This window comes from Anguilla anguilla, chromosome 9 (assembly GCF_013347855.1).
Source record: "Anguilla anguilla isolate fAngAng1 chromosome 9, fAngAng1.pri, whole genome shotgun sequence".
Taxonomy (NCBI): Eukaryota; Metazoa; Chordata; class Actinopteri; order Anguilliformes; family Anguillidae; genus Anguilla; species Anguilla anguilla.
The window spans coordinates 37,884,298-38,136,633 of NC_049209.1; the positions used below are offsets into that span (position 1 = coordinate 37,884,298).

The 252,336-nt window shown below is 40.5% G+C and overlaps 1 protein-coding gene, 2 long non-coding RNA genes and 2 pseudogenes across 5 annotated transcripts; 3 read left to right on the plus strand and 2 right to left on the minus strand.

Annotated features, from left to right (window-relative positions):
* Nucleotides 1–43,138: 43,138 nt before the first annotated feature.
* Nucleotides 43,139–51,346, minus strand: LOC118236254. The gene is made up of 3 exons (XR_004767005.1): nt 50,153–51,346; nt 44,538–44,609; nt 43,139–43,338 (listed from the first exon to the last, which is right to left on the minus strand). It is a non-coding gene; the product is annotated as an uncharacterized LOC118236254 (long non-coding RNA).
* A 13,486-nt stretch (nt 51,347–64,832) lies between these two features.
* scn4bb (sodium channel, voltage-gated, type IV, beta b) lies at nt 64,833–218,407 on the minus strand. Of its 3 annotated transcripts, XM_035434465.1 has the most exons (7): nt 218,137–218,407; nt 213,911–214,098; nt 154,045–154,208; nt 153,514–153,727; nt 105,573–105,702; nt 71,343–71,433; nt 64,833–68,454 (listed from the first exon to the last, which is right to left on the minus strand). In XM_035434465.1, the coding sequence occupies exons 2-7, from the start codon at nt 213,939–213,941 to the stop codon at nt 68,428–68,430; spliced, it is 657 nt and encodes a 218-aa protein (XP_035290356.1). In that variant the 5' UTR covers nt 213,942–214,098; nt 218,137–218,407; the 3' UTR covers nt 64,833–68,427. The 3 variants fall into 3 exon arrangements, with proteins under 3 accessions (XP_035290356.1, XP_035290357.1, XP_035290358.1); XM_035434466.1 differs by lacking the exon at nt 218,137–218,407 and having other exon boundaries at nt 71,327–71,433; nt 213,911–214,650; XM_035434467.1 differs by lacking the exons at nt 105,573–105,702; nt 218,137–218,407 and having other exon boundaries at nt 71,327–71,433; nt 213,911–214,650.
* Nucleotides 96,828–105,658, plus strand: LOC118236255. Its single transcript, XR_004767006.1, has 5 exons — nt 96,828–96,904; nt 97,021–97,146; nt 97,504–97,639; nt 99,386–99,489; nt 105,605–105,658. It is a non-coding gene; the product is annotated as an uncharacterized LOC118236255 (long non-coding RNA).
* On the plus strand, nt 147,992–150,161 carry LOC118236251 (annotated as a pseudogene).
* A 12,623-nt stretch (nt 218,408–231,030) lies between the features above and the next one.
* On the plus strand, nt 231,031–235,913 carry LOC118235898 (annotated as a pseudogene).
* Nucleotides 235,914–252,336: the final 16,423 nt, after the last annotated feature.

Below are 252,336 nucleotides of genomic sequence, written 5' to 3' on the forward strand. Positions count from 1 at the left end.
AAAGGCGCGGGAGTCAGAGAGAGGAGTGGTAGGCAGGCTACGAGTGGTTTGCTGCCTAGCTTGCTTGCAAGATGTTGGAAATATTCTTTGAATTTTTAATTTATTTTATTTTTCTTTGGTTGATTGTAGACTGTTAAATCAGTATAATAGATCAAGGGAAGGCGAGATTGTTCAGCTCTATGGCAGGTGCCAAGAGTGGGAAGGGGGTTTTGGGGGAAGGAGAATGGCAGACTGTAGCTAGTTTGAAAGAAGGACAAAAGTCTGGCAAGAGAGAACAGCGTCTAGTGAAAGGCCCGGTAATTCAAGCGTAAAAGATGGGGCTAAAATAAGAAAGACTGGAGATATTGAAGAGTTTAAAATTCTGTTTAAAATGAAAGATCAGAAAGAAGGGTCTGTGGGATTTAGATCTTTGAATCCTTTAACACTGACTGAAAATTTGGAACGAATGATAAGCAATGGGTTTTACGCAAGAATCCTGGCAAATGGGTTACTAATGGTTTTTTGCAAAGATATAGATCAGCTTGAAGCGGCCAAGAAAGTAGGGAAACTGGGCAAGGTAAAGGTGGAGACTATTACTCCTAGAGGAAAACCAGGAGTTAATTGCAAATGGACAAGAATTTAGATTTGTGGCTGCTTTTAATGATAAACCAGAAATTATTTGTGTTCTTGGTTAAAACCATGCTTAGACTTTGTAATACTAGGATATGAGAGTTTGAGGAAAGATAGATATAATAGGTCGGGAGGGGGATGTGCTACATTTATTAAAAGAGGTATTCCATATAAAATAATCGATTTTAATACCAACCTTGAGTGTGTTGATGTTGAAGTATGGAGTTCATTAGGCCAAATAACAGTTATAATTTTCTATAACCTATGTAATCAACTGTTATTAGCTGAATTGGGGGAAGTTATGGATAAAGTAAGGTCTCCAGTTATATGGGTTGGGGATTTTAATGCGCATAACCCTTTAGGGGGTAGTAAGGATAAAGATAGCAATGGAACTGTCATTGAGGATTTTTTGGATAGATATGACTTGGTCGTAATAAATGATGGGAGGTCAACTCAGTTTCATATTGGGGGGAATAGTACGAGCTGCATAGACCAAACTATGGCATCAGCAAATCTGACCAGGATAGGGCATTGGAATGTGTTAGACAAAAACACTGTGGGTAGTGATCATTTTCCTATTTTAAGTAGGTTTGGTAGGGTGCTAATTACTGAAGGAATTAAACAACCTAGTAGATTTAACTTTTCTAAGGCTTGTTGGAGGATTTCAAGGTGAAGACTCTAGCTTCAGTAGGAGAGGTAGATAGCGAGAGTTCCATTGATTATTGGAATGAATCTGTATGCTCAATGATTTACAAGGTAGCACTAAATACTATTCCTTTGAAGGAGAGTCCTAAGGCCCAAATAATCATTCCATGGTGGAATAGACAATGCGATATAGCTGTAAGGAACAGAAACAAAGCTTTTTGGAAACTGAGGAAATTTCCAATGCAGTGTTATGCTGTTGAGTACAAAAGGTTGCAAGCAGAGGCGAGGAAAGTTATTAAAGAAGAGAAATTGCTGGAGGAGATATTGTGGTACACTATGTCCTGATTCCTCAGTGAGCCCGTTGTAGTCTACTGTGTGGAGAATGTCTGGGGTATATATGAGGCCATCAATGCCAATTTTGCTTGAGGATGAAGCTGAGGCAGTCACTAGCAAAGAATGTGTGTAAAAGCATTTCAGCAAGTGCATAGTTTAGAGAGTCTAGGAGACGATAGGATCAGGAGGAGAGCTGAGATGTTGGAAAAGGAGAAGTGGAAATTAGTAAGGAGTACAGAAAGTCATGAACCTATCAATGTATTTTTTACTTTGAAAGAACTAAGAGATGCAATACAAGCTGGGGCAAACACAACTCCTGGAAGGGATGGGTCGTGCTATGTAATGTTCAAGCATCTTCACGACATTGTGCTAGAGGAGATTCTAGCCATGTTTAATGTAATCTGGGAAGAAGGTAAATTGCCAGAGGAATGGAAACACACAGTTATAATCCCAGTATTAAAACCTGGTAAGGATCCATCAAGCCAAAACTCTTATTGTCCAACAGCTTTAACGTCTGTGATTTGTAAAATTATGGAACGAATGGTAACTAATAGGTTAGTTTACTTCCTAGAAAAAAGTGAATTTTTTGTCAAATACCAGAATGGTTTTAGAAATGGCAGATCAACAATGGAATCTATAGCTGTGTTAGATCTGGACACCAGAAAGGTGATTGACAATAGAGAAGCAGTGGTAAGTGTATTTTTTGACATTGAAAAGGCATATGACTCAAGCCGGAAAGAGGGATTATTGATTAAATTGTATGGAGCAGGAATTACCCAGAGGAAAAATCTTTTGCTCAGGATAGTCTTTTCTTTAACTCTTGAGAAAGTAGTAAGATCTCAATTGTACATCTTTTTGAGATCACTTCAATCTGAATTGTTGCTCCTAAAACCCCCTTAGGAGAAAAGATGAGATAATGAGAGGATGAATTTGAGACTTCAGTAAGACGAATGGATATTGAATTGAGATGCGGTTGTTTCTCATGAGGTCACTATGAGAAAACTGAGACATATTTGAGAAGAATCATGAGATCCTAGGAGTCATAGCTGAGTTTTCTTTGAGCTCTTTCTCTGATCTCATGGTCCCATGTTCAGGAAACCTAAATTAGACGTATTTAAGATAATTTAGAGATCTCTTGTTTTGATCAGAGTAAGACATAAATGAGATTATATGTGGTTGTTTCTCCTGAGTTGAATTTGAGAAGTAGGAGAAAAAGCCTTTGGTCTCACCTTAGTATTAAAAATAGCTCATTTGTGTCTAGGAAAAATGAAAGAAACAACTATGAGATCTCTTCTTGGATTTTGCTTTCCTATGGGTAGAGGCAGAATGTTCAATTGGACCCAAGATTTTCTTAATGGAAGAACAATACAAGTGACGGTTGGGGGATGAAGTTCGAGAGTAACTGTCATAGACAATGGCACTCCTCAATGGAGTGTGATAAGCCCAGTTTTATTCAACATTATGATCAATGATATATTTCAGGATTTAGATAATGGATTTGGTCCATCCCTTTTTACAGATGATGGCGCCCTCTGGAGGAGAGGCAGAAATGTTGAATTTCTTTTAAAACAAACTCAAAAGGCTTAAAACTTAGTTGTAGGTTTGGCAGACAAGTGGGGCTTTAAAATATCTTCCTCTAAGCCCAAATACATGATATTTGGTTTTAAGAAAAATATGCCTGTTCTTAGGTTGTTTATGTATGGTTCACCATTAGAAAGAGTTAGAGAATTCAAATTTCTTGGAATATGTATTATGATGTATTGTTTTTGGATCTGCTGCTAAATCAGCTCTGGATAAACTGGATACTGTTCAGACAAAGGCATTAAGAATGTGCTGTGGGGCTTTTAGTACTACACCAATTCCTGCTTTATTAACCTCCTAAGGCACAAGCCAAATCTTGTCAATCCTTGCCCATTTAGGGGGTACCCTATTTAAAGCTTTATAACTCCAGATGTGAACACCACAAAGACTTGAAAAATGGCTTAAAAGAAGCAAGACATTTGTACAATTTACAATACTGACGCAGATTAGTTTATATTTATAATTTTGGAAGAAATAAAGTGCCACAAATGCAATTGTTTTGACAAAAAAACAAAAATAAATTTGCACTTAAGTTTGCAATGAAATACTGAGAGATTGAATATATGCAGGAGGTTAAACTATACATGTGCTAGGTCAAAAACTTCTTGACCACAAGTTCATAAAATCTAAGGGTGGATATGTAGAACTACTATAGATGTATGAAGCAAAAACTAAGCAGTGTACCCAGCATCTCCAAATCTATCCAAAATGTCTAAATTATGCATTGCTGTAAATCATAACATATCCATGTATTTCACTACAAATCAACTGTTTTGACTCAAGAAAATCACTGTTGCATAATTTTCAAATGGGAATTACAAGCTTTCAGTCAGTACAGTGGTCTAAAATAGCTAGGTGTCCAGAAACATATCCAAAATCTCTCCAAAATTGAATAAAATGCTTTTTGTCCATTATAAAGCATATAAACGAGCCCCTTATGAGGGTTTAAGATGAAACATTGCTATCAGATTAAAAAAATAATGCAAAAATATTGTCACACAATGCGGTACAGTACCTAAATGTGTAATAATTAACTTGTGTGTATTTCTATACTCTGTACTCTCGTATGTTTTCTTGTATTGGGATGAGACAACATGAAAACAATTTTCACCCGTCCACCACGTTTTGGCAATGTTCCAGCTCTGACGTCATCACTGTTGCATGCTTCACAAAAACTATTACACTTCCATCTAACGCTTACATTACAGTGTGAAATATTTACATTATATAACACCACTAACCTATTTAAAGATACTCAATTTCAAAAATAACGTATATAACCGAAATATTTTGAGTGGTAATACTTACATAGCAATTATGAAATCTCCTTTATGTTCAGTAGATGGAGACAGAGACAGTATCAATGATATTGTTCTATTCGCTTCTGTTTTGCTCCAGAAAACGATGTCAGCTAGGTCTATCAGCAAACATATGGCTTAGCTATGTTAAGAAGTCCTCAATAATAATTGTATTTTCCAAGAAATTACGAAATATCCTTGAACACGTTTCGTTAGGTGCATCGTATTTGTCTGCTAACAGAGTGAACGCGTAAGTGAATGCGATGCTAAGAATATTTTCTGTTATGCTGACCTATAAAACGGTATTCCAAAAGCAGAATTAGACATGTTATACATCGTTAGAAAGCTTATACTCTCGCCTACTGAATAAATGAATTGTAAATCAAGTCAGACTGTACTAAAAAGGGCGACGACGCCGTAAACAACAGGTGTGGTGTTACGCACAGCTATTTTGGAAGGTACCCAGGCATCACACATGAGCGTACATTTCCCAAACGGATTGTCCAAGACAATATATGACCACTCAGTCTCAAAAGGGACATCTCTATGCATAAAACCAAGGGTAAGGTTGTATATTTATTCAATAGTTAGTCCCAGATATTGACTGTAGAATGACATGGTATCATTTTTAAAAACTTTTTCTTATTTATTTCGTTATTCAGTGAGCAACGTTTTCACTGCTGTATTGGCATATCTTAGGGCTATTGTCGGGTTTATCTTGTTGCTATGACGGAACATGATTTTTGAGTGGTGAAAGAATATTTTTATGAATGCCCAGATAGACGATGTTGTCCATTATCTCATTTTCTCGTGGGGGGGGGGTGTAGGTGCAGATGAGACTGCAGGGAGGAGGTGCATGTTAAATGAAGACCAGAGCGACAATGGTGGCGCGGCGAAACTCCGTATTCGCCATGGTTGTGGTGTATCATCTACTAATGAAACTAAAAGCGTTTCTGTTTTTAACTCATACTTTGGCTGCAATAGCACTGAATGTCTGAGTTCAGTAATCTCAGCATGCCGGCGTGCCGACCACTAGGGGCTTTGCGCTAAACAAATAACTTTATTAAAGAATATTTAACATTATTATATTATTATTATTATTAACATTACTAACATTGTCAACCAATTTTAGAAATGAACACTGAGAAAATAGTTCCAGTGGGCAGCGAGAAACACTAGATGTGCTAGAGTGCTAGGAGTGCCCATGTGTCAGTGTTAAAAAAAAAAAAAAAATTGGTCCTACTATATCGGCCACGTCCTCCTTGACTATCGATACCCATATGGTCCAAAAATGCATGGCCGCTTATTCCGCTCTTACAGCTTGTCTCCAGCCCAAACCACTGCAAAGAGAGCAAACTTTTTTATTTTATTTTTTTGTCAGTGATATTTCCTTCTGATGTCTACGATGGCGATTGCAACCACAACATTTATTTTTCCTTTTTGTATAGCTATTTTCGTGGATAAAATCACATTTATTTTATTATTTTCTGTTAAAAACTTTGAATTCATATTCAGGGAGATGCCAACTACTTGCAAGTTAGATGGCATGTGTAACCCTTTACTAATACGATCACATTTCAGCCTGGAAAACAACCCATTAAACCAGAGAAATTGCTGAGTTGTCTTAGAATGTTTATCGCCACAGAATGTAGCAAGGCTGGCAGCGTCGAAATAGCAATGGATGCTGTAACAAAACTTTAAGTACGTCACAATGGTTTTAGAATTTCATTACGTTACCTAGATCATTTTTGCAGCCTGAAACAAATTTGGCATGACAGCGCCACAGATGACGGGTGGGGTCGGTTGGTGATGGTGGGGAGCGGCAGGTGGTGATGCTAGTGGGCAGGGTGGAGGCAGCGAGGAAAGAGGGGCCAGACCGCAGTGGTGGGGAAGTCCAGAAAACAACATTCTCACGATTTTGGGAAAGAGCCCCGCCGGCAGCATGGGTAGAACCTGCAGTAGAACAACAGGGAGTGCAATAAAGTAATGGGCATAAATTGGGGATTACAAAGTGGCCCAGCCAGGAGTAATCTACAGCTGCATAGCTACTAGGACAGGGATAGAGAGATGCATCTCCACGCCAGCATGCCGACCATTAGGGGGCTTGCACAGAGGGGTTAAATACTCAAAGGCACGCTTCTCTTTTCTCAAGTCCAACTGCCTTTAATTTAAGCAGATAATCGTTTGTTTTACTCCTGGTTTTGCAGTTTCCTATACTAAAGGCAGCCATGTGGCAGCATGTTTTGCCACTCAGTCCCGACTGAGGGGGCGTATTCCAGTGGGAAAGTGACGTCAATGCATACCCTCTATACTTTTTAGTTCTAGTCAAGATGCAAGCTTCTGCATTCTGCACAAGATGGAGGTACTTTAGCATGGAGGTGCTTTTAGCAAGCCAGATAGCAGGGCATTACAGTAATTTAGCCTAGATGTAATAAAAAAGCATAAATCAATTTCTCTGCATCCCCTACTGATTGGAAGTGCCTCATTATGTTCCTTAACAGAAAGAAAGCAACGGATATGTTTTATGTGTGTGTGGTTAATCTGGATCAATGGTAAAATAAAGGTCTTTCACAGCCGTATTTGGAACAACCAAACAGCCATGACAATTTAGAGTAAGAGAACACATTCTAGAAACTAAAGCCTAACATTTGGGTTTTATTTGAGTCTAAGAAAAAATTAGAATGCATCGAAACCTTTGTATCTACAATACAAGCCTTTAACCATGAAAGCGGTAGTGCTTCACCAGGTTTCACTGAATTATATATCTGCGTATCATCCGGATAGTTGTGAATCTCTACACCATATGCCCGGATAATATTTACAAGGAGTAGCATATATGTTACCGGATGGTGAATTGACCATTTTTAACTGCACGGACCCAGATAAAGCCTCTTGGCACCATAAATCAGTACCTTTCGTCATTAACAAAGTAATTTGCGATGCTGACTCGATTTTCTTTTTAACAATGAGGGGAGGGTCTGAATTTTGAGTGGCATGCAACTTTAGCTATTCGGATGCAGTCTATGATGCTTCAACTATGTCAACAAAACATGCCCAGAATTTCGCGTCGGGGAAGCAATGGACGCCAATAGACTTCTTGCTACTTGTTTGTAAAAGCCTGTGAGTTTTTTCCATTTTTAATTCGTTTTGAAACGGCTCTAAAGATGCGTTTGAAGAGACACATGGATGCTAAAAAAGCTCTTGAAGCTATTATTACACACATAGAGCGAGATTGCGGTTCTGCAAAAGAGTGGAATTTTTTTGCAGAACCGAGGATGAATAATTACTTTTCTTTGACATGGATCCATTTGAAGACAATATCGGGTGAGTTCGTTTAGTCTTTGAATCCGTCATTATGCTGAGAAATTGCTAAACCATTTTTATTGATAGTATTTGCGTTTCTCTGCAAACACTTGCAACAACACGCTGGTATAATAAAACGATGATGGTAAATATATATATATTCGTGCCATTGCTACCAGAATGCAACAAACTTTCTTGTGTATACAGCTGCAGTTTCTCGCTACAATTACCCAAAAACTGCCGCAGGTGCAACCAACTTTACATGGGAAAAGAATAAGGGCACGGTCACACATGCACCAAATTAACATTGGCGAATATTCGCCTCCCGTTCACTTCCATTCTTTGTGAGCGAAGGGGCGAATAAAACATTCCAATAAAAGCTTCCAGCGGCAAAGAAAATTCGCATCTTCGCTTCGCGTGGAGTTCAACTTTGGTGAACTTTGACCGGCGAATTCGCAGCCTCAACCAATAGCAAAGAAGTGTGTGTGGTTGAACCCACTTGGCTGTAATTAGCTGTAGTTTTTTTAGTGAACCGATCGTGTGTGACCAACAATCACAACCACTCAAATGGACTACAAACCAGCAAACTGATTTCCGTGTCCGTCACATCTTGCACTGCCCACATTCAGCACGACAAGATACAAATTTCGCCTCGGCAGGCGATGGTCATTCCCCTGCATTTGCACGTGTGACTGCGCCATAATACTGTGATCTACAGTCCAGTCCACATGCCCCTTCTCTATCACCATGAAACAGAACTTTGCCCCCTCTCATGAAATCCAGTATCACTTACTGCTCTGCTATCTGAACTCAGACACATCCCAAGGCACAGGGAAATCATTTTAAAGAGCCATATACTTAACCCCTTAGCGCACATGCTAAATCTTGCCAATCCTTGCCCATTTCGGGGGTACCCTATTTAAAGCCGTATAACTCCAGATGTGAACACCACAGAGACTTGACAAATATCTTAAATGAAGCAAGACATTTGTACAATTTACAATACTAATGCAGATTAATTCTTCTAAAATTATGCATATAAACTAAAGTGCCAAAAATGAAACTGTCTAGACAAAAAAGAAAAAATGAATTAGCACACTTTTTTAGTTTGCAATGAAATACTGAGAGATTGCATATGTACAGCAGGTTAAACTATACATGTGCTGGATCAAAAACTTCGTGACCACAAGTTCATAAAATCTAAGGGTGGATATGTAGAACTACTATAGATTTATGAAGCAAAAACTAAGCAGTGTACCCAGCGTCTACAAATCTTTTTTTTTTGTGAGTCAAGCTCATTTATTCAACTACATACATGCTTGCATATACACGGTAAAATGTTCAGTGTTAAATCAACTATTACAGAGTACATATGGTCCCTGTTGGACTTAGAGTTGATTTTTTAAAATTTTTAATTTTAATTTTTTATTTTTATTTATTTAAGTAAACAAAGACAAACAAAACAAAAGGGCAGAGGAGGTAACAAAGTCATAAAATAAAATGACCTAATCAAACCAGAACAAAACAGAAAAAGAGGAAAGAAAACCAATAATCAAACAAAGAAGAGAAAGAGAGAAAGAAAAGAAAAAAAGGAATATATATATATATATAGAGGTCATCAATGCTATTAGCATGCGTACCCGCCAGACCGCCCCCCCCCCCACACACACCCGACAACCCCTTGTAAGAGGGAAGTCAAACTGGGACCCAGAAAAGGCTGGCATTTGAATGAACCTGCAGGCTGAGACTCATCACTGGACTTCACTGAACCGAGAGCCGTGTGGTAAAACAATAAGTTACTTGGACTTCCTATGGATGAGCAGGCCATTGGGCCTCTGGAATGTTGCCATCTGGACACAACTAATGTCTAAATGTCTGGCCAAATGGTGGGGCAACTGCACAGGACAGTACCACAGTGCCCTTATGTGGGCCCCTCTGCCATTACACTTTTTATTTCTTTTCTGGATCTGGACTTTAAACCATCTGTTTATCCTATTTACAAACCCCGGAAAACCATACAAACCATGCACATGTTTTCATTGTATTATTGTATTATGCCTTATGTTATAATAACATGGATTGCATGTAAAATGGTTAAACAAAAGGGTATTTTCATGACAACTGCTTCCATAATATTACATCCACTTGACATGTTTGGTATGGACGTATTCAAGATAATTCAAGCAATTGAATGAAATATGTTTCATACCAAATAGAATTTGAAAAAACATAGTTTTAGAAACTCAGGGAAAAACTACCACAATGGAATGTCCTCTCTGGTAATCATCTCCTTTTCCCAATTTCCCCACTAATTGTTTTAACAACCGCCTCCAAATGGTGGGGGCCGGAATTCCAGATTTGACTCGGCCAGGTTAATTTATGGCAATGTCGCCTAGACCAAACGCGGGATTTGGCTTAAAAGGAAGGGAGACAAAGCAATCGAGGAAGATCGTAAATGACTTCCCCATGTTGCACATAATCTGTGCTCTGTGTGTAGATATACAAGGAAGATCGTAATCGACTTCCCGCATTGCACATACTCTGTGCTCTGTGTGTAGCTAGACAAGGAAGACCGTAACCGACTCCCCACACTGCGCAGACTGTGTGATTTTGTGTGTAGCTAAACAGGCTGGGTAAGAACTTTTTACTCTGTATTTATGTTTTTAAACCTTATAATTGTTTTTGAATTTGAAGCTAATGACCTACCTGCCTGTTAAATAAATTCTTCTTATTTTTAACTTGCGTGGTCTTCATGACTCTAATCCATTTTATCTTCTTTTCAGCTGAAATTCCGATTAAATACTCAGGGGGACAATTATGACTCGGACCTACTGATCAGGGGTCTAGTACAGCGAACGTCTTTAGTGGGGTTTTCAAGTTAGATAGGCGACCACGATCTGCCCGCTAACGGGATTGGTGGTATTGGTTCTGGTGTTTTGGCTTAAGAGGACCCATGGGCGTTATACGCCGGTTCTTGCCAAATTCGCCTTAAGGAGCCCGATAGATACACACTGTCCTGGGCTCATAACTATCGATGCACTATCCATGCAAGGAAGGCATGTATTATGGTGGTCAGCCTCCTACCCTCTGGATTCTTCACCGAACTGAGATTTAACAATAGTGCTAAACCCAGGAGCATATATTGAGGAATGATGGCACAAGATAAAGTTCCACATATAGTTAAACCCAAATTTTAAATTATCATTTAATATGGAGACAGATTATCACAAGGGTAAAACCTAATAACTGTTACGCTTTCTTGCTGTGGTCATGGATATATTTGATGTGTTGTTCCGCGCATTTGTGAATATTCTGATGCTCCCATTGGAATACTGACAGTCCGGCGACAGATCGGATATATCTCTGATGACAGCATAGCCCCGTTTGCGAACGGAGAGTAACCAGAATGCTACTGGTCCGTTTCAGGCCAGTTTTAAGCGGGATATGAAGCAGCGCCTTCATATCTAACCCGCGGCGACGGAACCAGTGCATTCTTAAGTATAATTGTGCCCTGTTCTTACGAACAGAGGAAAAATAACTAACGTCTCCTGCCATGACAGTTCCACCAAATATAGGCCCCTATCACTCTGAGAAAAAAAAATCATTCATGTGTGTGAATACTTTGCCTTGGTGATATAATCAAGACAACATAGTCAAAAACATGGCTTAGACAACACGTGTGCAGCAGCTTCTGGTCCGGTCTTACTCCAGAAAATGATGTCAGCTTGTAATAGTAATACCACACATGTTGCTTTCGGTATTGTCGTCCTTTGTAGTACACTCTGGCTTGATCTACACTTCATCGATCCAATAGGTGACAGAATAAGCTTTTAAACTATGTATAATATGTCAAATTTTACTGTTGTAATACCGTTTTATATCCTAGCGTATTCTAAAGTTTGGTCTCATTATAGCTGCATTACGCATTCAGTCTGTGGTAGCAGTGAAAGCAACGCTTTCTTATCCTAACTCGTAGGTAAAAGACACTGCACCTGGCAAAATTTTATAGATGACTTTCGTCGTTTTTTGGAAAATACTATTATTCTTGAGAAATTATGACCACGGCTAAGGCATATGTTTGCTGATAGACCAAGCTGATATACTGTTTTCTGGGCTAAGTTACTTAGAACTGGGGAGCGACAGCATTCATTCTGTCTCTGTCTGTATCTACTGAACACAGATAAGATTTCGTCGTCCAAAAGTGTTACTGCTCAAAATATTTCGGTTATATGGGTTATTTTTGAAATTGAACGTCTTTAATTAGGTTAAGTCGACTTTACATTGGCGGCAATCACACTTAACAATTTCTGCAGGAATTGTCTAGTTTACTTTTTCTCTAGCTCTTTGGGCCATTCCCTGTGAAATTTGGTGCCCCTACCTGAAAGGTCCTAATACCAAGAAAATAAGAGCCCCTTAATTAAGTCTGAATTATTGCCTCATTCAACTTTTAATTATACAACGTTTTTGTGCGATTATCTTTGATTGTACTGTAAAATTTTACTGATGCTAATGTTAAACTTGTTTTGCTCACTCAGTAGCCTATGAAGAAAAAAAAAAGAAATTATTCAAAAAATAAAAACGACTGTCTTGTGATATGCCTGAGTATAAACTGAGTTACACTTATATTCAGTAATTATATTTATATATTCAGAATTACATTTATATATTCAGGAATTGAATTAATATATTCAGGAATTGTATTTATATATTCAGAGTTATATTTATATATTCGGGATTATATTATATATTCAGAGTTGTATTTATATATTCAGATTTACATTTATATATTCGGGCTTATATTTATATATTTATGAATTATATTTATATATTCAGACTTACATTTATATATTCAGGAATTGTATTTATATATTCAGCTTTATATTTATATATTTCCTGTTTGGCCCCTCATGGTCATTGCATGAAATATATATATATATATATATCATGCGATGATCATGTGGACTGTACACACTCAGAAAGGATGTGTCAATATTCTACACACTTTTTGTGTTATATGATATAATGCAATATATGCATTATATGCAAAAATAAAAATATTTCACACGAGTGACCAACACAACGTGTTAAATTATTGTCCAATCATGTTACGGTGCTGCGGTGCTGACATCATCAACCAAATCATTCAAAACTCTCCCCAAAGTCTATTTTGGTTCCTTTTGATTGTGACAGCGGGGTGCTGAGGCAAGGAAACGAAACGACAACAGATAAGTTAGCATTCATCACTATTTAGCGTTAATGCGGCTGAAAATTCCTGGTCAAGTTTGTGATATTTAGGCAGGGAGTTCTCAAAAATGTATTCATTGGAAAACTAACTCAGCAAGTGATAATTAACTTTATCTATCGTGATGGCATCAAAAGTGAATATCACATTACTGCTTCCTCAGTATTGATGTTACGCTACTAGTGTTGTGTGTTTATGTTGGCTGTGAAGTATGGACTGTGGTTATTGTGCTGGAGCCCATAATGCATTGTGCTGTATGTGACGTAGGCAGGGGAGGAGTTCAAGATGGCGGCATTAAAGTAAGTTGCAATGAGTTTATCCGGACTGTTATTGTCTTATTAATATGCTCATAAGCCAACAATACATGGTGTCAGAGTGAAAGTAAACCCATGTGAATATCTCGCCGACCGCTTACAGCTAGAGTAGTGTGCGAAAGTTCGTGAAACCGGAAGATTTTCGCGAATTAGTTACAGCTAGCTCGCAAGCTAAACAAGCGAGGAGGACGAGCGAAAGAAAAGGAGAAGTCACAAGATGGAACAGATATTTTCCATCAGTCCACCTGGAAACTTCAACTTCGCCAAACCAAATGAGTGGCCACAATGGAGTCGAAGATTCGAAAGATTCCATATTGCCTCCGAACTGAAGGAAAGGGACAATGAATACCAGGTAAATTTGCTCGTTTATATAATGGGAGACAAGGCAGATGACATTTTGTTTTCACTGCCATTAACAGAAACGGAAAATAAAGACTGTGACAAAGTAAAAAGTGCTTTTGATACACATTTTATTGGCAAGCACAGTGTGATTTACGAGTTCTCTACAGATTAACCTAGATAAATTTGGCAAAGATGGCAGCAACACAACAAATGGTGGCAACATATGTCAGAAAAGACACACACCAGGAAACTGAAAACAAGCATTTAAATGTAACACAAATGATCAAACACTTAAATATGACTCACTCACTCTTGTTTTGAAGAGGGTTATGATAGTTTGGTTTGATAGATTGTTGATGTAAAGTTTGCTGAAATATGCTTAAATTCATTCCTATAGGCTGTTCCACAATGGTACAATGTTGTCTGAGGGTAACGTTCAGAGAAACAAACTTATGAAAAGAGTTCATTTTTAATGTTTTTTAATTTTATTCAAATTTTAAACAATAACTCTCTTTTTTCATTCCTTACCATAAAAAAACATTGCAAACAAAAAACATTGCAAACATTTTTTTATCAACTGGCATCATAATGCGTACCATAGAGGGTTAACGAACGCTGCCAGGAACAGAATGAAAACACGGACACATTCATTACAGATGTGCATCAGCTAGCAGAACATTGCAAGTTTGGAGACCTGCACGATGAAATGATTCGAGATTTGTTGTCGGTATCAGAGACGTGCATTTGTCTGAGAGAATGCAGCTTAATGCACAGCTAACTTTAGCAGACACCATTACTCAAGTGAGAGAGCGAACTGGTTAAAAAGCAACAGCCAGCCATGCAAGCAGTGGAGTCCACTGCTAACGTTGATGTGATAGCAACGCGGAGAAAAACAACAAAGCCAGCACAGCGCGGTGGCGCGCAGAGAACAGCAGGAACATTTTCCTATGGAAATGTGGTGGGGTGGGTGTGGTTTGAGTGTCGGCTGCAGAGAGAGAGAGAGTGTGAGAGGAGCGGCTCTCGGATCCTTCGTCACAACTGTCAGCTGGAGGTAATCAGCGCCGATAATTGTTAATTGTTTAATTGCGCTGATTGCCTCTGATTGCTTTCAACAGTGAGCCTGGGGTTTTTAAAAGCCAGACCGGAAGCCGGAGCGGGAGGAGCGCCGGTGAGAAGACGGCGAGAAAAAAGCCCGGTTATTACTGATTGTACGGAGAAAAGCCAAGAGCTTAAATAAAATAGCACGGAAGTGCTAGAAACGAAACCAGTGTCTCCCGTGAGTGTGTTTGGTTTAGGAGGGGTGGCACTCTTTTGCCACAGGAAACAATTGTGTAAAATGTGTAAAATTCCCCAAACACTTATGGAGTGAGTGTCCTGCAAAAGACATTGAATGCAGAAAATGTCACAAAAAGGGGCATTTTGTAGCTGTGTGTAAAAGTGTGTGCAGAGTTGAAACAATGGCAGAGTCAGAGGACATTGCTTTTCTAGGAGTTGTTCAAACACCACAAATTAAAGATGCATGGACACAATCACTGAAAATGAATGGGCAGCCACTTTGTTTTAAAATTGATGCAGGGGCTGCGACTACAATTCCTGAGATGACTACTCAGAGGACAGGGATGGTAAACTGCATTCATCCAGCAGATGCCTGTGTGGACCAAACAACCAGCCACTGCAAGGGGCCAGGTCGATGCTGTACTGCAAAAGGGAGAGAGGAAAATTAAAGAGTAAGTGTATGTTGTGTCAGGATTAGCAACACCGTTGCTGGGTTTACCCGCCATCCAGAGACTTCACATTCCTAAGTCAAATCCAACACATTGATGACCCTGAAACATATTTCAAGAAAACTTACCCAGAGGTATTTACAGGCCTAGGGAGGCTGCAGGGCGAGTACAAAATCAACTGACTCTGCAACCCCATATGCTCTGTCAGTGCCACGCAGAGTGCCGATACCACTGAGGAGAAAAGTAAAAGAGGAGTTGGACAGAATGGAGAAGATGAGGGTCATCGCGCGGGTTAAAGAACCGATAGACTGGTGCGCAGGTATGATTGTTGTGCCACAACCCAATCAGAAGATTTGCATATGCGTAGACCGGACCAAATTGAATGACAGTGTCCGCAGAGAGCACCACATACTCCCAGCCGTGGATGAGACACTGGGACAGTTAGAGGGCGCAAAAGTCTTCACAAAGTTAGATGCCACTGCAGGATTTTGGCAAGTCCAGCTCCATAAAGACTCAGCACTACTCACAACTTTCATAACTCCAGTGGGCCATTATTACTTCAGATGGTTGCCATTTGGCCTAGTCTCAGCGTCGGAATATTTCCAGAAATGCATTTCCCAGCTGATTGACAGAACGGATGGCGTCCTGAGCCATGCGGATGATATCCTCGTCGTGGGAAAAGACAGAGGTGAGCATGACATCAGGCTCCACAAGGTGCTGAAAAAGCTCAGAGATGAGGGACTAACACTCCATGAAAAGTGTCATTTTGCAGCAGAGCAAATCAAGTTCCTACTGCTCACATCTCCGAGTGATTCCCTCTCAGCCAAATCCAGTGGTTCATGAACAGACAAGGTCTGGAAGGGTGTCAAAACCTGTGGACAGATACAATGTGAAAATGTTCTTGAATGTTCAGTCTGAAAAGAAAATGTTCATGAATGTGAAAATGTTATTGAATGTTCAGTGTAAAAAAAAAAAAAAAAAAGAAAATTTTTACAGTGACTAGTAAAGAAACAAAACGCACTGAGTTCCTCAAAAGGTTCCTAGTTCCGGGGTAAAGTTCCTGCGGTGGAAACGCGGCTAATGTTTGATCGTTCAATAGCCTGCCAGAGGAGAGACAGTACATTCGCACATCCGAATTGCACATCAACACCTGGCTATTGTCAGGTAGTGCGGGTGTGAAGACAAGCCAAACTCCAGTAAACTGCCCTCAAATTTAAAGTCACCCTGTCAGACCTGGCCTATATTAATATTGAGTTTGTTTGTTTAACACCCATACGTTCACCCAACTCCTAAAAAAAATGAAAACGTTTTAATTAATAGGCTAGCTTGCAACATAGGACTATTGTTTTATAATATGCATGAACTTGTTGGGAAGTAACAGCAGTAATCAAAACACAGCCTTTTAAATGTTTAACGACCACATATTTGTGTAAAAACCTACAGAAACATTTTTTATGTTCTATTTGCTCAAAGATTCGTAAGAAACGTAAGTGAAATCTCTGTTCACCCAGCAGGTTCCTTCTGTTTCGCAAATGAGTAATTAGAGGCGTAACCGGACAGTCTGTCATCAAAGAAATAGATGAAGAGTTTACATTATCGGCCATCTTTCGGTCATGGTCGTTACGTAGGCTTAATATCATGTCTGCAGTGTGGTGTAAAGGATTTTAGTTTTACAAATGGATGTTTTTTATTTTTATTTTTTAATTACGGTGAAAAGGAGACGCGTCTTTTCAATTCCCAGTTCCCAACCTGCTGCCAGTATGAGAGGATGCATACCCCCTAGGGAGGTCAAACCGATTTTTCAGAAAACAGAGTCTGACAGTTTATTTTAAATCCATAAGAGCATAAATGCTACAGTATAATCAAATGATAATATATAAATCGCCGACTTTCCAGAACATAAGAAAATAGCTGTTTGCTTTAATATGATGTTAAAAAAAATTAGCCGTTTCCCTCGGCAAGTAATAACTATCATTGGGGACAAAGGATCTGTGTAGTTTTTGGCCAATCGTTTTCCGTTTCAAGAACAGAAATTAAACAGCAAGAAATTAATTAATTCATTCATTCATTTTAAAACATAAAATCGTAAAACGAGAATCAATTGGTTATTCGTGCTGCTGACTTATATTAAACATACAATTACATAAACTGAACTAGCTCTCGATTTTAAAGTTTATGGTATTATGTTTGGTTTTTATTATAACAAAAAGGTTAGATTTTTTTATAATTACCCAATTGACTTCAGTTCGTATTAAAGAAAACAGCTGTTATTTTCTGAAAAATTGACAAAACGGGTTTGACGTCCCTGTTAGGGGACGTCAAACCCCTAAGTTTTATGTTGCAAACTGTTGTAATATATTTTTTTAAAAGAGAGTTACCAGATCCATAAAAATATTTGAATGGCTAATATGCTGATACCAGCCCAATATCAGCTGGTATTAGGGCTTTATTTTTCCCAAGTACTAATGTTATCTTAAAATCACAGAGCTAAACTCATTTTAAGATTGCGAATCACCCCAAAATGCAACGCGGTGTGACGTCAAGTACAAATGATAGTGGAAACTGTCCTTATGAGGAAATATTACACTCTGCTGCCCTCTACTGTGAGAACCCAGCATCCATTTCCTTCTGGCCGGCAGATCTGCAAACGCGTCATCTGAAACCAGCAACCACTGTATATGAGGGACAGCATGGATTGTGCCGAGAATGGACTCTACCAATCAACATCATCATTGATAAGTGAAATAGGGCTAGGGGTCCAAAAACAGAACTATCCCTTTAAGTTTCTTGTCCTGTCCATGTGGGTTTATCCAACCCGTTATTTCTGAAAGTGACTGACTAGGATAGAATTTTACTCTGGAAATCCCCCTATGAGTCAGAGATCTAGACTCTGCAAAGAAAATGTTGAAATTTGGCATAGTCTTGAGGAAGTGGAGTGGAGGTAGTGATAAGATAAGACAAAAACTTTATAATCCTTGTGGGGTTCCTGGTTATGGTTATACATTTTGTTGTACGTCGCTCTGGATAACCGTCTGCCAAATGCCTGTAATGTAATGTAATGGGTTAATTACATTGTTGTCAACGCCACTATTGAGCAATGGTTGGAAGAGGATGTACAAAGGCAAAAAATAACACAAAAAGAAAAAAGATTATAAAATATATAATTAGGGCCTATATGCTGACATTTCAGCAGACATCTACAGATACAAATAGAGTTATGTACACAGTGATCAAGTTGGAATATTATTATTGTACAGAGATATAATGTATGAGTGTGATACTGTTGTACAGCTGTAAACACATCTTTGCGGTTTACATTGTTTCTGTTCAATCAGTGACATTATTTTCTTTTTAATGCTCAACCACCAAGTACAGATGCAGCTGGTCCAAGTGGTTAATGGGAGGTATGTGTCTGAGAGATGCATAGATTCTAGTATCAGATATTAGGCTGATATCGGTGCAAAATGGTATTGCATCAAAGAATTTCACCCTATACCAACACTTAACTGTAGAATGATTTTTTGGCTCATGGAAGCATGTTGGATCTCTTGTGCCTCATTGTGATTGTATGACTGTAAACACTATCTTCTCAATTAGCATCGCTCTTGTTCAAGCAGTGACATTATTTTTTTTTAAAGGCTGAACAGTTGAGTGCTGGTGCAGTTCGTCCAAGTGGTCAACTAGAGGTATGTGTCTACTGGAGATGCAATGATACTAGTATCAGATACTGGGCCGATACCATGGTAAAACGTGTAGTGACCTAATGTTCTTTTTTTTTTTTTTTAAACATCAAAACAGAGCATATCAGGAGCAGCATACACATATGGTCAAATTAAGTACACACCTTTCTTATACTGCTGGTCCCAGCATGAACACATACGTACAAAACAAAACAGAAAAACAATCAGACCACAAAACAAAACAGGACAAAACACAGGGGGGAGAAATTCAAAATGCTTAGTAAGCAAATTAGGATCAATCTACTCCGATACAGGTTATTGCTGGACACTCATAACCAAAGTACGTACTGAGGGGAGACCATTCTTTTACAAACTCATCTAGGGTTCCTTGCAATACATTGGATAACCTTTCGTAAGGAAGAATTGATAGTAATTTATCATACCACATTGATAATGTAGGTGGATTTACATCAAGCCAAGCATGCAGGATTGAAAGGCGTGTGGCATACAACATGCAGTGTTGGGGAAGCTGCTTTGCAAGCTACCATTTACTTCACACTGGAAGAAGTTGAACTACAGCAAACCCTAGGGAAAAATCTAGTTTGGTTAACTAAAGCTACTTAGAAAAAGTAGTTCAATGTACATGTGATACGAAATTATAACCAAATATAATACAAAAAAGTCACATATCAGCAAAAAATGCCACTCAATTGAGTTTATTGCAAAAAGTGCCCACTTGTTCACAGGTCATACGTAAACCAAAAAAATAAAATACCCCACAATTCATGGGAAAGTGCAAGGAATGTCAGCTTTGGTTTTCTATACAACGTCCATCAGTCAGACACCTGCCTTCCAGAAACTAGAGTCCAGGTGGGGGTATTGCACCAAGCAGGATTACTCAGTTAGCCAGGTAACTTCTAATATAGAATAGCATGACATTTATAATGGTCCATAGAATTACCCTCTATATGACCAGATCAACTTTAAATAAAATTGTATGCTGTTACAATATTAACCTTAGGTGGCAAAAAAACAGCAAGCCAACCTCAGCCTAGCCAGACCTTAATTTGAATGATTCTGGCTAAGCTATTCATAGTATTGGATTGGTTGCAGACACCTTGGTCGGCAAAAACAGGTGATTGTAATCTAATAGTAGGTGATTATCATGAAAGACCAGTCCCATGCATTGCGCCATATTGTATGGGCAGCAAAACACATGAGAATAGTATGACTAGGTCAGCTAACATTAGCTAATGTTTGCTTTATGTCAGCAAACCTGACATTAGCTGGTTAGCAACATGTTCGTTTTTGATAGAACATAATTGCTGTCAGACGAATTAACACTACAGACTAATGTTAACGTTCACTGAATTAAATCACTTGCCTGTATGTAACATTACAATGTGGCTAACTTATCTAAACTTTGCTAAATTGGCTAGCAAAGTCAATGTTAATACACTCACCTTTATATGTATTCTTAGATTTGTGTTTGACGTCTTTGCAGTAGAGAGTGTATTTTCTCTCGGCTTGCATAGCTCACAAGTAAAAACGTAGGTTTTGTCAGTGGAGCTAGTCAGTGTCATGCATTTGCTTAAGGATGGCCATGGTGATTCTTCCTCAGGCTGATATTTGGGAGGTTTATCCATGATGACGCTGTCACTGTGTGAGCACTGAGCAATGCCCACCCTTTTGCACATGCACTACACAAAGGTCAAGTGTGTGGTGGTGGCTGCCTGACGAATGCATTGCCTGGGTATGCCTTCACAGCGGTCAGGATGAAAGAAAAAGGGGGCGGGGCTGGTCAAAGGAGGTTCAATTTCAGTAGAGAAGCAATGGTAAAATTAAAGCCGCAAGTGGCGTTGGGAGGGGTCCAAGCATTGGCACTATTGCGCCCCCTATAGAGCGATTTTAAAATGGTTTTGTCCTCATGATCATATACCTTCACCCAACATATCTACTGGATATCATGATGATTGTATAAAATATTGATGACTTACGGCCAATTTTGTGCTAAGAGACGCTGTTGGATTACTTAGTTGCGTCACCATGGATGTGTCCTAGCCACTTGCCGTAAAGGCCTTTACTATGTCGTAACACTTAGATGGCCCGGCGTGTATGTAGAGCTGCAGTGCTTCCGCGCTGCAACTGAAAAAGGTGTGAGACTAGTGTTGTCACAATACCAAAATTTTGACTTTGATGCCGATACCAAGTTAAGTATCACGATACTCGATACTGAAATGATACTTGAAACTTAAATGATACTGATTCGATACTCGGTACCTAACGATACTGAAATTACTTTAATAGATCAGAAACGAAATGTCCACAAGGGTTGACCTCATTTTTGAATTCACGGTTTATTAACAACCTGGTTTATTAACAACCTGTAAGTTGAAGCCTGTTCAACATATTAATAAGCATAGGCCTAGAGTGTTACAACACTAATAGAAAAATATATAAAGTATATTTCAAAAATTAAACAATTGTAAACTAAATAATCTTTAAACAGGTCTTTCACTTTTAAATAGATCTAAAAACAGCATATTTTAATAACAATACAGCATCTTCCTATAATAAAATATTTCCAATCTTCCTATAATAAAATATTTCCAAATTAGAACACCTATTGCTACTGAAGTGTACTGTGTCGAAGCTTGCGCTGTATCAACAAGGTTTAATGCACAAGCGCACGTCACCTGACTTGGCTACCTTAGTTGCTACTGCTATCTAGCAAAGATTCTGACAAATTACACCTTTCATCCTCTCAATAAGTAATGCGGGAGACACATTTCCCTGGATTTTACATTTGACCTAAATGTAGCCTACCGAACGTCGGAAAATTCTAATACCAAACCGAAAAGGTGCTGAAGTTTCGGTATACTGTGCAACACTACGTCAGACACATATTCCAATCCATTGCTCAGCTTAGCAGAGAATGCACATTTCAGAGTGCCTCAGAGACAGATAGAATAACAATACATATTTCAAATAATAAATACGACACTGAATAAAACTAAACAAAAAACGAAATATCAACTCGCATCCCTGCTACCTGCGTGCTGCCCACAGAGTACCGTATTATGTATTTCGACATTGGCAGACTACAGCATAAGTCTTTTGACTACAGCATAAGTCTTAACCTCTTAGTGCAAAGCCCCTAGTGGTCGCCACACTCAGACATTCGGTGCTACTGCAACCAAAGTATAAGTTAAAAACAGAGACGCGTTGTTTTAGTTTCATTAGTAGACGATACATGACAACTATGCCGAATATGGAGTTTCGCAGTGCCACCATTGTCGCTCTGGTTGTTCATTTAACACGCACCCCCTCCCTGCAGTCTCATCTAGAAAACACCCCCCGCCCTTGACATAATGGACAATATTGCCTATCTTGGCATTCATAAAGATATTCTTTCACCACTCAAAAATCGTATTCTGTCATAGCAACAAGATAAACCCGACAGTAGCCCTAAGATATGCCTATACAGCAGTGAAAACGCTGCTCAATGAATAACGAAATAAACGAGAAAATGTTTTTGAAAATGATATTATGAAGTGCTGCCGTTGTTTGGGAAGAGTTCATTTGGTCCAATGTTTTGGAAAATAAATGTGTAGCCTTAGAAAGAATGAGGTTTAACTCAAATGCTGATTATTGTATCATTATTAAATATACAGTAAAATGTTCAGTGTTAAATCAACTCCTACAGGGTACATATGGTCCCAAGTAGGCTCATATGTACTCTGTTAGAGTTGAAGTAACACTGGACATTTATCAGTGTTGACGTTCTAATCTTGTGTTCTCATCACATTGGCGTGCTTGCTCCCCGGAAGGACTGCTCTACAACATAAAGCCCATCTGACCATAGGCTACCTTCCAAAGAGCCATTGTTTGGCCGATGGAAAGACAAGTAACCTTGACACAAGTGAAGACGGTCATAACAGCAAGCAAGAAAAACAGTATTATAAACAAAAATGACATACAGGTAGATGTTCCCCAATAGTCCCTCCATCCAACCCAAGAATGTCCATCCTGATGGTTCACCGTGTATTTCAGCAACAGTCTTTGCAGTTTATTCTGAATTATCTGGTATTTAAGTGCAGCATTCTCTCCCAGTTGTTGCGCAGGTACCTCCCTGGGAGGCCAGCAGCAAATCTAGAATGCCATGTGATTTTGCAAAGCCAGAACGGCAGACATTTTTATAGATTGTAACTTTATGGCCTTTTTATTTGTCACCACTTCAGTTACTTTTTACAGAGATTGAATTTCCATTAAAGCGCGTCCCATTCCATACACAGGGAGCATAATTGATGCAAATGCTTCAAAAATATTTATTTTTTTCTTCTGTGCGATTGAGTATGGCAGATGGCTGGAATTACATAAGCAGCATAACAACTCCCACTCAAATTTCATATACTACTGGGCCGATCATCCTAATACTTGTGCCTGCTGCCAGCAGGCCAAGGACCCGAATTCTTGAATATTTTGCAAATCGATCAACAAGTATTTTATTTGAATTAATTTCCATCATTGTCCACTGAAATACATTGAGTGCTAACTCCTCACTCCTCCTAACCGGATTGTTCCTGTCCAGATTTGACACGAAAGTGCCAGACTATAACATCAACATTAGCTCTGTCTAACACATCGTGGCTGATATGAATGAAATTAGCTAACATGTCACCACCTTTAGTGTTACTTCACTGAATCGTCGTTTTTGGGATTTTCAGTGGCACGTGGTAAAAACTTTGTATTGTGTTTGTCTGGTTGCATTGATTGTGTAGCCTCTATTGTTGCATCAGCAAAGCTAACATGCCTGGTGGAGATCTGCACTCTACTCTTCTAGTCAGAAGATAAGTTTGTACCATCTGGATTCGATATATGTCTGACATAGATACAGGACTCAGATTACTGGAAGGCATTTCAGTACTCTTGTGTCTCATCAGATATTTAAATAGAGGATAAAGAAGTACTGGATGAATGACTTAAATTAAAGACAAATAAGGCAGCAGGCCCTGATAGCATATACCCAAACGTAGTTAATACTCAAAGGGTAATACTCAAAGAGTTAGGTGTGATCATCTTTAAATCAGTGGCAGGTATTTTTAGACAGTCCTTAGGACTGGAAGCAAGGTAATATAATACCAATACATAAGAAAGGGACCGTACTGATCCACGAAACTACAGGCCTGCCAGCTTAACTTGCATCACATGTAAAATACTGGAATCTATCATTAGAGACAAATTGGAAGTATTTTTTGAAAATACCAACATCCTAAGGAATAGCCAGCATGGTTTTCGCAAGGGAAGGTCATGACTGACAAATCTTCTGGTATTCTTTGAAAAAGCTACCAAGTGTTTTGATTATAGCACGGCTTATTATATTATATACTTAGATTTCCAAATGGAATTTCATAATGTACCATATGAGAGACTTGTTAGTAAAATTAAAATAGTAGGAATTCCTTAACTGCCACCACTCTGCAAATCATTTCACATAAATTCCCCTTTCATACCACTCATGTTACATGTACCTCTATTCCAACACTTATTTTACTTTGTATTATCGTCCTAATGTTGTAGCTTGTACTTTTCCCTAGTTTGACTTAGCGTAGGTTAGGTCAGAATAATGTTCACTGCGTGAACTGGACTGTTCTTGACTATGAATAACTGTATGAAACTGTATGAGTATTGTACCTTATCAAACCTGTGTCTTGTAATTGTTCCAATGACCTTGATATGCACGTTTGTACGTCCCTTTGGATGAAAGTGACTGCTAAATAAATGTAATGTAGAGGATGTATTTCAGAGTGGATTCGGGAACTGGCTGCAGGGTAGAACACAACAGCAGTAGGATGGATATTTTCTGAGCAGGGACCTGTTGGAAGTGGAGTCCCACAAGGATCGGTGCTGGGACCACTGCTCTTCCTCATATGTATCAATGACTTTGACAGGGATATAGAAAGTAAATAAGCCAAATTTGCAGATGATACGAAACTGGGAAGCCCAGCTAATAGTTTGGAATCTAGTAAAGTAAGATTTAAATAAAATCCAGAAGTGGGCGGAAATCTAGCAAATGAAATTTAATATAGTTGTAGCCCTCCCACCACAATGCTCATTTACATAATATACATAGGTAATACTGAAACCTATGAAACTTCCACTAATACACTAAAATGCATGGGAGGAGCTGTGATGGGATGCACCAGTTTACTCTATGTCTAGGGATCTCACCTGGGAGACTGGGAGGCCTCAGGTAGCTTTAAAGATGTTAGTATGTAGCTATACTGCTTGTGAACAATGACTCCCATGCATAAACACTTTGACTCACAAGCCCCCACTTTGAGCACTCACACTCAAAGAACCAGTTATTTTATTAACCTAAAATGGTGCTCTACTTGTGCGTAACATTTGACTCCATGTATAAGGAGTAAAACCACAATACCAAAATACACCAAATTATAATGGGCTTAATCAATTTCAAGAGAAAAATATGCAATAACACTATACACAGTCCAGAATATATATCTTTAACTACAATAGTGGCATTTATTAAAAAAAAAAAAAAAAACACCAAAGTGCCATCAACTTGACGCCATTCAAACTTAGGCAGCCCATACACACTGCATGGCCCCTTTAACTGTCACAGTATTAAATGAAAGAAATGAACACGAAACCAAAATAACAAACTAAAGAAAATAACCCGGGGTTTTAGGCTGTTCGTGCACAGTTTGTCTTTATACGTTGGCGCGCATGTTGGAGCTCATATGAATCCACACAAGAATAATGTTGAGGTTTACCCACTCACACAGGAAAACAAGTCACTGGCGATCCGAATGCAGGTCCGACACAAACACACTCGTCCAGCCACGTGCTGTCCTCTTCGTGTGGCTAGCTGCAGGTTAGCTAACCCGAAACAGTAGAGAAAACACTTAGTCGAGAAGAAAATAAGAAAAACTGGAATTTACACCAAAACGTCCGCACCTTCCCATCCCGTACCGCGACTTAATTCCATGACGATGGCGAAAACCGATAATCAATTCCAAAACTTGCATTCAACTCAATTTCACTAAACAGTTTTACGATCTCTCCTGCACCCTGCACCATCTGCTTCTCTATTCAGTTCTCTCTTCTGCTGCAACCCCTAACTAGTTCCCACTTGACCTCTTGTCGAACCCCCCATCATGCAGCGTGATTGGACAACATATCTTCTAATCAGCACAGCAATAGGCACCAGACAGTTCACCAAAAGTTTAACCAGACCTTCACTCTCTGTGAACTTTCTAAAGTAGTTCTGGTTTTATCTAAATCACCCAAGTGCATAGGATAAACTGCAGCCAGCCCCACACGAATGGCACAGAAAAAAAACACTGGCCTCTCTGAACAACATTACCCAAATCCAAAAATTAATGAATTAATTAAAATACATTGCAAATATCAGATCAAATTGGCAAACATCTTCCAAGGGCACTACATAGTCAAATGTAAAGTTCTATTATGCATGTGAAAACTGCATATACTGTGTATGATCAAAAGAGTATCTCAAAAGAGGACAAGCTGTTCTGATAAGAAAGAACACCTACCCTGCAAAAGCACCAGTGAACTAGGGTTTTGGTCAAGGTTTCTGAGGGAAGCAACAAAGTTTCTCAGAAAAACAGAAATGGTGCGGCGAGTGCGACTGTCATACCAAGGCCTGTCTAAGGGCTGTTGGAAAGAGATATAAAGGATAGAGGTGTAAACAGAAGTTTGAGATTCTTTTCTGGAGCTCTGTGATGAGTGCTTGAACGGTTTCTCCTATTTGATCAAATAAAGAGCTCAATTACTCTGTCACCTGATTTAATTATTTGCCCCCGTTGAACATAAAATCCATGACAATCCATCTCTGGCTATCTGCAGCAATATACAATCTGGCAATAAAAATTCATTTTCAGTACAGCCTGTATTTAGAAATGCCATCACAATATGGGAGATATGAGCTTGGAGTAGCTAAAGTCACTAAAATATTTTTATAGTTAAACAGCTATTTAGCTTATTAACTGTTTAGTTGGCAGAAGAGCTGTGTGAATAATAGTGTTACGTTACACATTGTTGTGTTGTTTTTCCCTCTGTAATACTGCAGGAGGGCCATTCATCATTCCATTCGCTGTCCCTGCTGTCAATCATCATTATTCTGGTCCCGCCTCCACTAATCAAGTCCCTCCTCTGGAAGATAAAAGCTGTGTGGTTGCTGCCGCTCAAGGTCTCTCTCATTCTCTCTCTCCATTTTCGCTGTGTGTGTGTGTGTGCATGTAGAGATCCAGAGACCTGTGTGTGTGATCATTCCTCTGCTTGTGTGGATGTGTGGTTGTCTGTGTGTGGTTCAGGTCCTGGGGCAGGTAAGACATAGGCCTCTATACACCGGTGCTACACGCAGGAGGACACATTAAGTAAGGGGTGGTTACCAGCCGTGTATTTTTGGTCAGAGTAGTTAGATAGGCAGTCTTTTGGCACGGATTGGCGAGGGTATGGACCCAAATGCAGAGTAAAAAAAGAAACCCAAGAACTCCAAAAGGGAAATTCACAGACTTTAATTACAAAAAAAACTCTAGAACAAATGCAGATAACCAAAAAATGCCTCGCAGGGCAAATCCCAAAAACAGAAAACAGAAAATCCAAAAACACAAGAAGCCAAACAGGCAGGGCAGAAAGAGGCGGACAAAAACAGGCACGGGGAAACATGGGCAAACTCTCAGGCAAAACAGAGGCAGGAACACAGGCAGACACTTGGTGAGAGACACACGCGGAAACACAAGCGAAAACACAAGGAACCAGCACCCAAGTCAGGGAAGAAGAGAACTTAAATAGACAAGACCCTAACGAGACACAGGAGGGCACAATCGGCACAAAAACAGGCACAATGCACAATCAGACCACAGAGGGAAGGGATAACTAGACACAACTGAAAAACAATAATAGAATAATTGGAACCAATAATACAATTAAACAGGGAAAAGGAACAAAACTACCGCAATCTGGCGGTCCAAAAAGGAAGACAGAAAACAGGAACAGAAACCTGACAGTCTTTTGTTGTACTTAGTTAGTTAATCAGCTTATCTTTTGTTCTAGCTCTGTTTGGTTTTGTTTATTTAATTACTTTGGCAACAACCGTGTCCCTTGGCCTTGTGACCTAGTGGTATCTTTATTTTGTGTGAATATTTGTAAAAATGTAAATATTACCTCACTTGCACTCTTTTACAATATAACACCTTTAATAGCATCTTCAATCTTGTCTGTGATCATTTACACTAAACGCGCTCAACACCTTTCCACCCAGTCATTTTATTGTCATTTTAATTAACAATAAATATGTTACGTACTCCCTCCTACCCCTAGACGCCTGAGAGTCGTAACAAGCGGTGAAACCAATTTAGCAAAAAAACCTGCTGTAGGGTAGGCTACTCCCAAAATTAAATAGCCTAGCTATATTGATACAATACTTTTGACCATCATATGCTATAGTCTAAGAACACTCATATGTGTATAAGAATACTTATACTTATATATATACACAGATATGAACCCATAAAATTATTATGTACAAGATATTGAAATTGCCTTCATAACCATTATATAACATTAGCTTTAGAGCTAGTTAGACATGTTATAGATGCTGTTCTCCCTTACAATACATAGTGTGACAACACGTAACTTGAGATGTTCTGTCTTGGGAAATAATACTCACTTCAAAGCATTTGAAACTTTAATTATGAAACACAAGGTAAAAACAGCAAGGCAACAGTTGCTAGCTAGCTAAGCTTGCAAAATTCATAACTGTTTGCTAAAAAGTAGTTAGCGAGCTATTTAGCTGTACTCACAGTTTTACAAATGTAGTCTGAGAAGAAAATGAAGCCACTGCGAAGGCCCGTCACATGATGAAGCTGTGAATCTACTATGGTTGACCCTGTTACAAATCTCATCGGTTTCTTAACCAATTGGATATCAGTGCACCTAGTCAACACAGTCAGAATAGTGATATTTGGACATATTTTTTTCTATTCTTTTCAGCCTAGAAATTCTTTTTATGCTGGAGAAACTGAAAATGCTATTGCCTGCTTCTATTGATTACCACAATATAAGCTTTTGGCACATAATTCGCGCAGGAGCGAGTTTGATTAATTTCCACAACACTCATACGATATACATGGCAGACTCATCAATAATTTTATTTCTGGGCCAGTTCTTATGCAGTTCAGTGCTCCTTCCCAATGAACTGTAAAAGAACTGGAAGAGAAACTGCCTTTTCAAAATGACGCTTTCTCCACAGCCCATAGTTAATTCTCTGACTGGCCAGCGTGACACGTCGCATGAAGGTGGCCATTTTATTTTTTTTACAAACTGTAATGGCTGCCACTTTAATCTTAACCCCTTTGTGCAAATGCCAAATCTGCCCATTATTTGCCCATTTAGGGGGTACCCTATTTATAGCTTTATAACTCCAGATGTGAGCATCACAGAGACTTGAAAAATGGCAAGACATCTGTATCATTTACAAGACTAACTTAGATTAGTTTATATTCGTAATTTTGGAGGAAATAAGTGCCACAAATGCAGCTGTCTAGGCAAAAAAATTTAAAATGAATTTGCTATTTTTTTTTAGTTTGTAATGAAATACTGAGAGATCCCATATATAAAACAGGTTAAACAATTCCTGGATCAAAGTCCTGGATCAAAAACATATCCTTGACCACAAGTGTGTAAAATTTAAGGGTGGATATACAGGAGTGCTAAACTGCTAAAGATATATGATACACAAAGTAAGCAGTGCACCAGTGTCTCCAAATCTATCCAAAATTTCAATATATTATTTATTGCTGTAAATCACAACGTTATCATGTATTTCACTACAAATCAACTGTTTTACTCAAGAAACTCATTTTTGCATCGTAAGTGGGAATTACAAGCTTTACATCAGTACAGTGGTCTAAAATATCCAGGGGTCCAGAAACGTGTCCAAAATCTCTCCAAAATTGAATAAAAGGCCCTTATGAAGGTTTAAGATTAAACATTGATATCAGATTGAAAATAATGTAAAAACATTGTCACACAATGTGGTACAGTACCTAAATGTGTAATCATTAACTCTCGTATGTTATTCTGTACTATACAGTATGTAATATTTTCTTGTATGGGAATGGGTTGACAATATTCAACCATACAATGCTCCAGCACAGGTCACATCCGGTGCTAGAAACAGAAACCCTACTCAGCTAACAATTTAGCTAATAACAAACGCTTACTTTACAGTCTGAAATATCCTAATTATAAAATAACACTAACCTATTTAAAGACACTCAATTTCAAATAATACGTATATAACCAAAATATTTTGACCAGTAACATTTACATATGGACAATGAAATCTGAGTTCAGTAGATAGAGACAGGGACAAAAAATCAAGGCTGCCGTTCTCCTCTTCTGACAGTCCAGAAAACAGTATATCAGCTAGGACTATCAGCAAACATATGCCTTAGCCATGCTCTGAAGTTCTCAAGAATAATAATATTTTCCAAGAAATTATGAAAGTCCTTGATAAAATTTTGCCAGGTGCAGTGTCTTTTACTGCAACCACACAATGAATGCGTAAGGAGGCGATGCTGAGAGCAAACTTTTGGTTACGCTGAGCTTTAAAATGCTAATCCAAAAGTAAAATTAGATATATTGTACATCATTAGAAAGCTTATTCTGTCACCTATTGGATTGATTTTTTGTCGATCAAGCCAGATTGTACGACAAAGGGCGACGACACCATAAACAACATGTGTGTTATTACGCACAGCTATTTTGGAAGGTACCCAGGCATCTCAAAGGAGCGTATATTTCAAACAGATTGTCCAAGATAGTCTTGAAAGGCACATCTCTATGTGTAAAACCAATGGGAAGGTTGTATATTTATTCCATATGTAGTCACAGATATTGACTTTTTAATATTGTTTTTTAATTCCGAATTTTTAGTGGTAAAAGAATGTTTTTATGTTTTCCCAGATCGACACTATTGTCCAGTGTGTCAGAGGTGTAGTTAGAGATGAGACTGCAGGGAGGGGGTGCTTGGTAAATGGATGACCAGCGCGACAATGGTGGTGCTGCAAAACTCTGTACTCGTCATCAGTGGCGTCGCCAGAAATGAAATTGCAGGTGGGCCTGAATAAAAGTGGGTGGGCCACACAATTCATTCCATAAATAGCTCAATAGCATTTACAGTACATTACAAGCGCGAAAGTGGTCTGCTATGCAACAGCCTGCTGTGTTACACTGCTATTGTTTATCTATTTAGTTTTGCCTACTTGTGTGGATGTTTTTTCGCCAGGTTTATTTGCAGTAATACTGATTTGTCATTACTATTAGACTTAAAAATCGTGTTAAACGACTAACATGCAACGTAAACTAATCGATATCCTCAAAACATATTGGCTTGAGAAAGTCTCATAAATCAGCTGCTGAAAATGAATGAAAATTTCAGTCAAAATATAAAAGTACTTTCCTATTTGTTAGTCACCCTGGTCGTTCATTTAACACGCGCCCCCCTCCCTGCAGTCTCATCTACAACTACACCCCCCACCCATGGCATAAAGGGCAATATTGTCTATCTTGGCATTCAGAAAAATATTCTTTCACCACTAAAAAATCGTATTCCATCATAGCAACAAGATAAACCCAACAATAGCACTAAGATATGCCAATACAGCAGTGAAAACGCTGCTCATGAATAACGAAATAAAAAAAGTTTTAAAAAATGATGTCATTTTACAGTCAATTCATTTTCATCCCTCTCACTTAGTCTTTCGGCTTCATTCCCTTGTACTGTATTCGTGGAATCCGCGCACTGAATTTGGATGAGCTTGATTGAATAGATGTTGAATAGATGAAAATGCTTTCACTAGGCTAAGTAGGGGGAGGGGTATCGTATCAGCAGGGAATTACGCTCTCAAAGTAACGACAGTGACAAGTCCGCGTGTCTTTTTGTTTTTTTTTGCTGTTAGCGCTAAAAGACGAGATGCGAGTTGCATCCTAGGATGGGCCTAGGCAAGAAGTGGGTGGGCCTAGGCCCAGCCAGGCCCACCCGTAGCTATGCCCCTGCTCAGCGTAGTTGTCCTGAATCATCTACTAATAAAGCTACAACACAGAGTTTGTGGTTTCAGCTCATAATTTGTGTTGGTCCCAGGTGTTTATGCCAACAAGTTAAGACTTTGTTAGCTGGCGAAGTCAGCTAAATAAGTAGCTGTTCTAGTCTAGCTGTAATGCAGTTCTTTGGACTGAGGTTTGGACTCTGCTAACATTGAACCATTCCGTTCATAGACTTTAATAACTGTAGTCAACATGCTTGCCATACAGCCACTACAGATGATTCAAAATGCTGCTGCCCGACTTATCTTCAACCTTCCCAAATTCTCCCACGTCACTCCACTGCTGCGGTCACTCCACTGGCTACCGGTCGCTGCCAGGATCAGGTTCAAAGTCCTGACCCTCGCCTACACTGCAGCCAACAGGACGGCCCCTATCTACTTGCAGGACATGATTCGATTCCATACGCCTGCTTGACCACTCCGCTCTGCAGCAGCAGGGCGCCTTGCACCCCCTCCCGCCTGACTAAAGGGATCACGGAGCTTCTCCACCCTAGCTCCCCAGTGGTGGAACGAACTCCTTGTCCCACTTCGAACCTCTCCCTCACCCATCTTCCGCCGTGGTCTGAAGACGCATCTCTTCAGACTATATCTGGACTAACTGCCGCCACTCTGTGAATCACTGTGATTTCACTTTAAATCCCCCCCTTTCAACACTCATGTCACATGTACCCCCATCTCAGCACTTTTTGTCATTTGTATTTGTCCTAATATTGTAGCTTGTTCTTCTCCCTAGTTTGGCTTGGCACAAGTTAGGTCAAAATAGTGTTCACTGCATGAACTGGCTGGCTAGAAATAGCTGTACGAAATGAGTACTGTCCGTTATTGAACCTATGTTGTGTTGTTGTCCAATGACCATGATATTCACTTTTGTACATCGCTTTGGATAAAAGCATCTGCTAAATAAATGTAATGTAATTGGGATGGAAGGTATGCCATCCCACCAAGTTACGTCTTGGTGGGGTGGCATGCCTCATACTTATACAGCACCAAGAGTTTTTTTTTTACGGTTTCCTACAGAAATAACCACACTGACCACTGACTCTCAGATCTCAGACCTTAAAAATATTCCTTTCTTTACAGTCTGACCCAATTTCAACAGAAGGAATTCACACGTCCACACAATAAAGCCCCAAACTTAGGGGATTTTGCGTTTTATCCTTCTTCTTCTTTTTCCTGATTACATCATCACAATGACACAAGCCCACAAACAATGTCTCCCCATTGGACATTCTTGACCTACACCAACCAATCAAAATGTTGCATACACAAGCAAAATGGAATTATATCTTTTTCCCCCAAGAAACTTTCCAGTCAGGACAGCTAGCAAGTTTGTGGCTCACTGGTAACTTCATGGACTTTGGACTGCTGAGCCTCAGGATTGAATCCTACCTGAGACTTGCCCAAATGTCTCATTTTTTTATGCACACTTATTTGCTCACTCATAATTGTCTATTACTTTTCAACTATTGCTTTTTTAATTATTTTTCAAAATGTATAATTCTTCTGGATCCTTCTGCACTAAATCTAGCTGGTCTTTCACTGAACATATACACTGTATTATTCAGTTAACCGGCTACATTTGCTTTCAATGTGAACGTTTTCTAGCCAGCAACAAAATAGCCAGACCACATGGAATACAACCGGAGCCAAGTCTGCCTTTTTTAAAACCATGAGCACATTACTCACTCGGTGACTCACTGCTAACATCCTTGCTTTGGAATCGCAAATTCAGGCAAATCTTTCATTTCTTATGCACACGTATTTGCTAACTAATAATTATCTATTGCCTTTAAACTATTGCTTTTGCAGTTATCAGAATATCAGAATCTTCAATGCATATGCTTAGCAAAAGTCACGTACAGCCAGCCATATACATTTCAGGACGGCACATTCATTGATTTTCTTTAACAATTAAAACAGCTGACCACTGTGGCATTTCTCCTAACTGCTTTTTTACTTGGCTACTGTATAAACCATTTGTCACATGCCGTGACTACCCTGATGGGGACAGAAGAGCTGGATGCAGGGAGATGCGGAAATTCCGGATATCTCTGGAATTTTATTGAGAGTAGCAAGAGAGAGAGCGTATCAGCAACAAATACAAACAAAAAACCTTCGTCTGTCACCCTCACGGGATCTGGGCAAAAACAACGAACTAAAATAACAAAGACAAAATAAATGAAATTATACGAGCGCTTTTCAGCCTTTTCTCTGGTCTGTATGTGCTCCCTCTCACCAGGGCCGGCCCAAGGTTTTTGGGGGCCCTAAACAAAAAGTCTATATGCCCCAGCCAACAAGATTTGGCACCAATAGAAATATATTTAGATTAATGAAAAAGCCATGGTCTTAGGGAACACAACTATTTATTAAAAACATATATATTTATATATATCTTGGAGGGAGGGGGCCCCAAACCAATTACGGGCCCTAAACAAATGTTTACTTTGTTTATTGGGTCGGGCCGGCCCTGCCTCTCGCCGTAGTGGGGGATCCCGGTCTCAGACGCCTACTGTGGAAAGAAGCACACTATTAAATCCTAGACTGATTCGTAACATCATCCAGGTGTGTGCCTACTTAACCAGTAGGCGTGGTCCTCTAATTGCCCTGAATTCCTCCCGCAAACCATGCCCTGCCACAATGTTCTTATCAGAAAATGTGACATTTCTATGTTACCTTGCCCTATTCTCTAACTACTGACATACAAACAATTAATACATCTGTAGTGTCTACAACACCCCGTTAAAAACATTCCATTTTAAAAAGTACATTTGTACAACAGTTCTTTTTTTACCGCAATTTCAGGCGTTCCTTGAACAGCTGTATATACGACCACTTGCTACTACCATCTGTTTTATATATCGTTCAATAAGGAAACTCATCTCACTAATAGTCAGTATATTCTCTTTGTACTGTAGTCTGTGATCATGTCAAACTTCACCTAAATGCCCATTCTGCAGAAAACGTATTGTTTCAACTACCTAATCATTAATCACTTGTGGTAATTTCTTTGGTACTACTGTTATTTTCTGACATGCAAAGACTGATGGTAAATATGTCTGTACATGCTATTGTCCAGCGTTAAGTGTTCTACTTGTCACAACTGTTGCCTGGGTTTCCTTCTCTAATTATAACGTAAAGTCTGTGATCTACCTAACAAAGACAGCAAAGAGGACTCCTACCTACAGCTAAGCCTATAAAAATGCCTTATAAACCTCATAAACACAAAAGGTGGACCTCAGAAGAAATAACAGAAAACGAAGCTCAGAAGCTCAAATTGAAGGAGCTTGCTGATACTTTTCTCAATGAAGGCTCATTGGCCATCAAATCAGTGAGTACACACACTTTCTCAGATCAAACACTTTGAAAAAGAAATGATATCTGAAAAAACACTGTTTCAACATACAAAATTTACTCACACATACAAAGCACTATAAGTCATTAACACTTGCAAAATCTAGGCCTGCCATTAAAAGTACTGATATCAAAATTACACCAAGTTACAATAAACAATATTGGCTACCATAGCTTGTGAGGGAGTTGGAGTTTTGGGAGACCAACCGCGACTGAACAGGGGGTTCTTTAAGCTATTAACCAGAGGTAAAATAGCCACAAAGTCTCAAGAGACAAGGAAAAGGAAAACAATACTCCTTAGGGAGAGTATCCCAAAGAAAAGCTCTACACAACCCACGTACTGGGTAAAAAAGAACTAAGGCTTAAGGAGTATGAAAATAAAACAAAACTGCCGGAGCAGAAAACGGGGCAACTCAAAGAAAACAGACCTCGAACCGAGGCTGAAAAAGTAAAACCCTAAAGAAAGAATACTGAGCTTAGATTGTGGCACTAACTTGTTGCCAACAATCTAAAAAAGCTAAAGACTGTTGTGCTAATTTTATAGCCACAACAATCCAATATCGCAGCTCAATCCTATACCTTTACCTCGCTTGACAGAATACCGGCTCTCGTGCAACATAAGTGACAGTGAAGCAAAGCTTATCGGCTTGCTCAGGGTTTAAATAGAACACCAACAGGTGCAAATTGTAAAAGGAAATTTGCATGTGTATAATTCAATCAACTCAATGGCCGTAATAACTGAAGAAAAGGTGCATGAAAAAACCAATGGCCGTAATAACTGAAGAAAAGGCGCAGGAAGGAAAAGAAATGGTGGCATCAGCCAAAACCATGACAGGACCCCCCCTCTAAGGGCCGGCCCCAGACGGGCCCTCTGAACCACGCCTGCGGAAGTCATGAATAAGCTCAGGGTCCAGAATGTCTCTAGAGGGGACCCAACAGCGTTCCTCAGGGCCATAGCCCTCCCAGTCAATAAGGAACTGAACACCTCGGCCCACTCGTCTCTCAGCCAGAATGCGGCGTACTGTATATACCGGCACCCCATCAATGAGCCGAGGCGGAGGCGGCGGTTCATCCGCCGGAGCCAATGCGCTCACGAGAACCGGCTTGAGGCGAGAGACATGAAACGTCGGGTGGATTTTTATGGAACGAGGGAGCTGCAAGCGAACCGTGACCGGGTTGATTTTACGTACAATTTTAAAAGGGCCCACAAACCGCGGGGCGAGTTTACGAGATTCAACTCGTAAAGGAAGGTCACGGGTAGATAACCAAACCCGTTGACCCACCCGATAGGAGGGTGCCGGACGGCGATGCCTGTCGGCAAGTCCCTTCTGTTTGGCCGAGGAGCGCAGGAGGGACGCACGGACTCTCCTCCACGTGGCCCGACACCGCCGAACAAAGAACCCAGCAGACGGCACCTCGTTGTTCTTCTCCAGTTCCAGGAACAGAGGAGGTTGGAATCCAAACTGGGCCTCAAATGGTGAGAGCCCCGTGGATGCGTTACGCAGCGTATTATGCGCATACTCCGCCCACGCGAGATGACGGCTCCACGATGTTGGGTTGGAGGAAACCAGACAACGAAGAGTGTTCTCTAGCGTCTGGTTGGTGCGTTCCGTCTGTCCATTAGTCTCCGGGTGGAATCCCGACGAGAGACTGACGGACGCACCCAAAAGAGAACAAAACGACCGCCAAAACCGAGAGGCAAATTGAGGCCCGCGATCAGACACCACGTCTTGAGGCAGACCATGCAGTCTGAAGACGTGGTCGACTACCAGCCGTGCAGTCTCTGGTGCTGATGGCAATTTAGGCAGCGCGATGAAGTGGGCTGCCTTAGAAAACCTGTCCACCACAACCAGGATAACTGTGTTGCCATCAGAAGCCGGCAGACCTGTGATAAAATCCAAGGCAACGTGGCTCCATGGACGACTCGGGACGGGCAAAGGGCGTAAAAGCCCAGAGGGTTGGAGCTGAGACCCCTTGTTGCGGGCACAGACCGAACAAGCTGAAATAAACTCCCGAACATCCCTCTCCATCCCAGGCCACCAAAACCGCCTGGCCAGGAAATCCTTAAACCTGTGGATGCCAGGATGCCCAGTAAGATGGGAGAAATGTCCCCACTGCAGCACCTGGGCACGTACCTTGGATGGCACAAAAAGACAGTTAAGGGGTCCCCCACCTGGATCCGGCTCCAGTCGTTGAGCCCTCCGCACCACAGACTCGATGTCCCACATAACTGGGGCCAAAATCTGGGTGGTAGGAACAATGGGCTCAGAGAAGTGGTCACTGTCAGATTGATCAAAAATCCGGGAGAGTGCGTCAGGCTTGATGTTTTTTGAACCTGGGCGATATGTTAACAGGAAGTTAAAACGGGAGAAGAAAAGCGACCAGCGAGCTTGCCGCGAATTGCGCCGCTTGGCGTTCTGAATGTACTCTAGATTTTTGTGGTCGGTCCACACCGTGAAAGGGTGTTCAGCTCCTTCTAACCAGTGCCGCCACTCCTCTAGAGCCAGCTTAACCGCCAAAAGTTCCCGATCCCCGACATCATAATTTCTCTCAGCCGGAGAAAGTGAACGAGAAAAATCGCTGAACTTGTTTGACCGATTCTGGGGTAGGCCAATTCATGACCGCAGAAACTTTCTCTGGGTCCATTTGTACCTTCCCCTCTGTCACAATGAACCCCAGGAAAGAAACGGATTTGGCATGAAACTTACATTTCTCTGCCTTTACGAATAGCTGGGCGTCCAAGAGACATTTTAAAACCTGTCTAACATGTCTAACGTGCTCCGAAAGATTGGCAGAAAATATTAAAATGTCGTCTAAATAAACAAACACAAATTTCTCCAGCATCTCTCGGAGCACGTCATTCACAAATGCCTGAAAGACAGAGGGGGCGTTAGTGAGACCGAATGGCATGACCCGATATTCAAAATGGCCGTTGTGCGTATTGAACGCCGTTTTCCATTCGTCTCCCTCACGTATACGCACTAAATTATAAGCGTTACGGAGGTCGAGTTTCGTGAAAACTGACGCATCCTGGAGGCGTTTGAAAGCTGAGTTCATGAGGGGCAGTGGATAGCGGTTTTTAATAGTGATATTGTTCAGTCCTCTATAATCAATACAGGGTCTCAGCCCACCGTCTTTTTTCTTCACAAAGAAAAACCCTGCCCCCGCCGGCGAAGTGGATGGTCGGATAAAACTGTTGGCTAACGCCTCTTGGATGTATTCCTTCATAGCTGTACTTTCTGGAGCTGATAAGGAATATAAGGAACCGCGAGGCGGTACTGTGCCAGGATGTAAGTTAATGGCACAATCGTACGGTCTGTGAGGTGGCAAGGTGGTAGCCCTTTGTTTGCTAAATACCTCAGCGAGATTTGCGTAATCGGCTGGTACATTAGGTGGCAACGGAAATTCGAGCGCACCCACCATACTGGTATTCTCTGAACTAGCAGGAGAGTGGGGCATGGAGTCAGAGATAGTCTCTGGTTCCGTTAACTCCCCTAGGGATAAGTCGTCAACCGGAGGATCCCAGTCGAACCGCGAATCCCAATCCAAACTCTCCTGTCTGTCCTCAGAAGGTGGGGATGGCGCAATAGGGCTGGACGGAAACCCCTCTTCCTCATCGTCCCAAGCCGAATTAGTCTCTCTTTGCAAACCATGACCATTAGGAGTTTGTGATGACCTCTGTAAGCAATGTTTGACACACTTGGGACCCCACTGAATCACTGTATTTTTCTTATTTCCCCAGTTAATGTGCGGTTTGTGTTTCATCAGCCACGAATGGCCTAAAACAAGTGGATAGGCTGGTGAATCAACCAGGAAGAGCCTGACTCGCTCCAAATGACCACCAAAAGGGACACGCATGCAGACAGGGTCGGTAATTTTTTTAACCAATCCGGTGCCCAGCGGGCGACCGTCAAGAGCTGTAATGTGGCGAGGCCGTGAAAGGAGAACCACAGGCAATCCAAGTTCACTAGCCCAGTTTGAATCCACAAAACAGTCAACTGCGCCTGAATCTAAAAAGGCGTCAGTTTTAACTAATTGGTTATTCCAGGATAGCTCTACAGATAAAACGGTTCGAAAGGCTGATGGGTTACGCCTCACTGGGACCTTTCTTTCACCTAGTGAGGCCTCCCGTTTCCCCCCAGCTTAGGGCAATCATTCTTAGTGTGTCCCTTCTGTCTGCAATACCGACACCATTCGCTGCGCTGCCTTAGTTCACGCACATTGCGTAGGGTGGAGCTATCTATCTGCATCGGCTCGTCATGGCTCAGAGAGCCTAATGGGGGAGCCAAAACTGCAGGTTTACCCGGAAGAGAGGCAACATATGGGAGGGAACGGTTCCTCCTCTCACTTCGCTCTCGCTCACGTTCCCGCACTCGGTTATCAATCCTGACAGCCGTCCTTACCAAAGCATCCAATGTGGCCGGGGACTCAAGAGTTGCTAAAGCGTCTCTCACTGGCTCTGAGAGCGCATTCTTAAATAACATCATGAGCGGAGCCTCTGGCCAAACCGTTTCACCAGCCAATGAACGAAACGTAACAGAAAAGGCTGCAACACTGTTCTCTCCCTGACGAATGCGCGTTAGCCTTGTAGCTGCTTCTTCTCCGCTAATATCGTGATCAAAGACCGACGCCATTTCTGCCATTAAACCTCCAGACGTGTTCATTACAGGGGCTTGTGAGCGAATGAGCGGCTCAGCCCATGCAAGGGCTGTCCCTGTTAGCAGGGATAAAATAAAAGACACCCGTGAATCTTCTGTAGTGAAACGTGATGGTTGAGCTCTAAAAAATATCGTACATTGCGCTAAAAAACCCCTGCATCTCCCTGATTCTCCATCATACCGCAGGGGAAGCTGCAGTTTAGGTTCGCGGACAATGACTGATACCATCGGCTCTGGGGTCGGGGGAAAGGAAGGTGCTTGTGGAACTGTGGGGTTTAATGCGCAAGCCAGTTGGCGAACACTGTCAGCAAGCTCACGCAGTGCATTCTCCTGGCTGCGCAAACTTTCTTCCTGACGGTGCAGGCGTTCAAGCATTTCCCCCTGCCGTTCATAAGAGGTTGCTTGTTGGGAATGTAATATCTGAATGCCCCTATCATGGGCGGTTAGGGCAGCCTGTTGAGCTGCAACAGCCTGTTCTAAACCCGTTGGAGTCGCTGGTACATCCATTTCGTGGCTTCAGTGTACTGTGAGGGAGTTGGAGTTTTGGGAGACCAACCGCGACTGAACAGGGGGTTCTTTAAGCTATTAACCAGAGGTAAAATAGCCACAAAGTCTCAAGAGACAAGGAAAAGGAAAACAATACTCCTTAGGGAGAGTATCCCAAAGAAAAGCTCTACACAACCCACGTACTGGGTAAAAAAGAACTAAGGCTTAAGGAGTATGAAAATAAAACAAAACTGCCGGAGCAGAAAACGGGGCAACTCAAAGAAAACAGACCTCGAACCGAGGCTGAAAAAGTAAAACCCTAAAGAAAGAATACTGAGCTTAGATTGTGGCACTAACTTGTTGCCAACAATCTAAAAAAGCTAAAGACTGTTGTGCTAATTTTATAGCCACAACAATCCAATATCACAGCTCAATCCTTTACCTTTACCTTTACCTTTACCTTTACCTCGCTTGACAGAATACCGGCTCTCGTGCAACATAAGTGACACTGAAGCAAAGCTTATCGGCTTGCTCAGGGTTTAAATAGAACACCAACAGGTGCAAATTGTAAAAGGAAATTTGCACGTGTATAATTCAATCAACTCAATGGCCGTAATAACTGAAGAAAAGGTGCATGAAAAAACCAATGGCCGTAATAACTGAAGAAAAGGCGCAGGAAGGAAAAGAAATGGTGGAATCAGCCAAAACTATGACATAGCTAACACAAATAAAACATGCTGTATTCCAAAGCAATGCTGCTACCCAATGCTTCTTTAATTATTTCAAGTAACTTGGCCCTGTGTTCTCTCTTCTTACCATGTAAACACATTGTGGTCATTCAAACTTTTCAGTGTCACATCAAAGTATCACATAAACAAGACCAGGTCAAAACCTACTATATGACTGGACCGAACAGCCTGACCAATGGTATAACTTCATCAGTCAGTCATTCAGTCACAGACATTTGCGTTTATAGGGCTGTTGCGGTCCAGCCAAAAGACCATCATGGAAGAACACATTTAAATGAATGTTTTCAACAGGTGATGAACACATACACACAAGAAAGGATATACTTATACTTGCTTGTCAAGTTCATTTTACAAAATGTGCAACCTCTTCAACATTTACAACATTTGCGTGTGTAAAATATTCTAAATGTTGCACACACATACATACATACATACATACATACATCATACATACAGTACATAGAATACTTAATCATCCCTATGACAACATTTACCAAGAAGCATATAGAAAAGGCCTTGGGTGGTGGGTGGGACAATAAATACATCAAAAACTTGAAATATTTTGGCCTCTGAAATACATATTTCATATTACAAACCTACCCAGATATATGTTTGCCCCAATTATGTACTATAGCCTTGCTATTCCGATGAAGTGTCAATAGTACAATTTCTTTTGTAATGTTAAACAATAACATATCTTCTTTCTGAACAGAATTTTCTCAACAAAACTATTTCATTCATGCATTTTATTCAAGATGAGATTCCCATACACCCAAAGCACTGCATGCATGCAGTTCTTTAAACATATTGTGTAGTCATTAAAAAAAAAAACAGCTGAAATTATTCAGTAAGCTTATTCCCACTATAAATGATTGCCATTTCACACTTAGATATCACCACATTCTCAAAAAGAGAGAACACAGGGCCAAGTTACTTAAAAGAATTTAGGAAGCATTGGGTATCAGTATTGATTTGGAATACAGCATTTTTCATTTGTATTAACTAAGGTAGCCAATATTTTTTATTGTAATTTAGATATATTTTTATGGCAGGCCTATATTTTTCAAGTGTAAGTGTTTTGTATGTGTAATTTGGCATTTTTGTAAGTTGAAAACGTGTTTTTCAGATCTTGTAGTTTACTTTAGACGGGGATTGATATTCAGGGCGAGCCCACTTGAAATTGCCTCAATTGACAACCTGCAATGCAATTTTGACTGACATGCACGTTTTGCTGGTAGCCTAACGTGGACACTGCGATATTTTTCAATTGAAATTGTATAGGTGTAAACGTATTTCACATGTTAAACTTGGATAAGGTTATGTAATGGCCATAAGGTAGATTTTAATGGCGCAAACACATTTAAATCACAACAGAGAAACAGGTGCCAGATAGCCAGCGACTCTGAGCCGGATATCTGCAGATTCCGGCCTGAAATCAGCACTGCCTGATCTGTCCCGGTGTCGCTGAGCCAGTGGAAATAAGTGGCAATAATAATTTGTTTTCAATACAGCCTTCATTCCAAAATGTGATCATGATACCAGAGAAATGAGCCAGGAGTAGTTGCTAAAGTAACTGTTTAGATAACAGCTATTTATTTAACTAGTGTGGCATCGTACTGGGCATGACGGTGCAGGCGGGGCGGCACAGAAGTACACAGACCGGAGGTTTGGGGAAAAATAGCCCAACAGGGCCTTTTATTTAATCAAAATTATAGACAAAACAAAACCGAACTCAACAACTAAAGTCGCTGGTCTTTAAAGTAAAGTAAAGTAACCGAATTTAGGGGTAGCGACGTCGGGGAGACAGCTGAGGGGATCCCTCTTTAAAGCAGGAAGAGGGATGTGATCCTGCGTCTCCACCGGATTCTGAAAAGCAGGGGAAAAGTTATAAACAGTTATCAACAGCCTTTCTGCAGCCCAAAAACCCTCTCCTCAAGGGAGACAAAGGCCTCCTTTTAAGCTTCCAGCCCGATCCCCTGGAGTGGCGGCAGCTGTGTAGCCTCATTGATTGCAGGTGTGTTGAGTGCAAAGGAGGGAGTTGGGGAATTTCCAGTTTGCCGCTCTCCAGGGTCCTGTGGCTGGGCTTCCTAGAGTGGCGCTGTCCCGGGTCCTGAACCGCTGGCCTGGTGGCAGGTTTGGGCTGATGCCTATAAGGCTGGGAGGGGCACCGCGGGGGCATGCCCCGATCCACGCCACACTAGATAACAAGCTGTTTAGTATTGCTGTGTGAACAGCTTCCGCTAAATCGGAAAGGTGTAACCGATTTAGCCAGCGGCCTGCTGCAGACTAGGCTACTCCCAAAAGTGTTCCTCACTTTTATGTTACACTTTACCTCCATCCAGCACTTATATTGCAATTGTATCGTTATCTCTATATTGTACCTCGTCATGTCTCCTATAGTTGGTGTCAAATACACCTAGGCTAAATGTATTCAAACTCAGTTTTTCACAACTCTGCACATTTCATGTTACCATACATTTCTTTTGGCAAGTCAATTAGGCAATCTACTTTGTTCCATTAGAGGTAATGTTAAAACATTTGATTAGAGACAGATTTATTTAAACTTTCATTCACTATATTAGAATTCCAGTGGGTCAAATGTTTACATACATCAGTGGTTCTCAACCTTTTTGGGCAACTGTACCCCTTGGAAAAACAATTCCCACTCCAAGTACCCCCTTATCCAACCAGACAAAAAAAGGGAAATATTTCTATTAAGAGGCTTTTCCTCTTAATACTTGACTTGATAAGAGCATTAATTAAACCAGTTTACACATATTGTCAACATAAATATTGACCAAATGTTACTGTGTAATCAGCAGATGCACTGATGAGCTTAAGTGCGTCTGCTGATTTTTTATCGAGCATGGTCTCTGCCAGCACAACTGCTGCGGGTAATATCTGCTCCTCGGCAATGGAGTATGGCTTTTTAGACTGCGCCACTAGTAAAGACACTGCATATTACGCTTCCAGTGCTTTGGTTGATGTTGTCGATACCTTTTGCATTGTCAACTGACATGATCTAAATTCTGAGAGCTTTCTCTTTAAAAAGTCGGGTTGCTTACCGACATGCGATGCGTTCAGTGTTTAGATGCCGCTGCAGATGCGTGGGCTTCATGCAGTTATCCAGCTTCTCTCTGCAAAAGAAACATTGCGGTTGTGTTGGATCGGCAGCTGTAGACATAAACCCAAACAGCACATATTCTTCGTGAAACTGCTGGGATTTGACTGTTTGCTTGATCCTTGCCTTTTTTGAGGTTCGGAAAGAATTTTTTTGGAGGTTCGGGTGGATTTTTTCTGCTGCTCGCACGTTTTAGCCAGTTGTCCATTTTGTTCAATTACACAGCTAGGTAGCAGGTGAACTGACGTAGGCTACGCTGCTTGCGTGCAGGCAGATGTTCTTTCTTGCTCACTACTGTAAATTACATTGATGCGGTCTCATACTAATTAAGGTTTTTTCTAACTTTTGAAAAGAAAAAATGCATGTCTATTTTACCCTCCATAATGCAGTTGCTTTAAAATATGTATATAATAAAAAATAAAATATTAAAAAAAAATTTAAATCTAAATTTTATTAATTTGCCAAATCATCTCGGGTACCCCCTGCAACCTCCCGCATACCCCGGTTGAGAACCAGACATACTCCAAGTTGACTGTCTCTTTAAATGTTCCATAAATTGATGTAATGACTTTTTAGAAGCTTCTGACTGGCGTAATAATTGGTCATAATTAGGAGTTCATTGGCATGTGTGGCTATATTTAAGGGCCTACCTTTAGAGCCACTGCCTTTTTCCCTTGATAGCATGGAAAAATCCAAGCAACTCAGCCAAGACCTCAGAAAAACAATTGTGGACCTCCACAAGTTTGGTTCCTCCCTAAGAGCAATTTCCAAACAACTGAAGGTACCACAAGCATCTGTACAAACAATAATTTGACACTGCATTGTTCAGGAAGGAGGCACAAATTAACTCCCTGGGCTGAATGAACTTTGGTCTGAAAGGTTCAACTGAACCCCAAGACAACAACAAAGTAACTGGTGAAGGAGTCAAAGGCATCAAGTACCAAAGTATCTGCATCCATCATTAAGAGAATCCTACATTGCCATGGCCTGAAAGGAAGAAGCCCCTACTCCAAGACCGGCATAAAAAAGCCAGAATAAAGTTTGCAGGTGATCACCAGGACAAACACCTAGCCTTTTGGAGGAGTGTTATCAGGTCAGATGAAAAATAAATTTAACTGTTTGGCCATGATGATCAGTGCTATGTATGGAGGGAAAAGGGTGAGGCTTTTAATCCAAAGAACACCATCCCAACTGTGAAGCATGGGGGTGGCAGCATCATGTTGTGGGGTTGTTGTTGCTGGAAAAGGGACTGGTGCACTTCAGAAAATAGATGGCATCATGAGGAAGGAGGATTATCTAGAAACACTTAAGCAACACGTCAAGCTACAAAGTTAAAACTTGGTTGCAACTGGGTATTCCAGCAGGACAATGATCCTAAGCATACCTCCAGAGTTGTAACAAAATGGCTTAAAGACAACAAAGTATTTGGAGTGGTTATCACAAAGCCCTGACCTGAATCCCATAGAAAATTTGACTGAACTGAAAAGGCGTGTCTCAGCAAGGAGGCCCACCTGACTGAGTTACACCAGTTCTGTCAGGAGGAAAATTCTGAGTTGAATGTGAGTTGTGAGTTGAGTTTGAATGTCTTTAGCCTCAGTGTGTTAACTTTTGGCCTCAACTGTAGATTGACTTACCATAGCATTCTGCGGTCCAGCCCCTCTTTCGTCATTGCCCCCACCCTGCCCACATCTGTCGCCACCTGCTGCTCCCCACCACCACCACCCGGCCCTGCCCATCATCTGAGCCACATCATAAACTCTGTAAAACTGACTGACATGTTGATCACCAGTCAGCACCATAGGCCAACCAGAGGAGGATAGGTTTCCCCCTTGAGCCTGGTTCCTTCCGAGGTTTCTGCCCATCTGCCACAGGGAGTTTTTCCTTGCCACTGTTGCCTTAGGCTTGCTCCTGTGGGGGTTTAGGCCAGGGTTGTCTGTAAAGCGTATTGTGACAACTGCTGTAAAATACGCTATACAAATAAAATTTGATTGATTGATGATTGATTGATCTAGCCTATGCTTACTGTGTGAACTGGACTTAATGTGTTCATGGCTATGACTGTTATATGAGTATTGTACCTTATTGGATCTGTGTTATGTAGTTGTTCCAATAACCTTCGGTACGCACTTATTGTAAGTCGCTAGCAAGCTATTTAGCTGTACCGACACTTCTGTTAGCTATATCAGTTGCTCCTAGACAAAATGAAGCAACAATGGAGTGAGGCCTCGTCACGTGATATAGTTGTGAAGCTACTATGGTTGTCTCATGACCGTGTTACAAATCTAATCGATTTTGTTCTTAGCCAGTCAGAGAACAGTTCGCCTAGTCAATGCAGTTGAAATAGTGATATTTGTGACGGGTGCTGGAGGAAAGATCCACAATTCGAGAATCTTGAAATCGCGCTAGGAGGCAAAAAAAGGTTTTTTAGTCCACGCATTAACTGAAGTTTCAGTCCAAATCAGGTCTACTTCATGAATTTTTCGTTGACCTTGAAGAGAAGCTGATTTTCAAAGTTTCTGGTGCCCAGTGTGGCTCTTTTAACTTATAAAAATGAGCCCTGCACAGCTGAAAAGCCTTTCACATGCAGCAGATGCAGGCAGAGGAGTGTTGACTTTCAGCAGGGGTTAAATTGGGGGTGGACGCGGGTGGACAGCGTCCACCCACCTTTGGTAAATAAATAAATAATTTTGACCGGCAGTTAACAAATAACTATGACAATCCAATCCATTTTTCATATGCTCCAGTCCATGTGTTCCCTCTAGCCAGTTACTCTTTCAACCAATCAAAAATCCGAAGAAAAAAACTCAGGAGGAACAGTCATTTATATAGACAGGCACAGAAAGAAAAATATCGTTGATTTTCTTGATTGTTTGGAAGCGGGTAATTTCATTAACATGTAATTTCATCTATGCAACATTTTAAAGAGAGCAGAATAAACAGCCCCCACGAACGACGGCTATTATTCACGGCAACTTTTGAGAAAAATCATCAGGTTGCTGGTCAGCAGCTAAGCTAGGATTGAATAGCTATTTCCCACATAATGTTTTATTCAGTGACTGGTGAGCTGAAAATTGGTGGGGCGCAAAACTTTCCTTTAAACTAATCATTGATCTCAACCTGTTTTAATTAGTAATTTTCCTTTACTATCAAGCGTGCCAACAATCAGACTAATCAAATGGCAAGTAGTCTAACACTTCATACCGTGTTAGGGGGATTAAATCAAAAATTTAATTTATCCGTTAAAAATCCGTTCTAATCACCAAGTAGTCTACACTTAACAAAAAAGATACACCAGTCTGTTATCTACCGTGTTAGCTTTCAGAATAACCAGCAAAAACAAAACCTGCAATTCAATTTTGTCCACAATCTACGCATTGCAGATATTTGCCATGAATACGAGTGTGGAGAAAGAAGTGCGGAATGTATCTGCAAATAATGTTGATTAAAAATGTGCACAATTTCATACTGCAAATAAAAATACATGTAGGCTACAAGGCCTAGGCTACTCGATAAAACTGCCTATTCGGGGAGAGCTGGTTATATATGATAGTATTGAGTAGCCTATTTTGTGGATTAATTGTACTGATACTCACTGCTTAGTGATTAAAATGGATTTTTCTAAATCGCATTTATTATTTAATCTCCCTAACACAATGCGAAGAAGCTGTGTGTCCCTTTCCAATTGATTAGTCAGATGTTTGATTGCTTGTTAATCACTGAAAATTAATTAGGCTAAAACAGTTTTAGATCAATGATTAGATTAAAGAAAGTTTTGCACCCCACCAATATTCAGCTCACCAGTCGCCGCTGGTTTTATTTTGTTTCAATTCGACAGTTTAAGAAAGATGGATAAAGGAGGTAGAAAGGGAAGACAAAAGAGGATGACGACTGATTATTTTCGTAGGTAAAAAAAATTCTCAGCATTAATGACACTCAATAAACTTGAAATATTTTATGTAAAAGCTTGCATCAATAGTATACATTCTTTTTAAAACATTGTTTTCCTTCATTACAATTTTGTGCACAGTACATTAAAGATACAACTATTTTGAGCTGAGACATTCATTGTACCTTTTTTCACCCACCTCCCACGGGATCTCAGGGTCCACCCACCCCAATTTACCCCCTGACCTTCAGTGATAGCTTCTTCAGTGCACCACTTTGTCACGGATGTGATATTCTGAGTGGACGTCTTCCAAGGCTGCTGCTAACACATCAAATGTATGAGACCCCCTAGGCGTCTGCAGGCCAGTGCTGCAGAGCGTCTTTCGAGTGTAACTGGTTCGATCCAATGGCACGTGACCCTGAGAAAGCTGCGCTGACGGTCCAGCAGTCTGTAGTGGTTACCACATACTGGATAGTGCTCAAAAGCTTCTTTACAGAGGTTTTCATGGCCTCAGCTGCAGTCTCTATTTTAAGACGTAGAGTCTTCCTAGTCATCACAGAGCTTTGTGGATTCAGTGTGGTTACCAGCTCTTTGAAGGCAGGTAGGTCGACAATTGAAAAGGGGAGCAAACTACGGTGGCTCTGAAGTGCAAAACACAAAAACAAAAAGAAAACGCAAAAACAAAAACTTTCGGCCCTGAGGTGCAGATGCAACATACAAAAACAAAAAGGAGTGGTCCTGAGGTGCAGATGCAACATACTAAAACAAAAACGTGCAGCCCTGAAGTGCAAAATACAAAAACAAAAAGAAAACGCAAAAACAAAAACTTTCGGTCCAGAGGTGCAGATGCAACACACAAAAACAAAAAGGAGTGGTCCTGAGGTGCAAAACACAAACATACAAAAACTAGCAGCCCTGAGGTGCAGATCCAACATACAAAAACAAAAATGTGCAGAACTGAAGTGCAAAACACAAATACAAAAAGAAAATGCAAAAAGAAAAAGGAGCAGCCCTGAGGTGCAAAACACAAACATACAAAAACTAGCAGCCCTGAGGTGCAGATGCAACATACAAAAAAAAAAAACTAGTAGCCCCGAAGTGCAACAGTGCACCTCAGGGCTGCTAGTTTTTGTATGTTTGTGTTTTGCACCTCAGGGCCGTTCCTTTTTGTTTTTGTATGTTGCATTTGCACTCCAGGGCTGAAAGTTTTGTTTTTGCATTTTCTTTTTGTATTTTGCACTTCTGACCCACTGTAGCAAACCCTCACACACTAGATTAATAACGGCGTGGTCAACTTTAGCTTGAGACACTCGATAAATGGTGAGCCCGGCACTCACTTTGTTACGTCTCCCAACTAGCTAGCTAGCGCTAGTCACTACCACCAGTCCCTTGCAGACTATTTCTGCTACCACCCACTGGAAGCTAGCTATAGCTATCCCGCCTAAATCTAGCTAATGTTAGCTTGCAACTAATGCGAATACCAATGTGTGAGTATACTTTTTTGCATTGATGTTAGCCTCCCAGCTTGCTAGCTAGCGCCAGAGCTATAGAGGATGGCTCTGGCTAGCGCTAACTAAGGTCTAGTCTAGCTAACAAAACACATTTTAGAAGCAGGTTAGAAAAACAGCATCAGTTTTATCTTTAGCTAAGTTAGCTAGCAATGTTACACTTACTTCGATATGCTTCCGTAGGTTCGATGTTGAGTTTTTGAAGGTTGAAATTTCGGTGAAGCAGAAGCAGCATTTCATTAAAATATTATTTCCTTTCCTACTTTGGGCTTAAAAAGTAGAAGGTGCGGCCACAGATTATCGATTGAGTCAGCTTCTTGATCTGCCATCTTTGAATTTGTTTGATTGGAATGGTGGATGGCAGATGCAGTCAGTGCAGCCCTTTGCTTTGGTCTAAAGCCTTTGGATCACCCCTTGTTCTCCACTGTACTGATTGGACAGTCTCGTTATTAATTTGAATGATTCTTCAAGTGATCAAGTGGCATTGCTAGTGGAAGAGCACTGGAGTCGGCTCCCCCGCCTCAACAGAAAACGTCTAGTGCCATCATCACCCATCAATGAAGGGGGAATATTATTTGTAATAGTGGTGGGCGGACCGATTCTTTTCACAGTACCGGACCGGTTCCTTCAAGTTGATACATGCAAATGTACCGAACCTTAATATAAGGTGACCAGATTTCTGAAATGAAAACCGGGGATATTTCCAGTTCGGCGGTCAATATATAATTTAAATATCCAATGTTACTATCTATGAAATAAAAAAGGGGGACAATTCTGGTTTAATGTATTTTGACCATGGTAACTGTTGTACTGTAATAAACTATGGTTTTGAAAAGACGTCTGTGGTAATGTTGTGGATTCACTTGACATTTGCTAGCTTCTGGCTAAGTTTTCCACAGCAGTTTTCTCTAAAACAAGCGCAAGCAAGTAGTTAGTAGAAGAAGAAGTGATATGAAGCTGCTATAACGAGCAGCCCGCCAGCCCCATCTGTTGGCCAAAACAAGCACAACGCGATTGAGATGTCAACTGCTCTGCTGCCCGGTCTTTCTTGCCACTTAAAATATTATTTCACTTTGCGGTCTGTTTTTAACGCACAGTTAAAAACGGGGACATTTCCGGGGACATCTCCAGCCGGGGACAGGCTACCAAAAACGGGAGCTGTCCCCGGTGACCCTACCTTAATACATTGATTCTGCATCCTACTTGTATGTAGGTAGGCTATGTAAGCTCAATATGATGTTACAGAAATGTGACAGACCAACGACTTCTTTTTGAGGGGCAAGTAGCAGACGTCCTAGTTTTATGAGAAAGGTTAATTCTATCTCGTTCAGTGAGTGCAGGCTGCCTGCCTGTCTCGACTCAAGTTCTCGACTCTGTTGGGACGTCCGAGGTCCGATAGTTCGAGAGAGAACATTCGATCTCGTTCTCGTTCAGTGACTGTGTACTGTGTCAGTGCAGGCTGTCATTCATTGGTTGTTCCATTGATGGTTCAGTTCATTCAATCTCGCTCATTCATTGGTTGTTCCGCTTGCTATGCTTTGAGCACTGCACCTACCGTACGTACGTAGCAGGCAGCAGTTTTGGAGAGTCCGATGAGCACTCGGACGTTCGACAGGCTGGTGCGGTAGGCCTACATACCGGACACTAAAAAGAGTCATTCAAAAAGATTAGTTCGTTCATTTTCGCCCATCACTAATTTGTAACACAAACGAGTTGGTTAAACGGAACGAAATAAAGAGTAGGCTACTTGTTCAAAAAAAATACTCGAGTAAGAGTTATGAGTACAGCCGATACAAAATAACATGAGAAGTGCCTGTTCCTCAAAAAACGAACTCATTTACTCATTTGCGTTACTTGTAACGCATTACTACCCACCGGCAGTTACTTCGTGCTGGGGAGCATAAGCCGGTTTTCTTCTGCTGCGAACTCAGGACAAGTTCCCGAAGACCGACGTCATGCACATAGAGTAACTCTCCCGGCACGCCCAAAGGCAACTTGACAAGCTGAAAGACATGAACACCAAGCTTTGTGGTTGGACTTTTGTAAAGCCCAAGGACCAAAGCTGAGCATTGACAGTTCTTTAGACATCTCCTACCACAATAATGAAATGTCATTGACAAGTCAGGGAAAATTGGCCAAATAAAAACTTTTAAAACTTTAACGTGACTGGAAAGCATGCATCTTTCTTGATAACTTATACAATCAAATATTGGAATGCCAATTAATTTTTTAATGGTGGAAACAAATTGGGCAGCTTTCTAAATTATTTTAAGTACCAAAAGTCATTGGGCACAGGGAAGTATGCATCTTCTTTGAAGATGCAAAAAATATTTTGGAAAATAATTGTACCTCAGAATTAATGCCCCCCTCGCAAAAATATCTGTAAAAATAATACTTTGTCCCTGGGCCTATATTAAGCTAAAATTCTTACATAGACACAGTCAATTGTCACACACACACAACAAACTGCTCTTTTTTTGCTTACACTGCTCAGCCAAGCTATAGACACCTCATCAAGGCTGGAAACACTGGTTTTCAAAGTACCATACTAACACAGGATTTGCTGCATATTAAATTTAGGAACGCTATACGCTTGGTTTTTTTGAGGGACGATGGGAGGAAAAAATATGTCACTTTTTAATTCTTCTTTACCAAACCAGAGCCTTATAATTTAATAAATTATTGCTTAATAAAGAATGTTATTTCTTTGATCATTTCAAGGAAGTATTCCATTGCTACACTTAATTGCAAGTTGTATAGGCCACATTGATGCCTGAAGATTTTAACACGGGGCTGAATTAATCTGAATTAATACACATTATAAATTATACTTATAATGCACAGAATCCCACCAGGGCAAGAGAGTTCTTTGTACGTCTCACTGTCATAAATGTCCCCAATGGGAGCCCTGAATATTTATGATTTGAAGATCTCTGTAGCTTTTTGTTTTCAAGTACAGATTTTAACAGGATAATATTGAGTCACTTCACTGCCTTGAGTTTGACGACCTAAATAAGACTGTCACCAGTTACAGGGGGGCACCGGTTACACACACGAACAAACTTTGAGCCATTGCGCTGCAAAACGTTTAATAAATAAGTTCTGTGCATCAGCCATTATGTTTCTTCAAATCGATTCATATCATTGTGGATGGCCACTAGATAAAAATGCCCATTCTGTTTGCACCATAGGACTATGATTTCACTAACTAGTCATTTCATTTACTACACATTATTGAAAAGTGATCGCTATGTTCTGTAGTTGCCCCCACCGAGTCAGCGCACAGCAGGCAGCGGGCTGAAGAGCTGACTCAGGGAAACTCTCACATCGAGGAGGAGTTGCGGGAGCTAGCGAGACACAAGCCTGGTGTGGCAGCTGGATTTCTTTCATACCCCCGCAACCTATACATCAAAATGAAGCTTAGAACCTGTAGTTTTTAGCTGTATGTTAATTTCCTCCATTAAAAAACCCAGTCGAAATATTGAAAAAACCGACGTTTTACCTTGTATTTCAGTCAATATGTATCTGTTTAAGATGTAACATGCTGTATGTATCAGTCATAGGTCTTGGCTATAATGAACACTAAGTCCATTCAGGGTAACAGTTGCCACCAATGGAAAATATGAGAACATCAGATGGTGGGGTTCAGACAGTTCATAAAAAAGTTTAGTTAAAAATAAAAAGAGAGAGAGAGAGATGAAAAGTACAGTATGAGGATGTGGCAATATTAAATCAATTTGATGCATTGAAGGCACAACAATTGCACTGCCAATGAATATTAGGTTAGAAAATACATTTGCCTGATTTAACGTGATTTCCGGTATATACCACGCCCACTTCCTGTCTTCTATCCAAATACAGATACAGATGATTTTGTTGGTTGAACAGATACAGATACAGATACAGATAAAGACGTCTCTGCACACCCCTAATAGCACATTTATTACAAAGACTTTGTAATATGTAAAGGTATTGGCAGTGTTTTCCAGAAGGCTTCGCCTCTGATGATCAACAGGTACTTGTGTCTCAGCATTCAGGAGGATCCAGAGAGCCACTCCTCTCCCAAGGATGCGGAGAACAATACACATCTCCTGAATAAGATAGTAACCTCTCCTGACCGTGAAGATGAGGTCTTATCACATCATTGACCTTTAGTTGGTAAGGGCTTGTGTCACATCCCTCAACCTTCATGTGCCTCTTAATGTTGACTTGACCCAGTCTCCTGGCCGTGGTCCAGAGATGAAGCCTTCAGGCTCCCCCCTTTGTGTTGCTGTGACCTTGAAAAGTGATCACTGATTACCAGTATACATTTCTTTCTTTTCTTTACCAATGTAATGAGTCTATGCGTTCGGGCACCTCTCACCGTGGGACAATCTCTTGCGGTGACATCCGTGCTGCGATCGTAGCTGTACAGTCCTAGGTACTGTTCCCAAATGTGCTGGAACATAATGACGAGAACAGCCCAGCAATGCTGACCACTTTCCTGACTAAATTAGTGCTCCAATTACCAGCAGACTAGATAGTATCTAACACAGTATCAAGCCGAATCTTAAAAATACCCAGAGTTTCTGCCTCTACTACATGACTGTTACGTTCGCGTGTGAGATGCGGGCGTGCGTTTTTCTCCCCTCTTTCGTTCTGCTCTCTCTCTCGGTTGCTGTCATTTCCGCAGGTGTCCGTGTGCCGCCCTTCGTTATTCCCATTGGTCATCCCCGCTGTCAATCATCAGAATTCTCCCACTCATCCCCCCCATCCGCCAATCAGCTCCCTCCTGCAATCATGTCTCCTCCAATCACGCCTCAGCTCTCAATTTAAAATATCCCCATTTCGTTTCTGCAGGACCCTTTCGTTTCCTCATTTGTGCTGTGTGTTTGGGCAAATGCTAGATTGTGTGTGTTATTTGAGAGAGTTGTGTGTTGTCTAAACTTTCGTCCTCCCTGGTTCACTTCAGAGACCAGTGTTAGGTAAGTTCCGGGGGCCCCTATACACTTGTTGACACGTAGGGTAAGGGCTCTGTCTAAGCACATTAGTTTAGTGGTGGTGTCGCCCCCTGTATTTATGACTGCTGGTCGCAGTTAGGTTAGTTAGACAGGTTTTGTTTTCTGTATTGTTATTTGGTTAGTTATATTACAAATTCGTAGTTAGGGTATTGTGTTTGTTATTTTCGGCACCACTCCTTTTTTTTTACTGGTCTCGGTTGTGTGTCTTGGCATGTTTTATGTTTGGAAATGTCTGTAAATACTTGTAAATAGCCCTACCACCATCACAGTAAAATCCCTTTCACCGTAGTCCCCCTTGTGTGTCTCTCATTGTTCTCACAAGAAGGCTTATATATTTAGTTACATCTCCTGGTGCCAAACATCATTTTAAATATTGCACCCTTAACCCCTAGAAGGGTCGTAACAATGACATAGCAGGCTATTCCACACATTGACTCGTCTTTGCGTGAATTTGTTTCCCCCAATGTCTGTACGCAATTTACCTTTTGTTAATTTCCATTTATGTCCCTCATTCTACTAACAGAACTCTACCTGAAGAATCTCTTGTAGTTCACTTTGTTGATCCCTTTTATGAATTTAAAAGCCTCAATCAAATCGCCCCTGAGTCCTTTTACTAAGCTTGAAGAGATTAAGCATCTTAAGTCTTTCCTCATGGCTTTTATCTTTCATACCAGGAATCAATTTGGTTGTTCTTCTTGAACCTTTTCCAGAGCCTCTATATCTTTTGTCGTACGGTCCCCAGAACTGCACACAACACTCCAAGTGTGGTCTAACAAATGTATCGTATAAGATAAGTATAACTTCCTTGGATTTATACTCAATACTTTTGGCTGTATATCCCATCAGAACCTGAAATGCTTTGTTAAACCATTACTCCCTAATCCTTTTTATATTGAGCACATTCCAATTGTGTTCCTCCCATGAAGTAATCCTGCCTAATGTTTTTATTTCCCATAAATAATTTCCCATGTTCTGACTTATATTATACAATACATTTATTAGACCGCCCTTGGGGATTGGACTATTGTGCGCAGTTCTTCTTTCTGCTTGTCATTGTGTTGTGGGCGTATTTGGGACGTAACAATTGGGGGCTCTTCCGGGGCTCTGCCGTGGCTACTTTCGCTGTGTGGCCTTTATTGGTTCTGTCTAAGTCCCTTTGCTGTAGTGCTTTGTTTTTTTCACACTACTTTGTTTGGCCCTTGTAATTTCCCCCCATGCTTGAGTGCAGTCCTACCTGGATGTGTTTAGTAGTTATTTTGTGTCTTTGTAGTGCTTGCTTGGTGTCTGATTTGGATTTTTCTAGTGTTACAACTGCTACACTTTGTGCTGCTTTGTGTACTTCTGCCACAGTGCTTGATTTGTGTGTCCAGAGTTGGACTTTGTTGCTTGCACTGTTTGTGTACTTTTGTTGGCAGTACTGGTTGGTGTTAGTTGTTTCACTTTAATGTATTGCACTACTTTATGTACTTTTGTCCATAGTGCCGCTTTGGTTGTCCTGAGTGGACTTTGCTACGTGCACTACTTTTTTGCGCTTTTGTATGTAGTGCTTGCTTTGTTTAATCCTAAATTAGAATGATTGCGTGTGTTACATTGTTGCCGGTAACAGAGGTGGGTAACCCGGCTTCAAAGAGTAAAAAGACTGACCATGTATTTGCTCCACCACCATGCAAACCAGCTGATTCTAATTAGCATAACTCTCCACCATGGTAGGAGAACTAATTATTGTAATCAGCTGGTTTAGTGCATGTTGGTGGCGCAAATACATGGTCAGTCTTTTTACTCTTTGAAGCCGGGTTACCCACCTCTGGCCGGTAACTTGGTGCCTGGGTTAAGATGTCTCTCTGTTTGGCTGTGCCAATACCTCTCTGATTGGCTCAACCGAGATTTCAGGGTTGCCAGGAAAGTTAAGAAATTGGCTAGTTTTAATTCTTTGTTTTCAGAATGATTTATTTTCAAAAGTCTGCATTCTCAGGTCACAACCTTTTGGTTTTATGTCAATGGATTATTATTACATTTGACATTTTATTCCTGGATCTTTGGGTCCAATTTATCCATTGTCTTTATGTGCAGGTGCTTTAACTAACCCCCTGCTCGTGATCTGTGCTTCTCTTTCTTCCTGTGCTCCACCTCAACAAGCAAACAACAAATTGCCTGATTGGCTTCACCTGCCTGTGGCCCTAAATAAGCCTGCTGCAGCTGAAGTACAAGAGAGGATTTTGTGGAGCAGTTTGTGGCTGGATCCTCCGCATGTTGCAGACGTGTGGTTTTGTTTGGTGATTCCTTGTTTGTCTTTATGTATAATGTTTCTGTGCATGTTTTTGGTTAGGTTTTAGGTCAGAATGGGAGACCTGTGGAAGACTCACCATTTCTTGTTTTTGTCGAGAGAAAGATGACTATTTGTTGCAGACTAGGATTAGAAGTTTTCTGTAGGCCTTGCTTTGGCCTTACCTGTTTTGTCCAGCACCTACAATGATTTGTGTATATATATTTTGTGGTTTTTTTGTTTTTAAAATAAAGGTTTGTTTATATTTAAGGGGGGACAAATGGAAATAAGCAAAAGGTAAATTCCGTACTGACGTTAGGGAGACTTTTTTCATGCAGAGTAGTCAATGTGTGGAATGGTTTGCCAGGTCACGTAGTAGAGGCAGAAACTCTGGGGATTTTCAGGACTAGGCTTGAAACGGTTTTAGATACTATCTACTCTGTAGGTAATCAGAGCACTAATGTAGTCAGGAAAATGCATGAAAGGTCTGTTTTCGGTGTTATGTTAAACACCAAAACTTCCGAAAGTATGCACAGGAGAGGGCCTCCTCTCCATCTCAGCCTAAACTTGAATTACACACAAGTTCACCTAAAGGCCCTGCAAAGCAAAGAAACCATTCAGTTTACACCATCAGCAGATAATTGGCAGATCATTTGCCATATACAACAGATTATTACTGTATCACAAGCTACACTATTGTAAACACCTCACAGCTAGACCAATGAGGGTTTGTAGCTGGAGGGGAAGGCACCGCGTGTTTTCCTTTGGCTGGTGTGAGTCAAAACGGCGATGTTAGTTATTTTTCCTCTGTTCGTAAGAACAGGGCACAATTATAATTAAGAATGCACTGGTTCCGTTGCCACGGGTTAGATATGAAGGCGTTGCTTCATATCCCGCTTAAAACTGGCCTGAAACGGATCAGTAGCATTCTGGTTACTCTCTGTTCGCAAACGGGGCTATGCTGTCATCAGAGATATATCTGATCTGTCGCCGGACTGTCAATATTCCAATGGGAGCATCAGAATATTCACAAATGCGCGGAACAACACATCAAATATATCCATGACCACAGCAAGTAAGCGTAACAGTTACTAGGTTTTACCCTCGTGACGATCTGACTCCGTATTGAATTATAATTTAAAATTTGGGTTTAACTATACGTGGAACATAGAGTCGAGTGTAACCACTCCCATCTTGTGCCATCATTCCTCAATATATACTCCCGGGTTTAGCACTATTGTTAAATCTCAGTTCGGTGAAGAATCCAGAGGGTTGGAGGCTGACCACCATAATACATGCCTTCCTTAACATGGATAGTGCATCGATAGTTATGAGCCCAGGACGGTGCGTATCTATCGGGCTCCTTCAGGCGAATTTGACAAGAACCGGCGTACAACGCCCATGGGTCCTCTTAAGTCAAAAACACCAGAACCAATACCACCAATCCCGTTAGCGGGCAGATCGTGGTCGCCTATCTAACTTGAAAACCCCACTAAAGACGTTTGCTGTACTAGACCCCTGATCAGTAGGTCCTAGTCATAATTGAGTATTTAAGCGGAATTTCGGCTGAAAAGAAGATAAAATGGATTAGAGTCATGAAGACCACGCAAGTTAAAAATAAGAAGAATTTATTGAACAGGCAGGCAGGTCATTAACTTCAAATTCACAATCAATTATACGGTTTAAAAACATAAATATAGAGTAAAAAGTTCTTACCCAGCCTGTTTAGCTACACACAAAATCACAGAGTCTGCGCAGTGTGGGAAGTCGATTGCGATCTTCCTCGACAGGATTGTCTCCCTTCCTTTTATGCCAAATCCCGCGTTTGATCGTGGCGGCATTACCATAAATTAACCTGGCCGAATCATAAATCTCGAATTTCGGCCCCCACCATTTGGAGGCTGCTATTAAAACAATTGGTGGGGAAATGGGGAAAAGGAGATGATTACCAGAGGACATTCCATTGTGTTAGTTTTTTCCTGAGTTTCTGTAACTATGTTTTATTAAATTCTATTTGGTATGAAACATATTTCATTCAACTGCTTGAATTTCCCTGAATACTTCCATACCAAACATGTCAAGTGGATGTAATATTATGGTGCAGTTGTCATGAAAATACCCTTTTGTTTAACCATTTTACATGCAATCCATGTTATTATTACATAAGGCATAATACAATAATACAATGAAAACATGTGCATGGTTTGTAAGGTTTTCCGGGGTTTGTAAATAGGATAAACAGATGGTTTAAATTCCAGATCCAGAAAAGAAATAAAAAGTGTAATGGCAGAGGGACCCACATAAGGGCACTGTGGTACTGTTAAGCGCAGTTGCCCCACCATCTTGCCAGAGGCCGGGTGATCTTAATGACCCTTAATGACCCCCAACACATACCCCCACAACCATAGACAAAGAGACCAGTTCCCCTTATCTTAGTTGTGTCCAGATGGCAACATTCCAGAGGCCTGGTGATTGTCTTAATGACCCCCAACACACACCCCCACAACCATCGACAAAGAGACCAGTTCCCCTTATCTTAGGTGTGTCCAGATGGCAACATTCCAGAGGCCCAATGGCCTGCTCATCCCAGGGAAATCCGAGTAACTTATTGTTTTATCACACGGCTCTGGGTTCTTTGAAGTCCAGTGATGAGTCTGCAGGGTCATTCAAATGCCACCCTTTTCTGGGTCCCAGTTTGACTTCCCTCTTACACTATCAATTCTCTATATGTGCTTGAATAACCACAGCATGGTCTTATTAGTGACCTCTACCCACCAGTTAAGTAGTCCACTCCCCACCTACACATTACACACACATAGGTAGTCACAGTTAATCTGAAGTAAATCCAGCAGGATGATAGCAGTTTGTTAAAAATGCAGGTGCACATGTTCGAACACTTTAGGAGCAGTGGACACACCCATGCAGTCCACTCCACTCATACAAACACATTCCAATCACCAATGCCGATCTCTGAGACTCTTACACTCTTCATACCATATATGTACAACACAAACAACTCACACTGCACTTTCTGACCCACGTAAGCTTAATACAGGCTGGGGTGCTCCCTGCACCTGCAGCTCCACCTGTACCAAACCTGCCCAGGGTCCTAAGTGAGGCGATTCAACAACTCACAGTGCACTAAGTGCTGAGCCATGTCAGCTTAACACAGGTGCTCCCTGCACCTAAACCTGTTCTAGACCCACCCAGAGTTTTAAGCAAGGGTATCTCTTCCGGAGACCTCCGACCACTGACAACATCAGCTGGTCCCAGAGTAGTGCCGTTGCAGCTACTCCTTCACTCCAGGCCCACCCTGGAATAATACTATAGCCATTGGTTCCCCCAAGCTCATCACTATTAAACCACACTATGCCAGTTCCTAGAATCTGACCAGTGATTTTGATTCTGACTAAATACAGAGTATCCACTACAGTCTCTCTACAGCATTAATTAACTAATAAGGGTGGCAACACATAACAACATGCTCACCCTCAACATTGCTGTATCTTTGTGGCACCTCTGCAGCAGTATCCTGTTCATGATACCAAGTTGTTGTGGTGACCCCAGAAACAGACTCAGATACTCCAAGGATGAGACAGCAACAGCAGGTTCAATAAGTGACATTTATTGACACAGAGAAAGCTTCTCATGGGCAGTCCAAGAGAACTCTAGAGAACTGTCAGATATGCCCATATGTTATTGGCACACCCATAGAAGGTATCCTCCAATTACTTCTCACTACTGTGATCTTCAAACATAATGCTCTGCTGATTACCTCATTTGGCCATTAAGTGACTGCATCCGTCTGCACAATTTGTCATAGGATAGAGAGAAAAGAACGATAGCAAAGATCATGTTTCCTCTGGCCAAAGGCTCCCAGATGAGCAGAGTTCACAGGGGACATTTGACTTCATGGCTTTGTTGACTTCAGACCTACCTCCCTCCTCCTGGGAATACCTGGCCACTGCAACTGTGAGTCTCCTGTTTCTACCAGAAGGCCTAAACTATCCCCTAAGAATGAGTGCGTGCTCCAACTGTGCCATATCAATGTTTATGTAAAACCACCACAGTATATCAGAAGACTTCCAAGGGGTGTTACCGAAAGTGGAGTGGAGAAACTGACTTCTTTTTTTATCTAGTACCTTGTTTGAAAGGGCTTAAATCTTTTCTAGAATAGAATTATAGAATTTCAAGAGAAGATTTACAGAAAACATATTTATTTATCTTGGGCTTTGTTTTTCATGTTCAGATCCTTTATGGAGAACAGGCCATGACATTTAACATGCATCAGCTCCTTCAAGGGTTTCAAGTGTAAATCATTAGGATCCTCTTTGGGCCAAGTCAGCTTTTTGTTTTGAGAGTGGTAATGGACAACTTATTAAACTTTTGAAGATTTGTCAAGAATCACAGTCAACAAATTTATTATGTATAAGTCACTTCCCACTATTTTGAATATGCATGAATAAGAGACTACCAGACCTGCCAACCTTAGGAAAATATTTTGAGTACCACAATAGTCAGTGTAACGCTTAGTTCACATGCTTTCGCACCACTTCGCTTTGCACGCACACACAAGCCTTTCTTCATAATTCTAGTTTTGACTGTTAAAGTGATCAGGCAAAATTGTATAATTTGACCTGATTCTAAAATATCACTTGCACTGCACTGGGCTGTATTATGATATACTTTCAAGTCAAAAATTTGAGTACACCTGTTTAAAACAAATTTTTATTTCATTATAATTAATTATTTGCTACGTTAGCAGTCAATAGTCAAACACCTTTGCAGTGGTCACTTTGCTCCAACAGAGCGTGCGCGATTCAAAGAACAGGAAGTCTCCGTAGCGTTTGAGTTACTGCAGCTAAATTACTCCATCAGTTATTCACACATCTCGTAACGAGGCTAAATCGCATGCGAGCTACTACTACGGCTAACTATATACACAAATTTATCTCATTAGGATATACCCCTTGAAATGCATCATCTTGTAAAGTTACCGAACATGTTTTACCGTTTTATATGTTAACATTACGGTCACATTTTTGTGCTTGATTATTACTCCCCACTTCCCATTTTACCTCAGCAATGCAGCGTTATGCCTCGATGGATAATAAAGGACCGCTGCTTATCAGTGGATGTTGAGTGGGTCGGGGAGGGATTACAGAACCACAAGCACAAGGTCGTAGCATCTGGTTCAATCCGAGGGATGTAGTTTAAATACCGAACGTACGGTATTGTTTTGTATTGTAATTAAATTACAATAATATATATATTTATTATTATTTATTTTTTTGCGTAGTTTCAGCTGGCATTTCGTACCTGGAGATAATTCAAAGTTTAACAAATATAACTATGCTGAAGGAGCCACAAAAAGGAAGTTGAAATCCACCTACTGGGTGTAGCTACACTTTCACAGCTCAAAAATATTGAAAAGCTTTCCATGAGACCGGTGACTGCAGAAAATGGTGTAGCCATTGTTTATAAATGTCTAATTGTAGATCCCCATGCCATTCACTCTGTAAGAATACAGCGAGGCCAATAGGTCATGTGACATTGTTGTTGGGGGAAAAAAGCAATAGCTGTTGTGTATAAGATTGTTTCATTCTCCTTAGGTCACTCTGAGAAGTACTTCCTCTTCCTGAAACAGATCAATGTTTTCAGCAAACCACTATTGCAAAATAGAAGAGCAGGAGTTTTTATTTAATTTTTTTTACCTTATGTTCTTACCCTGATGATGAATTGAAGTGTGCACTGCTGAGTGATACTGCGAGCAAGTGCATATTTGTATATTTAAAGAGCATGATGTATGTTTGTTTCTCACCTGTATACTTAACATTTCTGTGTTAAGAAATGCCTTTGATTGTGTTTCAAACACACATGTTCTTTAATTCTTGTTATGGAAAACATTCAGACATTTTCATATTTTAGCCTTAGTACTAATAACTGTAAGAGGTATATTGACCTGTGTGAAATATCGTAAGGAAATTGCTTAGCCTGACAAAAACATTTTTTGTACCACTGTCATACTGTACCTCTGTCGTACTGCCACAACAAGGGCACCTAGTGGTGAAGTGCCCATTTTTGCATTGGTGCTATCTCTAGAGGTTTGTGCTTATCCATGAAGCTACACCTGTAAATAACTACATGTTCTTTTTCCCTACTTTGTTTTATGTAACTTAAGTTGTTGTATTATTTTTGATGCTTTGGATATGCACAAGTTCTCATTTTTTCATTATTAACAATTATAGAGCTATACGTGTCATGGTTCTGTGTTCCTGTCTGTTTTCCTTGTTGGGCCGCCAGATGGCGGCACTGCTGTTTTGTGTCCTGCTCCCCCTGTTTAATTGTATGATTGTTTTCAATTGTCCAATCATTGTTTTCTGGCTGTCTCGTTTTCCCTTCCCTTTTCGTGGCCTGATTGTTCATGTTGCCCTCCTGTGTCTCGTCAGTGTCTGTCTATTTAAGTTCCCGTCTCCTGGACTCAGGTGCTGGATCCTTGTTGGTTTGGGTTTGGTCTGATCATGTTCCTGCCCTGTGTGTTCCTGCCATGTTCTGTTTCCACGCGCTTCTGGATTTTTGGATTTTCTTTGTTCTGTGTTTGAAGCTTTCCTTTGTTTGAAGAGTTGCCCTGTGAGGCCTTTTGTTCCCTTGTACCCTTTTTTGTTAAATAAAGTCTTTTGTTCTTACCCTTTTTGGAGTTGTTTTACCCCTCTGCATTTGGGTCCGAACCCCCCACGCATCCTGACAATATGAGCTATATGACATGATGGGGAGAAAATATGTTAAGCATTTTTATATTCTGGACTCCTACTAAATAAAGTCAAATGACATATGACTGAGTATTTATGCTACAGAGAGTATAATGTATCATTCAAATGTATCCTCCAGTAGCTGGATTTTCTGTATTCTAATCCTAATATTGTTTCTTTTAAATTTAATTTAATTTATATAAATGGAAATGTAAGTTGCTAGTGTATTTTCATTCTCTTTACAGAACATTTTTCAGTACGTTTTGATTCATTCAAGAAACTCTTGACTCATCACAAATTTTTTCAACAAAATGTTTATTTTGATATTAAAACCAGCAAAAATATTATTTATTGATGTGCATGGCCATGACAGAGGATCGATCATTCATTCAAAAGAAGAGGAAAGATGAAGCTTTGAGATAAGCACTGTTGGCGTTGAGGCCATGCTTTGGAAATGGCGCAGTAATCAGTAAGTACATTGGTTAAAATTTGCTGAAAAGCATCTGGAGTTCTGTTTGGTTTTAACCAGTGTTATTTGAACTGAATACCAGATTTCAACTTGCTTGCAGGATTTGTCAAACGGTGACCATATGTTATAAACTGCATCCTAGCACTTAAAAAGATTCCAACAAACTATTTAAAAAATGTAGGCCACCTGATTATTGCTCAAAAGAAGAAAGCTAGATTCTCTCTCTCTCTCTAAAGTGCTAAATAAAGACCAGAAAATCCTGGATTCTCCCCGTGTCCAACTCTTCTGTTCGGAAAAGGGGTGTGTTGTGGTGTGTGACAACTGATAATGCAACACATGGACACATGCATTCACAGTCACCATGTTGCAAGCTTACAGACTTTATTTACGTCAAGCTTAGATTGTCATTTTTACAGAGACTTTTCATCCTGGTGAATAGTGACCATATAAGGGGTAAGGGGAACACTCTCTGTAGTCAAGCTCTGTATTCTGGTAGCATGTAACCCACTTCCGATGAAGCAGCCCATCAAGACATCAGTCATTCTAATCTGTGAATCAACTCAATAACATCTTTGATTTGTGGCTGGATCACAGCTCTTGTGTATCCACTTTACTCAGCAGTATTAACATGTTCACTATTTGCTGTTTACTAGAAGCATTATATGATTAGCAAATGGGGAATTGACTATTTTAGTTGTCATATGCTACAAGAGCAGGTTTTAAAATATTTGTATAAGCTATTGTTAAACATTAAACATACTAAAAAGCTTCATAACCACAGCTTCAACCTGTCTTCGTAGTACACAGCTATTCATTAATTTATTTTTAACCTTGGGCTCATTTTGAATATTTTCTTCATTGCTATCCATACAGTCCATGCACTGCTACCACTCATTCTACATACTGTACTTTTAATTATGATGGTGATGATGATTTTTATTCCCATCACTATGAATGTCATAATCTTTTCAGACTTTACCTGCACAACATTACAGCTGAAAGAGATACTGCACAACATTACGTATCTCTTTCAATTTTGATCAGAGGCTTGCACAGAGCACAGAGACAGACCTCAGGACAATACATGTCACAATAACATAAGAAATAATAATTTCATAACAGTCTCAATCATGAGTGAAATTTTTATCTCAGATTGTTCTCTCTCTGTGGAATAGAGGGACAAGGAACGTATAATATAAAGATACAAAGTCCTTTGGACTTTTTGTCTGAATTTGTTCATGCTGGGGGTTTCCAAACCTCTCCTCAGGTACCCTCAGTCAGATCCAGGTATTTGATGTGTTCCATCATAAGTACACCTCACAGCTTGATTAGTTTTAGTGTGCTTGCAGTGGAACACATCAAATACCTTTATCTGGCTTGAGGGTACCTAAGGAAAGGTTTGGGAAACACTGGTTTATACTGACAGAAAGACAATCTACAGACCAATTATTGCTTGACCACTGAAAGAAAAACTGCCCATTCATAATTACAGAAAAAAGAAAATCTTTTCCTATTGCCACTTCAACATAATAAGAGCAACTGACAGTGACGTTTTGACAGTTAAACACTGCTTGTGCATGGTACAGCTCAGTTTGTGATCCAAACCATCAACCCTCTTGGGTCCCAAAAAGTTACTAACTGAACAGGAGTGAAGAGAAAAAGAGAGATAAAAGTCTAACAGTCCATACAAAATTCAAAGGGTACATACAGGCATCTTTCAGTGTATTAAGAACATTCACATGTATAGCTCAACAATGGAGAAAAGGGATATCCTTAAATAAGGAAAGAAAACACAAGGATAAGCAGGCATGCCTCTACCCTTTCTGCTACCCTAGGCAAGATTTTGTGGTTTGAGGGAAGGTTTCAGAGAAATTGTGGACCGGGGAAAGGGGTGTGGGGAGCGAGTGGGGAGGATCGATTCCAGACCCTAGGTGACCACCTTTCTTGCCTATGCCTAGAATCTGCTCTGTAGTAACAGTGTCAGTTCTGGGGGAGCAGAGTGGGTGGTAGCATGCCTGGACTAGCTAATAATGTATGGATGGTGTTAATTATATTATCAAATTATATACAATGAGTTTTGTAATTGTCACTTAATTATTGTTTTTATCTAAAGTTATCCTAACAATACCTGTAATGCTTTTTAAAAATTATATCAGAAAGTAGATATGAGAACTACTCATTGTGGTTTTATGCTAGTGCCACAACACTAGCATAAAACCCAATGATCCTGAGCAATTTTGGGTCTCTGCCTGAATTCAATTCCTTTCTGCCTGTCTATTATTTTTTTTATTGCTGCCTGTATATTATCGTATTATAATTGACATATTTGCTCATTCAGTATTATAAAATATGTGTGCATTGTTAACGTACCCATGAAAACCTCCCACGCTGCCACCCAACCCACTTACATTCTGTTTTCTTGGAGTTTGAGGCCATAGATACTGGAGTGGGTGGCTGGGGTGGTTCATTCATTGTGTTTTAATCCTCAGCTTTGATAATTACAAGTAAAATTCCCCCTTTATATATAACATCTCTACAACAGCATTTATGCTGCACACAGGAACAATGTTTAGATGAGGTACATCTAAAAAAAGTATAATGTGATACATTCGTGTTCAACTTTACCCTGATAAATATATGTATGGCTAAGGGCCAGTTTAAATAGCTGGTATGCATATAGTGCAGCAGTAATATTCTGAAATGCTGAATATTGAACCAATTTGGCTCTTGCAAGTGTGCTACAATCTTGTGCCCACCACCTCTCTGCTTCCTGTGCTGCTTCCTGGTTTCATCATCAAAACGCAAAGAATTTTACTTTTTGTTGTTATTTTATCATTTATTTAGTGTCCCTTGAGACCTATTAGAGAAATGTGTCAATTCTTGTCAGTGTCAGTGGTCACACACATCTTTTAATATATTTCAACAACCCCATCACCTGCCCTTCATGGATATTTTTATTTCCACTGCCACAAAGATTGTGAGAGAAAATACATTTGAAGAAATTAGAATGGTTCTTTTTTAATTACATTTACTGTGACCAGTTCCACAAGCACATTTAGATTTGTTCCCTGAATCCTGGAAATATTAAAATCCTACTGGGGACACTAAAAGTATATTGTGGTATCTACTTTATATGTGGGATATGTATTTTTAATATGCACTGAAAAGCAACAGCCTCTAAAGGACACGATGGTGCTAACAGTGTTGCAATGTCCTGTCTTCCAGCCTGCGTCAGCCTACTGTGCATCAGTGTGAGATGGGCTTCAGTGGTAAGCACCAAGCAGGCTGCGACATAGGTATCCACAGCAGCTTCTTATCTCTCTCAATGACACACTGTTCCCCACATTAATACACTGCCTACTTTTGGCACCCTGTTCCCCATGTTTAATCCCTGTTGTCTTTTGCGGTCTCATCCACCAGTTTAACACATTGTGTGCAGATACTGACCCCATGTGGATACTCTGCAAGTTATGAAAACAAGACAGTTACCAACACTGTAAATATAAAATGTTGACCCTTTTTATGCATGCTAAAATTGTACTGGTTAATTGTTAGTAGCAGCATCATCAAAATATCTTAATTTCTACAAGAACATATATTGGAGGATTGTTTTTTGTTTCACTCATCAGCATTTTTAGCAGTTCTACAGTAATTTGTTTGCAGCAGTTAAAGTCTCCCCTACCAGCAGAGGGTGCTTAAAGCGTTTATCTGTGTTTCATCTCAAGCAAATAGGACAAAATCTATCCAGGGTTGCATTCGGATCCACTTTAACACATCCCCTTCCCTTGTTCTCATCCCTCGAGCAAGCTATTTTGCGACAAATTCTGTGATGTGCAACAAGTGAACAGGTTCTCTGCAAAGGGAGGTAGTTGAGGAACAAACCAGAATGGTACTGAATGGCCCTCAAGGGTTTGTAATTGCTCCCTCCCCTTTCATGAAATGAAACTGGCTGCCATATTTCATCCTGCCATTTTGGGGACTCTCTCCTTGAAGCAAAGGAAGGGAACGTCAGGAAAAAAGCATGAAACTTAGAAAATCCGAACATACTTGGACTGGATCAGCATGCAGACCATACCCCAACAGCTCATCAGTTCACTGATGACCATTTAAACCCCTCCCCTAGTATTTGGCTTGTATAATGCCTCTGTATTGCTTGAATATAGTTCTGCTTTGCAGTCATGCAAATTCAGTGCAGCAGTGTAATTAATGTTGAATGTGTTAAATATTGTGCCATTTGCTACCTATGTTCTACAGCTTTGTCTTTTGCAAATACAGTCAACATTTTCTCCATGGAAATACATGCTCCAGCAATATGACCTAGTGTTTAAAAGCTGTTTTTGTAAAATCCATTAGTACATTGCCTAATGTATGTTTGTATGAGTATGAGTATATATATATATATATATATATATATATATATATATATATATATATATATTTCATCTAACACACACAAACAGTTAGATGAAAAAGTAGTGGGACAGTACCACAACCTTTGTTGTTTTGGCTCTACACTCCAATACATTGGATTTGAAATAAACCAATGAACAATGCGTATGAAGTTATTGTGCGGATTATAAGATTTAATTTGAGGGCATTTACATGCATATCAGGCATAGGAATTACAGCCCTTTTTAAACATAATCCCCACATTTTAGGGGGCAAAATTATTGAACAAGTGGCTGCTGAGCTCTTTCTTGATAGCTGTGTGTCTGTGCATCATTAGTTCATGCACAAGAAAGATAACAAAAGTTCTAGAGATTATTTTAGGTGTGGAATTTGCATTTGTTGCTGTTGTTTATATAGGAATATCAGCATACATTACAATGACTGCATGTGTAAACCAGAGCTGAATGCATGCATAGCCCATTTGCACCAGTGTTAATATTTTACATTTGCCATGATAAATTCAATTTAATGCCCAGAAATCGCTTTAATAAAGTAGGACCATCAGGTTGGAACCTTGGTGACAGGTGCCAGCATCAGCAAAGTGCGTTAGGAATTGAGACTCAAGTTAGACAGTATCACACGAGAGAAATATCTTTCAAAGGTACATTGTTTGCAAACTACTTATTTTAAATAGTCATACTATTGGTAATGTAATAATCAACTATTTATATTTTATTGTACGTTAGTACTGATGTTGGAAATTATGGCTACTTAACATATTTTATTCTGAAATAATTTTTATTGGACTATAGCAGCAATATTTAATAGATGGTTCAGTAATAGTTCAGTTTCCTACCAGGGTTATCCAATAAAGTGCTGCAGTTATTTTCACAAACTCTCACCTGGTTTGGGTTAAAAACATGGTATATACAGAAATATTACCTTCACACAATTTAAACCAAATCTTCTGGCTGTAATGCATTATTAATTATGCATGTTTGACCACTATAATACATACATTTTTTATATTATTGTGATATATTTAATTAAGGTCTAATTATACCACAATATTTCAACAATATAAATAATTTTAAAAATCACATATAGTTAACAGGTTTGAAGTTACTGGGAGAGTTTTCCTCAAGCACTATTTAAATATTGGAACACAACACTTTTTTGAATTGTGAGTTTTATTTTCATACTGTAATAAAATTGATTAATTTTGTATTAGTAACCTAAAAAGGTTTCCACTAGTTTTTAGATAAAATATATTTACATACACAATGTGTTTATAATTGATGCTCACTATTGGTTTGCTGATGGTACATTTTAAAGAAAGTTTACTAATGATTACATCGAAAGATTTAGAAGAAACTGAGATAATCATGTGTTTTGGTCAATCAGCCATTTAAAGCTGGACCCATTTAAATCTTTGGATTGCAGTTATATCTCTATACTAATTATACAATAGTGATGTAAATTTATGTACCCATGCTACATATACTTGTTCTACAACTATATACTACAGTATACAATATACTACAATTTTACAATAGTATATTATTTGAAGTTAGATAAATCTATATTTATAACTATTTAATTTAAATCTGAAATTAGCCCACTTGTAAACACAGTTGGTAAAAATATAACTTTCATAAGTAACATATAGTAAATCTGTGACTAATACAAATAAAAATGAAATATTAATGTTTGGCATTGCACTAATACATTTAGAAAGAAATCCAATATTTCTGCCAAGAATGAAACAAAATATGTGTTCCATGTTTGGGTGAAGGAGGCTTTGCATTTAGAGTATGAGACACTGACCCATTTCAAACGACGACTGAAGACTCACCTCTTCAGGCTGCACCTCTCCCCATCCCTCCCTACCCCCCTGTAAATGACTGTAAGTTTAGGGTTGTAACTAGGCAGCTGTTTCGTAGGTGACTTAGGTGCATTAACTGTCTTAACTACTGCTTGTATTTTTTCCATAGACTGCGTTGTTGCCGTTCTCGTTGGGTTAATCAGTTTAACCTTCAGGGTCCAAGTTGAACTATGCGGTTGTTCCCTGCACTTGGACCGGTACTTCTCTCTAGGGGTTTCGTCATACTTGTTCCTGGTTATGGTTATACACTTTGTTGTACGTCGCTCTGGATAAGAGCGTCTGCCAAATGCCTGTAATGTAATGTAATGAGTGTGGGGGTATGGCCTGCTTTGACCCAGCCCAGTGGATACAGAGCATATTGCATGTTTACCAATCTCAAGCATAGTTTAAAAAATTGAGTTATTATTTATCTTTTTATGGTAAAGAAAAAACATATTGTTTCAAATATCAGTTTAGCCATATATATTTGCACATATATATGTATATATATGTGTGTGTGTGTGCGTGCGTGCGTGCGTACGTGCATGTGTGTGTGTGTATGTGCGTGTATGTGTGTGTGTGTAGACATATATACATATACACACATGCATGTTTTCATGCCTTCTTTGGTGTTGCTTTAGAATCTGCTTTGGATCCTGAGAGGCCGTTTTCTGTGTTATCAATCCCTGAGGAGCTAACCAGGCACTCTTTACTGCAGGAGAAAGGAGAAAAGAAGGAGGAGTATAAGGGAGGAAGGAAAAGGGGAAATGAAAGTTGTCAGAATAATGCATTTTCCAGGCAAAACAATAATAACATAAACACAAAACAAATTCCTGTCCCATTATTATCATTCTGTGATATGTATGTATCCAATTATAGCTGTACATTTGCTTATGGCTGTTGCACTCATAGCTCTTCACCCTTTAATAGTTGTTCACACTACATAGTTCATCCTCTCATAGATGGAACTCAAACAGACACTACTGCCTGATTTAATAATATCAAGTTCCATAAAGAAGGTGCAGGTATGTCATTTTATTAGTGAGGTAACAGACCCTGATCTTTCCCTTGCAGTAGATCTTTCTCTTGCAGTACACAGGACGTGAGGTTTAGATGCGGACGTGACGTGACATGCAAGCAGCAACCAGGGAAATTCAACATGGCAGGTCCCTGCTACGAAAAAACTTTAATCTCTCAACTGCAATCTAAAACAAACCTTTGGATTATATTTCGGAACTTTTGCTACTGCCCTCATTCAAACCATTTACCTACCCAATCGTGGATAATTTGGAGAATTTTATCGACAAGCACTTTTACGAGGTGTGCGTCATGTCGGAACGGGAACCCAGCAGGAAACTCCCGAGGTGAGACTGGTCTACAGAGACGGATGAGCAGCCGGCAAGAATTGAGGTTAGTGTTCTTGAATCGATCAACAACAAACTCTTAATTCTGGAACAAGTACACAATGACCTCAAAGAGTTGAAAACAAGTCTCGAGTTCAGCCAGTCGCAAATAGAGACGCTGCAAATGGAAAACAACAAACTGAAAGTGGCAGTAAACGCACTCTCCACCAAAATTGACCACATCACCACCGAAAACGAAGAATGAAAGAGACTATTCTAGACTTTCAGTGCCGCAGCATGCGCAACAATTTAATCTTTAACGGAATACCGGAACATACTGCCGACAACCCAGAAAATGCGATCAAGGAATTCATGCAATCCGCACTCAAACTCTCACCCGACACCGTAAGCCAAATCACTTTTCATCGCGCTCACTGAATCAGGCAAAAAAACAACACAAACGGGAGACTGAGACCCATCGTGGCGAAATTTGTTCACTACAAACATAAGGAACTTGTAAAAAGCAAAGGAAGAGAACTGAAAGGAACCAATTATGGGCTTAATGATTAGTTCCCATGTGAAATATAAGAGAGGAGAAAAAAACTATACACAATCTTGAAACAATACCGAGAGAAGGGCAGGCGTGTTGCATTGACTGTGGATAAACTGTACACAGATGGCCAGCTCTACCGCGATAGCAACACCACTTGGCTTTAGACAGCCACCCTGCAATACGCCAGCAGTAAAATAATGTATACACCCAGCTGCCCCTCACTGTAGCCTGTACCTTACTGTGCCTATGTCATTTAAATGTACAATGTACTCACCAATTCTATGTTGTCTGTGTCCTCTACCCCATGTTATGTATATGTTCTATGTTTACTGTATATATGTTGTCTGTGTTTGCTATCCCATCTGTGTGGCTATGTATGTGCATATTATGGAGAGAAATGTGTTAAGGGAGCATTAGGCTATATGGTGAAGCCGCTTCAGGATGTGTATGGAATTATACAAATGTACATTTTTTTGTATTAACCAACATACCTAATGCCCTCTTTTAAATTTGTTAGTTGGAACATACGTGGCATTAGTTCACCAGCAAAAAGAACTAAAATCCTAAACCATATCAACAAATTACAAGCCGAAATATGTCTGTTACAGGAAACACATCTCTCAGAAACGGAACACAACAAATTAAAAACACAACATTTCAATCAAATATATTCTGCTTCATACAACTCTAAAAAAAGAGGCGTCTCAATTCTCATTAACAAAAAAGTACCACTAATTCACAAAAATACCATAGCTGACCCTGAAGGGCCCTATATCATTATTAATGGTCTAATCAACAACAACAGTATAACAATTGCAAGCATTTATTGTCCAAACACAGACGATCCAGATTTCTTTCACAACTTCTTCTCATTATTACTTGATCTCCCCAACTCAACTGTTATAACTGGGGGTGATTTCAACATAGTCATCAACCCAACACAGGACCGATCAAACAACCCCTCAAAAAACTCCACTGAAACAGTTAAACAGTATATGACTGATCTGGGCCTTGGCGATACATGGAAGCTACAAAACCAAACAAAATCAGCAAGAGAATACACCTATTTCTCGCCCGTCCACCAATCATTCTCCAGAATCGACTTCTTCCTAACAAGCAACTCCATTATATCAGATATATCCAACACCAAAATTCATCCAATCACCATCTCGGACCACTCGCAAATCAGCTTCAATCTTAACAACAACCACATAACTAAGACCACTACTAGATGGCATTTCAATACATCTCTATTGAAAGACAATGACAAATAAAAGAGAGTGGACATCCTTTATGGAAACGAATGATTCTCCAGACATACCACCCACACTACTCTGGGAAACAGCAAAAGTTGTACTAAGAGGGAAAATCATCTCATACTCTTCATACAAGAAAAAAAAGAACAAGAATTGGAAAACAATCTGGAACAAAAAATAAAAATGTTACACATGCGGAAAATGTTCCCATGCGGAAAATCCCACAGAACAAACTCTAAAGGAACTAAGAGAGACCATATTTCAACTTCACAATATTCTCAACAAAAAAACAGTTCTTACTACAAAGACTACGTTATAACCACTTCGAATACAACAAAAAATCTGGAAAATATTTAGCAAACCAACTCAAACATAACAAAGAGAAATCAATCATAACAACGGTAAAAGACTCAGTGGGGAATGCAACTCAGAACCCGCAAACTATTAATGACTTCTTTAGAACATATTATAGCAAATTATATACAACTGACAAAGATAAACACATAACTGAAATAGACTCTTTATTGAATAATATAATACTACCAACATTGAACATAGACCAGGCTAAAACCCTCGACGCCCCATTAACAACAGCCGAATTTGAAAAAGCAGTCGAACATCTCTCTAACAATAAAGCACCAGGATCTGATGGCTACCCCGCTGAGTTCTTTAAACACTTTTGGCAGACAATCTCACCACTATTCACCAGAATGGCAACAGAAATAAAAAGACTAATCATATAGACGCCCCCAACTTCCACCACTACTACCTAGCAAATGAATTACAGCATTTGATCAAATGGATCCATCCAAACCACTACCATAACACATGGCTCGACATAGAACAAGACGAATGCAAAGACATATCTATCACAGACCTACCTTTCTTTAGTAACACCATAAAACATCACCATTGCTTTAAAAACACTGTAATCGCTACAACTCTGACAGCTTGGTGGAAAGTTAATAAAATCACAAATTTCACCATGACACCTAGTGCACATACACCCATATGGCACAACCCGGACTTTCTAGTAAACAAATCACCAATAACAGGCACTAAGTGGAAAGAAAAAGGCATCACACACCTGCACCACCTCTTTGAGAATAACACACTACTCAGCTTTCAAGAATTGGTCCAGAAATACGGCATTGAGAAAGAACAATATCTAAAGTACCACCAACTGAAAAATGCAATCAAGGCAAAAATCAGTATCTCTAACAACCCCCTTCAACCACCACCACTAATGGAAAACATTAATATAATTGCAAGTTCAAAGAAACCTCTCTCCAAACTATATAGACTCCTATCTTCCACAGACAACACTATCTCTCTTCTTACCAATAACTGGGAAAAAGACCTCAATATCAGTATCAATGCCGACTTTTGATCCAATATCTGTAAAAACACCTTCTATATGTCTAATAATACTAATATACAACGAATTCAATACAAAATCAACCACAGAGCACATATAACTCAACACAAGATGTACAAAATGGGATTCACAGACATATGCACTCACTGCACACTCCACACATCTGACAACTACTTTTACGCTCTCTGGCAATGCCCTCCAGTCAATCAATTCTGGCAAGAAATCATCACCAACATATCACTACTTATGGGATGCACCCTCCCACTATCCCCATCACTGTGCTTACTTGGAGACTCATCAGTAATCGACGCGTCCAACCAAAACACAACTCCAATACTTGTAGCCCTAAGTATCACCAAGAAAACAATCCCACTAAACTGGAAAAACAGAGATCAACTCTCCGTCTCACAGTGGTTAAACCTGTTAAGAGAACATATATCAATGGAACAAATCTCAGCCTCAATCAGAAAACAAAATGAAAAATCTAATAAAAACTTCTCGCCACTCCTAAAATCTCTACAACTGCCGGTGAACTAAGGCCACGCACACACACCCACACACACACCTTCCTAACCCCACTACCGCTTTACCCACATACACAGACACACACATGCACACACACGATTGAATTTTTTTTTCCCCTTTTTTTAACTTATTTGTTCTCCATTATTATTATTATTGTTATTATTATTATTATTATTGTGTCTCTTTGATTTGTATGGCTAAAACAACATTTGGCTTTGTCAACCATTGCATTAGAGTCAAAATTCTCCCAAACAGGACTAAAAGGTTTTCACTAACACTAACCATAATGGTGGTTGTAAATGGTCCTGCTAATGCAAATACAAACAGAGGTTGGAATTGGATTGACTTCAGGGGCATCATGGAAGCCAAAATTCTGGGGAGGCACAATTAGAGTGGGGGGGCATGGAGGTCCGTCCCCAGAAAAAAAGAAAATAATGATGCAATTCTTTGCAATTTGACATATATATATATTCAAAGACTTTTGGGGGATTATTTTAAAACGTCACTAAATCAGTTTTTGTTGCTCAGTAATCTCCCACTTTATATTAGGGTAAATATATTTATTTGGGGATTTTCATATCAATTATTTGTGCTGTTATAGTTATTGAAAATGACACTCACATCTACACTAGCTTCTACACTGCTGCCGCTTTTCTTGAAAAAGAGCTAAATCTTGTCTGCTTCACCCAAAAATTTTAAGGGGCATAAATTCACCTAAAAAGACTATATCCACAATGCAAATTAATTTAGAAAACATAGATAATAAAGCCACAGATGAAAGGAACCTGCCAACATGGTAATAGCTGTATTTTCAGATACAATGCATAGGAAGCAGCATGAGTACAGATGAGACTGCTGACATCACATAGCAGTGTCTGCTCCATTGCCAATAAAAGCTCATACTGAGCAGTAGTAGGCCTAACCTATTTTCCAAACTGCTCAGCCTCCTTGAAAGATATAACATGTAACCACACCTACACACAATTAAATCTGCATAAATTTTCATGAAGGAAAAATAGCCTATCACTATAAATCTCACCTAGGATAACCTACCTCTTGCACTATCAACTTCCTGACTGAGGACAGGACTGGGGCTTTCTGTCGTTTTTTTAAAGAACGACGAGATTTTCCTCTGCATCTTGACCTGGAGATATCAAATGGAATTCAGTGTTTTGCTAACTATAACCTGTGATAGTGGTGGTAAAAACTATCAGCTCACTGCCATAAGATTCACACAGCTCTCCTTTACCAATATTAAATAGAATGCTATGCTATCACAAGTAACGACTAGCTAGCGAGCCAGAAGGCTAAACAACCGGATTGACGGATGACTACTAACTTTAGCTAGTACTAGCCAATTATCTTGCAAAGCAAACTATGCCTATATTTCTCAAATGCATTTAAGGGTGTATAACTAATTGCATTTCCATACGTTTGAAAAAGGGATTGATGCTCTACTAACCACTTCAGCAACACACTGTTAAGCTGCAGCCTAAATCTCCTCCAGCATTGATGCGCAACAGATAGCTCTATGCGTGCGTACCTTCTGTTGAGAACCGATTTCATCCAGAAACTTTTGGAAGAAACCAATACCATAAGGAAAGGGGGTGTGTGACTTTTTGAGATATGATCTATGATATAATTAGAAGAATACGTTTGACTCATAAAATGATCATAACTACATAGCATAAAAAAATAATAGTAATAAAATAAAATAAAAATATAAAAAATCCAGATATCAAAAATCTGGTGGGGCACATGCCCCCCCAGCTTGAATGGGCATGACACGTCTGATTGACTTGGGTAGTACCACAGCCTCATGACATGACCTGCAGAGCAAATATAATTTCAGTCATGTCAATATAAACTTTCATATACAGTTACGACTGGATCAAATATTTAAACTAAGAATTATGATCAACAACACAGTATAGTTTGCTTTTTCACATAATGTTGTTATTGTTTTTATTTCTGTTTTTTTGAAAATGTTTTTGCTCTCATTTTCACTTCAGTTAACAAAAATGATCTTGTTGACTATTTTCAACTGCAATCCTGCTTCCACAGTTACTGACACTGAGGCATACTTGTATCTGAATATACTGACTTATGCTAAAAGCAAGTTAGTATGCAGCTATGGATCTATGAAGAATGGTCATCACCACATGGTGAATGAGAAATGTACTGTAAGGCTCCATAACCTTGAGGGGAGAAATTCCTCATTCGATAAAAGAGCCTTAAGTTAGTCTCAGTCTCTTCTCTTGGAATGCTTTAAGAAGTCAGAGTGACAAAAGAAAAAAACTTGTCATTTATTTCATCCTCATTCAGATCATCTGTACAGTGTCATGGTCCTTTCTGCAGATGATGTCAGAAAATTTGTGAGGAATTTTGGAAAGCCATTATATTATATATAGCACTATATTGAGGAGAAGCTGCAAGCAAGATGGTAGAGCCCATCGAGATTCGAGATGAGCTTCGAGATTAATTAATTAAGACACATTAATACAGTGAAATCACGTGCATGGCTGGTGGTGGCACCGAGTTAACTCCCTACGTATGTGCAGGCTTCAGGCACACTTTCTGTCTTTAAGCATAGGCTTAAAACTTACCCCTTAGTCAGTAATATAGTTAACCTTGGTCCCCTCCTATTCTCCCTGTACACCCAATCTCTTGGTCCTGTAATCTCTGCCCATGGGTTGTTTTATCATTGTTATGCCGATGACACCCAACTCTTTCTCTCCTTCCCCCCCTCTGACACACAGGTCTCCGCTCGCATCTCTGCTTGCCTGAGAGACATCCAGAGTTGGATGGATAACCACCATCTTAAGCTGAACCCAGGTAAGACAGAGATGATCTTCATCCCTGCTCCATCCTCTAACCTCCTTGACTTTTCCATTTCCCTAGGGGACACCGTGGTGTCATCATCACCCACTGCAAAAAACCTCGGAGTGGTGATGGACAACAGACTGTCCCTCTCCCAGAACATCACAGCGGTGAGTCGAACGTGCAGGTTCTTCCTGTACAACATCCGGAGAATCCGCCCCTTCCTCACCACCTATGCAACCCAACTCCTGGTTCAAGCGATGGTCCTGTCCCGCCTGGACTACTGCAACTCGCTGCTGGCTGGTCTGCCAGCATCCGCCATCAGACCCCTGCAGCTCATCCAGAATGCTGCAGCGCGTCTGGTCTACAACCTCCCCAGACATTTCCATGTCACCCCCCTGCTCACTGACCTCCACTGGCTACCTGTTATGGCTCGCATCAAATTTAAGACCTTGGTGCTTGCATACCAGGCAGCTAAGGGGTCAGCACCAGGATACATCCAGAGGATCATCAGACCCTACACACCAGCCAGACCTCTCCGTTCTGCCACCTCTGGACGCTTGGCACCTCCCCCTCTTCGTGTCTGTACTTCCCGCTCCCGTCTGCTGTCTGTCCTGGCCCCTCGCTGGTGGAATGACCTCCCCATGACGGTCAGAACAGCAGAGAATCTGACTACCTTCAAACGCAGACTAAAGACTCATCTCTTCAGGCTGCACCTCTCCCCACCCCTCCCTAGCCTATAGTTTAGCTCAATGTACCTAGTTAGGCTAATACAATCACGTTAGTTTTTATTTGGCAGGATTGTTTTTGTCTGATTCTGATTAGGCAAATGTGATTTCAGTGCTAGTTTGTACTTGGCAGGATTGTTTGTTTGCTGAACAGGTTACTCTACAGGGTTGGAGTCCTGATCTATGTGGTCACTTCTGGCACTACGATCGTTACTTAACTGTAGTATGTTTCTTTTGCACCTCTGCACCTTGAACTAATGCACTTGTTGTACATCGCTCTGGATAAGAGCGTCTGCTAAATGCCTGTAATGTAATGTAATGTAATGGGGTGGTAGTGTAACCAAAAAAATTTAAATAAACAGTTGGACAGTGTCCTACCATTGTTATTAATGGTAGGTAAAACTAATTAGGTTGAAGACATCACATATACTTAATTGCGTGTAACATGTCTACAATTTTATTAAGCAAATCCAACAATTTTATTTATTTAGTAAATCCATCTATTTATTTTTAGAGTCTTCATAATACTGCATACAACCACTAGCAAACATTTTTGGAAACACTCGGATAACGTCTTCTCCCCGGATGTTTTCTCCTCCAGAATTTGCCCAGTATTATTCAGATTCAGATTTTTTTTCTCATCTCTTTGATTGAATTCACTCAGAAGTCAGCACCAAGTTTCACAATTAAACAAACACACACCTGCAGAAAGAACACTAGATAGGCTGGGCCAAAATGACACCATTTATAATTAAAATTACGCCGTTATATCCTCCTCCATCCACAACTTTCCTAAATATTTGCCCCTGAACTAACTGCATTTTATAAATTCGAAAAAATCAACTCAGTCAAGAAACACAGGCAGTTCGAGCCATTTTCTTCACAACACAATCTCCCCGACAGTAAATGACAGGTGCTTTTACTCAGTTGCAAATGTGTCACCAGGGTGTAAAATTAACTTTTTTATGCACTAGCCACTGTGTCTGGTAGATTCTCAACTTCTACCAGCCACTCACCTTTTTTACCAGCCACTTTTAAAAAATCAATATTAAAGCAGCGCGACTGAGCTGAAAATTGGTGGGGTGCAAAACTTTCCTTTAAACTAATCATTGATCTCAACCTGTTTTCATTAATTTTCCTTTATTATCAAGCGTGCCAACGAACGGACTAATCAAATCGAAAGTAGCCTAACACACAGCGTCTTCATACCTTGTTAGGGGGTTTATATCATAAATTCAATCTATCCATTAAAAATCTGTTTTAATCACCAAGTAGTCTACACTTAACAAACAAGATACACCAGTCTGTTATCTACCGTGTTAGTTTACAGAAAAACTACCAAACTGCATACTTCCATGCTCCGAGTGCGCATAGCGAGCATGTCTCCATCTTGGAGTGCAAGTCCAAACCGAAGTTCGGTACTGCGGAGCACGGATAAAGTACCCGGATGCGCACTCCATTTGATCAAAATTTGAAGTGTGCATCCGTGCATGCTCCGACTGGGAAAAATACCACAATTCCTTTCGCGAAAACGGTCAAAAACAACGGTAATGGCGGATGACAATCTAGTGTAGGCTACTCTCTCGGATTGCCTTCCACTGCTCTTCTGACAGCAAAAAGGAGAATTCAATTGAAGTGGCTAGCTCGCAAAAAGTTGCTGATATTACTGGTTAGTCGAGATCATAATATTTCAGTAATAGCCTACTATTTTACTTATAGAGTGTGAGCATCTATCGACCAGGTTCGTTCGGTAGACAGAAAAACATCAGATTTTCAACTGTAGTCTATATAAAATAGGCGAAATATAAGTAACAACCTGTACATAGTTATGTAGAAAAAAACGTCCTTGTTATCCTCCGGAGGTAATTTTTTCAGTACTTTCGCGATTTTTTTCTGTGCCGGCAAATAAGTCAGAGGTTGCCCAGTGCTAGCTTTAGCTGCTACGGGGACGTGTATCTACCACTGCATAGAGATTAATGGAAGTTGTCTTTACTTGAGATCATAGAAGTGTCCCGTCGTGTGTATTTCAGGTTAATATGAAAAAGGCTGGTTCCTACTAGCATTTCTAGCGATCCGTTACATATTCACAGTTGTAACCCAAGTAGCAGGAAGCAAAATAGCCATTAAGAAGAAGCGACATTTGCACTACTTAATTTTCGCGATTATGGAATTAATTAGTATATCAATATAACTAAAATGTATATGTATTAAGTTGGATTTTTTCCCATTTAGACAGTTATGTGTAATTTTTACAAGACTTGCATTTAAATAGGTAACGGAGTCTAGTCCGCTTGAATGAAATAAATGCGGTAACATTTCAGTGGTCGATAATATGTTCTCTCACTCTCACGTTATTCCCCTCAGGTTTATTACCGGAATTTTACCGATAGTTATGGCAAAGGTTAAAGGTTATGGGTCAGATGTCGTCACGAAGTGCATCCCACTCATTTAACTGTTTCTCCGTGCTACTGCACTTCCATGGTTCGGAGTGCGTAGTCCCAAGCATTGCCTGGAGTGCGTATTCCGGAGCACGGTAGTGTGGAGCATGGAAGTTTGCGGTTTGGGACACAGCAAAGTTTGGGCATCCGCCACTGTGGCGTGTGACGCCGGGCACCCACCGCACGCGTCGCGTAAGCGTCGCGTAAGCAGCACGGCGAAGCAGCACGACGCGGCGCGTAGGGTGTCTCCACTGGTTCCGTTTGTGTCGCGCAAAGGCTTGCGTAAAAGCTATATATTCCTAGTAGTTCTCGCAGTCTGCAGTGGGATTACGTCGTGTATTTCACGTTTGTTCACGACTGCTTATTATGGGTTAAGTGAATACTTTGGTGAGAGAACTTTTTCAGTTTGTTAATTTGGTAATATTTCGTTACCTCGTAAATACGTGAGAAAGCAAACGCTTTCAAGAATTACCATAAACTTAAATCGCAACGTAGCCTGCATAACAATCAATCTCAAACTGTATTAATTTATTTGCTTGGTTAACAAGCGTGCCAATTTCATGAAGAATATGTAATGATCATAATAATAATAAATAATCCGTAATCAACCATTGGGAATTCCTGTGTTGTCTTGTCATTCACGTCAAAACATTTATATTATCAGATTTAGTAAAATCAGCTAATCATGAAAAAGACAGTAACAGTTTAATCTTGAAGGGATATGAACACCACAACGCCATGAACACCGGGAGCTTTGAAGTACAAGTGCGATAGGCTACGTCTTTCTGTGGTGTATTTTCAAATTTACCCCACCCCCTCCGCAAAATAAGACAGCGAAACTAAGTTTGCCTTTTCCCCAGGTTCCAGTTATTTATTTATTTATTTTTACAAAACGAAAAGGCTTGTATTTTTTTAGCTGCTTATAAAATATCTGGGAGGTAACTAGGGACACACTCCCAGTAATATAAGGATGAAATATAAATCAGAGCATGTATACCTAGCATTTTAGAGCATATTTCTGTGTATAAACAGGCCATCGTGACGCGCGACAAGCCGAAAAAATAGAACTGAAGCGAAAAACTACGCTTCAGTTCGCTTGTGTCGCGCGAGCTTCGCAGCCGGTACGCGACGCGTTCGCATCTGGTGGAGACGACGTCGCCCGCTGCCGTTGTAATAACAGTACTTCAACTACGCTTCAGTTACGCGCGTAATACGCGCGTAGTGCGCTCGCGGCCGATACGCGTGCGGTGGGTGCCCGGCTTGAGCCTCTCAAATTTACCAGCCACTCCGCAAAATCACCCGCATTTGGCGGGTGTTAATTTTACACCCTGCGTGTCACCATCTACTCCACCATGGTGTTCAGCAACTGAATAGCCAGAACTTGATACAAGTTTCCAAATCAAGCATTATCTAAACTCACTTGTACACATATAATCACAGGAAATTCATTCACTACAATTGTCTTTAGGGTGGGTGCTGTAGTGATAGAAATGGCTTAGCACTCCACGGAGATAACGCCATCGATATATTTTCATGTTTTCTCTGAAACTGAGACTTTGAATACGAAAAAAAGTCTCTCCAAAGAGAAGGTAAGTAAAATTGTGAGGAATTTGTTATGACCGAAGAAATTACTTTTTAAAAAGTTTGCACTTTGTATTTCTTAAACTACTTTCCAATCCATTTACATTTTTGTCTTTTACCATGCACATTTCCCCGTAGCCTATATAACAAAACCTTTATATTTATAAATACAAGATGTAGATGTATTCCACCCAGGGAAGCTTTTTGATGTTTTATTGAATTTATCCAAGCATATTCAAATCAAACATAAAGGTAAAGTGTGGCTACAACAATGAGGGGAGATACAGTATTAAGAAATAAAAAACAACAAAACATATTAGCCTTACATTCTGTAGAGGTGGTGGTACAGTTCATGTAGCTAGTTAATACTGAACAGTTCAAGAGTAAGGAAGGACTATGTTTTGATTTATAAAAACATTTGCCTATGTTTGAAACTTGATTTTACTGTTTGTTTACCTAAGTGTTATAAAAGCCTGTTATGGCTATATAACATATAGTTCATTGTTTGTTAAATATAGCTTTAAAAGCAAATTACCTGTTGTTAAACTGCATTATTATTGATGTCATTGTAAAATCATGACTTTTAATGCTTTAACATCTCAACAATAGCAGTGACAGTGATTATAATAGTAAAAATCTGGAATTGTTAGCATTTTATACAGCTTTGGGTTGAACTCCACACACTTCCGTTTTAGCCACACCCAGTTAGTTTTTATCCGAGTAAAAATGCAAATGCTTTTTTGGTTGAACAAATACAGATACAAATACAAATAGTGGCATCTCCCTCTGCCCCTAGTGTGTAGTAGAGTGCTATATCTAGTGTTGGGCAAAGCTACTAGCTTATAGCTAGTAACTGGCCTACATTTTCCAGTATCATGTGTGTAGTTTCTATTTCTAAAATCAAGTAGCTACAATTGTAGGCTAGCTGTATTGGCATAAAAGTAAAATCATTAGACCAGCATCATTTGTGGACAAAGAAAATCCCAGTTTAGATTCAAAACATTGTCCATCGGGTATTGAAACTGAAACCTAAAATGGACCAGATCATGTCACCACCATGATTGCCCTGCACTATTGCCTGGTGTTTTCTCTGTTTGCTCTTTTTGCTCTGTCTCTTGCCTTGCTACTCTATAATGTAAGTGTCTTTGTGACAGTTCTCTGTAAAAAGCATGATACAACTAAAACTGAATTGAATTGGCAAAATGCACTCACCGGCGAATTTATTAGGTACACCTGTTCAACTGCTTGTTAACGCAAATATCTAATCAGGCAATCTGCTGAAACCAAGCATCAGAATGGAGAAGAGAGGTGATTTAAGTGACTTTGAACGTGGCATGGTTGTTGGTGCCCGACGGGCTGGTTTGAGTATTTCAGAAACTGCTGATCTACTGGGATTTTCACGTACAACCATGTCTAGGGTTTACAGAGAATGGTCAGAAAAAGAGAAAATATCCAGTGAGCGGCAGTTCTCTGGGTGAAAATGCCTTGTTGATGGCAGAGGTCAGAGCAGAATGGCCAGACTGGTTTGAGCTGATAGAAAGGCAACAGTAACTCAAATAACCACTTGTTACAACCAAGGTATGCAGAAGAGCATCTCTGAACGCACAACACGTCGATGGGCTACAGCAGCAGAAGACCACACCAGGTGCCACTCCTGTCAGCTAAGAACAGGAAACTGAGGCTACAATTGGCACGGGCTCACCAAAATTGGACAATAGAAGATTGGAAAAACGTTGCCTGGTCTGATGAGTCTCAATTTCTGCTGCGACATTCAGATGGTAGGGTAAGAATTTGGCGTAAACAACATGAAAGCATGGATCCATCCTGCCTTATATCAACGGTTCAGGCTGGTGGTGGTGGTGGTGTAATGGTGTGGGGGATATTTTCTTGGCACACTTTGGGCCCCTTAGTACCAATTGAGCATCGTTTAAACGCCACAGTCTACCTGAGTATTGTTGCTGACCATGTCCATCCCTTTATGACCACATTGTACCCATCTTCTAATGGCTAATTCCAGCAGGATAACGTGCCATGTCACAAAGCTCAAATCATCTCAAACTGGTCTCTTGAACATGACAATGAATTCTCTGTACTCAAATGGCCTCCACAGTCACCAGATCTCAATCCAATAGTGCACCTTTGAGATGTGGTGGAACGGGAGATTCGCATCATGGATGCGCAGGCGACAAATCTGCAGCAACTGCGTGATGCTATCATGTCAATATGGACCAAAATCTCTGAGGAATGTTTCCAGCACCTTGTTGAATCTATGCCATGAAGAATTAAGGCAGTTCTGAAGGAAAAAGGGGGTCCAACCCGGTACTAGCAAGGTGTACCTAATAAATTGGCCGGTGAGTGTATGTTACGATCATGTAAAAATATAAGCCAAATTGTATAGAAACCTGTATTGGCATAAAAGTAAAATCAATAGACTAATATCATATCTGGACAAAATACCAGCTTTTATATTCACACCATTATCTGTTGGATATTTAAAGCGATATTTCCTGACTAAAATGGACCTAATTTATCATGACACTACAACTGCTTTGCCCCATATAAAATGCAAGTTACCATGTTGCTATCATGTAATATTGGACATTTACGAATTAAGAATTAGATGCATTTTTTTAAACAACACGGCAATCTACCATAATGGCCTCTGTGATCGACATATTGGTCAGCCCTGCTCTAGAACATTCAAAGAAAGAGGCTTGCATTGTCTGGCTGATCATGACAGACTCGAGGCTGAGTCAAGGACTGATAGAAGCTGCAGGCTATTGGGGCTACCAGCCTGGTATATTTCACCCAGGAGGCAATTCAGATTGCCATGACCAAAAGAATATCTTGGTCATAATTTCTGAATGGTAGGTTCCCTGAAAAGTGCATTTCCACCAATGTGACTGCTTGAGGATCCAGGCCTGGATCAGGGTTACCTGTGGTTTCCTCTGATGTGGCCAGGCATTTAGTGCATTCATAGTTGGGGTCACAAATCAATCTGTAAGCAGGCTCCCTTTGAGCACAAGTTGCCTTAATAACCCTTCAAGTATCTTTTTGTGGGGCAAATCCCAGACATAGTAACATGGGTTGTTGACATCCTATATGAGATATGCATTTGCCTTATCAGGACACCAATGACCAGACATCAGCCCACATGGAGACCTTGCAGCAACTGGGCAGAAGGGAATGAGTCATTATGAATAAAAAAATAACAGTGGCTGTTTTTTATTTATTAAAATATAAATCTGATTATCAATCAAAAATAATATTAAATAGACACACTAATGTGTGTCACACACAGAGAGAAGCCATCAGGAAGCTCAACACATGATTCACTTATTTGCTTATTTTTAACTATGACCATATTCCCAAAAATACAAGATAAGGGTGAGCAACAGAGAAAACTAGAAAGACTTTCTTGGCCAGCAGCTACACTGCTGTGGGGTACACAACAGTGCATAAGTACTTAACTATAACACTGTGTGGATATTGTATAGTTACAGTCTTGAGATACAAAAAACAGCTGTTTGGCCTAAACACAGTACATTATAAAACACCCACACAATTACCAAGTACAATAAGGCTGAATTAGATAAATGACCAGCTGGTGAGTTTGTGGCATCCCGCTTACTCATGCTGCAACAACCAAGTCCAGATAATGATAGGGTGTCTGAAAAGTACCCTGAGCTGGAAAAAGTGATGTGGGTTCCACACCTATTCCGTCAGAAAAAATAGGAAAGGCCAAGAAAGGGAAAAGAAAGACTAGTCATAATTCCAATTAAAGATATCTTTAATTCCTGGTTATTTAAGATATTTAAATGATCTTTTTTGATATCTGAAACTAAGATATTACCAGTCAAAATACAATTGTAGATATCTTTAACTGGAGTTATGACTAGTCAAAACTAAGGTGGAGATATCTCAAATTTGAGTTATTACTAGTCAAAAGCCCTTTTAAGATATTTACAAAGAAGTTATGGATATCTTGAAGCAAGACCAATCTTATTTTAGAGATTTCTTCAATTATCATTCTGACTAGCTTGAATACATTTATAGATATCTTCTATTATCATTTTGACTAGTCAAAATGCAGTTGTAGATATCAAAAACTGGCTCCTTGTACGAATGTCCTGATAGCACAGAGTGGGCCAGCTGAGTGGGCCAACAGAGAGAAGTTAAGAAGGTGGAAACTTTAAAAACACTCAGTTTGGGGCACACCAATTTGTCGTGGCATAGCCTGAGTAAAAAATGGTGCTTTATCTCCTATTCAGAGCCAGACTTATTAATTATTGTGCACATTTGGTGAAAAATAAAAGTTAGGCTATATGCATTAGATTCAATATGGTACACAATCCCATCCATCCATTATCTATACCCGCTTATCCTGGGCAGGGTCACGGGGGGTGCTGGAGTCCGTCCCAGCATATATTGGGCAAGAGGCAGGAATAAACCCTGAACAGGCCACCAATCTATCGCAGGGCACACACACACCGTTCATTCACACCCACATACCTATGGGAAATTTAGTGTCTCCCATTAGCCTACCTGCATGTCTTTGGACTGTGGGAGGAAACATTTAATAGCCAGAGCCTTGTCTCTGAACTAAGCCCCGGTTTGATTTGCTGTGATTTGTATTGTGGCTTGCTTGAGCTAGAGACTGCCACTTCTAGACTTGTCTAATACAGCAGGGATTTTTAGTGAATTTTTAGTGGAACTCTGCAGGACAGCAGAACTCTGCAAGTACCTTTTGTCATAGTGACTTTCTGTATGTAACATTTGTGGAGGTTGATCTAAAGATGTTCTTTAATATTCAAACTATTTGTGATATTTCATCAAATTAATTTTGATTCATATCCATTATGTGAAAAATGCAAACACATTTGGATTCAAACCTTTTTCTTTTAGGTGAATTTTAGAAACAATTTTGCTAAACATTACTTGGAAGAACTGAATTTCCATTTGGATCAGAGATCAAATTGTTCTACTGTGCTTTAAATGAACTCACATAGGTATTTAAGAACAATTTCTTACTGATTTATACAACGGCTTGGCTGAATACTCGCTTCTGATTGGTCCAAGGGTGGGCATTAATTCTCAGTAAAGGTCTACTTCAACAGTTCTAAACAAAAAAAAAACTTTAACAGTTCTAAAATCAATGCGCTACAAAATCCAGCATTCTAAAGCAGTTGAAACAGCAACATTATTCTTTTTCGATTTTGAATTGTTGTTACGTCCCCTCTCCTTTTCAATGTCCAATTTCGAAATTGATGGCAACGTTGAATCACGGTTCTAGTTACTGGCTTCATTTAGGATTGCCAACCATCCCACAAAATAATGAATCGTCCCTTATTTGGATAGTAGAATTGGCGTTCCGTATTTAACTCATGGCTACGGGATGCATTTTCTTCTGTAGACTATCTTTGTTAACAATTGCGTTTATAGTAACCGCTGTTTTGAATATAGTAGTTAGCTAGCTCGCTAGCCGGGATGAAAAGCATGCCATGAGACCATTTTGTGTCATGGTTCTGTGTTTGTCTGCGTTTCCTTTTTTGGGCCGCCAGATGGCGGCACTTCATTTTGTAGTTCTGTTCCTTTTCCCTGTTTAATTGTATTATTGTTTTCAGTTATTCAATTATTGTTTGTTGGTTATGTCTCATTTTCGCTTCCCTCTCTGTGGTCTGATTGTGCATTGTGCCCTCCTGTGTCTCGTTAGTGTCGTGTCTATTTAAGTTCTTTGCTTCCCTGACACGGGTGCTGGATCCTTGTGTTTCCGTCTGTGAGTTTCGCCTGTGTGTTCCTGCCTGTTCTCTGTCTTCCGGAGTTCTGCCCTGCCCAAGTTTTGTTCTGAGTTTTTTGGGATTTTTATTCTGTTCTCTGTTTTTGATGGATTTCTTTGTGTTTTTTCAAGAGTTGCCCTGCGAGGCCTTTTATTCCCTGCTTTTGTTCCTGATTTGAAAAGTAAAGTCTTCGTTTCAATTTACCGCTTGGAGTTTTGAGTTTTTTCGCTCACTCTGCGTTTGGGTCCTAACCCCCCGTTGTCGTGACATTTTGACTTAAAACCCAGCTGAATTTTAATATTGGCTGGGTGACAAGTGACGGCGAACCAATCATAAAGCTAGCTGGCATTCAAACCTGGTTTTAGAGGGTCTTGGAAAAACGCTATGTCTACACTTTGTGACCACACCATTTTAAAAAGCAAGACTGAGCTAGGGAGATTAATTTGATTTAGTTATGGTTTCGTTTAGTTTTCTTAAATAATGTAATGATAACAATTACCAAAATTGGTGCTAATTGTATGGTATAAAATGAGAAGGAACAATTTTTCCTTGATAGAATCATTGTTTTCATAGAATTAACGACCAGAGGTCTTTGCTTAACAACGGTGCAAATAGAACTACCAACCAGATTTTTTGCATAACAATGGTCCAATTAGAACTACCAACCACAGTTTTGCTTGACAACGGTAAAATAATATGCTCAAACGGCTGCGGAAGAATATTTCAATTTCAGGTGATTAAGTCGAGAAAAATCAATAAATATTACAGTAGCCATATTGAGGAATACCATCTTTGGGGAAAAAACCTTCCTGATGTTACTGCGCTTAGGTAAAACCTACAATGCATCCAACAAAAAAAGAAAGAAAAACTTTAGGCTACACATGAAGTTTAAATATAGACCCACTAGTCTGCCTTTGGAACTAAACTGCCTGACATTTTAGTGAATAAAACTCAAAAGTAACTTAAACATCCAGGGAGCTTTACCACTAGTTCAGTATTTTAGCATTATTTTCTGTGGACTACTTGAGTGTACTTCATGTAAAATAAAAAATATAAAAATAAAGTTTTGCATGAATTATTGTAATTATTGCATTGGCAAACATTGTATGTGCATGTCATTATAATTACTGGTCTGGCCTACTGCAGAATGTTAGCTAATTAAATCTTGAGTTTATCATATCCTAAGGCTAATTTGCACAGTGAATCTCATGGCAAGACATCAAAAACTGGCATGACTGGTTCTGAAGAAAAGTCACCAGTGTCCATCAAAATAATTAAATAAGCAAATAGCATCATAAGGTTGGTATGTTTCGTAGACCAGAGTTAGCTACATAGCTAGCAAATTTGTGGCAACTCTGACACTAAATCTGCAGCCAAGTTGTGTCAAGTAGTCCTAGTTCAATGATTCCTGTGTTAAAATAATGTCATTTCAAACACTATGAAATATTGTCTAAAGTGAACAATATGTGAGGGATTTTGCTATCTTTAAGGATGAGAATAACTCACCTGGATCTGTATTTGGATCATACAATGTCTGCATAACTTTGTTTTAGGGTAAACGTCCCTATTAAGCCCACCAAATCCGCTTTTCAGACATTTTTAATGTATACTGCCCCAATTTAAGTGAGAACATTTTAGTTAAAATGAAAGTCTAATCTCTCATATAATAATTCATTTATACCAATTTCTAATGTTTTTATTGTTTAATTTGTCAAAATATGTCAAAAGTCTGGCATGGGCTTAATGGGTACCTAACGTACCCTTTAAGCCCATGGGTGTTCCAAATAAGCCCACTTCATGATTTGTTGATAAATAAATATATATTTAAAAAATCTTAACAATACAAACTTGTTCTATTCAAATCTGTAATCTCTTAGCTCTCAATAGCTATTTTTGTCTCCACTCCTATCCTATGGCCTGTAAATGGCATTTGAAATAGGCATGACCAGCCTTTTTGCTGTGTTGCCAACACAGAAAAAGCTAAACTTACAACATGTCTTCTTTGGAATGTAGCCAAAAAACTATTTACGAACAAAATCAAAACTATAGTGGAAATTACTCTTCAATACTTCATCTTTCAATATGTGTTGTCATTTTGTCTGTATCTCTATCCTATGGTGTGCTGTTGGCATTTGAAATTGGCTAAAATTTCTGGTCCAGTCAGCTGGTTGAAAGTGCAGGTGTTTTTATGAAGATTTCTGAAGACCGACTGACTGAACAAAAAACAATTTCAGGTTCAATACTAATGTTCTAAGGATAGTAAATGAGTCAATTTCAGGATTTACAATTAAACAATAACTTTTCAAATGTTAATCACATTTAGGATAGTAGTTTGAAAACATTGTAAAAACACATTTTAAAACCATTCAGTTCATTGTGGAGTAACATTAAAACATACAGTTCATTATGAGGAGACATCAGTCATAACATATTGAAGCTCATGTATCATTAGCCTATAACTTAAACAAAATAAACAAGAAAGATGTCAACATTTCTGCAATTTCTACTTTCTCCTAGACTAAATGTAGGCCTATGCTCTTTGAGGTGATTGTATCGTTTTAGTAAGGCTATCATTTGCTCCATGCTCCATCTTAGTAGTGTAACATAACATAGGTTATAGGGTGGTCTAAGCTTTATTTTATTTGTTTGTTTCAATCGTTTGCCCACGTTGTGGTTGTCTTTGTCTTACGCTAACAAGTCGTTCATGGCTTTCATCTTGTTTTTGTAGATTTTCAATGACCTCATGATTGCGCAAATAGAATAGTCCAGGACGAACTTGCGCTTCTATCATGCGTGGGCATGAACTGTAGTTCTTTCGTGTTTTAGTCATCTTAAACTAAAACTCATCTGAAAAGTAAAGATTAAAAAATTATTGCTAATGTTAAGATAGAACACAGGCCTGTCCAGAATGAATTGACCTATGCAATATCACTGATATTTCAATATGGGTATTAATTATCTGAATTATGGAGCTGATTCATCAGGTGAGGTCAAAATTAGGGAGGAAAATGGTTCAAAGGTCAAAAGGGAGAAAATCCCCATTGAAACACAGTAAAGTGGGCTTAATGGGAACAGGTGGGCTTAAAGGGAACATCAGTGAATTTATGGTAAAAGACAGAATATTTTATTCTACTCACATGACATTAAAAAAACAACTATATGAAATAAATCTATATATGGTGCACTAACATAATATGAAAAGTATAAATTGATCATGTAGAGAAGTAATTAGCTATACTCATTTACATCCACCTCAGTCAGTGTGATTTTTTTGCTAGAGTCCCCTTTAAGCCCACCAGGTAAAAATGTTAATTAAAAAATAAATAAAGATAATCATACACATTTATTGTCTATTTAACAGTATAATAATATAAACTGCATACAAAAATACAAACTATACATGCTTATCATGCCTTATGTCATTGCAATGAACCATACTATGTAGCTACTGTATTGATGCAGCATGTGGTCTGTTTGCTAGTGTGCTGAAACTCATATTTTGATTTCAAAAGACACAATATTTCTAATTCAGGTAATATTCTAACATATGTCTCATTCAAAACACTAATCACTTAAATTTTGATAACAAGTGAGTACTTTCCAAAAACAGGAGTAGAAATATACAAAAAATGTTATTTTCTGAGGGTACCAAAATCACCTAAGTTTTTTTGCAACTTCTTCTGGGATCAGCAGGCACATGCCACACATGTGCTTCGATAACTCAATATCGACAAATGTGATTGACTTACAATAAAAAGTGTCATTTACGTAACAAGCAGCTTTATTTGAAAAAACATCACACAGCAAAAAATTATGATGTAGTTTTTTTAGATTTGACTCAGAAGTTGCAAGTGGGCTTATATGGTACGTGGGCTTAATAGGGATGTTTACCCTACATCTTTTGTGAGGTGATCAAAATGCTTGTTGGCTGTAAAATATGAAACTTTTACAGGCTCATGGGGTAGCTCATTAGAATTTCCAGTGTTGTCATCCATGCTGGCATGTTATTTTGCCCACCACCCGTGTTTGAGGTCTGTGACCCATAGATTTAACCAGGTGCTGAGTATCTTCTTTGGTGGCACTGGAGCCATCTTCAGCTCCTGCTTGTTTCACGGGCTATTTGCTTTAAGTTTTCTCTTCAACACAATTGGTGAATTACTTTTTTTATTTTCCTATTTTTGGCTTTGAAAAACTATTTTGTTGCTTTAGCATTACGTTTGGGATCATTGTTTTTTGTGAGATGAAGCACCATCCAATGAGTTTGGAGGCATTTTCTTGAACTTGAGCAGATAAGATGCTTCTGTACAATTCAGAATTTGTTCTGTCGCTACTATAAGCAGTTACATTATCAATGAAAACAAGTGAACCAGTACCTGTGGCAGCCATACATGCCAAAACCATAAAACCCCCACCACCATGTTTCACACATGGGGGTGCTTTGAATCTTGGGCAGTTCTTTTTGGTCTCCTCATTTTGCTCTTGCCATCACTCTGTTACAAGTCATTCTTGATCACGCCAGTCTACAAGACCTTTTTCCAGAACTCTGCAGGCTCTTTTATGTACTTCTTAGTAATCTGTTACCTAACCACCCTGTTCCTGGCCAACTAGTGGTTTTCATCTTGCATTTGTTTGTGAAGTCTTCTGAGGGCAGTAGTCACTAAAACATCCACGCCTGCCTCCCAAAGAGCGTTTTTGATCTGTCAGACAGAATGTGAATTCTTCGGTCATTAACAGTAGAGGCCTTCCAGGCCCTTTGTGATTACTGAGCTCACCAGTGCTCTCTTTCTTCTAAATTATCTTCCAAGAAATTTATTCTAAGCGTAAGCTTTGGCCTATGTCTGGCTGTTTTTCCTTATTTCTCTGCCTCATAATGGCTTCCTCGACTTTCACTGGCACAACTCTAGTCCTCATGATAACAAACTCCCACAACGGACTCCAATGTGTGTCTGTGCTTATGCTAGTAACTCTATCTGTTGCAGTCTACATTAATTTTTGTTCACCTTGAGTTACCTTTGCTTTGTTCTTGTCAAACTGTTTACCATTTTTAACAATTCTTTATCTTGTGTTCTTCAAAATCTTCACTAAGCATACTTTTATGGTTGGACGTGATCTGAGTGGCACAACAGATATCAATGGCTTTTGTCAATGTGAGCTTTGCCTCTTTCAGAAACCTTGCCACATCTGCTGAGCATCTCTTATGCCACAAACAATTATGTCCCCTACTAATGTGAAATGGCGAATATTTTAAGTTTATTCATTTTAAAAAGGGCACAATGCACATCAAGAAACATAACATAAAATGTACCAAACCCTGTAAAGTAGGGTGTCATGGTGCCCTTGAGAAACCACCAGAGCAGTGGCTGGGGCGCTGCCCCCTTAGATGCGAAATAATTATAAAATAAAAATTGTTCACTTGTACAATGCGCCTGGTAGTCTGTCAGCGCCTGTCAGCATTCATTAAAAATTGGTTCCAAAATCAAATTGTATTTGGTTAATTTCTGTGTGATTATAGCCTACTTCCTGGGTGAAGGGCGCCGGCAAAATGAGTGTGTATGTAAGTCTTTCAAATTTTGGCAAGCAGGTGACCTGAGGCTGCACTCTAAATGGTTGCTTCAGATTTTCCACGCACTCCTACTTTTATTGGCAGCAAATCGTTATTGTTTTTTTGTTTTTTGATCTAATGTGATTGGACAATTCTCGACACTATCTTTCATGTTCACGCCTGCCATTAATATAACTACGGATGCACAACTGTCACTCCTGCTCCTTAGCTAGCTGACCGGTACTTTCAGGAGATGGCAACTTCAAGTAGAACCACGGAAATAAAATAAAATTTGGTTATTTCCTTACAAAAAAACACCCTTTCACAATGCGTTCACTGGAAGAAAAAAAGAGGATAAAGGAGCTTGGACTGGACTAACCCATTTTACAAATTCAGCAGCAGGCAAGTGATCGAGGACGAGCATACACCTGGAATGGGCTCTTGTTATGACAAACGGAGTTGGCTAGCTGGATGTGGTGTAAGTAATGCCTTTTATTGCTTTCCCTGTTTGCTATTTCAAAGTGTCGGCACCGAAGCGTTGTGGACAACGACGGGGGTACAAGACCTATAACATCCTTCTGCAAAATGCCAACGGCACGAAAGTAGCCGCAGCCGTCTAGACAATAGTATGAGACTAAATTTGTTTGGCAGGTTTAGCACTGCTGAACAGCTAGATGAAGGCTCCCGGATTGGCATTAGAAGGCACAACAAAGAGATGACAAAATCGACACATCCTGTCCAGAATAATAGACTGTGTTAAATTTTGTGGAGCCCTTGAGTTGGCTTTGCATGGCCACGATGAGAGTGAGAGCTCCGATAATCCCGGGATATTCCGTGGGTTGGTGAATTTGGTTGCCTTCTTTAAACTTCAGCATTCACATTCACATTTTGTCCAGCAGATGGCTGCAGAAGGCTCTATAAATGACATTGGAGTTAGCTAATATTTTTCTACTTTTTTATGACTTCATAGAATGTAACAGTGGCAGTAAAAATGACTTTAGTAGTTCCATATTTAGAAATGAGCTGTTGCCTGTTGGTAACTTTGGGTGATGTAGGTGAAATGGGCATTTTGTCATCTCTACATATAATTTTATAATATTAAGGAGGGCAAAATATGTTCAAGTAGTGCTACTGGCCAGTGTTTAGGCAACATTAGGGTGTTGTGTTGTTTTTAGATTTATTTATTTATTTATTTTATTTGCTGAGCTATGAAGTGCTGCTTCAGTTTGTTTGTCCCCCCCAAAACTGCGCCCCCCCCAAAAAATTGTATCACCAGCCACCACTGCACCAGAGTGCTTTTTACCCAATCCCAGTATTCCTGTTTTCCTGTCTCTTTGTTTTCCCTTCATTAGCCTTCATTATTGCATTGGTGGTTTTTGGTTGTCCCTCATTAAAAATTACTACTGAATCACTACAAAAAACCTATTCGTGTGGCAGTGGCTATGTAGTGACATGTAGGAATTGTGCAGTGAATGTGTAGTTTATGTACTGCCGTTGGACACTGCCGTTGTACCTTTGAGCAAGGTACTTAACCGAAATTGCTTCAGTATATATCCAGCTGTATAAATGGGTACAATGTAAAATGCTATGTAAAAGTTGTGTAAGTCGCTCTGGATAAGAGCGTCTGCTAAATTCCTGTAATGTAATGTAATGTAACTCATGATACACCAGTAGAGTTTTGTAGAGTTCTGTAGCAAAACAGTCGTGTTTCCAGTAGTAATCAAGCAGAGAGTTTTGCTACTTAGTGTTAGTAGTGAATAAGTTGTCAAAACACTACTGCTTCACTACACAAGCTTTTAAAAAGTAATCATGTAGAGGTTCTACTACTTGCTTGTATAGTGAACATGCAGTCACAACACTACAGCAAGACTACACATACGTCGCCCTCTGGAGGTGAACATAAAATGTTACTGCTGTTTCTAACTCTCATGGCGGCCATTTTATGTCATGAACATAGCCAGCACTAGCCCACCAATTATTCTACATCAATTTTACAATCAAAACGCTTGATGCGCTGATGTCCAGTCACGCGCAGTTTGTTTTTGTATGATTGTGTATTAAATACATTCCAAACTTTTAACTGACTTGCTCTGCATAAACTACAAAGCTAAACGTGAGTTTCTTTTTCAAAGTTGTAAACTAAATAGAGATGTAAAGCAGGTCAGTTTCAGCAAAGAAAACAAAGAGGGCTCAAAACTCCCAATACAGCGAAGCCAATTAGGACAACGGTGAAACAATAATTGTAAGTGGAAGGCCTTTTCCTAAAATCAAGTCTACCATGGTCAATGTTAGCTAATGTTAATGTTAGCCTGTGTTCATTCAGATGATCATCTTCAAATGTTATTAACTTATTTACAGAGTGAAAGTAATGCCAGGCCGAGGCATCCGCCTAGTGTTAGGAGGGCAAGTGCAGCACCAGCACCCACAAAAGATGACGATCTAATTGCAAGGATACTGGCACAAAACGAGAAAAGATCATCAAAGGTAGGAAAATAATAGCTTATACCTACCCAGCATGCTTTTAGATTCATAGCCTAAAAGCAATCTAAGTCAGTGAAACAGGTCTAATGGGGGAAATATCTTTTCTTTCAGGAAAAAGAAACTGCTTCTCTTTTCAGATGTATGTATTTAGATGACTGATGTTCATTTAACTTAAGCAGTATGAGGTTATTTCTACATTTTCCATCTAAAATGAGATGCCTGCTTCTTTCTTTCTTTCTTTCTTTCTTTCTTTCTTTCTTTCTTTCTTTCTTTCTTTCTTTCTTTCTTTCTTTCTTTCTTTCTTTCTTTCTTTCTTTCTTTCTTTCTTTCTTTCTGTCTGTCTGTCTGTCTGTCTGTCAGGTAAGCTCTAATGATGATGAGGATGGCTCCTGTGAGAGAGGTTTGCTGCTGAGCAAAATAGATATGCTGGAAAAGGAGAACCGGAAATTGAGAAGAGAGAATGCTCAGTTAAGAACAACTTTTGGGTTGTTGGAAAGTAAGTAGGCCACCTTATCTCAGTTCTAAAGACCTTAATTATACCATATGTGACGGGTGCTGGAGAAAAGGTCCGCATGTCGCAAATCTTGAAATCGCGCTAGGAGGCAAAAAAGGTTTTTTAATTTTTTTTTTACTGTTTTCCTTTTTTTCATATTACGAAAGTTAAAGTGTTGAAGAAGTCACTCAATAGAATAAACAAAATTTTTAGGGTCACTAAATACTTATAATTTGTCAGCAAATTCGGCTTGTTTTAGTGATTCTTACAGCCGGGTTTTGGAGGCGTGATGGGGGTGCAGTTTAATTAGCATGTTTGGTTTCGTTGGCTATTGTCACTTTGTTTCAGTCAAGCCACCGCCCATAAATAAAGCCGTGCGGTAGTAGCCTATGTTTGTTTACTCTGTGAGGTTGCTACAATGGCGGATGCTCAATCAGTAGGTGAGAGTATAAGCTTTCTAACGATGTATAACATGTCTAATTTTGCTTTTGGAATAGCGTTTTATAGGTTAGCGTAACCGAACATTTTCTTACCATGGCATTCGCTCTATATATGGTAGCATTAAAAGACGTTGCACCTAACGAAACATTGTCAACGATTTTTCGTAATTCCTTGGAAAATACCATTATTATTGAGGACTTCTGGGCATAGCTAAGCCATATGTTTGCTGATAGACCTATCTGACATCGTTTTCTGGAGCAAAACAGAAGCGGATAGAACTGTCATTGATTTACTGTCTGTGTCTCCATCTACTGAACATAGATAAGATTTCATCATTGCTATGTAAGTATTACTGCCCAAAATATTTTGGTTAGGCTATATACGTTATTTTAGAAATTGAGTGTCTTTAAATAGGTTAGTGGTATTATGTAATGTTTAAATTATATCTATGTTTCATCTTAAACCTTCATAAGGGGCTCATATGCTTTACAATGGACAAAAAGCATTGGAGAGATTTTGGATTTGTTTCTGGACCCTTAGCTATTTTAGACCAGTGTTAATAATTTAGACATTTTGGGTAGATTTGGAGATGCTGGGTACACTGCTTAGTTTTTGCTTCATAGATCTTTAGTAGTTCTACATATCCACCCTTAGATTTTATGAACTTGTGGTCAAGAAGTTTTTGATCCAGGACATGTATACTTTAACCCGCAATGAAATACTCACAGTATTTCATTGCGAACTAAAAAAGGAGAAAATTCATTTTAGATTTTTTGCCTTGACCATTGCATTTGTGGCACTTTATTTCTAACAAAATTATGAATATAAAGTAATCTATGCTAGTATTATAAATGGTACAAATGTATTGCTTCATTTAAGACATTTTTCTAGTCTCTGTGGTGTTCACATCTGGAGTTATAAAGCTTTAAATAGGGTAATCCCTAAATGGACAAGGATTTACAGGTACTCTAGCGGGGGAGTGGTTGGGGTGGAGTTAACTAGCTATTGTTCCCACCCATTATCTCCCTGTGAGAAGTGTTAAAAGTTCAAGATCTTTCAAGGGGATTTTCTATGCTACTTGATTTTAGGAGTACCAACATTCAAATAAGCATATCTTCTTCAATTATTTTCAGATTTCAATGTATGACACATCATTTGAAAGTTTATAATCTGCACTTTCATAATCTGCAAAAAAACTGAAAAATGACCTACTTGCCCTACTTGAGGACCAAAACACCAGCACCTGTCACATATGCATGTGTAGGCTACACTTCAATGTGATGTTTTCTTGTGTGTCTGTCCTTATAGAACTACCACATCTGCTGGAGAAAGTGGATTCACTTTCTGGGGCTCTGGAAGGGGGGCAGTTACCTTGTAGCAGCGCTAAACCAGCAGATGTCTTGCCAAAACAGGTAGATCCATTTTTCTCAAAAATCTTTCTGTTTATAAGACAGACTTCTCCAATCGTCTACCGAAATCGGACATATGCTAACGTTACACCTGAACTCCGCTCTCTAAAACATAACTTTCTAAACTCACTGCTGCTCCTGCTAACATTCTGTCCCGGTTTAACATCATTTTGGCCAATATTGTCTCCCCGAACTGTCTACCAGAATCAAAAATATACTACATCAGAACTCCACCTTCTAAAAAATAATTACAGTCTAAATCTTGCTGCTGTTAAGCCAATGTCGTTACGTCCACCGTGGATCAAGACGAAATCAGACTGTGCACCGTAGCCCTGGCACAAATATCTGCTCAATATGGACAAATTTCCGCCCTCTTGTACATAAATCACATCGCTGGCTAAATACAAATTGCCTGCGATCTCTTCCTCCGGCGGCAAAGGACAACGTCACATTTCATACAATACATTCTGCCCTCATAAATACTCGTTCCCTCAATAATAAATCTCCGCTACTGTTTGAATTAATTCTGGACAACAAGCTTGATTTTCTTTTACTCAGCGAGACCTGGCAGCAGCCAGGAGAATTTTTCTCCCAAAATCAAGCGAGACCACCAAACTATACACATCTATCTAAACCTTGTCTTACTGGCCGTGGAGGTGGTTTAGCTGTTAGTTACAAACAAAGTCTGACAATCAATGAATTAAATTTACCACCTGTGTCATCTTTTGAATATATTGCTTTTAAATCACCCTGCTCCATGATCACTCTCCTACTGTATCGTCCACCCAAACCCAACCCCTTATTTACCTCAGAGCTATCAGAATTACTCACCATTGCATTTTCTCTCTCCTCTCGTATTCTACTAGTTGATGATGTCAATATCCATGTTGATTTGCCTGGTTGTAAACTCACCTATGACTTCATTTCTGTACTTGACTGTTTCTCTCTGGCCCAACATGTCAACTTCCCTACACATCTCCAAGGTCACACACGATGTGATCTGTTCTGCTGATCTAGCCATTAACAATTTACATCCCCTACAATTTACATTCCCTTACATTCAGACCATAACCTAATTGTTTTCAACATTCCTCTACCTTCACCCCATAACACTAGTCGAAGATCTATCTCCTTCCGTAGCATCAAATCCATTGACCCTCTCCTCCTCAGTGATAAAATCTTCTCTGCCCTACCCCTCACTTCTGCCCCTATGGCACTTGAAGAATTTACCACTACATTTGACTCTGTTATCTCTGACACTCTCAACACTCTTGCCCCCATAAAAACCAAGACTGTCTCCTTCACTTCATCTGCACCCTGGTACACCCATGAGCTTCGTTCAATGAACCTTTCCAGTAAGATGTTATGGTTCACTGTATCAAAGGCTGCGCTTAGATCGAGTAGGATTAGGATGTTGAGGGCACCGCAGTCAGCAGATAGGAGTAGATCATTGAGGACTTTGGCAAGTGCATTACCCCCTTGCCAAACAACTCTCCGGCCGCCGTCTGGAACGACTCTGCAAGAAAACCAAGCTCACAGTTGATATTGAAGCCTTTAAACATCATCTCATTCCATACCGAGATTCCCTCAGTGCTGAAAAATCTGCTTATTTCTCAGATATCAACAAAAACCGCAGAACCTCTAAAACCCTCTTCTCCACCGTCAGTACGCTGCTCAGAACCCCTGACAACACCACGCCCAGTTCTCCTGACCTCTGCAACTCCTTCCTGCAATTTTTTCAAGAAAAAATCACCAAGATCAACACTTCACTATCTTTCATTACCCCCTTGCCAAACAACTCCCCTCCCTTCACCACTGATCTTCCCCTTGCTCCTCCTGCAAACCAGCTTAATAGTTTCACCACTGTCGATCCCTCCACCATCTCTGACATCATCTGTGCATCCAAATTAACAACATGTACTCTTGACCCCCTCTCCACCATGTTAACTAAGGCCTGTTTACCTGCTCTCTGTCCCTACCTTGTTGCCATTTTTAACGTGTCCCTCTCTCATGGTCTAGTCCCCTCCGCTTATGAAACTGCTGCTGTCATGCCCATTCTCAAAAAACCCGGTCTGGATACCTCCAACCTCAACAATTATCGCCCCATTTCCAACCTCCACTTCTTTGCCAAGACCCTGGAATGCATTGTTGCATCCCAACTCCAAGCCTTCATGTCATGTATAACCTATTTGAACCCCTCCAATCTGGATTCCGCCCTCACCACAGCACAGAAACTGCACTTGCCAAAATCCTCAATGATCTACTCCTATCGGCTGACTGCGGTGCCCTCAACATCCTAATCCTACTCGATCTAAGCGCAGCCTTTGATACAGTGAACCATAACATCTTACTGGAAAGGTTGCTGCACCTGGGTGTTGAGGGTACCGCACTGGACTGGTTCAAATCATATCTCTCTCACCAGAAACACTTCATCACCCTCTCAGGCCATAACTCTGACATAGCCACCTCCACACAGGGTGTTCCTCAAGGTTCCATTCTCGGCCCTCTCCTCTTCGTCATCTACATTCTACCACTTGGAGAAATCATCCGCCCCTTCAACCTGGCTTTTCACTGCCACGCCGACGATACCCAAATCTACATCAGCACCAAATCCCTCTGCAACCCATCATTAACCCACACTGAAGCCTGCCTTTCTGCAATCAAAACCTGGATGAAACACAACTTGCTCAAACTAAACAGTGACAAAACAGAAGTCATCCTCATTGGTTCAAAATCCACACTAAACAAGTCTGCCCAAATATCACTCACCATTGATGACATAGTAGTCTCCCCCTCACCCCTAGTCCGTAACCTTGGAGTCATCCTGGACCCAACCCTCTCACTTGAGCACCACATTAGTTCTATAGTAAAGACATCATTTTTCCATCTACGTAATATTGTCAAGCTCCCTGCATCCCACGCCCATCCGCTGAAACACTCATCCATTCATTCAACACTCTTCTGTCTGGCATCAGCTCCAAATCACTCCATAAACTGCAAATGCAAATGATCCAAAACTCTGCTGCCCGTCTCCTCACCAATACCAAGTCCTGGAATCACATCACCCCGATTCTCCGTGACCTTCACTGGCTCCCAATAAAACAACAGATCGACTGCAGAATCGTCCTGTTAACTTTCAAAGCTCTACACAATCTTGCCCCATGCTACCTCTCTGAACTCCTCCATCCCTACCAGCCTCCCTGTTCCCTCAGGTCCTCCACTGCAAACCTCCTTGCCACCCCATCATCCAACCTCCGCAGTTTTGGTGACAGGGCCTTTTCCCATATTGCACCCAGGCTATGGAACTCACTTCCACCATCTATATATATATATATATATTGTAAAGTGTCTTTGGGTTGGGTAAAAGCGCTATATAAATAAAATGTATTATTAGTGTGGTTGCCTTTGGCAATCACACTATTATTATCGCACACATTATTTATTTATTTATTTATTATTATTATTCCACCCATTATTTGGACCGCTACTCCTCCCAGAGTTTTCGCACCACATACACCTGCCATATGTCAAATTGACCGGCTTCTTTGGGAATCGTGTGCTATTACTTTGTGGAAAGTTTTGCTGCACGGTTTTTGAGAAATTACTTTTTTTGGCCAATTTTTCCCATTGAAAATGAATGGGAACTGTGACGTCATACAAATGTGAGTTATGAAGTTACAGCATTGGTCGGCTTTGCACACGTGATGCAGTCCGCTCTACGTTCTCACCTGGTTTATCTACTGGGTATTCAGAACCCAGATACGGTGCATATCTCTCTTTTGTCGTAATTACATAAAAAACACATTCGTAAACCTCAAATGCTTTATACCACTTTTTAGATAAGTCCTTGACGAAGACGTACATGCACGGATTGTGTTGTTCAAACGAGGTTTCCTGGCGACTTAGCCATCAGAAAGGATATAGCTGAATGCGGAAGTGAACGCGATAAAACGGTATTCCAAATGAAAAATTACAAATGAAAATGCTGTCAGCTAGGTATATCAGCAAACACATGACTTAGGCATACCCAGACGTCCTCAGTAATAATACTATTTCACAAGATATTACGCAAATTCGTTGACGACGTTTCGTTAGGTGTAGTGTCTTTGAATGCTAGTGCTAACAGAGTGAATGCATTCAATGCGATGACAAGAAAACTTTTGGTTGACCTATAAACCGATATTCCAAAACCAAAATTAGACGTGTTATACATGGTTAGAAAGCTTATACTCTCACATACTGAATGAATGAATTCTCAATCAAGCCAGACTGTACTAAAAAGTGCAACAATGCCGTCAACAACACATGTGCAGCAGCTTCTGGTCCGGTCTTACTCCAGAAAACGGTGTCATCTTGTAATACCACACATGTTGCTTTGGGTGTTGTCGAACTTTGTAGTACAAACTTGCTTGATCTACACTTTATTGATCCAACAGGTGATAGAATAAGCTTTCTAACTATTTATAATATGTCAAATTTTACTTTTGTAACACTGTTTAATATCCCAGCGTATTGGAGAATTTGGTCTCACTAGAGCTGCATTACATATTCAGTCTGTTGTAGCAGGGAAAGCAATGCTTCCTCACCACAATGCGTTTGCTAAAGTACACAACTCCACGTGCGTTGTTGATGCACCCCTTGCTGCAACAGAAGCTAGTAGTACTGGCTACCAGCCGATACTTATTCACAGAAGCTGTATTTAAAATGAGTTAAAATGCAACTATTTTAACACATATTTCTCACCTCATTTTCGTTCTTGGAAATTCGGCTCGGCTAATACGTAATAGGCTACTCTGTCTATGAGTTGGTCTCAGAGATAACAGATTACACTCTGAATTACAGCCCAATTAAATGTTTTTAGTTGTGTGGTTAAAATGAGATGAAATTCACGCAAAATCATACGTCAATCAACTTAATCTCCCTAGCCCTGTCTTGCTTTTTTTAAATGGTGCGATCATGCAGTGTAGACATAGGGTTTTTCCAAGACCCTCTGAACATGCCAGCTAGCTTTATGATTCGCCGTCACTCGTCACCGCATACCGCAAGTAAAACACTGAGGTCTCAAGTTTTGATGAAAGGATAATTTAACTCTGAATCTATGTGTCGCAAATAAACTCGTTGCCCTGATGTTATAGCATGTACACAATACTCTGTCTCTGCTTATACTGACTGTCAACTGTTCGCTCTGTTCAGCACAAAGTCGACTTTGCGTTGGCGGCAACCACACTTCACAATTTCTGCAGGAATTGTCTAGTTATTATTATTATTATTATTTTTGTTTTCTTTAGTTTACTATTGTTCAAAAACAAATAATTTTTTTATACCATCAATAAAAATAAATTATATATAGTTCTTGGGCATTAGTTATAAATATATATATTTTGTATTTCAATTGTGCTTTTGAAATAAAAACATTTCTATCAACATTTTTAGTTATAGTGTCCTTTCAGGTGCAAGGCTCAGGCTCTTCATGTACATAATGCCACATTGTAAAGCAATGGCAAGTTCAATTGACATGATATTTAGTGTGGGTACTACATACACCCTGGACTTACATTGCAGCGTGTTTTCATTGAGGTGAGACATGTACTTTTGGAAATAAATTACTAAAAACTTTTTTTTTTCATAAAACGTAAATTAATTTTTTGCTCTGAACTGCCTTACCTAACTCTTAGAAGTAGAATTTTTTGGTAGATTTGGGTTGCCAAGAAACTTCTGATAAAACTGGTATGTAATACTTGGGGCTTCTTCTTAATAATCATGTAAAAAACTAAAAAAAATAAAAATAAAATAAAAAATGAAGATAGTGAAAAACGGCCAAAAACCATTTTGAGTCCTAGGGTTTAATTAATGTTTTCTGGACTGCCTCTTTTAACATTTCTTTTAATAGCAATTTCATTTCAATCTGCCAAACTACAATTTGCTCTGAGAAATTCCCCATTACCACCATTGAACTTTTACCTTTAATGATTGGTTCCACGCCAGCAGTCTAATAGCTATGGGAACTTATTATTTGATTATATATCTAATTAATTTTACTTCACCATTTTTGTTACATCCTCCCCCCCCCTTGCCCATCTACTCACTTCTTCTCTTCAATCTTGGCGATGACAAAAAGGGTGAAGTTCTTCAGCAGCATGAAGGCCACAAACAGGCCGATGACTCCACCCACAGCTGATGCAATAATGATGGTCAGTGTGTTATCAACCACCTTCACTGGAGAGTAGGAACGAGAGAGGGGAGAGGATGGAGGAAAGGGAACAAGAAGGAATGGCTGGACAGTGGGCACAGATCAACCGAGAGAGCGAGATGTTTACAAATGGTTCTACCACAAAAACATTTTGTATTTCAATTTTGTGAAAAAGATGTGGAGAGGAAAAAAGATGGGAAACTAGGGATGGTTGAGAGAAGGAGGGTTAGATAAAGGGAAGGGAGAATTGAGTTGGAACAGTGACAGAGGAAGATTGGAATATCCAGTATTATTCACATGATCAGTTTTGCTAATTGCTTTATTTAACAATGATTAAAATGACTACTTGAATCCTTAAATTCTACCTAATTTTAATAATATTTGTGTGTACTTTAAAAACAAAAAGAGGCATGCATCTTCGCACATGCTACATGATCAATGTGAAAAATAGAGTAGTGGTGGTATTTTAACTGCCCCTGGTTTCACTTTGGTCCTGGTTTTGTCATTTCAAATAAATATGTAATACCACAAAACATTGAATTCACAAAGTACTACCATATGCCTTGCTAAGCTTTTTTTACTTTATGTAATACATCAATGTTGGGCTCTTGGGTGCATTTACAGTGGTGTTTTTATACAGTGCAATTGCAGAGCCTAAAAATGTGCTTATTCAATGTTACTTTATAAATCCTAAATCTTAATAAATATGGTTGTAAGCTAATATAAATATTAGAATTGTAGTCTATTATCTATTAGCAGTGCAATGTAGGGTAGGCTACATCAAAACAAGAGTGGAGAGTGAAAGATGGGTGTACTTGTTACAGTATATTTCACCTGAAAAAAACACATGCATGTGTGTTGCACGTGTATGTAGGGTACCATGATACAGGCCCCATGCTGCTGACTTCACACAGGGCCTCACATATCTCCCAGATGGGCCTGAGTAGGGACACCAGTTTATCTTGGGCATGTAACCCAAAAGTATTTCAATTTGTATTCAATATTATACATTAGACAATTTGTGACCCTCATAAAAGCAATTTGATGAGAGGAAGGAATGAGAGTAGGAGCAACAGTATTCTTTTGGTACACTGCATAAGTCAACTTATTTCTATTTTTTGTTTGTAACAAGAAAAAAATACAAGGGACCAGTATTTACAAAGAAAAACATCAAACACTGTCTAAAATAAACAACAAAGGGGATACCCCTGTTAGAGCAAAATTATTACATTACATCATTCAGTATGACAGAAATCCAAAATTGAAAGATACATTATTGTGTGCAAACATTCCAATTAAATAAGTTGACAGTTCTACTGTAAAATGATGCAATTTCAACCGCCGTCGGAAAGTGCGCTACCTGGGACATCTCTCTGATTGGGAATACCCCACGTGTAGAGTTGCACAGGGAACCGTACTAGGGCCTATAGTCTTCCTATCACTGATTAACAGTGCCCTCCAGGACAGAATAGACCACTGGAAATATGTGGATGACATGACTCTGGCCCAGACGTTGACGCTCCAACTACCCTGTACTCTCCAACAAACCCTGAATGGTCTTGATATCTGGGTAGAGAGCACAAAAAGAAATTAAACCCAAAGAAATGTAAAGTTTTACATGTCACCCAGATGAGGCATCCACCCGCCCTGCCGACTCTCTCCACTGACCAGTACATCCTGGAAGTCTGTGACACAGTCAAAGTCCTGGGTTCACCATCCATAGTAATTTGCGATGGGACAGTCAGGTGGACCACATGTTGATCTCAGCCAACAGGAAGCTTTTTGCTCTGCGTCTCCTGAAGAAATTTGGTGTCCGAGACACAGAACTGGTTTCCATCTACACAGGCTACATACGCCCGGTGCTGGAGTATGCAGTCCCCGTCTGGCACAGTTCCCTAACTACCGACAAGGCTAACAGGCAGGAAAGCATGCAGAAACAGGCTTGTAAAATTATACCTGGCCAGAGGTACTCAGGGTACCCAGAGGCTCTCTGCACTCTCGGATTGTGCACTCTATCAGAGAGACGCACTCAACTGTCTTGGCTTTGCCAGAAAGCTGCTAAAGTCCAAATTCAGTGACTGGCTACCCCCCCCCACGCTGTAGCACTGTGGACCTAGGCCCCCCCATGTTTTACACTGGCCCACAATATTTTCTTTGAACTTTTTTTTGAAACTTTTTTTTTTAAGCAGTTGAAAATGTCTATTCATAATAACCAATTAAACACTACGCTCCCCATTGTCATGCCTATGAGATAAACACAACACACTTGTTGATCAAAAACTGTAGCATCCACAGACTGAGCCAATCACAGCTGAATACAGCAGATCAGAAGACGTTGATGTTATAGCAGCACCCACCGCGCGCGCTGACTGTACAGTTGTAGGCCTACACGTCCGCCGGTAATGTTACAGTAGCCTATAAATATCTTTGTTACAGTCGCAAACCTGCGAGATGTAAATAAATATTGAACCTGCTAGTAACCTATGAGTAACAAAAATCTAAATGTCAATGTCAACAGTCCTCCCTTTTTCAGTTCGTGAAAAGAATTAGGAGAGAGCCATTGTCACCACCGGCACCCCAGCTGCCAGATGAAGAAGCAGAACTAACGTTAACAGCGGAGCCAGGGGTAGTTAGCGAGCTAGCTAATGTTAGCGAGCAGCAGCAGACCAAAGTTCGACAAAGAGAGAAGTCAGACAACAACAGCATCCAGGGGGAGCCCACCACCACCAGAGAGGAAGAGAGAGACACACACAGAGGCCAACAGAGAGACAGAGACCAACAGAGAGGGAGAGGGACCGACAGGGATCAACAGCAGGCCACAGAGCCACATCCTCCACTCCCCCTTCGGATTTAGCCTCAGTACACGAACCGTGCCAACGCAGCCAAATTTGCAACGGTATCCAGCTACCGTGAAAGCGGGTAAGTCCCGTAGTTTCGCGGCGCACTGGTACCATAAATTCAAATGGCTGGAATATAGTATTTCAAGAAATGCCATTTACTGTAAAATGTGCAGACATTTTGGACACGGGGACACAGCGGAGGACTCATTCTGACGTGGTTTTAGTGACTGGAAGCACATTCAGCAGGCATGCCGCAGGCACGAGAGCAGTAAAACCCATGCTAGCGCCCATTGTAAATACGACGGGTTCTGTCAATTCCATTCAGACCATGGTACCGTGGTGCATCAATTAAATCCCGAGGCAATGAACTCTAGACTGATCGAAAGAAACCGAGACCATATTAAAGTGGTGCTTGATATCATAACACTTTGTGCTAGACAGAACACTGCACTTTGTGGACATTGGGAGGGCGAAGATGCACATAATACGGGCAATTTCCTCAAGATCTTTAAATTCATGTGCAAGTACGATCCGAAAATTAAAGCCAGACTAGACGCCCTTCCAAAAAATGCCACCATGACAAGTCACGATCAAACCACCGGTTAAACTTAGTGCTGTCCGCTGTGGCTAAGACGTCAGCTGACGCAGCTACCTTTTTTGACACTCTAAACTCATTGCATTCATTCATGAATGTTGTGCAAAGACACGCCCATTTCTTAGCAGTCCAATCAGAGATGTACCCAGATCGCAGATGCCTTGAATTGGAGAGAGGGGCTGACACAGGGTGGAGCTCCAGGTCAAGTGCTGTAAGCAAAGTGATCACCCTCCTTGACACCATTTTAGAGGTGCTGGCAGAGTTTTCAGAGCGTGGGGGGCAAACCCAGCTTGACGCGCAGTCGTTGCTTAATCAAATGCAAACAAAGAAATTCATTTTCCTGCTTACATTGTTTGGAAAACTATTTGAGCTATCAGACTTTGCTACTAAGGGCTTACAGTTGTCAACTCTCTGTGTGAAAGAATGCATAGACTTGATACAGGGGCTTAAGCAATCTTGTGCTTATTTACGCTCAACCGAAGCCAGTGGATACCTCAAGGTCCTGGCATTAACGAATTAACTCATGGCAAAAAACAAAATTGAGAACTGGGACATTTCTTTGCCATCACGCAAACAAAAACTACCTAGCTGTCTAGAGGACACCGTTCTCACCACTTCCCTGGGGAAATCAACATGGGTCAGCTGCGACAACGATTTGCGCATTATATCAAACAAAATACTGGACTGCCAGCTCAATGAACTAAACGCTAGGTTTCAACAGGATTCATATGGTTTAATTAAATCCACCTCAGTATTCATGAAACCATCCAAAATCTCTGACGTCGAGGATCTCACAGAGAGCCTGAATGATGTGACCAAAATATTTGTTATCAGATTTACGGGAGCAGAACTGTCGGTGTTCATTCAACACATAAATCGCAAGGTTGCTAGAGGTGACACATTTCCATCAATGGTTGAAGTGTTTGACTGCTGCAACGAGGACATCTTTCCAAATGTCCAATCTTTCCTTAAAGTCCTAATCACCCTGCCAATGACAACTTTCACTGTTGAGCGTCTTTTTTCAAGAGTCAACCGAATCAAGACTGCGAACAGAAGCTCCATGCTCACAGCTCGCCTTAACTCTCTAAGTCTCTTAACCTTTGAGAGAGATCTGACTGACTGTTTAGATTATAATGAGGTGATGAACATTTTCAAAACTCCTCCTATAAAGAACACAAACTTAAATAAATCAAATAAACTTCTCTTACTAGTTGGTTTTAGGACCAAATTAAATTCACAAGCAAAGACCAAGTGCAGTCTGACAGTAAGATATGTCTGAAGTTGGATTTAAAAAAGCATGATTCAGTGTAGCATTGTAAATAGGGAAAAGCAATTGTAAGTGTGACGAGAATATTTCTGTAACGTGTGAGAAGTCGGGCAATTGAAACAGTTGTAGCGTTGTTGTAAATGAAAAGCAATTAACAGTAGGCCTATAGGCTACAAGCTGCAACTCGGACAAACGCAGCGATCCAGTGTTATCAAAAGAAAAGTAAGAAAGTAGCTACTTCAATAGCCTAGCCCAGCAAGAATTGTTAGTAGGGTACGTGACCTGTTATGTAAAATTAAATAAATAAAAAAGAAAAGAAAAACGGACTAAATGAACTGTACTTTTGAATAAAAGATTAGGACTGTGAATTTATATTTTGTGATGCAATGGGGAAAACTGACTAATGTGTTTTTATTAAAAGATTAGGCCATGTCTGTATGAATTTAATTGATTTGAGGTGGCCACTCACTCACAACAAGACAATTAGCAGGTTTAAGTGGTTATAATTCATGGCGACATTGTCCATGTTTACCTGCATTTTATGTTCTCCCTACACCGTTGTTAATTTTACTGACTACGCTTCCCATGCACTCTAGCAGGTGATAGCGTTGTGTTTTCTAGGAGATCCCATGCATCCGGCTGTTGCTAAATGGAGAGTGCTTAACTAAATCGCCGTCTCTATCGCTCAACTTTTACATATTATTATTTTGTGTTGCAATAAAAACAATGATATTGATTACATTTGGGCTTTTGGTTTGTGACATTATGCTGGTGCTGGTCTGTGCGGTTATTTTCATCTCAAAATAGTTCGTGTTTTTTTGACAGGTCATATAACTCATTCAGCCTCAATGACAAATTGAATGACAATGACAAAGGATGTCTCCGAGCACTCGTTTATGAAAATTGACATTATTACAATTAAGCCTACTTTTACCAGCGTATTGTCCTTAACTAAATTATTGCGACACTATCTCAATCTTAAATAATTTGGCCCACTCACAAATTATCGTGGCCTACCCACGATTTGAATCCTGCCGCCGCCAGTGCTCCAAAATGGCAGCGGATTTTAGATTTGAGATATGAGATGTTAGATTTTAGCTTAGATAATTGCAACATTTAAAATTTTTAGTCTACTTAGTATTGATGTTTTATTGTAACAGCAAAATAATTCAGTGTTTTTAATGATAACTGTCTTTATGAACCTGTAATAATACTGAAAGGTCAATAAATAAAATTTCAGATAGGCATGTAAAAAATGGCAGACATATTCCCTGAACACAACTTTGGTAGAATTATGTGCCACTGGCTGTTGACTTGCATAAAGAAAAGATAGAAGAGCTGGCCAAACCAGCAGACAACATATCTGTGGTATCTGAAGGGAGGAGAGTTTTCTCTAGCATAACTAGAATTCTGTGCAACACTAAATTCCTAGGCCTTGCAGCATGTCCGTCTGTAGGCACCGAACCTCCCAAGAACAACAACAAGTTTGAAATACTGTCAGGTCCATAAATATTTGGACATTGACAAAGGTATTGTTATTTTAGCTGTCTACCACAGCATATTGGAGTTGAAATTAAATAATGAATATGAGCTCAAAGTGCAGTTTAGCTTTAATTTGAAGGTATTTACGTCCAAATGGGGTGAACGGAGTAGGAATTACACCACTTTTTATATGTGGGCCCCCCCTTTTTAAGGGACCAAAGGTAATTGGACAATTGGCTGCTCAGCTGCTCCATGGCCAGGTGTGTGTTATTCCCTCATTATATCATTTACAAGTAAGCAGATAAAAGGTCTTGATTTCAAGTATGGCATTTGCATTTGGAATATGTTGCTGTTAACTCTCAATTTGAAGTCCAAAGAGCTGTTACTGTCAGTGAAGCAAGCCATCATTAGGCTGAAAAGAAAATAGCAAAAACATTAGGTATGGCCAAATCAACTATTTGGTACATTCTTAAAATGAAAGAACGCACTGGTGAGCTCAGGAACACCAAAAGGCCCGGAAGACCATGGAAAACAACTGGTCGATGACAGAAGAATACTTGCCCTGGTAAAGAAAAACCCCTTCACAACCATTGGCCAGATCAAGAACATCCTCCAGGAGGTAGGTGTATCTGTGTTAAAGTCAACAATCAGGAGAAGACTTCACCAGAGTAAATACATATGGTTTACCACAAGATGTAAACCATTGGTAAGCCTCAAAAACAGGAAGACCAGATTAGAGTTTGCCAAAAAACATCTAGAAAAGGCCTGTACAGTTCTGGAACAACATCCTATGGACAGATGAGACAAAGGTCAACTTGTGCCAGAATGATGGGAAGAGAAGAGTATGGAGAAGGGAAGGAACTGCTCATTATCCAAAGCATACCACCTCATCTGTGAAGCATGGTGGAGTTAGTGTTATGGCGTGGGCATGTATGGTTGCCACTGGAACTGGTTCCCTTGCATTTACTGATGATGTGAATGCTGAGAAAAGCAGCAGGATGAATTTTGAAGTGTATAGGGCTATATTATCTGCTCAGATTCAGCCAAATGCTTCAAAACGCATTGGACGGCACTTCACAGTGCAGATGGACAATGACCCGAAGCATACTGCGAAAGCAACCCAAGACTTTTTTAAGGCAAAGAAGTGGAATGTTCTGCAATGGCCAACTCAATCACCTGACCTGAATCCAATTGAGCAAGTATTTCACTTGCTGAAGGCAAAACGCCCCAAGAACAAGCAGGAACTGAAGACAGCTGCAGTAGAAGCCTGGCATTGCATCACCAGGGAAGAAACCCAGCATCAGGTTATGAGACTTCAGGCAGTCATTGACTGCGAAGGATTTTCAATGAAGTATTAAAAATGACAATTGAATTTATGATGTTATGTTAGTTTGTCCAATTACTTTTGAGCCCCTAAAATTGGGAGGAGGGGGGGTATATATAAAAATGGTTGTAATTCCTGCATTGTCCATACAATATTTTTGACAAAACCCTTAAATTAAAGCTGAAAGTACACTTAAATCACATCTTGATTGTTTCATTTCAAATCCATTGTGGTGGCGTACAGAGCCAAAATGATGAAAATTGTGTCACTGTCCAAATACTTATGGACAGTATAGCTTATATACCTTTAGTCTATAAGTGTGTCTATGCATATGTGTGCATTTGTTTCTTTTCTCTCTGTCTCGCGCATTTCTAGAAGTCCAAACTGGAGCATTCTCCCTCTGCCATCCTGATAAGAACAAACCGGCTATGACGCCATGCTGCCCAGGACTCTGAAAGCAACTGACAGATTAAACACTAAACAATTATTTCTGATTTAAAGCCTGTTTAGACTAAGCGGCCACCAGGTGCTTATGTAGTATGAATGGGCACAGCAAATCATTTCCTTTGTTAAATCTTACTCTATGCTTATTGTTAAAACACATTTTGCTTATAAAAGCAGGGACCGCCCATGCTTTCTTCAGTTCGGCCTTATCCACCTTATTGTGTGTAGGTGCTGGACTCTTTCTGCATAAATAAATCCTATTTCCTATGTGATACACTTCATCGTGCCTGGTTATTCAAGGGAGGGAATTTTATCTGCCCAACATATCAGACAAGTCAACAGATGACAGACAATTACGTTTGCACATTTTATTTGTTCTGCAAGGAAACTTGTAGCAAATTTAAGTTATTACCGACACTGTACGTTGAAGCTGAAGGTTTCAGCTCATCGGAGGTGGATCTCAAGACTTATTTATGGACTGGCAAGAAGGTGGCATGGAGATTTTAAGGGATGGCAAGACCAAAGTGTAGTTTTCATGGGTACAAAGGTAATAAAAAATCTGTTTGATAATGTATTGGTTGATTTTAATAGGCTCTATAGGAATTAGGGATGGAGGGAGATGCCATTATTAGGGGTCCAAGCAGCGAAGCTGGTGGAACCCTATTGTATCTGTTAGGATTATTAGGGGTCCAAGCAGCGAAGCTGGTGGAACCCTATTGTTTCTGTTAGGATTATTAGGGGTCCAAGCAGCGAAGCTGGTGGTATCTGTTAGGATTATTATTAGGGGTCCAAGCAGCGAAGCTGGTGAAACCCTATTGTATCTCTTAGGATTATTATTATTATTAGGGGTCCAAGCAGCGAAGCTGGTGGAACCCTATTGTATCTGTTAGGATTATTAGGGGTCCAAGCAGCGAAGCTGGTGGAACCCTATTGTTTCTGTTAGGATTATTAGGGGTCCAAGCAGCGAAGCTGGTGGTATCTGTTAGGATTATTATTAGGGGTCCAAGCAGCGAAGCTGGTGGAACCCTATTGTATCTCTTAGGATTATTATTATTATTAGGGGTCCAAGCAGCGAAGCTGGTGGAACCCTATTGTATCTCTTAGGATTATTATTATTATTAGGGGTCCAAGCAGCGAAGCTGGTGGAACCCTATTGTATCTGTTAGGATTATTATTATTATTATTATTATTATTATTCTTATTATTTTTCTCCGCTAAAAGTGTCTGAGGCTCAGCAACCATGAGTCCTGGAGCAACCAAATTTGGCAGGTGGGTTCCTATGGCCCCCCACTACTCAGGCACTAAAAATCACATATGTCATTACATTACATTGTCAGCCAGATGGTGGCGCTATAACAAAGGGTAACGCGTAAAAGCCCATAACTCCCACACCATAAGTTAGATCAACACAAAACTTTATCGACGTATGCATCTGAACGTGCTCTACAACTTTGCCATTGGCCCCACCTATGTCCGCCATATTGTTTGCCCGCCATTTAGACTTTTCAGTTGGGGCGTGGCAGTTTTCTCCGCTAAAATGTCTGAGGCTCAGCAACCATAAGTTGTAGACCAACCAAATTTGGTAGGTGGGTTCCTATGGCCCCCCACTACTCAGGCACTAAAAATCGCCTATGTCGACCAGATGGTGGCGCTATAACAAAGGGTCATAGTTTAAAAGGTCAACTCCCACACCGTAAGTCAGATCAACACAAAACTTCATCGACTGATGCATCTGAATGTGCTCTACAACTTTCCTATTGGGAGCACCTATGTCCGCCATATGGTTTGCACACCATTTGGACTTTTTCATTAGGTGGGGTGCGGAAAAGCTGGAGCTCCAAATCTAAACGGTTACGACATCGAGTAAACTTCTTTACGGCAAGCGACAACCATGGCGACGCAAGTAATCCGACACCGTAGGGTCTAGTTTTTATCAGTGAGGGGACGGTCTGAACGCCGGGGAAGCAGTAGAAGACAGTGCCAGACATTATTTGAAGACAGTATCGGGTGAGTTCGTTTAGTCTTTGAATCTGTCATTATGCTGAGAAATAGCTAAACCATTTAATTGATAGGTTCTGAGTTTATGTGCAAACGTGCAAAATCACGCTGGTATAATGAAACAATGACGGTAGCCTAATACATATATAGTCTGCTTCGTTCCGTTGCTACCATAACATAACGACCTACAGCAATTTATGCTGTAGTCTGCCAATGTCTAAATAAATAATACGGTCCATTTGAAGACAATATCGGGTGAGTTCGTTTAGTCTTTAAATCCGTCACTATGCTGACAGAAATCGTATTCTCAATTTCATCTCTAAATTGACTGTAAGCTTAGGGTTGTAACTAGGTAGTTGTTTCGTAGGTGACTTAGTCATAACTCGTCTTAACTATTGCTTGTATTTTTGCATAGACTGCGTTGTTGCTGTTCTTGTTTGTGTTAGTGTTAATCAGTTTAACCTACAGGGTCCAAGTTGAACTATGCGGTTGTTCCCTGCACTTGGAACGGTACTTCTCTCTAGGGTTTTCGACACTTTTTCCTGATTATGATTATACACTTTGTTGTACGTCGCTTTGGATAAGAGCGTCTGCCAAATGCCTGTAATGTAATGTAATATTCCGTAGCAACAAGATAAACCCGACATTAGCCCTAAAATATGCCAATACAGCAGTGAAAACGCTGCTCACTGAATAACGAAATAAACGAAACAATTTTGTTTTTTACATTATACCATGTCATTCTACAGTCAATATCTGGGACTAAACATTTAATAAATATACAATCTTACCATTGGTTCTACGCGTAGAGCTGTCCCTTTTGCAAATGAGTGGTCATATATTGTCTTGGACAATCCGTTGGCGAAATATACGCGCATTTTTGATCACTGGGTAGGCTACGTTCAAAAATAGCTGTGCGTAATACCACACCTGTTGCTTACGTCGTTGTCGCCCTTTTTAGGGCAATTTGGCTTGATTGACAATTCATTTATTCAGTAGGTGAGAGTACAAGCTTTCTAACGATGTATAACATGTCTGATTTTGCTTTTGGAATAGCGTTTTATAGGTCAACGTAACCAAAATTTTTCTTATCTGCCAATGTCTAAATAAATAAAACGGTAGGCTACTTTGCGCTCAGCACGCAGTTCGCGAGTTGATATTACGTTTTTTTTCAGTTTTTTCTCAATGTCGTATTTATTATTTGAAACGTGCATTCATGTGTTATTATTCTATCTGTCTCTGTGGCGCTCTGAAATGTGCATTCTCTGCTTAACTGAGCAATGGATTGGAATATGTGTCTGATGTAGTGTTGCACGGTATACCAAAACTTCAGCACTTTCTCGGCACTTAAAAAAAAAAGAAAAGAAAAAAAAAGAAACGGTTCGGTATTAGAATATTCCGACGTTCGGTAGTTTTGAGTCAAATGTAAAAGCCAGGGAAAATTGTCTCCCGCATTACTGATTGAGAGGATGAAAAGTGTAATTTGTCAGAATCTTCGCTAGAAGGCAGTAGCAACTAAGGTTGGCAAGTGAGGTGACTTGCGCTTGTGCACTCAGCTCCTTGATACAACGCAAGCTTTGACTCAGTTCACTTCAGTAGCAATAGGTGTTCCAATTTGGAAATATTTTATTATAGATAGATGCTGTATTGTTATTAAAATATGCTGTTTTTAAATCTATTTAAATGTGAAAGACCTGTTTTAAAGATAATTTACTTTACAACTGTTTAATTTTTGAAATATCTTTAACATATTTTTTCTATTGTTCAGTGTTGTAACACTATAGGCCTATGCATATTAATATGTTGAAGAGGCTTCAACTTAAAGGTTGTTACTGAACCAGGTTGTTAATAAACCATGAATTCGAAAATGAGGTCAACCCTTGTGGACATTACGTTTCTGATCTATCAAGGTAATTTCAGTATCGTTAGGTACCGAGTATCGAATTAGCATCGTTTAAGTTTCAAGTATCATTTCAGTATTGAGTATCGTAATACTAAACCTGGTATCAGTATCAAAGTCAAAATTTTGGTATCGTGACAACACTAGTGTGACGCCTTTTTTAGTTGCGGCGCAGAAACACTGCAGCTGTGCATACACGCCGGACCATTTATGTGTTACGACATGCCATCTAAGTGTTACGACATAGTAAAGGCCTTTACGGGAAGCGGCCAGGACATATCCATGGCGATGTAACTAAGTCATCCGACAGCGTCTCTTCACACAAAATTAGCCATAAGTCATCAATTTTATCGTATTTTATACGATCATCATGATATTCAGTAGATATGTTGGGTGAAGGCATATGATCATGAGTACAAAGCCATTTTAAAATCGCTCCATAGGGGGCTCGATGGTGCCAATGCTTGGACCCCTCCCAACGCCACTTGCGGCTTTAATTTGTATTTGTATTTGGATAAAACCCGCAAATAGGAGTGGTGTAAACCGGAAGTGGGTGGAGTTTAACACAGAAGCTGTATTAAATGATTTTTAGCATTACAATCATTGGCACTGAGATTATTGAGATATGAAAGCATTAAAGTCATGATTTTACAATGACATCAACAATAATGCAGTTTAACAACAGGCAATTTGCTTTCTAAAGCTGTGTTTAACAAACAATGATATGTTATATAGCCATGACAGGCTTTTATAACACTTAGGTAAACCGTAAACACTTAAGTAAACAGTAAAATCAAGCTTCAAACATAGTCAAATAGTTTTTATAAATCAAAAAATAGTTACTCATCCTCAATCTGAACTGTAGAGTATGATCTGCATCAACCCCACCACCCCTACCTGAGGGACACTGAAGTCTAAATGCTTCAGTGCTGGGTGTCATTAGCCAACAACCTGTTTCTGTAATGTTTTAACTTTTTTACTACATAGCCAGCTACCAATAGCCAGTGGCATCAGAAATATCCAGCATTATAGCATTGATTTCTACACCAGCAGTGACCTAATTTCATAAAGATTACTAAACCAATTTCACGGTTTGTATTTTTAAATTATAGCGGTTTTGTTATATAGGAAAATGTATTAAGGCATATTGCAGAAACACTGAGAAAAGCCCTAAAACGTGTATGACAAAACACAAAAGTAGTTAAATAAAACAAAGTGCAATATATTTAAAAGGTAATTTCTTCGGTCATTCAGTACAGTTCTCCCGCCCTTCTCCTGGGAGTGCGCTTTCAATGCACCATCACTCTCCTCAATTTCACAGAGAACGCGCAGCTTTGGCGGTTTGCTGGAAACACACAAACAAAAATCTGTTACATTTCAGGCAGTTGTTGTGTAGCTATGCTATTTGGTTTATTCAAAGTCTCAGTTTCAGAGAAAACTCAAAAAAATTGTCTACCGAGGGATTTTGTGACGTATTTCTTTACTGAGTCAATTTTTAAAAATTTTAAAAACACAGTCATTTACAAAGACGATGATATTGTATTTACAGCACCTAAGTCATTTTAATTATACATTCCCTAAAGCACAATGGCTTCGCTCTGGCCTATCTAGTGTTAAAGGAAACTCTCACTCGCTGTGTCTCTGCCGTTGTGTTTCTAATTGAAAAACTTGACTGGCTGACTTCTGAGTGAACCGCATCTATGAGAAAATAGATCTGAATCCGAATAATATTTGTCAAATTTGGAAGGAGAAAACATTTGGTGAGAATGCATTATCTGAGTGTTGCCAAATATGGTATTTGTATTCGGCACCATCCCTACTGCCTATAATAAATGTACAACCTGTTCACCCATTGCATATTTTCTCTCAGTCTTAGTGGTTTGATATGAGTGTTATACTGCAACAAACAACAGATTTTTATTATTACATGTTATTTATTATTGCATGTTTGCCTTCATGGAAACCATCCACCTACCTTACAAGTTAGCACTGGCTCATCCGTTCAACTTAACAGGTTGTATGTAACATTCTTGAAAAGCCTATTTCCCATTTCTAGAATGCTAAGGTCGTGACTAGTATTATCTAACATGCTGAATTTTGTGACTACAATGTTTATAGACATCACAGCCGTCAAATATAAGATATGCTTAAGGTAGCTTAAACACCCCGAAAGTACGAATAGGTTAGCCAGAACCAAAATAAAAGAAATTGTATATTATCACGATAGTGCAAGAAACCATGAGATGTGACCATATCTGACAGTTAAGAAACGTGGGACTTACGAGCAAAGTACAACAGTGTTCCCGCTGCTCTTATTTTAAGGGGAAGGGAGAGGAAAATACATTTTAAAGACAAGCTGAAAATAGGGACATGCTTGTTACCCGTAATGTTTTTGCGTGTATTTGAGTAAAATGTACATCTATAAACGGTTATTCAACTTCGTAGTCAGACTGTGAAACTTAAGAATAGTCAACAATATGCTTCAGGGCAAAAGCGTTTGCTGCACATTTAAGTTAATGTAGAAATCAAAGGTGATTTAACAACCAAGGAAAACCTCAATCCATTTTTTGTAATTATAAACTTCATTATGTGCAGCATTTTCTGAAACAATAGTTTTGGTCCAGAAGTCTTGGAAAAATATTTATTAAAATGTGCATGCTTTATTAAATAATACATATTTTTAGGGTTGTACTGAAAATTTTGAAGCTTCAAAGCTTCATTCATTGAATTGGCATTCGACTGTGAAATTAAGCATTCGATTATTAGGATGGGTACTCAGTTGCAGCTTTAAGATTACCGGTACTGCAATACAAGAAATTTAGATGTTAAAGCGGCCTACGTTTTATTATCATTTAACATAAACAATTCTGCCAATAAACACAACTAGCACTTTTTGAATTTCAGTAACGGAAGCCTCGTGTTGCTGTCCATCAAGGCATCATAAATTCGTGCATAAGCTAGGAATAACGTTCGTTCGTGATTCTCAGTCCTGGACAAAAAAAAAATGTCCAAAAAATCCCTGGTTTGGAAGCATTTTAAGCTTACTGATGTTGATTAAAAAAAGGGAAGTGGCAGATATGCAAGATAAAACTTGTGTACTATATCACTCAACAACAAATTTTGGAAACAAAATCTGAAAACTTTAAGTTTATTTCTAAATTCGTAAAATGGCTATCTTAGTAAATTAAGGTCTACAACATCGTTAGTTACGTCTAAGTTTAGTTTAGCCTAGCCTACTGCGCAAATAACCCTAAACTATCTGTGGCAGCGAGATGCCTTCTTTGCATCCCAGCAACCTCAACACCGAGCTGATTTTTTCTGGGTACTCCAGGATTATGAGGTGGAGTACCCGGGAGATCGCCGGTACCAGGCACCGCTGTCCTTGCCTCACACAGCACCACCCAGAGCAAGATGGGAGGAAGAGCCCAGATGCAGGCAAGGCAGTATAGAGGTACCCCCGCACCGGTCCACCCAGGTCTCACCCCGCAGGCCACACAGGGAGGCAGATATGGACGAATGGGATTCGTTCATGGAGGAACTGCAAGAGGCACAGAGGCTGTACGGCTCAGCTTCTTGGCTTACCTGAGGTCTTCGAGGGAAGGTGCAGGATCTGATGGCGACAGCACCGAGGGCTGTACCTCCATTTCCTTACCCTGCCACTGGGAGAGCTCAGATGACAGAAGTTGGAGCAGCACAGCGAGATGCCCGGAGGGTGGAGTCCCCGCAGTATTCAGCGCCATCAACCCCTTCCAGTTATCGGCCACTGACGCGGGCCTCACCAGCACCAGCACTGAGCCTCACACGGACAGAGAGCAGTGGATCTCACCCTGATGGCAGACATAGCTCTGCACAGGGTCCTGAGGAGGCAGCTGACGTGGATTGGCCTGATCTGCCACCATCTCTGCTGTTGGAGCACGGGGCACCACAGAGAGAAAAAGGAGGGGTCGATCATCAGTTTGACCACCTAGAGGAGGTAAGAGGCTACCTGCAGGAGATGAGAATTCATCAGTCCTCGGCCTACCCTCCTAGACAGCACTTTCCACCACGGAGGGAGAGGTCTCCCTCTCCTGTGCAGCACAATCAGGTGACACACCCCAGTCCAAACTGGTCAGCACAGCACTGGTCTGCTCACCGGGGACCGTCAAGTCCGGCATTCTCTAACCCGAAGCGGTGGCCACCCCAGAGGCGACTTGGGGACGTCACATGCACCACAGTAGCCCACTACGGTTACACCACCCACGAGCTGAGTACCCTCAGATCCCAGGCACACCACCGACGCGAAGCAGAGAGATGTCCTACCGTGGGCCGAAACCGACCATCCCGGACTTCACCCATAAAGACCCGAGTGACTTTGCGCTTCTGAAGATGGCCTTGGACAATCTTCTTCTGGACGATGCCACTGAGCTCTTCACGTATCAGATCCTGCTGGAGCACTTGAAGCTGGAGGAGGCCAGGTGGGTGGCTGATTCTTATCTGCACTCTGCATACCCGTATTCAGACACCATGTCAGCGCTCTCAGAGAAGTTTGGACGCCCACACCAGCTTGCTCTGAGGAAGATTGCTGCTGTCATGAAGGGTCCCTGTGTACGGCCAGGTGATACAGGGGCCTTTGAGCAGTTTGCACTGCAGATACAGTCACTCGTGGGGATGCTCCAGACTCTGGGTCATGACGGCAAGACAGAACTGATGTGTGGGTCACATGTGGCTTGGCTGCTCACCAAACTGCCTGCTGAGGTTAAGGCTAATTTCCGGCGGCAGATGTACCACCGCCCCACGCCACACACACACTGTGGGACTTGGCAGAATGGCTGCAGTATGAGTCCTGGTGCCAGGACCATGGGGACCAAGTCAGCAGCAGGCCCCAGCCAGATCCTTCAGCTCTGCGGAGAAGGGAGCAGAGGTCCGCACCCCAGAAAACCACAGTTCTCCATGGAGCTAAGCAGGCCTCAGAGACCAGTACCTCCACCCCCACCCCTGACAGCGTGTCCTCTAAGAAGGCTAAAGAGAGGCTTAAAGTACAATGCCCGTACTGTGACTCTGATCACTTCCTCAGTCAATGCTCCAACTTCAAGCAGTTGACTAAGGAGTAGGTGATCAGCTGGATCAAGACAAACAAGCGCTGCTGGAGGTGTGACCAGATTTCCCCAGCGAGTCAGCCAACAAAGAGCTTCACTGTCCGAGGAGCCTTCACAGCAGGGAACCTAGGCCTGGCAGAGCACTCGTACCCCTTGGAAACACTCCAAGGAAAGTACCAACATCTCTGTGGACTGCCGATGACGCCCATGGACAGGGTATGCCCCTTATTGCTCATTGGAGCAGACTACCCTCACCTGCTTACACCCATTGAGCCAGTGCGGCTAGGCCCACCGGGGGCCCCGCTGCCATAAAGACTAAATTGGGACGGACACTACCAGGCCCAGCAAAGTTTGTACAGGAACAGCTCCCACCACAGTGTCTGCTCACTTTCAGTTCTCCTGCTGAGGACCTATTCCGGAGTGTGGAGAAGCTCTGGAAGATGGACACCCTTCCTACACGGAGTGAAAAGCTGGTCACCCGGTCACGCCAGGACCAGGAAGCGGTCCGACAGCTGGAGGACGAAACCATACGAGTGGTCGTTAATGGCGTGGAACGTTATGCCACACCTCTGCTGAGAGTCAAGGACATGCCACGCCTTGCAGCCCCCAAAGAAGTAATTATGTCTAGCCTCTGCAGCACTGAGCGATGACTGGCAAAGAACTCAGAAAGAGCTGCCGCCTACGGGGCAGAAATTAAGAAATTGGAGAATGCCGGATATGCTGTGAAACTAGCCCCTGAACAGGTGTACAATGGCCAGGAATCGTGGTACATTCCGCACCACATGGTGGAGCATAATGGGAAGAAATGTGTCGTCTTCAATTGCTCCTTTCAGTTCTGAGGGAGGAACCTGAATGAACTACTTCTCCCAGGACCCACCTTAGGCCCTTCCCTTCTTGGAGTTCTGCTCCGATTCCGGGAGCATGCTGTCGCAATCAGCGAAGACATCAAGGGCATGTTTGACCAGGTCCGGCTGCTTCCAACGGACAGACCTCTTTTGCGTTTCCTCTGGTGGGACATGAGCACATTTGACCCACCTGAGGTGTATGAATGGCAGGTCCTCCCTTTTGGCACCACCCCTGCTGTGCTACCTTTGCCCTTCAAAAACATGCCTTTGACCACAGTCACCCAGGTGAGGATGTGCGGGTCTCAGTGGAGAGATGCTTCTATGTTGACAACTGACTTCAGAGCCTTCCATCGACAGAAGAGGCAAGGCAATTAGTAGAGAAGCTGAGGACCCTCTTAACTTCAGGTGGCTTTGAAATCCGACAGTGGGCCAGTAACGTTCAGGAAACCATCAGCAGCTTACCAAAGGAAGCCATGTCACGGTGTGGTGGAGGGTTAGGACCCAAATGCGGAGGGGGAAAAACTCAAACTCCAAAAAAGGTAAGAACAAAAGACTTTACTTTGGAAAAAAGGAACAAAAGGGGAACAAAGGGAACAAAAGGCCTCGCAGGGCAACTCTTCAAAATAAAGGAAAACTTCAGAAACATCAAACAAAGAAAATCCAAAAATCCGTAGAGCACGTGGAAACAGAACAGGGCAGGGCAAGAACACACAGGGCAGGAACAGGATCAGAAACACAACCGAACAAACTAACTAACAACGAGCAACAAACCAACAAGGATCCAGCACCTGAGTCCAGGAGACGGGAACTTAAATAGACAGACACTGACGAGACACAGGAGGGCACCATGAACAATCAGGCCACGGAAGGGGAAGGGAAAACGAGACAGCCAGAAAACAATGATTGGACAATTGGAAACAATCATACAATTAAACAGGGGGAGCGGGACACAGAACAGAAGTGTCGCCATCTGGCGGCCCAACAAGGAAAACACAGACAGGAACACAGAACTATGATAATAATTGCGTAAATCTGTCTGTCATCAAAGAAAATGTTGATGAGTGTTACATTAGGTCCTCTATCGCTTAGAGAGATATAGATAATCAGGTATGTAGTGTAGTGCTCATTATCTAGGCTTCCCCAAGATCATGTGTGCAGTGTGGTATAAAGCATTTTAGTTTTACGAATGGGTGTTTTATTTATTTTTTAAAGGTATAACATGGTGGTTTTCACACTTTCTCGGTTTTATGTGCTATTTGCACAAGAGACATTGAAGAAACACGATGAGTAAAGTATTAAATATGTCCTTTCTGTATTTTAGGAGAAATATGCACTTTAAATTTATCGTCCTATTTTCAACTGGTTGAGAAAGTTGTCAACTTGGTGTGTCACAAGTACAGTAACCACTCGCCTTTCCACACCCGTAAAGAAATCTGACAGGACACACCGTCCTGCTGTTTTTGCTCCATTCCACCATCTAGCACGAGCACGATTGATTACTGTCTCACCAATGATAACGTATAACAACCCATTTATATTATCATTGTAATATATAGTTACATACGTTTTATAAGTATATTTGTAGTTGTCATACAAATTGGAAGGTTTTTATCATGATCTCCATGCCTGATGAGTTAGCTAACCTTAGCTAGCAAGCAAACTAACTTACTGGCATAGTTGACCTTACCGGATTTATTGTTCGTTTATCAAACGCTAGCTATCTAGATAAACTAACGACATAGCAAAAATTACCAACGATTTTTAAAAAGCTGGCTGTTTGGATAATGTTAGCTAACTGTCTTTATCCACATTATATATCTAGCTAGCTAACTCAGCTAGCTAGATATATAATGTAGAATTAGGTTAGCTAGCTTGCTCTCAATAGCTCACTTTATTTTTAACAACTCGATTAATTTTTAGTTTAAATAGCACTAACATTAACTAGTTAGCTAGCTAAAATGACCAACAATTTTAAAAAGCTAACACTAGCTGTTTGGATAATTAACTTAATCCAGCAAGCTAGACTAGCTTGACAGAAGTCAGTGTCCTGCCCTCCTGCATTTTCTCTCCCGCTCAAAACCCATTTTACCTGTGCCGTAACGATGTCATAAATTTTTTCCCGATCGTGAAAACTGCCTGACTTGTTTACATTTTGGACAGATGTGGCCAGTAGGTAAATCTACTGCTGTTTCCGTCGCAGCACTTTCGACACAAGCAATATCGGAAGCACTATCCTAAAATTTATTCTAGGATAATTATTATAATATAATTATATCGTGAAATACTATCTTTGGGGTAAAAACGCTACCAGTCTGACTTTGAAAACTTTGGGACTAAACTGGCTCTCCTTTCATTTAATAACACTAAAGGTAACTTATACCACCGTTGGAAAAAACGTTATACGCTATATCAAACATACTATGCATTAAAAAAAAAAAAACTTTCGTCACTCTCGCTTAATTTGTTTGTAGGAGTGCAAAGTGCGCTTCCGATATTGCTTGTATCGAAGGTAGGGAAAAATGTTATGACAACGTTAGCTAAGTTAGTACTAGATAGATAAAGTTACCAGTAATGTTATGTCATTTATGTGTTAGAGTGGTGTATTTTCTAGATTGACGAAAAAAGAGCTATGCTTTTACTAATATATTTATATCTTCTTTTTTGCAGGTCAATACACATGTCCAATACTCATACTTAGCTGTCACACTCTTTATCAATCCGTCCATCACTCACTCATTCATTCATTCACTCGCTCACTCACACATTCACACACTCAAAACCCAAAGGCACTTTATAGAGCCCAACACAAAGGCACTTTTAAGAGCCATTCTCTCTGCGTCTCTGTCTTTCGCTCTAACTTAGTCTCTCTCCATCGCTGTCTCTCTCTCGCCCTCACTCTCTCTCCCTTAGTCTCTTGCCTTAGTCTCTTGCTCTTTCTGTCTCCCTCTCATTATGAGCAAAGTTTATTTCACCTGTGCAGTGGCACTGCAGCTAATGTGTCCATGCACACCCTTCCACGGGACACAGCTTTGCGCCAGGAGTGGGTCAACGTTATTTTTGCCAGTGAAGTACCAGAGAATGTCAACCAACACCTGCGTCTTTGCACTGCTCATTTATCGTCCGACTGTATCGAGAATCAAGCCAAGTACAATGCTGGGTTTGCTTCGAAATTGCTTCTGACACCAGGAGCTGTTCCTGCCTTGTTGAACCCAGCTTCAGATATTCAACAGGTAAGCTGATAACGTTACAAATACTGTTAAGGAGGCAAGGCCTCCAGGTAATAAAGGTTCAGTAATAAGTGTGTTCACAAGTGTTCTTTCTGTCTGAAAATATGCCATTCTGATGACGCTTTCTCACCAGTACTATTTATTTCTTTTGTTTTCTACTGTAAAGCAATGATCAAAATAATTACTCTGTGGTCATAAGTATGTATAGACAGGAGATGTCCACATAGGATAGGACTAGCCTCGAACATGCAAAGCAGACAGATAGATGAAGCTAGCTAGTTAATCCATTATTATGTGTAATAACCTTAGCTTTTTGTTCGGTTTCCCAGAAGCTACCCACGTTCACTCGCGAGGTGGGTTGCCAGACTGATCCCCCAAAAAGGAGAACTGTTTCCACACAGCTTGGAACTCACACTCTGCAGCACGACCGTGTCAAAAGTCAAGGTGTGTGATTAGCACTTTGTAAGCTAGATTTTTAGGACTGAATGTATGTTAGTTTTTAAAAACAAAATTTGAAGGTGATTTTTTGTTTTTGGAATAGACACAAGACAACTACATTTGGCTAGTAGTCTTTTAAAATGTACTTGTATGTCTACATACTAAATAAACTGTTTGATTTACAGCTACACAGGTCAATGTTGCCACTGTAAGCATTGGTGTTGGGAGCAATGCGATTTCTCCCCTGGTCCTACCCATCCTGACCTCAACACCAGAAAAGCATGGCACAGCAGACTCCCCTCCTCCAAACGGCCCCGTGTAGAATTGTGATGATTCCATCGAAGTCCCAGAAGATGACGACTCTACCTACAATCCTGGAGACTCTGTCGTGACCAAGTCCACAATTCTATTGTCAGTTTAAAAAAAAAAAGCAAGATAGGGCTACTTGACATTGGGTGATGACATATTTGACATATGTGCCCGATATGCCGCATGAGGTGCCAGGTCCAGAAGATTGTGTGGGGGACCTTCTTGTCTCAGGGTTTCCCCCAGAAAAGGCCTGGTGGCAGGTATCTTTCCACAGGGACCGGCGGCCCGGTGGCCAAGTGTCTTTTTTGACTGGGGCCCGGCACGGGCCAGCGACAGACTGATGGCAGGTTAAGGTAAGGCCCTATAGTTTCTGTGAAAACAGAATCACGGACGGAATCGCGGAATTGAGAATTAAAAAAAGCTATAACACAGATTCCATAGGGCCCTACATTAAGTCAGTGCTAAAAGCTGACTGGAGATTTGAAAATATGACTACGTAATGTGAATGTTGTTATAAATAAGTCATTTATTCAACACACATTTTTTTAAAATCAACAACTATTTACAGCATAGCATATTTACAGCTTACAAAGAATCTGACAACAATGTACAGTCTTGGAATGCTGTGTTTTCAACAACAAAAGAAATTATATTAAATTAAATTAAATTAAATTAAATTAAATTAAAATAAATAATATCAAAGTTTTTGCACTCTACAAATAACTTGAAAAAAGTCCTGATTGGCTACTGAATCTTACAACAAGCCTTGGAATGCTGGGCACATTTAAATAGGAATGGGAATTGAGAACTGGTTCCAAGTTGTCCTATTCATTGGAATCGTATGCCTCTGAGTTTATCGATATCGCTTATCGAAGCCAGCATGTTTTTATCACAGCTGCCCATTGCAAAACAATGACGTAACGCCTTGGGGGAGGCACGCACACAGGCAGCCTCTCTCATGTGTTTGTTTTGGATGGCAGCTGTCACAACAAATTTGATCCGGGAAGCCAGCCTTTATACATTCTGTTGCGATAAAGATTCTAAGACAACTCAGCAATTTTTCTGGTTATTTTCTAGCCCGAAATGCGATCATATTACTAAATTGCTACACATGTCATGTAACGTGCAAGTAGTTAGCTATCTCCCTGGATATGAAGTAAATGTTTTTACCAATAAATAATAATAATAAATGTGATTTTATCCATGGAAATAGCTATACAAAAGGGCAAAATAAATGTTGTGGTTGCGATTGCCGTCGTAGATGTCAGAAGGAAATGTCACTGACAAAAAAAAAGGTTTGCTCTCTTTGCAGTGGTTTGGGCTGGAAACGAGCTGTAAGAGCGGGGTATGCACAACACTGCCAACTGATTGGCTACTGAATCTTACAACAATGTACAGCCTTGGAATGCTGGGCACATTTCAACAACAACAAAATATCTATGTATCTGTGTTACTGACTGTTTGGCTAGCTAGCTAAGTTAGCTAAATGACCATGTTGTCGTGCACATCAATGCCATCAAGCTAACGTTATTAATAAACAAGTGAAGTCGTTATTTCTATGGCGATTCTAAGTCATGTAATGTTACAATGTATCAAACGTTACGTTCATGCTATTAGTTTAACGTTACCTACACACTGCTTAAGTTAATATAAAAAGAATGTACTTACCGACGGGATGAAGTGATAACGCAGTTTGTAACGACGTTAGTTAGCCTACTAAATAAGAAATGGTGGCTTCCCCGATGCTTAGGCCTGGCAGGGGGTCCACTTAGGCCCGGCGGGCCACCGGGCTTGCAATATACTGGCAGAAATCCTGTGTCTGTTGTCCAGAGTTGCCTACACTGCCTCTACAACAGAAAGTGGATGAGCCAGCTGCTTCTTGAAAGCACCCCTGCTGGCAATCTGCAGCTGTCTGCAGCCATCCTCTTCTCAGGATCATCATTCATTCAAACACATAAGGTAATCTAATAACCCACAGAGTATGTTTAGTATCAGGATACGGATACCGTAGAACCTCAGAGATCTGAACATATTGGAATGAAGATCATACAGAAATATTCCCTGATATAACACAGGGATAAAGAATGTTGTTACATTGTTTAATATCATTGTGCCTTTGGCAGATATGACTCAATTTGGCCTCAAAATGCAACCACAAATGGAATTTGATTCTTGTTTGGTAATAGAACGGTATCAACTCATGGACACATCCATTCAAAAAAAACTTATTTCTAAGTTGTCTTTTGTGATATCTTAGAATATATGTTCAATTTAATCGCATATCTGATACCCTGCGTTCACCCATAATTTCTATATACTAGGTACTGAACACAATGCGAGTGAAGACGATCAGCAGTGCCACCTTCCGTGTCCATGCCCACACATACCTGCAGCCAACCATTTTCTACAAATGGAAGACAGACCAGGAGGAGCTGCTGCAGTCACTGAGGCAGAAGGAGAAGGTTTCATTTGCTGGGGACATGAGGGTAGACTCTCCAGGGCATTCAGCGAAGTATGGATGCTACCCCATGATGACAGCAATGTCATTGTAGACATTCAGATGGTCCAGGTATGTCTGAATAAAATCAGAGGTGGACAATGGACCTGTCTCCGTTAGTTAAATTTATTGTTTGTTTGTTAGTCATGTGCAATATCTCAGACACCACTAGTCTGATTTTGAAAAAACTTTGGTTTATGCTCCAACTTAGCACGGAGATCTGTCATTTAGACAGAAGCCTGCAGTTTCTTGAGGAGTCTGGTCTGACTGTAGGATGCCTTGTCACAGACAGACACCCTCAAATCCAGAAATACGTCAGAGAAGAGAAGCCTGCAGTGATTCACTACTATGACGTTTGGCACGTGGCAAAAAGTATGACCAATTATCTCTTTAAAAAATATATATATTTTCATTGAGTATCCCACTTGTAATTACAGCTTGGTCAAGCTTTTGCATTCTATTTCCAAGTCGAAAATGTAGATTTTTACCGCCCTAATGTAGCATTAAACCTTATGTATGCCATGCAGATGTCAGAATGTACCCTATGATTTGCTATTTTTCTGCTGATATTAACAGGTGTGTCACGAAAGTTGGAGGATATTGCCAAACAGTGTAAAAAGGTGAAGAAGTGGCAATGCAGTATAAGGAACCACATGTACTGGTCCGCAACAACAGCTGCATCTGGAAAGGAAACAGTGGCCAAGTGGAGTTCCCTTATAAACCACATGCACAATATCCACACCCACGAAGATCACTTGTTTCCGAAGTGTGTTCACCCTGATCTTTCAGAAACACATGGAAACAAGTGGTTCCAGCCTGGTAAGTACTGCACTTGCATGAATTGTACTTCGTAATAGGGATATGTTACTCATAGGCATATTATACTGTATGGATATTACATTTTCCAATTCTGTTTAAGGTAATGCAACTGTCTACAAAGTAGAAAAGGCCCTGTTGAACAAGAGGATCCTGAAAGATGTGGAGAAACTGAGACCACAGCACCAGACGTCAGCACTGGAGGCGCTCCATTCTGTCATTCTGAGGTTCGCACCCAAGAATGTGCATTTCCCTTTTGTTGGGATGCTGTGCAGGTTAAAGTGCCTGGAAAGTTAATTTTGTGATTGCCTTATAACAAAAAAATTTTTAAAAGCATGTAATTTGTGATGAGCTGCAGCCAGCTACAGGTTTTGCGTAGAGGTTGCATGTGTGAGTTAGGATGTCAAAGTCCACTTCCCTTGAGTCAGTTAAGATCCCAGCATCTAGAGTTGAAAATATTTATTTACATATGATCTCCATAAGAGTTCAGGTCAGGTCAGGTCTAGAGGGGGTGAAGTTCCGGTTCAGTCGTCTAAGGGCGGTCTGAAGCCAGTATAGTGATCCTCTTCGTCGGGATACTCGCGGTGGATTCGCAGGACTACGCACGACGGTATCACTACTCTGATTCTCCTGCCCAAGTAGCCCCAGCACCAGCTGACAAACTGCCTACACGCTAGGTAACGAGCACGCCTGTAATAAAAATACTTAATTAAGTGTAGGCGATATGTGATTTCAATGTATCTCAAAACTGCATTGTAGAAGAAAGAGATTATTGTTTTCCATTTACATTTTTTAAAATGTTTTAAGGTTTAGATTCAGGTAGAATAGATTTTCTAGAACTTTTGTAAACACTCAAATATTTAATAGCATCTTTTGAAACAATCAACATGGCTTAGCCCTTTAGTTTGGAAAATACTCACGCTGCTCTCTGCCTAACATCTAGGGGCCCATGTTCTGCCCTAAACACATTCAGGGCATTCTGAAGGGAGTAGGGGTTGAGGCAGACCGGTTCCAGGCCAGGATGCAATGTCATGCATCCTGGGTCCTGCAGTAGCTCTCCACACCTGGTCATTAGGGGTCCAAGCAGCGAAGCTGGTGGAACCCTATTGTATCTGTTAGGATTATTATTATTAGGGGTCCAAGCAGCGAAGCTGGTGGAACCCTATTGTATCTGTTCGGATTATTATTATTATTATTATTATTATTATTAGGGGTCCAAGCAGCGAAGCTGGTAGAACCCTATTGTATTTGTTAGGATTATTATTATTAGGGGTCCAAGCAGCAAAGCTGGTGGAACCCTATTTTATTTGTTAGGATTATACTTATTATTTTTCTCCGCTAAAAGTGTCTGAGACTCAGCAACCATAAGTCCTAGAGCAACCAAATTTGGCAGGTGGGTTCCTATGGCCCCCAACTACTCAGGCACTAAAAATCACCTATGTTCGCCAGATGGTGGCGCTATAACAAAGGGTCATGTGTAAAAGGCCATAACTCCCACACCATACGTTAGATCAACACAAAACTTCATCGAACTATGCATCTGAACGTGCTCTACAACTTTTCCATTGGGAGCACCTATGTCCGCCATATTGTTTGCCCGCCATTTGGACTTTTTTATGAGTTGGGGTGCGGAAGAGCTGGATCTCCAAATCTAAGTGTTACGACATCTAGTAAACTTCTTTATGGCAAGAGACATCCATGGCGACACTAGTAATCCGACACCGTAGGGTCTAGTTTTTATCAGTGAGGGGACGATCTGAACGTCAGGGAAGCAATGGAAGACAGTGCCAGCCAGAGTGCATGCTAGGCTACCAGAAGTTTGTTAGTAAAAGCTTTTTGAGAGGATGAATAATTACTTTTCTTGAGCATGGATCCATTTGAAGACAGTATCGGTGAGTTTGTTTACTCTTTCAATCTGTCATTATGCTGAGAAATAGCTAAACCATTTTATTGGTAGGTTTTGAGTTTCTGTGCACACGCACGAAAACACGCTGGTATAATAAAACACTGATGGCAATACATGCATAGTCCGCTTCGTTCCATTGCTACCATAACATAACACACTATCTTGTGTCTACAGCTGCAGTTTCTTGCTGCAATTACTAATATTGAATATAAACAAAAGACGCAATTTATGCTGTCCTCTGCCAGTGTCTAAATAAATAATACGGTGCTCTGAGCGTAGGAAGCAGGGATGGTGAGTTGATCTTTCGTTTTTTGCTACTAAACGTTTATTAGTAAGAGCTTTGAGAGGATGAATCATTACTTTTCTTTGGCATGGATCCATTTGAAGACAATATCGGGTGAGTTCGTTTAGTCTTTAAATCCGTCATTATGCTGAGAGAAATCGTATTCTCAATTTAATCTCTAAATTGACTGTAAGGTTAGGGTTGTAACTAGTTAGCTGTTTTGTAGGCGACTTAGTTAATGCACTCGTCTTAACTATTGCTTGTATTTTTGCATAGACTGCATTGTTGCTGTTCTTGTTTGTGTTAGTGTTAATCAGTTTAACCTACAGGGTCCAAGTTGAACTATGCAGTTGTTCCCTGCACTTGGAACGGTAGACTACTGCCCTCTAGGTTTTTCGACACACTTGTTCCTGGTTATGGTTATACACTTTGTTGTACGTCGCTCTGGATAAGAGCGTCTGCCAAATGTCTGTAATGTAATGTAATGTGATATTCCGTAGCAACAAGATAAACCAGACATTAGCCCTAAAATATGCCAATACAGCAGTGAATACGCTGCTCACTGAATAACGAAATAAACGAGACAACGTTTTTTTTTTTACATTATACCATGTCATTATACAGTCAATATCTGGGACTACGCATTTAATAAATATACAATTTTACCATCGATTTTACACGTAGAGATGTCCCTTTTGCGAATGAGTGGTCATATATTGTCTTGGACAATCCGTTTGTGAAAAATACGTGCATCTCTCACGCCTGGGTCGGCTATCTTCATAAATAGCTGTGCGTAATACCACACTTGTTGCTTACGGCGTCGTCGCCCTTTTTAGTACAGTCTGACATGATTGACAATTCATTTATTCAGTAGGCGAGAGTATAAGCTTTCTAACGATGTATAACATGTCTAATTCTGCTTTTGGAATAGCGTTTTATAGGTCAGCGTAACAGAAAATATTCTTAGCATCATATTCACTTACGCATTCACCCTGTTAGCAGACAAATACGATGCACCTAACGAAACGTGTTCAAGGATATTTCATAATTTCTTGGAAAATACTATTATTATTGAGGACTTCTGAACATAGCTAAGCCATATGTTTGCTGATAGACCTAGCTGACATCGTTTTCTGGAGCAAAACAGAAGCGAATAGAACAATATCATTGATACTGTCTCTGTCTCTATCTACTGAACATAGAGGAGATTTCAGTATTACCGTTCAAAATATTTCGGTTATATACGTTATTTTTGAAATTGAGTATCTTTAAATAGGTTAGTGGTGTTATATAATGTAAATATTTCACACTGTAATGTAAGCGTTAGACGGAAGTGTAATAGTTTTTGTGAAGCATGCAACAGTGATGACGTCAGAGCTGGAACATTGCCAAAACGTGGTGGACGGGTGAAAATTGTTTTCATGTTGTCTCATCCCCATACAAGAAAACATACGAGAGTACAGAGTATAGAAATACACACGAGTTAATTATTACACATTTAGGTACTGTACCGCATTGTGTGACAATGTTTTTGCATTATTTTTTTAATCTGATAGAAATGTTTCATCTTAAACCCTCATAAGGGGCTCATTTATATGCTTTATAATGGACAAAAAGCATTTTATTCAATTTTGGAGAGATTTTGGATATGTTTCTGGACACCTAGCTATTTTAGACCACTGTACTGACTGAAAGCTTGTAATTCCCATTTGAAAATTATGCAACAGTGATTTTCTTGAGTCAAAACAGTTGATTTATAGTGAAATACATGGATATGTTATGATTTACAGCAATGCATAATTTAGACATTTTGGATAGATTTGGAGATGCTGGGTACACTGCTTAGTTTTTGCTTCATACATCTATAGTAGTTCTACATATCCACCCTTAGATTTTACGAACTTGTGGTCAAGAAGTTTTTGACCTAGCACATGTATAGTTTAACCTCCTGCATATATTCAATCTCGCAGTATTTCATTGCAAACTTAAAAAGTGCAAATTTATTTGGATTTTTTGTCAAAACAATTGCATTTGTGGCACTTTATTTCTTCCAAAATTATGAATATAAACTAATCTGTGTTAGTATTGTAAATTGTACAAATGTCTTGCTTCATTTAAGCCATTTTTCAAGTCTCTGTGGTGTTCACGTCTGGAGTTATAAAGCTTTAAATAGGGTACCCCCCTAAATGGGCAAGGATTGGCAAAATTTGGCTTGTGCCTTAAGAGGTTAATACTTTACTCATTGTGTTTCTTCAATGCCTCTTGTGCAAATAGCACATAAAACCAAGAAAGTGTGAAAATCACCATGGTACTCCTTTAAACTTAACTTGTAGAACAAACATACACACATCACACTCTGAACATGTTTGAAGCAATAGTTAAACAAACAGTTAAACCAACAAAATTTTTGGTTTTTCCTTTCATGTCATTGTGCCTTTCAGACTATCGAGACGCACTGATGACACTGCTATTCCTTGAGGTATTCCAAAATCCTGGGCCGTACACAGCCGAGATGAGCCAGATGCCAGTTCCAGAGAACCTGAATGCACTGTATGAAAGACCAGTAAAGGCTGATGCTATAGCTACCTATGTGTCACAATTCAGTCAGTGAGGTGCACTGTAACGTTGTCTGCCAGTGCTGAGCCCACTGTGCAGTGCAGCCTCAATGTGACATAGCTACAGTTGTCTGCCAGTGCTGAGCCCACTGTGCAGTATAATCTCAATGTGACACAGCTACAGTTGTCTGCCAGTGCTAGGCCCACTGTGCAGTACAATCTCAATGTTACACAGCTACAGTTGTATGCCAGTGCTGGGCCCACTGTGCAGTACAATCTCAATGTGACACAGCTACAGTTGTCTGCCAGTGCTGAGCCCACTGTGCAGTACAATCTCAATGTGACACAGCTACAGTTGTCTGCCAGTGCTGAGCCCACTGTGCAGTACATTTAGCTATGCTATTGATATTATCTTGGCTGCACATACTTGTTGGAAGTCGCTTAACAGCGTCAGCTAAATGACTAAAATGTAAATGTCAATTTAAGGTCTATTCTCTTTCTACTGTGCTTTGACTTGACATCTAATGTAAATTTGAACCTCATTATTACACATTTGAAATAAAGAATGTTATTTATTAAAGTTATCAAACAAACCAGAGTGTACTGTAACACTTATTGGGGTTTTTTTCCAACAGCAAATAATGCAAAATATTCAGACATGGGAAAGTTGTTTAATTAATTTACTATGATGTAATAAAAATATTTAAATCAATTACTGGAGTGGTATTCAGCTCCAGTCCTAGAATACCCCCTCATAGATTGTTTTTGTTCCAATCCAGAACTAACACTTGATTCAATGACTACACCATTCAGCTATCTCTTGATTAGTTGAAGCAGGTCTGTTATCTCCATGTCTGTTACCTTCCAGATTCTGCTCTACATAATGTTACATTCAATCTAATTAACTTTTAAAATCAACCAGCGATTTGTAGCTACCTCCCAGTTAATACAACCCTGTTGTGTTCGTTTATCCTGTGGGAGCATATTTGGTCCCTATATTGCGGAGTTTGGTTGAATTTGCATTAATTATTGCAATATCAAGATCTCGATTTCCTGGAGGGACTACATATTGGAGCATATACAGTGTCATTCAAAGTAAGTACCTGATTGCCTAATAATAACAACACTAATCTACTGATGTTTACTTTCGATTTTATTTAGGTGAGTTTTTATGTCAGTCAGATTGCTATGATAGCTAATTCTAAATCATTTGGGGAAGTACCGTGAAATGAGCGACAATGAGCGACAGTAAGACGGCAGATTCGTCGGAAATTGTTCAAAATAAAAGTCTGCCTGCGCGAAAGCGAGAAACGCGTATCTCAAAGTTTATTTTCGAAACTAGCGACGTTTTGACATGTAAAAATACTCCGTTATAATTATAATTCCAATTAAAAAGGCAGTGTATTTTTATAAAGCTTTTTTTTTATTTATTTCTGCCATGTTGATTCTTGGAAGTGCAGTAAGTCTAAATATGAAATACCATGATCTTGGTTTTTTTAGGAGAATATAAAACTGATTCCATCATATTTGTCATAATTGATAGGTCATGTTACCACTGAGGTGTTCTAACAACTCTAGATGATAGCTTCCTGGCTAATTGTTATAGGATAAACTATGTGGCATGGGTTTGTTAGTACACAATTAAATGTCCAGTGCTAATTCAACTCTAAATAGATAACATTTGGACCCACATTCCAGAGTCAGACCAAAAGTTATCTGTCAAGACTTGAATTAACAATGCACATTTACTGCATACAGCCCTTCACTAAATTGATATGATGACAAAGATATCAAATAAACATGACAGAAAATTTGATAGAAAATGTGGAAAACTAAACAGTGTATTCCTCTCTACTGCTAGTATAGGTCAATGGATCGTGTACATCAGGCTCTGCTACCTCCCCTGGACATGTTGTCTCAATGATATGGGGGTATTTTGAAAACCTTGGACCACTCTTCAGATATGGTGTCACTTATATCAAATAAGCATCATAGAAAATGTGGCTGGGGTTTGAACATGCAGTACATAGGCGAATTTCATTCATTAAATCCAAATTGCTTTCTGATAGCATAAAATATATAATGCGCTGCTGCCTCCCCTGGACATGTTGTCTCAATGATATGGGGGTGTTTTGAATACCTTGGACCCTCCACTCTTCAGATATGGTGTCACTTATATCAAATAAGTGTCATAGAAAATGTGGCTGGGGTTTGAACATGCAGTACATAGGCAAATTTCATTCAATTAAATCCAAATTGCTTTCTGATAGCATAACATATATAATGCGCTATAAACCCCATATATAAACCCCAGCCACTTTTTCTATGACGCTTATTTGATATAAGTGACACCATATCTGAAGAGTGGAGGGAGCGCATTATATACATCATGCTATCAGAAAGCAATTGGGATTTAATTGAATGAAATCCGCCCTATGTACTGCATGCTTATACCCCAGCCATGTTATTCTGTGTGTGATGTTTTCACCTTTACAAACAAGTGTTAATACTGTCCTATTCTCCTTGCCATTCTAGTGAAATATCCAGCCACATATATATATATATGGAAACATCCAATGCTGTGTTATGCAGTGGAATATAAGAGATTAAGGGCAGTAACAAAAAGAGTAATTAAAAATGCAAAAAGAAATAGTTGAAGAAGATATTGTGGAACACTAGGCCCTGAGACTCCTGTAAGGCACCTGTGGGCAGCGGTACACAGAATGTCAGGATTGTATAAAAGAAGACCAATTCCAGTTTTACAGAATGGCGAGGTGGAAGCAGTATCCGACAAAGGAAAAGCTGACATGTTTGTTGATGTCTTTCAAGCAGTGCATAGATCTGGGAATTTGGGAGTTGAGAGAGGGATGAAGAGGAGCAATCTGATGTTAGCTAATCAGTGTAAGCTCGATAGGAGTTCAGAAAATGACAATCCAATAAATTTGTTTTTTACTATGAAAGAAGTGAGGGATGCCATTTATTCTGGTGCAAACACTACTCCTGGGAGAGACGGGCTGTCTTATGAATTATTCAAACATTTGGATGAGTTAGTTCTTGAAGAAATTCTAGCTTTGTTTAACTCGGTGTGGGCAGAGGGTTGTCTACCTAAGGAATGGAAACATGCAGTCATAGTCCCTATCTTGAAACCAGGTAAAGATGCATCTGACCCCAGTGTCATATCGGCCTATAGCATTAACATCAGTGCTTTGTAAAATCATGGAAAGGATGATTACCAATAGGCTTGTTTATTTTTTAGAAAGTAAGGGACTTTTTGCCAATTTCCAAAACGGCTTCAGAAATGGTAGGTCAACAATGGAGTCAATCACAGTTTTAGACCAAGATATTAAAAAGGCATTTGATAGTAAAGAAATAGTGGTAAGTGTATTTTTGGATATTGATTCCTTGTGGAAGGAGGGACTAGTTTCTGTAGAAGAATGGGTAGACAAATGGGGCTTTAAAATCTCAGCTGCAAAGTCAAAATTTATGATATTTGGTTTTAGAAGAAAGTTACCTAACCTAGGACTGCACATGTATGGATCTTCACTGGAGAGAGTGAAAGACTTCAAATTTCTGGGAATTTGGTTTGAAGAACGAATGACTTGGGCTGTTCATACAGCAAGAGCACTAGCTAAAGGCGAAAAAGTGTTAAATGTCATGGGAAGTCTGGCTGGATGTGACTGGGGGGCAGAGAGAGAGACTATGCATTTAATATAGGCTACCAGGTAATGATAAGATCTGTACTTGACTATGGGTGTTTTGTTTATGGCTCAGCTGCCAAGTCGGTGCTTGGGAAATTAGACATTCTACAGAGAAAGGCATTTAGACTCCGCTGTGGGGCTTTTAAAACTTCCCCAATTCCTGCACTGCTTATTGAAATGAGAGAAATGCCCTTATACTTAAGGCGTATTATGTTGGGGCTGTAGTACTGGGTAAAACTAAGTGGAGCTAATCAAACACTCCCAGCCAGGTGTCTTTTACAAGGGTCATGGGATCCGGGTGGCAAGACTAAAAGGAAACCATTTTTTGACAGTGTAAATCAGTGGGCCAGTAAATTGAGAATGGAGCAGGAAAGCATAGCAAATCATACGGGCTGGTTACCTGTACCTTTTTGGTTAATGCAAGAGCTGGACATTGACCTCACTTTTTTTACAAGAAAAGGACAGTAGTGTGATAGTTTCAAAAATAGAACATTACCTTAACAGAGAAATGGAATCTTATTTGAAAGTTTTTACAGATGGTTCTAGGGACCCAGAGAGTGGGAAAGCAGGATTTGGACTGTATTTGGCTCAGTTTGGTCTTAGGATTGAGCGGCGTGTCACTAATGGAAGTTCTGTCTTCACAACAGAACTACTGGCAATTATTTGGGCTTTGTGGTGGACAGAGGACGTAAGACCAAAGAAAGTCCTCATTTGTTCTGACTCAGCAGCTACTCTGATGGCTATAAGATGACTTAAATCAAAAGCTCGGCCTGACCTTATTAATGAGATCTTATCTGTTTTGTTGAGAATTGGGAAATTTGGTTGCGAAGTCAAGTTCTGCTGGGTTCCTGGGCATACTGGAGTTGAGGGAAATGAAATAGCTGACACTATAGCATAGGCAACTCTTAAGAAAGGAGAAATAGATGTAAATATATCCCTGGGAAGGGTGGAACTTAGAGGAAAAATCAAGGAGGGTGTTGAAAGAGAATGGCAGGGATTATGGGAAAAGGAGACTAAAGGAAGACACTATTTTTATTTTCTTCCTCAGATTAAAAAACCCAGTTGTTGGTCTGGAACCCGAAGAGATTCAGTTAAAATTAGCAGACTGAGGCTTGGACACTGTGGGTTAAATCATTACTTGCACATTGTAGGAAAACATCCAACAGGACTATGTGAGTGTGGAAACCCAGAAACAGTCAAGCATGCTCTCCTGGAGTGTGGCAAGTATAAAGCAGAGAGGGAAACTTTCTATAAGAGATTGTCAGACCTAGGAGTAGTTGCATTCTCCATTAAATCTTTTTTTGGCCAAAGCAAGAACCACCAGCTGATCACCAATACAGTTTTACAGTTCCTGCATGATTCAGGGCTGTATATGAGAGTATGAGCTGCAATTGCTAAATTTCTATCCTGCGGAGGGCAGTAATATGCCTAGTTGCGTCTACACTGCCGAAAAACTGACAAGAAGAAGAAGAAGGAAGAGAGGTTGTGCAAGGAGATCCTCCGTGACCCACATTTATATTGTCTATCTGGGCATTCATAAAAATATTCCTTCAGCACTCAAAAATCGTATTCCCGACAATAGCCCTAAGATATGCCAATACGGCAGTGAAAACGCTGCTCACTGAATAACGAAATAAACGAGACAAAGTTTTAAAAAATGATACCATGTCATTCTACAGTCAATATCTGGGACTAAATATTGAATAAATATACAACCTTCCCATTGGTTTTACGCGTAGAGATGTCCCTTTTTAGACTGAGTGGTTATAGCCCTATATTGTCTTGGACAATCCGTTTGTGAAATACACGCGTATTTGTGATGCCTGAGTACCTCCAAAAATAGCTGTGTGTAATACCACACCTGCTGTTTACGGTGATGTCTAATTTTGCTTTTGGAATAGCGTTTTATAAGTCAGCGTAACCGAAAATTGTCTTAGCATCGCATTTACTCTGTGGTAATGGAACTGGAATGGAGTGTAGATCAGGAAATGCGCATGCGTGGAACACCAGACCGACGTGGATCTTCAATTGTAGTATGAATGGACGCGCACCCGGTAAAAGTAAAGCGAATCACCCCGAAATGCAACGAGGCATGACGCCAAGTACAATGCAGAATGGTGGAAAGCAGTTCTTATGACGATAAATTACACTCTGCTGCCCCCTACTGTCAGAAACCCGCAATCATTTCTCTCTGGCTGGCAGAACCTCTCCCGCAGAGGCAAATGCATCAAATGCAAGGGACCAGGGATTGCCATTCTCTGTGAAGCTTATAAACTCCAGTGCTTACTTGTCATATTGCCGTTTAGTAGGCCTCTGGTGCCAAAAAGCAAATTTCCCCAAATTATTTTGGACTAAAATTTTTAGCTCAAAAATTTCTTCACGCTGAACTAATTACTCTCAGGCACCGATTTTGAGTCCCACAGAAGATATACGATTTATATCTTAACAACAATTGGGGTGGCAACTGGGGTGGTAAGGCATTTTTCCCAGCCTAGTATATCCCCCCTGCAGCTCATTCAGTTGCAGATACAGTCAAACACTACTGATTGAACTCATCAATGTAACTGCTTAATGCAAGTTACATGTTGTAAGTATACAATGATTGATGCCAAAAGCCTTTGATACCAAATGCAGTGCATTGAACATTCACACTGCTGCACCGACGAGTGGTATTCAGGCTACAAAATTTCCAAAAATTCACAAATTTGTGGGAGTACTCAAAAAGTATTTTCTAGCATTGCCCAAGAAGAAATGTGCTCATCACAGCATTTATATGGAGCATAATTGGGCATGGTTCAGGTGTGGCCATATACAGTGGGTTAGGGTTTCATTTGGCACTGCCGCCGTGGGAGATCTTCCTGGCAGAGGCAAATTTGCGTATATTTATTTTGTTTTTCTTATTGTTCATACAACCACCACCATGAGAAACCACAACCATCAGACTGTTAACACTTCAACCGCAAGACGGACAAACAAACTAGAACAGCTGCTTGCAGTCAAATTACCACTGCTCTTATTTTAATGAGAAAGGAGAGGAAAATACATTTTAGTGATGAGCTGTAAATAGGAACAGACTATGCTTGTTACCCATAACATTTTTCTGTGTATTTGAGTGAAATTTATGTTTATAAATGGTTATTCATAGAACTATGTGGCAAGTCTGTAAAACTTAATAGATAGTTTTAAGCCCAGTCTATAGGCTAATGTCATAATATGACTATAGACTAATAATGAGAGTTAGTATAAATGTAGTGCATCATAAATGTTACAGTCAATAACATGCAATTCAGTCCTCTACAACAAATGAGTAATGGAAAAGAAACATCCAGCTGGTCACATGCATTTATATTAAGCACACACCAGTATGTCTGTATAACAGGCTATTTGCTTTTGCTACTTGGTTTTGTGTTTGCATTAATGCATAAAAAGACTATGCCCAAATTAATTTAACTTTTCATTTATTTAATGTTACATAGCCTATGGATTATGTTTATTGCTCTACATCATAGCAACAAGAGGTTGTTCTCATTGGCAACAAACCATTTAATTTTGTTGTCAATGAGATATATACCTCATTGTCAAACCGGGGGCTTGAACCCGGTTCCTGTGTGTGGCAATCAAACACCTAGTCCACTGCGCTACCAGAGACTGGAGGTGACTCAAGTGCAGAGCAACACAAGCAGGAGTTCAGTTGGTTTTATTCCACAACCAAAAAAAAAAAAAAAACACAAATTCAAAAACTCAAAACTAGACAAAAAGACAGCACTCCTAAGCAGGGAAAAAGTTACAAGCAGGCAGAACAAGTCCAATACGTAATCCGAAAATCAGAATTCAAAAAACAGAGCCAAAGTCAAATGCAACGGATCAGTCCGTGAAACAAGCAAACACACCAGCAAGGGAAAATCCAAAAGAGATTACCGATAACAGTCCAGGTCGAATCAGGCAAACTATTCAGCGGGGTCAAAAAAAAGTGGCTTGAGCTTGAGAAACGTCAATGAATCACGAAGACTTAGCAAAGACATAGACAGAGGACCGGGCTTAAATACACTGAGAAAACAAGCAAACAAGGCACATGACAGAGACAATGAGGTACAGGTGGGCAAGTTAACAAGAGGGTTGGGTCAACATAACAAGGGAGGCTAACCAGTGTCCAGAACAACAAAGAGTCTTTGGCACCCTCTGGTGGTTAAAAGGTTGTCCAACCCGTGACACTTTTGCAATGACGTAGAGCAATAAACATTTCTTAATTTTGATGTACAATAATTTTCAGTAATGTTAGTTAAACTCCAGCATAATTTATCCAACTTTATTAAGTTTTGAACACAACTGAAATGGGTAATGACTACTGACATGTCAGGTCTGTCTGTAAAATTTCATTGTGCTAGGCTAAATATTTTAAATATTTTAAATGAGCAAAATCCAAAAACTGTTACGATATACTGACCCCCCTCTATGTCTGCAATAAGTATAGCCTACATTAAAATTGTTTTTCATTTTGAATTTATTCAAGATTAATTGCTCGTAGTCGTGTCTCTCCTGTTAGCATTTAGGTTCCTCATTTATTGAATAGGTGAAATAAACAAAAATGGATACAATGTAAATGCTATGTAAAAGTTGTGTAAGTCGCTCTGGATAAGAGCGTCTGCTAAATGCCTGTAATGTAATGTAATGTAATAAACAATTATTGAACTATTAAAATAAACAATTATTTTTTGATATATTGATGTGTGGAAATTTTTTTTTTTTTTGAGGCATCTTTGAGAGAGACCGGCGACAATGTATACTGACAAAAAAACCTGACACCATGATATTTTGAATAAACATTAGTTGTTAGATTTAGATTTTGTATTCAAAATTTTACTAGCAGAGGTGTAAGAAAATGTGTCTTATTGTGTGTAAGGTAAAGGTAAGGGGCACAACTGACCTCACCTATGGGCACAAGTGACCCCAAAGAGCAGTTGTTCTTTTTAACTCATTTTGTTCAAAGTAAAAATGCACCTTTCTGGTTAGAGATTGAAATAAATCATCACCAAAAGTTAATAGACAGTATCAAGTCATTCTTGAGCAAGCGGTCTCACAACTGACCCCAGTCTCCCCTACAGTCAGATAGAAAATGCTTCAATGCTAGAAAGGCCAAAGGCAATGCCATTGGGTGTTTAAACTTGCAAATTACTCCAACACTGTAAATGCGATAGCTACCCTCCTTCCTATATTCCTATATTTTACAAATATTTGGGCTTAAGATAACTGCATTTACTCAAATCAGTAAAGAAATATGGGCAGCTTGCGCCATTTTGTTAACAAAAATCCCCCACCAGAGAATAGGCAGCAGGATTTGGCACTCAGCCAGGTATGAATGTGTCGCTCTCTTCTCTGGCACATTGAGCAATTGAATTATCGTCACTTTGATATAAATTGCATAAATTGTTACACATGTATAATCACACAAAATTAATTGCCGTGCAGTCATGTGATGGCTTTGATAAATATTTCAGCGTGGGGGTGAATGAATGTGGGCATTGTAGTTGATTTAGTTGGTTTAGAACTCCACGGAGGTAACGGCTCCAACATATTTTCATAGTTTTTGTATTGAAATTTTGACTTTGAATGAACTAAATAGACTACATGACAACTGCTGAAATGTAACAGATTTGTATGTGGTCCCTGCTCTTTATGACTGAATGATTTTGTATTGCTTTTAACTATTTTTTCAATTTTGTGTTTTGTCCTGTTTTGCACATTTTTGAACTTTTCTCAGTGTGGTGGTAATATGCTTAGAAATACAATTGTTGGAATTGACTCAAGTGTGTCCTTTATTTCAAGAAAATAGTTTTGCAGCATATGGTTTCATGATATATATAATGTTAGGTCATGGTGGGTGCTGAAATCAATGTGGTAATTTTGGACGGTAAGGTGTAAAAACCCACAGAATCTATTTCTTAAATGTTCTGTTTGCTCCAAAATTTTCAATAAAGCAAGTGAAATGATCAAAACTACATTTCATTTGGAGATCTCCATTCATCCTGCACCACACAGCCTCTTTTTGTTTTGCAAATGAGCAATGGGAGGTGTAAATCAGACAGCCTGTCATCAAAGAAATTGATGAAGAGTGTGATATTAGGTTATCTATTACTTAAAGAAATATAGGCAATATATAGAAGCCCGTTCAAGACGGCGACCATTCATGAACATATTGAAACATAACTTTTTTATGTTCGCCATGAACGTTAGCTAATGTTAACTAACAGTGTGAGAAGGTAGTGCACCACGAACAAAAATGGCTGCTGATAGGACAGACACTGAAAGAACAAATAAGTTGACAATCATTTGGCTGTTATAATTGATTTTGATCAAGGCAATATTTGTTCTGACCTTTTTTTAAAAAAAATCCCATGTAAGCAGAACATCAGCTGGGTAGCATTGTTAGACCTAATCTAGATAGCTTTTTTGACTTCTGTTAATGTTGACCAAGTTGCTTTTTTACGTTTAGCCGCATCCATTTTTATTTAAAAATATGTTGGTGGCGAACTAAATGGAATGATCATTTACAATCGTTCAGTGGTAACTGTTGGCCGCAAACTTAGTTCGCCATGAACGTTTGTCATCTTGAACGCACATCAGGTATGCAGCGTATGTCTTTCTCAAATTAAGAAAAATGAATATCTTGTTAAAATGTTGGGATTGAAAACTTATAACAAGATGAATGGAAAATAATTTAAAAAATTTTTTATCAGAGAATAATATCCCTCCTCCCCTCCTCCATCATTCAGTAGCTAAATAGAGGGCCAGAGGACAAACAGACACATACACAATTATAGATATCAACACCTTGCCTGTTAGTGGGGGTGTGAAGAAAATGGCAAAAACTCAGGAAACTGTCTTATATTTTAAGTTATTCTGTCAGACTTGGCCAATATTATTAAGTTTGCTTGAATAAAAGTTCGCCCAACTCCTAAAAAATTACACAAAAACAACGGGCCTCATTCACCAATATCTTCTTAAATTTTTTCTTAAATTTGTTCTTGAGAAAGGTCCTAAGAAAAGTCTACGTCAGATTCATGACATGTTCTTAAACCGCAGAATTGTTGGCACCCGTGTTCTTATAATCATGAATCCCATTGTCCTCATAAACTGAAAGCGCATGCCAGTTGTTCCTAATTAGCATACGTAAACTCCCCGCCAATCCCCATAAAAGGGCATGAGACTGCAGGGCCATGTGCATACACAGAAATCACACACAGAAATTGAAAAGAAAAGTTGAGAGAGAAGTCAAGAATGCCCAAACGAAAATCTAAAGACGGTGGAGCACTGGACTTCAAACGTAAGAAAAACTTCAGTCGTTCTGAAGTGGAGGTACTTCTGCAGGAAGTGAACAGCAAAAGACCTGTCATATTTAGTAGCGTCAGTAGTGGATATAAAATAACACACAAAAAAAAGATGCATGGAATGCTATTACTCGTTCAGTGAACGCTGTATCCGGAGAAGGGCGCACAACTGATGAGGTTAAAAAAAATGGTTTGATGTCAAATCTGAGGCAAAAAAAAAAATGCTGGTGGGAGTGGGCGCAAGGAATTGTGTGTTATGCATTCAAACGACAAAGCGCTTCTCGTCACATTAATACCGCTAATTAAATCAACTGGCAGTAAACTGCATTGGAGAAACTAGCTGTTTCAACCCATCGCTGCTCAAAACACTGCACAAAAAATTTATTGCCAGTCATTTTGGTGTCATCCCCCTCTGATGGTGTCACCCGGTGCGGTCCACACCCCCTGCACCCCCCTAGTGACGCTTCTGAATAAGTGTTCTCTTCTTCAACATGTCCATGTGTTTAAAAAGTGTTATCTAAGTGCTTAGTTTGTATTCAAAATCTAAACATTTGCTTTTGCAGTATAGAACATTGCATAATTGAAACCCCCTAAAATAAAAGGTCACTACAATAGTTTGATTTTTATCATTTATTTACAGATGAACTCCCGCTGAGGCAACCACCCTCTGAGGCGAAATCCGGCACCTTAATGCTTTGTAAAATAATTTAAATAATTATTTAAAAATATCATAAATGGTAAAAATGTTATTGTAATTTAAATCCTATAATATTATACAACTGTAGAATTGAAGAAAACGCAATAGCCAATTATTTTGCACAAACATGTCAGCATTCAAATGTGCGTAAGTGTGCTCTTGAGTATGCGTAGATTCTGTTCTTACCTATGAACAAATCCCAAATAAAACATTGGTGAATGTCAGAATCTTTGTGAAAACTGCGTAAGTGGGTTTTAGGAAAAAAACTCTTCTTAAGAACGGTTGGTGAATGAGGCCCAATTTTATTAGTTAACGAGGAGGTATTAACTATCACAAACATCACCTTCATTTTCCTTATGTTTTGCAAACAACTACAGTAGTTCCTTATCAGTGTCCACTTCAGTGTCGCTGGATTAACGTTACTGACCAGTCACCTCTCTTAAGTAAAAATATGCTCAGCACTGCTTTCATCTAAAGCCAAATATCACTGCAGCTGCAGCAGAACTAGCGTTAGCACGCCATTGCTGCAAATGCTGTATTTGCTGAACCTTTCGATTTTAAAGAGGACATCAAACTGGATTGCTGTTTTTAACCAATTATAAAAAAAATGTAATTGCATTGAAGGCATTATTACACATTTTACTACAAGAAAAACTCAAAAACTGCAAAATGCTTTAGAGCACATGTGTCAAACTCAAGGCCCGCGGGCCAGATGTGGCCCGCCACGGCATTTTATGTGGCCCGCGAGTGCTTAATTGGTCTTAAAATAGGTCTATGCTGCTTTAAAGCGTGCATTGACCATAAACTACATTTCCCACAATGCATGGTGATTGTTACCCGCGAAGTGACGGCATCCCGCCACTAGATCGCAGGTGTATCCAGTGTTTAATTAATGCTACAAGTGAAATTGAGAATATCCACAAATGATCCCGAAATGTCCAGGAAGAGAAAGATTGATGCAGATGGAAGGCAGTTTCAAGAAAGATGGGAAGGCGAATACATGTTTTTGCTTCAAGGAGAAAAACCGGTATGTCTTTTGTGTTATGAGGCGGTGTCGGTCGTCAAAGAGTACAATCTACGTCGCCACTTTGACACCAAACACGGAGCCAAGTATGCCAAAGTTAGCCTTCAAGAAAAACAACAAATTGTCAAAGAACTAAAAGGCAAACTGCGATCGCAGCAGAATGTGTTCACCAAAGCCACAACCAAAAATGATGCAGCAGTGAAAGCTAGCTTTATGGTGGCTGAAGAAATCGTCCGCGCTTCAAAGTCTTTTTCAGAGGGTGCGTTTTTGAAGCAGTGCATGCTGAAGGTGTGTGAGCAGGTGTGCCCCGACCAGATACAGACTTTTAAAAATGTCAGTTTGTCAAGAAACACCATCGCGGACTGAGTCAAGGAGCTAGCAGCAAACCTGTCAACACAGCTGGCCGAAGAGTCACGCAGTTACACAGCTTTTTCATTAGCTGTTGATGAAAGCACAGACAACACGGATACGGCACAGCTATCCATTTTTATTAGAGGCGTGAAGTCGGACCTCTCTGTCACCGAGGAGCTCTTGGATGTAGCTGCCATGCATGGGACCACAACGGGACAGGACATTTATGATGCGGTGGAGAAGTCCGTAAGTAAAACTGGATTGCCCTGGGAAAAGTTGGTGGGATTAACTACAGATGGTGCACCTGCAATGTGTAGAGGAAAAGCGGGCTTGGTTGGACTAATGAAGGAGAAAATGCAAAAAAGTAACTGTCACACACCTCTGATAACGTATCATTGCATTATCCATCAAGAAGCTTTGTGTGGAAAGGTGCTGGGGATGGATGATATAATGACCACGGTCATGAAAACAGTGAACTTAATTTGGGCGTGTGGCCTGAATCACCGCCAGTTCCAGCTGTTCTTGCAGGAGATGGGCTCGGAGTACGGAGACGTGCCGTACCATACAGAAGTGAGGTGGCTGAGTAGGAGCAAAATCCTCAAACGATTTTTTGAGCTTAGGGAAGATATTGCTCTTTTCATGCAGAGTAAAGGAAAACCCTTGTCCGAACTGTCAGATCCAAACTGGCTGCGTGATTTTGCTATGTTATGTGACATAACTGAGCATCTCGCCCAACTGAATCAGAAGCTGCAGGGACGCAAACAAGTCATCACGCAGATGTCCGACATGATCACATGTTTCCAGCGTAAACTTGACCTATGGAAGTGTCAAGTGGAACAGGACAATCTTGCCCACTTTTCTGTTTGTCAGAGCATCTCAGCCTCAGTTCCCGATGCTTTTTCATGTGCCCGGTTGGCTACCAAACTGAGCCGGTTAATGAATGAGTTTGATCGGCGCTTCTCTGACTTCAAAGCACAGCACTCGGGCTTTGCCATCTTTGCCAGTCCTTTCACCACCGATGTCAGCAGTGCACCCCATCACTTTCAGCTGGAGTTAATCGAGCTTCAAAGCGACAGTGGCCTGAGAGCAAAGTTCCAGGATGCTGCAATCGAGGACTTTTACCGTCTACTGCCCCCTGGTGTGATGCCACAGCTTCGACTTCATGCTGCCCGTGTTCTGTCTATGTTTGGGAGCACCTATCTGTGCGAACAGATGTTTTCAATAATGAATCTAAACAAAACCAAGCACAGATCACGCATCACTGATGACAACCTCCACGCTGTTTTACGGATTGCCACAGCACAAGAGCTAAAACCAGACATTGACACACTGGCCAAAGGAAAACGGTGTCAGACATCTGGCCAGAAAACACATAGGTAAGTATTTTTAAAAACCTAATTAAAATATGATAAAATGTATTTCAAGCAAAAATAAGAATAGTTAAACTGAGTGCAATTTAGTGATTGTTCTTGCATTTTGTTTTGTGTTTGTTGTTTTCAGAACATGATCAATGGATGAGGATGGTGGAGGGGATCCACTTGGTGTGTTCAAGGACAGGCAGCATATCCTCATCATTTTCAACTCATAGAGACAACCATATTTTATTATTTTGAGTTTATTACATATACTGCTTTTTGTGTAGTAATGTATTTGTTGTTTACAGGTTTATGCAGACAAATGTTTACTCCTGCAAGGCTGTGTGCAGCCATTTGTTTTTGTAAAATGCTACATCTGTCACACATGTTCTTAGTAGCTCACTATAGTTGGTTGTACGTTATTCTGACCCTCTCGACTGTGACAAAATTTTTTTGAAGAAAGTTAATGTCTTAACTTGTGTTTTAATATTTTTCTTTGAATAGTTTGATCATTGATAAATAGAGTAATGTGGGTTTCTTAACCTGACAAATTAAAAGGATTTATGTTATAGTAACAGAGCAACAAGCAAACACTTTTTTTTACATCTATGCAAATGCATATGTAATATTTGTAACTTTAAGTAATAAATACAGAAAGTTATTTAACAATATATTACGGAGTAGTTACATTTATTTTACATTATATTTGGTGACATTTAGTTACATTTATACTGTCTTACAGTTACATCTGGCCCTTTGAGGGCAACCATTATGCTGATGTGGCCCTCGGTAAAAATGAGTTTGACACCCCTGCTTTAGAGGTTAATCGATTATTTATTCATACTGTCGTATATTTAAAAATCTAGTTCAAAGGAAATTTTTTTTACATGTAGCCTGGATCTTCACCTGGATCTTGTCTACATTGTGGTATAAAGCCTTTTAGTTTTACAAATGGGTGTTCAAAAAAAAAAAAAAATTATGGTTAAAAAGAGACATGCCTTTTTGATTCCAAGTTCCCAACCTGCTGCAAATGTGTCATGATGTGACACACTGGCAGCTGTTATTTTCTGACAAGTTAGCGATTTATATGTTGTCATTTGATTATACTGGAGCATTTGTTACATTATACATGAAAAATAAACTGTCTGAAAAATTTAAAAAATTGGGTCTGATTTCCCTGTTAGGGGCTTACACAGGTTTCACAGGGCAGACTTTTATAATATGACAAGAGAGTTATGGTATTCATACAAATATTTGAATGGCAGCTACGCTGACCGCTATCCTAAAATATGCCAGCAGATACCAGCCCAATATTCTCTTCCTGCTCTCAACGAAGGCGGACGGTTTTTCCTCTGCTCCCTCCCTGCCCTTATCTGCCCCTGCTTGCTGCTCTCTTGTCTTGTGCTGTCTCTGTCTGAACTATCCGGAGCCTCTCTCTGCATTTCTCTCCGAAACCTAAAATCATGGATCTGATCAACTGGTCTCTCAACGCAATTGATAGTATTTTCTCGACGAGAAGAACGGGTCAGGGAGAGCCCTCTTGCCCTGATGGAACGTTTGCAGCCGGATACACGATGGACTCCTGGAAGGAGTGGAGGGTCGTGTGCCTGTCGATCCTTTCCGTTGAGGATGTTGAAGACGTTTACTTGATTGGAATTATGATAACAGGCTTTCTGCTGTTTGGAGCTGGCAGCATCCTGATTTATCGCAAAGTTCAGAAGGCGTTGGCAGCACTAATTGGGAAGCTGCCCGCCATTGAGGGAACGGGCAGGGCTGTCAACACTCAGACTCAAGCGATTTGCGAGCTCAATCGCAAACTGGATGCGATTGGATCGCAAATTCGCATGACGGATACCAACTTGGAGAAGTTGTTGGTTCGGCTCACTGAAATGGGCCATCAAATTCGAATGATTGGAACAACGCTGAGAGAACCACAGGACTAAAGGTAGACGAAAAATGCAGAAGTCTGCCTGAACCCAAAACAATCCTTATCTTCATTGGCTCCCCCACATCGGCCTTGGAAGGCTGATATTTCTCCACTCTCCTGGATTGTTATGCAGACAGATGCTCGGCCCTACCCCCACCTCCCTGCTCCTATGAACTTTGTCTCTGGATCAGGACTCTTCGAGGTCGTCTCCACGGCAACGGCCGTGTCCTCGTCATCAGTATCAGACAGCAGAGACAATGTTGAGACTGTGGTGGAGATGAAGTCCATGGACTTACACACACATGCACAAGAAGATACATAACACACACACCACCTCCTACTCAACGCCTTCTTGGCTCCCACCCCCCCTCCCTCCCCCGTTACAGTGCAGTCTGCTGAGGGTTGATGCGATGCGCCTGAGCGGCTGCGCGCTCCCCCCCAGTGTCTGTGCTGCGACACTTCCCCTCCCCGACACCCTACCCCCTACCACATGTGCAAGTCTTCGAGTTTTGTTGTAATGTTTTTATGATGTTGCTATGTGCTGAGGTTTTTCTTCGTTTCAATGAAACGAGTGCCCTCTCGTTTCATTGAAAGGATTGTTTTTTTCCTCCTCCTTCCTCCTGTTCTCTCATTTCTCATCTAATAAGATGGCGCCGCGGATGGCTGCCTCGGTGTGTTGACCAAAACAAATTCCTCGTATGTGTAAACCTACTTGGCAATAAAACCTGATTCTGATTCTGAATATTAGCTGGGGCTTTATTTTTCCCAAAATAAGAATGATATCTCTAAATCACAGAGCTAAGTGCCTCTGAAAATGGCAAGCCACCTCGAAATGCAATGCGACATGACGTCAACTACAATTTCTCAATGCAAAATGATGGAAGTTATCCTTATGAGAAAAAATTACACTCTGCTAATATCAGAACCCCACCAGTATTTCCCTCTGGCTGGCAGATCCCCTTCCCTTCAAATACGTCAAACCACTGAACCAAAACAAATATTGACCTGAAGACAAAACAATACTTGTCTTTTCCTATTCAAATCTATGGAGGCAGAAAAATTATTTTCCTTGATGGACATATTTACACTAAGCACCACCAAATAATGACGGAATGGACTGTTAAAAAAGGGCTAATGATCAAATTTGATCAAAGTTTTAACCTTTTTTATTTAATTTCAGTTAAACTGTTTTAGCCTTTATAAGCCTATAACTATGTCATGATTAGTCTATTTAATAATTTTTATTCCTGTAAAGTCCAACAGCATAAAAATGTCTGCGATATATCTGTGGTTCTACGCATGTAAAACAGTGTGAAACCTGATGGTACAGGAGCACTGCTGTGTCATCACCTGTGCTTAATTAGTGCCACCTGACTGACAAGGTTTTTTGTATGTTGTTGAAGGATGACTGAATTTCACATGAGAAAATTGCCCTCGATAAACTGGTTCCCCTACTAATCCAGTTACCCTTACAATATGCACACAAAAACAAACACCGGGTAAATACATTCCTGTAAATGCATATGACCAGAATGGGAAAGGTCAACCTGTATTGTGTGTTTGTGTGTGTGTGTGTTTATGTATAGGTGTGTGTGTGTGTGTGATGTGATCTTAATAGATTGGGCATATGCATTCAGCCCCCCAGGCTTTGTCACTCACGCTCATCCACCACATAGAGGGTGAAGATTGCGCTGTGGTTTTTGCCCTTTTCTTTGGGGTTGCGTCCGTAGCAGGTATACTGGCCCTCGTCCTCGAAGGTGATGTTCCACAGTAAGATGGAGATGTTATTATTTTTTCCAACAAACTCCACTCGCTCCTTGAAAATGTTCACATGTGGATCCACACCATCTTCTGGGATCACCGAATCACACAACTGGGGTGAAGGAGGCAGGGAGACTAGCATTTAGACCTTTGGCATCTGTTTGTGTGAGTCAATCTCCCCTCCCTCAACTGGCCCACATGCCACAAAAAATTATCTGTAAAGCTTATTATCGTCAGTATATCATTACCATCATCATTAGTGACAACATAAGAATAATCCCCCTTATTAGCATCATGAGAGATGGGGCTTCCTCTGAGGGGCAAGGCTTCCTCAGAAAATGGGGAAGAGCAGTAGCGCATCCTTAGAAATGTGGTGATGAGAACAATGTTTCCTCAGAGCGGTGAGGAGGAGGAGTAGGGCTTGCTCACCGTGTCCATGGTGCCATTGTCATTGTGCTGCCATCTGAAGTAGAGGTTCTTGATGCCAATGCAGCTAGCGTAGGTACACGGCAGCAGCACAGTGCTACCGTTTACTGCCTCTAGGAATGGTATCTTCCCCACCGACATCTCCAGAGCTTGGGTACCCCACACCCCTAAGAAGAGAGAGCAGAAATGGTATGAGGCCTGCTGACCTCAGGCCTCTGCCTCACCATACGTAACATACTCTTTTCTTTATATATGCTTCACCATGGGCAAGTTATTTGCAAACAGGGTATTAACCTACACTGTTATGCAGGCAACTCAGTTGTTTATATCAGTTAAGCCTGAAGTTGTTTAATTTTCAACAATGAAAGCCTGTCTCATAGATATAATGGAATGAATGATCCGCTTGCAACTTTCACCTTGCTGAATTTTGACAAAACAGATGGAATGATGAGATGCAAAATATTTGACTATTATACCTAGATGGCACACGTGCCCTCAAGTGCTGTCATCAAAGATCTTGGTGTCACCTGGACCTTTCACTTGAAACAGATAAAGAACATATCTAGGGTTGTTTTTCATCATTTGAGGATTACATAATGCGGAAAACCAGTCAATGCTTTTGGTACTTCAGAATTAGACTACTTTAATGTTATTTTGTGCAAACTCCTCTCCGTGGGTTCTGCAACTGATTGAAAATGAAGCTGCTTGTATTCTTACCAGACCAAGGAGATCTGAGCACATTTGCCCAGTGTCTGCGTCTCTTTACTGGATACCTACAGTAGGCAATCACGGATAGACTCTTAAGATACTTCCACTCAGTTTTAAGGCTTTAAATGGGCCTTCCCTGAGTATCTAAACAGTCTCCTTTTCCCTATAATCATGCAAAGCCACTCCCGTTTGCAGGATGTAGGCTTCTTTGTTATCCGAAGAGTAGCCCAAAGGTGAAACATTTTTCCTGTAATGCTCCTTTCCTTTGGAACAATCTGGCCATTCATGTTCATAGTGCAGACTGTATTTAGATTTGGGCTTAAAGTTTTTTTTTTTTTTTAAATCTAGTAGTATAGTTGAGGGACAGGGTTGGATGGCTGACATAAGACATAGTGTTGTAAGGGAAAATTGGTATCCTGCCGATCACATCGGGGTCACCAAACTGTAAGGATTTAGTCATGGTCACAGGGAGGAAATCAAGTTTATTTAGATATGTTTGCAAGGAGGAAACCAAGTTTATCTGACTCCATAAATCTGTAATGTGGATGTGTGTGTGAACACATGTTTTTGTATACATGTACTGACTGGGGTGTGCTGAAATAATGGGTGGCAAGACTTATACCCCAGAAAGAAATACTATCTACTGCTGCCAGACATTCATCTAATTGTTCTCTGATACTATCCTGGCAGGTAAAGGTGCTACTCATCCAGGAATCTTGCAAATAATGTTTTCACGCCATGAATAAGCGACTTTAACCTGGAAAATTAGTTTTGTCCGGGTCCAGAAGCCCTAATTAAGGTTACTCCATCAGGTTAGTGAAACTATATAAATATCCCAAACAGTGACCCAATTACTATTTATATGAAATAATACTTAAATCTATCTGGACACTGAAACTAACATCAGTAACGAAGCAGCTGCACTTTTGGTCAGTGAAACTAACACTATTCTCTAAACCATATATAAGGCCTATACACTGACTGGTCCTCGTAGAGATGCACACCTGGGTCAACGTATATGCAAACCATGTATGTTAGATGCGCTGAAAAGGAAAAATAGTTATAATAGTTATATAATGAATAAGACAGTTGACGATAACCAAAAATAGGCAGTTAAAGTTAAACATGGTATTTTGCAAAGCAGGACAAATAAAGACAACTATTCTATATGAGAAGAGACATACAATCTAACAAAATAAGTCAAAGAAAAGGAACACAAAGAGATTGATGCATGTCAAAATTACAAAATGCTCGTACGAGAAGCCTATGGTACCAGGAGTATAAGGTTCCATTTGAGCCAAAATTATGTCACATGCGCGTCTAAATCCAGTCCATTTTTCGTAGGCTCCAGTCCATGTATAGCCAGTTACTCGCTCAACCAATCAAAAATTTGAAGGAAAAAAAAAAAAACTCAGGAGGAACAGTCGTTTATATAGACAGGCACAGAAAGAAAAATATTGTTGATTGTCTTGATTGTTTGGAAGCGGACGCGGTAGGTAATTTCATTAACATGTAATTTCATCTAGGCCTATGCAACATTTTAAAGCGAGATGATTAAACAGCCCCCATGAACCCCGGCTATTATTAACGGCAACTTTGATTGCTTCAGCAAAATCAGCAGGTTGCTGGTCAGCAGCTAACCTAGGATTGAATATTTCCCACATACATAACTTTAGAGCTGAAAATTGGTGGGGCGCAAAACTTTCCTTTAAACTAATCATTGATCTCACCCTGTTTTCATTAATAATTTTCCTTTATTATCAAGCGTGCCAACGATCGGACTAATAAAATTGCAAGTAGCCTAACACAGAGCGTCTTCATACCGTATTACGGGGATTAAATCATAAATCCAATTTATTTGTTAAAAATCCGTTTTAACACCAAGTAGTCTACACTTAACAAACGATATCCTACACCAGTCTGTTATCTACCGTGTTAGCTTTCAGAATAACCAGCAAAAACAACATTACATTTATTTGGCAGACACTTTCATCCAAAGCAACGTACAAAAAAGTGCATTTCATGGTCATAGACAACTACTAAACACAGGTTTAATAAGATACAATACTTATTTTGTACAGCTATTTCTAGCCAAGAACACAGTGTAGTTTACACAGTGAACACTATTCTGACCTAACCTCTGCAAAGCCAACTAGGCAGAAGAATAAGCTACAGTATTAGGACAAATACAAATTACCAAAAAGTGCTGGGATGGGGCAACATGTAACAAAAACATATAACATAAAAAGGTGGGGGGGGATGGAATTAGAGTGACATATACAGCGTGGTGGTAGTTCGTCTAGGTATAGTCTGAAGAGATTAGTCTTCAGGCCACGACGGAAGATGGATAGTGAGGGGGAGGTTCGGAGAGGGATGGGGAGTTTGTTCCATCACTGGGGAGCTAGGGTGGAGAAGCTCTGTGATCCCTTTGGGGGGGTGGGAGGGGTTACAAGGCGCCCTGCTGCCGCAGAGCGGAGTGGTCGAGCAGGCACATAGGATCGAATCATGTCCTGCAAGTAGATGGGGGCTGTCCTGTTGGCTGCAGTGTAGGTAAGGGTCAGGGCTTTGAACCGGATCCTGGCAGCAACCGATAGCCAGTGGAGTGATCGCAGCAGAGGAGTGACGTGGGAGAATTTGGGAAGGCTGTAGATGAGTCAGGCAGCGGCATTCTGAATCATCTGTAGTGGCTGTATGGCACAAGCTGGCAGGCTTGCAAGGAGAGAGTTGCAGTAATCAAGGCGAGAGGTCACCGTAGCCTGGACGAGCAGCTGGGTAGAGTGCGTCGTCAGGTATGGTCGAATCCATCTGATGTTGTACAGAAGGAATCTGCAGGACCGTGATGTTGCCTTGATGTGCTCCTTGAGGTCCAGTTGGTCATCCAGGACCACCCCTAAGCTCTTGGCAGAGTGAGAAGCAGTCACTGTGGTGCGATCAACCGTGATTGAGAGCTCACAAAGTAAGGAGGTCTTGCATGGGAAGAAGAGCAGCTCAGTTTTGTTGAGGTTGAGCTTCAGGTGGTGGCTGGCCATCCAGGTGGAGATGTCAGCCAGGCAGGAAGATATCTTATCATTGACCTGTGTGGCCGAGGGGGGGAAAGAAAGGAAGAGTTGTGTGTCATCTGCATAACAATGATAGGAGAAGCCATGTGAATTAATAACTGAACCAAGAGATTTGGTGTATAAGGAGAACAGCAGAGGACCCAGTACAGATCCCTGTGGCACTCCTGTAACAAGGGGATGAGATAGGAAGCGAACCAAGACAGGGCAGTCCCAGCAATGCCCATCTCAGCCAAGGCGGAGAGGAGTATTTTATGGTTGACCGTGTCGAAAGCAGCAGACAGGTCAAGAAGGATCAGGACAGAGGAGAGGCGTGAGGCTCTTACAGTGGTTAATTGTTTAAGAACTGCTCATTCAAGGGTTTTGGACAGAAAACAAAACCTGCACTTCAATTTTGTTTACAATCTATGCATTGCAGATATTTGCCATGAATTTGAGTGCAGAGAAAGAAGTGCATGTATCCACAAATAATTTTGATTAAAAATGTGCACAATTTCGTACTGCAAATGAAAATAAATGTAGGCTATAAGGCCTAGGCTACTCGCTAAAACTGCCTATTTGGGGGAGAGCTGGCTATATATGATAGTATTGCTATTGAGTAGCCTACTTTGTGGATTAATTGCATTGATACTCAAGGAAAATCAGGGGAAGATTCCGCCACTGCTTAGTGATTAAAACGGATTTTTCTAAATCGCATTTATCATTTAATCTCTCTAACACAATGCGAAGAAGCTGTGTGTCCCTTTCCAATTGCTTAGTAAGATCGTTTGCATGCTTGTTAATCACTGAAAATAAATTAAAACATCTTGAGATAAATGATTAGTTTAAAGGAAAGTTTTGCGCATCACCAATTCAGCTCGCCAGTCGCCGCTGGTTTTATTTTGTTTCAATTCGACAGTTTAAGAAAGATGGATAAAGGAGGAAGAAAGGGAAGACAAAAGAGGAGGATGACCGGTTATTTTCGTAGGTAAAAGAATTCTCAGCATTAATGACACTCAATAAACTTGAAATATTTTATGTGAAAGCTTGCATCTATAATATACATTCTTTTTAAAACATTGTTTTCCTTAATTACAATTATGTGCATAATACATTAAAGATACAACTATTTTGAGCCGAGACATTCATTGCTTTTTATCTTTTTTCACCCACCTCCCACCAGATCTCAGGGTCCACCCACCTCCCAAATCCCAATTTAACCCCTGCCTACATCCAAACTTTTGTATCGTGCTTTGTAACATCAAAATCGATTAGTGATTTTTATAGAAGGTATAAGAACAGATATAAAACACGAGGGCAGACAAAGAAATTCTAAGGCTGAATTCTTATGGACCGGTAAGGCACACTGCTTTATGTTCAATTTTGTCGATAAAATAGGCCTATTTATCTTGCCAATACAAGATGGGCTAGGCTAATTGTTCCATGCATGGAAATGAGGTTATTCAGCATTTGACATTGAGTTTATTTGAATCCTAAAAACATAATAACAATCAAATTGAAATCATGATATTGTATCTTTGCGTAGTTCTCATGATAACCAGCAGAGCCATGAGCTCTTGAAGTAAATCTACAATCAATGTCAGTGACTATGTGATCCATTTGAAACACACCCTTCACAAATGGATTTGAATTTTCTTCACTGTCGCTATGAGGAACTCTGTGGTATTCTTCTGAGATGTGTACACAACAGAATTTTTACTGACATGGAGAGTGTATTGCAAAGCATGCAAGTAGTGTTGCGCTTGTTAGAAGCAAAAAATCAGCCAACACATGGATTCAAGCGTGCCATGCTGAGGACTGGGGAGAGAGGACGTCCCTCTTGGGATATTTCCGGTGAACAACATGAGTACCTCCTAGAGTTCAATTTCACTGTCAGGGAAATTGCATGCTTATTTGGCGTCAGTTACAGAACAATAAGGAGAAGAATGAATATATTGGACAGAGAATGGTTTGTCCATCAGAATGTACTATAGTGACATTTCAAATGATGATCTCATAAGAGTGGTCACTGATTTCATACAACAGTTTCCTGATTCAGGAATAAAAAGTGTCAGTGGATATCTCAACAGTGCTGGATGGAAGTGAGCCTTTATACAACACACCTAAACGAATTATGATGTCATAACCAGGCTGTATTCATAGCAGTCATTTCACTGAGTTTCTTTTTCCTTTTCTCAAGGGTTCAAAGATCTCGAGTGATGGAAACTTTGAGACTTGTCGATCCTGTCGGCACAATTTGTCGTGGGCTTGAAATTAACATTATCTCAAGAAGAGTGTACTCAGTACCAGCACCCATGGCTCTATGGCACATTGACGGAAATCAGAAGTTGATTCGGTCAGAGTCTTTCATAAGAAAATATGTTATCAGACATAAATAGTTCCTTCTGAATTATACAGAAAATTAACTAATTGTGCCTTTCCAGTTGGAGAATTATGATCGATGGAGGAATCGATGGGTACAGCTGAAAAATTATGTACTGTGGAAGTATGCTTTTCCTTTTAATGGTTTTATATTTCTTCATATTGCTTATTAAAGATTGTATTGATTAATCAAGAATATAGTTATAAATGTATGTGTGTCTCAAGAGATCATGTTCATGAAAACTGTTGCAACAGCAGTGTTGATCTATGTAGACGTCTGTGCAGTTTCCTGGAGTTGGTGTTCTATGCGGTTTCTTAGAATTGGGGGACTTGAACTAGCCATGACCTTCAGGTGATGAACCGAAACCTAGGTTTGGAGAGAATACCGCTAGCCCAGCACAGACAGGAAACAGATGCTGGAAAGAACAGTTATTTTAGATTAGTGCTTTGTTATTGGATAAGTAGCTGACACAGCATAAATGTAACTTTTGGTGTGATCTATGCTGATTGGTTTTGCTTCATTATAGTATATGCATATTAAGGAAGTTTGACTGTATAAAAATCTATGCATTCCCATTGTTCAGTGAGTTCCTCTTGTCTCTGCAAAGATGAGGGTCCCTCTCGTCTCTGGGGAGATGAGAGTTCCTCTTGTCTTTGCGAAGTTAACGGGACCTCCCGCAAGCTTGTGTGAAAATAAATAATTAATAAGACTTTATAGTGTTAGAGTTCTTTCTTCTTACATCGCCAACTCTGCAACAATCTCACCTCAGAACCTAGAAGGAGAAGAATTTCCTCCACAGTACCTCACTGCAAGTGACAATAATAGAGCCTCCACTGTTCTCACAGCCTTTCTTGGAGCTGTCCATCAGTTTGGAATTCCAACAAGGGTCCGCAGTGATAAAGGAGGGGAGAATGTGGATGTGGCCCGCTTCATGCTCGAGCATCCCCAACGAGGACCAGGTATATTAATACTATTTTTTGTCATTTTGAATTGAGTAATGTAGTCAATGAAAAATATTTTTCCAGGACACACTTATACACTTGTGCTGATCTTTGTCTTATTTCTAAATAATGTAATATGCATTTCCATTGTCATTTCTGTTTTCCTATCTCAGAAAGAAGAAGTTTCATAACGGGACGCAGCGTTCATAATCAGAGAATCGAGAGGCTATGGAGAGATGTTTGGTGTGCTGTGACCGTGAACTACCATACAGCATTCCAACATCTCTCTGACACTGCTGCTTTAAACTCTGAGAATGAGCTTGACCTGATTTGCCTGCATTATGTGACGCTTCCCCGAATAAATAGACATTTGCAGCTTTTCAAACAAGCATGGGATCGCCATTCCCTTTCCACAGAGTAAGGAAGGTCACCTCAACAACTGTGGATTGAGGGGCAATTAATGGGCAACAATCCAATATCTGACCTCGTCAATGAGCAGGACTGCCTTAGAATCATTTTTACTTACATTACATTACATTACATTACAGCCATTTAGCAGACGCTCTTATCCAGAGCGACTTACACAACGTTTTTACATAGCATTTTACATTGTATCCATTTATACAGCTGGATATATACTGAAGCAATTTCGAATAAGTACCTTGCTCAAGGGTACAACGGCAGTGTCCTACCCGGGAATCGAACCTGCGACCTTTCGGTTACAAGCCCAGTTCCTTGCCCACTGTGCTACACACGTACTTTTACTTACAATAAAAAATGTATTATGTCATTCTGTGAATATATGATCTACAAATCAAACACATCTCAAATGTGGTGCCATGAAGCAATTATTAATTTACTGCACAACTTACTCAGTCATAGTTACCTCCGCTAAGGAGGTTATGTTTTCGGTGCTGTTTGTTAGTTTGTCTGACTGTCTGTCTGTCTGTCAGCAGGATTACGCAAAAACTACCAGGCTGATTTTCATTAAACGTGGTGGAGGGATGTAGCATGAGCTAAGGAAGAACCCACAAAATTCTGAAGTGGATCCGAATCACGGGGCAAATCCACAAATTATTTTTCGCTTTTGTTAACATTGCAAGATTTGCATTTGGCATTTGGCCTTGGTGGAGGTCTGCACTCTCCGAGTGCCCTTCTATTTGAGAGGTGAGATAGCTTTCAAAACGTCTTTATGACCACATTTTGCTCTCATATAGGGGGATCTGGAAGACTATGGAATTGACTGGGCGGGACCAACACCAGTAGACCCTGAAGGGACAGTTGATGTTCCAGAGACACCTGAGGCTCTACAAAACCTTGTTTACCAACACCTTCAGGGAAGAATTGATCCCCTCGGCCACAGCATGTGCTTTGGGATGACATTCTCATGGAGGCATTAGAAATGGCAAGGCAGAGGTTTCATGACCATTAAAAAAATAGCCACCCAAATATTTTCTTATTGTACTATGGGGGTTGTCACAAAATACAATATTATCTATCCTCATCTCTTTTATTATTATTTATTATTATTATTATTATTATTATTATATATATGTATTATTATTATCTCTTTATTATTTCTAACCCACTCAAAGTTGTTAAAAATGACACAATGGGCAGTAGGATTGTACGTTCGGCTTCTTTCGGCTTGGAGCCTGCACGCCCAGAGGGTCACGTTGACCAATCGCAAGCATGCTCAGTAGACTTCCCAGACTCAGGAAGAGGACCGCCGAAAGCTAAAACCTTCCCTGCCCCAGATATCGATCTTTCCAAGTCCTTTCATTGCAAGAGTTAAGAACGGCATCCAAGCCTGTGATCGTCAATTTGTATTCAGCATCAGGAAAAGGCATACAGAGAGAGAGGGGTAGTTATGTGTGATAGTAAAAACATAAAGAACTTGATTGCGGTGCAAAACAAACAACGGTAATTCCTTAATGCTGGGTAACATTTGGCTAGTCACATTGAAAATGATAACCACAAACTTTGCTAGCTTGCCAGGTTCTCCCATACAATGTTGGCTAGGCTACCTAACTACCAAGATGTCTAAAATTCATATGGGCAAATTTATCTAACATAATCCAGATTTTCTGAGTTTCAAATATTTAGTAGCCTACCCAAATACCGTTGAATGACAGCAGAAACATGGGGACTGCAGCTAACTTTACATAGATTTGTCTGAATTCAAATCTTATAAACCTTTTGTTGCAGAAATGCACAGATATTGATGTTTAACGGTAGGTCAAGCCCAGGAATGGAAGACAATGAAACGCCATGTTTGTGAGTATAACTTTGAACTGATGTGTTTTCTATTTTTAATCATTTTAAACTTGTAGTATGTAAGGTCATAATGTATGCTATCATAATGTATGATTGTACACTTCTCCTTGTCCAAGTGTTAAGGGCTTAGGACTAGCTGTTGCTACTAATTAAATGTAATGTTAGGCCTAGGGTAGACTCATTTGATGTTGAAATACAAGGTCAATATACTTAAAGATGCTGTGCAGTCAAAATAATGATTTTAAAATGCTTATATTATGACCAAAGGCTATAAGGTTACACATTGATTTTAAAAGTATTTCACATATGTATGTAATAAATTAGATATTTCTCCCTAAAAACTAATGCTCGACATTGCCACCTAGTGGAGTATTTGGTATTGGTAGTTTTGAGACCAAATTCATGACGTCACAAATGTTTCTAATTTGCATTTACCAATGTGCGGTGGTCGAAACACTCACCCAGTATGAATATTTATGTAGTGTGTGCTCCCAAGTTCAAAGCCATGACCAAATTCTCAAATACATATTGTGCGGGTCTGCTGCTAACATTAACTATCCAGTTCAACAATGCCTTATTGTGTGATTAAAGATTGCAGAGGTAGGAATGCCTTGCCAAAAGATCCAAGTCTCTGAAAGGTCTGGATCAATTATACAGAAAAACAAAACGGTGCAAAGTTATAAATATCAAAGGTGACAAAATTGTGCAGTACATATTTTACCCGATTCATTCTACAATTATGATCAGAAGAGGATGGGTTTTGCCAAGACAATGTTTCTAAAGTCAGATGCTGTACCAACCATCAATCAAGATCAAGATAAGGTCTGCTTGTCTTTTTACTTTAGGTGTTTTACGCATGCTACCTAGCTCAATGTGCATGAAACGCAATGTAGCTAACTACCCCAACCAGGGAATCCTAGATAGCTTTGATGCTATTGTCACACCTGGCGTCTGTCTTCCCCTGCTGCTTTTTCTGTGTCTGTATTGTTTCAGTGAGCCAACAGGGGGAGTTGTGGAACTGGGCATGGCCACCCATAATTGCTAATTGTCCTGGGAATAAAAGGCTGAAGATGGCGTGGATCCAGATCTCCTTCACTCCCGACCTGGCGGGACACTAAATTAATCTAATGTATAGGTTGTAAATAAATAATTTACTTGTTGCACCGTGACCTCTGCCTGGTTTCCGTTTTTGTTCGGCCTGCCCGACCCGGGCCGTAACAAGAATGGTGGCAGCGGTGGGATAAATTTCTGTTCTAGGTCGGTATTGGATTTGCTTTATGGCATTCAAGTGCGGCGTTTTGTTTTCCTTGCGTTTTTGCGTGGACATAGTTTATAGGTGCTGCTGGTTAGATCACGTATACGCACCTACGTCGTGGGAGGCCAGGATTGAGACTCGGTGCATTGTTATATTATTTGGGAGTGAAGGCGTATGTTGCCTCCAACTTACGTTTATGTTGGAGAGCTAGACCCTTCGTGTCTTCGTTGATCGTCTCCTGTTCTTCGGTAAGTAATCCCCATGTGGTTATAGGTTTGGTGATCGGACTGATTCTCTAGCTAGGTAAGTGGGCCCAGATTGATCTCATTACGTGAGACGCGTCCGTGGAGTGTTGCATTGGTTTATCAGTCGGCCTTTGTGATCTTCGCTGTGTAGGAAAATTTTGGGATTCCCCATGATTGTGATGACGTCACATGTGAAAGTTAGGGTATTCCCATCAATGTTGATCAAATTGGTTCCTCCAAACTCTCGATGCTCCATGGTAAAAGTACATCACATGTATGACTATTCACTCATATAATCAATATGTAATCCAATAAACCTGTATCATTAGTTGCAGCTGATCTTATGGAAACGCAAGAAACCACAGTATCAACTGTAGAGAAAAAGCAAGAGAATGCCGAAGGCTTAAAAAAACCACACTTACTCACTCAGCAGAAAACATTAATCAAATACTAACCATACACTTATATTTCCAAACTGATCAACTGCTAATAAATGTGCTAGAAGACTAATATTTTACAGTGACCCCTATGTAACCTGAATACAATGGAAAATTACAGGAGGCTGCGACTTGTGTTCTTAATGGAAAATTACAGAATAAAGACTAATATTTTTTAAGGGAAAGTTGGGGTAACTTTCCACAATGACGTTATCACCCAAGAACAGAAAATCATTGTGGTGCCAAGAAGGTCAGGTAGACCCAAGAACAGGAAATCATTGTGGTGCCAAGAAGGACAGATGGTATTTAAAAAAATGTGTTAGGGGGAGTTGTGGGGTGCACAGTGTATAAAATGAATGTAAAACTGACAATCGAGGTTCAATTCTGCAGAATTGATCCGGCTTTGTGCACCTGTTCAAATAAAGTCTAACTTTTCTGAAGAGCTTGCTGCTGTGGTATCTTTTCCCTCGTGAAGTTGTTTTCTACAAATTAAAGATTGGACTTTGAATTTTGTCGGTTCCTAGACACGACAGCTGGTGCAGGCAGGTTAGCTTTTTCTAGCGTTTAAATATTCTTGTAGTGAGCTTCTGGGAAGGCGGAGTAGGATATTGAACTGTTTTATGGGATGAAGCGGGATTCACCTATCCGATGCTATACTGGAGATTGCGAACTGTGAGTTGGTTATAACAGGGATTGATTATTGAGTTTTAAAAGGGGTTTAATCCTCTGCTTTGTTCTTGGCGCGTGAGTCCAATGTTTGTTTTGGATTTGTGGTTAAATTCTTGAATTGATTGCGTGTTTGGAATAATTGAATGCGTTTGAGTCGAAGCCAGGGGCTTTCTCTGTTGCATAGAAGTCCACGAGTAAATTAGTTTTTACTGTGTCCGTCTGCCGCTTCTTTGCACGTTCTGGTTAAAAGCGAGTTATTGTTGCTGGCTCAGTACTGGGGCGAGTCTGCTCCGTTGTGTGGTAAGCGATTTAAGGTTACGGAACTTCGCAATTATTTGTTTGAGCTTGCAGTGGAGCGAGGTGTGTTAAAAGTAGGCATGATGGCAACGGGGACTATTGAGGAAATAAAGCTTGCTGAATTGGAATTGAAGAAATTGGAGATGGAAAACACTTTGCAACTAGAATTGGCTAAGATTAAACATGCACAAGAGCTAGAAATGGCGAAACTTAATGAAAAGCTTAAAGAAAAAGAGCTGCAACATAGAGAACGAGAATTACAGTTCGCCGAGGAAAAATTGAAATTCGAGGCCAATAAACAAAAAGACGCAGAAGCATACTGAAGACACTGTTTAGAGATGATCTCAGATGGAAAGGTTGAATCATCTGTGTTACATGGCGATGGTGATGAATCCCATTTACCTGTTCACAATGGTATAGTGCATAACTTGAAATTAGCCCCTAAATTTAATGAAAAAGATTTGGATACTTGCTTTACTTTGTTCGAAAGGGTTGCTGTAACTAAACAATGGTCAGAGGCTGATCATATTCTATTACTACAGTGTGTAGTAAGCGGGAGGGCTCAGGGAGTCTTTATTGCTTTGGACACTGTTTCTCTTGCATCCTATCCGAAAGTTAAAGATGCAATTCTGCAGGCTTACAAAATGGTCCCCAAATTTTATAGACAACGTTTTAGACATGCAAGACGCACTGATAAGCAGACTCATGTGGAGTTCATGAGAGAATTGGTTGTTCAGTTTGATCGTTGGCGGAAAGCATCCAAAATGACTTCTTATGAGGAACTTTGCGATATGATAATTCTAGAGCAATTCAAAAATACGATTTTAGAACCAATTGCTACTCATATTAGTGAGCACGCAGTATGTAAGCCTGCGTATTAGAAGCTGCGTCAATGGCTGATAATTACGCACTTACGCATAAACAGGTCTTTGGTGGTTTGCGCCCATTGGGAAACGGGCAGTTTGATAATCGTAAAAGCTTTGCACCGCGTCAGCGTTCCGGTAACCCTGCTCCCGTGAGATCGGTCCCTGGTACGGATGAAAAATATGACGGGTCTCGAATATGTCATGCATGTAAAAATAAGGGCCATTGGAGAAGGGAATGTCCTATTTTTAAATCTAATGACAAGTCATTCGCATCTAGAAATACACAGGGTTCCAAACCCACTGTTTTAGAGGTACCAGCACGTAACAGAACAGGGCTGCGTTTCCCAGAGTCTCCTTAGCGCTACGTGCGTCGTAAGGTATCCCTTAAGCTCTTCCTTTAGCTCTCGAGCTGTTTCCCAGCGTCTCCTTAACTAAGGTATACCTTAAAAGGGTGGTCTGGGGCACTCGTAAGCTGTCCCTTAGCGCTGCGCCTCCGCGGTTTCAGCCTTATTACGCCAACACTTTTGCTTTTCAAATCGACAGTTGTACTACAGTGCGCATCTAGTAGCACATCTGCATGCGAAAATTACATAGATAGTTTAATATTAACTTTACGAAAATTAATTATCCAATCAACGTTCTGTGCATAGCACGTCGTGAGAATGTTGTCGTTTTACCTGTCTATCCCCATCATGATGGTAATTAAGTATAGGGCCTATCCAGAATACTAATCCAATTTGTGAAAACAAAAAAAAGTTTTTTTTAATTTATACGTATTGGCGCTAACTTAGGATATGGCTTTTCTGACTGCATACCCTGTAGAAATTATTTCGTTTGTGTGTGAGTCAATGATCACACTGACTTGGAACAAACCGCCGGTTTATTAAGAATATAAAACCTGTGTGTGCAAAAACAACGTTGAGTGATTCTACTTGCATGACCGAACTAGAACACGTTGATTGGCTAACCATAAACACACATACAGGTACAGTGGCTCATAATGGACAAACATAGCCAAATGATCTACATCCCCTTCCTTTAGCTCACACCTCCTATATAAAACAAAATAGCACTGGGTAAATATCAACATTACGGAACATTTTTCTTACCATGTTGTTTTATGATTTTCGGTAAACAACCCAATAATGATATTCTTGGTTAAATTTAAGATTATCCAAGAGCAAATTAAGGTGGATGAACAAATCACTTTAACAGGTAGACCTATTCATAAGGCACCCGGTATATAATTCATCATGATCAATTTCCACAGACGCGCTTTTGCCTTTCATCTACGACCATTTTTTGCATTGCAGAGAAAAGTTCGCGGGAATCAGTGCAGTGCAGTGATATGCTGCTACAGTTGCCTATTTATTATGTGACAAAAACAAATTAACATTAGACCTTTGTTTCAATAAGAACAAAATAATTCACCCATATGTAGCCTATATCCTTTCCCCTGGGCTTCCACGAAGTCCCAGACTATGGCTTATATGTCCCGATTGACGCTTTTTATTTTATCCATTGTAGCCTATATGTACGTATTTATTGAAACTATCACAAGATCTCGTTTTAACGGACTCTTAAAGAGATTAGCAGATAATCTCTAGTAGGCATAGCTTCCTCTTCTGCAATATTAGATTGATGTAAAATGATTATGACAACACGTGTAATATTAAAACGTCATTCACAAGCCTTTACAAGTGAGACAATCGATTCGCTTGGCATCGATTGATAAACTTTTCAGCACCACAGTGAAGGCCAGCTCCAACTTACGATGTATCTTTAAGTTGTCCCTTAAGAGTTGCCTTAAGGTATAGTCTGGGAAACACTCATAAAAAAGCGGTTTCCCTTAAGAAGGTATACCTTAAGAACCTTCGTAAAACGTTAAGGTACATCGAAAGTCGGAAACGCAGCCCAGTTCCTTTATCCGACATTGAGCCGACTGTCTCATGTCGCACTGGTATACCTGACCCCGAATTTGTTCCATTTATTAATGATGGCTTTGTTTCATTACAGGGGAGTCCGAAAAAACAAACAGTGCGTGTGTTGCGAGACACGGGAGCTGCGCAGCGCTTTATTATGGATGGTACTTTGCCGTTTTCTCAGGGGACTGCTACTGGGGAGAATACGATGGTTCATGGTATTGAAATGTCCAGGGTAAATGTCCCTTTGCATAAAATATACCTCAGCACTGATTTAATACAGGGTGATATCGTTATAGGAGTGAGACCAACCTTACCTGTGGAGGGTGTGCAAGTCATCCTTAGGAATGACCTGGCCAAGGGCTTTGTATGGAAGAACATTCCACCACCTTTGCGGGTGAAGGCTTAGCTGGTCTCATCGGGGGAGGTCGATGAATGGGCCAGCCGACACCCGGAGGTTTTCACAGCTTGTGTCCTGACGTGCTCTATGGTCAAAGCCGAGGTTGAGCAGCCCCGTGTTAATGAAATGAGCATCACGGGAGCTGAAACTTGCGATGTAAGTATGTCTACTCCTTTGCCCTCTGATATACCTGTTAAGTCAGAGTCAAATGATATCTCGCTCTCTTCTTTAGTCACAGTCTCTCGTGATGAGTTGATCAGTGAACAAAAATCCGACCCTAGTTTAGCTCCTTTATTTGAAATGGTGTGTTCAGACTCAGAAAAAAATCAGTCTGGTTATTTTCTGCAAGATGGTTTATTGTTGCGCCGCTGTTTGTTACACCCTTCTATGTTGGATGATGTCCCCATTACACAAGTTGTAATACCGTTGAAATTTTGAAATGAGGTAATACGCACGGCACATGATGGTTTATCTGGACATTTAGGTGTCCGGAAAACTTATGACCATATACTTCGTCAGTTCTATCGGCCTAAGTTGAAACATGACATTTTGGTGTACATTAAAACGTTACACCTGTCAAGTCACCGGGAAACCCAATAGGAAAATTCACCCAGCACCTTTAGAACCCATTCGCGTAATGGAGGAACAGCCGTTCCATTATCTGATTTTGGATTGCGTTGGGCCGATTTGTGCTTCTCGGGGAGGGAATCAATATTTGTTGACGGTTATGTGTAAGAGCACGAGATATCCCGCTGTCTACCCTCTCCGCACAATTAAGGCCAAAAATATGAGTGGCGGTCTGGGAAAACCCTTCACATGGTAAAATTTTTACATTTTCAGCTGGTCACAAATCTAGAAAAATCGAGACTTATCCCTATTTAAATGTTTTTGAATTGTTGAATTATCTCAATCAGAGCCAAAGTTATGATGTTTTAAAGCCTTCTTGCGCCGTGAAGTAGAAATGGAGAAAAACTTCCTCAAAGATTCCATTCAGTTCCACAGAATTCTATTTCTAGCTACAAAAGAAAAAACGCCAACACTCAGCTTTGTTTTTGTTAAATGATTGTCATTGTATTTATTATGTGAGACAACACAAAAGTATTCTTTGAAATGATATAATAATAATAATAATAATAATAATAATAATACTTCTACTACTACTACTAATAATAATAATAATAATCCATGTAACATGCTTATGCTAAATTTTGAGGAGGCAGCACTAAAATCAGTTGAGAAGTACTAAAGAAAAAAACAAAAACACCTTGGTGTATATCAATAACTGAACATCACCAGTATTATTTCAATGAAATATAGAAATAGATTTTAACAGTAGAAGTACATAGTGTTTTACAAATTATTGTCATTGTATTAGGGTTAATTATGTGTGACTATCATAAAATAATTCTTTGAATTAAATTTTACAATTTGACATGTCAATCACCTTCTGAATAGTATTATACAAATATATTTTAACAAGGTGATGAAAATGTACATTTAAAAGCACAAGAAAAAAACATCAACAAACACGTTTTTCCTTGAGTAATTTGCTGCAGCCCTTCACTGTACACCTACACACACTGCACTGTAAACCTACTCCTCCACATTGAACACTGCAATTCTCGTAGGCTTGGGGACTGTTGGACACGGACAGGTGGTGTCTTTATAGGTATCAGCAGTAAATGGACTTATTTCTTCATAGAGGTACCACTGCCGCTTCGCATCGAGTCCTTTTGTTAGGATCTGGTCTGGCATTTTGCTTGGTAGGGGCACTCCTCCTCTCAGAAGAACTTGCTGGGTTGCACCACTGTCACAGAACTCTTTTATTTCAATTATGCCTGACCCCTCACGAAAGTGAAAGTGGTGGTTTTTCTTTATTCCTCCAACTTTCCTGAAGTATGTGCTGAGGAAGCTCGTCCAGTCATATGTTGGCACAATGACCTCTCCATTTTCCTTGCCGCAGACTTGAGCAATGTTGACATGGGAAGATTCCTCGACCACCTTGACAATGTCATTTAGACAGTCTACCCTTGTCCTCCTGAACAAGCGTTTCACAAGAGCAAAGCACCAGTCACAACTAAATTTTGTGTGTCCAGTTAGCAGGAAGGAGAAGGTGATGTTCTTGTGACGCCCTGTTAGCACCCTCCACATCAAGTACCACATCATTGTGGAGTTTTTGTTTTGTCCACTGCAGTTATCTGCATGTAAATGGACATCTTCTTCACCCATGCCATAGTGCTTGAAGAAGTAGTGAACGAGTGACACTACACAGTTGGCACCTTTCCCTGACTGGCAGCTCTCTTCAAGTAAAAAATTTACCTGCTTTGGGACGGCCTTACATGCCACCCCAAAGAGACCACATGTCCGAGGGCACTTGAAGTACACTGGACCAGGCTGCAAGGGGTCTGATGGGAAATGGACCTGCTGCGCAAAATCAAAACTGTAATGCATCTTCCCAGGGAAGCTGCAGGCAGGATGGGGTCCTATTTCTGCACCAAAGGGCATCTCCTCCTTTGTTGTTTTACAGATTTGTTGGTAGAGGGATCTCTCCATTGCGACTTTAGCCAAGTGCTCTTCAATATCACGGAAGGCTGCACTTTTCTCAGCCTCTGGATGATTGGCAGCATGTTGAAGTTTAGCGACACCTGACTGACAGTACCAGCACAGGTCAGTGGCAGGGCGCATGGTCGACACAAAGGGTACTAACAGCTGCCACATTCGCTGAAAGGTTCTCAGGGTTACCATTTGCATGCCAGCATTCTCCACGGCTGCGCAGTACTGCTCATAGACCTTCCTCTTGCTGCAGTTGGTTGGCAGCAGTTTTACATCTGCCTTCCAATGCCTTGGTGTGCGGCCTGGAAGAATGATCGCATTGGCCTCTGCATAGTTGAGGATGAAATCCACAATGGCTCGTGTCCTGCAATTTTAATGCATTTGCAGGAAGCCTCTTATTCAGCTTGTGGACCCTTGCTTCCACCCCAGAAGCCTTGTAATGCTTCATTAATGCATTCAATTTGTCCTGCCCAACCCCATGGAGATATTTGAAAATATCATGGCAGATCCTATGCCCATGATAGTAATAATCAGTACGGTGGGCTAAACGCAGTGTCTGCTCTCTCTTCCTGGACCTTGATGTTGTGTCAGAGAGATGCATTCCACAAGAAAGCTTGGAGAGAATGGCAATGTCAAGCTCTTCACGAGACAGGTTGAGGTACTGCAGACGGACATCAAGGAGCTCCTCTTTGGGGAATCTGGTATGGCAAGGCTTTCCTTCATTGAGCTTGCAGCAGCAATGACAATCTACTACAGAAGGGCCAGCATCACCATGGCCAGGAGGAATGATTTTATCGGCCAGATTTTCGAGAGTTGGATGTGACTCTGTTTTTTTTTTTTTTAAAAGAAAGAAAAAAAAGTCAATGTTACTATGTGAAAACTAATGCATTTCATAGACCGAAGTCTACTACTGAGCCAAGTGGATCTCCTTGTGTCCTTGGTATTGATAATAAAAAATACTACTACTACTACTAATAATAATAATAATAATAATAATAATAATAATTAATTCACACAGTCACCACTCAAAGAACAATTTATTTTCATAAGCCTTATGTAATGTTTGTAATGTATTATAGGGTAACTCCTTATTTATTTATTTGCATTTAAACTTATTTAGGCTTAACCTTACCATATGACATGTTTGATGTTTTCATACGGAAAGCTGACACAGCTGTTTCATGCAAATAAGCTAGCTAGTTTATTCTCACTCATGGTCAGTATAGTGAATAATAATCATAATTTATGACAGCCCTGTATAGGTACATAGTTTCATTGGCTCACCTGACAGGTCATCATCTTCATCACTGTCCATCTCTCCAGTTTCGGGCGCCAAAACAAGACGAGCCGTTTTTCTAGGAGCAGGATCTCTATCGTAATTCCTGTCACTTGATTCATCACTCGATCCAGATACCTCACTGTCACTGTCTCTGAGATTAGGACCACTTGTGAAATAATCACTGATTAACTGTCTTGCTTCAAAGCTATTGGAAATGTTACTCATGTTAATAGAAGACAATTCATTCAAACAACGGGCTACATCGCTATCCTGTAAAGACGCCATCTCTCACTGACAGCAGCCGTCAACTACGCGAGGATGTTTTGACAGCTATCAGCTGATCTGCGCGTGAACGCAGTTGTTGTTGGTGTTTCGTGCCTGTTGTGTTATGTTAAGACTGCCAACTGCAGTCTTGTAACTCGTAACGTTAACCTTTCCAACCAGTTAACGCCAATTCCAACAATGACATGGGTCTTTGCTTTTACACAAATCAAAATAGTTGACGGCGAGTTTATGGAAAGGGAATAAGAAGTCGAAAGCGCCCGTAACTTGAACCACCAACATGCTAGTGTAATCTGATTGATCAAGAGACAAAAGTAGGCTATGTGAAAACGAAACACTAACCTAACTATATTGATGTTAAATGTTTACATAACCTATGTTTAATTTTAACTGAGTGATCCACAACCCATTAGCAATCGCAATATTAGCCTGTTGATCACGAGTGGAGAACGGCCAAATTTAGGAATGTCGGCTAACTCGCATTCATCTCGCATCATTTCTGAAGACGTGTGAAACCCCACACGTCTTCATAAATATTAAATGACAGATTTCTTTATAGTCAGCTAAATTTTCAGACACTATGTTATTGGTTTAGTGTTTTTTAATGTTGTTGTAGTACTTTGTTTGGACACAAGACAAGACTGAATTGGCAGGCGTATCTCTACCTACAGAAACAGACCACCGTCCCAAGCTAACAGTAACAACATTGCTTTTTTGCTAGCAAACAACGTTTACAAATACCTAAAAATAAACATTTTCCGTTAAGTTTTCACTATATCTTTATTTACCATGACAAAGTAAAGACTTCACAGAATCTAAATCGTGTGATATCTCATTTTACACAAAAAACTGATTTTACGAGTTTATTGGCATTTTTCCAACAATGACTCGCAGCGACATCCAGACGGGTTTCTCCAGACCGCCACACATATAATAAAGGCTCTGACTTCATTTATTTCCACTTATGGCGTACCTAAAACGATTCAAACAGACCAAGGGTCAAATTTTACATCCCAAGCTTTTTCTCAGTTCTTGAAAAAACTGCAGAACACACACAACATGTCAAGTACTTATCACCCACAAAGTCAGGGGGCACTCGAGCGTTTTCACCAAACGTTAAAATCGATGTTGCGATCTTACTGCACTGAGCTTTCTCGAGATTGGGAAGAGGGTCTCCCGTGGATGTTGCTTGCCATACGTGAAGTCGTTCAGGAAAGCATTGGCTTTAGTGTGAACTAATTAGTTTTTGGGCACGAAGTAAGAGGTCTATTACATTTAATTGCGGACCAATGGAATCTGAAAAAACCTTCTGAAAATGTCCTAAACTATGTAAATGATTTCAGTTTGAGGCTTTATAGTGCGTGCGATTTGGCAAAGGAAAACCTGTCTGTTTCTCAGTCTAAAATGAAGTCCCATTATGATCGTAAGGCCGTAAGCCGCCATTTTCAGCAAGGCTATCAAGTGTTGATGTTGCTGCCAATAATCGGGTCACCGTTACAGGCCAAATATAGTGGTCCTTACACCGTGGAACGACGTGTGTCCAATTTGAACTATTTGGTCCATACTCCAGACAGAAGAAAAAAAGCCAACTATGTCACATTAATCTTAACCTTTGTGTAGTCCTTCTCTGCCCGCTGGTGATGAGAATGAAAAGCCTGGGAAATCTGTGTCTGCGGTGAGCCGTGTGTTTGACCAGCCAGTTGATTTGCTGGATCAGACAGCTGACCCTTTCAGCGAAGGTGTCGCTATTAATTTCCCTGTTAACAGCAACAAAAAAGAGGACTTTGATGAACCTGGTGAGCCTGTGTTCCAACTGCGGTTAAAAAATTCTGCATATCTCACTGCGTTAGAATCCCAGTTATCCCATTTATCTGAGGAACAACGTTTAGATATTGTGGGTTTGATTAATTCCCATCTAGCGTTGTTTGCGGATACACCGTCTCAAACCAATGCGATCGAGCACGATATAGATGTGGGTGACGCTAAGCCTGTTAAACAACGTTTTTATCACGCGCCATTTGAAAAAAGGAAAATATTAACCGCCGAAGTAGAATACATGCTCGAAAATGGGATTGCCACTCATACTTCTTCGCTGTGGGCATCGCCCTGCCTTTTGGTTGCGAAGCTGGACAATGCGTTTAGTTTTTGCACCTATTTCCGCAAGGTAAATGCCGTCACCAAACCTGATTCATATCCTCTCCCACTTATAGAGGACTGTGTAGATCAAGTAAGCAAAGTACGTCACAAAGTTAGATCTGCTTCGTGGTTATTGGCAAGTGTCATGCCTTTTGGTTTAAGAAACACTGGCTGTACTTTTCAACACCTTATTAACACTGTGTTGTCAGGTCTATCTGGTTGCGTTGCTTACTTGGATGATGTGGTCGTCTGCAGTGACACATGGTCGCAGCATGTGCAGCGATTGGGGGCTCTTTTTGATTGTTTGGTTGCAGCAAAATTGACAGTTAATTTAATGTCAGTTTGCGCATGCTTCTGTTACATACCTGGGGAAGGTGATTGGTAGTGGTTCGGTTAGGCCAGCAAGGGCTAAAGTGGATGCGATCTTACGTTATCCAGTACTTACATCTAAAAAAGACTTTTTTGGGTATGGTAGGGTTTTATCGTTCATTTTGTAGTCATTTCTCATCTGTAGTTTCTCCTCTGACTGACATGCTCAGTAAAAAGAGAACTTTTATCTGGGGGCCGTCATTTCAAGAAGCTTTTGAAGAAGTCAAAAATCTGCTGTGTTATGCCCCAGTGTTAGCTGCTCCTCGCCTTCAAGACCCTTTTAAAATACAGGTCGACGCAAGCACAGTGGGTGCTGGCGCTGTTCTACTGCAATCCGATGACTGTGGCATTCAATATCTTTCTTTTCCAAAAAGTTCAATTCCTACCAACTCAAATATTCCACCATTGAAAAAGAGGCATTAGCTCTGATCTGGTCATTACAACACTTTGAAGTATATGTTAGTCTATGGTGATTCCAATCGTCGTTTACACCGGCCATAATCCCTTAGTGTTTTTGCATTCTATGCAAAATTCAAAACAAAGACTGATGCGTTGGTGTCTTTTCCTCCAACCTTACTCGCTTGAAATTCGGCACATTAAAGGGCGAGACAACGTATTGGCGGATGCGCTGTCCCGTGCTCCTGTATAGTTTTATCATTCCGGCAGTTGTTACCATTGTTTTGGTGAAAGTGAGGTTGATACCGCTCCGGTATCTCTCTTGTTTTTGCCTTTTCTCCTCCAGGTGCCGGAGGCAGGATTAGTGGAACGAGGTGGGGTCCGGAATGGGTAGGCGAAGTCGCTACACATTTTACCATAGTATGGTAACATTTCAACATTTTATCGCCAGTTATCTATATGTCTTATGTTTCGTCGCGTAGGTTGGATTGTTATGCGTTTGTGTGTCTGTTTGTCCCTCTCCCGCGTCCTCTTTCTGTGTATTACCCCCTAAATATCCCTCCATTTTCCTCCAACTGTACGGCCGTCGGTTGGTGGGCCGAGGAGGTGGCACCAGTTGTGGACAACAGGGAAAGGGGGCGGACCTCAATACTTGTCAGGGAAGTATTTTTCTTTCTTTCTCTCTTGTCACCTTCCTCGTCAGTTGCCGCATGCACACGTCCACGTGCTGTATGGCACATTGTGCACGTGGTGGCCGGCGGGAAGGGTGTTAGGGATTTATAAATTATCAGAAAAATAAAAATATGAAGTAATGAAGTAAAAATAACTAACGTAAATGGGAAGGGAATGGTGATAATGGCCATGATATTGGTGATCTTGGTGGTTTTTGGTATTGTACTTGTGGTAAATTGTTGTAACGCCAACTTTTGGTGCCGTCTCTTTGTGGGGGCGTGTCACACCTGGCGTCTGTCTTCCCCTGCTGCTTCTTCTGTGTCTGTATTGTTTCAGTGAGCCAACAGGGGGAGTTGCGGAACTGGGCGTGGCCACCCGTAATTGCTAATTGTCCTGGGAATAAAAGGCTGAAGATGGTGTGGATCCAGATCTCCTTCACTCCCGACCTGGCGGGACACTAAATTAATCTTATGTATAGGTTGTAAATAAATAATTCACTTTTTGCACCGTGACCTCTGCCTGGTTTCCGGGCCGTAACAATATCGATAATCTAAATAAGCCTTTGCTTAATACGATCAGTTAATGTTAAAGTTACTTAAGGTTGATATAGATTATATTACAAATCATAATGTTAGCCGTCCTAACCTCACTTTACTTTGCTGTCGATAACATCGGTTCCAGTAAGCATCCGTTCGGGCTAGATGACGTTCTGCTATTAATCGAATCAAGCCTACAAACTGTAACGTTACCGTTAACCTCATCTCCTCAATTTACTTGCTGTCTGGCTATCGATAATTTTGCTAATGTAGCAATGAGCTGTACTTATCTTGTGTAAATATAGCTAACGTTAGCTGGTGAGTGTAATGTTACTTTATTCTCCAGACTGTTATAACATTACTGGAGAATAAAGCTATGGACCTCCTTTTAAGATGAGTCTTGAATAAAGTTGAAATGAAACGAAAATGAATTAAGTGTTACTGCCGCAAAAAAACCAATCAATAATGTTAGGTGTTGACATAGGTTATCCTATAACATTAGGGTCTTATATTGTAGGCTGTAAGCGATGGGCTCATACATATACGGCTCAATATATCTAATGCTGTTATTGCTGTACTCGTTATCCATTATTACGGTCGTATGATAACTAGCTAATGTTAGCTAACAACTGACGTTACGTGGAGAGAGCGCCGATCCAGATCTGTGGGAGTCAGCGACCCGGGCTGTCAGTCAAAAGTGAATGCATAAATAATTAGGACATAACTGACACGCTCAGCCATTCTTGAGTCTGCTATATTAAGAAATTCAGGTTTTACATCAAAGCAGGTTTTTTATCTTTTCAAAGTCTAATAAGTAGAAAAAAATACGCTGTAATTTAGTAACTAAAGGAACAATTTAATGTAAGGAAAGGGAGGCTGCACAGGGTCTTTAACACAGAGCTGTTACCGCAAGTAGCTTGTGTTTTATCAGAGGAACCTATGACAAAAGTAAATGTAAAAGCAAGATATTTTATCCATAGGCTGTTACCTCTGGTCTTTGCTCTGGTCGCCAAAGCGGCGGGTAAGCCTCTGAAAAGTACATGCCCAATGCAAAATCTACCAGCATTTGGCAGAGGGTGGGCGTTAATTTCTTATATTTAGTTTCTATTACCAGAAGTGGTCATTTTGCAGCCACATTGGACTGTGATACCAAAAATGAATTCACTTGATATTAGTCTATGGTGAAAAACATTTGTTTTGGACCTGTTGCAGTACTGTTGTCTTAAAACTGCATAACTCCTGAATGGTCAAATATATATTTTGAAAAAAATACTTTTTAAAAAAATTTTTTATCAAGTGCCCCAATGATGCACAAACGAATAGTATACGTCAATGCATTTTGCCAAATTCTCCTGTGAGCTCCCTGGCATTGGTACCCAATATGGAATCAATAAAAATGAAAAATTGTATGAGTTTGTATCTGTCATTATTTTTCTAATATCTTAACAGCTCTGATGACATGCAAGAGTTGCTGCACCAAATGCAGAGAACAACCTGCCCGCTTGCTGAGAGACTGGCCAACACTTTATCCTCCTCTGCGCCACCATCTGCACCCCGCTCATCCTCCTCTGCGCCACCATCTGCATCCTTCTCTGTGCTATCTCCACCTCAGTCATCCTCCTATCTGCTTTATTACATTACATTCATTTGGCAGACTCTTTTATCCAAAGCGACGTACAAAAAAGTGCATTTTCGTGATCGTAGACAACTGCTGAACACGGGTTCAGTAAGGTACAATTACTTATTTTGTACAGCTATTTCGAGCCGAGAACAATGAACACTATTCTGGTCTAACATCTGCAAAGCAGGGATGGGGCAACATGTAACAAGTGACAGGAAAGGGTTTTTTTTTTTTTTTTTTTTTTTTTTTAATACAGCGTGGTGTGGTTAGTCTAGGTATAGTCTGAAGAGATGAGTCTTCAGGCCACGGCGGAAGATGGATAGTGAGGGGGAGGTTCGGAGAGGGACGGGGAGTTCGTTCCACCACTGGGGAGCTAGGGTGGAGAAGCTCTGTGATCCCTTTGGGTGGGTGGGAGGGGTTACAAGGTGCCCTGCTGCCGCAGAGCGGAGTGGCCGAGCAGGCACATAGAATTGAGTCATGTCCTGCAAGTATATGGGGGCTGTCCTGTTGGCGGCAGTGTAGGCAAGGGTCAGGGCTTTGAACCGGATCCTGGCAGCGACCGGTAGCCAGTGAAGTGATCGCAGCAGAGGAGTGACGTGGGGGAATTTGGGGAGGTTGTAGATGAGTCGGGCAGCGGCATTCTGAATCATCTGTAGTGGCTGTATGGCACAAGCTGGCAGGTTTGCAAGGAGAGAGTTGCAGTAATCAAGGCGAGTGGTCACCGTAGCCTGGACGAGCAGCTGGGTGGAGTGCGTCGTCAGGTATGGTCGAATCCTCCTGATGTTGTACAGGAGGAATCTGCAGGACCGTGATGTTGCCTTGATGTGCTCCTTGAGGTCCAGTTGGTCATCCAGGACCACCCCCAAGCTCTTGGCAGAGTGAGAGGCAGTCACTGTGGTGCCATCAACCGTGATTGAGAATTCACGAAGCAAGGAGGTCTTGCACGGGAAGAAGAGCAGCTCAGTTTTGTTGAGGTTGAGCTTCAGATGGTGGCTGGCCATCCAGGTGGAGATTTCAGCCAGGCAGGAAGAGATCTTATCATTGACCCGTGTGGCCGAGGGGGGGAAAGAAAAGAAGAGTTGTGTGTCATCTGCATAACAATGATAGGAAAAGCCATGTGAATTAATGACTGAAACAAGAGATCTGGTGTATAAGGAGAACAGCAGAGGACCCAGTACAGATCCCTGCGGCACTCCCGTAACAAGTGGATGAGAAGCAGAGGCAGACCCCTTCCAGGTGACCTGGTAGGTCCTATCTGCAAGATAGGAAGCGAACCAAGACAGGGCAGTCCCGGCAATTCCCATCCCAGCCAAGGTGGAGAGGAGTATTTTATGGTTGACCGTGTCAAAAGCTGCAGACAGGTCAAGAAGGATCAGGACAGAGGAGAGGCGTGAGGCTCTTACAGTGGCAAGTGCCTCCGTCACAGCTAGGAGTGCAGTCTCTGTTGAGTGCCCGGATCGGAAGCCAGACTGGTGAGGGTCTAGCAGGTTGTTCTGATGGAGAAAAGAGGTTAATTGTTTAAGAACTGCTCGTTCAAGGGTTTTGGACAGAAAGGGTAGAAGCGATACGGTTCGATAATTTGTTACATCGGAGGGGTCTAAGGTGGGTTTTTTGAGAAGTGGGGTAACACGAGCCATCTTAAAATCAGAGGGAACATGACCAGAGGAGAGAGAGGAATTGGAGGACAGATAGGGAAGGAGCTCGCTGGAAATGGATTGGAGAACTTTAGATGGGATGGGGTCAAGTGGACAGGTGGTTGCCCGATGAGAGGTGATGAGTCGTAATACATCGGAGTCCTCCAGCATTTCAAAGGAGGTCAGTGTGGCTGTGGGTTTGTCCCGGGGGGTTGGGGGGCTCACTGGATGGGCGAAGGAGTTCCAGATTGTAGCCACCTTTCCTTCAAAGGCGGCCAGAAAGTCATCTGCGGAGAGGGAAGAGGGAGGTGGGGGTGGAGGAGGAATGAGGAGGGAAGAGAAGGTGGAGAATAGTTTGCTTCCATCCTCCTGTTTGCTGCCCCCCTCATCTTTGTCACCCCCCTCTCTGCTCCCATCCTCGTTAAATGCAACACCATCATGTGTTTGGAATTCACCAAGACATCACCACGAACCCTTTACCTCCTCCGCCCATCCTTCCTCACAGACCAACAGAGAAGGTGACGTTCAGGCTAATGTTGCATGGCTTTTCCGACCACAGTGTTCCGTTGGGAGGGTGGAAAGGGATGTCACGCAAGAGAAAAAGAGAGGTGCCCTGGACACATACGTTTGTGTGCCTCCCAGAGCCTGATTTTGTTGCTGTGCCCAACCCTGAGGAGGCTAGGATTTTGAACCATATGGTATAGGAAAGAAGACGATAACTTTTCAGAACAACATGGGGATCACGCCTATCTCACAGAACATTTATACAACACCTACCCACCACTCCATAAAGCTGGTGGTTACACACTTGCAGTGTGACAGAAGCAAGAGATTAAAGTTACAATCTCGAAGATTTCCATTTCGGTCTCTTTGGCGGTACCAATGGCGAGAAGCGGTAATTGCAGGTGTGTTTTTGGACCTTGCTTCCCAACTTCCAAACAGTGTCGCCTGTGTGTGATGTCAGTCAGTTGGCACCTGGGTCACAGTAACTATAACATTTACTATTTACTGAATAAAAAATGGTTGTTATAAATGTAACGTTATGTAGCCTACATACTCATTCATTGTCTAACATTAGGCTAACTTAAGCTGTCTTTACACTGCCGAGTCGGGTTAAAATTCTATAGCAGACCTGGGGTAGAATAGTGATGATCCACAATTTCCACAAACGTTCTTTATCCACCTTTCGCCCGGTATGAACAGCTTTACACTGCAGAGAAGAATTCGCGGGATTCACTGTGGCTCGTGCAATTATGTATCCCATGCACAATAAACAGTCTTTTTCGTGAATGATTGTTGTGTGGTATTTTTGAAACAACTGTCTCGCAAAATGTTACCCCTTGTGTTTCTGGTTTTGCTAGCTAAACTGTTCAAGAATAAAGCTGAGCTGGGTGTTAAATTAGCAATCAGAACAAGAAGTATAAAACAAAAACAAAGGAGATTTCATCAAAAAAAGGCATACATATGAGGAAGCGTAATAAAATAATAACAACGCTAATCCATACTGCCGTATTCTTTTATTTAGTTTTCTCCGTCTTGACATCTTTACACAGAACTCAGACCTGGCTCTGCTCCACCTATACCCTGGCTTTATTCCGATCATTATGATATATTGATGAACTTCATGGAAATGTAAATAACGGTAACGTGTTAAGGCCAGTTCAGATCAATGATTTGCAACGAGACAAAACGGTTTTAGAATGTTACAGAGAAAATTGCAGCGGTGTGAACTGGTTGGTTGCAGAGCGCCTGAAGCCGTTGCCTGGGGTCTCAAAAGACCAACCTTGTCAAATCGCCAAGTGCAGTTTTAGAACGTTTACAATCAGACGTCTTGGAATTTTGCAAGGTAGCATTGCATTCGAGAGACGGTTTGCGAGGTCGGCACCGGTCGGTAGCGTTATCTAGCGTTTTTTCTAATTGATAGCTGACATTAGATTGTGTTAATTACATTAGCTAGCTAGCTAACACAACGTTACCTGATATGAGAGATGGATACTGTGCGCAGCATTGTCTAAACTAATGTTGCCTTTCTTGACATGGTCCGGTAGCTAGCGTTAGCTGTGCAAATAGCTATGTAATTTAGTAACGTTACATTGTCACCAAATGTAATACGAAATCTACATCAACAAATAATATGACCTCTCATGTTACACAAAAACTTAGGGTTCCATAACCCCCCCTCCCACCCCCCGCGTTTGGGTGATGGAAAACGCGTCACTAACTATGCGCTGCTTGTGATTTTTTCCTGGGAATGTCACCACAGACACCCAGTTCTTTAATCATAAATTATAATAATAATTATAATATAAATTAATGTAATAATACGCTCAATCACCATTGTGTTACCTAATTCGGCGATAGATAGTGACTTAACGGACATTTATTTTTATGAAAATCTTCAAGATTATTACTTTAAAACTGGACATTCTAATTAAAACTAGTTAAAATTATATTATTGTTATCAAGAATTCCAATTTTAACTAGTTAAAATTGAATTCCTGATATCAAGAATTCCAATTTTAACTAGTTACAATTAAATTAATGTTATCAGAAATAGGTATTTTAACTGGTTGAAATTATATTGTTGATATCAGTAATTGATTTTATGATATCAGAAATTGGCATTTTAACTAGGTCAAATTCCAACTCCCATTGAAATAAATGAGAAAAACGTTTTACATCTGACTAGTTAAAATAGAATTTCCGATATCAAGAATTGGCATTTTAACTAGTTAAAATTTAATTTCTGATATCAATAATATGCATTTTAACTAGTTAAAGTAATAATCTCGAAGATTTTCATTAAAATAAATGTCTTTTAAGTCACTATCTATCGCTGCATTGGGTAACACAATGGTGATTGAGCCTATTTTTATATTATCATAATTCATGATTAAAAACTTGGTGTCTGTGGCGACATTCCCGAGAAAAAATCACAAGCGGCGCACAGTTAGTGACGCGTTTTTCATCACCCATCAGTGGTTGGTCCGCCAGAGAGGGTAGGCGGAACTAACGGCGGAACCAACAGGCTCGCTCTTCAACTCACTTGTGTGTGAGTGGCGTACTGTTTTTTCCGGTGTCTGCATGCGTTACAATAACAGAGAAAGGGGGGGTTGGGGGAGTTATGGAAACCTAAAAAGTTTTTGTGTAACATGAGAGATCATATTATTTGTTGATGTAAATTTCGTATTACATAGCTATTTGCACAGCTAACGCTAGCTACCGGACCATGTCAAGAAAGACAACATCAGACAACGTTGCGCACAGTATCCATCTCTCATATCAGGTAACGTTGCGTTAGCTAGCTAGCTAGCTAATGTACTTAACACAATCTAATTTCAGCTAACAATTAGAAAAAAGGCTAGCTGACGCTACCGACCGGTACCGACCTCGCAAACCGTCTCTCGAATGCAATGCTACCTTGTTGCAACGTTGCAGTGTAGCTAACTTAAGGCCAGTTCAGATCAATGTTTCGCAACGAGACTGGGTGCAACTTGCAAAATTCCAAGACGTCTGATTGTAAACGTTCTAAAACTGCACTTGGCGATTTGACAAGGACGATCTTTTAAAACCTCAGGGCAGGCAACGGCTCTGCTACTAGCCAGTTCACACCGCTGCAACATTCTCTGCAACATTCTAAAACCGTTTTGCCTCGTTGCGAATCATTGATCTGAACTGACCTTAACGTTACCGTTATTTACATTGCCATCGAGTTCATCAATATATTATAATGATCGGAATAAAGCCGGGGTATGTGGAGCAGAGCCGGGTCTGATTTCTGAAGACGTCATGCAGGAGAAAACTAAATAGAAGTTTTATTCTTCTTGTTCTGATTGCTAATTTAACACCCAGCTCAGCTTTATTCTCGAACAGTTTAGCTAGCAAAACCAGAAACACCAGGGGTAACATTTTGCAAGCCAGTTGTTTCAAAAATACCACACAACAATCATTCACGAAAAAGACTGCTTATTGTGCGCGAGATACATAATTGCACGAGCCACAGCGAATCCCGCAAATTCTTCTCTGCAGTGTAAAGATGTTCATACCGGGCAAAAGGTGTTACAGTTGGCGTGCCAACTGACTGACGTCACACAGACAACACTGGTTGGATCCGGTTGGATCTATGGGAAGTGAGGTCCAAAAACACACCTGCAATTACCGCTTCTCGCCATTGGCACCGCCATAGAGAACGAAACTGAAATCTTCGAGATGTCACTTTAAAATTGAATTTCTGATATCAGAAATACACATAACTAGTGACAATTGAATTTATGATATCAAGAATTTGCATTCTAACTAGTTAGAATTTGAATTTGCGATATCCTCTAGAAATGAATTAAAGCTAAAACGGCTTGCCATACAGGAGCCACATCTGTCCAAAATGTAAACAAACAGCCAGTTTTCACGGTCGGGAAAAATTTTACGACAACGTGGTCATTTAGCTAACTTAGCTAGCTAGCCATACAGTCAGTAACACAGATACTTCCTGTGACATTTAGGGATAATGTCAAGGAGGTAAAAGCCAAAAAACCTTTGACAGTTTTTTAAATGTTTAAATGTGCCCAGCATTCCAAGGCTAGTTGTAGCCAATCAGGACTTGAATACAAGTGCAAAAACTTCAAAATTATTTATTTTAATTGAAATTAATTTCTTTTGTTGTTGTTGAAATGTGCCAAGCATTCCAAGGCTGTAAGAATCAGTAGCCAATCAGGACTTTTTTCAAGTTTTTTGTAGAGTGCAAAAACTTTGATATTATTTATTTTAATTAAATTTTTTTTGTTGTTGTTGAAAGCACAACATTCCAAGACTGTACATTGTTGTCAGATTCTTTATAAGACTCTGCTATGCTGTAAATAGTTGTTGATTTTTTTAAATGTGTGTTGAATAAATGACTTATTTATAACAACATTCACATTACGTAGTCATATTTTCAAATCTCCAGTCAGCTTTTAGCATTGACTTAATGTAGAGCCCTATGGAATCTGTGTTATAGCATTTTTAAATTCTCAATTCCGCGATTCCGTCCGTGATAGTCGTAGCTAACGTTATTACGTTTATAATGTTCATGTTTTTAATAAATGAAGGTATGGATTTCTCACACTCATCGATAGTTGTCTATTGTTTCACATCCTGTCAGTTTTGCTAGTTGTAGCACCATGGCTACTGGCAGATGTCAAGGTTGACCGAGGACGAGTTCTTTTGAATATTCACATATTTACATTTTCAAGGGCAAAAAAAGCTACGTCTGCGCATGTAACTACATTGAACTACAATCAGACTCGTCATAAGCAGTGTCACGTGGTCCAGGTGTCTGAAAACTGGACTCCGAGCGTTTCTACAGAGTCCACCATCTTCGTGTATAAACATCTTTGGTACAAGCTATGTACACTATCCAGAAGCCCAACATCCCACAATACACTGCGGTAGGGCTTTATGGTTTTTTTCAACAAAGATGGCAGCTGAAGCAAGCGGTAGTTACATGTATAAATGTAAGTTGTCATTATGTTAAACAATGAATTATATTTGTATGTTCGGTACATTAATAAGTCAGCAATTTTCACTAGTGTGCGAAGTGTAACTTTAACCGGTTTTCTGAAGAGAAACAGCTTGCTAGCTATGAAGTTAGCTCATCTCAGTAGCCGTGCAACTTAAGCAAGCAGTCAGTGCTGTTGACATTTGCTATAACTGTCATAACGGAACACTTGACAACACATATTCAAGATAGAGTAATGTTGCGTAGCTATACTTTTGGTAATGTACAGAAAAATATTTTTATCAGGGACCGAAGACGACGTCCAAAACTTGATCAGGCTGCATTCTGCGAACGCGTCCCTGTTTTCAGGAAGGAGGAACATGGATGGGAGTAAGGCTATAACGTCATTAATATGAATAATCAACTTACTATCTTATTAGCTAGTGAGCCTGTTTCTTTATGTAAGTTTTTGCCCATGTTCTGTTTGTAAAATAATACAAGTTGCCGAGCAACTATGACTCCTTGATGACTTTTCCTAAGCTGTATTGTAGCTAGCTAGTTGATGAAGAAGAAGAAGAAGAAGATATACTTTATTGAACCCCATGGGGTAATTTGTGCTCTGCATTTGACCCATACTTAGTTACCTAGGAGGAGTGGGCAGCTGCCTCCCTTGTGCTGCACCCGGGGACCAACTCCAGTTCTGAGGCAAGTGCCTTGGTCAAGGGCACCTGCTGGAGCGCACCTAACATGCCTGTCTTTGAGTGTGGGAGGAAACCAGAGTACCCGGATAAACCCACGCGAGCACGAGGAGAACAAGCAAACTGCACAGAAAGGCCCCAAACCGAGATTCGAACCCACAACCTTCTTGCTGTGAGGCGATAGTGCTAACCACTATGCCACCGTGTCCGCCTATGGTTATACCAATGGTTGAATATTCATTACTGGCTAGCTAGCTTTCAGTCAAATGTCAATGAACTTTGTAGTGTGTTATTTTTGGAAAGATCAATACTGACAATGAAGTTTTCCAAGCATCGTTAAAAATCACAACATGGTACTGATTAGGTACGGTGTGTCTGCTACAGCTGGAAGACAGTTAAATTGATTATCTATAAAGTATGCATTTTGCAAAAGACATTGATAGCTACTAGCAAAGATGTACTAATCATCCGTTATCCTGAGAACTCAAGGTTGGTCAGGGAGTTTGTGTAAACGCATGGATGATACTGATATTTTTCAGAGTAGTCCTGGGAGACATGGGCCTTGTTGGCAGGGTGTCCCCTACCAGAGCTGCCAAAAAGTGGGAGAATTAAAAATTTTTTACAAGGTTTGTAATGCTTACCATAAATCCATCAAGTCTTCCTGACTTGAGCTTTAACATTGTTCATAGGAACTGAAAAAGCCACCATCTCGCATGAGGACAGAGTCAGGTGAGGCCACTGCAGCGACATGGAAGTGGTTCTCCTTGATGGATGAGGCAATAGGTGGAAGGCCTTCTATATATGCCCACCAGTCCTTATTGCCTCATCCAACAGTGAGAGCCCTTCCATGTCTGCTGCGGTGGCAGGGACAGAGCCAGGGACAGGAGTCCTCCCCAGAAGCTGCAGAGGGTTGACTCCCTGCTAGAATTGATGAGGAGTGAGGCAGGAAGGGCTGAGGCCCGGGACAAAAGAGTCGAGAAGACAATGAAAAGAATTCTGCAACTTTTTGAAAAACTGATTGAAAAATTATAATTTAGTGTTTAAATAAAAATTTTGAATTGCACATTATATTCTCTAAGTTGCTTTTATTTGATGTGTAATGTAGCCTTAACCAAGAACAATATAATCTATGCATTTTGTTTTTTGAACGTGACTGTTGTAATGTGAGAATTATAAAATGAGTTGATACTAATTTTGGATAATGGTAATAGAGCCATGCTCCCGATAGGGGTAGCTGTTTGATAAGGGATGCTGTTTTCGGGAATTTCCGGGTTGTGGGGTTGTACTTCCGGTCTACCGGGCTGTGTAGAGCAAGCTCCTCCGCCTTAAGACATGTGCAGTGTTCGCCTATGTATGTATATATTGTTTTTCGCCGTTCGAGGTAAAGTTGATTCTTGGGCATGAAGTTGAGTGGTCTTTTTCAAAGTAGAAATTACCACAGTGACATTTCCTCATATTGATTAGATAGAAATATATATCATTAATGCATGGCAAAAAATATCCTTGGGGTATTCTCTCTCAGATTTGTTCATGAGAAGTTCAACAGTGGTACTATTTGCATTTAAATGTGAAGGCGTACTTAAGGACCACAAATCCTCTGAAAATTGAACAGTTTTATTTAATTGAATTTAACAAAATTTGGGGATATAATTTTACATTTAACATGTGCTTGTCCCCTGATAATTGCTACTTGAAACTATATTTTATTTTGATTTGGTATTTCACAAAAATATAACAATAACTATATAAACATTGTACACTAGAAAAGATTACTCTAATCATATCCACTACAAAATTAGCTCGATACTACTTATTCTACCTGGTAAGAAATAACTGGAACATTATTGCAAAATACATTTGTAAAATTATATCTGAAATTGAAGGTATTCACGATCCATCAATGCTGGAGCACTGGTCATTGGGGGGGACACTTCAGCAACTAGTCGCTGTCTGAGGTGGTCGCCACATTGCATGTCCAGCTGGTCAAGAGGTAGGACAGTGTTATCACTGTCATCATCATCATCATCCACTGCACCCTCATCTGGCTCGATGATGTCATCGCTGGACAGGCACGTATGAGGTTGCACTTGCCAACCAATGAAAAAATAGAACCACCTCCAGATCATGTCCCCAACCGTGATCAAAGTCACCTCGTAAAGCCACAATGAGGCATTCCATTGACTGCTGTGACAGCCTGAAGTCCTTCCAGAGGTCACTGACACCATCCAGGTACATGCAGGACTGGCACATGCCGATTGATGTGGCTGTAGCGAGTGGGACTGTCCACCTGACAGTAAAACCAGACAGGACAGTAGTAATGATGAGCTACACCTAAATGTGAGTTTGAAAGCACTACTCCCCGGAACTGCATCAGCCTTGGAACAGCTACTTCTCTCAGGATGTTTTTATTTTATTTATTGGCTTGGAAAGTGCAGCCTCATACACATTTGACATTCCTGAATTTTAAACCATTTGAACAATTAAATTTCTAAACTGAGTAGCTGTTCCAGGTATGATGAAGCTCTGTGGTCTACTGCAGTCGTTTCCAACAGGACCAGTGAAAAGGCAGCCTTTCTTTCTTGCGATCGGGCTCGGGCAGTAGCTGGTCAGGAAATCTGTTCAGTTGTTTTTCAATAGCATTCTGAATTGGGTGACAACTGGGTGACAATTGGGTGACTAGCGTCCACTGGTAGGTTCAAAAAATAACAATTAAAGATTTATAATTTTTTTTTTTAATTTGATTGAATTTCAGGATGCATTTGGGATGGGGAAAATGCATAGTTGTATTTTTCCCATCCCTGGAACATAATTCAGGTCTGAAGGGGTTAAGAGAATGGGCAGCACCCCTTCCAAGGAAAATTCAGGGAGGTCAAGTTTCAAACAAACTAAGATCAGACCTGACTCAGTCAGACTGCAGAAATGCCCCTAGTAAACGTGAGTAGTTTACAGAACTCTGCTTTGGACACAGTAATGGAGAGTGGGAAGGGTGAGCCAGACCAGTGTGTACAATCATTTCTTATTCCGAGAGTAACAAAAACTACTGTTGCGTCTGTGGAAAACCACAGTCAAAAATCTCTCGCCACTTGGAAACCCATGTGAAAGAGGCTGAAGTTGCAGAAGCACTCTCATTTCCCAAGCGCTCAGAAAAATGCAAAATATTACTGGAAAAACTCAGGAACAAGGGACATTTTCTGCATAATTCAAATGTTTTACAAAGTGGAACTGGATCACTTAAAGTGAAAAGGAGATCAAGCGGAGAATGTGATCCGAAACACCGCATGTACTGCAAAGGCATGTTTGTGCGAAAAGATCTATGGTGACATTCAAAAAGATGTTCCTTGAACCCACAGGTTTGCGGTGAACAGACAGGGAGAGTTAGAGTCTTGGGCTTGGCTTCCATGGCAGTGTGCATTCTCACAGCAGATATCTCAGGGGGTTTGGAAGCTTTTAAGTGCCATGAAGCAAGATCGGATTTCTTCAGCCATGCGCAGTGACATATGTATTCTTCAATTGGCACAATCTTTCTTCAACAAACACGGCTATGACCTCAAAAAACATGAGTATATGCAACAGAACCTCCGTGAGATTGGAAGATTTTTGGTAACACAGCACATGGAATTCTCAGTATACAGTCTTGAGAAGGCTATTAAACCTGCAAATTTTCAGAAGGCTGTTGAAGCTGTCAAAAAAGTGTCTGGCTTCAACTAAGAAAATCACCAACACCAAAGCCCAAGCCTTGCCTTAAAATTGGGACACTCATTCCAGAATATTCAGTATATAGTTGGTGTGAGATTATCTATTGCAGAGCTCTGATTGTAGAAGATGATGAGTTAATCAGGTCAACAGAGGCATTTAAAAAGTTGTACTCCACAAAGTGGTCTGAATCACTATCTCACTCAGCCTTAGCCACGTTGAGTGAAGCAAAGTTCAACAAGCCGTCCACTTTGCCTTTCACTCACAATGTTCAACTTCATAGACACCTTGAGAAGGTTGCAGATAACGCACCTCAAAATTTGAAAATGGCGGCAACCCAACAAAGCTATGGCAAGCCATCTAGAACAACACTTGCACAGATCACTGCATTTAACTGGAGACGTGTCAAAAACGCAGCTTAAAAGTTTCCATGAAAGAGACTGAACACATCTCCATGAGGATGTAGCCATGGGACTCACAAGCTTTGAACAGGAACTCTGCAAACATTTTAGTAGAGTTGAGATAAGGGGCAAACGATGCCGAAAGGTTGCCGTCCTTCTCACACCAGACATGGTGGATGCACTGAACTTGCTGGTGAACAAGAGGAAAGACTGCAGAGTCCCAGATGACAAAAATGTTCGTTTGCCAGACCCAAGTGCGAAACTCACTACAGGGGCCAAGAAAGTCTGAGGCTCTGTGCCAAGCAATGTGGCACTCAATATCCAGAACATCTCAGATTAACACAGATACGAAAACATGGCAACTCTGTCATAAATCCTGAACTTGAAAGATAATGAATTGGATCAGGTTGCTGACTTCTTGGGATATGATATCCGTGTTCACCGTGATTATTATAGGCTTCCAGAGGCAACAACCCTGTTAGCTAAAATTTCTAAACTACTTGCTATGGATAAAGGATGTCTCTCCAATCTTAAAGGGAAATCACTTGATGAAATTGAAATTGAAGGTATGCAACTGTTAGTGTGTATGTTGATTTACCCCAAAAATTAGTATTTACCTGTTTTCCTGGTGTGGAGCCCATGGCATCCAGTATATAGTTGGTGTGTTATGATAATCATAATGACACAACCAAACTGATGTGATTCAGTGAGCTTACAAAATTTTGTAGTAACCACTGTAAGAGGGGAGTCAAACTGGGACCCAGAAAAGGCTGGCAGTTGAACGAGCCTGCACGCTGGGACTCATCCTGTACTTCAAAGGACCCGAGAGCCTTGTGATAAAACAATAGGTTACTCGGACTTCCTCTGGATGAGCAGGCCATTTGGCTCTCTGGACTGTTACCCTCTGGGCAAGACTGAGATAAGGGGAACTGGTCTGGTTGTTTATGGTTGTGTGAGCAAGCCGTTGGCTCTCTGGAATGTTGCCATCTGGACACGACTAAGATAAGGGGAACTAGTCTCTTTGTCTAGGGATGTGGGTGTGTGTGTTGGGGCCATTAAGGGTGAAACGATCATCAGGTCTCTGGCAAAATGGTGGGGCAACTGCTCTTGACAGTACCACAGTGCCCTTATGTGGGCCCCTCTGTCATCACACTTTTTATGTATTTTCTGGATCAGGACTCTAAACCGTCTGTTTATCATATTCACAAACCCCGTAAAACCTTACTAACCATGCATATTTTTTCATTATATTACTGTATTATGCCATATGTAGTAATAACATGGATTGCATGTAAAATGGTTCAACAAAAGGGTATTTTCATGACAACTGCACCATAATATTACATCCCCTTGACATGTTTGGTATGGACGTATTCAGGGAAATTCAACAAATTGAATGAAATATGTTTCATACCAAATAGAATTTGATAAAACATAGTTTCAGAAACTCAGGAAAAAACTATCCCAATGGAATGTCCTCTCTGGTAATCATCTCCTTTTCCCAATTTCCCCACTAATTGTTTTGACAACACCCCCCAAACGGTGGGGCCCTAAATTCCAGATTTTATCATTTGTCCAGGTTAATTTATGGCAATGCCGCCTAAATCAAACGCGGGGTTTGGCTTAAAAGGAAGGGAGACAAAGCAATCTAGGAAGATCGTAATCGACTTCCCACACTGCACAGACTCTGTGTTTTATGTGTAGCTGGAAAGGGAAGATCGTAATCGACTTCCCACACGGCACATACTCTGTGTTCTGTGCATAGCTGAACAGGCTGGGTAAGAACTTTTTACTCTGTATTTATGTTTTAAAAACCTTCCATATTTTAAATTGACTGTGAATTTGAAGCTAATGACCTACCTGCCTCTTAAATAAATTCTTCTTATTTTTAACTTGCGTGGTCTTCCTGACTCGAATCCATTTTATCTTCTTTTCAGCCGAAATTCCGATTAAATACTCAGGGGGACAATTATGACTAGGACCTACTGATCAGGGGTCTAGTACAGCGAAAGTCTTTAGTGAGGTCCTCAAGTTAGATAGGCGACCACGATCTGCCCGCTAACGGGATTGGTGTTGTATTGGTTCTGGAGTTTTGGCTTAAGAGGACCCATGGGCGTTATACGCCGGTTCTTGTCAAATTCGCCTTAAGGAGCCCGATAGATGCACACTGTCCTGGGCTCATAACTATCTATGCACAAAGGAAGGCATGTATTATGGTGGTCAGCCTCCTACCCTCTGGGGGCTTCACCGAACTGAGATTTAACAATAGTGCTAATCCGGGGAATATATATTGAGGAATGATGGCACAAGATAGAGTCAAGTGTAACCACTCCAAGTTCCACGTATAGTTATAACCAAATTTTAAATTATAATTTCATTTGGAGTCAGATCAGTACGAGAGTAAACCCTAGTAACTGTTACATTTACTTGCTGTGGTCACGGATATATTTGATGTGTTGTTCCGCTCATTTGTGAATATTCTGATGCTCTCATTGGAATATTGACAGTCCGGCGACAAGTCAGATATATCTCTGATGACAGCATAACCCCGTTTGCGAACGGAGAGTAACCAGAATGCTACTGGTCCGTTTCAGGCCAGTCTTAAGCGGAATATGAAGCAGCGCATTCATATCTGACCCGCGGCAACGGAACCAGTGCATTCTTAAGTATAATTGTGCCCTGTTCTTACGAACAGAGGAAAAATAAATAACATCTCTGATTTTAACTCACACCAGCTAAGGGAAAAACACGCAGTGCCTTCCCCTCCAGCTACAAACCCTCATTGGTCTAGCTGTGAGGTTTTTACACCAACCTGTCATTGTTGCCCCCCCCCCAACTTAAGATCCTGTAGATCTGGTCCTCTCTCTGTCATGGTTTCCTATTCCTTTGTGCTATCCAGGCTACTCGGCTACTCATTTCGAGAGCTATTCTCTTTTCAGCAAACGAGCATGAGTATTCAGTTAATACATGTGCAGCATTCTTCCTACTATGGAGCTTATTGGTGGAGTCCTAATTACGGTCAATTAGTTCCATCTGGTGTCATTCTATATAACTCCCCTCTAAGAGCAACTTGTTGCTTTTGTGTCTAATTCTCATTTTGCGAAGAGCCGGTAAGGTGCTTGGTATTTAAGAAAAGAAAAGACTTGGTACGTCGGTATAGCTTAGAACAGGGGTGCCCAACCTTTTTTGGACCAAGATCTACTTTTAAAGTTGCCAGTATGCCGAGATCTACCAGTCCAAATATGGAGCCGTAGCCATTACTGATAGCCTACCTATGTGTTTAATATGCACGCAACAAACAGAAAAGTAATCCAGTTATAATAAAAGGTAGTTCTCTAAGTTGGACAAGGGGAAATAAATGTACTTCTCTACTTTAGTGGGAGCGCTGGAACTAGGATGAGGCAGCTAGTTTCTCGTAGTCAGGGCAGTAGGAGCTGGTTGCAAGCCTTAGGCAGCCCACAAGGTGGTCATCCGTCATTGCGGATCTGTACTTTGACTTGATGATTTTCATGTGAGAGAAAGCAGACTTGCACAAATAGGTTGACCCAAAAAGTGATGTCAAGTTCAAGGCGCATCTTCTGAGATTGGGATACTTTTGTTCCAGCAGTAGGTCCAAGAACTCTCCATGCATGCCAGGTCTTACCCTGGATTTGATCTCAATGTCATTTTGCAGTCTGAGAATCTCATTCTCAACAGAGCTATCCAGGTGGAACAGTGATACTATTTTGGAGGCAATGCAATCCACATCAATACTTGCACCAAATGGAAAACACAGATAGCTGGTAACAGGCTCAATGGATGCAAAGTCTGTAAAGCGCTTCTCAAATTCTGACAAGATGCTCTGAACTTGCTCCTCATAACGTGCACTGTCAAGCTGCACAAAGTATTTGCCCTGACGTTGAAGTTCTGCCTGCATGTGAGGAAAGTTCCGCACGTCACAGCGTTGCAGCCTACTTGACAGCAGTTGTAGTTTGCTTTTAAATGTGTTCACTGAACTGATCATGTCGATTTACATATTTATCCTTACCCTGCAGCTCTAAATTAAGGTAATTAAGCAGGTCAGTGAGATCTGTCAGGAACACTAAATCCAAAAGCCACTGGTAATCCTCTAGCTGTGTATATTCTGCATGTTTTGAAAGCTTCATAAAATCTTTGATTTCAGGCAATAATTCAGTGAATCTTGCCAAAAAGTTACTCTGCTTAGCCATTTATCATCTGTGTGCAGCAGCAGGTCTGTGTGTTCTGCGCCTGTCTCCTGGCGCAGAATAACCTTCTCTGTAGATTCCTGGCAAGAACGGAACACACAATCTTCATCGCAAAAGCCATCACTTCTTTCATGTTTAAAATCTTCCCACACAATGCTTGCTGGTGAATTATACAATGATAATTAAGGAAGTCCGGGAAAGATTCACTTTGTTTGCACAATGCAATGAACCCACTACTGTGGCCTACCATCGCTGGAGCACCATCGGTTGTAATGGAGATAAGCTTAAAGAGGGGCAATTGGTTCTTATTAACAAATTCCATGAACGCGTTGAAAATGTCTTCACCTCTAGTGTGTCCTCTCAATGGCAAAATGGTGAGTAGCTCTTCTTTTGCACTCATGTCTCCAAAAACTATTCTGATAAAAACACATAACTGTGCCACATCCACCATATCAGTTGACTCATTGAACTGGAGAGAAAAACACTCACATGCGTCAATGTCCTTCTTCAGTTGCTGCTCGACATCCTCTCCCATTTCCTCACATCGCCGTGTAACAGTATTCCAGGATAATTGCACGTCCTTAATAGCAGCCACGATATCCGTTTTATTCTTAAAGTCATCGAAGAGTGCGTCTGTAGCCTCGACAAACGCTTCTTTAACAACCTCGCCGTCCTTGAAAGATTTCTTGTGTTTAACAAGAACGTGACTGATGCGAAAAGATGCTATCGTTGCAGCCTTACCCTTGGTGTTGGGCCTGGTAAAAATGGACTGCTGTGCTGCTAACTGACCCTTCAATTCGCACACTTTTCGGGTGCGTAGAGCTGTGTTAGCAGGGAAATCAGTCTCGTAGCTTTTGTGCACTGTTTTGAAATGCCGCTCCAAATTGCCCTTCTTCGGTATGGCCACGCTCGCAGTGCAGATAAGACAGATGGACTTTGAATTTGAGTAAACAAAAAAATAATCCTCCTCCCACTCTGAATGAAAATGATAAGTTTTCGATTTTTTGGCTTCTGCCATATTCGGGTTTTTTTTGCCAACTTAGCTAGCTAACTAGTCAATCATGGACAGCTCTCAACTTCCCCAGTTTGACACAGACAGTGATAGTGACAGCGAGCCCCTAGCAACGCAATGTGACTGTTTGTTATTGATTGGATGTTCAAGCTGCTTGAACAACCAATAAATAACACATCACAGTTTTGGCTGTGCGTGCTGGGTGTTGAAGTGTATCTGGCAGGATATGACTCCAGAGATTGCACGGTGAAAAAGGAGAGCACACGCAGGAAAACGCTGATAAACTTTTCTATTTTTTACAATTCTATTTTATATTGTCCACACTTCTTGCGATCGACTGGGAATCAGATCGACTGGTTGGGCACCCCTGGCTTAGAACAAAATCAAAGTTTTGAGTCAGCTGTTATACTGATAGTGGGTTTCTGGTGACTTGATTCACGCTACTTTCTGTCAGCCTCCTTTGTTTTGCTCTTATCTTACCTTACCTCAGAGTGAGGTTGAATTTTCTGTTCATTTATCTTACTTCATTTCGTTTGTTTATTTCCTTTCCCTGTCTCTCACGAGACCTAGTGGTTGAACACCCCCCTGTTCAAATTAAAGAGCCCCTCTTATATTCTGAATATTTGTTTGCATGCGGTCGTATCCTCCGTCCCCAAACCATTACACTCTCAGACACTGCAAGAGACCAAATATACTAAGTATATTTGTAAATATTAGTATATTAGTAATTAGTATCAGTAAATATACTAATTTCTTGATGTTTTGACTAAATTATTTCAAGATTAGGTTAACACGATGGATGACAGTGGCAGCAAAGATGAAAGTGAACCAGTGACTGCGGAGACTGTGAATGATGTCTCAATTGCCCCATGAGATACAGATATGTTGATGGCCTTAATTTGTATTTTCTTATTAACTTGTATATGTATTTATGTATTAATTTATATAATATTTATTGTATATTATCTTGCAACTAAAAGCAGTATTAAAGCACTCAATTATTTTCTGCTTCTGATGATTTGGTTGGTATTGTTTCAAGTTACTGGATTTAAAAAACTGTTGGAATAAATCTGAAGAAAAAAATTCTAGTGCCAAAGAAGAACTTGGTAATTAAACTATTGTTCCACATACTCGTACCATTCACTGGCTCTACTGTTGCTGTACCCCCAAGTCAAATACTAGCTACTGAGAACCAAATGATGGATTCCTGGCAGAAAGGACAGTCCCCCACCAGTCTGGCTTCAGGCCTGGACACTCGACCGAGACTGCACTCCTCTCGGTCAGTGAGTCACTCCATGCTGCACAAGCAGCCTCCCTCTCCTCTGTCCTGATTCTTCTAGACCTCTCCGCTGCATTTGACACTGTGGAGCACTCTATCCTCCTGTCCTCCCTAGCAGCAACAGGGATCTGCGGCACAGTCCTTGACTGGATTGAGTCTTACCTCTCTGACCGTTCCTTCCAGGTTTCCTGGGCGGGTAAGGTATCACCACCCCGTCCCCTCGCCACCGGAGTTCCCCAGGGCTCAGTCCTCGGTCCCCTTCTCTTCTCCTTATACACCAGATCCCTTGGCCCTGTAATATCTGCCCATGGCTTGTCCTATCACTCCTATGTCGACGACATGCAACTCTTTCTCTCCTTCTCCCCATCGGACACACAGGTCCCTGCCCGCATCTCCGCTTGCCTGAGGGACATCCAGAGCTGGATGGACAATCACCATCTGAAGCTCAACCCGGGAAAGACGAAGCTAATCTTTATTCCTGCTCTATCCTCTCCCCTCCTTGACTTTTCCATTTCCCTAGGGGACACCTTAGTGACATCATCATCCTGTGCCAAGAATCTCGGAGTGGTGATGGACAACAGGCTGTCCCTCTCCAAGAACATCGCAGCAGTAAGCCGGGCATGCAGATTTTTCCTGTATAACATCCGGAGAATCCGCCCCTTTCTCACCATCTACTCAACCCAGCTCCTGGTCCAAGCAATGGTTCTATCCCGCCTGGACTACTGCAACTCTCTTCTGGCTGGACTACCGGCATCTGCCACCAGACCCCTGCAACTCATTCAGAATTCTGCAGCTCGTCTGGTCTTCAACCTCCCCAGACACTCCCACGTCACTCCCCTGCTCACTACCCTCCACTGGCTGCCTGTTATGGCTCGCATCAAATTCAAAACATTGGTCCTAGCATACCAGGCAGTCAAGGGATCAGCCCCAGCATACCTACCATAAGATCTTCAAACCCTACATGCCAGCCAGACCCTTCCGTTTTGCTATCTCAGGAGGCCTGGCACCTCCCCCTCTTCGCACTTGCGCTTCCTGGTCACGTCTCCTATCTGTTCTGCCTCCACAATGGTGGAGGTCAGAACAGCTGAGACCCTGATCACCTTCAAGCGACGACTGAAGACTCACCTCTTCAGGCTGCACCTCTCCCCATCCCTCCCTACCTCCCTGTAGTCTCTAATTGACTATGTAAACTTTGGTTTGTAGCTAGGTAAGCTGTTTATCTTAGTTTATTTTAGTTATTGCACTCGTGCCTACTTAATTATTGCTTGTGTTATTTGCATAGACTGTTTTGTTGCTGCTTTTGGTTGTGCTGATAAGATTAACCTACAGGGTCCAAGTTAAACTATGCGGTCGCTCCCTGCACTTGGAACTGTACTTCTCTCTATGGTTTTCAACACACTTGTTCCTGGTTATGGTTACACTTTGTTGTACGTCACTCTGGATAAGAGTGTCTGCCAAATGACTGTAATGTAATGAAATGTATAGCAGAGGCCTACTAATGCCTTGTGCCAGCAGAAGCAAGATAAACTTTTGCTATGTTCGGAAAGAGAAGTGTTTCGATTTGTGAAAATGATGACATTAAGGATAACCTTGATGACAACTTGAACTTTTTTAAACAGTGCTATGAAAGCATATTCTCCTCATTTGGCAAATAATACATTAGCATATGGGGTGTTTCTATAAACAAAACCCAATGGATGCAGCCTAGCAGGCTATATTATTTCGCTTGTCCTTAGAAACGGCAATGTCCTTAATGATATAATATGAACAGATCGTAGCAATTAAATTAGACTTATTTGGGATTGTTATTAAGCAATTAAATGATGTTAGACTTAACTGAAAGTCTTTATGAAAACAACAACAAATTAAGAGAAATATAAATATAAAATATGGCTCAAATCAGAGTTGAAAATATAATAAAGGTAGCCTATTGCAAGATAAAAAAACTACAGTCATGAAAAGTGACAATATTAATAGAGAACAATTTAAATAAATATATAAATAGGAAAATAAACTAAATTAAAATACAAAACCCTTCTGGGATTTCAGGCTATATAATGTTAATAATAATTTAATAAAAGCCTATACAATTTCACATACTGATTCATTTGCAAATTGGCATTTATGAAGACCAGCTGTCTAACTTTTTATGCAACTATACACAGCCGGGACCTTATCAGTCCAGTAGTCTTTCATTCAAGTTTCATATTGTACCATTTAGCGCCACCCACTGTTTAAGATTAAGACTGATATTGCAGTATCAATGTTGTTACAGTTGCTAAAAATGTTCAAGTGTTAGTGGTAAACGGTGCTTAGCAGTAGCTTTTGTTTAGATTGTCATTGAATTAAGGGTCAATTCACACCATGCGAGAGGTGGGTCGTGGGTGTGTGTGGGGAAGACATTGTTGCACTGACTGGAGCTAGTACCTTCACTGATTAAAATGCGTACATTGTAATAAAGAGGTATCTTGACCTAGTAGTATGAAGGTGGAAGAAAATAAATATACAGTAGTTTCTCCGATCTGTTATGCTGCATTGTTGTGAGCACCTATGTTTTTTCAGAAGCTGTAAGTGTATAATTTGAGAAGGAAGAGTAGAATGTGTATACTATATTCAGCAAGTCAGTGTTTTATTAATGGTAAAGTATGCAAAAATTACTTGAACGGTTTGTAAACTTGATTCATTTTGATGTGATGACTCAAATGTACTGATTCATTTCAATGAATATAACTTCCCAACACGGGGCAGGTATTCAGGTCCTGTGGCTTCAAAACATCACCTCTCCACCACTATGCTTTACAGTTGGCATGAGGTTCTTGTGATGATATGCAATGTCTGATTTCAATCAAAAATGGCATAGTACATTATGGCTAAGAAATCCAATATGGTCTTGTCTGTCCAAAGGACACTGTTCCTGACGTTCTGTGGTTCATTCAGGTGCAATTTTGCAAAGGTAAGTCATGCTGCAATGCTTCTTCTGGAAGAGTCAGGATTTTCGCCTGCCTACCCTGCCATGAAAACCATACTTGTTCTGTCCTAAATGTGGAATCATGAACATTTACTGTGTTGACAGAGACCTGTAGATTTAGTGTTATTTGAAATTTCTCAGGGCATCATATGGTCTGATCTTGGGGTGCATTTTCTGGGACATTTACTCCTAGGTAGATTGACAACAGTCTTGAATATTGTCTGTTTGTAAAGGTTCTTTCTCACTGTGAAATTATGGACCGTGCTGTTTGGAAATGGTTGTATAACCCTCCCCAGACTGAGGAGCATCATCTCTGACATCATCTCAGATATCTTGTCCTTGGCATGCTGTATTAACACAAACCTGAATGGTCCAGACTGTATATATGCTTTTATATAGAGTACAATGAAAAAGTACCTGATTGCCTATATCATTGCATATTTGTCACATTGAATGGTTTCAGGTCTTTAAACAAAATGTAATATTAGACAACAAGAATTATGTTTCTTGTTTCTAAGAAACATGGACAGGGTGTAGCACAGTGGGTAAGGAACTGGACTTGTAACCGAAAGGTCGCAGGTTCGATTCCCGGGTAGGACACTGCCGTTGTACCCTTGAGCAAGGTACTTAACCGGAATTGCTTCAGTATATATCCAGCTGTATAAATGGATACAATGTAAAATGCTATGTAAAAAAGCTGTGTAAGTCGCTCTGGATAAGAGCGTCTGCTAAATGCCTGTAATGTAATGTAATGTAAAGAAATGAGTAAACAGAAAACAAATTTTTTTCGTTACTTTTTTCATTTAGTAAATGAAAAAGGTAACGAAACACCCTTATCACCCATGTGAAAAAGTAATACCCCCTTAGTTACTCAATCAACCAATTAACCTAATTTAATTGATAATTAGATTGCACTGATTTAACACAGCCAGGCTTGATTGTAGCCAGCTCTGTAGAATCTAAACCCCACTCATATTGAACTCAGAGTCGAGTAGTCACCACAAAGTTTCTACAAATACACTATGCCACGAACAAAGGAAATTCCAGAAGAAATGGGAAAAAAGGTTGTTGAAAAACATCAGTCTGGAAAGGATTATAAGGCCATTTCTACGGCTCTGGCACTCTGAACCGCAGTGAGAGCCATTATCTTCAAATTGAGAACACTTGGTGCAGTGGTGAATCTTCCCAGTAGTGGACTGTCTGCCAAAACTTCTCCAAGAGAACAGTGGCAACTCAGCCAGGAAGACACAAAAGATTCCAGAAGAACATCCAAATAAATGTTTGCCTCTCTTGCTGCATGTCTCCACAATAAGAAAGAGCCTGGAAAAAATGTGATTCATGGGAAAGTAGCAAGGCGGAAACCACTGCTAACCAAATGACCAAGACAAACATCAGTGTTCAGCTCACATTTGCAAAAAAGCACCTTGGTGATCTCTAAGTTTTTAGGGATAATGTTCTATGGACAGATGAGTCAAAAGTCGATTTTTTTGGACAACACTGGCATAAAGGAAATACAGCATTTCACAGCAAGAACATCATGGCAACTACGCTGGCCTCCCTAGATGTAGGCTATCAGTTAGCCAGCTAGCATAAACACATGCCCAAGAAGATACTGGAAAAACAAATGAGTGGGTCATCTTCCATTTTAACTCAGACAATGTTGAAAAACTGAAACAAACATAAAATACAAAGGTGATGTATACTACATAAAATAATTGCATAAAGTTCTCTTACCTGTTATTGCTAGATGTAAATAAGTTTTGCATACATTGTCACTACATGAGTTTCTACAATAAAGAGTCTAGCCAAAGACACTAACATGGATTACAGTCTCATTCGTGCATGTTACACCAACATCTTTCTTAAACACTTGCTTTTTTAACATTGCTAGAATAAACTTAATCGCAACAAATTAACAATAGATTTACGGACATGGCCTTCTGTAAGCTCCTAGTGAGGAATTACATCGAAGCACTACAACACTGAACAGATGGTAGCTTCAATACCGGCCATTTTGCAACTACTAAAAGATCTAGAAGTGGATACATACAAAGTGAACTGGCACCAAAGGGCCACTAGGGAGAAGAATTTATCCATAAATATAAAAGGAAACAAACTTTTGCTATGCATGGCACATTCGGCCATAACAACAGTCAAACATGGTGGTGGTAGTGTGATGGTGTGGGGATGCTTTGCTGCCTAAGAATCTGGACAACTTGTCATTATTGTAGAAAACCAATACTGTACCACAAAATTCTTGAGAATGTCTGATGATCTGTTTGTGAGCTTAAGCTGAAGCTTAATTACTATACAGCTAGACAATCAAAAACACAAAAGCAAGTCCACATCAGAATGAGAAGAAACAAAATGAAAGTTTTGGAATGGCCTAGCCAAAATCCTGAGTTGAACCCAACAGAGACACTATGGCAGGTCTAATACAAGCAGTTCATACTTGAAAACCTTTGCTTTGTCTGAATTAAAGTAGTTCTTACTGCTTGCTGTGGTTGCCTGAAAATTGTTTCTGCCACTGGTTTTGGGAGATTTATATGTATAATCTATCTAACAGTTCATGATTACTGTGTTAGATCATTAATCTTACCCTGCAGTAGATGAGTAACACTGCTCCTTGATGCTGTTGTTAGCAGCAACATCGATAATCAGCTGATGAGGTTTCTCCTGTTTATACTGGAAGTAGTCAGTGTGGCCTAGATTCTAATCATATTTTCATTTCTACACACTTTTACTTTTTGCACTTATACGCAATTGCATATTGCACACTTTCTGCCTACTTCTTGAGGAAATCACTTATCTGTTGGGGACATTTCAGAAATTGGCAATGTGGCCATTGCTTGTACTGCAAAGTTCTGATATGAAGTCAGATGTTTGTCCGAGTTTATCAACAGTAACTTAGAGGGGTGGGACGTAGTGATAGGTCAATTGTGTACCCTTCATTAAAGCCGGGCACCCACCGCACGCGTATCGACCGCGAGCGCACTACGCGCGTATTACGCGCGTAACTGAAGCGTAGTTGAAGTACTGTTAACGGCAGCGGGCGACGTCGTCTCCACCAGATGCGAACGCGTCGCGTACCGGCTGCGAAGCTCGCGCGACACAAGCGAACTGAAGCGTAGTTTTTCGCTTCTGTTCTATTTTTTCGGCTTGTCGCGCGTCACGATGGCCTGTTTATACACAGAAATATGCTCTAAAATGCTAGGTATACATGCTCTGATTTATATTTCATCCTTATATTACCTGGGGTGTGTCCCTAGTTACCTCCCATATATTTTATAAGCAGCTAAAAAAAATACAAGCCGTTTCGTTTTGTAAAAATAAATAAATAAATAAATAAATAAATAACTGGAACCTGGGGAAAAGGCAAACTTAGTTTCGCTGTCTTATTTTGCGGAGGGGGTGGGGTAAATTTGAAAATACACCACAGAAAGACGGAGCCTATTGAATGACGTAGAAGTGAATGCACCGAGCAGCCGTTTGTTAGCTCGAGTTTTGGAAGGTAGTTTTTAACCAACCATTGCTCAGCCTATTTGACTTCTCCGATGTCTTCGTTCGCCGTGCTTTCAAAAAGGGCTTGTTAATAAAAATCAGATAATCCACAGATCTTTAAAAAAATCAGATTATTTAGTGGTCTTGCCGATGAAAATGCACCTATTTTATAAATGAAGTTGTAAGCAAGCCTTTATTGCACTTTTACTTCAAAGCTTCCGGTGTTCATGGCGTTGTGTTCATATTCCTTCAAGATTAAACTGTTACTGTCTTTTTCATGATTAGCTGATTTTACTAAATCTGATCCTATAAATGTTTTGACGTGAATGACAAGACAACACGGGAATTCCCAATGGTTGATTACGGATTATTTATTATTATTATGATCATTACATATTCTTCATGAAATTGGCACGCTTGTTAACCAAGCAAATAAATTAATACAGTTTGAGATTGATTGTTATGCAGGCTACGTTGCGATTTAAGTTTATGGTAATTCTTGAAAGCGTTTACTTTCTCACGTATTTACGAGTTAACGAAATATTACCAAATTAACAAACTGAAAAAGGTCTCTCACCAAAGTATTCACTTAACCCATAATCAACAGTCGTGAACAAACGTGAAATACACGATGTAATCCCACTGCAGACTGCGAGAGCTACTAGCTTTTACGCAAGCCTTTGCGCGACACAAACGGAACCAGTGGAGACACCCTACGCGTCGCGCCGTGCTGCTTCCCCCTGCTGTTTACGCGACGCTTACGCGACGCGTGCGGTGGGTGCCCGGCTTAACATGACATTTTATGGTAAAATATTGGCTGTTCTAGCCAAATTCCAGGATTGGAGTCGTAAAGATCAGAAGGCTGTAAACAATCAGGAGATTGGGCACAGTTTTGCAACCTCTTTGCCCCGTCGGCACTTGTGGCCTGCAGGAGCATGGATGGGCAGATGGCTGGGACTGTGTCTGTTTTCACATCACGGGAGCACCCACGGGCGCTGTTGGGTCAGATGGGAACCTGGTTGACCATTACCCACATTATACTAATTCCCACTTGAAAACGATGCAACAGTGAGTTTCTTGAGACAAAACACTTGATTTGCAGTGAAATACGTGAATATGTTGTGATTTACAGCAATGCATAATTTAGACATTTTGGATAGATTTGGAGACGCTGGGTACACTGCTTAGTTTTTGCTTCATAAATCTATAGTAGTTCTGCATATCCACCCTTAGATTTTATGAACTTGTGGTCAAGAAGTTTTTGATCCAGCACATATATATATATATATATTTTTTTTTTAATGTATATTTTAACCTGCTGTATATATGCAATCTCTCAGTATTTCATTGCAAACTAAAAAAGTGCAAATTCATTTTTCATTTTTTGTCTAGACAATTGCATTTGTGGCACTTTATTTCTTACAAAATTATGAATATAAAATAATCTGCATTAGTATTGTAAATTGTACAAATGTCCTGCATCATTTAAGCCAGTCTCTGTGGTGTTCACATCTGGAGTTAAAAGGCTTTAAATAGGGTACCCCCTAAATGGGCAAGATTTGGCATGTGCGCTGAGGGGTTAAGCGGTAAGCATGGAGTAGCTTCATGATTAACAGGGACTCACAGAGAGGGAGCAGGGAGGTAGTGTGTGTGCCATGCCACGATGACGATAATGATGATTAATTCAATTAATGTTGATGATAACTTAATATAAGATAGCATAATCGTAACGCTATCATAAAGTGAGACCGTCACCTACTGCTGGTGGTCACTCAGTCAGTCAATGTCAAATAGAGCAGCATAAGCTATTTTGCACTGTTTTTGTAGTTAGCATAGTTCCCTAATGCAGTCACAACTTCGGCTGACTATTCTAACGTTAACTAGCTAACGTTATTTTGTCAGTATCACGTTGACTAAGCCCACGTTGCTGTGAGTGACCTAGCTACATATCGTATCATCATAATATTATTAAAATTATTAGGCTAAGGGTTCCCTTGATGAAGATGCGCGAAAAGGCTGTATAATATACAACACCTGTAGCTCTACTGTGCTAAAATGCATGCCTGCTTATGTATTAGCCTACGTGGAAAAAAAAAAACGTTTTCATTTAACTAAGTTGCCTGTTGCTGGAAATACACTATGCCTCTTTTAAAAAAAATTATTACAACAGTTTGCAACATAAAACTCGTAAGACCCTAATAGGTATGTCAAACCCGTTTTGGCGATTTTTCAGCAAATATCTTTCACAACTTAATAAATGCTACTCAAATAGCAACATATAAATACCTGACTTATCAGAAAATAACAGCTGTTTCTTTAATACGATTTAATACGAACCAAAGTCAATTAGGTAGCCTAATTATAAAAAAATCTAACCTTTTTGTTATAATAAAAACCAAACCCCATAACCTTTAAAATCGAGATCTAGTTCAGTTTATGTAATTGTATGTTTAATATCAGTCAGCAACACGAATAACCAATTGATTCTCGTTTATCGATTTATGTTTTAAAATGAATATCAAACACCCACTACTTTCTTTTCTTTTAATTTCTGTTCCTGAAACGGAAAACAATTGGCCAAAAAGTACACAGATCCTTTCTCCCCAATGATTGGGATGGCAGGTATGCCATCCCGCCAAGTTACGTCTTGGCGGGGGCATGCCCCATACCTATACAGCACCAAGAGTTTGGCACTTTTCAGGGTTCCCCACAGAAATAACCACAACAGCCACAGACACTCAGCCCTTAAAAACATTAACTTCTGTACATTCTGACCCCATTTCAACAGACAGATTTCATAAACAACTTCACATGTCCACACAATAAAGCCCCAAACTAAGGGGATTTTGCATTTTCTTCTTCTTCTTCTCATTCTTATTTTTCCTGCCGCCTATCCCACTAACAACATGTCTCCCCATTGGACATTTTACTGATACCAGCCAAATCTTCACCTACACAACCCAATCAAAAACTCGCATACACACGCAAAATACCCATACCTTTTTACTCTGAAACATTTCCAGTTTAAACAGCTAATCTGCCTGTGGCCTAGGTTACAGTCTTGGGAACATGGGGTCCTAGGTTCAAACCCAGCTAAGAACACGTTTCTTTAACCTGCTTTTACCCTCACTAATAATTGTCTATTACTTCTCAATTATTGCTTTTGCACCATATCTACCATATATATACCTTTTCTGAACATGAGAAAAGCACACCAGTGCAACAGATTTCACACGTTACTTAACCCTCCACTTTAATGACTAATGCATTATACAGACTGTTATATATACCGGTCGATAAGGAAACTAAGCTCGCTCATGGTCACTTCATTTACTTCGCACTATAGTCTGTGATCATGTCAACCTTCACCTACATGCCCATTCTGCTAAAAACATATTGTTTCAACTACTCTATTTCATAATTTCTCCTAATTTCTCTCACACTGTTGTTGTTTTCTCATATGCAAAGCCTGCTGGGACATATGCGTCTGCTCCTATTCTCCACTATCAAGTTTTCCGGTTCTAGTTTAGCAAAACAGCGAAGAGGATTCCTACCTGCAGATAAGCCTATCAAAATGCCTTATAAATGTTACAAACACTAAAAGTGCATCTCCACGAAATAACAGAAAACGGAGCAGGACAGAAGGGTACACAAGTTGCGACCTAGGGAGCTCTAATTCTACGGGCTTGCTGATTTTTTTGTCAATCAAGGCTGGATTGGTTGGATGACTGTCAAATCCATGAGTACATACACTGGCCATATTTCACCTGTGTTTCTGATGCGTTTACACATACGCCACCGCACCCTTTGTCACAGCCACCGTTTTACATATATAGCAAACCGAAACTGCTAAACGGTACACGCTCATCAGACTGTACAAATTCACACAAGGATAGCTATAATCCACAACCGTTTCTGACAGGGTCACTTCGCATTTCTCACTCTCATAATAAAACGCTTTGCAAAAAGAAATGATATCTCATAAAAAACACGTTTTCAACATACAGAAATGCCAAGTTACTCACACATACAAGACATACACCATCTATAACTAATTCATTCAGACTGCCAAAATCCACGCCTGCCATTAAAAGTATTGATATCAAAATGACGCCAAGTTATGGTACTACAAACAAAAAAGGCTATCTTGCCTCACCAAAATTAAATAAGATGTATTCCAAAGCAATGCTACCCAATATTTCCTCAATTCAAGACGTAACCATACCTGCCATCCCAATTCACACTGTAGGCTACTGTAGGATACAGTGCTACCGAGGATAAATTGACGATATATTTTCCCATGACTTCTAGACCACAGCAACCATTGTTTCAGAAACGGCTGTACTTAACGACATTTATGATCACAAAAAATGGACTGATGAGGTTTTCCTTGGTTGTTAAATCACCTTGGATTTCTACATTAACTTCAATAGATGAGAGCAGCCCATCCAGGTACTTTGCCCTTGCGTCATGCCCCGCCCCTTTTTCGGTGAAAGCAGCCCCTCTAATTTGATTGGCGGTAAATGCAAATTCCAAGGTCTTTGCCAGTTTAATAGCATTAAATAAGATGTATTGCTTTTTAGCTATTAGGAGCCCAAATCCTATGGCCAGTCAGGCAAACAATTATGTTATGTCGTTGCCAATCAACGATCGGCATCGTTATATAGAAAAAATTTAAGAAACAGCGAGCTAGCTGTTAGCTAACTTAACCCTTTTGTTACAGGCTAACATTAAATTGGGATTTCCTTGGCTTTTCAGTATGTTCTATGTACTGCCCTTTCAATGCAGCATCAACATTCACTACTTTGACTTTTAACATTATAACTATTGACTTTAACATCATTAACTAACCTGTGATGAAGTGTTTGCCACAGACCACTTCAATTTCTGTATGTTCATATATTTCTAGTTAGCTAGCTAGATTTGTTCCTACTTATAGCCTAAATAACAAGAATAAATCTGATTTTACAAGCTAGACAGCAAGCTAACAAATTCATTAACGGTATCAAATCACAGTAGTTAGCCTGTACTGGCTCACATTTGGATTGCCTGACTAATAGTTAGCTATGTTAGACTACATCAATTCCGTGCGACTTCTTTGATGATCAGTCAAATTAACCGATTTGTGTAGCAAAACAAACAAATGAATGATAACGTTAATTCACTGGATGCATAATATAGTCTAACCCAGTTTACTGTAAATTAGCCAGCTATGGAGACCTCTTAACCAGCTAGCTAGCTAACATTTGTTATTTGTTAACCAGCTTATTTAACTTTGATGTGTTAGATCTAATGGCCGGGGCCCACAGTTTATCATTTTCATCCTCTCTGTAGATGACCTGAAGCCACAGATCTCTTCTTTTACTGTCCTTCGCTCTTTGGGGAAGTAAAGAAAATTGTAAACTGAGGTTTTTTTTATTGTATGACGTGCAAAATACAATGCAGCAGCTTTTAGGCGTGGTGCCACTAGTTTTTTTCAGTTTGGCTGTTCAAAGTTCCTGTCCAGACCCTATTTGGGGATACAAAGGGAAGTGTGTAAAGTGGAAGGCTTGCTCAGGATTGCATTTAAGGGAAGTCAAAAGAAACATTCAAGGAGAATCTGCTTAACAGTTCTCCTGGTACCATTGTCGGAGGAGTATCTGCTTGACCGTTCTCCTGGTACCATAGTCTTCTCATAAGTATTTTGTAATTTCTGCATGCATCATTCATCTCTTTTTCCTTTTCTTTGTTTGTTAGATTGTATGTCTTCTGTCTTATAGAATAGCTGTCTTTATTTGTTTTGCTATGCAGAATACCTGCCTATCTGCCTATCCTAGGTTAATGTGAACTGTCATATTTTAAACTGTATTACCTTTTCAGTGCATTTAACGTATGTACGTATGCTGACCCGGGCGTGCATCTCTGTGAGGACCAGTCTTATATATGGTTTAGGGGTAACACTGTAATCGGGTTACCTCCTGGGCATTTGATAGGTTCACTAGCCGGAAGTGCAGCTGTTCTGGGATAGCTGTTCGAGTTCGTGTCCAGATTGGCCCTAGTGTTATTTCATATAATAGAGGGGTCATAGTTTCACTAACCAGATGGAGTATCCTTAGTTAGGTCTCCCTAGGATAGGTTAGATTCGGTACCCAGACAAACATAATGTTTCAGGTTAAAGTTGCTTCTTCATGGCACAAAAACATTATTTGCAACATTCCCGGATGAGTAGCACCTTTACCTGCCATGAGTTAGAAAATCAAAAATAGCTGTTCAAAGCAAAAAAATTCATTTACGTTTTATGAAAAAATGTTTTTTGTAATGTATTTCCAAAAGTACGTCTCACCACAATGAAAACACCCTGCAATGTAAGTCCAGGGTGTATGTAGTACCCACACCAAATATCATGTCAGTTGAACTTGCCATTGCTTTACAATGTGGCATTATGTACATGAAGAGCCTGGCGCCTGAGCCTTGCACCAGAAAGGACACTAGTCCTAAAAATGTATATATATAACTAATGCCCAATAACTATATACCATAAATAAAAATGTATTTTTTTATGGTATGAATTTTTTTGTTTTGTTTTTGAACAATAGTAAATTACAAAGAAAATAAAAATATTACTTTATTATTACTATATTATTTTCACTGCTGTTGGAGTTATGGGGGAGGGGAGGGGGGCAGGGGGAGTTGATTGAAGAGCTGAGGGGATTGGAGGCAGGGCAGTGCATTGATATGCTGATAGCAGTTCCCTGAGAAAAATAAGGCGTCAGACACATTCCAATCCATTGCTCAACTTAGCAGAGAATGCACATTTCAGAGTGCCTCAGAGACAGATAGAATAATAATACATATTTCAAAAAATAAATATGACATTGAAAGAAAACGAAATATCAACTCCCCATCCCTGCTACCTGTGCGCTGCACACAGAGTACCGTATTATTTATTCAGACATTGGCAGACTACAGCATAAATTGCGTCGTTTGTTTATATTGAATATTAGTAATTGCAGCGAGAAACTGCAGCTGTAGACACAAGAAAGCTTTTACATTATGGTAGCAACGGAACGATGTGGATTATATATATGTATTTACCGTCATTGTTCTATTATACCAGCGTGTTTTCGCGTGTTTGCAGAGAAACGCAAATGCTCCCAATAAAAATGGTTTAGCAATTTCTCAGCATAATGACGGATTCAAAGGCTAAACAAACTCACCCGATATTGTCTTCAAATGGATCCATGCCATAGAAAAGTAATTATTCATCCTCTCAAACTAACAAAGTTTCGCATGAACTGTGGCACAGTCCGCCATTGCTCCCCGACGCTCCCCAAATGTGTGCGTGATTTGTTGCCATAGTTTAGCCATTCGGGTGCACCATAGATTGCACCCAAATGGCTAAAGATACATGCCACTCAAAGTTCAGATCCTCTCCTCATTGATAAAATAAAGAAAAACGAGTCGGCTTCGGAAATTACAGAGATCTTCGTTGACGACAAATCGCAGTGAATTATGACGCCAAAAGGCGTCATCTGGGTCCATAAGGTTAATGTCAGTGAACAATTAGATGAATGCCTGCCAGTGGTAAATAGTCTTGCTCTCCAGCGTACAAGTCTTGCCACCCACTATTTCAGTGCACCCCAGTCAATACACGTAAACACAAACCCGTATTCGCACAAACATTTTCATTACACATTTATGGAGTCAGATAAACTTGTTTTCCTCCCTGTGGCCATGGCTAATCCTTACAGTTTGGTGACCCCGATATGATCGGCAGGATTCCAGTTTTCCTTACAGTTTGGTGACCTCTACGTGATCAGTAGGATACCAGTTTTAAACCCGTACAGTTTGGTGACCCCGACATGATCGGCAGGATTCCAATTTTCCTTACAGTTTGGTGACCTCTACGTGATCAGTAGGATACCAATTTTAAACCCGTACAGTTTGTTGACCCCGACATGATCGGCAGGATACAAATTTTCCTTACAACGTGGTTCTAATTACCTTCATAATTAATATTGAAGCAAAATGCGGTGCACTTTTTCACACATGGATTTTTTTTTTTGCTGAATAAATAATGAATCAAAGGTGTGTAAGAAAGTGGAATAAAGCCAGGAGTTCCCAAAAAGGTGATCAAACTAACAGCAGAAAAGTTGGGAAAACACTTAAGCATGGGGAAACATAGATTTATTAATGCGCAAAGCAAGTCATGGAGCAAAGGAGGCTAACTGCACTGCTGTCTATGTACTGGCATCGCGTTTCATTCACCTAATTAATATGAATAATGGTGCTAATGCTGCAATGGTGCTTGGCTATTGATAAGCCCTAAGAGGAGAAACATAAGATCATCATACACCTATACACTATAGTGGTGCCCATGATTTAATGTACTGGTCCAATGGATGTTGTTCCTACAAGATTACAGAATGAGCTTGTGGGAAATGATCAGATATTCTCAATATTATCCTTTTTGAGTCCAGGCCCCATGACAGAACCAGTCCCCCTCTGATAACATAAAAGCTGCTTGGTCTGTCTTTTTTTTTTTTTTTAGAAATTAATTTTAAATTACTTCAAAAGCTGTGATGCTTTGACTCCTTTCAGCTTTGCTTTATTTGATTATTTTGTATTTGTCTTGATATTTTAATCTATATTGAAAAGCAAGACATATAATTGTGAAGCTTTTTGCATGAAATATAAATAACATTATAAATTATTATTATTATTATTATTATTATTATTAACCATGCATGCACACACGCAGCATACATCCCTACACCCACATATCCACGTATCCATGATATAACATGCACCTATCATACACACGTCATACACCCGTATGACCATCCCCAGGGCCAGCTATCAAACAATAAACAGAAAACTTGTATAAATTCGACTGCATCACAAACTGATTCATGCATGGCACAGAAACATGCATTCTGCTCCGAGCTTCTGCTGAGCAGCACTGATGGGGACTGGCTTCCAGAGTTTTTCAACAAGCTTAATTAAGAAACCATGGTGAGAAGACGTGTAGTTCGCATTGCAACAAATTGGCGTCCTAGTCTCCTACTGCTAGGGACCAGGCTAAGCTCTGTATTCAGAATTAAACAGCAGCACAGCACAGCTGAGCATCATTAAAAGGCAGAATTTGCATCATGTTGCTCCATGACTAAGCATCACACGAGGTGCAGCAGACTGGGACTGAGTCTGCTACCTGAGATCACATGCTTCGTCACAATGTACCTCCGGTATCTGTGCATGTTTCCGCATACTAACAACAGAAAAGTAAAGAGTTCAACTATCCCAGTTTAACAGTAACTGTAGGCAACTTTTTAAACATTGCATCACAGCACTGATTTGTAATTTTGTAACTGATTTGTACGCATACATACACAACACATACTTTCACTTCTGGAAAGATTCCCAGCACTGCACCTTAAAAACTTTCCACAATAACCCACTAATAAAAATGAACACAACTGCACATTCAACTGCAAATGTGCCAAAAATGAAGCTTTTCCAGGGTGGACAGCTTCAAGCTTCTCAGAAACAATTAAGGAATTCTGAAGCAGTTTAAATTGGCAGTTTAAAGCTATAAATGACTAGAAATGAACACACGTTCTGCCAAAAAGAAAACTGGTGCAATGTCTCTTGTATGGAGTTGGTGTCCTTGAGTGACAGGAACAGCACACGGAAGAGGAGATAGATGGATAGAAAACATAGAATTTTTAAGTCATCTTGCTGCCTTACCGAGCGTCAGGGCGATGAACAGCGTGGCCATGACCTGGTTCCCTTGAGTGCACACCCGAGTACAGGGACCACCGTCTCCCAAACTCCACGACTGCTTCTTCTGTTCTACTGTTGGTCTGTCAGCACTCCAGAACACTTTTAGCCAAATTGGGGATGGGGTGGAGAGAGTGGATGCTGGGAGAAGTAGGCTGATGGGGGGGGGGGGGGCACACAGCGCAACCAAAAACAAAAAGAGAGAGGACTGCAGATCTTTTTGCAGCAGCACAAGAATATTCCCCTTATCTTCCCAGTGACAGCTTCCTACATGGGGAGAGAGAGCACTGGAGGCAATTGGTTCTGGGAGAGAGAGATGCAGACAGAGAGGGACAGAGAACAAGGTAAGGCAGTAGATCTGCCTGCATATATGTGCGCAGGGATCCTAACGGGCTTCCGGATTTTTCTCTCTCTGCGTCTCCTGGGTCACACAGGTGCAGAAGAGGAGGATGCGTAGCCGCAGTGAGCAGCAGCAGTTCACCAGCCAACACCCCTGAGCAAGCACATACAGAGCAGCAGAACCAGCAGTATGCATGTCACAGCTGCAAAAGATGCAAGGAGAGCTGGAGGAGGAGCACACCTGCAAGTCAGATCTCACTGGGGCTCTGGGATAAGCATTGTTCCATAATAGATGGGTCCAGTTTCTGCCCGCTTTAGCTGCTATAAGATTCAGGTCTCTCTCTCTCTCTCTTTTCCAGCCTTTACTCGTGCTGGTTCGTTTCTCTCTCTCTCTCTCTCTCTCTCTCTCTCTCTCCCTCCCTCCCTCCCTCCCTCCCTCCGAGTACCCAGTGACCGGATTACAGTCAACTTTTCCTCAGTTTTTTTGGCTCTGTGCCTGCCCCCTCCCCCCCCCCCCCCAGTGCAGTACTTGCAGACGCAGGCAGTTTTGTCCTGAGGAAAGCACGATCAGAGGTTTTCTGCAGTGCAGCTGGCAGACTGTGATGAAGTCTCATAGAACAGAACAGTTGGAGAAGAAGAAGAAATTGTATTTACAGAACAGTTTTGCATTCATTCCCAATTTGCTGACTCTGCTGGACAAAGATATGCTTACATCTTTCTTTCATAGACTTTCTCTCTCTTTCTCATATATATATATATATATATACAAAGAGCTCAATATTGTTTGGGACAAAGACATATTTTAGATTTGTAATCAAACAATTCACATGGTTAAACTTCAGATTCTCGGCTTTTATCAAAAGTTATTTTTATAAATTTTGGTTTCACCTTGTAAAAATGACAGTACTTTTTATATATAGTGCCCACATCTCAGGGCTCCATGATGTCACCACAAAGTTTCTGTGAGCACACTATATCACAATCAAAGGAAAGTCTGGAAAGGGTTAACAAAGCCATTTCTAAGGCTATGGGACTCCACTGAACCACAGTGAGAGCCATTATCTCCAAACGGACAACATTTGGAACAGAGAGGAATCTTCCCAGGAGCTAGCCAAAATATATCGACGGGACAACTCAACTTAGATGGAAGTCACTAAATCCAAAGAGTTGCAGGCATCGTGAGCCTCAGCTAAGGTCAGTGTTCATGACTCCACTATAAGAAAGGGACTGGGATAGTGTTCTATAGACAGATGAGTCAAAAGTGGAACTTTTTGGATGACACGGGTCTCATTTTGTCTGGGGCAAAGCAAATACAGCGTTTCACAGTAATAACTTCATACCAACAGCCAAGTATGGTGGTGGTAGTGTGATGGTGTGCGGATTCTTTGCTGCTTTGGGACCTGGACAACTTGCCATTATTGAAGAAGCCATGAATTCTGTACTATACCAGGAAATTCTAAAGGAGAATGCACAGTCATCATTCCATTGGGTTATGCAGCAAGACAATGGTCTAAAACACAAAAACAAGTCCATATCTGAAAGGTTGAAAAGAAACAAAATTTAGGTTTCAGAGTGGCCTAGTCAAAGTCCTGACTTGAACCCAATAGAGATGCTGTGGCAGGACCTGAAAAAATCAGTTCGTGCTCAAAAGCCTACCAATTTGCCTAAATTAAGGCAGTTCTGGAAAGAAGACTGGGCTAAAATTCCTCCACAGTGACATGAATGACTGATATCAAATTATAAGAAGTGTTTGGTTGTAGTTATTGCTGCTAAAGGTGTTGCAACCAGTTATTGAGTTTAAAGGGGAAATGACTTTTCATTACTTTTTGCTAATATGGGTGTTTGATAACTTTTTCATTAAATAACTGAAATAATAATTTTTAAAATGGTTTTTGTGTTTATTCAGATTCCCTTAGTCTAATATTACATTTTGTCTGAAGATCTGAAACCATTCAGCATGACAAATATGCAATAATAGAGGAAATCAGGAAGGGGGCAAATCATTTTTCATGGCACTGCATGTTCAATTGCTTCCTTAGTGCAGGTACAAGAGAGTGTGTGTGTGTCAGTGACTACTGTCCATAGAAAGCTTCAGGAATAGAACTACAGAGGCTACACTGCAAGATGCAAAACCACTAGTTAGCTGCAAAAACAGGAGGGCAGGTTACAGTTTTAAGAAGTTTTTAAAAGAGCTTTCAGAGTTCTGGAAAAAGGTTTTGTGGACAGATGAGACCAAGATTAACTTGTATCAGGGTGATGGCAAGAGCGAAATGTGGAGGGAAAAAAGGGACTTCCCAAGATCCAAGATCCCTCATTTGTGAAACATGGTGGTGGGGTTGTTATTGTTTGGGCATGTATGCCTGCCACATTTACTGCCACTTAGTAAGGTGGCCCAACACCTTACTAAGATATTTTATGTAATGTGGTCATCAACTGTAGAGGTCCTCCTTACTCTACAAGTTCCCTTCCAAATACCAAACTCTTTTCCTTTTTAATGATGTTCCAAACAGTTTATTTTGGTAAACCTATGGTTTCACCAATTTTTTTTTTTTTTTGGACAATTTTTCTTATTCCTAAGACTTTGCTTCTTGGCTTTCACTGGCACACTGGATATCAAGAGCCAAGAATCAAGACTAGATACTGAAAGATCTCTTATGCCTGCACTAAGCAATTGAACACACCAGACTAATCAGAACACCCTGAAGCCATTTATCCCAAATGTTTTGGAACCCTGAAATGGTGGGACTCCATATAAAAGGTGCTGCAATTTCTAAAACCATTTAGAGCAATATTGAATTATTTTAATATTGTTAAAACAATTTAACAATAACAGCTTTAAAACAATGCTGACACTGCACACCTAACATGAAAATGTTTTCCTGCAGCAATTTGGAGATCTGTGGAAATTACAACTTAATGTCATAATAATTGTATATTGGGCTATATGGCAATTACAATGTTTTTGAGCAAATTGCATAAGATTTACCCATAATTTGTCCACAATTTCTCTGGATATGTGACGAGAGAGAGAGGAACGAACCAGCACGGATAAATGCTGGAAAGTGTGCGCAGTTTAGTTAGTTTGTTGTGTTTCTTTATTAGTTTTACCCCAATCCCATGAGGGTGAAGGGCAAAGCTGTTTTTTTTTTTTTTTAGAGACTTGAGTCTCTCCCTCTTAAAAATGTTAAATAAAGACCGGAAACTCCCGGATTCTCATATCTCCCTGTGTCCAACTCTTCTGTTCAGAGAGGGGTGTCGCGGTGTGTGACAAGATGACTGCTGTCTGAAAGGTCCTTTAGTAAAACATCCAGCAGTATAGTCAATTTTACCAGGGTGGCAGGGGTGAGCAGTTGTTCAAAAAAGGTAAAATATTTAAAATTAGGCAAATTATAAAAATTAACAAAAGAATAAATAATAAATATAATTATTGTTGCTAGCCATGTGTGAAGTTCTCTGCCAAGTTAGTATGATTGCTAGCTAGCTCAGTTGACTGGCTCATGACCAAAGTTGTAGGCAAGTAATAGGCAATAGTCTTGATAGACAGACTTTTTGGTTTTGGCTGTTTTAGACTAGCTATTAACAGCTTTAGTACAACAGTGGGATCCAAATTTGTTGATTTGTTTATTGAGTAGTGACTTAATTTCTGCCATCTTCAAGGATATGGGAACACAGACTAATAACAATGAAGAATGAATTATGTGAAGAAATTATTTGCCCAACAGCCCTAAGATATGCTAATACAGCAGTGAAAACGCTGCTCACTAAATAACAAAATAAACGAGAAAAAGTTTTTAATACCATGTCATTCTACAGTCAATATCTGGGACTAATATTTAATAAATATACAACCTTACCGTTGGTTTTACGCGCAGAGATGTGTGGGCAGGAGAAAACGGGCCCCGGCCTGGGCCAGGAATGCCGAGGTCGCTCTCCTCCACATACAAGAACCCGGGCTGATCTGCGCAGTTCAGTACAACTAATAGTCACTCACAAAGTAAAGACAATACATTCATTCGTTCTCCTAACACTCTCCAAGCATTCCCAAGACACACACTGAAATCCCCTGGGGCCAAATGCTTCTTTTATCCATTTTTGCTAGCTCCTCCTGTTGTGGAGCTTAAACTTAGTACTTCCCACTTATTTCTTTTTGTTGGTCATGTCCTGTTTTTGACACCATTATTTCCCAATTCTTTGACACCAATATTTATGAGCCCCTTCCTTCTTTATTTTTAAAAAATGCGGGTTCCCGTCTCCCACCTGAATCTCCCTCCCCCTTCTATCACAAATCATATATTCTGACGACACATTTGTGTAAAAGGCAGAAGCTTGCGTTCGTTCTATGTATATGCTTGCATAAAATGCTTAATTTGCATGGCAGTACTACGTGTGTATTACGTGTTTGTTCTTACTGCACATATTTTTAGTGTGAAGTGCTTGCTGCTGCAGGTTGTTAATCTTATGGTTCAGGTTGACCTTTGTCCACTGCGCAACCCTCCTTTGCTGGCCATACAATACATCATGGAGGTGGTGGCTGGTGCTCTTGAATACATTTCTTTCCCATATACATTGGGCTTGTGCTTTTTGAGTACATATATATTTCTTTCCCACAGATGTCCCTTTTGAGACTGAGTGGTCATGGACAATCCGTTTGGGTAATATATGCGCATTTGTGATGCATGGGTACCATCCAAAATAGCTGTGCATAATACCACACGTGTTGTTTATGGCGTTGTCGCCCTTTTTTGTACAGTCTGGCTTGATTGACTATTCATCTATTCAGTAGGTGAGAGTATAAGCTTTCTAACGATGTATAACATGTCTAATTTTGCTTTTGGAATAGCGTTTTATAGGTCAGCCTAACCAAACATTTTCTTATCATCGCATTTGTGGTGTGGGGATGGCTGGTTTAAGCAGTCACACCTGCCCTGGGTCAAGCTAATTAAACCTGGCCAATTGGATAATTGGTTAAGAATTAGATAATTGGCCAGGCTAATTGGACCCAGGAACAGGAGTGGCTGCACCTGTGCGTAGTGAGGTAATCACTGCGCACAGGTTAAATCTGCCATCCCCACCCACACAAGAGGAGCTTCTCTGTCATGACAGTGTTTAAGATCTGCTCACTTGGCTGTAACATCTTGCCAAACCCTCGTAAATAAATGTGGACTATTTGAACATATTCTCCCTGTGTCTCTGTGCTGGAGGGCCCCTAGGAAAGCCACTTTGGTGGCCTGTGGCAGTTGTGTTTGCCACAGCATTCACTTACGAATTAACTTGTGGTAGCAGTAAAACGGAGGACGGAGTGTAGCACAGTGGGTAAGGAACTGGGCTTGTAACCGAAAGGTCACAGGTTCGAATCCCGGGTAAGGACACTGCCGTTGTACCCTTGAGCAAGGTACTTAACCTGCGTTGCTTCAGTATATATCCAGCTGTATAAATGGATACAATGTAAAATGCTATGTAAAAAGTTGTGTACGTCGCTCTGGATAAGAGCATCTGCTAAATGCCTATAATATAATATATATATATATAATATAGTAAAAGACGCCGCGCCTAGCAAAACGTGGTCAACAATTTTTCATAATTTCAGGGAAAATACAATTATTATTGAGGACTTCTGGGCATAGCTAAGCCATATGTTTGCTGATAGACCTAGCTGACATCGTTTTATGGAGAAAAACAGAAGCAAATAGAACAGTGATTTACTGTCTTTGTCTCCATCTACTGAACATAGATAAGATTTCATCATTGCTATGTAAGTATTACTGCTCAAAATATTTTGGTTATATACGTTATTTTTTAAATTGAGTGTCTTTAAATAGGTTAGTGGTATTATATAATGTGGATATTTCACATTGTAATGTAAGCGTTAGTTAGTAGTGTAATAATTTTTGTGAAGCATGCAACAGTGATGACGTGAGAGTTAGAACATTGCCAAAATATGGTGGATGGTTGAAAATTGTTTTCATGTTGTCCCATCCCCATACAAGAAAACATACAGAGTACAGAGTATAGAAATACATACAAGAGTTAATTATTACACATTTAGGTACTGTACCGCATTGTGTGACAATATTTTTGCATTATTTTTAAAATCTGATAGCAATGTTTCATCTTAAACCTTCATAAGGGGCTTATGTATATGGTTTATAATGGACAAAAAGCATTTTATTCAATTTTGGATATGTTTCTGGACCCCTAGATATTTTAGACCACTGTACTGACTGAAAACTTGCAATTCCCACTTGAAAATGATGTATCAGTGAGTTTCTTGAGTCAAAACAGTTGATTTGTAGTGAAATACATGAATATGTTGTGATTTACAGCAATGCATAATTTAGACATTTTGGATAGATTTGGAGACGCTGGGTACACTGCTTAGTTTTTGCTTCATACATCTATAGTAGTTCTACATATCCACCCTTAGATTTTATGACCTTTCAAGAAGTTTTTGATCCAGCACATGTATAGTTTAACCTGCTGTATTTATGCAATCTCTCAGTATTTCATTACAAACTAAAAAATGCAAATTCATTTTTGATTTTGTCTAGACAATTGCATTTGTGGCACTTTATTTTTTACAAAGTATGAATATAAACTAATCTGCATTAGTATTTTAAATTGTACAAAATTTGTACAATTACATTTGTATTAATACAATGTATTAATACATTGTACATTTAATGTCTTGCTTCATTTAAGCCATTTTTCAAGTATCTGTGGTGTTCACATCTGGAGTTATAAAGCTTTAAATAGGGTACCACCTAAATGGGCAAGGATTGGCAAGATTCGGCTTGTGCGCTAAGGGGTTAAGTGTGGTTCAGCCACTGTTTTCTTTAGACGTGTATAGTCCATTCAAGTAATAATTGTAGTGTGCCTTACCTTGATTTACTGTGCTGATGTGTTTTTTTTAAATGACGTGTTTTTTTAACTAAGTAAACAAATCAAATCAAATCAAATTTATTTATAAAGCACATTTAAATACAACCCACATTGAACAAAGTGCTGTACAGGCAGGTAAAATCACAGAGTAAGAACAAATCACAGAATAAAAACAGAAACACAGAGTAAAATCACAAAGTAAAAAGCATAAAAACACATGCATAGGCACAAATCTACAAGTCACAGGCATAGGCGCAATGGAATCACATCAGGAGGATCCAAACGCTAGAGAATAAAAGTATGATTTCAGCCTGGACTTGAAGGAATCAATGGAAGGGGCAGATCTAATTGAGTGGGGGATGCTGTTCCAAAGTCTAGGGGGAGCAACAGCAAAGGCACGGTCACCCCTGAGCTTAAGTTTTGCTTGTGGGACAGCCAGGAGCCCCAGGTCAGACGACCTGTGGGACCTGGAGGTGGAGTAAGGGTTAAAAGGTCTGTGGTGTACGAGGGAGCCTGCCCATTTAGGGCTTTAAAGACAAACAGGAGAACCTTAAAATCAACTCTAAACCAGACTGTTAGCCAGTGGAGAGAGGCCAGAAATGGGGCTAATATGGTCCCTCTTCCGGGTACCTGTCAGGAGCCTGGCTGCGGCATTCTGGACCAGTTGCAGGCGGGACAGGGACGACTGACTAATCCCAGTATACAGGGAATTGCAGTAGTCTAAGCGGGAGGATATGAAGGCATGGATGACTTTCTCACATCTTTAAATGACAGAAAGGACTTGATTTTTGCAATGGTGCGAAGCTGAAAGAAACTGGCTTTTACTACCGCATTGACCTGCTTGTCAAATTTAAAGGCGGAGTCAAATATCACTCCAAGGTTTTTGACATAGGGTTTGACAAGGCTGGACAGGTTGCCTAGGCTGCTGGTAATCATGGTAATTTGATGGAGTCAGGGGGGGCCGAATAGGATAATTTCAGTCTTGTTCTCATTCAGCTGCAAGAAGTTTTGAGCCATCCAGCACTTGATGTCCTCAAGGCAGTCCATGAGACTGTTGAGTTTGCACTGGTCGTTTGGTTTCAGGGGGAGATAAAGCTGTGTGTCATCTGAATAAAAATGAAAGGCAATGTTGTACTTTTGAAAAATTTGACCAAGGGAAGCATGTAAATAGAGAATAGAATGGGACCTAGGATGGAAACCTGTGGGACCCCGCAGGAGGGGCAGGCTGGAGGAGAGGAAGAATTTCCTATGTTGACAGAGAAACTTCTATTGCTGAGGTAGGATGTGAACCAGTTCAAGGCAGTGCCACCAACACCAACCCCACACTGAAGACGGTCAATTAAAATGTCATGATCCACTGTATCGAACACTGCACTGAGGTCAAGAAGAATCAGGACGGCACAGTCATCGTAGTCGATAGAGAGGAGCAGGTCATTAGACACTTTCAACAAGGCAGACTCTGTCTAAAACCTGACTGAACTCTTTCCAGGATGTTTTTTGTAGGGCAGTAGGGCAGCAATTGACCGAGAATGACCTTTTCAAGAACCTTAGACAGGAATGGAAGTTTAGAAATCGGTCTGTAGTTAATTAGCAAGGTGGGGTCTAAATTTGTTTTTTTCAGAAGGGGCTGGACCACTGCGTGCTTGAGGCAGGTTGGAACGATACCTGTAGCTAGAGAGCTGTTGATTATAGATAGGATGCTAGGACCGGCTATGTCAAAGACCTCCTTCAGGAGAGCAGTGGGGTCAATATCAAGGGGGCAGGTTGCAGATTTCATGGAAGAAACAATCTCTGTAAGGGAGGGTAGCGTAATGGGTTGGAAACAGTTCAATTCAGATGGACAGGCCAGAGAGACAGCTAGGTCACGAGTGGAGGGGGAAATGTTCATTTTGATGTCCTCAACTTTGCTAATGAAAATTTTTTTTAATTATTTGCACTTAATTGGAGGCACGTCTAAACTGGTACTGGGGGTGGGACAGATAACAGAGTTAATGGTATTGAATAGGGCCTTGGGATTACGAGAGTTATTAGAGATGAGGTCAGAAAAGTATTTTGTTTTCGCAGCCTTAACTGCTTCCTGATAATTGTGAAGATTGTCCCTCAAAATTTCAAAGGAAATTTGAAGCTTATCGCACTTCCACTTCCGCTCTGCTTTTCTGCACTCCCTCCTTAGGGCTCTGGTGGTGTCATTAAGCCAAGGCAAAACTTTAGGCTTAGGCTTTTTCAATTTAAGGGCGACAACAGAATCCAGAATAGAAAAGCAGGTGGTGCTAAATAAGGAAATAAGTTCCTCAGTGCTGAGATGGGGAGGAGAAGCCTCAATAGTGTAGGTAATGGGGGCAGCTATGAGGGCCTGAGAGAACTTATTAGCAGTCAAAGAGTTAATGTAGTGAGAGTAACGTACAGGGAGATGAGATTTAGTAGGTGAGAGAGGCAAAAATGAATCAAATACAGCAGCACTGTGATCCGATAGACAAGCATGAATTATTTCCATTTTGCAAATCGGAAAACCAAACGATAAGACTAGGTCTAGTGTATGGCCTAGCTTGTGCGTAGGGCCAGTTGTAAGCTGAGCAAGATTAAAAGATTCAACCAGATGCTTAAATTCACTAACAAGAGGCTTAGAGGGACAGCAAACATGAATATTAAAATCACCACCGAGAACCAGGACTCTATCAAAGTTGGGCATGGTATTTGAAAGAAAGTCCGCGAATTGTGGAATAAAGTCTTTATGCATTCTTGGCGGACGATACACAAGAGCAATTAAAAGGGGTTTGAGCAGGCCTACTTTAATTAATTGCACCTTGAAGCTGGAGAAGTGATCGGAGTTTAAAAGGCGGCAATTAAAATGTTCCTTAAACACAACGGCTAGACCTCCGCCCTGTCCGGAGGGTCTAGACGTGCTAAAAAGTTACAGTCATTAGGACAGAGTTCGAGCAAACTCACCAACGTTAAGCCAGGTTTCCGTCACCAGCAAGAAGTCCAAACCGTGGGCGGTGAAAAAATCATTAACCCTCTGGGGCAGGGGTCAGCAACCTTTACTATCAAAAGAGCCATTTTTGGCCCCTCTCCCCTAAATAAAATTCATCTGGAGCCGCAAAACCTATTTGACCCTTAAAATGAAGATAACACAGTGTATAAAGTTTTATATATAGTTATACTATATTCAGAGGGATTTGAATCTATCCAAAAGCTTATTTCTAGTATGTTTGACAGACGTTTTTAATGCAAAAGGAGGTCATACAAGATACTAATTAAATTTTCGTTTCCAATTTTTTTTGTCATCCACTGTAAAAGAACAATAGTTTGTAGCATTTATGAAATCATAGAACAACAAAAAGACAACTGTTGACATTTTATTGCTGTTTTTACCTTATAACAAAGGAAAACCTCAAACTCTTATAAAGAGGAGAGAAAAAACACTGGCATGTGTAGACCTACTTTGAAATACAAACAAAGAACCATGCAGGTCTATTTCAGTCATTTCCTTATTTGTAGAACATTAATAAAATAAAAAGTAGCCCACTTTGAAATAAATCAAATGTATAGCTGCAGCCTAATAACTTTAAAAAAAAGAGTAAACATAAAAATAGGCCAGTTTGTATTTAATTATGACTTAAGTCCATTTCAGTGTGTTGTCATCCTCTTGTTTTCTCCTCAGCCACGTACAGCAATCAACCATCGAGCCTGAACATAAAACACAACTACATCAGCTCAGGTTCTAAAATAAATATGTTTTTGCAAAATAATAACCTATTAAATGATAGTGTTCTCACCCGTTTAATGTGATTTCTGTTTCTGAACATCACTGCAGAGCTTCTCTATATCAGGGATGTAAGACGTGACTTTCACTTGACTCGTCACAGGCGATTGAGTATGCTGGAGCTGAATTAATCTCCTTAATTTGTTGACTGGTGATGTTTTCTGCCATCTTAATGGTCCTGTCCTTGACGGTCTTTGCTGATAGAGGCATATCTCTAATTTTCTGAACAATTTCACGTTTGTTTTTGAAGTCCGAGAATAGATGTTCTGATATTTTAATAAATGATTCTTTCATGTATTCTCCATCTGTGAACGGCTTTCCGTGTCTTACTATCTCCTGAGCTGCCACAAAACTAGCAGCAGTAGTTGAGTTTGGAGACTTGATCCACTTATTGAAAGTAGATTTGCTCTGCTCAGCTTTCCGCAGCAGTTCCGAAATCGCTCTTTTTCGTTCATCTCCAACTTGGTACTTTTCAGCAAATGCTGTGTGTTTGTTCTGGAAATGTCTTTCAACATTGCATTTTTTGTTGTTTGCTAATTTCTCGCCACATATCAAGCATACAGGTAAGCCCGCATCGTCAGTAGTGAAAGCAAATGAATCTGTCCACGCTGAGTTAAACCCTCTATTTTCCTCAGAGACTTTTCTTTTTTTAGATTTATCCATGGTTAGCTTACCTGGGGTCAGAAACTCAAGATTAGCCACCTTCAGACTGCCCGGAGAGGCGCCCGGGGTGTGACGCATATTTTAGTTGACGACATATTAAACAGTTTTTTTTTTCTTCAGTGTCACAATATCACCTCGATCTCCAAAATAAGAGGTGTCCCCTCTGAAAAAAATAAAATAAATAAAACAGTTGTTATTTATTTCCATATATATATTTATTTTTTTTCCCAAAGCTATAGGGAGCCACTGCAGAGGGGCTTAAGAGCCGCATGCGGCTCCGGAGCCGTGGGTTGCCGACCCCCGCTCTGGGGTCTAAGGGTAAAATGAGGCACACTGGTGATTGTGCGATGCTCTGACATGTGTGTAAATTTCATTAACTTTATGAAGCAGCAGTAAGTAGGTCATAATCATGTGTGGATTGTAAACTGCTCTAAAATCACACAAACTGTAAACAGTAGTTTTGAACATGCACAGGAATGTTGTAATAAAACACACTAAACAATTGTGACTAAGACTTTTCTTCAATGTCTTGGGTATCAAAAGATGACAAAATATTTTAGCAAATCCAATGAGAAATAAAATAAATTGCTAAAAATTAGTGTTGTGACTACTATTTTTCAACACCAGGTGAGAATGGGAGGGCAAATGGCCTCTCTGTAATGAATATGCATTGGGTAGGAATACCTGCCAGCTAAGTAGGCTATTCACACCTGGCCACATGCCTCCCCACCACTAAGACAAAGACTCAGTGAGCCATTTAGAAGACAGAAACATAGATATCTTTTGATTTTAGAACATTTATTGAAATAAACTGTATGGAAGATGAGATGAGACTGGTGTACTCTTGCAACGTCTGCCTGGCCTCTTAGCTAGTGGTGAACTAGGCTGTGTTTCCTGATCAACATCTCTGCAAATATAATAAAAACAAAATTGTTAGGAAATGTGAAATCAAATCAAACTTTATTTATATAGCACATTTCCTTCAACAGGTGAAAATTAAATGTGCTTTACAAAAAAGGGACAAACCACTAACTAATGAAAACAAAATTTATGAAATGTGACATCATATACAAACAAAGAACCAAACAAACACAACCAGACGTAGAGAGGCAGCCTATAATTTTGTGAAGCAATGGTTAGAATCATTCGTAGTGCGGGAATTTACAAGCGCGCATATTAGTGAATATTCCTACAAACACACAGAGAATGTAATACAGCACACATTTACAAATAATGCAAGCTATCAACGAAAAAACATTAGCTTACCTAAATAAACACTGATATTCCAACTCAACTACGCGCAACTCATCAATAACAATGCCTCAATCTGAAGTAGGCTAGGTCTGTTTAGCTAAGTAGTTATTTTATTGCTATTTCCCAAACTTACTTAGAGTATGCTAATATCGATTGTGCAAGGACATCAGTTTTAGAATCCTAGCCACGCCACTACACGCCAGGCATGAGCTATTTATTACGAATATGATCGAAAAACATACAGTCTACCTGATACTTCTAACACAACCAGACGCAGAGAGCCTAGCCTATAATTTTGAGATGCAATAGTTCGAATCGTTCATAGTGTGGGAATTTACAAACGCGCATATTGCTGGATATTCCTACAAACACACAGATACGTTGCAATACAGTACACATATTTACCAATATGATCATAAGAAATATACTTACGCATGAAGTTGATCCTCAGCTGGATCAGTTCGCTGTTCGAAATGACACCGCTCTTCATCAGTGTCGGCTTCCGGAAGGACCATTTTCCAAAATTAAACGAAATGTTCACCTCAAAAGAAGTGAATTAGGTGACATTTTGACATTCTATCCCGCTTTCGCAGACTTGGCATTTCTCACATGGATCTCGCATTGCCCCTCCTTTAGTCTCCTTCTATAGAGAGTAATTATAATGTTGTTAACATGTGAATGCAATTTGGGCGGACTTCCTACTGAGCAAAATTCACATAGTAATGAGTAAAGTTTAACGAAGCATACATGATCTAATTAATCAAATTTAAAACTTTTAAAACAATTCATATTATTTGCCAATGGACGCATTGGAAAGTCGCGATTCTAAGGTTTCTGTCAATGTTTTTGTTGCGTCTGTATGATAACAGCACGTGAAGTTAATCATCCAAATAGAAACAAAAGTTAATTTCATCTTGTCGAGCTCCGCCGGCGGAGCTCTCGACCCCAGAAGGTTAAGAATAAAAGTCTTATTGGATAGGGATCTCTCATTTATCAGAGCCAGTTTGAATGGGACAGCAGCAGATTCACAATCCGACAACGGCACCCACGCCAGAGGGTGGAGATTCTGGGCGTCCCGCCATGTATGGGTTGGGGGACAGAGACCAAGCGCAACCAAATAGGGATCTTAATAAAGCGTCTCACTAAAAAGCTGAGCACGCCACAAAATCTCTTCTGAGACCAAGGAAAGGTAATGATAAACGAACAGAAAAGACTACTACTCCACGGGAATATCCCAACTAAATAAGGGAACTTCAAAAGGAGGGCTCCTAACCAAGGGGGAGGAGAAGATAGGTTCTCCAAAACTCAGAACGAAAATAAAATAAACAATAGCCCATTGGAGCGAGCTGATGCAGACCCAGCCTCTGGGCACTGGACTCAAAAACCTCCGTAGCTCAGAGAGAGGACAACTAACTGCACAACTCGCAGAACTGATCTCCTCCTAACTCTCTACCCCGTGACAATCCTGACAAAAGGAGTCACGGACGTGCTAAACCAGATACTTCCCTTATATAAGTAAACGCAAGAGATTATTAACGCCTATGGGCATAATTCTTGGACGTGAGCTTATATAAAGTATGAAGCGCTGAAAAACACTGTTTGGTTACCAGTACCGGCTCTGAACCAATAAGCGCGGAAGGTCTGTAGGCAGAGTGAATTCTGCATGCGTACGGACCAATTAAACCAAAAAACGTAACAAACTCTAATTAGAGAAGCAGGGTTGGAAAGGAATAGAGCAGAATGCTCAAGCCACCCAAAACCATGACATGCCAAGTTTCAACTGCAACAATTTTTGGTACAAAGGGGGAGACAAGAAGCTTGCCACAGGTGTCTGAGAAGGTCACAAAAATGTAAAGATGATTTGAGGGATACTTTGTAAATGGGGTAAAGTTCATAATTAAAAGTACACTTGCTGTAAGCATATAATCAGGTGGTATATGTATGACCATTGTTTGCAAAATATTATATCCTAATCAATAGCCTGTGTGATTCTATTCAAAACTGCATGTTTTGTGTATAATGTCAAATGACGACAAGCTATAAAAATCAGGATTGCATGCAAAGGGAGAATAAGAAGTTAGATTAAGAAGGAACACCCTCCCCCACCGTGAGGCACCAGGAAACTAGGTATTTTGTCAAGGTTTCTGGAGTGAAACAAAAAGGTTCTGAGGAAAGCAGTAAGTTGGTATGGGCGGAGGAGTAAGAAAGTGTCATGCCATGTGAATTACCTCATAGAAAGATTACAGAAAGATATAAGCAGCAGAACATGTAAACAGAAGTTTGAGACTCTCTTCTAGAACTCTGTGATGAGTGCTTGAACAGTTTCTCCTATTTGGCCAAATAAAAGTTATATTGTTGAATTAGTCTGCGACCTGACTGAGTTACTTGCCTCCATTGAAGGTAAAATCCATGACACCTGACATATTTTGTATATGTACATGCATCACGGTAGCTACGATTTAAGGATACTCAACCAGAATATCTATCCCTACTTAGCTAAGCTTTGGGCAGTGAGCAATATCATTGAGTAAGATTTGGATTTCGTGAATTTTGTGCTTTAATCCCCACTACTGATTGCCGTGAGACACTGATGGTTATAATGGTGTGTGACTTCTCTATTTATCTTTAAAGCATGTATTTTATTTATTTTATTATTTTATTTTACTTATTCTGAATGAAGTGCAATACTGCATTTAGTGAGTGTTAAAAGATCCAGTAAGTGTGCTTTAGTCACAAATTTAGCCGTATTCATTGAGTTTCACATCAGTGCCTATCGTTCTACACTAATATTGCTAAAGAAAGTTACCTCTGGTGGTAGTGGATGTCTGTCTAGTCAGTGCATTTACTTGTCCTCTGTCCATTGTGTAACTTGATATTGCCCACTGGCCTTTGCGCCAGGTAATGATTTTTGCTCTCTTTTTAAAAAGAATTCAAAATAGTCTTTCGTACATTTCTATACATTAGCTTTCATCTGTTTCATTTACTTGAAAATTGCTTGTGCGGGGCCTTCCCATTAAAGTGTAACAGGGTCCTCCTGCCTCTTAAAATGGGAGTGGCGTAGTCAAGTAGATTATTTGTGGGACTAGCTAACACCTCCTGGTGGCCACATATTTAGTAATCCAGGTTTCTGATTAAAATTATTGCTGGAATTAATAGCAGTATGATTTGTTTTGATATTGATCAAGTTTTTGTGGCAAACTTCAGTTTATAGATTTAGTCAGACGGTTGAGTGGGGACCGTCGGCTTCTTGCACTGAACTAGGAGGGGAAAAATAGGTCACATGGTTCCTATTCAATCGTATTCAATTTGATACTTCTGCAAGTGGCACCACCACAAGACGTCTGCTAGAGCCCGGAAACAACATTACTGATAAGCACTGCCGTGTATTTCCTATGAGTGCTGTGGAAGTTCATCAAGCTCGCTTCAGCACGAATTAGGTCCTAAAAGTTCACATTGTGGTAATCATAAGAAGCAGGCAATAACAAAGTTCTAGTTCTTAAACTGTTCTTGTTAGCTTCTTCTAAGCCTCCCTTTTATTGTGACAAACTCATCCTTCAAAGAGTATGAGTCTAAGAATTCCTCACTAATTATAATGAGTTGAGTCTGGATGTCTACTTCCATATAAATTTCAACGTTGTTTATTAGCAGTTTCCTTATAATGTCCCTGCAAGCACCCCTGTTTATTTCTCTGGACAGAAGTTAGTTGCTGGATAAAAACAGTAGCCTCTGTACTTCTGCTCCTGATGTTTTCTGTGGACAGTAGTCACTGACACATCCACATCTGCGTAGTACATGACTTTGGAGCTCTCTGGAAACACAGGGGCTTCCTGAACTCCACAGGTAAAGCTATTTCACATACCTCATTGGTCAGTCATTTGTTGGAAGCTATCCTGCTTCCGAAACAGATAGCAGTTTGCAAATGTGCGGCCCACAGGGTTGGTGATGACCCCATCATCCAAGGAAACAACTATGCAGATGCGGCTGCTAAATCCACTGTCGACAGTTCTGTTGCCCCTATCATGCAAATGCTTGCGCAACCTCTCAAGTCAGCGCCATTGACTATGCCCTTCACTACACTGGCTGAATGTCAGGTGCAAGCGACTCCATGTTTACCTAAACTGTTTTCCCCTATTTTGCTAAGTTGTCCCATGGTAAAGACTAAGTGTCAAAAGGGGGGATGATATCGCAAATGAACCAACACTGGGATACACAAGGATTTTCAAATTATGCCTCAAATTTGGTATTTGTGATTTTAACTATGTAGCTTGGGGCATTCGGATTTTGGATCAAGTGATGAATATGAGACAATACAGCCAACCACTGAAGAGGGGGAAAGTAGTGGACAAGTTCCGGTTCTCACTGACTGGAGCCACCATCCCGTCCATTACAGAGCAGCCAGTCAAGAGCTTCGGGAAGATCTTTGACTGCAGCCTCAAAGATGCTGCTTCCATCCAGAAAACCAGCAAAGAGCTTGAGGCCTAGCTGACCAAGGTGGACAAAACAAGCCTGCCGGGAAGGTTCAAGGTCTGGATTTACCAGCATTTCATACTACCCCAGATCCTGTGGCCTCTGCTAGTGTATGCAGTGCCCATAACGACAGTCGAGGCTCTGGAGAGGAAGATCAGCAGCTACTTGCGAAGATGGCTAGGCCTACCCCGCAGTCTGAGCAGTGCTGCTCTGTATGGCACCAGTAACATCCTGCAACTCCCGATCAGTGGCCTCGCTGAAGAGTTCATGGTGTCACAGACACAGGAAGCTGTCCAGTATAGAGAATCTAGGGATCCAAAAGTGGCATCTGCTGCCATCCAGGTTCAAACAGGCAGGAAATGGAGCGCAGATAAATCTTTGGAGGTGGCTGAGTCACGGGTGAGGCTGAAGGCACTGGTGGGGTCCGTAGCAGCAGGGCGTGCAGGTATAGGCTACTTCCCGGTGACCAGGGTCGACAATGTTCAGGGCAAAGAGCGGAAACATCTTGTTCAGGCGTGGAGGAGGTACAAGCCAGCAGGATGGTAGGGATGGGACAGCAAGGAGCATGGACTAGATGGGAAAGTGTACTGCAACGAAAGATCACCTGGTCCAACATCTGGCAAGCAGACTTCCATCGCATCAGGATCTTAGTCCAAGCTGTCTACTATGTCCTACCAAGTCCAGAAAACCTTCACGTCTCGGGCAAAATTGAGACACCTTCCTGCCCTCGTTGTTCTGGAAGAGGATCCTTGGAACACCTCCTTAGCAGCTTCCCAAAAGCCCTTGGAGATGAGCGCTATCACTGGCGCCATGACCAGGTGCTTAAGGCAATCGCTGAGAGTGTAGCCACTGCCATCAACACCAGCAAGGGCTACCACCAGCCAAAGACCATCACGTTCCTAAGAGCTGGAGAGAAGCCCCACCTACAACCTAGAGCAAAGTCTGGTCTCCTCACCATTGCCACCGACTGGCAACTGGAAGTGGACCTGGGCAAGCAGCTGAAGTTCCCAGCCCATATAACATCAACACAGCTTCGACCAGACATGATCATCGTTTCACAGTCCACCAAGCAACTGATCATGCTGGAACTCACAGTGCCCTGGGAATGAGGGCCAACGAGAGGAAGCGCACCAAGCACCAGGAGCTTATGGAAGAGTGCAGAAGGCAAGGCTGGCAAACTCGCTGTGAGCTTGTGGAGGTGGGCTTGATCTATTTCGCACCTGTAATTAGTGTTATGCGAGGGGACATTGGAAAAATGAATGTCCTAATAAAACCCGTACCGATCCTAAATGTGTAGGCCTCATGACTAAGTCAAGCTCTCACAATCTCCACTCTCCTCACTGGTCTGACCTGCCTGAGAAATCATTGACTCAAGGCGTAGCCTCTGATTACTCTCACTTTATTTCAGATGGAGTGGTTTCCTTGAAAAATGATAAGAAGCCTGTGAAAATTCTGCACGACACAGGATCTTCCCAAAGTTTGATATTCGTTAATGCTTTGCCTTTTTCTTCAGAGTTGTATGCTGGTCGCAGTCCTTATTCAAACTATGGTAGGATATACAATTGTTCCACTGCATAACCTTGTTTTGTCCTCAAAACTTGTGTCCGGAGAAGTGGTGATGAGCGTTTGTCCAGAGTTTCCAGTGCCGGGTGTGTCTGTTGTTCTCGGTAATGATCTAGCCGGACAGGCTGTGGGTGGCGCACCTTTTCCTGTGGTGACAGACAATCCACCTATGTCCAAGTGTGAGGACGAAGTGGGTGGGCAGTTCCCAGAAGTATTTACATCATGTGCCGTTACACGTTCCATGACTTGCAAATTGGTTCTGGAAAATGAAAATCCTTGGCTGTGTAATCTCGTTGACACTTTCTTTAGTGATTTAGGGTCCCTGGAAAATTCACCAGCAAAGCCTGTGCCAGACACTGCTGTGTCTACCCCTGCTGTTGCCAAGTTGACTGAACAGAGAGAAAGTTCTTCTGTCTATGAAATTAAACTTGTTGCATTTGAAATACCTGATTCTAATGCCAATGTGGCTGATAATATATGTACTGATTATAACGGTGATGTTGAAATGAAAATTGAAACTGATTTTATTGAAAGTGTTAAAAATATTTCTGATGCGGTTATCGCTGAAAACAAAAACGTGAAAAAAGTGCTTTCCTATAAGAATACACATACGGACACATTTCCTGTCTCTCTTTTCGGGGTCTCCCGTGAGTTGTTGATTAAGGAGCAAGCATGCGATCCTACTGTGAAGGACCTGTTTGATCAGGTTGTTTCAGCAGACAAACTAGATGACCTGCAGTCTGGCTATTTTTTGGATAAGGGGTTGTTATGCCGCAAGTAGGTTTTTAGGACAGACACTTTTGTTGGCAACAAAGTTATTCAAACCGTTGTTCCTTCTATGTTCAGAGAGGCAGTGCTGCAAACTTATGACTGGGTTATGCGCAAATTCTTTTGGCCAAAACTAAAGAGAAATGTTGCTGATTATGTTAAAACTTGCCATACATGTCAGATCACTGGTAAACCAAATCAAAAGATACTAGTCGCTCCTTTGTATCCAATTCCAGCTGTGTCTAAACCGTTCCAATATCTTTTAGCCGACTGCGTTTATCCTCTTCCTCGTTCCCATTCAGGACAGGGGCTTCTTTCCTTTCCCTCATTTTTTTTAAGGAGTTAAAGGATTAATTAGGGCAGGAGGCAGCTGTTTAGGTGAGAAGGAGAAACACACCTCCTGTGCCTAGTGGAAAGTTACTGAGATTGTGGATATAAGGAACGGCCTATGCATCTGAAACTTCAGAGAGTTTTGTGAGTGCTCTCTCATTCTTTCTTCTCCTTGCAAGTTGAATAAAAGTCTTATTGATCTTTGAAAGTGTTGTGACTCTGTGTTATTGGGGAAGGATCTCACCTCTGGGTGTGTTGAAATGGGAAACGGTAATTTCCCTGACATTTCTTGGCGTAGTCGTCAACATCGCTAACTTGGTTTTTCCCTTCTACAGAGTAACCTTAGAGGCTGTGATGCGGAAAAGAGTGTACACTGCCAAGGGTTATAATCCCTTGAACCGAAAACCCGCCCCAAGAAGGGACCGTAAGCAGTCGCCTGCGGGGATGGACGGGTATCCGATCCGGGTCGGGGAAGCTCATGTGAGGGGTGACCAATATGCGATCCTAAGAACATACCAAGGTGAGGCCACAGCACTTCTGTTCAACGGGTTATTTAAGAGGGCGGTATCCCTTGGGAGGACGGTATTCCTTTTTTATGGTTTAATCCTGTATTCAGGACGTTTCAGGACGACCCAGATGGGAAGACCCAGTCTGGGACCTGTTATATCTTGTCTGACAGGAGGGGCCGACGGGTCCATTAACTCAGAGACAAAGTCTCAAAGAAACGGGTAATTTAAACCATTGAATAGTTCGAACTGAATGCACCGGTAAGTGCATGAAATAAATATAAGAATTAGTAATAGTAGGATAAATAACTCTAATGTGCACGGATATATAAAAAGGGAAAAATTATTTTCATTTTTATATAAATATACAAAAAGTTGTTTATAACATTAAGATAAAAATAGGGTACAGACTGGTGGTAAGATAAACTTACAACCATGGGTTTAAATAATTCAAAGGGTTCAAAGGTCCAGGACTCAGAACTTACGGATCCAATAAAAATCATGCATGACAAATGCGGGTCGGCAGCCACGCACCAGTGTGATGAATGGAAAAAATTTGGATTCCCTAAAAAGGGCAGTTTTAGCCCAAATCAGATTGAACTCTTAAAGATTAGATTGCAGGAACATGAGACTAAACATAAGAAAAATAAATATAAATGGAAACCCGACTGGGATGCAGTAGTTTCATGGACAAAAGAGACAGCTTTAAGGCAGGAGAAACAGACTAAGGGGGGAGACAGAGATAAGACACTGAGAAAATACCGTCACTTTTAGATTCAGTGCTACCTCCTGCTTCGCATTCCGGTGGCCCTTTGTATCCAAATTCAGCACAACTCGCTAGCATACACCAAATTGACTTGGACCTGGACTGCCCTGCGTGTCCACCGCCCTATCACCCGCCAGCTCCACAACAACCCTCCGCACCCGGCAGAGGGGTCAGGCAGAAGCAAGTTCCAGCTCTGACTCACGCCAACCCCAACCCCCCACCAGTGGGACAACAACCGGCACAGGTCAAGCACCAGCCCTGGTAAGCTTTATGCCTAGTCCTGCCGCCTCCCCAGATTCCAGCATCGCTGACCTGGTCGGGGGGGTCCCAGCAGCCGCGAGCCCCCGCCCATTCCGTCTAGCAGCCCCTTGCGCACCAGAAACGCCACCCAGTACAGCATACCTGGAGGGAAGTCTGAGCCACAGCTCCCTATGCTGGAGTGCCCAAACCCCCAAGCAGGACAGCAGGGACAGCAACAACAGCAGCAGGGGGGTTGCAGTCGAGGACGTAAACGCGGCCAAGGTCAAGGGACTGGACAAACGCCCCAGCCTATGGTGGGTGCTGACGTCTGCTACAATTGTGGACAACAAGGACATTAGATCCGTAATAGCCCACATCCCAAGACCAACCAAGCTACCGGAGGCTGGGACACGGCCCCACCAGGGAATGTGACTTTCCAAAACCCTGGAGGCCAGCCTGGATTTGCTGGCTGGAGTCAGGCACTGGGATACAGGAACAATGAAGGTGGTCGGGGGAGGAGTTCACGCATGCTGAACGTGGTGAGTCCGCGGTTTTTCTATATCGAACGGCCTCTAATTCTGTACTAATCTGGCCATTACAAGTCAATGGGCGAGCATTAGACTTTATTGTAGATACGGGGGCTGGTCATTCTGTAATAACAACAAAATCTTGGGGATCACAGCCCCCACCTTTTAGCGGAAAAACCATGGTCAGCCGGGATGCGGGAGGAGGTACTACTAGAGAAATGTTTACAATTCCTTTAGTGGTGCAGAACATGCAAGCAAACTCAGCTATCCTTTTTAAACACATTTTTATTCTCCCCTGTGTGTCCAGTGAATCTGCTTGGTAGAGATTTCATGTGCAAATTAGGAATGGTTGTAGAATGTACAGATGACGGTCTAAAAGTTGAAAGAACTGGGAATGCAGAAAAACTTGATACGTACTGCTATGCCTGGGATCTGGACAGATGCCCAGTTACAGCCAAAGCCATGCAAATGGCCAGGGATAAGTGGACAGGCAGAGGGGATAGGATGATAGAATTACAACTGCATGTAACAGCACACCTCAGTCGGGGTAGAGATTGGGATTATGAGAAAACCTGGTATGGTGAAACTAAACTACTTTGTTTTTGGTAGGACTTTTGCGCATTGTCTGTACAATTGAGCTCATCACAACAACAATTCTACACCATTTTGGGAAGTGCACCCCATGTGTCTCTGTGCAAAGCCTCAAAAAAAAAAAAAGGGAGGACATAGGACCGTGGGTACAATTATGTTTGGATGCTAAGGACTGGGAAGAGAGAGGAGAACACTCAAAATATTCTCCCTCTCTGCGTGTCACTGCGCACGAGTTTCCCAACACACTGACTGGGGTCTGCAGCATTCACGAAATGCTACGGGACACCCACACCTAACTACATGTGTCAGACTTGAAATTGAGTGCAATTCCTTCTCAATTGTAGGCTACGTCCAAACATGAGGGCTCATGACCGGGGCAACTCCACTCCAAGTTACCCCTAAGTCAGATTACAGACCATGCAAACATCGATACCCCTCCGCCCAGAGGCTGAGGAGGGGATTGGCCCTGTGTTTGATGCATTGTTAAAAGCTGGTGTCGTGGTTCCCTGCCCTAACTCTCCATGCAATACCCCAATCCTGCTGACTACATCAAGAAATGTCAGGGAAATTACCATTTCCCATCTCAACACACCCAGAGGTGAGATCCTTCCCCAATAACACAGAGTCACAGCACTTTCAAAGAGCAATAAGACATTTATTCAACTTGCAAGGAGAAGAAAGAATGAGAGAGCACTCACAAAACTTTCTGAAGTTTCAGATGCATAGACCATTCCTTATATCCACAATCTCAGTAACTTTCCACTAGGTACAGGAGGCAGGTTTCTCCTTCTCACCTAAACAGCTGCCCCCTGCCTTAATTAATCCTTACCCTCCTTAGCAGTGGACACCCAGTCTGACAACCTTGGTCTTCTCAGCTTTATTTTGTCTCCCGATAAGATTGACCGTACAATAAATCCTCCAGGGTGCGGTGTCATCCACCAGTCCTCCCAATATGTGGAGAATGGAACAATCTGTTTTTCACACTTAGGCCTTGATCATTTATCTTTTTGTTCACTGACCAATTCTCAGACAGGGTGTCTTCTCACTTTCCAGAACTCAGAACAGACTATGCAAAGGTCTAAACACTTGATTTGAAACTATTTGCTATAAACAGTATATTTCAAATCACTTACATTGGGATATATGGTATAACAATAATCATATATAATAATAAAGGATATATTTAATCACATGATTGTCTCTATGTTAACACACATATATTGTCAATCAGAAAATTACTCTTACACTTGGCTTCTGTTAGCTGTTAGAGAAGTTGCACAGGAGAGCACTAGGCTCAGTCCCAATGTCCCTCATGTACAAAATGAACGTACGACAGAAAACTGGGCGTACGGTCATTTTCACGCATAGCTTGGCATTTATCAATTTGGATGTGAGCGGAGGCTACGATCAAATCTCAGGTCAAGTCTCAACTCGTGTACGCAAGTTCTCATGTCAGCGTGGACTTGCGGTTCAGCATAGTAAATCTGGCTGAGTCGGAGAATTGTTATTAGACCATATTCTGACTGGCATCTAAGCATATGCAGCCACATATTCATCACTTAGAATATTTTGCCATAGGCTACATATTTTTATTTTGTAAAGGCCTACATCGACTGTGTTATATCCCTAACATAAATAGTTATTTTCAAATTGTTTGCAATTAACTGGGTTAACAGTTTTTTGGTGTAGGCTATGAGATTAATTTCTCTTTCATTTTTAGATAGCCTACTTGTTAGGCTACGCTACTGGTGACATAATTACAAGCAATTAGGTTAGATGCTTATTCAGTCTCCTATTTAAACCAGAGCTTTGACAGTCATCAAATCTCGGCAATGGCAGAGCTGGCTCTGTTAGAAGACCTCTACGCGCCCGTAAGACGAAAATGAAACGAACTAAAAGAAAGCATGTTTATAACATCATTAAAACATCATTAAAATGAAGAAATAAATTAACCCTGCGACCGTGTAATTATTTAAATACTAGTAGCCTAGGCTATTAAATTTATAAATATATAGGCTATACATATCACGGATGTATAAATTAAATATTCCAACCTCAGCTGGAGTGCGGTTGTCCACGGCAACGCTGTTGACCGCAGCAGTGATTTCCGTCCACACTGTATTTTTCTGACTTACTTCTATGGCACTTTTCAGGCTGCCAAATAGAACTAATTGGTTCAGATTCTATTTCTAGGCCAGAGAAATTTCTCTTCTTGGCCGTATTACGCTTTTCTATTGGCGAGGCCTCTAAACCGAGACTGTATAGGGGCATGATATTTAAATGACGGTTGTTTTAAGCCGCCACATTTATCAACGCCCAATCATTCTTACGCTGTGATTGGCGAGATACGAACGTTTCATGAGTCACACATGAACCCTGTCGTAAGATGATATCATTTATCACCCCTAGTGGTTTGTTTTCTTACTCCGTCATGCCGTTTGGTTTAAAGAATGCTCCAATGCTCCTAGTTCCAGCGTCTTATGAACCAAGTGCTGCATGGCTTGGAGGGCTGTGCAGCCTACATGGATGACGTGGTGGTATATTCCAACAGCTGGCCCCAGCACATGCAAAGGTTGGAAGCTTTGTTTGGCCGCCTGGCACAGGCTTCGTTAACCGTCAACCTGGCTAAGTGTGAGTTTGCCAGGGGGATGGTGACGTACCTGGGCAAGGTAGTCGGACAAGAGGAGGTCGGTGTCCGCAAAGGTTTCTGCAATTGTTAATTTTCCTGTGCCGTCTAACAAAAAAGAGCTCATGCGTTTGTTGGGAATGGTTGGGTACTATAGAGGCTTCTGTGAAAATTTTTCTTCTGTGGTAGCTCCACTTACAGGTTTATTGCATGGCAAGGTTCCCTTCCAATGGGCTGACAGTTGCGAAGTGGCTTTTAAGTCAGTGAAACCCTTACTCTGCAATGCACCAGTACTCTCTGCTCCTCGCTTTGATCGTCGGTTTGTGTTGCAGGTGGACGCTAGCGGGGTACGTGCTGGTCAGTGGCGTTGCCCGGCCTGGGCATTCGGGGCTGTAGCCCCGAATATTGTTTCTTTAGCCCCGAATAATTCTCCACTTTGAGCGGTTTGTCACTAAGTAACTGAACGTCAGTAAAAGAAGATGGCAGTGTTGTAATTTTGTGTCGCAATGAACGGAGGCTAGACCAATCAGAGAGGGTTTACAGGAAAATACGTGGAAATACTTGTGTCTTATTGGCTGACAGGTCTCTGTCGGGGTTACTATGCCAAATGCTAGTTCACACAGTCAGTCAGTGTGAGGAAAAAATGGACATACGAAGATTTTTTTACCGGTAAAGGGGTTGATGGGTCCTCTCATGCTGATACAGGAAAACAAGGTGTGTAAATGTCATATGAGTTCCAAGTTACGTGAACACGATATGAGCAGAGCATAAGTTATGTAAGGAATAAACCACAACGGGCTGTTATTGGAAAATAATGTAGGCTACGAAGGAGGCGGTGATGCTGCTGAGGCGAAGCCGAGGGTCGCTTAACCAGCCCTGAAGTAGGCTACATTATTTTCCCAATAACGGGACAACCCGGAGGGGTTTATTCCACTTATACAACAGGTTACCAACAATGACTATATATGGTTACTTCTATATTTATTTATTTTTATCAATTTAATCAGCTGAAAGTAAAATTCTTCCGTGGGCGTTTGGGCATATTATTTTACCGTTGTCAAGCAAAACTCTGGCTGGTAATTCTATTTGCACCGTTGTTAAGCAAAAACCTCTGATTGTTAATTCTATGAAAACAATGATTCTATCAAGAACAAATAGTTCCTTCTCATTTTATTCCATACAATTAGCACAATTTTTGTCATTACATTATTTAATAAAACTACGTGAAACCATAAGTCAATCAAATTAATCTCCCTAGCACTGTCTTGCTTGCTTGGTGGTCGCGCAGTGTAGACATAACGTCTTTCTAAAGCCGTCTTTACACTGCCGAGCCGGGTTAAAATGCTGTAGCAGACCAGGGATATAATTAGTGATGATCAATTTCCACAGACGTTCTTTATCCACCTTTTGCCCGGTATGAACGTCTTCAATGCTGAGTGGAATCCGCGGGATTTTCTTGGTTGGTCCACACAACACTGATGCACCCAGCACCACTCACCTACATACTGATTACTGATACTGACATGTAAATTTTTTGGGTTGTAGTATATGTTTTGTGAGTTTTTCTTAAATAAATATTGGTTATTCCTTCAGCTTTTGTGTCCTTGTCTTTTCATGTGTCGGGCCTTGAACCGGGTCGTCACAAAAGGAGCAAACAACCAACGGAAGAAGAATGCAGGAGCGAGGTGAGAGAGGTGCTGGCCTTATTGCGAGAATGGGGAAAGTTGACTATGAATTCAGGTGTCCTGTACCGTCGTACAGCAACCAGACAACAGTTAGTTTTACCAAGAGGGTACAGAAAGCTGATATATGAAGAACTTCACGAGAAAATGGGGCACTTAGGAGTGGAATGAACAGTTGCTTTAATCCGGGAATGGTTCTTCTGGCCATGGATGCAACAGAAAGTGGAGCATTATATTACTCAGGTCTGTGACTGTCTCAAGCAGAAGAAGCCGTCTAGACCTACAAGGGCTCCTATGACAGCAATCACCTCCACGTACCCATTTTAAATTGTGTCCAAAGATTTTCTTCACTTAGAGAGGTGTAAGCATGGCTATGAGTATATCTTAGTGGTGTTACGACCCCATGGGTCTAGGGGTGCATGGGGTATGTAACTTGATGTTAATGGCCGGGAGATGTTAATGCTGTAGATATGGTAACAACAAAAAAACACAGACAAAGCAGCAACTCAGTGCACGGGTGTTTACTGTGATAACAAAACGGTGCAACAAACTACCAGACATATAACAACCCAGACACACACTACCAGGGTCAACGGACGCTGGATGTTGCCAAAAGAACAAACAAACAAGCTAGCTAAACCAGAGAGTAAACTAATCCAGTGTATCAAGTACACAAACAAAAGGCCTATCTACTCTAACTAGCAGACTGAAACACAATTGGTTGGCAATCACCCCTAAGGACTAGTGAATCTATACATAACATAGCCTACGGGCATATGTACAGGAGCCCCCAGTCTTACCTGTCCCAAGCCTTGGAAGTGTACATAAAACAAGACAAGTTCAAATGAGTGGTTAACAGTCACATAAACAACACAGAGCAAACAGTCAGACATCCATTGTTACAAACAGGTGGGGTTTTTATAGTAGATGTGGCGAGTTATGATTGGCTATCCAGAATTGACACGGAGGGTGGGGCTTGGTGAAGGTGGGACTTGGTGGATGGTGACTGACAGGTGAAGGCAGGGAAGTCCACACAAAAGAAAAACATGGCACGTAACAAGTGGTCATGGATCACTACACAAGATTTGCACAGGCCTACACAACTAAAAACAAATCCACTCGGATCGTGGCTGAAAAGCCTTTTGAGGACTTTGTATTTAAGTTTGGCATCCAAAGCTCAAAGACCAGTCCATACCACCCTCAAGGAAATGGGCAGGTAGAAAGGTTTAATAGAACCCTCCTATCAATGTTGCGAACATTAACCGATGAACAAAAGACAGATTAGAAGAAATCCCTACCGAAGGTGGTGCAGGCATACAATTGCTCCAAGCCACAGGGTTCTCCCCATTTTTTTTACTGTATAGCCGCTCCCCAAGACTTCCTGTAGACTTGCTGTTTGGTCTAAACCCAGACATGGAGGAGGAGTCACATGAAGAGTATGTGCAGAAGTGGAAAAAACATATGGCAGAGGCCTACCAGATTGCATCCAAAGCAGCCTCCAAAGAGGCTAATAGAGGGAAATCGCACTATGACAAAAGAGTGTATGGAGCAGCCCTTCAGTCTGGAGATTGCATCCTTGTGAGAAACTTGACGGAGAGGGGTGGCCCAGGAAAAATCTGTTCATACTGGGAAGGCAAAGTACACGTAGTGGTAGAGGGGAAGTATAATAGCCCAGTGTACAAAGTGCGGCCAGAGGATGGAAAGGGTCGGAATCGTGTAATGCATCAAAATCTTCTCCTCCTATGCGACTCACTTCCAGTACTTCAAGGAAACTAAGTTAGAACTAAAAGAAAAGAAAGAATCTGTTGCAAGAATCAGAATCAGACGATGACCTTGAGGTGACGTACTGTTTCAGGACAAACGGGGAAGGAATTCTCAGGCCCACGCAGAACCAGAATCGGTCGAATTAGCTAAGTGCAAGTGAGAGTCCATTGAATCCTGAATCTACAGTCACAGAACCGTCACAAGAGGAACAGGAGGAGGAAGAAGGGGAGAGTGAACATGTCTTTGCTGAGGATCTCCCTGGAGGAATGGACATGGAATTTGATCAGACGGAACCAGAGGTTAATAAGCAGCAAAACAAAAGGGAACAGAGAACCTACCCAACATGGGAAAGGAGACCAGTAAAGACTTTTACTTATGAAAACTTAAGAGAACCTTCCTTTGTCTGCATAAACTTGGCAATGAAGAATGTTAAAATGTTAGCCAGTCATGGTTTAAGTAGCCACCGATTTTGGAGACCGTGGATGGCAGAGACTGTGATGTACTCTAGCTTGTTCCAAGGCTTCAATTGACTTCTAGTAACAGCACTGACTGATTTCAGACTTTGAAAAGATTGATCTTGGCTTACATGAAACTGGAGACTCTGACGCACGAGAGCCGGTTCAAGAACGACTGCATGCAGGGTACTGTGGCCTAAGATTGACTCTGGTCAGTAGACCATTAACCAGAGATTAACCTGTGATGTAGAAGAGCCTGACTACTGAGACTGTTAAGGGCACCAGGACTTGTCAATTATCCTTTGACCTTTTCCTACAGCCCAATAGTCCAACATGGAAGATGAGAGGAACTGTGTAATTGTTTATGTAAGAAAAGTATTGGAAATGTGTTTGAAATGTCGCGACGCCATTTTTTTAGTCGGGATGAGTGTGGAACATATAACATATGAAGGGTTATTATTTCATTGTACTCTTCTATTCTTAAAAAAAATGTAGTTAATACTCCTGGCTGCTTGGTGGCGCTGTTTAATAGCTCTGCGTGTCCTTAATAGGAACTGTGTCACTGTAGTGTTTCATCTGTGAAACAGTGTGTGAATTTCAGAAGCTACCAGGTAATGCGTGTGTGTATTTTCTACTATTTTTGCAGGTAATAATTTATAAAAACGTTGTAATATACAATTTGAAATACTATTAGGTGTCCAACAACCACACTTACTAGTATTAAGTTCGCCAGTAGGCTGATATACAGTATTTAATATTGTTTGAAATGTAAACTAAAAAAAAAAGCTAACACGAAACAATGTGACCAACCAATGGGGTAAAATGTTCCGTATATGTGGTGTAATATAATCAATCCATCCATAATGTGATTGTTAAAGGTGTATTTAACATTGCTATGTTGTCAAGAACGAGGTATTTGCAATGTACATGCAAGATGGAGCTAGATTAATGTGGGTGAACTCGCGTTAGCTACCAACCGGCTAGTAGCCATACCCACTGTATTGCATGTTGGATCATTAGCATGTTGCTAGCGGAGATTCAGACGGCCAGTTAACTATATCTCATAAAAAACACGTTTTCAAGGTACAAAAATGCCAAGTTACTCACACATACAAGACATACACTGTCTATAACTCATTCATTCAGACTGCCAAAATCCAGGCCTGCCATTAAAAGTATTGATACAATACATATTTAAAGTATTTTAATTACTTTAAAATACTTTAGAAATTATTTGAAATTCAGCATTTACAAAAACTGAGTATTTAAATTACAAAATGCATTTGAAAATACATTTAAGGAGATTACTTTAAAATATTTCTTAAAAAACATTTAAAATACAGAATTTTCAAATACAAAGTTTTGATTTTTGATTTTATGGAATTATTTGAAAATACTTTCACAACATAAGGCCAGTGGTGCAACATGCGCAATTCCCCCGAGCTGTTAAAAGACTTGAAAAGCACTGTATATGCGAGAACCAGCTCTAAAAGTTGAGAATTTTGTCTGATTAAAGGAAAGTATTTTGATGAGAACACATCAAGTGACTGACTGAGCTGACGGCCCCAGTCCAATTGTACGCTTTCCATTGTTAATTGGTTGTGCAGGGCCGGCCTGTGGCATAAACGGTCTGTGCGGTTGTTTAGGGCCACAACCGCTAGGGGGGGCCACACAATTCAATGTTCATCTAAGGTAAACACCGTTATTTTCGTAATTAGGCTACATTATTCATCCCCTATTCATGGCTTTCAGTTGGTCCTCCTCAAAAAGATCGATCATCTCCAACTCAGCCGCAGCCTCATCTGTGACTAGCGGGGCTTTCAAACAGTCTGTCTCCGCATTAAATGGGTCGACGAGGAACGTAATCTGTGGCCTTTTCAGTTGTAGATCACGGAACCGGGTCACAAAGCTTCCGTGCAGGTTTTCAACCAGTGTTGCATATCTGGCTCTTATTCAGGGCGGCGCTGGTGAATTGCCCGCTGGCTTTTAGCAGAGTGGGAAAATGCGTTAAATCTCCCTTTTGAATATGCGCCTTGAACAGCTTCAGTTTGTTGACAAACGCAAACACACTTTGCACCAGGTCAGGTAGCATTTTTAACTTACCCTGCAGGGTCAGGTTCAGTCTGTCCAAGTGACACAGCATGTCGACCAAAAAGGCCAGATCCATAATCCACTCGAGGTCCGAGAGCTCGGGATAGTCCTTGTCCTTCTCTTCCATGAACAGTTTCACGGCATCCAAAAGCTCAAAGAAGCGAGAGAGTACCTTGCCTTTTGACAGCCACCTCACAGTGCAGTGCAGCGGCAGGTCACCTGGAAGCCCTTGGTCCAGCTCAGCGATGAGATTCCTGAATTGCCTGTGGTTAAGCGCATGTGTGCGGATGTAGTTGACGATTTCCATCACAGGCTTCATGACGTTGTCTAAATTCAATGATTTAGACACGAGTTGCTCCCTGTGGATGATGCAGTGGAAATTCCAAAACTCGGGAAATGTTTGGTCAGCTTTGCACAGCCCCATAAGCCCGTTCACAGATCCGATCATGGCTGGCGCTCCATCCGTGGCTATTGCAGTTAGTTTCGGTATGGGCAGATTTGCTTTCGCAAATGCAGCCATCATTGTTTCTTTCACATCTATGCCACGGGTTCTGTCTTTTAATGGCACAATATCAAGGAGTTCTTCTTTGATCACACAATCGTTTGACACAGACCGTGCAAATATTGCCAACTGAGGCTTGTCTTGTATGTCACAACTCTCATCCAATGCGACACTAAAATACTCACATGCTTGAAGGTCAGAGTGCAACTGTGATTCAATAGCCGTGTTAATGTTCGATATTCTGCGTTCAACAGTGTGGCGGGACAGTTGGACGTCTGATACCATTCGTTTTAGTTTGTCGTTTTCAGGAGACAAGATTTCAACAGCGTCACTGAGGCATTTTTTAACAAACTCACCTTCATTGTATGGCTTTTTAGCCTGTGCAATGTTCCAAGCCAGTTTATATGATGCAAGCGTTACGGTCTCTGAGTGCTCCGTAAATTTTTGGAAAAACTGTATCTGCTTTTCTGCCTGACTTTTCAAAGTGACCAACTTGTGCTTGCGAAGTTCAGTCCCTTTTGGAAATTCCTGGTCGATGTTAGCATGGAGTGAGCTGAAGTGGCGCTGAAGATTTGAAGCTTTGAAATGCGCTAATGACGCCTGACATATAAGGCAGAATGGTTTGCCATTACGTTCAACAAAAAAATATAAACTCTCCCACTCTGTTAAAAACGTCCTGTGTTCATCTTCATATTTTCGTTTTGCTGTGCTTTTTTTCCCTGCCATTTTGAGAGCGAACTTGACACAAATTGTTTACTACTCAAATGATCTATTTTCATCTAACGCAACATGCGCGTTTGACGTCACTCAAACCGGCTTCCTGGTCAGCTTGCCACATAGGGAATGAATGACAGCGCCGAGCGTTTTTGACGCTTGTCATGTGAAAGCCCCTTAAGAGCCGCATGAAACCAGCCAAAGAGCCGCATTGAGGCTCGGGAGCCGCGGGTTGGCCAGGCCTGCCCTAGTAGTTCCCCTGGAATACCCTCAGTATTATAACTCCCTGACAACACATCGAGGGCCACTCACAAAGATTGTGCAAAGAACTCTGGGATACCCCCTTCAGTATGAAGCCTACATTGTTGCTGGCTCGTTGTTGTCTATCACAGAAATATTTAAAAATTGTGTTTGTATTTGAATGTATTTTTAAAAGACTCTAAATACTATTTGAAAATGTATTTGGTTTCCCAGGAAAATAATTTAAATAAATCAAATACAAAGTATTTCATATGTAAATGTATTTGAAAATACTTCAAATATGTATTTATTTTTACAGTACATTTTCAAATACATATTTGTATTTGACCCAGGTCTGATATTGTAATATGCGTGCAAAGGTAAAAAAAAAAAAAGAACCACAGAAAGCCAAGAGGCTTTTTTTAAAGGCAAATTGCCCAAGATGCAAATCCTAAACGTTTCTTTCAATACTGTAGTAGGAAAGGGAAAGTAAAAGAGAATATCAGGTGCAGCAGGAATGAAAAAGGAGCATTGCTTTTTAAGAATAAAGATATTGCTGATGCCTTAAATAGTTAGCCTATCTACTCCAAGGTTACTTCTTTCACAAGATGCTGGTTATGTGAAAATTCCATGTGTACCTAAAATTACAATGGGTGGTACAGCCTTTTCTCATAGAGCTCCTGTTTTATGGAATAATCTCCCTACGTATGTGCGGGGTTCAGACACACACTCTGCCTGTAAAGGATAGGCTTAAAACCTACCTCTTTAGTTAGTCCTATAGTTAGCCATGCCTATAGTCCTATAATCTTGTGAAATGCTCATGTATAATCATGGAGTCTATGAAACTAAACACTGATGTCTGGGCTCGGTAGTGACCTTAGCATTAAGTGTCAAGCTGGCCCTATGGAATTGACACACTAGGCAGCTTAGCATGAAGAATCCAGCTGACCATAACCCTGTCTTCTCTGTTTCTCTTTCCATGGGGCTCCCAACCCTCACCTTGCCCTGAGTCCAAAGGTCGCTCCAGCCTGTTTCCTCGGCCTGAATCCATGGGATTGCGCCAGTCCTGTCCTTCAATTCACGGTCATGGACTGCTTCAGCCGTGCTCCTCCCCTACCCATGCCTGGATGCTGTCTGGAGCTCCAGATCCATCATCCGGCTCCTTTAAACTGCACTTTTCTAACTATACCATTTGGTCTTCTACTACTCCTGTTAGATTTCACCTTAGCTGTAACCTGTTAAACCCATTTTATTTGCTGTCTACTACTTTACAACAGGCGGGCCAGTGGAGAATAGGCTCCCCCTCTATAGCCGAGTTCCTGTTGAGATTTCTTCTCACAGGGGAGTTTTTTCTCGCCACTGTTTGAGGGTTTTCTCCCCACTGGGAGTTTGTTACTTCCTGTACCTGCTATTTGGGGGTTCAGGCCTGGTGTTTGCTCGGTTTACCTTTTGCTGTCTCTTGCCTTGCTACTCTGTAAAGTGTCTTTGTGACAGTTCTCTGTAAAAAGCGCTTTACAAATAAAATTTAATTGATTTTGTTGAGAGTTTTACTACAGAAGAGATTACTAATAGAATGGATGGCATATTCAGTACTCAGTGTCAGATATTGAAATAAAGGATAAATATGTCAGATATTGAAATAAAGGATAAAGAAGTACTGGATAAATTACTTAAACTAAAGCCAAATAAGGCAGGTAGCTGAGATCATAGTTTAAAGTATTTCTTGAAAATACCAACATCCTAAGGGATAGGATGGTTTTCCTAAGGGAAAGTCATGCCTGAGAAAACCTTCTGATGTTCTTTGAAGAAGCTACGAAGTGTTTTGAATATAACAAGGCTTATGATATCTACTTAGATTTCCAAAAGGCATTTGATAAGGTGTCGCATGAGAGACTTATTAGTAAAATGAAGACGGTAGGAATTAGAGGACATACTTCAGAGTGGATTCTGAACTGGCTACAGGGTGGAATACAAAGAGTAGTAGTATCTGAGCAGGGAACTATTGGAAGTGTCCCACAAGGATCGATGCTGGGACCACTACTCTTCCTAATTTATATCAATGACCTTGACAGGGACATAGAAAGTACATTTCAAATTTGAAGATGATACAACATTGGAATGTGCTCAGTTTGAAAAAGATTTAGAAGTAATGGTTGATCAAAGCCTTTCAGGCACTGTACTGTAGCAGTAAAAAAAGGGCAAACGGGATGCTGGGATATATAGGAAGTTATACTTATCTCATACATTTGTTAAACCACACTTATTTTGATCAACCATTAGAAGTAATGGTTGATCAAAGCCTTTCAGGCACTGTACTGTAGCAGTAAAAAAAGGGCAAACAGGATGCTGGGATATATAGGAAGTTATACTTATCTCATACATTTGTTAAACCACACTTAAGAGTATTGTGTGCAGTTCTGGGGACCGTACTACAAGAAAGATAAAGGCTCTGGAAAAATTTAAATGAAGAGCAACCAAATTGATTCCTCGTATGAAAGATAAAAGCTAAAGATAAAAGACTTAAGATGCCTAACCTCTTCAAGCTTAGTAAAAGGAGGCTCGGGTGATTTGATTGAAGCTTTTAAATTAATAAAGGGGATCAACAAAGTGAACTTCAAGAGATTCTTCTGGTTGAGTTTCGTTAGTAGAACGAGGGGAGGGGACATAAATGGAAATTACAAAAGATAAATTCCATATGAACAGATAGGACAAAACCCACACAGACAGAGGGAGAACTTGCAAACTCCACACAGAAAAGCCCCGACTGGGATTCAAACCAAGGCACTTCTTGCTGTGAGGCAACAGTGCTGGCCACTGCATCATGATACTGCCCTGTGGTACATAATTTCTACAGAAATTGAGAGTATAATTTTATAAGAATATAATATAATTACGAATATTATTATTGTAAATGGTGCATGTCTTGCTTCATTTAAGCTATTTACCAAGTCTCTGTGATGCTCACACCTGGAGTTATAAAGCTTTAAATACGGGACCCCCTAAATTGGTCAGGGTTGCCCAGATTTGGCATGTGCGCTAAGGGGTTGAAAGTCTGGATAAAAACCTTAAAATCTGTCCTATACTTATTGGTAGCCAGTGAAGTGATGCTAGCACTGGGTTAATGTGCTCATACCCCTTAGTTCTAGTCAAATTACAAGTGGCTGCATCCTGCACAAGCTGGAGATTCTCTAGGGAGGTATTAGGGCAGCCAGATAGCAGAGCATTACAGTAATCTAATCTAGACATAAAAAAGGATGGTTCAATTTCTCTACATCCCTTACTGATACAAAATGCCTGATTTTAGCTATGTCCCGTAACTGAAAGAAAGCAACACTGGATATGTTTTTATGTGCGTGTCAAAGGTTATATCTGGATCAATGGTAGCATCGAGGTCTTTTTACAGCCGTATTTGGTACTACCAAACAACCATCACAATTAAGAGTAAGAGTACACATTTTCTGCCTTAGTATTTTGGGACCTAAAACCAACGTTTTGGTCTTATCGGAGTTCAAAGGCAGAACATTAGAAAGCATCCAAACCTTGATATCTACAATACAAGCTAAACGAGAAAACAGCAGAGCTTTGCTAGGTTTCATTGAAATATATATCTGTGTATCGTCCGTATAGCAGTGAAACTCTACATCATGTGGCCAGATAATTTTGCCAAGAGGTAGCATACATGGTGAGAAAAGTACTGGTCCTTGCACTGATCCTTGTGGAATACCATATTTCATCATTGAGTAGTTGGACTCCTCTTCTTTTAAATTAACAATGTTTCCTGTCACTTAAATTTGTTTATATTCATAATTTAGGAAGAAATATAGTGCCACAAATGCAATTGTATAGGCAAAAAATCAATTATTTGATTATTTATAATCAAAAATTAATTTTCTCTTTTTAAGTTTGCAATGAAATACTGAGAAATCCCAAATATAAAACAGGTTAAATTATACATGTCCTAGATATAAAAAACTCCTTTATCACAAGTGCGTAAAATCTAAGGGTGGATATGCAGAACTACTAAAGATTGATGAAGCAAAAAGTAAGCAAACTCAAACTCAGTGTACCCAGTGTCTCCAACTCTATCCAAAATGTCTGAGTTTATGCATTATGCATAAATCACAACATAATCATGTATTTCACTATAAATCAACTGTTTTGACTCAAGAAAGAAACATTTGTGCCATTTTCAATTGACTAGCTTTCCATCATTACAGTGGTCTAAAATGTCTAGGGGATCAGAAACATATCCAAACTCTCTCCAAAAATGAATAAAAAGCTTTTTGTCCATTATAAAGCATATAAATGTGCCCCTTATGAAGGTTTAAGATGAAACATTGATGTCAATGTGTAATCATTAACTCTTGTATGTTTTTCGGTACTCTACAGTATGTAATGTTTTCTCATATGGGGATGGGATGACATTAAAACAATATTCAACTGTCCACCATGCTTTGGCGAAGTTCCAACTTTCACATCATATCCAGTGCATGAAACAGTGGACTTCTCCTGGGCCATACACGCCTCCACTGTCATCGGGAAGGCACAACAACCCCTCTACTTTCTGAGGAAGCTGAGGAAAGCCAGACTGCTGCAGACCCTTCTCGTGAACTTTTACCGGTGCACAGTGGAGAGTACCCTGATGTACTGCATCACAGCATGGTATGACAGCTGCCCCAGGAAGGACCAAAAAACACTGCAGAGGGTCATCAAGACGGCCCAGAACATCATTGGGACACAGCTGCCGGCAGTCGAGGACAATTACCAGGCCCGATGTTGGGGCAGGGCCTCCAACATCATCCATGACCCAACCCACCCTGCCCGACCATCTCTTCAAACTACTCCCCTCTGGCAGGCGATACAGGACAATACATGCACGAACCACAAGACTGAAAAACAGCTTCTTCCCCAAAGCTGTCAAATTGTTGAACATGGCCTGACACCCCCCCCCCCCCACCCACACACCCACTACAACATACACACAAACACTCACATACACACATATATACATATACCAATCCCCCCCACTGACTGAACTCTATACCGTGCAATATGCCCATATGCCTTATTTTTTTACACTCTATTCTTACACTGCTACTGATACCTGTCTGTATCTTGTGTTGCTGTTAAACTGTATGCTGCTAATTGTTTATTGTTTATTTGCACATAGAATAGCACTTTGAGTACTGCTTTTATTTTGACTTTTTTGTTTGTTTTAATATTGTTTTAATATCAGGGAGTGCCATTGTAACTTTGCTGTGTTGTTGCCTTGCACAGCAGTACAATGACAATAAAGTTTCTTATCTTATGAAACACAAACCCTAAGCTACTGACGTTACAGTGTGAAATATCCTCATCATAAAATACCACTAATCTATTTAAAGACACCCAATTTCAAAAATAACACTTATAAACAAAATATTTTGAGCAGTAACACTTACTTATAGACAATGAAATCTTATCTATGTTCAGTAGATAGAGACAGAGAATCAATGCTCTCATTCTCCTCTTTTGACTTAGTCCAGAAAATAGTGTATCAGCTAGGTCTATCAGCAAACATGCCTTAGTCATGCTCAGAAGTTCTCAAGAATAATCATATTTTCCATGAAATGATGAAACTCATCTGTCACATGCAGTGACTACTCTGATAGGGACAGAAGAGC

What these genes read in the sequence shown, in the direction of transcription:
- scn4bb (XM_035434465.1), bottom strand. Translation starts at nt 213,941, where the DNA reads ATGGCCACGCTGTTCATCGCCCTGACGCTCG. An exon ending in GTTCATCGCCCTGACGCTCG is followed by an intron (nt 154,209 to 213,910) that starts GTAAGGCAGCAA and finishes CTCTCTTCTTAG; the next exon opens with GGGTGTGGGGTACCCAAGCT. An exon ending in CCTCTATGTGGTGGATGAGC is followed by an intron (nt 105,703 to 153,513) that starts GTGAGTGACAAA and finishes CCTACTCTCCAG; the next exon opens with TGAAGGTGGTTGATAACACA.